The sequence below is a fragment of the Chrysemys picta genome, chromosome 23 (genome assembly GCF_011386835.1).
Source record: "Chrysemys picta bellii isolate R12L10 chromosome 23, ASM1138683v2, whole genome shotgun sequence".
Classification (NCBI taxonomy): Eukaryota; Metazoa; Chordata; order Testudines; family Emydidae; genus Chrysemys; species Chrysemys picta.
In genome coordinates this window covers 19340659-19584451 of record NC_088813.1, presented here as the reverse complement: position 1 = coordinate 19584451, position 243793 = coordinate 19340659, and the positions used below count along the sequence as shown (strand labels likewise).

The 243793-nt window shown below is 48.7% G+C and overlaps 8 protein-coding genes and 2 long non-coding RNA genes across 24 annotated transcripts; 7 read left to right on the top strand and 3 right to left on the bottom strand.

Annotated features, from left to right (window-relative positions):
- Window positions 1-14984: 14984 nt before the first annotated feature.
- On the bottom strand, window positions 14985-114816 carry UTP11 (UTP11 small subunit processome component). Its single transcript, XM_065576932.1, has 9 exons — window positions 114812-114816; window positions 21674-21759; window positions 21242-21303; window positions 20480-20582; window positions 19852-19965; window positions 18928-19021; window positions 18434-18564; window positions 15881-15991; window positions 14985-15270 (listed from the first exon to the last, which is right to left on the bottom strand). Exons 2-9 carry the CDS (start codon window positions 21734-21736, stop codon window positions 15187-15189), a joined length of 762 nt encoding a protein of 253 aa, XP_065433004.1. The 5' UTR covers window positions 21737-21759; window positions 114812-114816; the 3' UTR covers window positions 14985-15186.
- LOC135977233 (uncharacterized) lies at window positions 21759-28364 on the top strand. The gene is made up of 2 exons (XR_010594610.1): window positions 21759-24911; window positions 25825-28364. It is a non-coding gene; the product is annotated as an uncharacterized LOC135977233 (long non-coding RNA).
- On the top strand, window positions 31633-74788 carry FHL3 (four and a half LIM domains 3). 2 transcript variants are annotated; one of them, XM_065576931.1, is made up of 7 exons: window positions 31716-31790; window positions 33721-33839; window positions 68205-68385; window positions 68908-69082; window positions 69839-70008; window positions 70659-70845; window positions 72193-74788. In XM_065576931.1, the coding sequence occupies exons 2-7, from the start codon at window positions 33799-33801 to the stop codon at window positions 72342-72344; spliced, it is 906 nt and encodes a 301-aa protein (XP_065433003.1). In that variant the 5' UTR covers window positions 31716-31790; window positions 33721-33798; the 3' UTR covers window positions 72345-74788. The 2 variants fall into 2 exon arrangements, with proteins under 2 accessions (XP_005298393.1, XP_065433003.1); XM_005298336.5 differs by lacking the exon at window positions 33721-33839 and having other exon boundaries at window positions 31633-31790.
- SF3A3 (splicing factor 3a subunit 3) lies at window positions 89901-107221 on the top strand. 2 transcript variants are annotated; one of them, XM_065576930.1, is made up of 18 exons: window positions 89901-89951; window positions 90031-90204; window positions 91044-91091; window positions 91886-91938; window positions 93424-93529; window positions 94457-94529; window positions 94967-95058; window positions 95504-95586; window positions 99422-99560; window positions 99908-99976; window positions 100333-100400; window positions 100801-100908; window positions 101250-101319; window positions 102097-102261; window positions 102363-102473; window positions 103762-103852; window positions 106083-106138; window positions 106910-107221. In XM_065576930.1, exons 2-18 carry the CDS (start codon window positions 90109-90111, stop codon window positions 106985-106987), a joined length of 1506 nt encoding a protein of 501 aa, XP_065433002.1. In that variant the 5' UTR covers window positions 89901-89951; window positions 90031-90108; the 3' UTR covers window positions 106988-107221. The 2 variants fall into 2 exon arrangements, with proteins under 2 accessions (XP_065433002.1, XP_005298395.1); XM_005298338.5 differs by lacking the exon at window positions 89901-89951.
- On the top strand, window positions 107374-130809 carry LOC101936365 (uncharacterized). The gene is made up of 8 exons (XM_008167089.4): window positions 107374-119982; window positions 121410-121472; window positions 122146-122264; window positions 122662-122760; window positions 123595-123760; window positions 125795-125859; window positions 126908-127003; window positions 127527-130809. Exons 1-8 carry the CDS (start codon window positions 119874-119876, stop codon window positions 127785-127787), a joined length of 978 nt encoding a protein of 325 aa, XP_008165311.2. The 5' UTR covers window positions 107374-119873; the 3' UTR covers window positions 127788-130809.
- Window positions 130810-133540: 2731 nt separating this feature from the next.
- INPP5B (inositol polyphosphate-5-phosphatase B) lies at window positions 133541-170814 on the top strand. 10 transcript variants are annotated; one of them, XM_008167090.4, is made up of 23 exons: window positions 134352-134491; window positions 134821-134886; window positions 135527-135606; window positions 136072-136169; window positions 136686-136715; window positions 137491-137601; window positions 155267-155360; window positions 157261-157431; window positions 158030-158131; window positions 158536-158650; window positions 159396-159512; window positions 160365-160552; window positions 162049-162160; window positions 163247-163356; window positions 164366-164501; window positions 165200-165310; window positions 166271-166433; window positions 166598-166833; window positions 167484-167597; window positions 168097-168181; window positions 169535-169662; window positions 169913-170024; window positions 170415-170814. In XM_008167090.4, exons 2-23 carry the CDS (start codon window positions 134830-134832, stop codon window positions 170537-170539), a joined length of 2595 nt encoding a protein of 864 aa, XP_008165312.2. In that variant the 5' UTR covers window positions 134352-134491; window positions 134821-134829; the 3' UTR covers window positions 170540-170814. The 10 variants fall into 10 exon arrangements, with proteins under 10 accessions (XP_065433240.1, XP_042709906.2, XP_065433243.1 ...); XM_065577168.1 differs by lacking the exons at window positions 134821-134886; window positions 135527-135606 and adding an exon at window positions 133541-133617 and having other exon boundaries at window positions 134350-134491; XM_042853972.2 differs by lacking the exons at window positions 134821-134886; window positions 135527-135606 and adding an exon at window positions 133584-133721 and having other exon boundaries at window positions 134350-134491.
- A 5536-nt stretch (window positions 170815-176350) lies between these two features.
- On the top strand, window positions 176351-201643 carry MTF1 (metal regulatory transcription factor 1). Of its 2 annotated transcripts, XM_005298345.4 has the most exons (11): window positions 176351-176491; window positions 177704-178168; window positions 189283-189521; window positions 190037-190168; window positions 190753-190826; window positions 193297-193430; window positions 194933-195010; window positions 196927-197029; window positions 197722-198278; window positions 199269-199332; window positions 200949-201643. In XM_005298345.4, the coding sequence occupies exons 2-11, from the start codon at window positions 177755-177757 to the stop codon at window positions 201332-201334; spliced, it is 2181 nt and encodes a 726-aa protein (XP_005298402.2). In that variant the 5' UTR covers window positions 176351-176491; window positions 177704-177754; the 3' UTR covers window positions 201335-201643. The 2 variants fall into 2 exon arrangements, with proteins under 2 accessions (XP_005298402.2, XP_065433060.1); XM_065576988.1 differs by lacking the exons at window positions 190037-190168; window positions 190753-190826 and having other exon boundaries at window positions 189269-189521; window positions 200949-201532.
- Window positions 201644-209949: 8306 nt separating this feature from the next.
- LOC122174060 (uncharacterized) lies at window positions 209950-217658 on the bottom strand. The gene is made up of 4 exons (XR_006175350.2): window positions 217556-217658; window positions 211200-211355; window positions 210479-210598; window positions 209950-210137 (listed from the first exon to the last, which is right to left on the bottom strand). It is a non-coding gene; the product is annotated as an uncharacterized LOC122174060 (long non-coding RNA).
- Window positions 214106-221638, top strand: YRDC (yrdC N6-threonylcarbamoyltransferase domain containing). Of its 3 annotated transcripts, none has more exons than XM_042853974.2 (6): window positions 214106-214300; window positions 214878-215073; window positions 215797-215911; window positions 217363-217482; window positions 217972-218114; window positions 219810-221638. In XM_042853974.2, exons 1-6 carry the CDS (start codon window positions 214141-214143, stop codon window positions 219841-219843), a joined length of 768 nt encoding a protein of 255 aa, XP_042709908.2. In that variant the 5' UTR covers window positions 214106-214140; the 3' UTR covers window positions 219844-221638. The 3 variants fall into 3 exon arrangements, with proteins under 3 accessions (XP_042709908.2, XP_042709909.2, XP_005298513.3); XM_042853975.2 differs by lacking the exon at window positions 219810-221638 and adding an exon at window positions 219361-219524; XM_005298456.4 differs by lacking the exon at window positions 219810-221638 and adding an exon at window positions 218448-219753 and having other exon boundaries at window positions 214108-214300.
- On the bottom strand, window positions 221208-227581 carry MANEAL (mannosidase endo-alpha like). The gene is made up of 4 exons (XM_005298346.5): window positions 226940-227581; window positions 224168-224277; window positions 223630-223706; window positions 221208-222810 (listed from the first exon to the last, which is right to left on the bottom strand). Exons 1-4 carry the CDS (start codon window positions 227403-227405, stop codon window positions 222174-222176), a joined length of 1290 nt encoding a protein of 429 aa, XP_005298403.2. The 5' UTR covers window positions 227406-227581; the 3' UTR covers window positions 221208-222173.
- Window positions 227582-243793: the final 16212 nt, after the last annotated feature.

Below are 243793 nucleotides of genomic sequence, written 5' to 3'. Positions count from 1 at the left end.
CTCCAACAATCACAAGATTGGCTTTACAATCATGAATAAGATTCTTTACAAGAATAAATGTGGGGTTCTTTTTATTTGCCTTCTGCTTTTTTGAGCCTTCAGGATGAACTGGGGTCACATTTTGATGCTTTCTCCACAGCCACAAGGGCCAGAAAGCTACTTTTTCTGTAGCAATGAAGGCTGACATCATCCCAGATCCACTTGCCTCCAGGAGCTGGGGCTTTAAGGGAAACAATAATGATCGTGAGACTCATGACAAAATCACGAGAGTTGGCAACTCTGCAAAGGGCATTTTCCCCACAGTCACAGTAAGAGTCACCGAGGGCTGCACTGGGCTCGACACTGACATGTAGATGCTGTGTTGCTTGAGGCCCAACAAATAACAAAGCCACATCCAGCTAGTGGAGCTGCTAATGTATTGATAACTGAGGAATTGAGGTTCCTCTGGATGAGCGTCCTGGAGGACGTATTCTTTAAAGCTCCCAGGAACCATTGCTGGAGCCATTAGCACATGTAGTTGTGAGTGAGGTGTCTCAGAGGCTGCTTGGCTGCCTGTTATAATGAGGTTTCTGTAGTAAGCAGCCAGGACCCAGTGCAGAGGCAGCACAGGAAACTCTTTAATGGGGTGAAGCGCAGTTCAGAAGAAAACCTGAATGGCAGATCCAGCCTTCCCCACATCTGAGCTCTGTGCTTGGCCAGCCCCACTTCGGCAGCCTGTCTCCAGCAGCCGCCGCTACCTCCAAATGAGCTGAAAGAGGGAGCACGTGCTTTGAAAGGGCTAAAAAATATGTGGAATATATTATCAATCCACAAGCTGGTGCAGGCGGTTAAGGAAACTGTGAGGGAAAATGCCTTTCTGAGGTCTTCTCTGGGTGTGCAGGAGAAAATTCCATTAATAAGGAGCTATTGAGAGGTACGGCCAAAAGTCAGAGCCGAGTGCAGCTTTGAACTGGTTCAAAGTCACAGGTCAGGAGCATTTCCAGGGCTGGGATGAGAAGCAGCTACCCACCTCTCTTCAGATTCAGTTAAAAGGTCGTCTCAGCAAATCAATCCACCATGAAAATAGAAGCAAATGCATTCCGAGAGAGCTATTTAAAAAATGAAAGCAGCCAAGGTAGAGATGGAGTGGGTATGTTTGGGTGGCTCAGGGATGGAGAAGGCACAGGGACGGAGGGTAGACCCGGGTGGCACAGGGGATGGAGATGGCACAGGGATGGGGCGAGTACACCTGAGTGACACAGGCACAGTGCTAAACTATTTGGCCAACATGAACCCATGCCTGCTGTGTTCTGCCATCTGGGGAGAACAAGGAGCTCTCACCAGCCCTAGCCTTGGATAAGAATTATTCCCTGCAGTGCTCCTTGGCTCATCGTCCTGCAGCATACAGGGGCATTGGCACAGCAGAGGATGCCCAAACTATAGCTTCAAGGGCAGGAGAAGCCTCTCATAAGGAGAGGGTGATGCATGTTCAGCCCTGCAGCAGCCACTCTGCTTGTCCTGATGAGCAATGGGCCCCCATGTCACAGAGCTCTAGACAGAGGGGCCCAGTGCACAGCAAGGGGTCTGCCACGGGATGGGAGCTGGACAGCCTGGGTGAAAGAATGCCCAGCACTATAGTTTCAGGCCATTGGTCTATGTGTCATCCTTGCTTTCAGACACAGTGTGTCCCTCTTGCTCCAAGCAGCTGTAGATTACTGCGGGTACGTCTACACTCAAACCGCTCACTGCAGCGATGGGAGGGGTTCTCTGGTCGCTGAGTAAATCCAGCTCCCCAAGAGGAAGGAGCTAGGCTGATGGAAGAATGCTTCTGTTGGCTTAGCGCTGTTTATACCGGGGGTTAGGTTGGCATAGTGCTTTCTACACCCCAGCGAGACGTAGCTTTGCCAATGGACGTTTCAGGGTAGACCAGCCCTAAGGGATTATCAGCAGTGAGGCACTGACATGTCTCCAGGGACTAGCTGCAGTTTTCAGGGAGTGTTTCAGTCAAACGCTTGCAGGCCATCTATCACTTCCCGTCTCCTCCAGGCAACCGAGATCGGGGGGCCTTTCCTGGCTCACCGTCCCAAGGCTGAGCCTGAATGGGAGGTTCGGCGCATTCTCAGTGCGTGTGTGTCTGTGGATCCATTAGAGACCCTCATTTCCTGGTCAGGTCAAATTACTACGTGGCCACTGGGTCGGCTCCTTCCCACCTGCCCTCCTGTGCGTTTGGGAGCTGACACTGGCAGCCCCTGGGCCCAGGTTGGTTAATTTGTGCAGGGTCCAAGTGTCTCTGGAGACAAAGTGGGAGCAAAACTCTGCGCTTGCAGGCCGCATGCCTGCGGAGTGAGGGCCCTGGATCTCAAAGAGCTCCCAGTCCCGTCTGCTGCTCTCCGAGTCTGGCTGTAGAAGAACGACTGTGAGATGATTAAAAACATGAAGGAGAGGCTTTGATTGATAAAGAAAGCAAAACAGTTTACCGTATTATGTAACATTGCTCTGTTGAAACAATGCAGGAAAGTTGCCTTGTTCCAATAAATCAGCCGCTCAGGAGGCTGCGCTGGGAAGGCGCAGACGTGAATCACACCTTACTTCATACGCCCTGCAGCGCTTTCACGGATCGTTCCAGTTTTAAAGATTAATGGCACTTGCAGATGTAGATTATCTTCGCTTTCCTTTCAACTTCATTATCAGAAGGGCTCTTTTTAGTGTAATTATTGCAGCTAGAGTCTCCCAGGCAGGCTTAGCCTCCCAGCTGTGGCCCCTTGTGCTGTATAGGAGGCTTGGGCCAGGATAGATGGTCTGATGCTGCCTCCTCTCCGCCTGGCACTTCCCGCTTCCCCCTCTCTGCTGAGAGCCGAGGTGGGAACTAACATGGCCCCAAACTTCAGTGGGGACAGCTCAGGAAAGGGACACAGGGAGAGACGCGGCACAACCAGCTGGGTCCCTGGAAGGCAGGGCCTTGGCGGGCTACATGGGACACAAGGGCCCAACTATTGCACGGGGCTGGGGAGCCGCTGAGGAGGAGTGGCTCAGGGTGAGGTACCCTTGATGTTTGCAGACAGCCTCCGGCCTGGGAGAACTGAGCCCCAGTGGCTCCTGGCTCCGTCCCGCTCTCCACCTGCGTTCAAGGTGGGATAGCCCTGCAATGGGCGGAGGAAGTGAAACCCACACACCTCCTGGGGCAGGGGCGGGGGGTCTGTCCCATCTAGTGGCACCGAGACCACTTAGAGAGAGTTCAAATGAGTCTGCTCGACAGCCTTCGCTCAGAGCCAGCTGGCTTTTAGCTCCTGCGGTAGAGGCTCCTGCACTAAGCTCCAGAGGTCCCCGGTTCGATCCTGCCCGCCGACGACCGGGGTTTGTCAGTGTTACAGAAGCACAAAGCCCCCACTGGGCTCAGGTAACGGAGCCCCTGGCAGGAGCAGCCTCACCAGGCACGGATTATCCAGCTCACTCACTGCCTCCGAGTCAGAGGGGATTGTGACTAATCAACTGATTACATCTGTGACAGACAGGCCGTTCTGGAGGGCAGTGTGATGCTCTCCTTTGGGGCGCACAGTGTCACTTGGGGTCCCAAGCAGCTGGGGGGACAGACAGTGAGCAGTAAGCCACCTTCCAGGCCCCACAGCATTGGCAGAGGAAACAGGTGGGTTGTTAAAGTAACTAAGAATTGTCTCCTCCCTCAGTACCAAGCTGAGGCCTGAATTCAGCTGTGACACCTCCCAGCCATTACCCTAGTGCATGGTCCAGGGGGCCAGGCAGCCTTCAAGGGCAAGCCTCCGCCCCACGTAGGGTGACCAGACAGCCTAGCCCCACGGCAGAGAGCAGGCGAGAGTGGCTGGTGGCTCCCCCATCTGTCTGCCTGCGGCTCCCACAGCCCACTGGAGCAGCACAGCGGGGCAGGCAGCTGCCAATGCAGGGGGAGCAGCTCGTCGGCCACCCCTGGGGATGCAGTGAGTGGGCAGTGGCGAGGGGCACTGCAGCAGCTCTCAAGTGGGCAGGAGCACTGCATGCCCCATGCAGTGCGGGGTGGGGTGTGGGAAGGGGCCCTTCCCCGATCTGAGCTGTGGCTGTGTGGGGCACCTGGAGGGGAAGGGGGACTGAAAAGCCTGTCCCCCCTGCCGGCACTTGCTCTGCGAACATAGCCCTCCAGCTTGCCTTGCCCCTTCTCTGCTCCCCCACACACAGCCCTTGTCCCAAACCCCGCCTGCTGCTGTGTGGGGCTGGCACCAGCTCTCAGCGGCTCTCCGCCTGCTACAGGATGGGAAGGAAGCCCTGCCAGCTCAGGCTGGGGTCATGGTGAGGCTGCTCTGTCCCTGGGGACCCGCTGCGATTTGGGCCCACGTCTTCGATCCCTGGGGCTCCTCTACCAGCCTGCTTGGTATCAGCATTCCACCAGGCCCTGGGTGCTTTACTGGGGGGTGGGAATCAATACTGTGGGGGGGTTCAGAGCTGACCCCCCAACCCAAGATGCCCAGAGCCCAGGCCTTGGCCTGCACATGCTGATACCGACGCATGTCCTGATCCTGCTATGTGCTGTGTGTCTGATTGTCGCTGCGTGCTCCTTGAGGCAGGACCCGTGGCTATGCTTGGCTAGCCACCCTTGATGCCCTGTGCTGATACTGCCTTGGGGGTGGAGGAGCCCGAGACCTTCCTTCCCCCGCCGCTCCCTGAGGCCACAGCCCCTCTGACACCTCCGTACTGACACCACCATCTGCTGAAGGAGTGAGCTGGCACAGATTGCTGGTTTAAAATAAAGCCAGGGCCTCGCTGGCGTGTCAGATGGAATCTCCGAGAACAGACTGATCTCGTCCCAGGAGCCTTTCTGGGGATTCAGAATGGCACAGGCAGTTACTATAATTCACTGGGTGACTGAACGCCCAGCACACAAAGGATTGACTGCACATGGCAGGTCACCCTCTGGCTTCAGGGGCTGCTGCCCCTTCCCTTCCACCAGGGGCTCAGGTCGCCCTGTGCTAGGAACTGGTTGGGTAGAGCCAGCAATCCCAGCCCTGGTAAGGAAAGAGAACATCCCAGCAGGCTGCTGGGTGAGACGGAGAGGCCATTGTCCCAGCTGAGCTGTGCTGCTGGCGGAGGAAACACTCGCTGCTTGTGCGTGACACCTCAGTCCTGGCTCAGCCCAGCTCTGTGGGTAACGCGGTGTTTGCACAGCCAAGGGCTGGGGTGGCAAGCGGGAGTGCAGATGGGCTGGGCCAGGAGCTGTGGAATCGTCTGGAGCTGGAGGGGAAGTTGGAAGAGGAGCTGCCATTGTGGGAGTTTCTTTTGCAAAACAAGAACTGGTCTGGCCAGCTCCTCACTCCAACGTCCCCCAGGCTCATTACCCCTCTGTCCCACTTGCCTTCCAAATGGGGCTTTTCCCGGTCCCTCAGGGTCCTACCAGGCAGCTGGGTCTGGGTCTCCTTCTCCCATGGCTGAGCCCTGGACTGGTCCAGTGCAGGCTTGCTGCCAGCTCCTTGGGAGATTGTGTCTGGCTCAGGGAAGACAGTGGATAGCAAAGGGGGGGAGGGGCTCCCCAGCCAATGCACCCATCACTTCTGTTGTGTTCCTCATGCAACACCCTGTCCCTGTCCCTCGCAGTGACACTCATCTGTTAGCGCGTGGTGTGTGTGGACGCGTCACTCTGGGCATGCGCGTGCAGGGTGGGCAGGGGTGTATGTACATTGGGGTGGGGGTGCGGTGTGTCTGCTTGGACATAAGCTTTCACCTGGGCAGGGGAGACCCAGGGACGGAACGCTGCACTGAGCTGCCTGTTCCATCTGATCAAGCCGGGATTGCTTCTATGTAAAGATAAACTGGCCATTGTTGCCAAAAATAAATGTTAGTGTTCCAAATCCACACTTCAATAGCACCAGCTCATTAGAGATGCATATCATTTGGCTCCAGTCCCACACCTTCCAGCTCGTTATAAATATGCAGTTGCTGCTGGCTCTACCCCAATCATCTCTGCAATCAGAGCTTTTAATTAGGTTAATTAAATTGTATCAAACCTCACAGGGACGCAGTTCACTGATGCTGATGAGGCAGCCAAAACAGACCTTAACTCCAGCTCTAATGAAAGCCCTGCTGCCTGCTGCAGCTAATGACAATGCATAATAAATTAGAGCTTCCCTAGAAAGGTGCATCAGGGCTAGTGCTTAAGTAAATGATGATCTATATTCACTAACTTCCTATTTCTGGCTGCAGGTCTGCCAAGCCAGGAACATCCTGGGACCATGTTCTCACTAAATAATGGATTCTGACCTGCTCAGAGCCCACCATTCACCTTAGATCTCGTCCTATGCTAAAAACTTTTAGTACATAACATTATACTGACAGCAGAATAAATATTTTGGTATTTTGCACTTTGTGACAGAGCTTGCTTTGCCAAGACGCATGGCTGCATCGTCTATTTATTTATTAGAAACTCTCCTCAAGTTCATTTGACCAGGAGCTTTTGGCTGAAAGGAAAAACTGAATTTTGCACCCAAGTTTGATAAGAAAGCTTCTAGCCTGGGATTTCCTGTGAGTCCCACTCTGACTGTTGTCCTGTGATTGGCCAGATGTCAAAAGCCCAGCCCACACCTGTTGTCCTGTGGGTTGGCCAGTTTGGGGAGCTGGGAGAATCCAAACCACCCTGGGAGCTCAGAGGACTCAAGGTTTTATCCTGCTACATTTAATAACAATTAATCACTGCCCTGTGCTGCGAACATTAATTGCCTTGCAGTTGTCAAAGCCAGGGCTAGAAATCAAGAGCCCTGCCACTGCTCTGCGACCCTGGGTACATCACCGCACCTAAGAATATGAGAAAGGGCTAGGAAGCTTCTGCTGGTCTGGGAAGAGCAGCTGGGCTTGAAGCAGTGTGTTCTATCAGATCAGCATCTGGGCCACCCTCAGAGCCCCTGGAAGGCCCTCAGCAATGCACTTCACCAGCCAGGCCTTGTTCCTGCCTATGATTTCAATGGCCATAGCCTTTGAACTGCTAACAACAGCCCCGCTCCAGTGGGGCATTTCAGAGTGAGTACAGAGGGATTCAGTGACCTGGCCAAGGTCACTCAGGAAGTCCGTGGCAGAGCCAGGAATTAAACCCACATCTCCTAAGCCCCACTCAGTGTCGTTACCCCAGTGCAGGCTCCTGGCTTTTGGGCAGCAGGGCAGGGCCACAGCTGGGCCCTGAGACGGTTTCACTGGTAACTAGGATCCTGTTTGGGGCTGGGCTTGTGGTTCTATCCCAGGGAAGGGGCTTTGGTGCTGCTGCTGAACCTTCAGGCACTAGGGCTATTTCTGAGTAGTGACTGGGAAATCCAGGCCTGTTGCGCTGACCTGCCGTCTGCATCAAGCTCCCTCTGAAAATGATGCCTACAGGAAACCCATCTGATATGCTTACGGACTTCTGACTCTGCTGCTAGTAATAGAGCGCTGCAGTTGCCTAGAGATAATCCTGCAAACATTTTAATGTACCCTGCTATTAACTTTTATAGGCAGTCATTATCAATTGAGTTCTTGAGCTTGAACAAGGAATCACATGAAATTGTTATATGGCAGAATATTATTCAGAGTCACCTGAAACCCAAGCCGTGAAGCTGTGGGGTATTTTGATATCTGCATTCAGCAAGCTGCAGGGAATCTCCTCACCAAGGAACTTGTTGGTTCAGTCATTGTTCTGATCATTTTAGTAGCAGAGCAACAAGCAGACACTCTCCTCTCCTGCCCACAAGGTCCATTTAAGCACCAGCTGGAGGATGTAAGAACCCACTGATTTCCCCTTCTCTAGAGCCTACACCAGCTCATAGGTCAATGACACCCTCAACGTGCAGTATACTTGGCGTGTGGCCAAGATGACACAGCTACTGCTCATACGCCTGTCTCCTAGGGACTGTCCATCTTCAGTGTTCTACAGACAATCGCTGAGCATTGACTCCTCACCATGCAGCCCCAGCCGCTCTCACCCCCTTTAGAGGTGAGGAAACTGGGGCAGGGAATGTGGGCAAGACCTTGCCCTGGTTTTTGCCTTCTGCAATCCCATGCAAATCAGGCCAGGATCTGGCCCTTTGTGACTTACCCAAGAGTCCAGGGAGAGGAAGTGTTGGGTCCAGAATTCCTGACTCCTGTTCTGCACACAGAACACTGGACTGAACCACTAGGGCACTCTGGCCCAAGTGTGAAATTAACAAAGCCTTGCACGAGGGCATGCAGAGCACATCTGCAGCAGAAATCTGGCTGCCCTTAGACACAGACACACACACAGACACACACACACAGCAAAGGGATAATACAAGACAATGAGATGCAAATGGTCATGCTAAAACCCCTCCTTTTCTTTATTTCCCCAAATGTATTTATAATTGTATCTATATGCAGGGAGCAGACTGTGAGGGGAAGCTGGCTTCAGTGACTCCTGAAGGGACATGTGTCATACATGGCAGCTGACATCCAATCTGATTCCACAGGTAAAATGGGGTCTGAGATCTTCTCCAGCGAACACACACCTTGATTAAGCCAAGCAGCCCCTGGATGTCAGTGCTCCAAACACACCAGAAACTGCACTGACTTGGCTATAAAGAAAAACCCAAACTCCTTCCCTTTTCCAGCAAGTGCCCAGCTCTTAATTCTCCTGCTGGCCCCACACGTCTGCACCACAGAGAACAGGCTCCTGGCACCAAGAGGCCTTGTTTAACCTGTGACACCATTTCCAGTATTTAATTACCTGGATGTTTCTCTCTAAGTTGAGCAGTGGCCGCCCTGTGAGATGTACAGACACAAAGATGGATGTGCCAAGGAGATACAGGAACATCACTTTCTTTAGCTCTTTGAAATAGTGTGTGTGAATGTTGTGCTGGTGAAAGATGCTGTGCTGACAACCCAGGAGTTCTCCGCTGAGCACAGCAACGCAGGGCAGTGAGCAGGACTCAGCCCTGACTTCCAAGGGGGAGGGGGCAGGTAGATTCACTCTCTAATGTAATGCCCATTGAAGCCTGAGGCCCTCAGCTGAAGCTTGTAAGTCACATTTTATAGCATGGGCTCTGGGTGGGGAGCTTATCCCAACTTATTCCTCATTTGCCATCAGATGCTAAAAACATTCAGTCACTACTGCCACAGGCTGGATTTGAACTGGTGCCCAAGGGTTCAGAGGCTCCACACCACCTTCCCAGCAAAGGAGCTGTTTGAATGTACGCAGTGAAGACAACTATTTCCGTGCTCTAGGAACTTGGAGAATTCCCATGGAGAAGGGACCTGAAGCCTGTCCTCCTGTGCATCTGCCTTTAGTTTGCAGGGGAGGAGCTTGTGTCCTAACCGCAAGCAAGAGACCCAGGCTGCCGGTGAGCAAGCCGAATGAGGGAGAAGTGCCTTGTGCCAGCACAATTACAAGAGGCACTGCATTCCCCCTACAGAGTCAGGACAGCTGCCAGAGCTCAAATACACTTTCTATAAAAGAGCAATGTCTGCTTGAAACCCCACAGACCTCCAGCTGAGTGCAATCAGCTCTTCCATCCCTTACTAGCCTGCCTGTTATAAGATATTGGGAATAGCTGGATCATTTCCAGGGGTTAGGTCACTAGCCCATCACCAGCCTTGACTTGCCAATGGTGAGGTGTTTGCCACATGCCTCAGACATTACACACACTGGACATTCCAAACCCTACACTGATGAGCCGTTCTAGCTCAGGCTGTGTCAACTCAGAATTGCCTTGATTTCTTCCACTGAGGCTTTGAATTGCTGGTTTTCTCTTCCACCCTTTCTAGTATTTGTTGCAACTCAGCTGAATTTACACAAGGATGAAGATTATACTTATTTAGGCATTTTGATTTCAGCCCAAAGAAAGCTTCACCCCAAAAGTCACTGATGCAATACACTGAGCTCCCTTCATATTGATGTTAAATAAAAATACATCTTACAGTTTAGCCCAATTGATTGTTAAAACGAATTTCCCAATCTGTATTACATATTACACCAGAATTCATTGAAAATTAATTTTAAAAAATCTTATTGATTTTTCACACCTTATGCTTTTTGCATTTTTCTGAATATTGCCAGTGCCAAGCCCAAGCATTCAATATTCAAGCAGATTGCCTTAACAATCAGGAGATGCCTAAAATATGTGCACTTTGCATTCTGGTTACTGAGCTTCTAGAGGTTACATTTCAGGCTTTTCTCCATAGCCAGGAAGAAACTGACTTTTTTTAAAAAGCTGAGTCTCTAGTAACCACCTGACTCCAGGAGCTGGAGTTTTAAGGAAAACACCAATTATCGTGAGACTTTTGATAAATTTGAAAGTTAGTAACACTGGGAAACAGAGTTCAGTTTCTCTTTTGTAAGTGAAAGTGACTGATTTGCTAAATTCTCACACACTAGCCCATCTCTGCCACCATATTGTTTCAGTTGCAAACACTCCAGGGAAACATTAATTAACAAAATAACAAAGAGCTGTTTCCCCTGGAATCCTGGAAACGTTCCTGTTGGGGGAAGTTTTAGAACAGCTGGACCGGAGTTACGCTGACAGCCCCAGAAGCCTGCCCTCAGCAGAATGGTCAGGCCCTGGAGGCCCTTGGAATTGAATACTAAGGTGCTTCATGTGAGAGGCAGCTGGCTCCTAGAGGACCTGCTAAGCTGTTCTCTTGGCCAATGCACAAGAACATGGCACCTCCTAATTAAATTAGAGACAGGCAGGTGCCACATTTTCTTGTTTTCATAAATATAAAGAAAGCTGATTTGGGTTCCAGTAACTTCCCCCGCTGTGCACCCTGGAGAACCACCCAGCTTGTGCAAGGTGCCTTACAGAACGCTGTGGCCAAGCACGAAACGCTGAGCCAAACGTGGTGAGACTGAGCATGTCACTTGGAGAACGTCCCTAGTGCCAGCTGGGAGTTGAGTGGAGAAGCTACAGACAGACATCAACTTGCTTTATTGCTTCATGTTCTGACAAGTCCTGGTACCATGCTGCTCTGCATGGCTGTGTTCGCAGGCCAAGTATTGCAGTGCATGTATCACTATCAGGGCTTCATTCAAACATGTACCTATAGCTGGGATTACACAATGCCCAGTGTAGAGAAGCGTGGACGCATTAATTGACATTTATAGAGACAAAATGGCAGGACGTGCTGGACAGCTCCCACTGTGCAGCTGAAAACAGTGGGAATTACAGGACCTTGCCCTGCCTCCCACAGCTTTCAATAACAACCCAGGAGACGAATGTGAAAAACAGAAAATCCGTCACCAATATGTTTTCAAATTCAAAAGTGAATTCCAGTGCGACTATATTTGTGACTGCACTTGGGCAAAGGGTAAAAAATTATTTGCCAAATATTTTATTCCAGAAATATAATCATTTGGCTGATCATCACATTCTGCAACTTTTTATGAATTTACCCCACTTTGCAAATTGGCAGGTATGTTTACAAGATCACATTGTTTTATTTGAACAATGTGGTAGTTTCTGAAAAAGTCACCAAAATTTAGAAATGCTTGGAGAGAGACATGGAATTCCTGAGTTCTGATCCTGCCCAAGTTTTTAAAAAAGTTACCTGAAGACCTTTACAAAGTATTCTGGCGACTGGTGTCTTGGAGATTAAAGGGATGGCTTTATTTACCAAGCAGACTGTACTTCTCAGTCAAGTCCTGGACATCATTCCACACACAGCAATGCACCTCAGAGCCAGGGCTGAGAGTTGGATGGCAGTTGTACCCCATCTCTTAGTCCTCTGCCTCATAGCCCCACGCTGTGGAACGCTACTGCCATCTGCTGGGCCCCTCAGTTGTAGGACGAATTCTATAAAATTATACTTTGTGCTGCTGGCTCATTCATTATTTAAATATTCTTCTGTTTTATTCGCATTTAGTAAGGAAACGTCTGTGGGACAATGTTTCAGCTAAATGCCAGAACGCTAGATGATCACTAAAGACACCCATTTAAGGGGGGACTTGCATCTGCAGAGTTTAATTGTCCTTTGTTTAATCCAATTCTCCCTGTAACTACAGCAGCCATGCCAAAGTCCATTCATGCTGGGGCTGGAGGGTTGGCAAGAGGGTCATTAGCTCCAGCTACTTATTGATGTAGTCAGTATGGTTTAGAATATGCCCTGGGATTGGAGGGGAGGCAGTTTGGTCTAATGGAGACTGTGATGCAGGAGAAGTCAGGTTCCAAACCTGGCTCTGCTCTTGAACATGGCACACTGGCAAAATTTACAGTCGCTTAAAGTGAGGCACTTTGGCTGGGGTTGCCAAAGGACCAGAGCACTCAAATGCCATGGCACTTCAGTCCCTAGGCGTCTTCAAAAGCCCAGCCCTAAATCTGTAGGAAGGCATTTTCAAAGCAGGCTGGTTCTCAGAAACTGAGTGCCTAGAGCTCGGATTTCAGTGGCAGCTGCAGCTCTAGCAGTGGCCTGCTTTTCACTGTGGTGCCTCAATATAAAGTCAGAATCCTAATTTCAGGCACCGCACCTCTGAAAATATTGGCCTGACTCCATTTCGCTCTCTGCAGAAGAGAGATGAGTGGCTTATATGCATCACCAGAGTGATGAGAAGATTCATTTATCTGTACCATGCTTTGATGACGTACAGGACTAAATATTAGTAGACATTTTGCAGTCAGCACAGTATGCAGAATTCATATTAGCATTTCTGCCCTGGATTCTGCACACGAAAGCATCACTGAGAAGAAAGATCTGAGGACAGTTTTATCTGTCTGCCTAGTATTATCTCTACTACACATTTGGACTGACAACTGTTGCTGCGTTTTTCCCCCCCCCTTTCGGCAGACGAACCAGACAAACAGTCCAGCCTCCCGGGACATTTTTATAACAAGGACTTCATGTCAGTTCACTCTGGGCGTTATTCTCCTACAAAACGGTGACTGGGCAACAAAATGGCAGATGAGATTTCAATGTTGATAAATGCAAAGTGATGCACATTAGAAAACCCCAATTAAACATATAAAATGATGGAGTCTAAATGAGCTGTTACCACTCAAAAAAAGATCTTGGAGTCAATGCGGATAGGTCTCTGCAAAGATCCACTCAATGTGCAGCGGCAGTCAAAACAGCAAACAGAACGTTGGGAATCATTAAGAAAGGGATGGAAAATAAGACATTGTCTCTATATAACTTCATAATATGACCACATCTTGAATACAGCATGCAGATGTGGTTACTCCAGCTCAAAAAGATATAATGGAATTGGAAAAGGTTCAGAAAAGGGCAACAAAAATTATTAGGGGTATAGAACAGCTGCAGTATAAGGAGAGATTAATAAGATTGAGGCTTTTCAGCTTGGAAAAGAGACGAAGAATGGGAATATGATCGAGGTCAATAAAAGCATGACTGGTGTGGAGAAAGTAAATAAAGTGTTATTTACTCCTTCTCATAACACAAGAACTAGGGGTCACCACATGAAATTAATAGGCAGCAGGTTTAAAACAAACAAAAGGAAGTATTTCTTCACACAACACACAGCCTGTGGAACTCTTTGCCAAAGGATGTTGTGAAGGCTAAGACTATAACAGGGTTCAAAAAAGAACTAGGTAAGTTCATGGAGGATAAACCCATTAGCCAGGATGGGCAGGAATGGTGGTCCTAGCCTCTGTTTGCTAGAAGCTGGGAATGGGTGACAGGATGGATCACTTAAATGATTACCTGTTCTGTTCTTTTCCCTCTGAAGCACCTGCCATTGGCCACCATTGGAAGACAGGATACTGGGCTACATGGACCTTTGGTCTGAACCTGTATGGCTGTTCTTATGTAGGCAATTCATCACTTGCTCCTTCACCAAAATGTTTTACTCTAGCTTAAGGTATGTCTATACATACAGCGCTTCAGCTGAACCGAGACAGCTGCACCGCTGCAACGCATCTGGTGAAGACAATCTATACCGATGGGAGAAAGCTCTCCCGTTGGCATAAAATAACCACTTTCGTGAGCGGCATAAGCTATGTTGGCAGGAGCAGCTCTCCTGCAGACACAGCGCTGGGCATACGAACGCTTAGGTCGGTGTAACTCATCGCTCAGGGGGTGGAATATTCACACCCCTGAGCGTCATAAGTTTTGCCAGCATAAGCTACATCTATACTACAGCCTAAGAAACAAAGTAAGTTCTCCTCCAAGAGCATCCAAAGGGTTCTCTTCATGTGCACTCAGTTGTCAGACAGGCTCAGGTTGAAGGGACATGAGATAGCGAATGTACTCACACAGGCACAGCTTCCAAGGACATGTCAACTAACTGTCCCCATGTGAATTCACCCTCCAGGCACTCAGACTCCACAGCAACGAGCAAAGTATACACAGAACAGATATCCTGCTGCCTTGCCTCTGGGGCTGAGTGGCTTCCCCTTCTACGTATCAATCTGAGGAATGCCTATGCTCAGGCTCACTGGGTCAGTTTGGGAATTTCCCTCAGAGCAGGCAGTGCCCTTTTGGAAAGTTATGAGATACAAGAAACCAAAACACAAAAGGCAGCAAGTTCATGTGACCCAGGTGCAGTTATGTAGCACCTGTGGCTTTCTTGGGGACTGTACAGTTATTTACAGGGAATATAGAGAGAAAGGGATAAGCCCACCTATTTCTGCCTTCACACTACATCGCTCCTCCTTAACCCCACTGTATAAGCCTGCGGCCAGGGAAGAGTATTGATTTAATAACATGCCCTTATGCAATGCCCCTCACAAGTGTTATAGTTCTGCAAAATAAATATGAATAGACAGAACAGAGAAGTCAAGCGAGAGGAAAAATGGAAGGAGATGCAATGGAACAGATAAAGTAGATGCTTAGAGATTGATCCTAGACTTTTACCATCTAGAACAATAGGACAAGAGAGCTGGTCTGGAGCCTTCACCAGACCTAGGCAGACCACCATCCCCTAGCCACAAACTTTACCCCTCTCCCTGGTCAGGGCCCAGTCTCCCCTTTGTTTGTGTATTGTGCACACAAAATGCAGTTACAAGCTCAGCATTTCTCTCTTAGGGTTTAACCAAGGTATCTGGACACCTCTTCTGGGGTTTCCAATGTGTAAATACCAAAACTGAAGCAGAAATCTTCTTGGATTTATTAAATGGAAGGTGTTATAGTTACAAATACCCATAAGGCTTACTTTAATGTTTTGTCAAACTGCAGTGAAAATAAGCCTGATACTGACAAAATACCAGCACTTCTCCACAAGAAGCAACATATTCGTTATGTCAACTAGATCTACACAAGGACGTCAAAAACTATTTCACAGAAAAATTAACGTTTCCGTTGGAATTTGAATTTGTAAACAGCTGGGCTATTTACGGTTTCTTTCTTCACCTTCACTTTGTAAGTTTTGTCCTGAAACGAAACAAACAATTATTTTCTTTCCCATCAAATGATAAGAGAAACATACCCTAAGGAGAGAAAATGGAAATGCTGGTGGAACTCAAGGTGCAGATTAGGTTCAGTGGAAACTGGGCAATTCCTCATCTTTAGTGGGCAGAAGATATTTTCATCTGCTCTTTCATCTCTAACTGTGGTGCTAACCACACAACCTGTTCTTTGACTGGCAAGTCCCCACTGACACAGGAAATCTCTTTAGAGTCATTGGAATTTTGAGGATCTGTTCCTAACCTAGAGAGACCACAACCTCCTCGTTCCTCCCTTCTGCTACTCCACAGCTCCAACTTCAAATTTACACAGCACTTTACAATAGACTGAATAGGCTACACAGAGAACTGACTCTCTACCCTAAATTTATGGACAAAGCCCAAATGGGTACAATATCATAGAAACAAGTTATCTGTGCTATCATTACAGCTGGAATGTTTCTAGGTAACTTTCATAAGGAGCTACCTGAAATACTCCACAACAAGTAAGGAAATGTGTGCGCACACAGACGCAATCTGTTCTCAGCTCTAAGACCCTCAACAAGCAGAGTCCAAGAGTTAAGTCTTTGCTCCCTCACCAAGAGATCTTTGCGTGCCTGGATTTTCTGAGCAATAACAAACATCTTCTTTTCACGCTCAATGCGCTGTTTCAGGAGGCTGTACTGGTGCTTCCTTTGTTCGGCTAATTTCTGAAGAAGGAAAAAAGCATTTTTTAGTAGAGCAAAGAACAAGAAAAATATATTCTCTCGCTCAACTCATCCCAGGCTGCCAGGGATCACACTTAGGGTGACTGATTTTGATGTTTTGATTAAACAAAAAATCATACAAGTTCCACGAACAAAGAGTTCTATTAAAGTACCCAATACCAATTTTGTGGTTGCTTCCAAAAGGCTCATTGTTTAACTCCTTGACTCAGAGCTGTGATTTCCTTGCACATACCATAATCCTAGCAGGGACCTAAGGGGTTAATACAGACAAGATAATTAGGACAACAGGCCTCTAGGTCTTCTCCGATGATATGTGGCTGAGACCTTGGTTTCACAGCTCATCCAAAAAGTCAATATACCACAGCAGCAAAGGACCTCCTAGCTGCTTCTTCTTGTCCTTTGTGACTGAACCGGATGCTGACAGTTTTACAGCTTGTCAGTGCAGTTGTGTCTAAGACCCCCAGTGCATGAGCGGCCGTCCTTTCTGAATGAAAGGCAGAGCTTGCTCAATACCGAGAAAGATATTACAGTCTATACCTGCCGAGTCTGCTCCAGTTTACACTCAGCCACTATATGGATCTTGAGGCACAGAAGCTAATCTTGAACTGGATAATCCTCTAGCACCATGCTGGGCATTAGCTCTGTACTGATTCAGAGGGAAAAGGGTCACCAAGACCAGTTCCTGAAGTGAAGGCATTGCATGGAGACCTCCCAGCCAAACAGTGACCCACCTGATTCTACTTCACTTGCGAGAGCTGATGGGCTCAAAAGCACAAGGTGGTATGGCTGCAATTGTGACCTTGGTAATATCATTGAACAGGACAGATCCCAACATGTTTACAATGTGACTGAATCTTTGGAAGAGGAGAAAACCCATCAGTTGAAACTAGTCCAACCACTTTAACGCCAAGCCAGAGTGAGAGGGCTGGCAGGAGGGAGGGGAGTGGGGAACGTTATCCAACATCTGATTTAAGAAGAACATGCTGCAATCTTATCATGAGCAATTTTAAACACCTTTATTTTTACCTTATTGCACATACTGACTCAAGCTTACAAGACTGCCCAATATATCCAAGCTAATTAGGAGCCATTTATACTGCTAAACCCATGCTTAGCTGCTTCTGAGAGAGAGAGAGAGAGAGAGAGAACGAACCGCTATGAAATTAAAACATCAGGAGCAAAGCTGATGCTGTCTAAGCAATTCAAGCTGGAGAACAAAGGCCTGGGTGAAACATATTTTAAATTAAAGAACAGCTAGGAAATGAGATTTCAGCCTAAATAGCTTCACGGGAAAGAGGAGAAGGCAGAGTACTGGATCACAAACGCCACTGTGTTCAAAGACAGAAGGAAAGAGAACCCAAGTGTAAATTCATTAACCAACAGCCACAGATATAAGAGGAGAGAAATCTCTGCGTATATCCCGGGGATGAGGATTGCCAGGTGCAAAGGAAAGAGGCAGAGTCTGTATATCTGTATCTACTAGAGACACCCCTTTCGCAGGGAGCTCCTCCATATCCCCACTTAGGGCTACAAGGTTGTTGGGTTTTTTGGAAGTGCTCAGATACAGCATTATTGCACTTATTTTATAGATATCTAAAACAAGCGAATGAATGAAGTCTCCCCATACCCAGGGCTTCTTAAAATCCTGGAAACCCAATTAAACAACATTTCTATAAGGAACAGCGACAGCCGTAAAATACCAAATCTGCACATGGAGTCGCCAATGGCTCTACCTGTACTTCAACCTGTACTTCCCAATAGCACTTCTGGAGTTGATACTAACGACTGCCTCAGTGGAAGAGAACTAACAGGGCCATAAGAAGAGAGACTCCTAAGAAAAAAAAATTCACCATCCATGCAGGACTTGTAAGATGTAGCACAAGTGCCCTTAGCATCAATTGAAACTGCCTCTTTTAGGGAGCAAAACCATCAAAAGATAATGAAGCTTATGCAAGAGACACACTCAGCAGCATAGCATGCACCCATGCTATGCCACCTTACTACATATGCTCTGCCAATCCATCTCAAGCCTGATGTCCAGCACCACTTCTTACTCCTGTTCTGGTCAGGAAAGAATACCGGTCATGCCCACTGTTTTGCAGTGCAGACAAGTGTCCCTAATTGACCAGGATGTTACTAAACTGCCTTTCTGCTTCTGGTCTTAGGGAAGATTTGACTACAGGAGTCCAGATATGAAAAGCTGGCACCAAGAGGACAGATGCCGATCAGTCCCTGACTCTTAGCCACTGTGCCCTCAACCCCTGATACCACCACCAAAAAGTCATAGCCTATAAAAGCAAACTTGTTCAGCCAGAGAACGCTCCAATGGACTCTTCCTAGGCCCCATTACATTTTAAGAAGTGAAGTGTAAGGACCCCATTTGCTACTGAATGCTAAATCATAAAGGGTGGCTACACAGTCTACCTTTAAATGGGCAGGGTGCGTGGCTCCTTTTACTGTTTCCTTCTGCAGGGTTTCAATGGTAGGTCGGTTATACACTCTGTCCACTAGCTCTGGGGATGTGTTCAGGTGAGTTGCAACATCAAATTCTTGAACTAAAAATATTTTTTTAAAAGAATTTAAGATTAGTAATGAGAGTTCAGAAAATTTCTTGTGATAGATTCAGCATTTCATCCAAATACGTGGCTTACACTTGCTATGAGATGGAGAGTACCAGGTCACCTTTTGCCCTCTGCAGGAGTGAGGTCCAGCCCAACTGCCTGAGCAAGGGGAGCAATCCATCTCTTTCACTGTTCAATAATGAGCCCCCAGAGTCTCAGACAAGTCACCATTTCTGAGAGAGGATCTCCCTCAAAGAGAAAGGTGTGAAGGAACAACCATACAATTTTAAAGATTTGGACACAGCCTAGAGATGCTGAAGGGATGTTCTTTTTCAATAAATAAAGCCATAATCTTACCTTCTTTTTTGGTATCAAAAAAGAACACGTGCTTGTTTGATTGCTTCCCCTGAGCATCCAGCAGGTGGAGCTCTGATTTCATCCTTTCGATTTTCTGTGGGGAGGATTAAAAACAGCCTTCAGCAGTGGGCAATGCTTCCTTTGTGTGTCAGCAACAAATATTCTCTCAATATCTAAACTCTTCATTCCTATTAATTCTTTTGCAAACATAACAACCAGGCGATTCGTCCATTGTTTACATTTGTCTCTCTTTAAAACCTTGTCAATTCAAGAAGAATTTAAAATAATTCTAAGTACTATTCCTCCCCTAACTCCTTGGTTAGGTTTGTAATTTTACAATCATTTTCCTATTTTTTTCTCCCGATTGCTGCATGAGAAAGCCACACAAACAAAAGGAAACTAACCACACAGAGGAAAGACTAGAAATGACTATCCTCAAAGTACTGGCAAAGACACAAAGGAAAACTCAAAGTGACAAATACTTTTGTTTCTCTAGTCTCATTACAGAGATCTTAGGTGCTATTGTAACAACAGCAGATACAACACTTTCAGACAGAGCTTGATCTAAATTGACTGCGTCCCTTTAAAACTAAACAGTTATTTCAGAATCAATAATCTTCAATTCATGCTAAATGTCAGAAACAAGGCCAAGCATTTAATGTCTAAAATCTACATAATGTTTTACGATAGTTTATCCAATATACCATGCATTGTCTAAGCAACGGAGCAGTCTAGGACACAGTTTCATTCAAAGACACCCCCCCCCATACAATTAAGCTGTGTCGACATTTCCTTCTGTCATTTCTTGTATGACTGAAATCTAACATCAAACAAATGCCTATCAGCCAATGGGACAAATGAAGTTAAAATGTATTCACTATGAACAAACTAGACAATAACGAGAGGATCAGTAAAGACTATTACCTTGGCCTCTGCCACTCTTTTCATTTCTACATATTTGAGATCCTGTGTCCTCATCACCTTCAGCTGTTCCTGGGTCACCTCTTCCTTTGGCTGCTTAATTACATGAACTCCATCCTAAAAGCAAACAAAGTACATTAGCTGCAGAGATCAACACACTCCTAAAAGTAAGGCCTTGTCTACACTATAAAATTCTGTCAGCAAAAGTTATACCGCTTTAATTAAAACCGCTGTTGCATGTCCATACTAGTTCTTTGTGTCAGCAGAATGCATCCACACTAACAGCTCTTGCAGTGACACAGAGAGCAGTGCACTGTGGTAGCTATCCCACTATGCAACTGGCCGCAGGGGGCTTTGGGAAGGGTTTGCAATGCCTCATGAGACAGGTATAGCATCACATGATGCAGGTTTCTCAATCCCATCACTCAAGGGGCATCCTAGCAGATTGTCAGTGGCTTTTCAACTGAAGGGTGTGATGAGAGGGAGAGGAGAGCGGTGTGTCTGGACAGGGGAGAAAGCAGGCTGACTGACCTGTCCTGAGGCGGGGGAGGGGGACAGAGGAAACCCAGGCACCCATGACCCAAAGCAGAATAAGGCCACCCTGTCTGAATACAACAAACCAGAGTCTCACCTGGAGCTGCACACGGGTCATTTTAAAATAAAACTCATCAGGATTTTTCTCCAGAGCTTTCTTGCGAAGTGCTTTGAGCACATTCTGTTTCTTGTGATAGTCACTGAAAAACAAGCCAATATATTTAACACCGCCTGCATTCATATATGCACACACATCAAATGAAACACTAAATACTCAATAATGATGCTAAATTTGCAGCAGCAAAAAAGACATTACAAATAGAACCAGAAATCCGCAGACCATTTATCCACTGGATTTATTCCTTTCACCAAGCTGCCAACATGATCATCTCCACATGTTCAGTGGCAAAATAGCAGCTTTGCCTCCCTCACCCCAACTCAAGTCTCGCTGAGACCAGAACCCGCAGACCTGCAAGAAGCTCAGCCACTAACTCCATCAAAGAAAGGGGTTTTTTGGGGGTTTTTTAAGTGTGGTGGTAGTCACAAGAGTGACTGTAATAGTGGGATCTCTCTTAAATCTCAACACTACAGACACTCAAGGATTCACATATGGACACAAACGGGAAGTCCTATTGAGGTCGAGGAGGATACTCGGGTGAGTAAAGCGAGGCACGTGCTTAGCAGTTTGCAGGAGCAGGGCCTCACGGAAGTCACAGGGCAACACGTGTACTCGTGTTCCTGTCCCCCGAGAGCGTGAGGCGGCTGCACGGGCGGTGAGAGCGGGGGGGGCCAGACAGGCCGGTCCCTCGCCAGCCCCCGCCCGGTGAACGCGGCCCGCCTCGGGCGGAGCGGGACTCACTCGGCTCGGCGCTTGTAATCCTGCTTCTTCTCCAGGAGGCCCAGCTGCCTGCGGGACCGGGGCTGGGAAAGCAAAGCGAGAACCGGGGCTGAGCGAGGGGCGTGGGGGGCGGGCGTGGGGGGGGGGGGGTCGGGGCTGGGGCCGGGGGGGTCCCGGGTAGAAGGGACCGGGGGGGGCACCTCACGCGGGGGGGGGGGCTCGGGGCTGGGTCCGGGGGGGTCCCGGGTAGAAGGGACCGGGGGGGGGCACCTCACGCGGGGGGGGGGGGGCTCAGGGCTGGGGCCGGGGGGGTCCCGGGCAGAAGGGAGAGGGGGCGCTGGGTCCGGGGGGGGGCGTTTCCTCGCGCGCGGGGGGAGGAGGGCTGGGTCCGGGGGGGTCCCGGGTAGAAGGGACCGGGGGGGCTGAGTGGCTGACGCGGGGTCTCGGCCTCACCTGTCCCCGCTCGCGGTGCTCGCGCTGTCCGGCCTTGGCCGCTTTCTTGAAGGCGGCCGCCATGGCGGGGCGCGGGGGGGCTCGGCGGGGGGGGGGGCTCCCTGCTGCTGCGCCCGCAACGTGCGGGGAGGAAGCACGAGCTGCGCAGCCGCAGATCCCACACGGGGCGGGGCCGCCGAGCAGGCCCCGCCCCCGGCGCTGGGTCCCGACGAGTTCTCCTGTAAAACGCAAACTGAGGCGTGGGGGTCAGGGGGTGCAGGGACACCCGGGGGTCAGGGGGTCACAGGGTGCAGGGACACCCGGGGGTCAGGGGGTCACAGGGACACCCGGGGGTCAGGGGTCACAGGGTGCAGGGACATCCGGGGGTCAGGGGGTCACAGGGACACCCGGGGGTCAGGAGGTTACTGGGGTCAGAGTCTCAGCGGGAGCTTAGTTGGTGGGGTAAAGGGGGTCACAGGGCTCAAATGCCCTTTGCCTTCCTGGGGTGGCCTTGGCTCTCTCCCCCCACACCCAGCCCCCTTGGGTGCCCTGCTCCTCGATCTAGCCGAGGAAGATACACCACCATCTAAATGCTGGGAGTTGGAGTTAGACAAACTCAGACTGGAAATAAGTGTAAATTTGTTACAGTGAGAGTAAGTAACCATGGGAACAACTTCCTGAGGGTCATGGTGGAGTCTCCATCACTGATCATTTTAAAATCAAGATTGGATGTTCTCCTAAAAGATCTGCCCTAGGAATATTTTGGGGAAGTTCCATGGCCTGTATTATAAAGGAAGTCAGGCTAGATGATCACAATAGACCCATCAGGCCTTAGAATCTATTAAATGGGGCAGGGGTGTTAAAGCCAGGCTGGGTGCAGATCCACAGAGTTCTGTGGGAGAGCCATCCCTGTACCCCAGTGTGACAGTCTACACTGTTAAGTATCAGGGGGTAGCCGTGTTAGTCTGTATCCACAAAAACAACGAGGAGTCCAGGGGCACCTTAAAGACTAACAGATTTATTTGGGCATAAGCTTTCGTGGGTAAAAAACCCACTTCTTCAGATGCATGGAGTGAAAATTACAGATGCAGGCATAAATATACTGATACATGAAGAGAAGGTCACCTTACAAGTGGAGAACCAGTGTTGAGAGGGCCAATTCAATTAGGGTGGATGTGGTCCACTCCCAATAATTGAGGAGGAGGTGTCAATACTAAGAGAGGGAAATTGCTTTTGTCATGAGCCAGCAACTCCCAGTCCCTATTCAAGCCCAAATTAATGGTGTTAAATTTACAAATGAATTGTAGCTCTGCAGTTTCTTTTTGAAGTCTGTTTTTGAAATGTTTTTGTTGAAGTATGGCTACTTTTAAATCTGTTATAGAATGTCCAGGGAGACTGAAGTGCTCTCCTACTGGCTTTTGTATGTTACCATTCCTGATGTCTGATTTGTGTCCATTTATTCTTTTACATAGAGACTGTCCGGTTTGGCCAATGTACATGACAGAGGGGCATTGCTGGCACATGATGGCATATATCACATTAGTAGATGTGCAGGTGAATGAGCCACTAATGGTGTGACTCCTGTGGTTGGGTCCTCTGATGGTGTCACTAGAGTAGATATGGGTACAGAGTAGGCAACGGGGTTTGTTACAGGGATTGGACCACTGTTATGGTCACCACTTTTTCAAAATTATGATGAATCTTGAACAAAGTATGTCTTGTGAGGTATCACTGGAAAAGTCATAATCTAATATGTACATTTCAACAGGAATGTGAATCATCATTGTATATGAAGTTATGAGATTTTTGCTATAGATTTGTTACTGAAACATCTTGTGAGTCTGGGAAACAGCCACAGACCAGTTCCTTAGAAATAAGGACTTGTGAACACAAACCTTACATGTCAAGCCTCACGTACACAAAGGATGTAAGCAAGAATTTTCAATTAATACGAAGGACTGAATGCAGGGCACATAGGCAACGGGGCTGCCTAACCACATGACACAGTAAGGATTTTTCCAGCACCTGGAGGAGAGTATAAAATAAGGGACTGTGACATCACCAGGCCACCTCTCCTCCCTTCCTCCCCCCCTCCCCATTGAAAGTAACAAGATTGTTTGAAAGACATAGAAACATTTGAACTGGGTGGGAGTGGTCCTAACTGGAAAAAGTTTCCAGTTGGCACAGCCTGCTGTAGGGTTTGGGGTAAGAGAAACTTTATCACTTCAAATTTGACTTAGCCTGGTAAAGTTTAGGAATTAGACTGCAATTTTATCCTTCATTTCTTTTTGTAATCACTTCTGATTTTCTATGCCTATACCATTTCTAATCACTAAAATCTATCTTTCTGTAGTTGTTAAACTTATTTTAATGTTTTAGCTAAGCCAGCGTGTATTTGACTGAAGTTTGGAGAATCTACTCGGGTTACAAAGGCTGGTGCATATTCGTACCCTTTGATGGAATGACAAATTAATTAATGAGTTTACTCTGATGAAGGGGGTCTTGAGCAAGGTCTGGGGCGTCAGGCTGGCACAACGGATATGCAGGTGTCGCCCTATTTGTAATTCAAGAGTGGCTAGGCATAGCGTTCTGGTATATGTCTGGGGGTGACTTGCATGCTGGAGGCTGGGTGAGTGGGCAGAGTGGCAACTCATACCGCAAAGCAGGGCTTAGTGCGCACCAGACTGGAGAGTTAAGGGGGCACAGCAATTCCACAGTCCAAAATGTATCTGGGGCATGTCACACTCAGTCAATGGGCTTTCTGCAGTATTATCAATGCCAAAAGTTCATAAATCTTGAGTTGGTCCCCAAAGTCACAAGACTGGCTTAAAAATCATTAGTTTTTTTTTTAAGGTGGCATCTTTTTATTTGGCTTCTGGTTTTTAACCTGTAGGTCACACTGGGCGTCACATTTGCAAACTCTTCTCCTCAACCATGAGGGCTGGCAACTTAATTGTTTCTCTTAATCCTAGTTGAGATTCTCAAGTAGTCAGTTATCTCCAGGCACTGGGACTTTAAATAGAATATCAAATATTGTGAGACTTGTAATAAAATTGTGAGACTGGGTAATAACACTGTTTCTGTGACCTAATAGGGCTTTTCATTTCAACGTCTGTGATTCATTGTGGAGTTACACACCTTTCGGGAGGTTGGCAAACACCCCAATCCTCAGTTCAGCATAATGACACAACAGTCTGATGCAAGCCCCTTCATAGTGAAATGGAGGTGGGGAACACAGAAGATTTTGCAGCATGTTAGGGTATTTGTCATCTGAAAAAAAATCAAACAAATTGATTTTTGTTTTGTTACAGTGACGATGCCTCCCTAAATTAATATTATGTTAATCTGTGATAAAATCATTTTATTCTATTGAAAATATTTGACTTTGAAACTGTGTTGCACAGTTGAAACTGTTGAGAGAATGTAATAGCTTAAAACAACTGTGATTTGGTGTGCTGTTTTCTCAGCATCCTACAGAAGAGAGTTTTGGCTCAAAAAGTCTTCTGGGGCCAGTTTAATTCAGGTGATATTTCACTAGGACCCAGACTTGTCTATAGCGCTAAAGGCAGTGTCTAGAATTCAAGGGTTTAGATAGATATTGAGGAGAAGGGATCACATCTGGGATCTCCACATTTGCATCTGTCTTCAGACACCTTGGAAGTGCCTTTCTTGTTCACGGTGGCAGCAATCTGTCTTCTAATGAAAGGGTGGGGCCTCCCGCTGAACACTCCCCTTCTCTAGTTCCCTCCCGACAGTTCTCTGTAATGTGGAAAGTATGCATGTTTCCCCATTGCAACTTCGTTGGCTGACATTGCCACATTTATAAACAGCCTTGTGACTTGATCCAATTACAGCACCCTGGGACCTCGGAAATTTTACCAGAAACCCTTATTTGGCTGTACCACTAAGATTTATTTATGAAAATAAAACCTAGAATACTTGACTAAAACTTCTGCAGATATTTATCTATTCCTTGCCAAGCTGTGGCAAAGTCAAAAATACTAGAAATAAGTTCTTGCAGTGTTAAGCAACATTCTTTTATTGATTCTATTACTTGCTACACTGAGATATGTATCAATCAAGAGTCTGATATTGGCTGTGAGTGTTATGACAACATAATTGCATGTTACTGAAAATCTGTGACTGGTAACAGATTTGTCACATCTCTGCAGGTTCCTGTCTTCATACCTTATCAGTAGGAGACTGGGAGCCGGAGAAGCAACTGGAAAGCCACAGGTGAAAATAGACCCTTGAGTTTCTGCTTCTCTATAAACAATAAAAGTGTTGCCCATAGCCATAGATACCATGGGCTTAATCCTGCTTCCATTGAGGTCAATTGTAAAACTCTCATTGACTTCAGTATGTGCAAGATCAGAGCCCTAAAATACATATATTTTTTGCCATGGCTTATTGTGGCTCATACTTTTGCTTTGTCCTGCCTTTCCTCTCTTCCACTGGTTGGAAGCATCATCTGTTCTCTTGATGTCACGCATGTTAGTGAATTCCAGGACTGATGTGGCAGCAGTGGTGAACGTCTTGTTTTCTCGTAGGGAAGTTTGTCTCTTTCCTATTAGGACTGTTGAGCTCTCTCTTGCTGATGAAAAGATAGAGGTTTTGTTTTCACACCAACAGCACAATCTCTTTATAAAATTAGAAGAGATGCCTCTGTTTAAAAAACAAACAAAAAATCTTATTGACAGTATGGAGGCTGGCTGGCTCAAAGAAATGGGTTATGGAGACTTCAATTTTTAGATTTAAGCTTGATTCTGACCTAGATCAGAAGTGAGTGAATATTGTTACCATTTTATGGCTGTTCAGTGACCTGTGAGAAAGTGGATTCAACCTACTTCCAAGTGGGCATAACCGCTTGTCATAAAATTCATCATCACAATTGGCACTATTTGGTCTTCTGTTTGGCAGTCTGAGCTCAGACACAAGTACAATCATTTTGGCTAGACTGTGCACCAAATAGTTTTATTTAGATTTGACTTTAAGGCTATAAGCTTCTTGGGCAGGGATTGTCTTTATTTTTCTGTCTTGAACAGGGTGGGGAACATAGTCAGCATTTAACAAATACATTGTATAATGAAACGTGAGAAATCTGTGCAGTTGGTGACCATGGGAAGTGCCTCAGGTCCCTATCTGTGACATGTGGATAGTACTTCCCTACCTCACAAGGCCATTGTGATGATAAAACCCATTAATGATAGTGGGGTGCTCAGATATCTGGCCCTCATCACCTAAGGTAAGTACCCAGATGGAGCAGAATCCCCAAATTACCACTTAACCTTGACTTGAGCTGTCGTTCCTTTAAAAATTACAACAGACTTTTACCACACTGAGGAAAGATATATTCAATGACTTGATGATGGAAAAACAAACTTTACTATGATCCAAGTGACCTTGCTAGTCTACACAAAGACTGAGTCACCAAGGAAGGAGTGACCCTGGGTGTAGACTCTGCAGAGCGACTTAAAGCTGAGATCTACTCAGTACAGCTCCTAGTGACTCAACTGGCAAAGACAGAAGACTCTGACAAAAGAGAAAATGTGAGGCTGCAATCCAAACTGATCTAAACCATAAACTTTGAGCTGCACAATGGACACCACTCTTGAAATGGCTATTTGCCTCCAGTATCCTAGTTCCAAACAATTTGGCCGCATTATTGCACGTCATGTTCCCAGTGTATCCTATATACCAAAACTAGACATGTACTAGAAAAAAGACCAATGTGGCAAAGATTTTCCTTCCTTGTTACAATCCATCCACTTTTACAATGTTACCTTCTCTCCTGCTGTGAGGAGAAATTGAAAACCAGCAATGCACAAACCACACACAAATTGGAGGTTTGTTTCACAGATGCACCAAAAAGATACCTTAATTTTAGAGAAGGCATCCAGCTAGAATTGTGTGAACCGGTTAACCCTCTGGTTTTAATGAAAAATTCCAATCTGAGTGCTGACCTGGGAGTGGGTGGGTGTCATATATGACTTACTTGCTGCATTCCATTTCTTATAATTCATTGGCCTTTCTGCAACATTCCTTTCTTGGATTTATACCTTTCTATGGTCTTGAAATTCATCTGTGGGGTTCCCTCTTCTCATGGAACTACAATAAAGTTGTTTTCTATTCTTTGTATCTAGATCTTCACTTAGCACAAAATGGCCCTGCCAGACAGATTCCTTGTTTGATTTACTTAACTCCACTATTCACATTTGAAGGTTTCTACACTTCCTAAGCACCTCACTGACTATGATATCAGCTTAATATCTGATATGGCCTCTCTCAGAGGATTCTACCATGCCTTTGCAAAAGACAGACTCAAGGATTTAACAGGTCTCTTCGTCTCTAACTACTGAGAACTTAAGTCCTTTTAAAGATTTTGCTATTATCTTATAAGACCCTTTTGGATCTTAGAAATTTTATGGTGCATTTTGTTCTTTTGAAGTTATGCATGATAGATTTCCTGCCAGCAGGAATCTGCTTCAGTCTGGTCTGGACTTTGGGCAGGGACCCCAGCTCTCTGGGCTAGCTAGGGCAGGCCCCAATGAACAGAAGATGAGGGGGCAAAAGTGGCTGGTAAGTCCCTAACATTAAAATGCTTTTGTGGTCACATCCTCAGCTGATGTAAATGACAATAGCTCTATTTACGTCAATGGAGCTATGTCAGTTCACAGCAGCTGATGATCTGCCCATTTATGTTTTAAAGAGAGAAGAAAAATCCCAAACTCAAGCAAAATGTACCTTGTGCAGCCTGGCCTGTGGATGGGATCCTGGTTTGTGTCATGCTTGAGATGAACAGAATGCACAAATTATTTCTTTTCTCTGCCTTTAAATGTCAAAAATTAGTAATAGACAAAACCCTTGAAACATAAACTAATACATGAGAGACCTAATTAATTTAGAAAAAAGTGAGAAAATTGGGTTTTTTAAATTGTATCTAATGTAATTAGAATTTTGCAGTCCAGTTAGCAGCAAAAGAAGACTCTGTTGTAGACATGGGTCTTTGTGAACTGACTGGCTATGTGGTGTGCTAAGGGCTAGAAATAGTAGGCAGATGAATGATCCTTCCAAAGCAAAATCACACAGTCCATTCAGGTCTGTCAGTCTGTCCTCATTGTTCTCAGATGCTCCTGTTCACTGTCAAGTAAAGCAGATGATGAAACAATAAAAGGCACCCAACACAAACAGCAATTCAGTAAAAGAGAGAAACAAAGATAACTGAGGAACTGCCTCCGTCCATAATAAAGGGAGGAACCAAGGAGAAAGCAAGTGGCCAGACGCTTCTTGTATTTAATATGTTAAAATGATTTACGAAAATTCACATTTTCTGCTGTGGGTCTCCCTACAAAATCCAGGATTGCAGAGCAAGAGAGTACTGCGATTCCTGGCTTGATGAGCACAACAGCTCCCAGGAGGTGGTGCTCCAGGGCAAAAGATGGAGGAGATTGGTGTAGCTATTTTCAAACTACCTTTAAGAGAAAGGATTCAATACAGGAAAAGTTTCACAAGGCTCATTCCCTTTCCAACTGCCGCCAGGACTTTCCCAAAGTACAGCAGCTAGTACGTCTCTCTGGTGACCTCAGGAAGAACAGTGGGAAGAGCAGCTCTGACTGAAGACTATTGCTACCGTGAAGCCTTCTTATATCTTGTTGTAGCCCTGTTGGTCCCAGGAGATTAGAGAGACAAGGTGGGCGAGGTAATATATTTTATTGGACCAACTTCTGCTGGTGAAAAAGATAAACTTTCAAGCAACACAGAGTTTTTCAATATGTATTTTCCTGCCAATAAAGTTTAATTGAACTGAAACTGAATTAAATAAATTCCTCATTTCATCTACCATTTTTATATCTGCCCTCCTCCCTTACACAACTCTGGGTTGAACTTTCTTCCTATTTAAACCAAAAACATTGGGTATTAAACTGAACTGATTCCACCGGCTCTCTGTGATAGTTTGGCTCTTTAATCACTGGCTGTATGTCCAAACAGAACTTAAAGGATAAAAGGAGACCTTGTCCATTCCCTGACCCTTAGGAGGAGAGTCCTGCTCTGCAGCAGGTACGCTATGTACATGTCCACTCTTTTCTAAAGCTGTAAATTACATTGATATGCTTTGTAAGGCATGTTGGAGAAAAAGCATAATGACAAAACTGGATTTAAAAAGATTGAGAATAAATGAACTCATCGTTAAGGGAGTTTGAAGGACCCTCATGTAACCTGAATTCCTCCTATGATTTGAGGGAGAGCTGGTTTTGGCCTTTTGCTGAACTGAATTTCTTTGGAAGATAGTTGGAATATTTTCGTAACTGTTTACGTCCATGCTTTGCAAATAATGCAAGCTGAGCCTCTGCTGTCACTCACTCGGGGCTATTTATGCAGTGTGGTAAGCCTATCTCCTTGGCTTGGAGCAGGGACTACTTTAGGGAAACATCATAAAAGGCTGTGAAGGAACACAATATTATTAGCACCACACATAAACCAGAGGTGTGGGGGTCACAATGAAATCAAAATGTAGCAGTTTGAGTGCTTCACAGGCAGTGGCAGTGCACGCTTCACACACCCCGCTCTCTACCAGTCCATCTATCTCTAGCCTTTTACATGGTCACCCATTGCAATGGTATCTGAGGGGTTGCATCTAAACTCTGCTTAGAAGGCCCCCTCAAGAAATTAGAAAGGGCAAAGGCTGAATGGCCCATTCAGTATCACTAATGCGACTTCTCAGTGCAGGGGCATTCAGTTGTAAGGTGGATACCCACACACCAGGAATTGGCTGAGATGGAAACATCAATTTACCAGGCAGGAGGGGACACAGACTGAGCACAATCGGAGGGTAACAACCTTCACTCACTCCTGATCTTGGGCAGACTCAAACCCAGGGCCTGGAGGTGACATGAGATGCTCTTCATCTCATCCCCAATCCCCTGCACCACCCAGGCCTGTCTGCTGGCCTCACGCTGACGGGGAGACAAGCTGTGAGACAGTCAAGAAGATTTGGGTCAGGGTGAGGCTGGGCACCTCAGCGACTGCTCTGCTGGCACCTCTTCAGTGACCTTCCCCTAACTGCCAGTGGGCGCCCAAAGCCTTAGTTTGCAGAGATCTCACGGGATTTCAGGAGGGAGTCTCTAGGGTTAGGTGTATTTGTGCAAATTAATGCTCTTCCCCCAGGGCCCTTGCACGCCCAGCATCCCCCCTCCGGCCCTTCCCCCCAGTACCCTGCCTCCCCCCCCTTCCCCCAATGTCCTGTCTCCTGCCCCAGGATCCTGCCTCCCCCCACGCTTCTCCCAATGCCCTGCCTCCCACCCCCCCAGTACCTTGCCTCCCCCTGGCCTTCCCTCCAATGCCCTGCCTCCTTCCCCCCGGCCTTCCCCCCAATGCCCTGCCTCCTGCCCCCCAGGACCCTGCCTCCCCCCGGCCTTCTCCCCAAAGCCCTGCTTCCTTCCCCCCGGCCTTCCCCCCAATGCCCTGCCTCCCACCCCCCAGTACCTTGCCTCCCCCTGGCCTTCGCCCCAATGCCCTGCCTCCTGCCCCCCAGTACCTTGCCTCCCCCCGGCCTTCTCCCCAATGCCCTGCTTCCTTCCCCCTGGCCTTCCCCCCAATGCCCTGCCTCCTGCCCCCCAGTACCTTGCCTCCCCCTGGCCTTCCCCCCAATGCCCTGCCTCCTGCCCCCCAGTACCTTGCCTCCCCCTGGCCTTCCCTCCAATGCCCTGCCTCCTGCCCCCCAGTACCTTGCCTCCCCCTGGCCTTCCCCCCAATGCCCTGCCTCCTGCCCCCCAGGACCCTGCCTCCCCCCGGCCTTCCCCCCAATGCCCTGCCTCCTGCCCCCCAGTACCTTGCCTCCCCCCGGCCTTCCCTCCAATGCCCTGCCTCCTGCCCCCCAATGTCCGGCCTTCCCCCCAATGCCCTGCCTCCTGCCCCCCAGTACCTTGCCTCCCCCCGGCCTTCCCCCCAATGCCTCCCCCCGGCCTGCTCCGCCCAGCGGGCGGGGCAGGGCGGGTCCAGGGGCCGGGCTCCGGCTCCGGCTCCCCCCGGCGGGGCTGGGGCGGCTGCTTCCGCTGCCTGAGTCTGTCCAGCGCCGCGGCGGGTGAGGAGCAGCCAGCGAGCGAGCCCGGCTCGGCTCGGCCCGGAGCGTGCGGACCAGGTGGGAACGGGGGGCGCCCTTGAGAAGGGGGGTTCCCATGGGGGCGCTCCGGGGGGTTCCCGGAGTGGGGGAGGCAGAGGGGTCCCTGTGGGCTGTGGGTGTCTTTGGGGAGACCTCCCCGCCCAGCTGCTGATCCCCTGCCCCCCTGCAGGGGACCTGGCGGGCGGTGTCCCCCGGGGCTCTAACTGCCCCTTCCAGCTCCCGTCCCCAGCCGCCTGGACCCTCTGTTCCGGCCAGTACCGCCCTGTTCTGCGTGGTGCCCCACACCTGTCCCCGGGCTGAGTCCGCCTGGGCAGGTCCAGGGCACCTGGGAGCAGAGCTACTCTGATGTTCTAGTCCGGGCCTGGGCCGTGGTGGGCAGACTGGCACCCTCCTTACCCTGGGTCCTGGGGGCACGGGGAACACTTCTGCATCTCCGCGGCACAGTTCCCTATCACCCAGTGGTGGCTTTGCCGTCTAGGGTGTAAACGCCTTGGGGCAGAGTCTCTGTCTCCTTTATAGATCGTATTGTGCTGAGCACGCTATCGACTCTCTAAAGACAGAGACAGCCCCTTCCTTGCAAAATGCTTGGGCACAGGGCAGGACCCAGTAGCTGGTGGGCTGGTGCCCTCCTTCCAGCTCTGTAAATTGGGGCATTGGCAACAAAAAATGTGAACTGTATCTAGGTACTGTACGGGCCTCCACAATGAGGCTGGTACGAGTTCTTTCTGACTTACAGAAATGCTGTGTCCTGGCTGTGAGCTGCCTCTTTGTTTTGGGACGCTGGGAACAGGGATTGTTATTTTTTTCTTTGTTCAGATTCCATCCTTTTAGTCTTAGCCTAATATAGTTCAAATTTCATGTAGATGATGGTATAGGCAGGGTGACCAGACAGCAAATGTGAAAAATTGGGACAGGGTGTGGGGGGTAATAGGAGCCTATATAAGAAAAAGACCCAAAAATTGGGACTGTCCCTATAAAATCGGGACATCTGGTCACCCTATGATGGTAGGACTTTGAAAAATATATTCACCAGTTGAAAGTAAGAAACTTTCCCTGTCCAGTATATGTGTGGGGTGAGGGGGGCTAAGCCATCAGCTTCTGCAGAATCTAAGATTTTATTTCATTAAAGAAGTTCCTTGCCCTTCTATGGTGAAGAAAACTCTGTAAATATGACTAGAGGCAGTGTTGGCGTTCCTGAGTCTACAGACAGCTACAGTGCCACAGCTGCTGCTATCTTTGAGCTTTGAGTGAAATTAACAAGACTTTAGGCAGGTTCTCTGCTGCTCTTCAGAACTATGGTCAACAGTGAACTTGACAAGAATTTGTGGCAATTTAATTGGGAAAGCAGCAGAGGCACTGGGGAGGTGGATCACAAAAAACAGAGGCAGAGGGAGGGGTAGAATGTCACCTCTTCTCCATTACCCAGCACCAGAGGTTAGCAGGGAAAGATGGGGACTTGATTTCAAATGTATCAAATACCTTCCCCCTGCCCTTCCCCCCAATGCCCTGCCTCCTGCCCCCAGTACCTTGCCTCCCCCCACCAATAGCCAAACCCTGATATGAAAGCACCTTGCTGGGAATCTCTGCACCCTTTTCTTTTCCAGCAGTTGGTAAAGGGGACTTGGCTGGTGGAGTTACTCTCCCCAGCAAGTAGCTCATGAACGTTGATGGTGCTCACCTCTTCCCTCTGTTTTCATATAACTTCTGGTTAGTAAGTGTCTACTTAAAAACTTCAAGCTCTGTGTTTGCAGCATATTTCACAAGAGAGCTCAGGCGGTAATTTTAACAGTTTCCAATTTTCATGCACATCAACATTGGAGAAGAGAGTGTATGTTTATTTCCTGTTACACACATTTCTAATGCAACTGACTCTGGTTTTGCTTTTTCAACGGCTTTCACTTCATTTTAAAGTTTTGATTTTTATTCTTTCACATTTTTGCAAAACCAGTGACTACCTGTGACACTCTCCTTCCTTGGAGCTTGAATGAACTCTGGAAAATATAACCAGGGATGAATTTGGCCTCAAATGTCTAATTCTTTAATTACAATCTGTGTTTCTATCCCAGGGTAAGTTCTCAGTTAATTATTCACTTTTTATGAATTGTGACTTTGGCATTGCCCAGCCCTAGCAGGGAAAATTTGGAAAGGAAAATCTTTTTAAGGTGAGTTCTCAGTGTAATTTTCTTAAAGAGAAAGTGGGAATTAAGGGTCAAGGGGATGACTATGCTTTAATTTTGTAATAAAAGGAAGATGATTACACTGGAAATCTGGATTTATTTTTTGGAATGTTCCATAAGCTTTGTGGCATTTTCTGAAAGGAATATGAGAAAAGAAAGTATCCGTACACGGTTTCTCCCGAGAGTGCATATGCCTGCTCTAGTGGAATTGTGATTGTTAAAGTCCTGAGCCTTAAACTTCATCCTTAATGAAGAAGTCCGGAAACCAAACAACAGAGTCAGAAGCTAAACCTAAATCAAATGCTTAAACGGAGTTGCTCTGAGAAGGTGTTAGTAGTGGGGGGGCATTTTGCACACATCCAGACGGCACAGTGAAATCAAGAGGCTTTGGCCTTCCTATGACTGGTTATTTTGAGCCCTCAGTTATTTGGTTTTCTAAAATTCACCTTGCTGTTTCTTTTAAAATAAGACAACAGAGAGTTTGCTGCTATAAGCAACAGATCAGTATCTATTCAAAACGTTTTTATTAAAAACCACTTAACCTCACCTACTGCTGTATTCTTAGCTCTTCAGGGAATGCTTTTGACTTGGGTATGTCACCCCTTTTTCAGCTGGGAAGTGTTTCATACTGGCTTTGAAATTACACATGTTACGATCCCTCTTCCAAGGGGAGTGGCGGAAATCCCATTACCAGAGACATTTTAAAACCAGCCTGGACAAAGCAGCAGACAGCACGTTGTGAGGAACAGGCCTGCCCTGACCCGAGGCTGGACTAGATGTGACGTGATGTTTTCCCAGCTCTGACTTGTAGGCTTCTACACTGAGCTCTGGCTGTTTAGGTTTTTATTTGCTCTGTTTATCATTTTAATGCTTTTAAAACTGTAAGCCAAAGCTGCCAAATTAAAAAAAATTCAACTATCCCCAACTGTTCATTTTTGGAAAAGCATTTGATTGACTATTGCATGAGGAGTCTTTAATGCTAAAAACCTGCCTTCTACATGAAAAGCTAAGTGATATGTTGAACTCACAGCCCTTCCATGACTTGCTTTATCAAGGGACATTATAGCTTCTTGGTGGACCAGTGCAGCAGGCACATGACAGGAAAGAGGGAGTTTGCCATTTTTTGCCATCCTGTTCTTCATCTGTGCAATTTCCTCCGCTTTGGGATGGGGACTACGTGGTTGCCTGCTCCTTGCTCACGCTGGCTGGTTGCTTCCACAGAGCTCCCGACAGTGCTAGCTGCTAGCATTGGTTTAACTTTTTCTTGTATAGGAATCACATGGACAAAAAAAGTCCCCTAGAATTGCAGGAGTGGTGGAAGGAGGCTTCTGAGAGCATTAGTGACTCTTTGAAACTTGCGCTGCCTGAGGATGCAGGGGGATTTGGGTTTTGGTCCACTCAGAGTGTAGGACTGCAGAGAATACAATTAATAGCTCTTCTGTGTGCAGAAGTGGCTGCTGGAGCTTTGGGAGCACAAGGCAAAAAGCACAAACGGGTGGGATGGACTCTGCTCCCCTGGGTGGGTAATGCTGGGACCATGCTATAAAGACTGACTGGAGCTGGTGGGGCCTTAAGCTCCTTGCAGTAAGCATCGTGCTCTCAGTTGCTGGACCATCACATTCTCTCCAGCTTGAATGTTTCTAAGGCACCTGTCACCAAGGTATCTTGGTGGCACTGGATGTTGTATCTATGAGTCCTTCAGAATGTCACCCCAGGAGCTTAGTGCTGACTGGTCGGCTAACGGTCAGGCCAGTTCCCTGACTGTTGGCAGGATGCTAGGTCACCAGCCTTCCCTCCACCAGACTGGTGATTGGCCCCCTGCAGGGTTTGCAGCCGTCGGCAGCATGCCTGGTGTCAGAGCTCTGCTTCCTGTTTACCCTGCAGCCCATTTCAGAAGAGACATTGGGGTAGCCCCGCTGGCAGAGCATGCAGCAGGCAGCTGGAGTGGCTCAGTTCTCTGGAGTCATCACAGGCAGCTGTCGTCTTCCCAGTCTGCGTTGTTGTAGTTTCTCTCCTCTTGCCTTTACGTTGACTCGGAACGTTAGCCTTGTGCAGCTCTAGTGTGTTCACTGATGATAGAGTTCATTTCAGAAGGGGTTTCGACATTCACAAGGTCAATAAGAAAAACATCCACCGTTACTCAGATAACCACTCATAAGGGCTATAAATCTGCCAGCTTCAATGCACAAGCCAACTCCAAATTGCTGGGGTCAAGAAGAAACTTCCCTACAGAGAAGTTACTGCTGAAGTGGCCACTGCAGGGTTCCTTGCACCTTCCTCAGAAGCATTTAATACTGGCAAAATAAGACAGGCCTCTCTGCCCACCTGGCTTGCCCGATAAGGCACTTCCTACAGCATATTCCTAATTCCAGTTACATCCACGCCATTGTATGGCCTTCCTCTTCCTGCATGCCTCAGAGGGAAAACGAATAAAGTGATTCCTCAGGGCTCAAACTAACTCTTCTTCTAGGGAAGATGCATTTGTGGCAGCCACAGCAGTGGTGTGGAAAATGTTTGTGGGGCCAGCTGAGTTGTTTCTGTTCATGCTCATGGGATTCCTGCTGTACTTGGCTTGCACAAAGCCATGCTTGCAGGGCCCTTGTCGCCCCAGCAGCTTTGGGCAGGAGGACTGCAAGCCTGTGAATTGTTTGGCCTCTGCCTGGCCTTCCATGTCAAGGATTCCTCAGACAAAGGGGTTATTTACAGACAACTGGGGACTGACTAATGGCTTTGAATAGATGCCAGCCTTCTGCTGGAGACGCCTGATTCGGCAGCTGTCCTAGTGACTCTTGTCGATGGCTCCAGTAAGGAAGCCATCAATCCTTCACTGGGATTGGGCTACTTTGGCATGTCTGCCATTCTGAACTTGCCAGAGCGCGCCGCCCTCCCCCCCATAGAGTGCCAGCTTGGGTTGGAAAGAGGGATGTGCTGGTGACAGTCACTGTTCCCTTTGCTGACTGGAATGTCTCCCTCTTGTTTCCTGTGTTTAGCTAATTCTGCCTATGTGAGACACTGCAGTGAAACTGAACATGTTTTATCCCAGCAACATCCATCAAAAAAACTTTAAACAAGAAACTTCACCTTGGTTTTCTCGAATTTTGGAAAACATCTAAAAGGGGGCATCTGGGGTGGCGCAGCAAGAAAGGAGAGGTCCACGGAGTCAAGAGTCTTACTGGGGTGAAAGGAACAGAGAAATCTATAGCAGCAGTCCTGAACTGTAGCTGGGAAGGGAGCAGAGCTCTGGGAAGGGGAAATGCCACTTGCTGCAGTGGCAATTAGAGAAACTAGTACCCAGGTTTGTGGCAGTTTGGAATTACTTTTAAAGTCCATTTATTCAGTGTCAGAGTCCCTTCCTTAAAAACCAGAATCTTTTAAGTATGAGTGTTGAGACTTTGGAAGCTGACTAGGAAGTCTGGCCACATGAGCCCTATTAATTTTGGTAGGGGTAGCGTGGCTAAAACCCTTAGCTGATGTTGAAAATCTTTCCCCACTGAATATTCTTAGTGAAGTAGCCATAATGCTGCGTTGGAGCTGCTGCCACAATCTCAGTGCTTAGATACTGCAGTGATAGGACCCCAGATAGTCACCCAAAGGCCATTTGCCTCCGTGACACACAGCTGCTAGACTTTACCATCCCAAGCAAGCTGTGTCTTGGCTACAGTTCCATGGAGAAATGCTCCACATTGGGAAGATGTACTTGCTGTGGGCAGGTCCTGGTTCTTTGTTCCTTCTTCCCCTTCTGACTTCTGTTGACTTTGTAAGGTGTAAAATACAGTCGTCAGCAGTTTACAAGGAGGGAGAGAACAAGGTTTCCTGTTGAGAAAAATGTCAAGGGTCGGGTTGTGAAAGGAAAGGGGGAACTGAAGAATGTCACGTCTCCCACCTTCCTGTATCTCATCCTAAAGGAATCGCCTCTGCTCGTGACTCACCACGTCGCTGGTGTCTGCTAATTTGGAAGGCAATTTAATTGATTATATTTTCCTTTATTTAGGCAGGAGCCCACTGAGATGGCATCCCAGGGAAGACTGTCAAAGGGCAACTGTTAGTAGCAGTTCCTGAGTTACACTTCATGCCATTTAAAATCAAACCAAGTTACTTTTAAAATGCTGCATTAAAACTGGATCTAAGTAGCATTCGTTTAAATGCATTAATATAGCCTCTTAGCCATATAATCCAAATAGCAGTGAAACAAAGGAGCTGGAGTCCCTGCTTTTGTTCTTGGTGCAATCTCACTGTAAGCCTTTAGTTGGTCCTGTGCTCATGTTACCATTATGTTCCTGGAGATTTAAAGCTAACTCAGACTATTCTAAGCTAGCTGTGTATATAGCACCCTGTATCTTTTCCCCTTGTGGGAATTGGCTGCATCGTCCTCTGATAGTGTTCTGAGCTTCTCGGGTATAAAACCAAAGATTTCTTCTTAAATCAGTGCCTTGAATAAACACCCATAAACCCCAGACCCTTTTGTTTTCATCAGAAAGCTGACTTGTGTCATGGCGGAAGAAAACTTTATGTAAGTGTTCATGCCCAAGCTGCCCAATGCCAGTTCTATTCAGGAATCCAGATCAACTTTTAGGTCCAAAGCTGGGGGCCAGAACCAAGAACAAAATCTGAACTGTTTCAAACTCCCTAACATAGCTTTGAATGTCTAAGCAGCCAGCCAGAGCCGACCCGGAGCTGTTAGCAGCACCAACAATCCATAAATCCAGCCAGCGGAGACATGTGTACAGGTGACTGGGCAGCTGGAGTTGTTCTCTCCACACATGAGGGGGGAAGGGAACTCTGAATAACACAAGGAAATGCCCAGCGTCGGAGCCGCTGCAGCCTGGCTTCCCTAGTGTTTCCTTTGCCACATGTTACACTTGACCCTGGCAGGACCAGCCACCAATAGGAGTCAAGTAATTGTCTCCAGTGACAGATTAAACTTCATTGCCGTTGTTAAGGGTCCAAGATTTTCCTTTTTTTCTCGGGTTAAACAACTGCTTGGATGTGCAGCCAAAGCAAACATGAGCTAATAAAGATGTGGCACTAACCGATGATAAACGGCTCGTAAGGGCTGACCACTCCCATTACAGAACAGAGATGGGGACTTTTGCTACGAGGAGATGAGTAGAAGAAAGGAGGGATGTATGGGGATAGCCTTCCATCTGTTGCTATTGGTGGGAGTTGTAGGTGTGCATTAAGGGGAGAAGTGATCTCTAAGTGATCTCAGAGTCTGTTGCTTTCATTGCATGATGCCATGCTGAGAGCTGCGTTCAAGTCCTGAGCTTGTACTCCCATTCCTGGGGTTGGGAAGGCTGCCGAAGCAGCATGCTTGCTCTGGAGTATATCATGACCCTCTCAGATGGGTCCCTTGCTTGCTAAAAGGAAATGCTTTTTCACACAATACAGAGTTTGCCCACAGAATGCATTGACGCAAGATATCATTGAAACGAAGAGGTTAGCAGGATTCAGAACGAAATTAGGCACTTACACGTGTAACATAAATACGTAGGATTGTAATAAATTAGAGAAAACACAAGAGTTTTGGAAGGGACGTTAAACTTTTCTTCTTCAGGGCATGAGCCAACCTCTAACTATTGGGGATTAGGAGGAAAACTTTCCTTGGCGGTAGGTTATTCCATATCTCCCTGCTGCAGGCTTTCTTGTTCCTTCCTCTGAAGCTGCTGGTAGTGGCCACGCTCAGTGAACGGATACTGGACTACATGGACCACTGGTGTGAGCCAACGTGGAGATTCTTGGGTTTCTTGTGCTACTTGCAGCCAGTGTAAAAGGACTCTGTACTGTAGGGTCTTGGAGTAATGAAGTGAGCATCTAGGTAGACTGTACCGTGTTTGGGTATCTGTCCATCTCTGGTGCTTTGTAAATACCTGAACACACCTGAGCTGTACAGGTCCTTTTACGTTGGACTCCTTTGCATTCCTGCTTCTGTGGGTTGTGCTGGCAGGGCCCAGGTGCCCCCTTTGTGATACCGATTTTGAACATTCTGCCGTTCTCTCATAGACAAGGCTGTAGGACAAGCAGCAGATGAAAAGCAGCTGAGAAAAGTGATGTAACTTTAGAGGATTCAAAGGCTCTGAGTAGTAATTACTGTTAATTATGCAGACACCTTCAGGACTGGGAACACTGTTCACACTTTTATCTCAAGCCAGCCAGGACTCATGCTGACAGCGCACCTGGAAATGAGGTAATTGAATACTCTGCCCACACTTCAGATTTTGCTGGATTTGGGCACAGACGTAGCATCTGTGTTCCTGGGCTACGTTTGTTCCTCTGCAGCCAGAAAGTCTTACCACTGAAATGAGACAAGACAGAACACTTCTCTTCCCAGCTTGAGTAAGAGACTCTGGAGCTGCTGTGGTGTGGCTTTCCTCAGAAATTTCCTTTGCAGATGAGGAGGTTTTGCTGCCGTTTGAAATACGGTTAGGAGATGTTTCCAGAGCTGTTCAGATCTGCTATTTATTTGGGTTGCTAGGGATGATGGTAACGTGGATTGGAGGGGAAAGTGTGTGGGACTGCAGCAGTTAGAGCTGGAAAAGGCTCATTAGGTAACATCCAGCCCATCCCTTACAATTGACTTTAGTGCTTTGCACTTGACTGCTCTTGGGCTGTTGCTGTTTTGACGTGATTTCCATGGCGTGCAAGCTAACAAGGAGTGTGTGGAGGGGGGTGGATACGGCACAGCTATTGGGATCACATTTGGTGGGTGGTGAAGGCTGTTCAATCCAATGCATGATCCTGGATGTTGGCTCTCCTCCAAGCTGGGGAGTCCCCTGAGACTCCCCCATGCACTAGCTCTCCTCCGGCAGCATGGCTGGAGCAGACCGAAACTGACGCTCGTTCTTGTCTGCGTTTTGTGCACCCCTGCATGTAAGGCCAATTGGGCTGGTTCTGGTGAAGGCTCACCAGTGAAAGCTTTCAGCCTCACACCACCCTCTTTCCACACCCACCCTGACTTCTCTCTGAAATGTGGAGGTTGGGAGAAGTCCCCTTCGTATCCACATCCACACCCCGGGGAAAATGCTAATCAAAGCTGTGGTCCTGACAACTTCCATTTTGGCTGACACAGGTCCCCAAGAGCCTTGCCTCTGTGGAGATTGCCCACTGGTGGGAGTGCAAGCATAGGTGGCGCACACAGGCTACGTAGATGTGCTCTGAGCAGGGTGTAGCTGCAACAGTGGGCGTGCGTGTCACCAGGTGTAGCAGGTCGAATCAGCAGGGCGGTGAAAGTAGCACCACCAGCCCTTCCATGTTAGGACTGTACCTGGCTGTCAGCAGTAGTGGGGAATGTTCTAAAACTGTCCTAGTGTAGGCAGGGGCCAACAGTGCTGAATTCCCATTCCCAGAAGCAGCAGCATGTGCTTACACACTGCTCTCTGGAGAGTTGTAGGGCTGAAATCAATGATTCAGATGCAATAGAAAACACTTGGGTTTGCCTTAACTGAGGAAGCAGTTTGCCAGCATTTAGCCTCGAGGTCCCCTGTCCCAGAAGATTTCCCAGCATAAGGACTTGAGCTGATTTCCCAGCAAGGCTCCTCTTGGATCTGTGCTGTTGGGGATGTTGTGGCATATCCTTGGCCTTTTCGTTTTTCCTGGAGCTTCGTTCTCACACCATTGTTTAGTTTCTCGAAGATGCTTTCACTAGCTCTTCCAGACTGTCACGTGGGAATTGCTTACTAGCAGGGATTTTTTGCTTTGACCCAAAGCTGCACACTGCTCCCTTCTGTACCACTGCCAACAGCATTTCCAGTCTCTTCTGAGCATGTTTTGCAATAATACACAAACTCCTTGGCTCCTGAGAACTGCCTTACGGAAAGATAAATATCTCTTAACAAAGGAATTAAGATACTAAGAGTGAAAGCAAAGGCAATATCTTAGAGCCTGGAGGACTGTCCTGACCTTTCCCAAAGGCCGTTCAGACACTGGTGTCTGGTTAGCAGATGGAAGATGTTTGAGTCGACTTTAGTCAGCTTGGGAAGTCCTCTGTCTGGTGACTGGGCTTGCTATGAACGTGCTTTGCACATTACTGCCACTTGGTTTATGTCTTCCTGATCTGCAGCAGCCTCATCAGGGAGCCCCTCCTCGCTGAGATTGCCTGTGCTGGAAGTCTCCCTACTCTGCCCTCATGTCTGGGTTAGTTCACTTCTAGCAGTAGCCGTGTGGGTTTTTGAGCATTGACAGCAACGTTCCTCGTAGGAAGGGTACTGGTCTCACGGATGGCTTCATCACTTCTTTTTGTCTATGACTGGAAAAGGAAGAGACTCCACTTGCATCAGGGTTCAGCAGTGACCCCTGGAATGGTCCCTTGCCTGTTACCAGCTGTGGAGGACATCAACATTAGTGCTTTCAGAACTATAGGAGAAAAATGCTCCAGGAAAGCACAGCCCTTCACAAAGGCAATTTAAGAATTATTATCCCTGCTTTACAATGAGGAAACTGAGGTACAGAGATTGGAAGGGATTTGCCCAAGATTATGCAGCAAATTGGTGACAGAGCTGGGAATATAATCCAGATCTTCTGACCCTCAATCTGTTATGTCAGTAGATCTCTGCCTTTTCGAGATTGGAACTCGCCTCCAACCTAGCAACATGGCACGATCAGAGTCGTTGTGTGTGCCATACTGAGAACCTCTGCATTAGGTCATGGCTGCCTGTGCCTGGTGGAGATTTGTTTTTTTTCTGTAGGGACAGAAAATTAATGATTAGCAAATTGACTTCACTGCTCCTGGAGTGAAATGTCTTCCCCAGCTCCTGATTATTGGAAGAGTATTGCCCCAATAGGGTTGTAGATGAATCAAGAGATGCTGATATAGTTCCCAATTGCTGCTGCTTTGTTCTGTTTATCCATAGTTTGAGTTCCTCCAGTTGAGTGCTTCCCTGGGTCTAGTTAATAGTCCAAGTAATTCTTTGGTTAAAATGCTTTTCCGTAGTTGAGCTGCTGGCTGCAAGGCCCCGTGGTGTGGGAGCAGATGAGTGTAGTGTAGACATTATAGTGCTTATTGGAGAAAACCATATGCACTTGAGTTTCCTTCTCGTATGTGAGAGTATAGGGTATTGTGGTGACCCTTGATTTGGGGGCAGCAATTGCACTTAATGTCGTGCTGAATGGCTCTGGCACCATTTTTGGTTAGAAATATTTGCTGTTGTCCCTGTAGATGCAGAAACCTCATGTACTAGACTAAAAATATTGCCACTAAAATCAGAGGCAACACATAACTTTTGATAGTGCAGGGGCACAATTTAAAGGTTCTGGGGGGCACGTGCCACCTCTGGGCCCTAACACACCCCTCCTGCATCTCCCACGTCCGCTCCAAGCCAGCACCACCTTGCCCCCATTGTATCTACACCGCTCTCTGTTGGCACAGGAATTAACCTACGGGGATAGATGCAGCAGCCTCTTCCCATCAGTGTTCTCTTTTCCAGGCTATGTCCCATGAGTTGAATTACTCCAATAAGTCCCCTGGAGCAATGGGAAAACTGCTTTTCAGAAAGGTATATTTCAGAGACTACATTGTAAAGCAGTTGATATATATCAAGATGTGGGTGAGGATTGGATGCAAGGGCCAGGTTTTGTCAACCTGACTTTTCTTTCAGGGGCAGTAGCTCCCTTAGAACAAAGCTTAAGCACAACACCTTTCCTTTGCCCTTCTCATGTCAGTACCCCGAGCAGCCAGAGGAGAAATCCCCAGTCTCTGGTGTTACTAACTGAAGACCATCCAGCTGGTTTGCTTACTTGTGTTTGTGTTGCAATATCATCTCTTGAGTTGTGCAAGCTAACGGAACTTGTGATGTGGCAGGTAAAGTCTGACCTCATGGCAAGAGGAGACTTGGACTCACCCAGGCATTTGATTAAATGAACTTTGAACATAATGTTTTAGGCCAGAGAATTTCAGACTCCTCTGAGTGTGCCCTACAGCCTGAGACTAGGGAGAGCCTCACGCTTCCCAGAGAAATGAACAGCAACTGCTTTCCCCTTGTTGAAACTCCTGGGAGCCTCTTCCAGGCACCTGGGTCTAGATTAGGCAAAATGTGCAGTGATAGGTTCAGAATGAGTATTTGTTTGGGCCTGGGGACCCTGTGTAATAAGCTGAACAGTTGCTGCTGAGGATGTAGCCAGTAGCGGCGCCAGGGTTTTTGCCAGCGTTCCTCCTCTGAGCATTCGGCGGCGGGGGTCCTTCCACTCCGTGTCTTCGGGGCACTTCGGCGGCAGGTCCCAGAGCAAGTGAAATGCCGCCCCCCAAATCCTGCCGCCCTAGGCAACCGCCTAGGGTCGCCTAGTGGAAGCGCCGGCCCTGGATGTAGCTGGGGGAGCGTAATGCCCATGAGATGATCCCCATGAAAATGGGGACCGAAGCACTGCTGAACTGAACAATCTAGCTCTTTGGAATTACATTGGTTAGCACGTGGCCCAGGGCACCGCAAGCTGAGCAGTGCAGATCACCTGAGCTGCAGTTCCCTCCAAGTTCCCAGTTACTGTTGAAGCTCTGGAGAAGACCGAAGCTCCCTCTGAGTTTGACACCCTTAGGATAAAGGGCAGCTCCGAAGAGCAGAGAGCTTCACAGGTTGCTCCCTGGCTCCTGCCTGTGATTCTTGCTTCCCCTCCCCACATGAGTGTTTTCTGCATTACAGCCCAAAGGAATGTGATTTGGGATCGAGATACAAATAGTCTCATTGCTTCTGTCTGTGTGGAACTTCCTTCGCTTCCACAAAGACCTGGACTGGGAACTAGGCCTCAGTTTGTTTATCTGAACTCTCCTGTTAGTCTGTCTGGAAGGTCAGTAAAGAAGGGTGCCTTGGAGCAGGGGGAAATCGAGCTAGAGCTGTCCGTCCCTGAGATGTTCACCCTTTGTGTGCAGGGCTTTCTGGCCACATGTGGTCCCAGCGTATGCACAGCAGGCCTCATGGGCAAGGCCTAAGTAGGCTTTTTAAAGGCAAAGCTTTTGAGGCTTCGGAGGTGGTTGGATGGGTTGGCTCTGCAGCATGAATGCTGTGATGAGGCTTCACAATTCCAGAGCACTCTCCAAGCGATGGCGCTCTTCGTCCTGAGTAGCCATGTTCTCTTCTGCTCACGCTTGTGTGTGTGCGGTTCTGTGCTCCAGCGGATAGGGCACTGAACTGGGGGTCAGGAGGCTGGGTTCTGTCCCCAGCTCTGCCGCAGACTAGCTGTGTGACCTTGGGGAGTCACGTCCCCTCTTTGTGGCCCTCTTCGAAGCTCTTTGAGGTGGGGACTGTCTCTGGGCAGTGGCCAGTCTTGGTTGTGGCCTGTCGGTGCTGTCATACTATAAATAATTACATTAAATAAACCTACATTAGAAGTATGGTAAGATTGCAAAGTCAAGCACTCAAACGTTAGGAAATGCCTGTATTAAGGTTTCTCCTGCAATCTTAATTTGCCCCCCTGGTGTGTGTGCAGTATGATACAGTCTCCAGGTACACAACTGCTGTCTCATTTCTACACATCCTCCAACTTCTGCAACAAAGGAGGCTGGGGTTGTACAGACAACAGCTTAATTCACTGCACAGCCCTAAGTTGTTCCCTGAGGACAGTCTGCTTGACTGTATGGAATGAGGTAAGGGTCCCATGTTAACAGTAGCCTGTGATCATGTAATTAAAGATTGCCTCATAATGTAAATCAACAAAAGGGCCAAATCAAGTGCATGGGCAACCGTATTTCAGGCATTTCTGAACTTTTCAGTGCTTGACTTTGCAACCTTAAGGTTCTTTTAATGTGGGAAATTACATCCAATAAAACCAAACTTTTAAAAAACTTAAGTTGAAAAAACAAAAATTCCATCATGTGGAACCTTATTGGCGCGTCTCCCCTTTGCCCCCCTGGAGTCATTAACAAGGTTGGGATCTTTAGATCCACAGCACAGTTCTCTGTCACTTGAGCTAATGGACTAACTGGTAACAGTAGAAAGTTGTTATCCTCGATGTGGGCCTGCCATTCAAGAGGGCTGGTGACAAATGCTTTGCCAGTGCGTTTCACGGCTATTTACTACTCAGCAAAGGAATGTTGAGGCTCAGGAATTCTGGACAGGTTTTATACGACTGTGATGAGTGCAGTATCTGAGCACTTTCCAGAAGTGCATTAAGCAACATGGCTAACATCTGTCCCATGTCTGTTCTCTCATCCCCTCCCCGGGGGGAGAAGTGTGTGCAGTGCAATGCTCTGTTTTGGATATGTACACACAGACATTGCTCTATGTTTGTAAGAGAAGTCCAGGCCAAAGAAATTCACCCTGCACTGGGAGTGGAAGGTGGTGGGGTTTGTGATGGTCCTTAGCCCCTAGGGAAGTTCATAGCACAGTCTCAGACTGGCCCCTGGAATGATCTGTCTCCTGCAGAGACCCGCTTGTTGTAGAAAGTTCCATTGTGCCAGAGGAGCAAAGTTGTTGACCGTCGTCTTCATTCAGGAGGAATAATAGGCTCAGTTCCAGGTGCTGTAGGGTAGTGTTCTCTAGGTGTTACAGACCCGCCTGCTCCTCTTCTCCTCCTAACCTCTCTACCTCCCCAAGCACTCTTCCCCCTCCAGCTCCTGCCTCTGTCCCCCTAGCCCTACATCTCTTCCCTCACTTGCGCTGCTCCTCACCCACCCCTCTGCTTTTCAGCTGGGATGCTTCCTGTGTCTCCAAGCTGCCTGTGCACGAGTGGTGGGTACTCATAGGCCCCTGGGTGCTGGGAGCAGCAATTGCAGAGAAAGCCCGGCTCAGCTCCAGCAACCCAGATGGAGCATGCTCAGTCGCCCTGGGGATGGCGCATATGCCATATGATTGACAAGTAGGAGCTGTGAGGGGCCGGAGTGTGCTCAGTGTAGACAGAATCTGCAAGCTGCAGTTTTTTTCCCCAGAGGCTTGTAACTTGGGACAAATTTATGTAAATTGTCCCAGGGACAGCAGAAGCCATATCCCTGACACCAGGGCAACTCCCTCCGCCCCAGGCAAATTTCAAATCCTTGCTCCAAAACATGGAGGTGCCAGAGCTTCACAACAAAACTGTTGCAAGAATTTTTTAACCTGGGCAAATTAGTGTAACATAAGAACGGCCATACTGGGTCAGACCAACGGGCCATCTAGCCCATTATACTGTCTTCCGTCAGTGGCCAATGCCGGACGCTTCCGAGGGAATGAACAGAACAGGCCAATTATTGAATGATCCCTCTCCCAGTTTCTGGCAGTTGGAGGGTTAAGGACACCTAGAGCATGGAGTCTCTGACCCTCTTGGCTAATAGCCATTGAGGGACCTGTCCTCCATGAACTTATCCAATTCTTTTTTGAATCCAGTCATACTTTTGGCCTTCACAGGTTCACTATGCATTGTATGAAGAAGTGCTTCCTTAAGTTTGTGTTAAACCTGCTACCTAATAATTTCATTGGGTGATTCATGGTTCTTGTGTTGTGTAAAGGGGTAAATAACACTTCCCCTTTCATTTTCTCCACACCAGTCATGATTTTATAGATCTCTATCATATCCCCCTTGGTCATCTCTTTTCTAAACTGAACAGTCCCAGTCTTTTTAATCTCTCCTCATATGGAAGCTTTTCCATACCCATAATCACTTTTGTTGCCCTTCTCTGCACCTTTTCCAGTTCTAATATCTTGTTTGAGATGGGGTGACCAGAGCTGTATTCAAGGTGTGGGCATACCAGGTATATAGTGGCATTATGACATTTCCTGTCTCATCTATCCTGTTCCTAACATTCAGTTGGCTTTTTTGACTGCCGCTGCACATCAAACGGATGTTTTCAGAGAACTATCCACAACGACTCCAAGAGCTTTGTTGAGTGATAACAGCTAATTTAGAACCCATCATTTTGCGTGTGTAGTTGGGATTATGTTTTCCAATGTGCATTACTTTGTACTTATCAACATTGAATTTCATCTGCCATTTTGTTGCCCAATCACCCAGTTTTGTGAGATTCCCTTTGTAAGTCTTCGCAGTCAGCTTTGGACTTAACTAACTTAAGTTGCATCTGAAGAAGTGAGGTTTTTTTACCCACGAAAGCTTATTCCCAAATAAATTGGTTAGTCTTTAAGGTGCCACCGGACTCCTTGGTGTTCTTGTGGGTACAGACTAACACGGTTATCCCCTGATACTTACCGGTAAGTTGTGTATTTTCCCCAATCTCATTCTCTGAAATGGCTGAGCTGTTTTAGCTGAAACTTTACCCAAAAATTCAATGTGAGATAGACACATGGCATAGAAAATTTCAGCCCAAACTGTTTAAGTTTGGCAAAGTTACAAGCAACTGAAAACTGGGTCTTACCCAACACTCTCCATTGTAACCTTAGCTATAGATGGCGCAACTGGTGGAATTGTGGAAAGTCACTACAGTGAGTGGATTGCTGTGTCTGACTCCTTCCTGGACAGCAGACTTTTGATCCAGTGGATGGCAGTGCAGCAAAGAGGGAATTATCTGGCATGCACAACACTTTATTTGGGGATGCAGATCTGCGCTGCAGCCTTTTCGGTGGCGTAGGTGGTTTAGCAGCGCCTTGGCGTAGTAAGTACGCAGTGGGGGCATGCAGGGAGCTGATCACAGTCAGTAACTTAAACAGCGAGGCCAGAATTGTCAAAATGGGGGGCCTTCACTTAGGCACCAAAATCTATCTCTTGACACCTAACTGAGAGGCTTGATCTTCAGAGGAGTTGAGCACTGACGCCTCCTGAAGTCAGTTGGAAGTGTGGGTGCTCTGCACCTTTTATACAGAGGTGCCTAACATAAGGGCTCCAAGTTGGAAAGCCTTGGCCTGGAGCCTTTCCTGGGCTCAAAGACATGTTTCAGATGTGCAGTGTTACAAGGGATGTGTCCTAGCTTGAGCAGCAAGTACCGTAAACTGTGCCATCCTTCGGGGAGTGGTATGGCTCTGTTCCAGCCTCTCTCTCTGGGCCTTTTAATCTCTGCCATTTATGAGAGATGCATTTTGCATTTTAAGCTATAGGATTCTGTATCTCTGTCTCTCTTATGCTGGATTCTGAATTACTGAATGTACAGAATCTACTGGTGTATTTCTCTGCCCCCCACTCTGTCTCACAAGTTCTGTCCCTTTGTATCCTGGAGTCCCAGTCTTTCCTCAGCTGGAGAACACGCCTCCTACACACTGCTAGGAGCTCTTTGTAAAAGTGGCTTAAAACAAGCTCCACAGAGAATCGGCGTGATCCTCCCAAAAAGGCTTCGCTCCAAATCTCTCCTGCAACAGCTTTGCCCCTTCATTTCTCAGCCGTAAAGGCTGGCTGCTTTTTATACGGTCTCTGGCTTAGCTAGCCAGTGCTCATTCGGCCACACTCTTAAGAAATCCCAGTGGAGAATTAGACCTGGCAGCTGCAGGCCTGTTACCTCACCCCACAAAAATGCTTTGTTATTGAGAAAATGGAAACTGTCTGAGGTTTCTGGGCTGAATAGAAATCATTGGGATCAGTTTTAACCACAGCTTGGTCATGGCTGCAGAACATTCCCCTAGCTGAGCATTCTCTCTTCTAAACCATAATCTTCAAGACATTGGAGAGCTGCAGGGGTTTCACTGGTTAACTGAGCAAACATTGGAGACTGTTATGCACTCTGCTGAAACCTCACTGAAATCTCAGGCTTTCTCAGCAAAGACAGCCGTGCCACCAGGTAACCCTTTGTAACCTGTTGCCCAGAACAAAAGTGTCCTGTGGAAATTATGCCAGGTTCATCTTCTATCTATAACCCAGACTGCCCCACTTGCTGGCATTCGCTTCCTGGAACGTTGGTCACTCTGCCTTTGTTAAAAAGGTGGGTAAAGGATATGTAAGCAGCCTTTAAGCCTCAGGGAGAGGAGCTGTGGAAGTATGTGGAGCCTTCCATGTTGTAATCCTCTAGCACCCAGATCGAACCCGCAGTTCTGAAGGAGAAGTTTTGCTGCTTTAGTAACCTTTTAGGGTTGGTCTCAGGAGTGTTCTCTGGACAGGGAGTTCTGAGGGGAAAAGAGGGAGAAGAAAAATTCAGTTTGAATTGTTTTCCTTATCTGCAAGCTGATTTCCCCCCATATTGCTGTAAAGGACATGAAATGACATTTTGGTCAATACTGGTTTGCAGAAGCTAAATCTAAATACAGAACTCTCCTTGCTAACAGATCATAGTTATATTGATATTTTACAGCGCCTGTTGAGGAAGTTGCATAAGCATTATTCACTTGATATCCTAGTAGGACTGGACAAAGCAGCATTAGTTCTTTGGATGCAAATTGAACACATGATCCGGGTTTTTTTTTTTTTTTTTAAACCTAGTGAGTCCTAGCAGGCCAAACAAATTCCTTCCAGCTGCTATAGATGTTTTACGTGACTAAATAGTTGAGTGCATAGAAAAACAAATATCCCTAAAATATTGCACCCATGATTAGATATTTCATCATTTGACAGGGAAATGTAAATACCTGTATGGCTTTGGTATTTTGAGAGTTTATTTACCCAAGCTTCTAGCGTTCCCTAGGAAATCCCGTAACTAAAATGGCTCACAGCTTGTCATCTGGTGAGAACAGTGACTAGTCAGCATCTCCTCTGAGACCCTTTGAAACTCAGAGTGGGTTTTAGAAATAGTAATTTATTTAACTTGCGAACTAGGCCCAGCTGTTCAGGGCAGATCCCAGGGTCAGTGCTTTAGCTGTAATGAACTGTTTCCATTCTAGACCTCTACTTTCTGTGGGTTTAAAATGTGGCCATAAAAATCCCTTCCAGGCTCAGCACTGGCTCCTGAGGTCTCAGGGAGATTTTTTTAAATACAAAATTCAAATAGTAAAAACAATTGGCAGTTTATTCACGTAAAAGTATTTTACCCATGTGGGGTGGGTGGAGGGGGGTGAGAGTGAGTGAGATTCTGATCACTTTAAAGCAGCCTCAGTTCTGCAGGACCCAAGCCCACAATGTGGACTTCCCTCTCCTGGGTACGTTGCAAGTAAAGCCGTTTCTGCTGCGGTGCAGCCACTGGCAGTAGAACATGCCCTTTACATACATTGTGCACCAGCAGTAAAGAGGGAGGAGCGTTAACTTCCGAGTTAGCATGAAAATCTCTCTGTTCTAATGAAACAAAAGAAATTACATTGAAGCGCAAAAAGTCTCCTGAGTTAGGCAAACTTCAACTCACTAAAGCCAAGAAATTCCTCTCTAAGGTTTGCAGTTCTCCTATAATCCATTGTGCTGTTCTATACACAGGATGTTCTGCAGTCCCTTGGTAGAGTAAGAGGTAGGAGAGTGGCACTAAAAGCTTGTCTACACGTGAAAGTTAACATCAATTAAGGTAGGGTGTGAATTTATAGTGCAATAGCTGTTCCTGAATAACTACATGTGTGGACATTGTTATTCAAGAACAAGACAACCGTGTTTCTGTTTGGCTTAGCATGCTTTCAAAGCCCTAACTTTAACAGAAGCAGCTGGAGAAGACATGGTCATATATGAAAGACCCATGGCCCATAGTAACTTAGTTCTGTACGTGTACGTTCCTCTCTTTTTTATATTTTATTTCTCTTTGTGACGAGGGTTGCCTGGGTTTAGAGCTGTAGCATATGTACATAGGGGGCTTTCGCAAAGGAGAAAATAGTCTATACACATTTTTTGTGATCTATGTTTAAGTAATTCCAGCAGGCCAGACTATATAGTGTATTTCTGGAACAGGAAGGACGATGGCCTTGTGGTTTCAGCATTGGACTGGGACTCAGATCTGGGTTCAATTCCTAGCTTTGCCACTGACTCGCTATGTTACTAAATCCCTCTGTGCTTCAGTTCCACAGTCTGTGAAATGGAGACAAAATGCTCCCTAACCTCACAGGAGTGCAGTGAGGATAAGTGTGTCCGTGTTTGTGAAACACTCGGAGAGCACAGCAGTGGAAGCAATAATGTTATAAAGGATGGAGAGATTTAAGAGCTGATTACGTGTGGAAGCTGAGCCCCTTGCACTTACATTCTTGAAGTGGCCTGTTCCTTGTATCGGCAGGGAGGTACGTGCTTTTCTAGTAGAGGAAACCCTCCTCAACTCAGCCTTCTCTGGAGGTTTGCTGCAGGCTTTGCCCACTCACCCATGGCCTGATGCTTGGTCTGGAGGAGTAGAGAGCAGCACTGTTAACATTCCCGCATGCCACGATTGCGAATTATTCAGACTTACAGAACTACAGTGCATCAAGGGCTTCGAAGATCTTCACACTTGTACTATACATCAGTTTAACCTGGTATAGTTGAGTGGCTGCCATTAACTCAATGTATGCCTTGGTCCCCAATTCAGAGAGTTCTGGAGTATGCAGAATAATTGTGCACTCACTCAAGAGGCGTAATTAGTCTTGAGTGTACAATACACTGCAAGGAACTCTGACCAAGAGAAGCCACGTTGTGTGTGTATTTTCCAGCCCTACACATACCCATCATGTAAGCCACTGAGAGGTGAGCACTGAGCTTGAATGGACACATCGTGCACATCGCTCTGAGCAGCTGAGAGGCCCTGGACCGCATGTGGGAAATCCCAAATGTGATTCAGTCTGTTGAAGAGATTAGACTTCACGTGTACAGACTTGACCATGTTGCCACAGTCAGTGATGGAACTAAAGTGAACAGGACCATTGTGGCTTCAGATCTTCAACATGTGAAAGTCTGAATTTTGGAAGGGGCTGCAGAGCTCCGGTTCTGGACAAGAGTCTCTGGCTCTAAATATTGCCAACAAAACCGGACCCAGGGACTTTGTCTAATGTGGACACTTTTAGAGGAACTTTAACAAGAGTCCAATCTCCAGCCCCATGTAGTGAAACCTGAACCTGGGGAGGAAACGCTCGTCCTGTATTGATGTCACTCTCTGGTTTGTGATGTGGCTGCTTTTGTTTCTGGGCAAGCACTTAAATGTTTTGCTAGTGAAGTGGTGATTTACCCGTGAGTGGTTTTGCTCACAGCACCTGCTGTAACAGATTCTAGTATGAGTCACTGGGAGAGTCAGTCTGTCCGTTGCTCCTGAAGTCATTGTGGCTGTTGGGATCGTGTTGAGTTTTAATCGGATCCATTGCATTCAACAAGCCAACGTAACTTTCTGCTGCAGTTAGAGAATTGGTCTGGCTGAGTTATTGTTATTGTGGATGGCTTGCCACAAATACTCCATTCAGATACCGTGTTCTCTGTTTGATGGGGAGAACAGAAGGCTGGTTATTAGCATGCTGGGATCTCCATTACTCCCCTTGTTGAACTGGAGGTTCTGATCCTACAAACGTGAGCAAGCAAATAAACTTGGAAACTTTTTAACTGTAACCAAACTGCCTTGTTCTCTAGCCGTTCTCCGCTGGCTGTTGCACCATGTGCCTTGCCGTGAACAGAGGAGGCATTGTCGTTTTCAGTGAGTGAGCACAGCACATCTTCTTTACAAATAAGAAAAGGATCATTTCTTCACCTCACAGGGTGTGAACCCTTCCTGGCCTTTACCTTGAGGACATAGCGAGCTGGGTCTCTCCTAGATAAAATGCTGCCCTATACATATCCCATTGTCCTGAAAAGTAAATCTGTTTCATACACATTTCCCTTGCTACCCCTTTACATCTCAGTAAACACCAGGTCTGTACCAGTGTTGTTACCTCTATGTAAGAATGTAGTGCGGGAAACAGGCAGCAGTCTGCTTTTCTGTTTTCATAGCTCTGCAGGGCACTTTCAAGAGAGATGAGAACTTGGCCCCTGCACCGAAGATCTCAGCAAGAGAGATGAAGAATCAGAGCGAGATGCTGCTTGTTGCCCAAACACAAATGCTTTCTGTGGATGTGGTGGCAGGTAGCTCTAGTTCTGTGAGGTCAGGCAGCATTTGGACTGCAGAGGATACTGGAGGTTTGAATTCCAACTCCATAATGTTACGTGCAGGCACCTGAATATTTGTTAATCTCTAAGGTGCCACAAGTACTCCTGTTCTTTTTGCGAAGACAGACTAACACAGCTGCTACTCTGAAATGTGTCCATAGTGGCTGTGTAGTTTTGCCTCTCAAGTTGGCAAAAAGCTTTTTCCCCCCCGGCTATAGATGCCAAAGTCTCCATCTCACGAGGTGCCGCAGCAGCGTCAAAGCAGTTGTGCAAGAAGTGACGTGCTTCCCACTTCCCTTTCTCAGAAATAAATAGCTCTGAGCAGCGTTTATCCAAAATAAATCTTGATAGCAAAAGCCCTTTTGCCTTGAGTAATGGATGATTTTTCGTTTACAATGCTCAGTATTTGAGACTAAATTTAAAAAAATTGTACAAACAAGAAGTGTTGCAACAAAGGCGACTGATTTTCAAGCGGCTCAGGTCTGTACTGTAAGCGTAATTGACGCCAGATGACGCTGCATCCAGCTCTCAGTGTCTGGATTGTGTCAGCCTTGCAGATGTAAACTCATTTCAGCTCTGGTTTGGCAGTGTAGTGGTGAAGTAAAGAAACTATCTCCCTGCTCCCCGGGCTCCGCTGTCTGTCTCCACTCAGTAGTTTCCTGACCTGCTGCAAAGCTGAGCAATCCTGCCCTTGGAGTGTGTTACCTTTTTGCAGGAGGGCGGCAGCCAGGAACTCAGCAGCTGGCACGTGCAGTGTCTCCCAGGCAACAGATGGTCTAAATTTTGGTTCAGACCACAAGAAGCCATTTATTGGGATGGTAATCTGAGCCTACTTCCCTTCCCAGGACTTGATACTTCACCAGAATTAGAAGCTGCAGGCATACTGGGGTTACAGAGCTGTAATTTCCTTTGCTTGTGAGGGACGCTAGCAGCTGTAATACATGCTTTCAGTAGAGACCTCCTTTACTCTTTAAAGGAGCCTCAATAAAAAGAACTAGTACAGAGCCAGAGACCTGCAGTTACCAGCCAAATGGCAGCAGAGACCTGCTGGTGGGTAAACGTTTGGGTGGAAGGCTGGTGTGCTTGAACACAAGACCTCCACCCTGTGGGCACACCTTTCTGTAGCTCATCAGCCGCCTTGTGCCCTGCTCTTCCCTGGCCCCGGGTGGTTTCACACCGCGGGGGAGCACAGCTCCGCCAGTGGCAATGGCGCAGAGAGCAGTGCACACTGCTAGTGCAGGTGTGGTACAACTGGGTATTTAAACTAACTGCTCTTCCTCAGAAAATAAGAAGTCAACTCAGGAGTGAATATTTTGACCAAATTTGGGGGGAAAATTCCATTTGACCTTTAATAATAGTGCTTAAAACATAGAATGCAGCTGTCTCAGATGCCTTTTGATGCTCCTATCACTCAAAACTTGTGTTTTGTTATAAAACTGAAGTTGACCAGGCCCTTAGTCAACAAAAGAGCTCCCAGCCCCTCTGGAAAAGATTTTACAAAAGAGTTTGGGTTCAGACGCAGCAGGTTTGCAGCGATGCAGAAGTTGAATTGCTCTTCAGCACATGAACACAGGGTGCCTGCAATGCAGTCACAGCCACACGTGCAGTCGATCCACAAACCCAAATGGATGTTTATTCATGTGCTTGCCCAAAGCAGCTCGTCTCACGCCCACGTGTGTGATATACAAACATGATGCCTTCCATCCGCAGGTCCCAGAAGGCTTTCCAAAAGCTAAGCTACACAACACCTCGGAGAGGTTGCTAGATCAGGATTGCTTCACCCACCACTGAAATGTTACCACCTCTGGGTGGAAGATGTCTGTGCGCAATAGCGTAGGGCCAGAAGGAGAGCACTGCGTGTGATCAAAACTGTAGAGGGATGTTTAGGGAACTAAAATGGAATTTCTTTATTCTGCACTATTGTCTGTACCAAGAGAAAAACTCGAGCAGTTGGGAAAACAAAGCAATTGGAGCCGAGTCTGATGCTCCCTATTTGGGTGCCTTGGGGTGTGTATGAGCTGCAGGATCCTGATGCGCTAGGGTGAACTGAGATTGTGCGTTTAGTCGCTTTCTGTCACTCCAGTGCTGGTGTCCCGGGGAGCAGATCTCCAGACATGAGTATCTGAATCCTGCCTTTCCGTGTTCAGGCGCTAAGCATTTACGTGTTTATGGGCCAAATTTTGCTTGGTTATGTGGGTGTAAATCCAGAATCAATCTGGATTTACACTGGTGTAAATGAAAGCTTTAATTGCCTAGATAATAAAATCTACATAATATGCAAATTCTTTGGGGGTGGGGGCTGTGCCTTCCTGTATGTTTGAACAACACTGTGCTGGCACTGCTGAACAATTGACAAGTCAGTTTAGCATGGTCACAGGATTCAGTCATTTTGTGTAGAGTCTCCTGTGGAACCAGGGCTGTGCATTTTTCACGCCTAGGTTTCTTTAATAAAATCTTCCCCAGAGAGCTGTGGTTGGCACTCGCTGGGTCTCCGGGATATTGTCGAGTTCCCTCTTTTGTGCGGTGGGGGCATGAATGCAGCCCTGAGGAAGAACCCTTGGGGTCACTCCTGGCCAGCTCTGTCAGCTGGTGCATTCAGAACCAAAAGAAGCTGGAATGTTTCCTTGGTGACAGTGGCAGGCTCTGTCCGGTGTTTGGGGGGAAGGTGTAGCACAGTGGTTCTCAAACTTTTGTGCTGTCGACCCCTTTCACATACCAAGCCTCTGAGTGCGACCCACCTAATAAATTAACAACACTTTCTAATATATTTAACACCATTATAAATGCTGGAGGCAAAGCGGAGCTTGGGGTGGAGACTGACAGCTTACGACCCCCAGATAATAACCTCGTGACCCCCTGAGGGGTCCCGACCCCCAGTTTGAGAACCCCTGGTGTAGCAGGTTTATAGAAGCAATTGTGAGCCGGAGTTCCTCCCTGCACCGTGTCTGTGGTATGTTTCCTTCCACATAAAAACTTGGTGTGATTCGTATTCTGGCATGTGTCGCCTGCATGAAATGGACCCTCTTTCCTGTGTGAGGCTGTAATCGCCCAGCAAATCATGCGCTGCATGGATCTGTGACGCTCCAGGGCAGACAGCAAGGAAAAGAGAGTCTCAGATTGGCAATTTCACAGGTAAATCCCAAGCAACCCCACCAGCTGCAGCTTCATCTTCACTTGTGCATGGTCTTTTCTGGAGGATCTCACTGAGATCTCATGCCTGCCTGTCAACTCCATGTGCCTGTCACTCCGAATCAACAGGGGAAGTGAAAGTTCATGTCTAGAAACCTCCACTTCCAAATGAAGACACTTCATTTTCCGGTGGGGCTTCTACCTAGACCATAAAATGTCCTGGAACTAAGCTGACCGAGACAAGTAGATGGCTAGGAAATGGCTTGCGTTTGGCAGGGCTAAATTGTGATTTGACAAAGATCCCGACTCCAGGCCCCAGGAAGGAAATCCTCTGTGCGATACCCATTTTGCCCTCCTGCTCCCCCTTTGGAATGACATGCCAGCTGCAACGCCAAAAGAAGACTTTTACATGTTCCTAGGTTGTGACTGTAGTTACAATGCAAGGCCTCAGTGACCTCGGACACCTGGATCCTCTCCTTAGAGACTATATCTTGGAGAACTAGCTACCGACCCTGTTGTTGCCAATATTGTGCTATACCCAGCAATGTGCACGGGACTGCACCAGTGGGTCCTGGGATGGGAGCAAGTGCCTTGAAACCCTGAAAAGTGTTCTCCTCACTCTGTGTACGGGGCGGTTATAGTAAAAACAAACATTTGTGTTCTCCACTGAGGGAAGCCCCGAGGCCGTGTGCGCCAATGCAGTCCAATACGGCCAGGCGCACACTACATAGCATTAGAGCAGGTGACTATGTTAAGGATGCCCAAGCTCTCATGACAGAAGAGACCTTGGTCTCCCTGGAAGCTTCTTGCAGACCTAGGGAATGTGACGTGGTGAATGTCATGATGCAAATCAGCTGCTTCTCACAACTGTGCTGCAGTGAGTTACAGCCGTAGTTACCAAAGCCACCTGGATCCTGTCCTGGGCAGTGTTTGTGCCCTGCTGGGGAGTTCGGGGGGTGGTTTAATTTTGCTTCTGGCATTAGTAGCACAGTTGCCGCTGCAGCAGAGATGCTTGAGGAACCAGGGCTGGACCTGGAAGGGTTTGTAAGGAAGAGAAATGTTTAGAATCAGTTGCTGGAGGAGTTGTATGAAAGCTGGTCACATTTTGACTGCTCCTTGCAGAAGCTAACAGCAAAGCATCTAACTGTTAGTCTTAGGCCCCTGGTCCTTTCTTGTCCTATTCTATGCTGTTTCTCTTCCATCGTCTTGGAATCTGGGTCTGAAATGAAAAAACTTCTCTCCTGATTGGCTTAATGAATGGTACTAGCATTTATTTTGGCGGGGGCGGGAAAGTCCTCCAGGCAGGGCTCTGTGCAGTAGTGTGACGGATCCAGTTAACTGTGGATGGAGGCAGCTGTTCTGGAAAGGAACCAAAGGTTGTCTGAATTGGCCTGGGTGGATCTTTGAAGTTTACACTATCATTTAGCTACTTCAGGCAGTTAGGCAAAGTTTCACTGTGGTGTTCTTGGAAGAGAAAGCAAGTCAGGGCTCACCTTTTCTAGAAGCATGTGCAACCCTCTGACCAGAGGGGAAGTATCCGGAAGACTGGAATTTTTGACATCCTTGTTACCATAATGAAACCGAAACTCAATGCCGTCTGTTAGATTGGTTACTAATGTGCATGGGAAAAAGGAGCAGGAGCTCAGAGAGCAATCGTGTGTTTGGGTGCTTGCCTTCCTACTTTTAAAGCATTGTTACGAACAGGATTTTCCCTGAATTGTGGCCCCAACCCCTCTATCTGATAAAACAATCAAACCAGGGTCCCAGTGCTCAGTCGCTGTCCCGAAAACTAGGCTGTAGCACCTCTCTTTCGTAGTCTACTCTCTGCCTGTGCCGCCCCCTTCACCCCCCACCACCCGGTTGCAGATGCTGCCTGTTCAGTAACCTACATGTTCCTTTGTAGTAAATTTGCTCAGTGCAGCCTGTCATTGGGCAAGAGACCTCTCTTGCAAACCAGTGTTGCGTGTAAAGGAAATTCAGCAATGCAGCTCCTCTCTGGTTCTCTCATCTCCTCCCAGCCCTTCTCTGTCCCAGATAATAATCTAAGGAGGAGTTTGAGTCAGAATCTCCTCTGGTGAATTCTGGGGCCATGGATTTCTGAACAGTCTGGTAAGGTCGATGTTGGTTTGTTAGGAGGAGAGTTCTAATGTGTCTATCTCACTGCTGTGCTCTTGAATGTCCTCCTTCAGTGAAATGGCCCATTTGACTCATGACCCATCCAAGCTTCTCAAACGCTTCCAATCCTCAGCTTCCTGTTGAATGCACAAAATGTGCTTATTACCCCAACTGACTCAACTTTGTATTTGTTTTTAAACAAGATTAATGGCCAATCTCTTGAGCAAAGCTCTGGCTGTGAGTGGTTTTCACGTCAGTGCACCAATACAGGAAGGTAGTTTGTAGTTCTGAATGCATGTTAATAACTGGGCACTTATTAACTACGCCTTGAGTCCAGGGATGGCTTTGTTCAGATCCTGATGGTGCTTGCAAGTAGGTGTGTAAGTCCATATGGATTTATTAATATTAGGGCTGTCGATTAATCGCAGTTAACTCACGTGATTAACTCAAAAAATTAATCCTGATTAGTCCCAGTTTTAATCGCATTGTTAACAATAGAATACCAATTGACATTTATTAAATATTTTGGATGTTTTCTACATTTTCATATATATTGTAGTCTGTGGTGTAATTGAAATCAAAGTGTATATTTTTATTACAAATATTTGCACTGTAAAAATGATAAAAGAAATAGTATTTTTCAATTTTTCAAAAACATAGCCTGTTTTTTGGGAAACACACTTTGTATCTGGCGTGTGAAAAGAAAACGAAACTTCCACTGGTAGTAATGTGTAGGACTCTAAAGAGAGGCAGGCTGGCTGGTCTTGGGGCTAGAGCATTGGGTTGGGACTTGGGAAATCTGGCTTCTATTCTTGGCTTTGCCATAGACTCCTTGTGTTACCTTGAGCAAGTGTCGTCAGCTGCCCATCCGTCAAAGGGGGATGATACCCTTCCCCCGTCTTTCTCCTCTGTTCAGACTGTGCCTGGCTTGAGGCCTCGTAAGACAGTCTGTGTAGAGCACAATGGAGCCCCAGTCTCTGGCAGGCCCTTGGCACTATTGTAATAAGTAACAATCTCGCCCTTTGCCCCCACCCTATCTATGAAGTTGCACCGAGATACTGTCGAGTTCAACGCACCTGTCTTTAGCTGGTGTCCTTCCTGTGCCTCTCTGCCATAACCTGCTGATGCTGTACATGGAATGTGCTGTACAAACATTGTATGCACCATCACGTCTCTCTAGTACAGCCGGGTGCGTCTTTCACCTGCCGAGACTTACTCTGAATATGGGGGAATCCTCAATTCCCCTGCTGAGTGTGCCTTAAAATCTGGTGACAATCGGGTGCTCCCCTGTGACTCAGTGAACAATTCAAACCATCTCTGCTATTTCCTGTGCTCACAGCCGTGGGCATTTCCACGCCTGCCCGGCTGAGCAAGTCCAGGGCTGCAAGAGTGCTGCTTTTTCTCAAAATGCACAGCGTTTCCTTGTTGAAATCGGCTGTGCCCAGCATTGGGCCAAGGCTGCTTTGATCTCACGCGAGGTTCAGTGGGGGCAGCCGCTGCATTGTAGGACTCTGGGTGGGCTCCAGCACACGTGGCACTTGACTACGGTGGACATTTTCTGGCAGTTTGGTGCATCCCCACAGGTGGGAGAGGAGAGGGGCACACAGGCTGCCAGCGTCCCGACTCTGCTCCTTCAGTACCCTCCTGCCAGCCGGCCGCCATCTGGCCACTGCTTTGAGGGAATGCAAAAGACACAAAATAAAACCCAGGCCTTCCCCAGGTATTTGAGGAACTAACTGCAGCTGTTTGCATTGATGGGGCTGGGAGAGCCCAGGGCCTGTGGGGATGAAGTATCCCTGGGAATGATGAACAGAGATTTCCCCCACCCCATGACTTGCCCTTCATGCTCGGAATTGCACAGCGCTCCTCAGAGTGCTGGGCACAGTCTGGAGAGGAGGTTTGACGGTGAGATCTAAAGGCAGGAAGTGACTCAGCGGCTCCAGGAGCAGGAGGGTGAAGTCTTGATGTAATCCAGCTCCCTGACAGCACTGGGTGAGAGCTGGGGCTAGCTCAGTCATCTGGATGAAATTCCCTTACCTGTGCCTTTCTGGCTGACTGCCCCTCAGCTCTCCTGAAAGTAGGGCTCGGTGAACCCAGGCTGGGGAGGGTGTTCCCAGAGCAGCGCCAGCACCAAGCCCACATCTGTTCCTGGGGACTCGGGAATGGGGCAAGAACCCACTCGTTTCCCAGGCTGCCCACACACACGGCTCCAGGCCCACTCAGCCTGCGGGGCGGGCCCCACCTCAGGGCCCCGGTCAGAAGCTGAAGGCTGCTGGGGCAGTGGAACAGTGTCCAGAACAAGGGCTGGTGAAGTTAGAAGCCAAGCGAAGGCTCGGAAGATAGAGGCGCAAATGAGCCCCATAGGGAACCAAACACAGTACTCTTGGGAACTGTGACCACACATGGCCTTGGCCTGAGAGCCTGCACGGCCTTTGCCAGGGCTCTCGGTGGGATGCAGCATTAGCACAAGGGAGCTGCAGCAACCGTGATCTTGATTGAAAATCTTCCCAGACTCACGACGAGGGGTCAGAGCAGCTCCTTATACCAAGCAGCAGCTGCTCTTCGTCCTGGAGGCAGAAATCTGCTGGCCGGGGACAGTTGCACACAGACCGCAGCAGCTGTAGTGCTTCTGCAAAGCTAACTAGGGGAAACTATTCTTCTCTTCCCCCTGCCGGTCTGGCATCCCTGGGCCCTGTCTCACCTACATAGACTCATCCTTGTTTGGGAAATTGCTCGTCCTCCCTGCCTGGCTGCATTTCTTCTCCTGCTCATTTGTTTAGAAGTAAATTACGCAAACCCCGTTCAGGCATCTCTGGGCAGAATAGATGGAACCTGAAACATGAGCAAAGGCAGGTCTATTCCTGTATCCCGGAAAGATGAACATGTTTCTAGGAGGAATGGCTGTATGGGCTGCTACAGGATGGCTTCTGTATGGCAGCTGGTTGTGGACCTGATAACCTACTACGATGGGGAGTTACACAAGAAAGCCAATAACCTTGTGAAAGTGAAATCTCTGGCTGCAGGAGTTGATTGTTTTCTCAACAGTTTGATTAAAATCCTGGCTGGTTACACATTGCGGAAAGCCAAACCTTGGCTGCACCTTCTCCTCTGCGCTCGCCCGTCTGCCTCTGTATAGACCCTGGCATGACTGTAACAATCTGTTGCTAAGCCACCTGCAGGGTCACAACAGACAGTGACACTGGAGTGGTGTTACATGGGTGTTACTCTAATTAGAAAGTGGTCTCTAATGTGCATCATCTGCGGCTTGCTGACCTTTCTGGTACACTATCCTGTTCCAAGCTCTGTTCCAAACTGGCCATGCTTGGGGCCCACGTTTTTCAGAAGGTTATGTGCAAGGCGAGGCTGGGGGCCCCTCAGGAGTTTGTGTTCCCAAAGGTGTTTGTTCTGGCACTCCATGGTATTGGTGTGCAAGGGAGGGAGGAGAGCCAGTTGTCCCCATGTGGAGGACAATGTTTGCCAGGTGGAATGGCACAGCTCATAATCAAAATAAACCTTTATTGTCACAAGTGACTAGAGCCCTGTGTGATTTTGCTCTCTCCGTGTGCTGAATGGTTCGTTTTTGTCTATTGCATTTCAGGTGTGACCTGTAGAGAACTGGGTTCTCCTAGTTCAGTGGCAGATGTATTGCATGGGTCTCACTTGGGGCCACAGTGTTTGCAGACTCGGCTACTCCTGGGGCCCGGGGCAGTGGTGCAGGGAGCAGCCACCAGCCTGCAGGCTCCTTTTTTGTTTACTGTGAATGTAATAAAAGATTCAATGTGTCTTTAGTTAAATCCCTCGGCTGTGGAGCAGAGCAGCTGTACTGGGGTTCTGACAAGCAGAGGCGGTAGCTACAGTTCTCTGGCTGTAGCTGGGCATAGTGGGGTGACTACACCCAGGAAAGGGGTAAATCCAAACCAGGATGCCAGCATCCGAGGCAGTGAGGCATGTCCCAGTCTGCAACTGACAGGAGTGGTCAGCCCGCAGGTGCCTCTCAGTAGCATAGCAACTGATGCATTTGTAACAACCATCTTGGCACTAGCCAGTGTTGCCCAGGTGGAGCGGGCTGGAGTAGTCTGAGGTGGAGGAGCTGTGCATGCCTGACAGGCAGCAGGGACGGGGTGGTGAGGGTGACTCATTACTGGCCACTTCCTGCCGCCGTATTGCCAGGGCATCTGAGCAGCACTGGTAACCCTGTTAATGAGGGGAGAGGGAGTCTCTCCTTATGGAATAGAATAGGGCTGAAAGCAATGAAAATGACTCTACACGGCCACTCTGCAACGTGCAAGCAGGTGGGCTCCCGGCAGTAGGGTTAACCCAGCCCCTGGCTCTGTAGAGCCTAGCTCCTGTTCTCTGCTACATTCGGTGGCTTTGACTTGACTAGGATCTCCCCTTAACCAGCTGAGTGCATGTTTAAAGTCTGTCCTGGCTACGCTTGGCTTTCAGAACCTGTTCGTTAGCACACGCCTACAGCACGCTTCTAAATCGTACTCTAGACCAACTCCTTCAAAAATGTTTTTACAAATCCATCTTTTCTCCTAGCCCAGACAAGCGCTGAGTTCCTCCCCCCTTGCAGTGAGTGTTTCTTGCCTGTGCTCATGTATTTGTAGAGTCCAAGGCCAGAAGAGACAATCATGAGCATCTCGTCCTACCTCCTGCATAGGACAGGCCTGAGAACTTCCCTAAAAGCATTCCCAGAGCAGAGCTTTTAGGAAAGTATCCAGTCTTGATTTAAAAATTGCCAATGATGGAGAATCCACCACGACACTTGGCAAATTATTCCAGTGGCTAATTACTCTCACTTTAAAATGTACCCTTATTTCCAGTCTGAAGTTATCTAGCTTCAACTCCCAGTATTGGATGGTGTTAGACCTTTCTCTGCTAGACTGAAGAGCCCATTATCAAAAATGTGTTCCCAATGTAGATACTTATAGACTGGGATCAAGTCACCTCTTGCCCTTTTCTTAAGCAAAATAGATTGAGCTCCTTGTGTCTATCACTATAAGGTAGGTTTTCTAATCCTGAATCCTCTCCAGTTTATCAACATCCTTCATGAATTGTGAACACCAGAACTGACACAGAATTCCAGCGGCGGTCGCACCAGTGCCAAGTACAGAGGTAAAATAACCCCTCTGCTCCTACCTGAGATTCCCGTCTTTATGCATCCCAGGTTCACATTAGCCCTTTAGGCCACAGCGTCGCACTGGGAGTTTGTGCAGCTGATTATCTACCTCCACCCCGAATCTTTTCCAGAGTCGCTGCATTGTGTAAGGATGGCCGACGTTCTCTGTTCATAGACATACATGTTTGTATTTAGCCGAATTAAAACACATTGTTTGCGCCCTGCTCACCAAGCGATCCAGCTGTATCACTCTGTATCAGTGACCTGCCCTCTTCGCTATTTACCACTCCCCCAATTTTTTTGTCATCTGCAAACTTGGTCAGTAGTGATTTACATTTTTGTATCTTATGTTTTTTATGCTGAGCTGTTTCCTGCTCCTTTTTCTTTGTTTCGCCCTTCTGTTCTCTGTGCTCTTGGGCTCTCCTGGCTGTTGGAGCTGCAGTGTTTGCTTTGGCATCCTCATGTGTTTAACACCTCTGTCCTACTCTGCGTGTGAGACCCAGAACAAAGGGAGCAAACAGCTTATCTAACACAAACACCCCTCAGCAAACTTCCCAGGCTCATTATCTGCTGCTGTCCCTTCCCCTCCCTGGAACGAGCAGCATGTATCCCTACCCAGCCATGCTGTGGCCTGTGCCTGCAGACAGCCCTGGGGCTCGCTGTCCTGCCATCATGCACTCTGTGGTCTGTCCAACCTGGAGAATAAGCGAGTTTAGCTCCAATAGTGCAATGCTGACACCCTTTTAGCAGCACACTCTGCCTTGCAAGACAGCTGTGCGGCAGACGTAGGTGGACAGACGGACGGACTCTGGGAAGCAGTAACCCCAAGAAGGGAAAAGTGGTGTAGGATATGCAACAGCAATTGGCTGGCTAGCCAGCACTAAGGCCGCGTGACATGGACGGGGACGAGGGTCTTGCCACTGGATGCAGTTCAGAGGGATGCTTATAACAACCCCCCTCCTAAGGAGTCAGCAAGATCTGCACCTGGGGCCTTCAACATTGCAGCACAGGTACCAGTAGTAGGCTGTTATCCTCTAGTAAACTAGCTGGATTTTTGCACTGATGTCGCTTTGCTGGTGCATGCCAGCCCCCAGGGTCAAAGCCCTCCCTTACAGCAGTGCAGTGAATTTTCACGGGTTTGCACTGGTGCACCTATTCCTGTGCAAAGTCAGTAATGCAGGCAGGCCCTTAGGGGCATTCTCTGCTGGCAGTCATCTCCAGTGTGCTTCAGGGAGAAAGGGGATTGGGCAGGAAACCGCCTACGTCAAGAGGCTGCCAAATGAGAGAGACTATTTGAAACTGAAATGTCCCTGTCCTGGAACTATTTTTTTTGAGAGCCCTGTTCTTGGTTTTGATCACAACGTTGGCTCAGCTGCAGCAGAGAGACGGAATTTGATTTGGCAAATCACGTTCCAACACAGAAACACCTTGTCCTGGAGCTGAGATCCTACCCATCTGGTTTTCTCCTGTCATCTCTGAGTGCTGTTGGGTCTTGGGGAGGACTGCTATTTGAGATCACAGCGCGGTAGTACACACACTCAGAGGAACAACAGCTCTGTTTCTCTAGGTTCTTATGTGAGCCCACTGCTATGGCATCTGAGAGTCTTGCGATCATTCGTGGGCTTTTTCCTCGCAGTATCTCTGGGATCCTGTTCCCCTGTTTCTGCGGGGGGGAGGGGGATTGAGCCCCAAAGAGATGGTGGACCTGCCCAGGGTCACACAGGAAGTCTCTGGCATGGCTGGGAATTGAACACAGGCCTTTTGAGTTCTGGTCCAATGGCCTACGCTCTGGACCTGCCTTCCTCCCTTTCAGTTACACTCCAAGCTGCTATTTCTAGGGCCCCTGAGGTGCATGAAGCCTCATAAATCAATACAGATAGCTCCCTGCCCTGAGGACTTTACAGTATTGTACAGGGAGGGGGGGTTCCCGGTTGGGTCCTTGCGTTACCCCTTTGAGTCCCTCTCTCTGAGGTGTACGGGCGGGGCGGGGCGGGGTAGCAATAGACGTTCTCTCAGGTGAAGGTGAAATCACTTTAGGAAGCAAAGTCCAGCATGAACAGAGCAGGTTACTGGAGGGAGGCGAACTCCACGCTGTGAGCCTTGAGGGGGGCTGGACGTGTTGCACAGCACGCAGGCATGACTCGCGTTGTATGTTGGGAAACAAGTGACAGTGCCCAGGGCCCTGCCTGAGCAGGGCCATCTCCAAAGGACTAGGGCGCAGGCTGCTTCGTTCCGCTTCTGCAGGCCCTGGGCTGCAGCACTTCTAAAACTAACGTTCCTGGCTCAGCTTCCTCACTGGGGGAGCAAACCTTTTGGGGTGGGGGACGTTCTCCCCAGGCACAGGGTGGCCCCCGTCAGAGCAGCTGAGGAAACGTTTCATTCGCCCAGACACGCAGTGATGTTGCTGAGGGTCTGGCCTGGCTGCCTGGGTATTTTTAGCAGATATCAGAGACTAATGTGGAGTTGCACAGCTGGTGGCTTGGAGCTCGTCACTCCTGCTGCCATAAACTCTCTACCCCAGGATGCAGCTGCAGGGGGAGGGAGGTGTGGGGTGTGGACCAGGACGACTGGCACAGCAGTTCTCAGCCCACGCTGGCAAGGCTGGCATGCAGCGAGGGCTCGGTGTGTAGATCTCCCCACACTCCTGCAGCCATGTGCAGGGGACCCCGTTGCTGCTGTGGTAGGAAGGGGGTCGGAAGAGCAGACAGGAGCTGGGGGAAGCAGCTGGTTAATGAGCGGGTCTGAGAAGGGACTTTGTTCCCATCTGTCTGTCACGTAGCTGGGCAGGAACCGTCAGCAGCAGCGCTATCTCTGCATGCAGCAAGACTCAGCAACAGCTGGGAAGCCTAATCCCAGGCCCATGAATAGCCCCGATGACTCATGCTGTGCAAGCCAGAGCAGCCCTTTCCCAGTGCCGGCCCTGGGTGGCTTCAGCCCAACATCAGGAAGGCAACTGCCCGCAGCCCCTGAGATGCAGAGGAACTTGCGATTGTTCCCCTGTCCTGTTCTGGGATTTATCCCTCAACGCACTGTAATAACTCTTCTGAGCCACTGGGTTCGTCAAGAGGATCGCAAAGCCTGGTCTCTGCAGCTAAATGTGTCTGGTATAAACACCATAGGCTTGTCTACACTTGAAAGTTAATTCGGATTAAGGCTGGGTGTAAATTTATAGCTATTCTGGAATAACTCCAGGTGTAGACAAACCCTTATACCTTGGAGAGAAATAGGGCCCGTAACAGCTCTCGTAAACCAGCTTCTCCCGAAGCAAAGCCAGAGAATGTGTCTTGTGCTTTCACGTGTGCAAACATGCACGTGCAGCAAGGGACTTGTACTTCGGAAATAGGCTCCCAGGGAGGATCCTGGGGATGTGACTTTGATAAGAAATGTCTTTGTACTGGCCAGATGACTGGGCACCGCGGTGACTTACGCTCGATGCTCCCCTGTTTAGAGCCATCTGGAAGCTTCAAAACTTGGGATGTTAGAAACTAGCTCAGGCAAAGCACAGAAGATGTGGTGCAGGAACCAATCCCGTCCTAGGCTCCGGCGGGAGGCTAATCACTGAGTTTGGGGCTGCGAGAGGGGTGACTGTTTATTCCTCTGTCGGACTCATGCACACACCCAGCTGGTCACGCACTTCAGTCCAAAAATGTTTTTGACCAAAAACGGGAACGATTTTGTGTGCAACCTTCTCGGGTGTTGCATGCTGTCCCGAGGATTGCAGCCAGGAGCCCGCGACTCTGCGTCATCCAGCGACCGGCTCAGTCACATGTTCCCCAGTCGGGCTTTCTCCGTGCAGGGCCTGGTGACAGGTGTATGCACGTTCTGATTGCTGGCTCCGCTTTACGTGCAAGCGGAAGGTGCTCTCCATGCCACACCTGACCACTTCTGGAAACACAGATCGTGTTGTCCAGGAGCAGGAGCAGCAGCTTGTGTCCCATGCTGGCCGTGTGCAGCCAGGCTCAGGTCAGTGCAGCGCTGCCTGAGCACAGTGAACAGCCTGGGCGTGCGCCCGTGTCTGTGCCCCTCACCTCGGGATGTGGCAAGGGAGTCGGGGGAGGCTCAGCCCTTTGCACTGCTGAGGTCTGAGCAGATACTGACCTATGCGGTTTCCCCCGGTAGGTGTGGGAGGCTCTCGGCCGGCACCATGACGGAAGGTTTCGACTGCGATAACTGCAAGGAGTCCCTGTATGGGCGGAAGTACATCCAGATGGACATGGGCCCCTACTGCATCCCCTGCTACGATGCCCACTTCGCTAACACCTGCGAGGAATGCAAGGAGCTGATTGGCCACGACTGCAGGGTGAGTGAGTGAGTCCAGGGGCTGGGGCCTGCGCCCAAGTGGGGCCTGCCCCCACCCCCTGTGGGCGAGTGAGGGGCTGTGCCCAAGTGGGGCCTGTCCCCCCACCCCCCGTGGGCGAGTGAGGGGCTGGAGCCTGCCCCCCACCCCCCGTGGGCGAGTGAGGGGCTGGGGCCTGTCCCCCACCCCCCGTGGGCGAGTGAGGGGCTGTGCCCAAGTGGGGCCTGCCCCCACCCCCCGTGGGCGAGTGAGGGGCTGGGGCCTGCGCCCAAGTGGGGCCTGCCCCCCACCCCCCGTGGGCGAGTGAGGGGCTGTGCCCAAGTGGGGCCTGCCCCCACCCCCCGTGGGCGAGTGAGGGGCTGGGGCCTGCGCCCAAGTGGGGCCTGCCTCCCGCCCCCCGTGGGCGAGTGAGGGGCTGTGCCCAAGTGGGGCCTGCCCCCGCCCCCCGTGGGCGAGTGAGGGCCTGCGCCCAAGTGGGGCCTGCCCCCACCCCCCGTGGGTGACACCCCCTGCCCTCTCTCCCAGGAGCTGTACTACGAGGATCGCCATTACCATGAGCACTGCTTCCGGTGCTTCCGCTGCGACCGCTCTCTGGCCGACGAGCCGTTCACCTGCCAGGACGAGGAGCTGCTGTGCAACGACTGCTACTGCAGCGAGTTCTCCTCCAAGTGCGTCGCATGTGAGAAGACCGTCATGCCAGGTACAGGCTCTGGGGCGGGGGTTGTTGGCAGGAGACGGAGCCTCCCCTGGGCCTTGGCAGGCTCTGCTGGGCTGACAGCTGCCCTCCTGTCATCCCAGCCGGGGGCAGTGCCCTGTGGGTGCCGGGCAAGAGCCCAGGGACATGCCGTACCTGTACAGAAAGGACGGTGCTAGCTCCCCTCTGCTGAGCAGACGTGAGGCCCCTATGGGGGACCCAGAACTGCGATCTCCCCTGCAGCCCTTGTCTGTGGGCTCCGTGCTGGGGGAGGACCGGGGAGGAGGAGAATGGGGGGAGGCAGCTCCAGAGGATCTGGAGCATCCCCTGCCCTGTCTCTGGGGGCCCTTGCGTCCTCAGACAGGAAGTGACTGGCTAAAGGCTGATGGAGACCCAGCCTTTTGGGGCTGTGCCAGGCCCCTCGGGCATTGCCTGCCTGTGTTACCCCCAGGCCCTCTGGAGTCTCGAGCTCTCCTGTGCTGAGAGGCTCGACTGGTGACGCTCCGTACGAAGGGGGAACTGCCCCATGAGGAGTGACTGTACTAGGACGTGGGGCAGGAACAGGCCTCCGGGCACTAGCTTTCCTGCCTACGAAACGCTAGCGCCAGGCCCCCCTTCCCAGGCTCGAGCCGAGTTCAGGACACAAGGCTCCATCTCTGTAGATCATTGTTGATTTGAGGACATGCCACTTGCTGAGTCTGTCTGAAGGTGCAGCTGCTGTCTCCCAGTGGTGCCCTGACCCCAGACCTGCTTCACTTCTAGGATCCCGGAAACTGGAATACAGCGGACAAACCTGGCATGAGCATTGCTTCATTTGCAGCAGCTGTCAGCAGCCCATCGGGTCGCGGTCCTTTATCCCAGACAAGAAGGATTATTATTGCGTCCCCTGTTATGAGAGCAAATTTGCCCCCCGCTGCACTCGTTGCAAAAAGGTAACGCTGGCTTGCCAGCCCAGTGCTTCCTTTGGTGACCCTGCAGGGGCTCCGCTTCCCTTAGATGAGATTCTCCTCGGGCGGGCGCTGGTCTCCGCGGAAAGCGGTCCAGGGCATAGGAGGTGGGGAGCTGTTCCATGATCCCTTCTGGGTGAAACCCAGCTTACTAAGGGCAGACTCGTGTCCGTGTTCCCCAGATCTGGGCCGGCAGGACTGCGCCCAGCGCGCTGCCAGCACCCACCCAGTAACAATAAAGGGGTGGGCGTGGCCGGGCTCCCTCCCCTGCCCTCGTCATGGGGGATGCTGCTCTCCAGAAGGCTTTGCTGAGTGCTGTCGAGATCTCCAAGCTGAGGCATGTCCGTGTGCCTGGTCTCGAGACCGGCTGCTGCCTGCTCCCCTTAGCGCCAGGCCCACCATGCGGCTCCGTGGTTGCTGAGGGTCCAGTTGAGTTCCCTTGGCTGGCTTGGGAAGGGGTCTCATGTTATCTGCAATGCGCTCGTGGAACGTGTGCTAGCCTTGCGGCCAGCCCCTGCCCGTCTCCGCTCTGGAGGCTGAGATCTTAATAGCCGCCAGGCGCTCCGTACTCCCGGGGCTGCCTGGAGCAGCTCTTCAGGGACACACGGGTGTAACTGGTGCTCTCCCTTCCCCAGTCGCTGACCAAGGGAGGAGTGACTTACCGTGACGAGCCCTGGCACAAGGAGTGCTTTGTCTGCACTGGTTGCAAGGTCCCCCTGGCAGGCCAGCAGTTCACCTCCCAGGAGGACAACCCCTACTGTGTGAAGTGCTTTGGGAACCTCTATGCCAAGAAGTGCAGTGCCTGCGCCAAGCCCATCACAGGTAACCACGGAGACTGGCGCGCAGCACATGGTCCCTCGCGAGCGGCACCGTGTCTCTGCCTGTGAGCAGAACGCAAACCTTCTTCTGCCTTCTTACTCCCAGTCGCTTGCTGGGGAATCTCTTCATGGTGGGGAATTCCTCTCTGCAGCAGGCCAGCCTAAGGCCTATGCAGCCCTCCAAGGCTCATTGATGGGCTGGTCAGAACTTCCGGCCTCCCAGGATGGGAGAATGTTATTGCCAAGAGTGCCTGGGGCATGTGCCAGGCTGCTCTTGGACTTGTTCCCCAGCAGCCTCTTTCAGCTGCTCGTAGAGAGGCCATGCGATGGGAAGGAGTTAAATTGCAATGAGGTGTTTGTGTAGCTCGTTTTCTTGCTCTCACTTCGTTCTTGCAAAGCTCAAGTATTGGGTGAGTCCTGCCCCTGTCAGAGCAGGGAACGTACTGTGCACACCCGGGGAGGACTGGCTGTGTTTTGGTACCCTGCAACCTTCCTGCAGAACTCACCAGAACTCCCAGGACATGCTCCATGGGGCTCTGACTGGTCTCTCTTTTGGGAGCTGCTGGTCCCTCAGTTGGGGTTCTCCACCCACTGTAAAGTGGGAAGGTTTTGCAGCCCAGGAATGGGCTGGGAGGCTCCAGAAACTGGACCTTTCACAGTGAGGGGAGTGAGTCTCTCCCTTCACACACCTGCACCAGGAGGCTGCCTGGTCTCCCTCACTGACCCTCCCTCTGTGGCTTGGGTTTACTGCTCCGGGAAAAGCCGATGCAGCCGCTGAGTCACTTGGTGAGTCAGAACCCTGGTTCCAAGGTTGGAGACGATGCCGGTTTGCTGCCCCGCCCCAGGTCACCAGTGTTTCTTTGTTGCTGTCTCTGCAATAGCGCCTAGGAAACCTGCCCGTCCTCCTGCCTTCTGGACAAGGGGCAGAGCGTGGCTTCCCTCGGCCGGCTGGCTCCACTCGGGCCTTCCCAAAGAGGTTTAGTTACTCGATGTCGTGCACAGACCCCTGACTGGCTGCTCACGGCCAGTGCTGCCAACTGCATAGGCTGGCTGGTAAGGGGGCTCTGGCCTGGGGCTTGGGAGACCTGCTCTGCCTCTGGCTCCCTGCGTGACATGGGGCAAATCTCTGGGCCCCCCTGGGCCTCAGCTCCCCAGCTCTAAGCTAGGGCTGGTTCTTCCTGCGTATAAGATTGTGAGGGGTTTAGACGCTATGGCGGGGAGGGGCATAGACGCACCTTAGCTAGATGGAAATAGCCCCAGGCTCATCCCCACCTGGAGGGCCGACCCTAGGCCCTTCAGGAATCTGCCTTGAGTGCTCCGGGTAACCCTACGCTCTGTCCCCATTCTCTAGGCTTCGGAGGGGGTAAATACATCTCCTTTGAGGATCGTCACTGGCACCACAACTGCTTCAACTGTGCCCGCTGCACCAGCTCGCTGGTGGGGAAAGGCTTCATCCCGCACCACGACGAGATCCTCTGCCGTGACTGCAGCAGCAACCTATAAGCCTGGCAAGAGGACATGGGTCAGGGGCTTTATCTGCTCTTCAGGGGCTTCGTGCCAGACACCCTGGGCAGGTGGGAGATGTGCCTTTTGTTGCCCCGGAGAGGGCTGATCCCCTCCCCACAGTGTGTGCTCGGGGTGCCTGTGCCCTTCCCCTGAAGGCTAGAATAAGCCATCCTAGGCTTTCTGCAGAGTGAAGCTAAATAAACGCCAAACAAAAGGAGCTTCCAAGTCCCTCATTATTTGCTCTTTCCTTTGCTTCCTATGCGCTTGGGCGCTGGCTGAGCCGGGAGCCCCTGTCTGAGCAAAGGGGCTGGGCAGTGGGCCTTAGGCTCCATGTGCTGACCGCACAGCTTTGTCCCTCCTACTTGTTACTGGTTTTCTTCCCTTCCCCCGCGCGATCCCTCTGCTCTGAGTGATGGGCAGCAGCTCCTGTCCTGTGAGCCGGGCTCTCCTGAGGCTCCTGCCTCCCCAGCCTGGGTTTGCAGCACAGCCTGTTCCCCTAACGTGAGGGTAACGTGGCGTCTCGCTGGGCAAGTTTGCAACGCTGTCTGTGCCGCTCATGGCAGCCTTGGGTGTTTCTGGGTGGCCGGGGACCTGGCTGGCTGTGAGCAGAGCATGCTGGAGTGAGCACATGGCCCACATTGGGGAATGGCTTTTTCTGATGTCTCTCTCCCCCCTCGTTCCTCACATCTTCAGGGAGATGGTGTCGCTAATATGGCAGGGGAACCTGAATCACCAGCTGGTGCTGAGGGCTCTGGTGCCCCCACCCCCTGCTCTGCCCCCTAGCAGAAGGGTCCCCATCAGCTTCCAAGAGCTGCGCAAAGGAGTTTATTGAACACCGACTCCAAGAGCGCTGCGAAGTGGCTCAGGCGCTTTCGGAGCGAGTCTCGTGCTGCCCGGCTGGCAGCCGAAAACTCTTCCGTCTGCCTGAGAGCCGCTGAGCAGAGCAGCTGACAAGGGCATTTCAGAGGCAGCTAGAGCCATCAGACCTGGCGGGGTCGTCTGCTCTTTCCCCCTTACCGGGTGCTGCAGACACAGGGCCGCCGGTTGTCTCTTGCTGAGCTCGGCCACACGCTGTATATTTTGACCCCAAATATGGTTGTTTGTGCACAGTTGTGCTCGGCTGCAGGCTCTGTCGGAATTCAGCCCTGGGTGCTGCAGGGGAGCTGGGTGGGCGGGGGGGCGACGGGGGCTGTGTTTGTATTAACAAGAAGCAAGGCTGCAGATAAATTGAACCAGCCCCCAAGACAGCAGCCAAAGGCTCTGCCTCTCCTGTGCCCCCTCCCGCCAGGTGCTGAGCTCTCTTCATGTTCATTGGCTGCAGGGGGAGCCGGGGTTGCTCAGCACCTGGCAGGTCAGGTGCTCGTTGGGGCCTGGCTCAGCCTCTGACCTTCACCCCCACTCTGGGCTTCTCATTCCTGGGAGGCAGGGCCCGACCAAATTCACAGTTCATTTCGGTCAATTTCATGGTCATAGGAGTTTAAAAATTGTAAATTTCATGATTTCAGCTATTTACATCTGAAATTTCATGGTGGTGTAATTGTAGAGGTCTTGACCCAAAAAGAAGTTGGGGGGGGGGGTCTCAAGGTTACTGTAGTAGGGGTTGCGGTATTCCCACCTTTATTTCTGTGTTGCTGCTGGCGAGGCGCTGCCTTCAGAGCTGGGCACCTGGCCAACAGCCACCACTCTCCGCTTGCCCAGCTCTGAAGGCAGCGCAGAAATAAGGGGGACAATATCGCGACCCCCATAAAATAACCTTGCGACCTCTCTGCAACTCCCTTTTGGGTCAGGATGCCCAGTTTGCGAAACGCTGGTCTCCCCCGTGAAACCTGTATAGTATAGGGTAAAAGCACACAAAAGACCAGATTTCATGGTCCATGACACATTTTTCACAGCCATTAATTTGGTAGGGCCCTACAGATAGGAACTGAAAATGAGTGTGACCTTAGCTCCCCGGAGGGAGGCTGGTGTCCCAGCTGGTGGAACTTTGCTTCTCCAAGACCCTGCTATGCAAAACTGCTGAGCTGCCTCGAGTTCCCCTAGAGCCCTGTCTCACTTGGGATGCTCACACCAGCTCTGCCCTGCCCCCCCTCCCCCAGGTAACGGGATGCTTTTCTGAATATGCCTTCCTTGTGTTTTCCTTTTTTGTACTTTATCTGTTACTCAGTAACCAAACCCGCTGGAGGAACGGCTAGCCCCATCCCCAAGCAGGGTTCATTTACCAACAGAATGTTATGCATGTTGAAGCGTATTAGCTGTGTATTCAAATCCTTACTGAAACCCTCGTTTGAAAGCTTTGATGCGGGTAAGTCAGAGTTTGGGTGTGTGCTATTCTGAAGAGCTTGGAACGGTTTTTAGAAAGGAAGCTTCCTATGTAAGTGTCCTACCCTCCGGTCTCTCGTATGTTTCTGTAAGGCTTTATATAATAAACCATTATAATGACACCTCTCTCTGGCTGTATTTTCTCCGAGTAGGGGTGGGAGTAGGGTGGGATTGAATTAACATCATCGCTGTGGGTCAGGCTGTCTTCAAAAGGTAAAATAGCTCTTTACTCTCCCTAGGGTTGCTCCCAAAGCCCTGAACTGGGGGCAGCTCCCTGCACTCCCCATGGTTCCCCCTCCCCCAGTGACCTGCCAAGCCTTTAACTCTAGGATGATACCACAGTCCCCCCTTACACCAGTTCCAATTTCCCCCCACTCCCGGCTTTTCAGGGATGCAGTGGAGACCCTCTCCTTAGATCCGTCATCTGTGACTTCAGGCTTTGCACGTTCTTCAGCTACCCAGACACAGCGCTTGGGCCCTTCCTGGGCTTCTGGGGACATGGGGCAAAGTGAAGGCTTCAAGCCTGGGGACGGGAGTTAAGTGGTCAGAGTTAAGTGGTCACCACTCTGACCCCAGGAAAGTCTTATGTGGGCCGATGACTTCAGTAGGTCCTGGACCGGTTCAGCTCCTCTGGACCCGGCAGTGCAGTGGATCCTGGGCTGTCAGGAACTGGCATTTTAGTCACTGGCATGGGACTCTCATGACACCGAATTAAGTGTTTCCACATTACAGAAAAGCCCCTGGTGCTTCCCTGCGTTTGCTGCATTTGACCTCAGCTCCAGCTCTTGAGGTCTCTTGGAAAGAGCCTCTGTGGGGATGTTGCCGCAGTCCACAGCTGGGGTAACTTTGGTCTCCTTCCCGTCCGCCTTGTACGCTCATTACTCACTTTTATCTGCTGTGGAATCATTTATTCCCCTAACATCTGAAACTCTTTTCCACAGATTCCTTTACATTTACTAACAGCCATCGTGACTTCCTCTGGGCCTTCGCCTGGCCCCCGGCCTCCCCAGCATTCCCCCTCCACTTCCCCCGGAGCTGCGCTACCAGCTCTCCAGATTGCTGTGCGAGGGGAAGCCAGGGATGAAAGACGCAGCCTGCGAGTCTCTCTGTGACCTCAGTGCTGGCTCTGCGCACTCGCAGGCCTGCCTCGCTCAGAGGCTCCTACAAACGTTCGCTCTGGCGGGCGGCAAAACTCTTCTTTCCATTCTCATTCTGTTGCTGCCGTTGTGCTGGGACCTGAGCTCTGGTTTTGCTGCTAGGCCTCAAACTATGAGCAGACACCTCTGGCTGCAGAGGTTTCCTGAGGGAGCCTGTCCTCTGGCAGGAGCTCTGCAAGCCCATGTTTTCTGAAGAGCCGTTTCCAGGGATTAACCGCAAAAGATTTCTTTACAAACGGGCCCCCAGGCTCCTCTTTCAGTCGAGTTTAAGAGCCTCCCGTTCTTAGCCAAAAAAGGAAATGACCCAGCTGCACGTAGGGCTGGAACATCTGGATTTTATCCCTGTCATGAATGGGTCATGGATACACACAGCCCAGTGCCTGATTTACTGGGAGGGAAGGGGGATGATGTAATGCACGTTCGTCCCCCACGACTCCCAGAGAGGGTCTAAAACAGTCATGAAAATATCATTAAAGTGCAGGCTAACAATGGGGGGCACAGCTGGGGGAGGGAAGGGGGCAGAGCCTGGAGCTCCCTAGTGGGCAGGGGGCTGGGTGAGGAGATGAAACATTCACTGGCTGAAGAGCCGAGCTGCGGAGTCAGGGGAGTGGGGGGAGCAGGGCAGGCTGGGCTCTGAGGCCACAGGGCAGGGGGGCAGATCCAGTAACATTGATCCTGCAGGAGCCTGAAAGAGTCTCACAGTCTGGGGTGAAAAAGTGGCCCAGGGAAGCCCCAGCACTTCACATGCCCCTTCTCTGCAGCCGTTCTCTGGGGAAACTAGCCCCAGGCCCTGTCAGGGCAGCGGAGAGATGCTGACCTGGGGCCTGCATCGGGTTCAGCCCAAAGCGCGCGTCTGCCATGAAGGAGAAATAAAGGAGCTGGAAAAGCCCCAACGCTGGGGCTGGCGGGCAGGAGCGTTCCTGCGGAGAGGCCGTGTGCAGAGACAAAGGGCTTTGTGTGCAGTGCTGGTGTGGAGCAGGGACCCCCTGTGAATGACTCCAGGACAGGGCCTGAGACAGCCGTCTGCGCCGGAGAGGAGCAGGGGAGCCGAATGCTCAGCCCCGCGGGGCAGCAGCCCTGTATCTGTGAAGCACCGAGACCCGGCAGCAGTTATAGGTTCTCTGCACCCAGACTGCGAGACCCCCCCACACCCCAGCGCACAGCCCAGCGGTGAGGGCCAGTCTGAGGCAGCTCGCGCTGGGTGGACAGACGCTCCCTGTTGGAGCACAAGCAGCGTCCACGGGGCTCACTCACGTCGGGGCTGGGGGTGGGAAGTTCAAGGGGGGGCCTGCAGAAACCTTGCTACCACTACCACGGTGCTTCACCTCGCCGGGGGCTTGGCAGCCGCTGGGTAACTACCGTGTGTGGAGGGCACATGCAGCAAGAGGCCTTCACGGCAAAGTGCTCTCTGCAGCATGGGCTGTGGGTCCCTTGCAGCTCAGCTGGGCATAGCTCACTTCATCAGGCCCCTGCCCTTGCCTGGTTCCCCCTCTCCTGCCTGTGGCCCGATGGTGCCGTCGCGGGGGCTGGTTCAGTGCGCGGGGGCTGGTGGCGCTGGAGGCCTGCGCTATACAGGGGTTAGACTGGGCCCCTTCCGGCCACAGCCCCTGACTGATCGCCAGCTCCTGGGGCAGCAGAGGGGCTGCTGGCTTTGCCGCGGGTTACTCAGTCGATGACCCTGCAGCCTCCTCGGGGCTGGGCAAACACTGCTCACACCTCCCCTGTCCCTGATGCCACATGGATTGGTTTGAGCTGCGTGTTCGCGTCTCGCCAAGGTGTGCTGGCGGGAGTTCCAGCCGACATGGGAGCTGTGGGTGCTCAGCGCCCAGCCAGGTCGCGAGATGCTCCCCAGGGATAAAACAGAGGCAAGAGGCCACACTTCAGAACTGGCTTCCTCTGCTGGCCTGTGTCAAAAACGCTGGGTTCTCTGGGGAGGCGCGGCCAGGAGCTGGGTCAGAGGGCTGGGCCTAGTCTGTCTGGCTCATTAGGCCAATGACCCAAATGGTCCGTGGGTCGTGCTGCCACCTTTGCTGCTGTGCCCTGTAGCCATTCCTCTGGGGGGGTGCCCTGCTGTGCCACACTGCCCTGCTGCAGGTCCCTGGCAGGTCACTTTGGCCATGTGGGGCCTGGGTGGGTGGCTTGGGGTTTTGCCTCTCGCTGACTGGAGGGACCTTGGTGTTTAATACATTGAAAGCTGTCAAACGGCCATTGTTCAGGATCTGGTGCTGATTGTGGAACTGTTTGTAGGAGAGAGAAGGGGGAGGAGGAACCCCCCCAGAGAAGCAGGACCCCAATTCCCAGCTGTGGCATTGAAGTCCGAGTGAACCCCTGGCCAGATGCTCAGTTCCATTCCCCACCCAGCATAGCCCAGGCTCTGCACATTGTCCGGGGGCAGAGTGGTCAGACTGACCCGCTGCCTGCTCCATCCACTCCCCAGCACTCTCTGCCAGGGATGAGAGAGGAGAACAGAGTCTGAAATGATTCATTGTTGGACTTGTGAACTCTCCTTCCAAATTAGACACGACCAGACAAGCCCTTCGGCACCGGAGACAGTCAAAGCTGCTGGGGGTGACTCTCTGGAGCAGGGCACGTGCCCCCGGAAGGCCCCTCTGATGCTAGGACTGCAGCCCACAGCTGGCCCTGTGCAGCACCAGGGACCTAGTGCTGGGAGGAGTTTCACATTGGTCTGAAGCTGCCTTATGTCAGTGACTTGTGGCACCAAAATGTGCCGCGCCGCTCAGTGACCTGTGCAGCTCTGTGACCTCTTGTGCCCTTCTTACACAAGCAGTTCAATCGCTGTTAATGAGGACAGTGAAACAACTCAGGTGCCCAGAGCTGATTAACTTCTGCCTGAGATGAATTGGGCAGTTCACACTGCAGAGTGCTTGTTTCAGGCTCGGTGCAGACTCAGGCAGGCATCGCTCACTCTTAGTTCATGTTTCTCAGGTTGTCTCAGAATTTCTTACGGCAAGCTGAGATTCTGGAGCACAAGTTGGCACTTGAGAGAGGGGCTGATAGGCCACATCATCGTATGCCCAAGCCCGTTTCCTCAATGTGCTGACAAGCAGCGATCACACCAGCTTGCAGCTACCTTTGTGGCTCTGTCAGGAAGGAACTGATCCGCTACCCTCACAGCACAGCAGCCAGGGCCACGAGGCCAGTTAGTCGCTGTCCAGACAGCCCAGCTCGCGGGGACTCTCCGGCTGTTTCTGGCCAGGGTTTGTGGGGATGTGGGGCAGTGCTGTTCTGGGGCATTTCAGGGGACAAGCACCCCCTCGAGCTCGATTCCCTTGGACACGTGTGCAGGCCTGGGCTTTGACACCCGAGACTGATTTGCTCTTATTGTAATGCATAGCCACAAATGTTGTTGGCCATAAAAGTCAGTCCTTGTGAAAGCCCAGCTGCTGTATCGGAGTGATCTCTGCGTGCAGGGAATTCCACAAGCTGCTCATGTACTGGCCCAATGCCTGTTTCCATGCTCCTGCCGGTGAGTGAGATTCACTCCCACCTTATGGGTCAGGGCGACAAGCAGGGGCTTGGTTATGGTCTATTGACACGTTCCATCGTGTTCGATGCTGAAACTGAGCCCCCTCTAATGCCAAAAGCCTGAAATAAAAGGGGCAAACAGGTGGGTGGGAGGTCCCTGAATTCCAGCGCTTCCCCTTTCCTGGGGTGCAGCGTCACGCTGGAGGGAAGTTGAGGAACAGTAAGTGCAGGATCTTATCTCAGTGTTTATTTTTAGGTAGGCGCTTGCGTGGAAGAACTGCCGTACTCAGAGGGTGTACGAGCTTGGAGGGTAATTGGACAATCTTCTTCCTTTCCATATCATTCCCTCCCAACTGAATTGGCTAGTCTCAAGGCAGGAGCACATTTTGATTGCTGTAATTATCCTTGATTTTTGGTGGTTGTTGCTTTTATAAACTTTCATTTAGCTCAGTCATGTAATATACATGGTAGCACAAATGAATCATTTATTAACAAGTTAAAGTTTAATTATGGCTTTGCTTTCTCTGAGGGAAGTCCTGGCCTGCTCCCTGCTTGGCTTTTGGGCAAAGCAGTAGTGCTGGATTGGAGGAAGCTAATTAAAACCTAAGTGAAAGTGGAACATGCCAGCTGCAGCACCTAGGGAAAGGACCTCCAGAAGAAGTTACGGGGCCAAAGCACAGTCAGCCTTTGTCAACTGGTGGGGTAGTTGTTGGGGTGGGGTTGCTGGGTTGATTTTCCATTTTTTTGTATTTAACAGTCATTAGTTAATCAAAGAACTGCAACTCCCCAGGGATCAAAAGCTACAGCCGTGACCGGAGGTCAGAGCTGTCACCCCAATCACTCCGGGTGTGTCTACACTGCAATTAGAACCCCAGGGCTGGCCTGTGCTAGCTGACTTGAGCAGGGGCTGTTTCACTGCAGTGTAGCTGTCGAGGCTCAAGTTGCAGCCCAAGTTCGGGGACACTCCTACCTTGCAGGCTCCTAGAGCCCGGGCTGAGCCCGAACCTCTGCACAGCAGTGAACCAGCCCCCGCTCCTGAGCCCCACAAGCCAGAGCCAACCGGCCCAGACCCCCGTTTCTATCCCCGTGTAGACGTCCCTTTGTGCTCAGGGAGTGCAGCAGCCACCTGTGCTCGGAGGGAAAGAGCATCATGCACCTCAGGCCCCCTGCGCTGGGTTCGCTGAAACCCGGGAGGGCCACGGTACCTGCACCCAGCGGCATTTTAAACAGTCCCTGGCTAAAGCTCTTCCCCTAGCCCCGTGCTCCCAGTGCCAAGGGAGAGTCTGGCACCATTCAAAGGGCAGAAACACAGCCAAGCTCTCCTGCGTCTTACTGCATAGCGGGGCACAGCCGTCCCTGGGGCCAGCACAACACCGGAACGTCGGCACAGACCAGCAGCCCATGGTCTCCCTGCACCCTGCTCCTGGGCAGAGCTCTTGCTTGCTGACGGCGAGAGTCTGAGCTCAGTGATGAGCCGGGAGGGATCTCTGGGACTCCCAGGGTTCCCACACTGTACAGAGAGCGAAGGTCCTGCCTCCCCGGGCCTCACTCCTGCCCTGCCAGAGGCAACAGTGGCCCTGGGGTTGGCCTGGGTGCCAAATACTGAGCATTTGTGTTGGTCTTTGCTACAGCAATTGGGAGGTGACAATCCCATGGTGTGCCGGAGGGGGAGGTTCTACCCCACTGCAAGGGCCTCAGGTATCCCTTGCCCCACATCTCTGCAATCACATTTTTCACAGATGGTCACTAATTGTGCGTTCCCCATTTTCTGGGCGCCCAGTGCAAGACACGTGGGGCCAGATTTGCAGAAGTGCTGAGCACTCAGCTGCAACCGAAGTCCATGGGAGCCGCGGTGCATTGACTTTATAACGCGCTAGATAACGCCCAGTACTCGGAAAAGTCAGGCCCTGGTGGTGTCACGTTAGGCACCCAAAAGTAGTGACGGCTTCTGAGAATTTGGTTGCAAATCTCTGACTGTCTCAGTTCCTGAGCTGTAAAATGGCGATATTAACATACCGTCAGCCGCTCATAGGGTGCGGTAAAGATACATTTGTTAAAGTTTATGAAGCAGTCAGCAATGGCCAGGAAGAAATAAATCATTTTGTATTCAGCACAGGGCTTGGATGTGTGCATTAAATACTGTGGGGGACCAAAACCTGAATGAGGAAAGAAATATTGAATAACCACCCGTTCACTGAATGAAGCAGGTCCTGTGGAAAAAGTGCGTATGATTCCATAGTTAGTCTAGATCATGGTGCATATGCACAAGGAGGCCAAATTAAGTATACAGCCAATCTTAATGCTAGCATTTCTGGAAGTCTGAGTGCTTGACTTTAAAAGAACAGTATGGTTGCAATGTCATATGATACATTTATATAAATACATGTAACAGAGTCTTCGCGGTGCACACAGTCCATGGATTTGTAGATTTGCCCTGGAAGGGACATACCTGACCCTGCATTGTAATCTCGCAACACAGTTGTAAATGACAACACAAAGTGCAAGGCCTGGACATTTCATCCCCTCTCTGGCCCCAGCACTTGCCTTTCAAGTACATCCAAGAGCAGGAGCTGATTTTAAAAGCTACACAGCAGTGCTCCTGTGACTGAATGCAGCCCTATATTCACACCCTACCCACGGTTGTAATCATCTTTGTACAAAATCTGCCTTGTGCAGTATATTTGGAAACTAATAACTCACTGGTCAGTAATATGGTGACCTGTATGTAGCAACATTATGTGTAAAGTTATGAAATCCACACACACCCCCTATGATGTTAAAGGCATGTGTTCAAACTCACATAGCCCCAATTAGGTAGAACTGGTCAAGCAGGCCTGTCTTAAACAATGGGATGTGTTCACCTCTATTTGCATATCAGCTGTATACAGAGTCCTTGGACAGCAAGAGGGGGAAGAAAGACAACAAAGAAAATCTGCATTTCTACATACACAGGTGAAAAGAAACATGAAGCCCCCTTCCTCCGCCACACTCCATTCCCCCTTACTCTCCGCTGGCAAGAACTTTAACTAGGGGTCATGCTCAGGAAAATGCTTTTCAAAGGGTGACTGAACTATAAAATCAAGGGTCAAAACCACCCCAAGTTCTCTCTCCTTGTCCATCTCTGTCTTTCACCTAAGAGGACAAAAGAGAACATTTGTTGAACCTTGGGAACAGAACCTGACCTGAAACTTGGTCAACAATGAAAACCTGTGGTAAGAATTTTACCTTGACCCAAGTTGAAGGTAAGTTAGGAAGTGTTGTATCATTATTTTTCTTGTAATCATTGCTGACTTTAATTCCTTACTACTTGTGCTCACTGAAAATCTCTCTTTGTAGTTCAATAAACGTGTTTTATTCTTTAATCAGAACTAATCCAGTGTTGTGAACTGTGTGGGTAACTCCATTTAATGTGGCACATTGTTGTATCTTGACCCCCTTAGAGGGTCAACTGACCTGGCTGGATGGTGCAGAACACACCTTTTGGGAGAAAAATCCAGGATAGGGAGTGTGGTGGGCTTGGCCTCCAAGGCTGCTAGAAGCCAGAGTAAAAAGAAGAACAGGAGTACTTGTGGCACCTTAGAGACTAACAAATTTATTAGAGCATAAGCTTTCGTGGACTACAGACCACTTCTTCGGATGCATATAGCTGTAGTCCACGAAAGCTTATGCTCTAATAAATTTGTTAGTCTCTAAGGTGCCACAAGTACTCCTGTTCTTCTTTTTGCGGATACAGACTAACACGGCTGTTACTCTGAAAGAAGCCAGAGTGTGGCTGGTTGCTGACAGGCTGCTGGGATCAGAGGTGCTTGACCAGGGTGGGCCCTGCCTGCTGTCTGAGCAGCCCAGGTTGGGAGCACAGCAGCAAAGCATTGTGAGGCAAGCCAGGGTGCAGGGCAGGTGCTGACACAGCCCCTCACTGGTCTGGATTGCACCCTGGACTGTCATAGATACCATCTGCAGCTGGACCCTGAGCCTGGCCTGCTCCCTGAGCTATGGTGCCTGGGGCATGTCTGTTAGCTCTGCTCTCTACTGCCCAGAATTCTTACAAGCAACATACGAGAAGAGCAGCCTGTTACTGCTAATCCCTAACTGCTACGTGATCCTGCCCTGGCTGCCTGCATCCGCTGCTGCTGATCCATGGGCCAGGGGCTCACGGTGCCAACCCAGCCCCAGGCAAAGCCTCAAGGAATGCTGCACACCACCAGGAGGTAAAGCTGTGCCGGCCCGGCACGGACGCTGGGTGCACAACCCCTGCTTTCCCAACGGGCCCTGAAGCACTCAGGACGTTTACTTTACTTCCAATTAGTTTAGGATAAAATTGATTTGAGTATTTAAAAACCCTGGTGTATTTCCATGTGTTCCCTCATCTTACGGCTAGCGCTCTGCAGTTCCACGCTGCAGACAGGGGGGTGTTTGGGTTGGAGGGTGTGGGGAGGAGTGCTGGCAGAACTGTGCATGTGAGAGGAGAACTGGGGTACGTGTGTGGGGAGCAGGGAGTAGGGGCAACTTTGTCTGTGAGATCCCAGGGTTCTTTCAGACCGCACGTCGCTTGTATGCATTCATGGGCCAGGCACATTCTACTAGCAGAGACAGCAGTCTAGCTGATTTGTCTGGGTTAGGAATAGGATTTTTTTTTGTTTTCCCCTCCTCCATTCTCTTCCCCCCACACCTTCCTTCCTCCCCAACCCCAACCCCCCGCCCCCTCCAGCTCACTGGATCTCCTGAGGCCGCGCTCTCGCTCAGGCACGTGCAGGATTTGATGAGTCTCTCTTCCCTTAACTTTGCCCTTTTCCTCTTCGCCTTTGTTTCTTGAGAAAGGTCATTGTGCCTCCAACGCTGGGGTCAGCCCTGATCCTAAATCCAGCTGGCAGCATCTCCCTGCAGCCTACGCCACCATATATGGTCAATCGTGGGGAGAGAACCAGTAGAACAGGGCTGGAGGTGGCTTGGACGGCAGCCATCCGGAGGGCTTTGACTCCACTGCATTGCTGAAACCCCTCCGTGCTGCTGCAAGTGGGAGTGCCACACGCTGGAGCTCAGCAGCCTTGGTACTGAACTGCCCAAAGCGCAAGAGAGGAAGCAAGCACCCCTGTGCCTGGGGAGAAGGATGGGGCCCAAGAGACATGCCAGGGCCCCATACAAATATAACGCTGAAAAACCACAAACCTCCGTGTCCTTCAGCACCCTCCTCCCCCAGCATAGAGGCCCTGGCAAACCCAGGCATGCAGAGCTGTCCCCACCCCCTCTCCCTCCCCCATCCAAGGGCATGTATCAAACTGAGCCTGCCTATTTCTCCTTAAATAGAGCTTCCAGGTGACTGCAAAGATTTGAGCACAATTGAAGGTAAGGCGCCCAGGCAAATGGCCCCATAAAATTGATACGGGGCTCCCCCTCCCTGCACTTTAGGAGGCACTAACATGTATTTTGAAATGTTTGTCACCAGGTAACACTGTTCCATGTATGAGCCAGCAGCAGAAGGCCCTGCACCGAGCGCCAGGCCAGCTCTGACACACACCTGCCTGCTCAGGACCCAGGCCAAGGCCCTCCCGCTGTGGGGTACCCTGGGGGCCCAGTAACTCGGGGCACAGCAGATTAGTCACTGATTAGTTCCCCACTGCACCATGGGAAATGGTTAAAGGGGAAAGCCTGGCCATGAAGGGGAACAACAAATTGAGGGTTTGAGGGCAGCTGCTCTGAGCAGCCAAAGCAAAGAGAGGTTTGCTCTGGGACTCAGGGCTTTTCCTGGCAGAAATTCACAGTTTTCTATCCAATGGGACAATTGGCAGATCTGGGCTCCCCATTCCCCCCCTTCCATGGTCTGGGGCCCCAGAACGGCCCATCCAGTGGTCACTGCTATGGAAAAGAATCAAACCTGGGACCTCTGTGAGGCAGGGCCTAGTGTTGTGAATAAGGCACTGGCCTGGGACATGGGCTCAACTCCCTGTGTGACCCTCGGGAAAGTCACTGCCCCGCTCAGGCCTTTGCTTCCCCAGCTGTGTAAGGTGGATAATGATCCCATGCTCCCTCACAGGAGACGGGGGGGAGACTAAATCCAGTCCTGGTTTGTTCAGGCACTAGGTCTAAATCAGACAGCGGAGCCAACGCTGCCCTCACACTAAGAGAATCAAAACTTATCTCAGAGGTTCTCAATCTGTGGTCCATGGACCCCCCAGTGGTCTGTGAGCTCCATTCAGGGGGTCCGCGGATAGTTCCCTCGAAGGTGTGCACCTGGGTGGCCACACACGAGAGAATGAAGGGCCACCCACCTAATTAGTGGAGCCACACAGGCGAGGCTCCACTAATTAGGTGGCTGGACCCTGGAGAAGATGCACATGTAAGGTGAGGTGGTGGCCTTGGGGGGAATAAGGGATAGGTAGGAGGGGGCAGTGGGAATTTGGGATGTGCAGGACTGCGGCGGCCAGAGAAAGAGGCGACTTTCCCCAGCTCCAGGGCTGCAGCTTCCAGGGAGACGGCCCTCCTCCCCAGCCTCAGCTCTGTGGCTGCTGTGGCAGGGGAGAGACCCCCCCGCTTTGCAGCCCCAGCTTGGGGGCTGTCACGGTGGGGGAGAGAGGGAGAGACCCCCTCCTTCCCAGCCACAGCTTGGGGGCTGCCGCAGCGGGGGGAGAGAGGGCACATCCATCGCATTAGAAAGGTAAGACTACTGATATTAAAATATGAGTTGTGTGCTTTTATTTGTAGAACAAAGAAATTAATTATTAAGTGTTTTTTATATAGCACTTTTATCCAAAACACTTTACAATAGTTACCTAACGGTACAAATAACATTTGGAAAGATCATTAAGTGGTCCGCCGAGACCCTCAGCAATTTTCAAGTGGTCCGTGAAAAGAAAAGTTTGAGAACCACTGACTTATCTGATGAGAGCAGCAGCTAGTTCCACCTTTAGGGGACAGAGACCGTGCACAAGCTGTTCTCCAGAAAGGCTTACGCCTGCCATCTGCCGGAGGCAAACCAGACCTTGCTTTGTCCCCCGCCCAGTGTTCCACCAGCTGAAGAGCCTACAACCTTCCCTGCCAGTGAATGGTCTGGGAGACCTGAGCATGTGCCCTGCTAGCTACGTCTCCAAGGTAAACAGGCAGCTTCCTGCTTCTGCGGTCAGGAAAGCAATGCTTAGTATTGTGGATTATAACTGGAATATTTCTCACCCATTTCACAGTGACATTAGTCAACTTCAAGTTTCCATTCAAAATGCTGCTGCAAAGATTATTTTCCTGGCTCGTTGTTTTGACTGTCTTGCACCAATATTCAGCCTCCCCTGACTTGCCTTTTTTCACTGCATTAAATGCAAACTACCTGTCTTTATTTGTAAGGCCCTATCTGGTCTATCCCTTGCCTGAACTGTCATGTCTTATATGCTAGTGAAATGGTGATACCTGACAATGCTTTGCCAATGATGCAGACTTCATGGCCCATTTGTTACTTCAAACAGGCTCGTTTGCTTTTTATGACATTCCACACACCCCCGTGCATAGGAGGAGCTTCGAAAGCATCTGAAACATTGACTCAGTGTGCACCTTCAAATCCTTCCTTAAAACTGCTCTGTGCTATAATGCCTACGAAAAAACAACAGCGGCTAGGCAGCTGGTGCACTGTGACTGCCGCTTTTCATGCTGACCGGTACCAATTCATTGAGTCTTCTCCCCTCCCCCCTGCGTTGTATCCATCCCTTGTCTCTCATACTTAGATTGTAAGCTGTTCCTGGCAAGGACTCTGTGTCTGTAACCCTCTCCACTCCAATGGGGCCCTACAAATTAATAAATAATACAATATTAACGGAGTCATTAAGTTACACACTGGTCTGTAAGAACCCTCACACCAAGGGTGCCTGTCCAAAGCTCTGGGGGTCCCTGACACCTTTACAAACACAAGACTGTAGGAGACGCAAAACTGAAACCTACCAAAGCACCAGCACTTCTCTTTCCTCCTAGATGTCATCCATCACCAGTCATGTGATCAATACATCTTTATCCCTCCCCTTACTCCTGGGGAATTCTGCACATGCATAATTAATTAGCCACACATTTTTAAAAATTTTTATGCAGAAAAAAGCTTCTGCTGAAAAGTTGCTGCAGTTCCGCTTTTTGCCCACCAGAGAGCACGGTGGCGACAGAAAACAGCAGCTGCTCCCAGCCAGGTCGGAGACAGGGGCTATGGGGAGACAGAGGCGTGGGGTCCTGGGGGGTCAGACAGGGGCTCAGAAGTAGGGTAAACAGATGTCCCGATTTTATAGGAACAGTCCCGATTTTGGGGTCTTTTTTTTATATAGGCTCCTATTACCCCCCCACCCCCGTCCTCATTTTTCACATTTGCTGTTGGGTCACCCTACTCATAAGGGCTAGTGGGGGAGGACAGACTGGGGCAGGGGCTGAACAGGAGTGGCGGCACAAGGTCACATGGTGATGGGGGAGGGGGTGCAGGGCCACATAGGGACAGGAGGTGGCTGAGTGGGGGGATAGGGGGTTCAGGGGCACAGGGGGATAGGGAGAGTGTGTGTCTGAGTGCGGGTGGAGAACGTGTGCCTGACTGAATGGGAGAGGCTAGGGGTCAGCCAGGGTTTGCATGGAGGAAGCTCCCTAACAGTCCCTCTCCAGCCCCGCAAAAAAGACCTGTTCCATACTGTTCCCACCCATACCCAACAACCCTCCACACCAGGCTCCTTCCCAGCAATTATTTCCCTCCCCCCAGCCTTTGCACTGCTTCTGGGGTATGTGGGAAATATGGTTTTGTATTGTAGTTTAAATAAAGTATTACCCAGAGTTCTATATTAATATGCCTAGTAAGAAATCTATTTGTCAAAAAACATTTTCTGAATCTTTTGTTATCTGTATTGTTACAGACATACTTGCTGACAGGTATTTTGAAATAAATGACCAAAAATAACTGAAACTGGTGTGATTATATTGTGTTATTTTGACAAATAAAATATGCAGAATTTTAAAACATAATGCACAGAATTTTTGTAGCAGAATTTTAATTTTTTTGGCACAGAATTCCCCCAGGAGTACCTCCTTTGCACTATCCACCAGATAAAAACAGCACCCTGGGCTTTCCATCAGTTCTTGCTCAGGCAGAGGGCTTTGCAGTGCGCCCACAATCAACAAATCTGGGCTATCTCACATTACGAGAAAGCTCTTGACTTTTATGTGTCCAGGCACTTAGTGAACAGACACAGTGCCAGCAGATGGTGCTCAGTCATACGTACCGCAGGTCATGGGTTTTGTCATCCACCAGAATTCATTGTTGTGCATTGCGAAAGGCTTCCTTTGTGCTGTTCTGCACACATTGGACCTGGAGACGAAAGGAAGGATAGAGCCCGGAGTGTGGGGCCCATATGACAGATGCTATGCCAGAGGCCCCTGGGCTTTCCCTTCTACAGCACTGCCAACTCCAAGTGTTCAAAAGTCATGAGTCAGGGCCAAATAATCATGCAATTGAGATGGGCTGAAACATCATGAGATTTAAAGCAAACTCTTTGTGTGTGTGAGCGTGGGACATATTTATTTGGCTTCTGAGCCTTCAGGCCAGGCTCAGGCCATGTTTTCTCCACGGTCTGGAGGGCTAGAAGCTTATTTGTTTGTAATGAAAGTCGAGATGGTCACGTGCACAAAGCTTTAGTGACCCTGGAACTATCACCACACTCATTAAACTGCGAGAGGGGACTCCGGCCTGCAGCGATGGGATGGGCTACTGCTGACGGCTGTATGCTGCGCACACAGAGTGCACAAGGGCACAGACACACACCCACTGGGGGTGCACAGACACCGGGCATACGGGGTACACGGGGCACGCCTGGCACACACAGAGTGCACAGGGTTCACACACAGGGCATGCCTGGCACACACAGAGTGCACAGGGTTCACACATGAGGCACGCCTGGCACACACACAGGGTTCACACACGGGGCACGCCTGGCACACACAGAGTGCACAGGGTTTACACACAGGGCATGCCTGGCACCCAGAGTTCACACACGGGGCACGCCTGGCACCGACAGAGTGCACAGGGTTCACGCACGGGGCACACCTGGCACACACACAGAGTGCACAGGGTTCACACATGGGGCACGCCTAACACACACACAGAGTGCACAGGGTTCACGCACGGGGCACGCCTGGCACACACACAGAGTGCACAGGGTTCACACACGGGGCACGCCTGGCACCGACAGAGTGCACAGGGTTCACACACGGGGCACGCCTGGCACACACACACAGTGCACAGGGTTCACACATGGGGCACGCCTGGCACACACAGGGTTCACGCACCGGGCACGCCTGGCACACACACACTGCACAGGGTGCACACACGGGTCACGCCTGGCACACACACAGTGCACAGGGTTCACACACCCAAGGGCACAGGCACGCCCCGCTCTGATCTCTGGGACCGGAACGGCAGAGCGGGGGGGGGGGGTCACTACGGATCCCCAGGCGCTGCCTGAATGTCAGGGTGATCCCGGCTGACCCGCTCCAAGGAGCCGGCAGCGGGGCTGGGCCGGAGCATCTGCACCACTTCTCCTGGGGCTCCAGCAACCCGTTTCACGGAGGAACCATGGTGCCAGCGGAGATTTCCGGTCGGGCCGGTGAGGGAGAGCACTGGGAGGGAGGGTTTCCGGTCGGGCCGGTGAGGGGGAGCACTGGGAGGGAGGGTTTCCGGTCGGGCCGATCACTGGGAGGGAGGGTTTCCGGTCGGGCCGGTGAAGGGGGCGCACTGGGAGGGAGGGTTTCCGGTCGGGCCGAGCACCGGGGGGAGGGTTCCGGCTGGCGGGCGCGCGGGGAAGATGGAGACGATCCTGGAGCAGCAGCGGCGCTACCATGAGGAGCGGGAGCGGCTCATGGACGTGATGGCCAAGGAGATGCTGATTAAAAAATCCACGGTACGGTGCGGGCCGGGACTGGGCGGGGCGGGACCCCCAGCGCGCCCGGGGGGGGGCAGTGACTAGCCTGGGGGCGAACCTGGAGCGACGGGACGCCCCGGTCACCCCCCCCCCCCCGCGCGGCTTCCGGGATCGTGGGCCCCAGTCCCTGGAAAGCAGCTTCCCGTCCCAGCGCGGGGCGGGGTGAAGCTGCCCGAATAAGCCCTGTTGTGATGTCCCAACAGCGGCGTTTGTCCCACGGACCGAGTCTCCCCGGCGACCCCTTTCACACAGCAAGTCCCTGAGTCCCACCCCCCAATAAATTAAACACACCTTTTAATATATTTAACACCGTTATAAATGCTGGAGGCAAAGCGGGGTTTGGGTGGAGGGTGACAGCTTGTGACCCCCCCCCCCCCCGCCATGTAATAACCTCGCAACCCCCTGAGGGGTCCCGACCCCCAGTTGTGCGGAGCAGAGACTGTTCTCAACTATCAGGGGGTAGCCGTGTTAGTCTGTATCTACAAAAACAACAAGGAGTCTGGTGGCACCTTAAAGACTAACAGATTTATTTGGTCATAAGCTTTCGTGAGTAAAAACCTCACTTCTTCGGATGCATAGAGTGAAAGTTACAGATGCAGGCATTAGATACTGACACATGGAGAGAAGGGAGTTACTTCGCAAGTGGAGAACCAGTGTTGACAGGGCCAATTCAATCAGGGTGGATGTAGTCCACTCCTAATAATAGATGAGGAGGTGTCAATTCCAGGAGAGGAAAAGCTGCTTCTGTAATGAGCCAGCCACTCAACTGAACTTCAGACAATAACTCTGGCTAATCTCTTTTCTGCTGTGTTTTGTAGTTACGTGACCAGATTAACTCTGATCACCGCACCCGAGCCATGCAGGACGTGAGTATCACCCCTCCGCTTTACCTTACAGCTGTGTACCATAAAGTTTGTGGGCTGGAGCACAGGATGGTGGGGTGTTGTGGATTACTTAAGCAATACATCACAAACTATATTTCTGGATGAGTTTAGCACATTAAGATTGTAGGGTACAAGGTCAAAGGAAAATGGCTTTTGTGCACTGCAATAGCCGATAGACATGTGCAAGCTGATAACAGTATTTACTGGAGTATTGCTTATAGTTAAACTCATCGGCTGAGTTTGCCTATGTCTGCAAATTTAAAAAGTGTATTCCTACTAGTGCCTGTATTTACTCTGCAGAGATACCTGGCATTGAACTTATAGGGTCTGTTCTCCACCATGCTTGATGCATGTGCATTACCTTTTACCAGAACTTGGGCACATGGAGCATGAGTTGGATGGATTTACGTATCAGTTTTAGCATTAAAAGCCTTTAAGTATATTTTAAATCCCAGTATTAATTATTTTCATTTTAGCTAATTTATTGAACATCAAAACTTCACAGAAGAGCATGAAATGACTTAGGTAGCATGTTATTGCATTTCCCTGAAAACACTTGCAGCTGCTTAATTTCTCTATAATGTTTCATTACTCTTCAGTGAGCAGTCTTTCATTCCTTGGTCTGTTTGGCTCAAGTTTGTGAGATTATCCTTTCAAACATAAGCAAGCTTTGTCAAGCTTCCAAGAAAGCAGTTTGTTTTTCCTAACTTTTCTGCATGTTGTGCTGTATTGCAGCAAAGGTACGTGCATAACAGTAACATGTTTTTGTTTTTTAGAGGTATATGGAAGTGAGTGGAAATCTGAGAGACTTGTATGATGATAAGGATGGGTAAGTGTCTGCAAAAAGACTTGATCTGGCCTTTTTATAAACTGAAAGGTCTGCTAGCTAAATGCCTTCACATAGAGTATGTCTACACAGCAATTAAACAGCCCCTTAGCCCAAGCCCTGCAAACCCGAGTCAACTGGCACAGGCCAGTCACAGGTTTTTAATTACAGCATAGACTTACCTGTAGTGCTTTACAAAGCCACAGAAGGGACTTGATGGCACTTCTTAAGGCCATGTATAAAGAGAGTGAAGCATTTATTTCTTCCAGGAGTTTTATTGCACTTGCCAGATTTTAACTTGTGAGGAAAAATCTAGTGCTGGAAATAAACCATTGATGACACATTTCTGATGAGTGTCCTGACATAACCTTACCAGTACCATAGAGCAGCAGGCCATTATAAAGCTATTGCTGGCTTAAGATTTGGCTGCAAAATACCATTTAATCCAAAGTGTGTGGGGGTGGGAAGGGGAGGGAAAGAATAATTGTGCCATAAATGTAGGCTTTCCAAAGCATCATGTTAGAGAAGAAATTGCCACTAAAATGTTCCATTAAATAAGAAGCAGTTAGGGCTGAGTTATCTGCACTCCCATTTGTCGGTTTAATGAACTTTCAGAGGGGGGATCAACAAAAATTACTGAATATACTGATCGCAGAGTTTCACTCCTAGTTCATACCAAGACCTGTACATGGTTAAAGATTCCTGCAAATCACATTTAACTTGCTATGTGTTGCTTCTTCTGTAGAATAAGGGACAAGAAAGGGTGTTATTGGTTCAGTACACTTCAGCAGTAAATTTCTTCATGGCTATGGCTACACTAGCACTTTTGTTGGTAAAATTTTTGTCGGTTGGGGTGTGAAAAAACCACACCCTGACCAACATAAGTTTTAGGGACGAAAGCGCTGGTGTCGTTGGGGGTGGTTTAATTATGTTGACGGGAGAGCTCTCTCCCGTTGGCATAGAGCAGCTACACGGGAGACATTGCAACTGGGCCACTGTAAGGTCTGTAGTGTAAATATAGCCCGTGTAACAGTTGCAAAGGAGTGTGTGTGGTGATGGTAGCAAATGTATCAGTGGAATCATATTTCAGTGCTTGATACTGTCAAAGCAACTCCCCAGATTCGCTATTGAATTTAATCCTGTGTAGATTGTAACGGGGGTGGAGGGGTGGTTGTCTCTTTTGGCTTGGGTCCCTCACTTGAGAGGCTTGAAGGGCAGTAATTGGGGACTATGCACCTGAATGTAGGAAGGAGAGCAGAGCCCCAAAATCCTAAACCTATCTGAGTTTGAGATCTCTATGTAATTTTGGTTGAGAGATTGGTGGGTGGGTAACGATTTTTCCATAGTTTAGGGAACCCTTGTGTAATCAGAACTAGAATCATTAATGAAACTCTCAAATTACAATATTACAAATTGCAATAAACAATTCTAATCCTGCCCTCTGTTACCCTCAAAATCTGACTTTAATTGTTTCTCCTGGACCCTCAGGTTACGGAAGGAGGAGCTCAGCGCCATTTCAGGGCCAAATGAGTTTGCAGAATTCTATAATAGACTAAAACAGATCAAGGAATTTCACCGGAAGCACCCAAATGAGGTAAGTGCCCCTGAACACCATGGGAGAGATGGTATGTGGACCCACAGGACAGTGACAAGGAGTATATCTATACAGTATTGAGTGCTCTTGGATGCTTTGCATTATCAGTTTGGTTCTTCTCAACTGATTTCATTTACAATAAATTCCAAAATATTAAAATGTAGTGAGTGGAAAGAGGTGGTTTTAAAACAGGGGCCGTGTCCAAGTTCCTGTGATAGAAGAGGCGTTCCATGAAAGAGAGAGAGCAGCCCAAAAATGAGAAAATGTGCAAAACACTAATCATGTCCCATGAATGTTGTGCTTTCAGTTTAGCAGCTGTGTTCTCCTCTGCTGCTGGGGAGGCATTCAGCATTGCCTTCCATGTGCTGGCCAGAGTGGTTTTTTTGGGGGTGGAGGGTCCTCCTCCCCTCTGTGAAGAAGGCATTTTTAGGAGTTGTCTACATAATTTGTTCCTGCATCAATGAGAGGATAGTCATGGGTGAGAGAACCCCCTGGAATTCAAAGACAGCAGAGTGCCAGTTGATGCAGGGGAATTTCAAGGCAATTGCTTGATAGTTGACTGCATTTCTGTCCCTGCAGCCTCTGCATTGAACTACAAAGATCCTAGCACCTTGGCTTTTTCACACTCTGTGGCTAGGGAATCTACTGTTCTCCATATAGTGCACTTTGTATATGTACTGATTAAATGCAGTCGAACAGGAACTGAACAATGCACACAGTAATATCTCAATACGGTTTGTGTTGTATGTAATGGCAGAAACAAAAAGTTTGGAACAAGATGATCTTTGATTTGGCAGTGGGAATACTTCTACAATAGGTTCATTATGGAAAGTGCAGATTTGTCAATGAGACTTCACGTTAATTGGTCTGGACTTGATCACAGCAGTGAGTGTGTATTTTTGCTATAACGTCTGATCTTTCCCGAAGATCTGTGTGCCGATGTCAGTGGAATTTGAGGAACTGTTGAAAGCCAGAGAGAACCCCAGTGAAGAGGCACAAAGTGAGTCCGTGGTTTCATATTTAAACTTAGATCTAGCAAAAACACCATGCTTGCTTGTTTTTAGTTAGTGAGTTGTCTGGTTGGCTTTGCATGTCTCTGAATCTCTCTCCTTAATAACCCTCTGAAAGTTACTCTCAGATCAGATGCCTATATGTGTATTTTATCCACTCTGGAATGTTCTGCAGTAAAAGCGCCTCTCGCTTAAGGGTGGATCTAGTGTATTTCTGTAAAGGAGCAGTTAGTTGATTATGTTTAGAACCTGCAGAAACATTAAGAAACATCTCATGTAAGCATAGCTTGTATTCAGCTGCAGTTACAAGCTATGCGTACGTGAGATGGTTCTAACACAAGAGGGATACTTGAAATGAGAACATTCTGCAGTAATTCCGATCTTCAGTATTTCTAATAAAGCTCTTTGCATAATGTGTCTTCTGTAGATCTAGTGGAGTTCACAGATGAAGAAGGTTATGGCCGGTACTTGGATCTTCATGATTGTTACCTCAAGTACATTAACTTAAAATCATCAGAGGTAAGAGGCTATAATTGCTTAGGAGATATACTCAAATATCTATTATTGAGTGGTCAGAGCCGAGCATTTCTGAGGTAATTTTAAATAGTTCATTTCCACCTACATGTTACACGGGTGCCAATTTTTTGGAGGCTGCAGGTTAAGGATTTTTAAATTCTAAGTGACCCTTTTCTGGGCTCTCCCATTCGTGCAGGTGTATCTACAGCTGCTCTCACAGGCCTCTCCACTGATGTGGTCTTGAAAGAGGCTGTGCCCTTTTTTCCCCTCTGTTACCAAATAGCCCAGGGTCCCTAAGGTGGCATGAGAGAGAAAAAATGGCATGCTGCAACCCAGAATGGAGGTATGGAAAGACACCATTTCTGGTGGTCCAGTAGGTGACTGGAGATATATTGTTAATCAGGTTGTTTTGTGTGTAAAATCTGACTCCCAGCCTCTTTATTTTCAGAAACTGGATTACATCACATACTTATCCACGTTTGACCAACTCTTCGATATTCCCAAAGAGAGAAAAAATGCTGAATATAAAAGGTGGGCCCTTCATCCATGACAGGCTGTCCAGGAGGAATTAAATTCCGTGATGTGCATTCAAGGCCTGGAACCAGTTCTGATTTGTGGCTTTTCAAGCAAAGCTTATGCAAATTTGTGATTTTATATTTTTTTAAACAAATTACCAATTCTGTGCTGTAAGTGCAGGATTCATTCATCTCTGTAGAAGAAGCAACCCTGGGTTTCAGGGCTTTGTGTCTGTGATATTGCAGCAGCTTAGGAATATAGTTCCCCTGGTGTTGCAGGAGAAAGTGTAGGAGTATTTCTTGTTACTAACTAAGTCATTGCTGTAAGAAGTTACATGATGATGCTTCAGTGGAGGGGTACCAAGGTACTTTAATTTGGCATGATGAAGCGTATGAAGCAATGTTAAATGCTGAGTATAGATAATCTGTGTCTATCCAGAATATTTAAATATGGTAACATATCAGCATGGAGCTTGTTGTCTCTTGCTACCTCTTGTTCTGAGGGTCTGTACGCTGAGTGTCTTTATACCAGGATCTCACTGCTGTAACTCTAAAACAACGGCCTCCCAAATGTTTGCTCGTTGAGACACAAGGTGGCAGAGGTAATATCTTTTATTGGACCAACTTCTGTTGGTGAGAAACAAGCTTTTGAGATAAACAGAGCTCGACTTCAGGTCTAGGAAATGTATTTAGCTGTTACACTTTGAGTTCAAGGTGGAACAGGTTGTTTAGCATAAGTAGTTAACATATATTTCAAGGGACCAGTTGAGGTGAAGTGGCCCGTTAATGCCTCTCCAGTCCTGGGGTGAAGGGGAGTTTAGTGGATTATAGGCTTTTTGTTATAAACCATAAATCCAGTGTGTCTATTCAGTCCATGATTTTTAGTGTCTAGCGAAGTTTTATGAATTTAAATGCCTAGGCTTGTCTTTTGAAGGTGTTGTGCAGATTTCTTTTGAGGAGAGGACTGGGGGTATGTCTGCAGGGGTATAGAAAACCAGTGGCTGGCCTGGGTCAGCTGGCTGGGGCCAGCGACTTTTATCCCTGTGTGGACCTATCCGGCGAGGTCAGATTACGAGTGATCTCTTTGTGAAAGTGTTCACCCACAGATGACATGGTGTTTTTTTGTCTTTTATCATTTTTCTGTGTCTGTGTCTGGTTTCACCCACATAATTGTTGTTGGGGCATTTAGTGCACTGGACAAGGTACACCACATGTGATAGGCACGTGTAGAAGCCATGGATCTTGAAAGTTGTGTTGTGGGGGGTGTTGCTCATTGCAGCAGTGGAGATATGTCGACACGTTTTGCATCTATTATTCTGGCAGAGTCTGGTGCCACTTTGAGTCGGTGTGTCCTGGTCTGTGGTGATATTGCTTCTGATGATGAGGTTGGGGGGTTGTTTGAAGACCAAAATAGGAGGTTTAGGAAATATTTCTTTCAGGATGTGGCCCCCATTGAGTATGGGTAATAACTGATGATACACCGTATGGGTTCCAGTGTGGGGTGATTGGAGACACCTAGGGGTGTGCAGTTGGAGGGGGGTTTATGTTTGTATTGAAGCGGGTTCTCTTTGGGTATTTGGGTGCTTAGTTCCATAATGTGATCTGCTTCTCTGGTGGAGTTGTAGTTGGTTCCACTTTTTGTTTTTGTGGTGGATGGCTGCCACCAGGTGTTTTTGGTAGTATCTTGCATGATTTTCAAGTAAGTTTCCTGTGTGGTTTTTTTTCCCTTTTTTTTTCCCCCCCCTTCCAGTATGTGGGAGCATGGGATTAATTCTTGTTTGAGGGGGTCCCTTCTGGAGTATCTGAGGTGCAGTAAATGGTTCCTGATTTTTTTCCAAAGTCCTTCTGCAGAGTTATTCAGCAGATATGGAGTTGTAAGTGATGGTGAGACCTCTGGGGATGATGAGGTTCCTTGCATTTGCTCAGGGAGTAGATGTTGCTGTTAAGTTTTGCTTCCTTTTTCTTCATGTTCAATTCAATATTTTCCATTGTTGTATTCAGTGTTATTGTAGCCATGTTGGTCCCAAATATTAGAGAGACAGTGTGTGTGAGGTAATATCTTCTATTGGACCGACTTCTGTTGGTGAGAGACAAGCTTTTGAACCACACGGAGCTCTTCTTCAGGCCTGGGAAAGGTACTCTAGCATCACAGCTAAATACAAGATGGAACAGATTGTTTTGCATAAGTAGTTAACAAATTTCAAGGATCACTCACAGTGAAGTGGCCTGTTAATACCTCTCCAGTTGTTTGGTGAGGGAGATGGAAAGCTAGAGAGGGTTAGTGGGTTATTACAACAATCTATAAGCCATAAATCCAGTGTGTCTATTCAGTCAATGATTTTTAGTGTCTAGCAAAGTTATGAATTTAAGCTCCCAGGCTTATCTTTTGAAGGCGTTATGCAGGTTTCCTTTGAGGAGGAGAACCGAGAGGTCAGATACAGAGTGATTGCCTTGTGAAAAACATTCATTCACATTCAGGATGAAAATTCACTGAGGGGAATGTTACTGGGTACTCCTTAGATGTAGTTCTAATGTTTCATAAAGTAAGGACTTTCTGCAGAGTCCACACCCTCTCAGAAATGTGCAGCAGGATCTAAGCTGTCAGTGTTTTGGAATTTTCAAAAATGCTTTAAGTTTTGGCCTCGCTGCTCCTTTGAAGTCAAAGGGAGTTTTATCATTGACTTCAACTGAAGAGGATTTAGGCCAATGCTGAGCACTTTTGAAAGTCGCATCCTATGTCTTTTAGCTTTTATGGTTGTGAAGAGAACTGTCCGAACATAACTAATGCAGGGTTTGCAACCGAGTGTGAAACAACACCTCTGAGAGGTGTGAGCTGTTCCATCTATTTGTCAAGTCAATGATGAATATATAATGTTTTATCCATGCTCAAAGAATCCTTGGTTAAATGTGGCTGTGTAACTAGGGTTCACTGACATGGTGGTAAAAATATTAGAAGCCACCAAAATCTTGTCCCACATTAGGGCTCCTGCTGATGCCATTAAAGTGGTGGTAGCACTATTGGAAACACTTTGCTAAAATTCTCTACTTATGGACAGAACCATGGCTGGGACCCAGACCGTGATAGAATGTAGTGCACTGTGGCTTGTGTGTCTGGAATAATCCATGTTAGAGAACCATGGTTTAACCTTGGTAGATATCTGTGGCTCTCTGGAATGACTGTACCGGGGGGATCTGCCAAGGCAGGAATAAAACAGTTTGGGCCACAAGTATGCTGAAATATGGTGATGTTTGTAGGGTAGAGAAGGCCAAGTATCAACAATCCACACTCATTGCTAATTATTTTAGTGTAAACATCCAGCTAATGTTGTTCTCTCTGGTTGTTTCCCCCATCTATTTCATGCTATTTATTTTTTCTTTTTTCTTTGAGTCCATACACTTTGCAGGCAAGCTTCTCTGTGTAAATGTTGAGCCTTTTCAATTTCAGACAAATCATCTCTTACTGAAGTGCTGTTTACAAGACTAACAGATGATGCGGAATTAAATTACACCTACATGTGTGTTTGTGAGACTGTCAGGTTGTATGTGCTGTGTTTGTCAACTGTGAATCATGCCTGTAATCTAAAAAGTCAAACAGATGATGACGTTTTATTTGGATTGAAGCTTCTGGTGAAATAATCTGTTACCCAGAGGGTGATCTTAACAGTCAGGAGCTTGTGCAGTAGAAGAGAGATTTGTTGGGAAGGAAGGAAATAGTGGGAATATTCCCTGTATAATTGTGGGGCAAGGGGTGTCACCATGATGCGGTTCAGTATGTATGATGCAAAAATGTCTGTGTTCATCTTGCGCAAACTCTGATACCAAATTACCTGAGCTGGCTTTTCCTCTGCCAGGTATCTTGAAATGCTTCTTGAGTACCTGCAAGATTACACAGATCGGGTGAAGCCACTGCTGGATCAGAATGAACTTTTTGGGAAGATTCAGAATGAGTTTGAGAAGAAGTGGGACAATGGAACGTTCCCTGGTTGGCCGGTAAGCAATCATTATGCACATGTGAAATGCTGATCTGTTTCTCACGGATTGGGTACAATGTCGTGGTGTGTAAAATGGTCATCAAGGTTAACAGTCTCACAGTGTAGTGTAGCTTGGTTGTGTCCCAAAACAGTAGACACAGCTTACTGCTAGTGTGTTTTCTGTCTGTCTTTCCAGTTATCTGGAGGTTTCCCATGTATTTGATTTATTCAGTTTAGTGCGGAGATCTCCGCATTATTAACAAGATCATTGTTCTTGAAGCAGGGAGGATATTTTGGTATTGTTGCTCAGATGTTATGTAATGTCCTGAAGATCTATCTAGCAACTTATGTGGCTTTTCTTGGCAGAAAGAGACCAGCAGTGCACTTACCCATGCCGGAGCCCATCTGGATCTCTCAGCCTTTTCCTCTTGGGAGGTATGTTCTCTGTGTGTTAAGCACTTTATACCGAAAATCTTGGTGGAATCCGTCCACCTTGTTCTTTTTCAAAATTGTCTTTGTGGGAATGAGAGACTCAGGCCACAACCACTGTAAATGGCAAGTTCACTGCTTTCTGTCGCTGGAGATACCAGTAACCTGGAAGCATTTTTCTCCATCGTAGCTGTGGGCAAGCTCCTGCCATAGAGGCCATTGATCTGGGTAGAAGAGAGCCATCTTAGTGCTTTCATGAGTAATGTTGGATTTTTTTAATGAATTAAAATGGACACACTTGGATCATATTGTTAACACCTGAAAGCAATGCTCATGTACATTGGTTTATTTTACTTGTACAGGAATTGGCTTCCCTGGGACTGGACAGATTAAAATCTGCTTTACTGGCTTTGGGTCTGAAATGCGGCGGGTAAGAAGCTGTGGCTTTTTTCTAGATTTGTTTCAGTTATTGAGCTGTTTGTCTCACATTTCTGCATTGGACATCGGTTTGTTTTCCAAAGATCTGTGTAATAATTCTTCTACAAGACAACGCTGAAAGTATCGCAAGGAATTCTTATCACATACTTTGCTCTGAAGTCTGAGGTTCATAATGGACTAATACATAATGCGGAATAGTAGGACCTCAAGAGCCTGATGCAAAAGCAGTGCCTAAGCCATGTTCCTCAACGTGATGCTTAGTCTTATAATCTCAGGACCTCTGAATGATTTAATTTATAATATAATTAAAAACATAATTATGTGAGCACAAACCAATCTACTTAAGAAATCACCCTATCCCCTAGATTCACCTTCTTCCCTGTTTCCCCCAGCACTCTGGAAGAGCGTGCTCAGAGGCTGTTCAGCACAAAAGGCAAATCCTTGGAAGCCCTTGATTCTTCCTTGTTTGCCAAGAATCCAAAGACAAAAGGAAGCAAAAGGTGAGTCCCCTAAAGTTTCATATCCAGGTTGGCCCTTCGCTTAGACTAAAAGTTTCCTGCTTGGCTGGTTATCTCCTTCATTATTGCCCCAATGGCAGAGCTGAGATGTTCCTGGAGCATTAAGATGCTCTGCATATTGGGGCCAAATGACTGAGTTAGCTGGTCAGTGTGTCTAGCCTGACTGATCAGTACATGTGCGGCAGAGGCTACACGGAGTGGTTGATATTTGTTTTCCCACTTTCTTAGTAGCTACAAATCAAATGTATCTTTAGGAACCGGGTGCATGGACAGCATTTGCAGTGCTTGAAAAGGATTTCACAAGTTCCCCTTTGTATTTCCAGGGACACAGAGAGGAACAAAGACCTTGCGTTCCTGGAAGCTCAGGTCTACGAGTATGTAGAAATTCTTGGGGTAAGGTTTTTACTTGTTACCTTTTTTGAATTTTACAGATGCAGTGCCTTCAAAAGTTGTTGCAAGCTCATTCATGTCTTCAATCTCATCCTTTCTTAAACACCATGTACAGAAGGGTTATTTTATGTTTGGTGCTGTACAAACCTGGAGAGGTTTAAGGCAGGGAGTTGGAACTGCTTATTCCTGTTATTTGTTAACCTGTCAGCTTCTAGTTAAGAATCCATCTCCTACAACAATGGTGCTGAAGATTGGGTCTGCCTCTCTGGTGAATCGTGAGTCTTTGTAACCCAGACAGGACAGTCATGAGTGCCCTTGGGGCAGCCTTTTCTCCTGGTAGAACTTAGATTTTACATCGAACCGCCAGAGACAGCAAGCCCCTGTGAGTGCTGCCTTCATTCGACTTCATGTTCCTGTCGCCGTTTTCAGTGGTCACTCTTAGAAGGCTGATTGCCACCATTGCCAAGCAGCTTGGAAGTGATTGTAATTAAAGCTTTCCGCTGTCTTCTCTTGGCGAGAACTGCATTATACCCAGCAACCTTTCAGACTGTTGGGCTGAGGAAAACAGGGTGGAGTTCTCTTGTTCGACTTCGGACAAATCAATGCAGTGTTGTGGCACAGGCACTAATGAAGCCAGTGGAGGGGATTTAACACAAGAAGGGTGAATACGCCTGTGATTTTCCCCACACGTTTTTTGGTTTGTTTGTTTGTTGCCACATATGCTGCCGTCTTTGGCTTCATGCATAACTCTTCATGCCTGCGTGCTTTCCTGCATCATAGGAACAGAGACATCTCACCCATGAGAACGTGCAGCGTAAACAAGCACGCACGGGGGAAGAGAGAGAGGAGGAAGAGGAGGAGCAGATCAGTGAGAGCGAAAGTGAAGATGAAGAGAATGAAATAATTTACAACCCTAAAAATCTGCCTCTTGGCTGGGATGGCAAGGTGAGACTGGCTCCCCAGGCACTCAAGAGCAGAGATCTTTGACTGCATCCAAACCAACTGTCTTGCTATCTGACCTAAGCTTTGCCTGGCTTGTTTTTCAGCCTATCCCCTATTGGTTATATAAACTGCATGGTTTGAACATCAACTACAACTGTGAGATTTGCGGCAACTACACCTACCGAGGGCCCAAAGCTTTCCAGCGGCACTTCGCGGTAAGTAACACTTTGGCATTAGCCTATCAGTCGATTTTGAGGTAATCCTAGTTATATGTAACTAAAGGATGGAGTCTTGGTGATTGGAGCTGTAACCTGTGGGCCGGAAGGGCGTGTTTAAATCCTGTCCCAGGAGGTGGGCCCATGTGTGGTGCCGAGACTGCAGGGCTGTACCATTTGAAGAGGCACTCAGGTGCCATTTGCCCCTGGTGGTTGTAGGGTCTCCCTCCTTGGATACCCAGATTCCAATGTCTAGCAGTGCCTGAGCTGTTGCTGAGGACCTGGTAGCTACCGCTTTAGATACTGGGAGTATGTTGACAAACCCCTTACTATAAAGTTCTCTGGCAAAGCTGATAGAGGAAACAAGTTCCATAAAACCCAAAGCTAAGTAACAGATTTTAATAGCTTTTAAAATGTACCTAGGAGCAAACTGGTCTTTCAAGGGATATACATGTAAGTGGATTCTAGTTGTGTTAGTATTGAGATTCTGAGCACTAGGAGACTCCTACACTGAAACCTGTGAGATGCTATTTCTGGATGCTGCTTCTCTCCTTGGGGTTAATAACGGTTTAATTATAATGCGCCTAAAAAGGCATGTTTTTAACCCTGCACTTCTGCACCCTGTGATGAGAACCCTTGATTGTGAATGTGCCATTTAAATGAAAGTGAACATTGTGCAAAGGTGCTCAGGGGTTTATAGCGCTGCGTGTGTTGCACTTTATACAGTAGGGGAATCCCCACTCCTGCTTCTCAATGAACTTTTGTCCGAACCCTACAGTCTTTCCACTGGAAACCAGCCTTGCCCAAGGATGTGAATACTGTTATTGCATTCCGGGGGCGCCCAGCCACGTGGAATCACAAACTGCTTTTAAACTGTTGTTGTTGTAGTCTAGGATCATAGCTTAGTTCTAAGATTTGATACTATGAAATTCTCATAAGCGGATTAGACACCATTAACTTGAAATGTGTAGTCAGTTTAAAAAAATTAGTTTAAAAGTCACTTCAAGTACTGCCATTACTAATCTTTATGGATTTACAATCACATTTTCCTTTTTTTCTTGTATTGTTGTGTGAAAAGCCCGCATAAAAGGGAAACTGACAGAATCTTGTATATAGTCAAAGGAAACAAACTGGAAAATATAGATAGAAATAGTTTTTCCTCTTGTTTTCTTTCTGTTCTAGTCCCCTTGGGCATTAATTTGTTAGTGTTTTCAGACAGGTTTGACTTACTTTGTGGACTATATATAAAACTCTCTCCTGTATACTGATCTTTCTGCTCTGTCTCCAGGAGTGGCGTCATGCTCATGGGATGAGATGCCTGGGCATTCCCAACACAGCTCATTTTGCTAATGTCACACAGATTGAAGATGCAGTCTCTTGTAAGTGATGTTGGCATGTCTCTATTCAGAACTATTCTGAGTCTGTGCTGTTCTTTTGGGCACATGTGGGTCTGTTGCCTGCTGTGATTGCTGACTAAATGCCTCTTCATTGGCAGTGTTCTCACTGGGGGGTGTAACTCTTTATATGGTGGAACCTCAATCATCCAACTGCAGTTAGGGGACACGACTCTCCTTCACATAATCAAGAGGCTGGTTACACTCAGTTGAAATTCAGGAAGTTCTTCCTTTGGGTCTCCATGGTGAGGAGGGAGAAGGGAAAGACCTGATGAAATTCAGCCAGGGCAATCCTGTAGGTAAATCCTGTTACCAGCATGAAGCTTTAGCATTTTAACTGACCATAATTGAATGATGTTGGCTTTGGGTACTTCAGTCAACGCCAGAATGCAAAGCTTCTGCTCTGGGCACCTACCTGCTGAGGGCAGCAGCCAGCACGAAGTGGCCTGTCCACAACCGAGAGATGCAGAGATTGACTCTTCGCTCTGGAAGCAAGAGTGAGCCAACTGGGTCACCTCTTGCTCTGGCAATTCTGGAGTAGGAAGGGAGAGTCGGATAGAATCTCTGCCTGGGCACAGCAGTAAAGCCCAGAAAGAGGAGTTTAATTTTGCTGTTAAGGCTGTGTCTATCCAGCAGCTGGGCGGTGCACTTCCCAGCTCAGATAGACAGACATCTGTTAGCTTGGCCAGCCACTGCATCCACCCTCCTATTTTGGGGAACTAACTGGAGAGTTGCACCTACCTGCTGCTGTGTAAACATAGTCTAAGTCAGTATTTCTCAAATGCGGCCACCCGGGGCTTTTCTTGCGGCCACAGCCTCCAGGGCAGTGACTGGGGGTGGGTTGGGGGGTGGAGGGAAGCAGTGAAACCTCCCCCAGGGCCACCAGCAGGGGTTGGGCCCTGCCCCACTCTGGAGCCACAAATGCCAGAAGAGCAGGTGGCCCGTGAGTTCCCCACCTTCCCTGGGGCAGTGAGGCTAGGGCTTTGGGCTACAGCTCTGGGGTGGTGGGTGGCAGGCTCCGGCCCTGGCTGTGTGGCAGCGGGTGCCAGCCCTCAGCTCACCACCCTCCCGCATCGCCACTGGACCCCACTGTCTCCCTACCCACCTCCCTATCCAGGGTTTAATTTGTCCCCTGGTTTGCCAGAGCTCAGTAAGTCTGCTGTGAAAATTGACACTTGTAATTCGTATGTTTGTTAATATCCCTTTTCACAGCCTCCCAGCTAGCTAGTAAGTCTGCTGTGATTATTAACAAACATACAAATATCACTTTTCACTGCCGCAGGCTTATTAGCTAGCAAATCTTTTATTTAAAAAAAAAAAACACAACAACAACAAAAAGACAAGAATGTGCAAAGCACCTTAATTGCGTTTCTATTCTGTTTAGGTCCAGTAAGACTAGAGACAACTGCGCATTGTTTTTATTATTGAATCTGCAAAGCAACCAACCAACCTTTACAGTGATTTGGACATGTATAGGCGCATATTTATTTGTTTTTCCTAAAGTTAATTAAGTATTTTAGGAAAAATTTGTCAGAGTGGCCACCAGCAAGAGTTGGCGGCTGCGCTCTGAGGCCACCAAGAAATGTGAGAGCACCCCTGGAACAGGCGCCCAGGAAACATTCTGGCTCTGGTTCAGTGCAGCTGAACTAGGATTTCCTTTATTTCCCTTCCTCTCTAAACTGGCTTCTCAGCTCATCCAATCAGAACTCTCCCCCTTGCACTTGCTACTTCAGCTTGCTGGCCTCCCTTCCCTTAAGAGCTTCCGTACCAGCTGGCTTGAGGCAGACTTGCCTCCTGCTTCTAAGGGGAGTGGTTGCAGTGTCACTGAGCGCTGCAGGGTTGGGAGGGGTGTCTGCAGTGGGTCTGGTGAGCTGACATTGAAGTGCAGCTTGTTTTACACCAGGTGTGAAGTGCTGCACACAGTACAAACTCCTTAGGATGCAACTTAAAGCACATTTAGTGCAACTCTTTTAAGAAGCCCACTATGTCAGGTAAGCATAGTGTCTTATATTAACCATCAGCCCTGTCTGAGGCTCTTGGCTGCTCGGGTATCTACCTGGCTGTCATGGCCGGCCAGCCTCTCTTGTTGAGTAATCTGTGCAATCCGTGTCAGCCAGTGATGCTGAGGGGAGTGTGTTTCAAGAGCCAGCAGTGCCCATACAGCGCTCAACTAAGGGAAATGGCATTCTGATCCAGTGTTACTTTGTATTCGCAGTGTGGGCAAAGCTGAAGCAGCAGAAAGCTTCGGAGAGATGGCAGCCTGACACAGAGGTGAGCTGAGGATGGGTGGTACTGTTTGGCTGAATCTCTCTTGTTACCCTGCATAACCTCTAGCCCCAGCAAAAGAGGTCCCAGTTCCCCAGAGAATCTGTTGAATGCTGGGGAGTATGTTTGGACACCCTCCTCCCCTCCCCGCCCCGCTTGTAACCGAGCTCCTCTTGGTGGAACTGTGTCGAGCTGCACATGCCTGGCTGGGAATGTATTGCTCGTTAGTATGACACCAGCCCTTCTCTCTGTCTAGGCATCTTCAGAGCGTTCCTCTGCAGTGTCCAAACCCTTCCTGTTTGGAAAGGGGGTGGGGGGAAGAGTGAGGTATCTTTAATCTAAATAGTGAGAGATTCCATAGAGTCATTCTGTTAAAATTGTAACTAAGACCCTTCCATTGTAGCCCAGGGGACCCACCATGATGGAGCAGACTTTTTATAGAAGGAGCGTACAATGCAGTGTGAAATCCAGTTTATTACAGGATTTGCCATTGTCCTGCTGAGTTTAGCTAAGCTGTGATGGAGTGGACAGCGGCAGGCAGTGTAACAACTGAGCGTGCTCCAGCTCAGTCCTCATTGCAAACCACTATTTATCCTTCTCTGGGAGTCTGCTGAGAGACCCCGTGTGGAGATGGGCGGAAGGGGGATCTTAGTCTGTTTTAGTTTGAGGGGCTGACAGGCTGCTGTTGGTGGAGCTAAACCTCAGTTACTGTTACACTCTCTCATTCTTATTTCATGTCGTGCCCAGATACTACCAATGTTCTCGCTTCCCTTCTAGGAGGAATATGAGGATTCCAGTGGGAATGTGGTGAATAAAAAGACTTATGAAGACTTGAAACGTCAAGGGCTGCTGTAACTTTCTCTGGTTGGAGGATTTGGCACCTCTGAGGCCCTTGGTGAAGCACACTGAGCCCTGTGCTTTCTTCTCCCTACTTTTGCATTTTCTGTTCCGCATGAGCATACATTTCAAGGACACTTTGTAGAATCACTTTCTAGTAAGTCCCTTCTTGTGCAAGGCACAGTCGTGATGGTCCAAAATGTATTTTATACTAAAAGATACTGCAAAAATAAACTGATTTTAGTGTAGGAAGTCCTGAGTAACTTCTCTCCTTTTGTAGCCTGGTAAGGAAGAGCTCAACTCGATGAAAATATCAAGAGTCTCTCATGCACACAGCTATTAGAGATCACAACTCCCAGTGTAATATCGTTGCTTCTCTGATGCTCCCGTTCTTTGAGCTGCTTTGGTGGGATTGACTTTTTTAAAAACCACCCATGAACATCCCAAGTTAAAAGTGAGCACTAGGTCCACAGGACTCTGAACTGAGCCGTGTGAATAAGACTCTTGTTTTCCCTTTCAGTCCTGGTTTCTGTCCATGCAGTTACTATAGGAGGAATTGGGCGCTAGGAAGCTGGTGAGCTAGCCAGTGTGAGTGGCACTGCAGGAAGATGGAGAGCAGCAGCAGGTAGTGTGAAAGGCGGTTTCCAGTTGTGTCAGCATTCTTGAGTTTTTAGGGGCATTGCTTTTCCCTCCCTTTCTTGATCAAAAATACGACAGCATCGGCTGCAATGGAGTGAGTGTCTGGAGGCTTCTGCACTGGCGGTGGTTAGGTGGTCCCCTTGACCTTGTACTGCAAGAAAACAACCACCAGTCTCGTCGTATTCTATTACTTACCCACAGTAATGGCAGCATATGAGTCAAGTGTGTAGGTTCCTTTTTAGTCTTGCTGTTCCTGAACATCTAACATGAACTGCTGGGAAATGGAACATTCTGGATATCCCCATCGCACTACATCTGTGTGGCTCAAAGCGGTGTTAGCATCAGCCCATTCCTGAGCGCTGTGCTGTCAGTGTGCTGTAAGGCTCTTGAGTTGAGGCGGGAGATGTAGGAGGCTGGGCAGGGGCTTGCTTGGAATGAATAATGTAAGGGACAGCCTTTCTTTTCCTAGGGATGAGGCAGCTTTAATCTCTCCTGCAATGGGGAGAGCCCAGGTCAATATTTGGTGGTCAAGTGTTTGTTTCAAACAGTGTATGTCCATGAGAATCAGATCCTTACTTGATTAAACTCCATTTTCAGTATGGCTAACCCTATGCCTGAACCTCTGCGTAGGGTTTTCCTTGGGGGCTAGTGGTGTGTTTTTGTTGGGTGATTGCTGTCTGAGAGTATGGTGGCAGATCGAAATGAGGAAGACACAATAGAAGGTCCTAAACTAACCTCAATTCCTTGTTCCATTCCCAGAGAGCGAAGGTGGGTGTCAGTGTGACAGGCTGACAACACCCCCAACGAACTTTATTGAATGACGTTAAAACCTACTTAGGGTTAGTACCTTTGGGGGATATTGTATTGGAAATGCAACTATTTGTGAGATTGGTGGGGACTTCTTTAGAAGGGAGAGGAGACTATGCCCTCTGGGGACAATACGTGGGAAGTGGATTTTATAGGAAATACCTTGGGGTGAGGGAAATGCACATTATATGCATCCGACGAAAGCTTATGCTCTAATAAATTTGTTAGTCTCTAAGGTGCCACAAGTACTCCTCTCCTCCAAGGCAACCTTTTGAAGATGAGGCCTGGGGAGAAGGATCCATTGTATGCTAATTACCTGCTACAGGGGTCTTTGGTCTGGAGTTTCCAAACCTGTATAAAGGGCAAACGGAAGGTGTTGTGGGTGTGCTTGTTCTGAGCTGAGGCTGTGAACACAAAGAATTCCCTGAGTTAGGATTTAAAGAAGGACTGCTCCTGCCAGAATCCATGTTGGGATTTGGGGGTGGGGGAGTCCCCTGGTACGCTTATTAGCATATGTGTGGGTTTTTTCACTATTGTTATTGTATTCCTAAGCAATACAGAGAAACAGTAGGCTTGCATAGAGAGACTTATGTGGTGCTTGTAACTGTACCAATTACACTGTTCGCTGTCTCTGAAGAGAGAGCAGGCAGGTCTGTTTAGATGGACTGTCTTTGATGGGGTAACACAGTGAAGGCCAGGGAATGGTGCTGCCGGGAAATACCCCGGTCAGAAGGGAGAGAGTCGTGGATTTCCATCTAGGAGAGGCAACCATTGAGACGCTGGAAGCCAGGAGTGGGTGCCTTTGGAACACAGCAGGGAAATACAGGTGCAGTGGCCCTGAACTGTGACGGTCGGCTCTGCAGTTTCTCTGGCAAAGTGGCATCATTATCCAAATATGCAATCTGCCAGACAATGTCAGTTTAGCCAGTCCCAGCAAGCGTTTGCAGAATTATTCAGCAGAGGGCACCCCAGCCACAGTCTTGGAAGCTGATCCAGGCCAGTCGTCTCTAGCATGTAACTTGTGCAGTTTTATCACTCTGTTTAAGGACTGGTCAGAATTCTCAAATTGATTTGAGAATTTCCTGCAGAAGCTTGTGACTTTTTCCCCTACGTGAACAGCTGGCCTGTGTTTGAAATCCCTGCTGTTGATTGGCTGCATGTGTGGTTTGGCTTGCTCTGGTACTTGGCTAGAATCTAGCTGCTAGATGATGTAACAGTACAGTATAGGTCTCAAACCCTTACGCGAGAGTGTGGTTTGAAAGCTGCTCTTAGTGAGTGCTCAAGCCTCACCATCCATTGTAAAGCTCTCGTATTTGGGGAGAGGTTAGGCTGTTCAGCAGGTCTGAGCAGAGCCCCTCAGTTACAAGGGGAAAAGGAGTCTGTCCTGGAAGAAACTTGGAAACTGCAGGAGGAGGCGTGGTTAAGCCAGTGAGCTGCCCCATGGGTCTCATGCAGTGAATACACATAGCTTAACTTCCAGGTTGTTTGGAGTATGGTTGAATGGAGTAATTCCGTAATCTCGGGTGCTAACCCCTCTTGAGGTACATCCAGTATTGATTCCTAAGCAGGAACCCTTAATATCTGTGTGTTTAATATGGAATGATGTGCTGCCTCCCCCTTGGGCCAATAGAAACAGAACTGGCACCATTGGCCTTCCTCTCTGATGCCACGGGGTATGCAGCTGCCCCTGCCTGTGTTGCTTTCCACTGAAACAGGGAGACTAGTCACATACTGTGCTAAGAGAAACAGGCTTCACACCAAGCTGCTCTGTCACCTCCCAGCAGATGAATGGACGGAAAGGACCCAACCGATTTTGGATTACAGGGGACATGGCTAGAGTGGAGGGTCACACACTGCCTAGCCTGATGGGCTGGATCAGTGTGTGACAGAAACAGGGAAAGTTCATACTTTTGTGGGGAGGGGGAAGAGTCTCCCTGGAGGGGTGTCTCCATCAGGAAATGCCAGGACATGGGCTGCTGCTGTTCCAGAGAGCCGAACCCTCAGCCCCTTCTCCAGCCAGTGTGATTCTGCCCCCTAGCTTGGTGACACAAGATGCCTTAGGGAGAAGTGCAGAGCACGACTGTATCAGGGATTAGCTGCCGCCCAGTGCTCACAGGTGAGGCAGGACTATGGAGAATCACTCTAGAGCATGTTCCTAGGAGGTGGGACAGGCAGCTGGGGCTTGTAGTCTACCCCTGCAGCAAGTACAGGGTTTCCCTTGGGCTCCTCTGCCCGCCAGGCACGCTTGTTTGGCTCATTTTGCTACATTAAAATCCCAGTGGTGAGAGCTCCCTAGGGTGAGCAGGTCTGGGAAGAAAGGGAGTGAGTAATCAAGGCTAATTGGGTCTGGCTGGGCAGGCTGATTACTGTAATTACTCCAGCCCTGTTCCTGGCCCTGAAGGGATAGTGAAAGCTAGTGAAGGTGTCCTCCCATGTTGGGGTGAGGAGGCATTGGAGATGGCTGCAGATGAACTAGGGAAGAGGCAACAGCCCCTATGCTCGGATCCCAGCGGTAGCTGTGCTGAGGCAAAGGCAGTTTCTGCTGGGGGGACAGGCTGGAGCAGGTGAGGGAGCGGTCCCTGTGTGGACTTCGCTGCAGTCCCTGAGTGTCAAAGCAGCAGAGCCCTGGATAACAGCAGAGGTTTGTATCCAGCAGGGAAAGCCTCACACGTCATGCTAAGAGCAGAGGAAAATACCAGCTTTAGCCAAGCGCTCCTCAGTGTAACACAACGGCATCGCAGTCCCAGTGAGGGGATGGGGACTGAGGGCAGAGCTGGGTCACAAATTCTAATCCTAGCTCTGTTCCGGACTCACAGTGACTGTCTGTGATCGGGGACAGGGCAGCCCTGCCTCCTGTGGGCTTGGGAGCAGTACAAGCACTTAATAGCATTTTAGAATCCGATGTCAAGAGCCAAGATACAAGAATCTCCTTCACGGGCTCTCCTGCACCGCTCCTTATTCCATTCCTAGCCTTCAGCGCTACGACCGAGTCCCGCTCACGCCTGGGCTGGCAGCAGAACCATTGTGCCAAGGCAGCTGAAAGAATCAGGGTCTGAAATCTCACAGGCCCAGAGGACTAGGAACAGCTGTCCCTATAGGATGGCTCAAGCTACTGCCGCAAAGACCTTCCCATTCCCCAAAGTACCTGAGATTAAAGCAATAGGGCTCATCTGCACCCATCCCCCTCCAGCTCCAGAGTAGGGAACAGGTAACCTAATAGCATGTGCACCTAGGACAGTGATTAATGGTTGTCAGGACAACCTCTTCTGCCCTGGCAGAGTGTACAAAGGCTGGGGACTGGTGAAAAAGGATTGGCTGATCAGACAGTTGCTATGAGCAGAGAGCCACAAAATTGTTCCCAGTACTCCCCTCTCTGCTGATTGTTACATTCAGCAGCGCATGTGGGTGGTGTCCCCAGGGGCTGCCCCTGAGAATGGCACTTGGTCTCCATACTTAGACTTCTAGGTTTTATGAGAAATGCAGCTGTGCTCCGTTGTCCCTTAGCCTCTGACTGCCAGAAGCCGGGAGTGAGGGGCTGGGGATGGATTGCTCGGTAATTGCCCTGTTCTGTTAATTCCCTCTCAAGCATCTGGCAGAGGCCACTGTTGGAAGACAGGATACTGGGATAGAAGGACCATCAGTCTGACCCAGTGTGGCCATTTTTATATTGTACAAGCCCTGGAGAGCTCCATGCATTGGGTGGCAGGTGGAAGTGGGGAGAGCCAGCTGGGGCCACCAGTTAGTCTCCTTGACTGAGAAGTCCCCATCCCCACTCTAGAATCTGCCTTGGGAGAACTGCACCTGCTAAGCCCTAGGGGCTGCCTATTAGCTCCTCTGCGAGAACATGCGACCGGATGTGGGTGAGCCTGTGGGCCTGGCTCCTCCCTGGCTGTGGGTCAGAGGGTGAGCTCTTCGGAGCAGGGCCTGATGTCTGTCTGTGTTGTCTGCGCTAAATCCTAGAATCGTGGTGGCGTAGGTGCCTCTTACTAGCCCTCTTTGCTCTGGGCTGAGTGCACAAGGAAGCTGAATCTGTCCCTTCAGCCCCCGGCAGGTGTGGAGAACTCCCCGGTCCCGTGGGTGATCTGACGGTAGATTCCCAAGTGAAAGGAATTTGAAGTGTTGCCACGAGGAGTCGTCCATGTGACTGGCCTGTCCGTAACTGAGAGGCTGTAGCTGGGTGAGAAGACGATGGCTTCTTACAGGCCACGTGAGGCTATATTAACCTGTGTAGGCCCTGGAAGAGGGGCTGGCTATTTTCCAGGGCAGGTTGCCGGGCCTTGGCACTGAGCGTGGGGGGGGTTGGGAGCCAGCTTGCCTGCCCAGCCGTGTCTTTACCCCCTATGGAGAAGTGCTCCTTTTGGCCTAGTTGTGTTCTTTCGTAGCCCCTGTAGGGGGGATGGAGTCGGAGGCAGGAGAAGTGGTGTAATGAGATAGCAAACTGGCCACTCTTCCTGCGCCATGCTCTGCCCATGTGGCAGGTGGCTCCCGTAATGCCCGTTACTGTGCTCAGAATGCACACGCTGCTGTTGGCAGGAAAGTGAAGCTGTCTGTGCATGTGAACCTGCCCTGCCTCCCTCGCTCTCCCATTGACTGCTGGGGCCCTGGGGTGGAGGGAGACAGAGCTCCCTCCCTGGCTGTGCTGCCCTGACTCTTGCCCACCTGCAGCCCCTCAGGAGTTTTGCTGTCACACAGGTTGGCTGGTGAGCCATGTCCACTTTCTCTCTGGTTAATGCAGCCCAGAGCTGTGCGTCTCCCTCCCCTGGACCCTGCAGCCCGCTGCATCCCTGGGAGCAGCAGGGAACAAACACCTCTCACTGGCTAATGGTTTGAGCCACTCTTCCTGGGCGGGGAGGTGGGGCTGCTTGGCAGGCGCCAGAGTGAAGCACCTGTACTACATGCATCTCCGGCAGTAATTAGTGCCGAGCACAGGCATCCCCCTCCCCACTCCGGCTCCCTGCAGGGCGATCACGGCTGCGGAGAGCAGACAGACAGGGTGAGTTGATGCAATGGGCTGTCCTTCCCCTGCCCTGCCTTGGGGGGAAGCCCCCTTTCTCAGGTGGTTGGACCTGACCCTTACTCGTAATCTCTCCTGGAGCCGGGTGTGGCTGTGAGGAAGGAGACTTCCAGCACCTCTGTGCATTGTTCAAGGGCGGCTGGTCTTTCGGTAAGAGCCTATGGGGAAGCAGGGACCAAAGCTATCAAAACCCCACCAGGCTTCCCCCCTGGAGCTCACTGTGCAGCCCCAGAGTGCCAGAGATCCGCTGGGTGCATTGCCGTGTATCAGGAAGGTGGCCCCAGGACTTCGACTGACTGCTCCTAACAGAGCTCGGCTCAGCATGAGACCAGAGCTGATTTCCAGCCTGCTCCATTCCTTCAGAAAGGTTAATCTGATTGCTCCCTGCTCTCCTCCTGAAGTGAGCTCCAGCCCCTACCCTGGAATGGCCCAGGTCTGCTGTCCTGGCCCAGATGCAAGAGCTGCTTGGGTTCTGCCTTGTTTCGAAGGCTGGGGACAGGGTAGGAAGGGGAACCTCACCCGGTATTGGCTTCATCTCATTCATACTGGACAAGTGGCTGCAGTCAGGGTGAGCTGGAGTGGATGTCTGACAACCCTGAGGCAGTTGTGCCAACCCTCACTGCTCAAAAAGGATGAGCCAGGCCCTCAAAATCAAGAGCTTTTTTAAAAATTGGGTTCTTTTTATTTCTGTCTGGTCTTTGAGCCTGTAGGATTCACAGCTTCAGCTTCTTTCACAGGCAGGAGGGCTAGAAATTTACTGTAAATGAAAGCTGAGATCCTCCCGTAATCACTGGACTCCAGGAGCTGGGGGTTCATGAGAAACACCAAATACAGCTAGACTCCTGATAAAATTGTAACTGGTGGCAACAGGCTTGCCTGGTTTCCTAGAAGCTGGGGGTGATCCCTTCCTGCTGTGAGTGGAGGCAGGGGCGGAGGCAACCAGCAAGACTTGTAAAAAAAAAAAAAATAATAATTTTCAGTAGAAAATCTCGTGCTAGGCTCCCTGCAATCAGCGGGAGGAAACCGTCCCCCTTCCCGTAGAACCAGCCGGGGCTCCAGGTGCGCTCCAAGGAGCGAGCTGGCAGTAGGGGGGTGATGGGTTTGTTCCACACACAGACCTGGTGGGAAGGAGTGAGGCATCTGGACATGTTCTAAGGTGATCCCTGAAGAGCTGCTTGAGGGGGGGCCCCCACTCCCCAGAATGCACCGAGTGACGGTGCTGGGAATCTGTTTCAGCACCTCCCAATAATAAACCAGTTCTGGCCACAAGCGCTGCCATCCTACATCAGACCAATGGGCCTGTCTAGCCTCACTGATCCAGCATCCCTGCCTCTCTGGATCTGACCGATGGTTGTTTGATCTGGTATCTGACCATGGCACGGTGGATCGGGCCAGCTGGGCTGGCTTTGTCGCTCCAACACTGCTGCACTGATTATAACCAGACTCCCGTCCAACAAGCGGAGGGAGGAGAAATGTCTCTGCACATGTTCCTTGGGTGGCTTTTGGGGCCCCAGCCTGTTACACCCTTTATTTGGGCATCATTGCACCAAGGGCAGAGGTGCTTTTGTGTGCCAACCGGGTGTTCCATGCAAGGCCCATGTGTCTGGCCGGTGTTGCTCTTTCAGCAGCAGTGATTCCTGCACTTGGTTGCCTCTCTGAGCAGCCTGTAGCCGGAGCTAGCCAGGGTGGCACTGTCATGGAAACGCACGGCTTGGGCATGCCAGGGGAGTGGGAGACAGCTTCTCTTTGTGCCCATCGCTGAGAAAGGGACTCCAGAAGGGATGTGGAGCTCTCTACAATCCGAAGTGTTTCCCTCTCCCATCCGTGGAGGCTGTTTTAGCTGTGAATGTTCCACATCAGTTATGCCCCAGAACTATCAGGCCCACGTGCTGCTCTTTGCTAAACCCCAAGAGGCCAGGAGGGGTGGTTTTGGAAATAGGCATTTTTCTTGCTAGTATTTTGCCTTCTCCATTCAAGGTGAAAATCCACATGTGCAGGGGCCTGGCAAAAGGCCTGTGTGCCCCTGACATCCCACCTGCGCCTTCTGCACAGGGCAAGTGGGAATGTCAGCCCGTGAGTCGGAGCTTAACCCAGCCTGTCTGGCCTGCCTGTGCCGGGGTTCCCTTAGCCGCTGGGGCTAGCGCTGTCACCTAATGAATTCTGCACGGTTGTTATCTCCGGGAGGGTCTCTCAATGGGGCAACAAAAGGGGAAGGGCCAGAATGGGATTTAGTAGATTTAACGAGCTGGATGTAGGGCCGACTTTCGGATGAGAAGTAAACTGGGGCCATGGCCCCTTGTGGCCAGCACAGAGCCTCTGGCTCTTGGTTTGATAGTTGGCTGATATTTGACTAATGTCCTAAAGCTGGGGCCCAAGGGTCAGTTACAGGAGCTTTAAATCAGGTTTGCGGACTAGTGAAAGATGAAGCTGTTGTGTTAGAGATGAGCTCTCGTATGTGTGCTCAGAGGTTGTTACCCTCACTCCGGTCTGTTTGCGCAGCACAGGACCTCCCATCAGCCCATCCACCAGGAAAGCGGCTTTGGCAGTTGGAGAACGGTGAAAAGTAAAGTAAGCTATTCAGGAGAGAGGGGGAGAGTTATGCTGCTGATTCTATTGGTCCATAGTGAAGTGACGGGAACCCAGGATCACCAGCCCCCTCCTTTCCTGTGTGGGAGCCGAGCACCGTAGTTGCAGGCTCACTCGTTCCTGGCAGAGAGGCCCCTCTTTCCCAGCTGTTCACATCTTTATTTTGAATAGAAGAAGCTAATTGTTGCCCCATGCCTATCCGCACAGGCGTTGCCACTCAGCAGGTCTGTTTGCAGCTTTACGAATTACCTGTGAGACTCAGGCAAACACAATGTCGCTATATCAACGGAGCTGCACGGGGGCTCCCATGTGTGTTGACTTCGTTCTGAGTCCCTGGACGATGCTGCTGCCTGGTTGCTATGGCAGCCTTGATGAGTTTGGGGAGCCTTACGGGAAACAAAATGATGGTTGTGCCAGGTCTGAGGCTAGACTCCAGGTCTGAGCCTGCATCCTGCCCAGTGCTGTGTCTGCTAGGCCCTCACATTGCTCAGCTGAACAATCTCTGCCATCACCACATTCCTAAATGTCCAACACGATACCCTAGCCCCCTGGATTTGCACAATACACTGTGCAGCTCCCCCAGCTGCAGTGTTACGGGGACAAGAATCTGCACTGAGACCCCCCCAGGATCTCTCTAGTCCCAACTCCTGCTCTTCCTTCCATGTAGCCCAGGCAGCCTCTGAGTTAAAAGCAGCGCCTGGCTGGACGACCGTGTCCAGGAATGCCCTATCGTTGGTGTTAGTACGGGGGAGGGGCTGGGTCAGTAGCCCAGAGACCGAGGAGTCCCACGGGCCGCACAAGAAGAGAACTCGGCATGGGCTGCCTCAGTGCAAGTTCCTGGCAGGGAGCCCCCCACCTCTGCCCAGTCCGGGCAGCGCTGCGTCTGAGGTGGTGGCTGCGAGGGAGGGAGGGCCTGGCCTGGCTGGAAACGCCTTGCAGGCCCCAGGCAGGACTGTCCCGCTGGCTTGGAGGCACATAGCCCGTAGCTCAGGGCCGCATGGTTCTCCCTGGGACGAGCCGGCGGGAGTGCCCTGTGCCCATGCAGCGCTCTGCACGTATTAACATGGTGCTGCGAGGCTGCGGAAGCTCAGGCCCTGAGGGGAGCTCTGGGAAGTGGGCAGATTCTCTGACCGTCGGCCCCCGTGGAGCCCTGCTCCCTGAGGCCCGTTTCGGCTCTTGTTGACTTGCTGTGGCTGCCTCGGTGACTGGAAGGGCCCCTGTTGCTGCGCCTGAGCAGGGTGGTGGCAGGGACATCTCTTGCAGTTCTGCCCCTCGGCTCGGAAACCAGTGAGGGTGACGAGGGTCCCTGGGTGAAGCGGGCGCAGCAGCGTGAGAGGCGAGAGCTGCACCGGCAGGCACAGGTGGGGGCAGGGACCCAGGCCTGGGCTCCATTGGGGGCTAACAGCGTGAGCCCACTGGGGCAGCCGAATGAAGACGTTCCCAGGCTGAGCAAAGGGAGAGAGGAGCTGGATGGCTGGGTGCAGAGCTAGGGGCGAGGGTGAAGGGGAGCCGGGTGAACTGAGTTGAGCTGCCTGTTCTTGCTTAGTCTGTCTGGGGGTTTCTGGGAACACCTCTGTCAAACTGGATCATGTTAGAGCCTCCTGCGAAAGGGAGAGCTGCCTCTCTGGTGCAGCAGTGGGGGACTTGCGTCCCCCAGGGGGCTGCTTGGGAAGTTGGACTAAACACGTCTGGTGAAATGAAGAAAGGGCAGAACTCCCAGCGTGAGCCGTGCCAGAATCATACGGAGGGGGTAGGGAGCTCTGGGGTTTGAGGGACTGGTTGAAAGTGCACCTTGGAGAATAGCTATAGTGGAGCGATGAGTCTGGGTCTCTGGCTGAATTCTGATTCCTGTCTGCTACCTGCCCATGGCTGAGGCATCCTTGTGCGGATACTAGTGAACAGTGAGCACTGGCCTCTGCCATTCTAGGCCAACTACTAAAAAGTTAGCTTAACATAGCTATAGCACTCAGAGGGGTGAAAATCACACTCCTGAGAGCCGCAGCCATGCAGACCTAAGCCCTGGCGTCGGCGCAGCTAGGTCCACGGATGGGTGCTACTGTCGACCCAGCTGCCATCACTCGGCGGGGTGGGTTACAGCAACAGCATCGCAGAAAACCCCCATTGCTGTCAGCGGCCTGGCTGCAGTGCCCTGGCAGTGCCGCATGGCTGTAGTGCGGACATGGTCTGGCTTAACCATGGTTAGCTCTGCCAGTCGCACGGTTTTGTTTTTGTTCCCTGGGGTGACTCTCACAACTAGCCAGCACTGTGAGTTGTGACCGTGTGTAGCCCTCCTATGGGTGGATCTTATTTATCTCTGATCGATACCCCAGGGCCAGGGCTCTGCCTCTCTGGTAGTTACTGCCATGGGGAGCTCTCCAGTGTTGCTAAAGCCGCGCTGACTTGCCTGTCTGACCAGCCTGCAGCCCCCGAACTGTCCCCCCGCTAGCACCTCTGTGTATTTAAATCTAGGACTCGGGTTGTGATCAGGACAACGCTGGCCCTTCTCAAGCTCCCTGCTGAGCTGGGCTGCGGGAGCAGTTCTGTGCTGGCTCCTGGGGACGTGGAGCAGAGGGGCTGGCAAGGGGCACTTCCATTTGGAACCTGAGCCCAGGTGGGAAGGTGCTGCAGGGCTGTCCAGCCAGCTGTCTCTCCAGCACCCCCTGCAGGCAGGGAGCTTCTGCTCTGCTCCCCGGATGGAGCTGCATCTGACCCTGCTTCCAGCTGCAAATACCTGGGTGTAGCCACAGGCGCCACATAATCCACACTGGGCAGCGAAGCCCCCTGGCTCCAGCAGCCGTTCCGAGGGCAGCCGTGGCAGGTCTGGTGGGAACAGGAAGCTCTTTCTGAATGAGATCAGATGCCGCTCGTTTGGCTTAGGCCTCCTTGCGGCATTAGCATGATGTTAAACTTGTGCCCCTACGTCTGTCTTCAGCATGCTGCAGACGTGACACTCTCAGTGTGGAGCTGCTGGAGGGAACAGGGGGCTTTGGCTGCTGGCCCAGGCTGGGTGGCATGGCAGGACTGGGAGACAGTTTATGACGGTGAGCTAGCCGGAGGGTCAGCGAAATGACGCAGTGAAAGAACTCCCTGCGCTGACACTGGTATGTCGTTTGGTTCAGAGGCAAAGTTGACTGAGATGAGGAGGGTGTTAACCTGGAACGAGGCCCCTGACAGGTGTCACTGGGCTGTATGATGCACCCGCCAGGCCAGGGCCGGCTCCAGGCACCAGCTTCTCAGGCAGGTGCTTGGGGCGGCTGCTCGGGAGAGGGGCGGCGGGTGCAGGTATTCGGCAGCAATTCGGCGGACGGTCCCTCACTCCCGCTCGGAGTGAAGGACTTGCCACCGCAGATCGCGATCGTGGCTTTTTTTTTTTTTTTTTTTTTTGGCTGCTTGGTGCGGCCAAAACCCTGGAGCCGGCCCTGCGCCAGGCGGGGTAGGCTCAGTCACAAGGACTAGGAGTGTAATGTCAAAGGAGAGCTTGGTTCTCCCACATGATGCTCTGGCAAGTGGTGGGGCAGCAGGTGCTTGATCTGGAGATAGTGAGGCCCATGAGGAGAGCTGACCGCAGACATCTGAGAGGCCAGACCTGTGTTTCGCTGGCCCAAATTCCATCATGTTCTAAACACACAACCCGGGGAGTTTCCACGGGGGAAGGGCCACTGCCAGCCATGGAGAGTTACTGAAATTTGACAAGGTCCTGAGATGCTCTGAATTGCCCTCTCAGGAAAGTAAACCCGAATCCTGCTGGCCTTGGAGCCTTAGGGCTCACAGGGGGCTGCAGCCGGGTCAGCACGGAGCAGTTTGTATCATGGGTGCAGGCTGGAGTCTACGTTCACAGCGGGGTCCCATGGCAGTGAGATGCGGTTCTTACTCTGTCTTCCCTCCCCCGCCCCCAGGGTTCTGCTGGTGCGAGCGCCTCCCTGGCTGAAGATGGCAGGTTGGGAACGCTGGGTCGCTCCAGGCCGAGGTAAGTGACTTCATTTCAGGAGCAAAGTGTCAGTGACAATCCCAGCCTGTTAAAAGCAAACCTGCTAAATGACAAAATGTTCCTCCCCCGCCCCCTCAGACGTCTGCCTTCAGGCTGCTTTGGCTGCTGGGTAGCTGGTGCTGGAACCACTAATGAACTCAACCCAGTCTCACCCCAGGACATGTGCCACACAGTGGAATGGGAGGAATAAGGCAGCGCGTAGTTCTTGGGGGAGAGATGAAAACACAGGGCTCATGTACCGCGGAGCTGGCACTAGCAGTGTCCCAGAACAATGGCCTCTGAGTGTGGTCAGCAGCCCAGGTATTGCACAAAGCCTCTGGCTAGTCTCAGCCTGTGGTTCCTGCACCTGTTACAGTGTGTGCCCCACACACGGCCGCCACGTGCACTCTCCAGTGTGACGGGGTGGATGTGCTGGTGTGAGCCCCACTGATGCGCTGTGGAGGGAGCAGCTGTTAGTGGGGGGGGGGTGACTGCCAGGGATCTTGGAGACAGCAGGCAGCTCCCCCAGTGCTGCGGGACAGGCTCTGCTACCAGGGCACCCCACATCACTGGACCAGGCAGCTCCGCCACTTGCCCTGGTAACTCAGCAGTGCTCTGCCATGCTAGTGCCTCTGCTCTCCTGGCAGTGCCCAGGCTGGGGAGAGCTGCTTCCTCTGGCTTCTCAAAGGGCCCACAAATAATATCCTCTCTGGGCTCACCTGGGCCCTTCCAGTTCTAGACAATGGCTGTGTCGCTTGTGTGGCATGAGGAATGGCCGGGTATTCACGCCTCTTGCCTGTGCTGGCATGCCCCAGGCAGTGTCATAGCCCATGCACGGTGCGCTCCTGCTGGGAATTGATGGCTCAGGGCTGCATCCTGCTCAGACACTGCTGCCTTGGTGACGTTTCCTGTAAACTGTACGATGCCTACAGCTCACCCCATCCCTTGAGCAGTGAATACAGCAATGCTGTTCTGTGTCTGCGACACGCTCCCTCTGCCCTCCACAGCGCATTTGTATGGGATTGGGGCTATCCTGGAGGAGTCAGTCCTGGATTCGGGGTGCCCTTCATGCTGCCTTGACAAGTGATTAATCAGTCTTCTTACTGAGCAAAAATAGTGAATTGGGAAGAGAGCAGTCCAAGGACAGTCAGGAGGGAGTATGGCTCTCTAGCTAAAGCTGCTGTCTCCACTGAGCATGGTTAGGCTCCTGCAGCATTTCCTGCTCACACGCTGTGCCCATTGACTCAACAGGGTGCCCCCCCCCCTCTGGGTAGGAGAGAGGTGGCCGCTGTGCATCCCAGACACACTCTTCTGCCAGGACTTTTAAAGCCGATGACTCAGAGTGTCTTGGCCTTGGAGCCCAAGAGTGAGAACACCGACACAGCAGCAGGTGTTACAAGCTGTGCAATCTCCTCTCTCTGTTCCAGGGTTCCTCCTGCTCTGCATTTTGACTCCGCATTTTAGCTCTTGGAATCCTGTTGCATCAGCAGGTGAGGTGCAGACTGGCCAATGGGGAGAACTCTAGGCTCCTTTTGGGGAAACTGCATTAGAGGTGGCAACAGCAACAGGTTTTGTTTGGACGCCTGCCCCGCCCTGTCCAGATGTTGGGGTGGGGGGGACAAGGGAAACCACACACAGGAAAAATCTCAGCGTTTCTGACTCGTGTGCCAAGCTCTTCTCTCCATGCAGCTGTGCTGCAGCTGCTGGAGCTCCAGGAACCCCAGGTTTAACCTGCCTCCCCAGCTACCAGCCTGTTCCCTTCTGAGGCAGATCTAATTCTAGGAAAGACTTCTCCTTCGGCAAAGCGTCACTGGTGAGCAGGGTTATGGGGCCAGGCTCACCCCTTCCGTGGAGGTCCCAGCGGTGAGGGAGGAGCTATAAAATCAGCCACGCGTTTATCGCTGATGCTAGTCGTCATGCAGTGGAGTGTTGTCCCCACATCGTCTCTGGCTCCCCAGACGCTCACATTTAGAGTATTTCCCCTCTGGTACCTTCCATATCCCACACACGATTTCCCTGCCGATTTCTGTACAGCCCATCAGGCAGCGTGCTATGCAAGGGGAGGGCTGCAGCTTCTCCGGACACCTAGCTCTCAACTTGTTATGAGCACAAGATACATTTCCCTCCTGATGACTTATCGCTCGGAAACCTTATATCTTCCAGAGCAGAGCTCTACTCCTGATGTGCTTTCGGTCACCACCCCCTCTGTTCCGGAGACTTCCCCTATTTCCAGCACCTGGATGGTCTCCAACCACTCTGCGAATTGGACAGAAGACACACCTGTAAGGAATCTGCCATCAGCCAAATACTGTCCAGGGTTTCTGCCAGGAGCCCAGAGAGTGGGAGGGGTGTGAGTGGGGAGCCGAGAGAAAAGCAGAGTTCCTTTGCGGCTCTGCTGGGAGGGCCGAGGCTCCTGGGGGGTGGCTGATAAGAAGCTACCCTAGCTGACAATTAAGGCTTCCCCCAAAGCTGGATTTCCTGGTGCTGCATGAGACCACAGAGTCCATCCTAGGGCAGCTGAGCAGACACTGCCAGAGGCAGAGTGAGCCATCTGCAAGGCAGCAGCAAATGACAGCCGAGGGGAGCGCTGCTGGGTGCAGTGCCAGCGTGGGGCTGGCATGGGCGGGGTCGGGCAGGTGGCAGGTCTGTGCCCTCGGAGTGTGTGTGCTCTTTCCGCAGCTCACCTGCCAGAGTTTTCAGTGCTCTGGAGAGAGATGCTACCAGGACGAAGCTTATGCCAATCACACCGTGACCTGCCACAATGAGACTCACTGTGAGGTAGGGGAGTTCTCCGCGTGGACACTGTGCCAGTCACCTCTGCTGCTCCCTGCCTGAGTGACTGGCTCGCCCCAACGCCCTGGGTGCAGCACTCCTAGACAGTGGGCGAGCATCCTGTCTGATGTCTTGGCTCTGCCTGCGCGAGGGGAGGGAGATCAGGCAGGTGCCGTAGAAGTGGCAGCCTAAACAGGAGTTTCCCAGGCCCTGAGTTGCTGTGATGTGTTTTGAGGGTGGGGGAGAGGGATGCAGTGAGTCACAATATTTCCCTCCCTCTCCAGTCTATTGCCTGGTAACCCTGGGGCTCATAAACCTGTGCCCAGCTCCTGTTCTTGTTCTCGCTCTCCCCTTGCACAGTCTGTCACTTATTCTTGCTCCGACTGTTTTTTGTCATACTCCTAACCCTGATTTGTCCGTCCCCTTCCCCCGCATCCTTTCCTCCTTAACCCCATCCTGTCTCCTATGTTGTGAAACCTGCCTTTGCTTAGTGCTCACAGGAGCAGCCTGGTGTCTCCCATGACCTGCTCCCTGGGATAGAACTAGCTCGCCTTAGAGCTTGCCAATTTCTCCTTGCTGTCAGAGCCATCTGTTGGCTGTATCGGGGTGTCCCCCGTTCCAGGGGTTCCCCCTGGCTCCAGTGTGCCCAGAGCAATCCCTGGTGCAGTTTTTCAGGCTGTTCTCAGTGGCATGGGGGAGTGCAGAGATGAGCCTATCCCACACCATGAGCTCCATGGCTCCGCCAGCCACCACCCCTGTAAAGCAGTGCTGGGTGCGTGGGCCGAGTGTGGCTGACAGCATCTTGAGTACAGGGCTCTGGCTCTTCCCTTGTCCCTGCAGCTCTATCGTCTGACCCACACAAACTACACAGCCAAGTGCAGCAGTGAGTGTGGGAGAGGGAACGGCACCGAGATGTGTGTGACCAACAGCAGCGTGAGCATGAGCAAGTGCGTCCTGGAGTGCTGCAACTCGTCCCTGTGCCTGCAACTCAATGCCACCACCTACGGTAACCAGCCTGCTGGGAACAGCCCGGCCCACCGACCACCTGCACTGGGCTTCTCACTCTGAGCAAGAGACTCAGGGTTCATTCTATTGCACGTGGCCAGAGACTGACGTGTGTTGTCTCTCCCATGGGGCCCTGCTGCATTGTGGCTTTTATTTCTCTAAGGCAGAGGGAGTAGGGCTGGAATGGTGGGGGTGGGCCTGGGGCGCCTGCCACCTGAGTGGAGGAGTGGGTTTATTTTGTACTCTCACCAGCTTCCCCTGCCCTTTGGCTGATGCATGGTATAACCATGGCCCTCTGCCCGACTCTGACCTGCTCTCATGAAAGTCTTGAAAGTCTGTGCTACCAACAACTAAGGGGGCTTCACCTTGAGGCTCGGTTCTGTGTGTGTGGTGCGGGATCAGAGTCTATCCCGCTGGGACTCTGAAGCCCATAGGTGCCATAGAGTAGCTGAAGTTCCTACGTGACAGCAGTCTCCATCCAACACGTTTTTCTGGAGGCAAGACACAGCAGCAGAGGCAACTAGAACCTACCCTTCCAAAGGAAGCCATGGGGAGCAGTGATGGGTGCCTTCCCCTCCCACGCGGAGAACCCACCCAGGCCATAGAGTCTGGCTCAGGAGCCAGCTCTGGTGTTTGTGGGGGTTTGGATTCCCAATGGCTCTGGTTCGGCCAGAGGGATTCCGTAGGAAGCCTCTTGCAGGATAACTACCTGAATTACGATCGCGGGCGAAGGCCAGGCACCGGATTCCTAGGAGCACTGTAGCTTTCTAATGATGCTTTCTCTGGAAAAGCCATCCTGCAATGTCTTGGCAGGAAAGTCTGATACCCACAGCCCTGATGGAGTGGGCAGAGCTGTCTTAGTGGCTCAGTTGCGTGCACTTGGGGTCTCTCTTACTACTGCCTCCTCTAGCTGCATCCCAGTCACCCATTCGCCACCTCGAGAGCCTCCCTGTCTTCTGATTTCCCTCATTCCATCCCACGGGGTTCTCTCTTCTTCCACTATCGGGATCGTGCAGCACATCCTGCTTCTCCCTTCTAGTCAGGCCAGCAAGTTGGGTGAATTCCAGGTCTCCTCCCTGGGAGTGACTCTGCTCTGCTGGGTCCTGGGGGTCATGCAGGCTCATAGCTGGACTTAGCCACCTGTTCAGATTCCCATTAGGAGTGTGACTGGCTCACTCAGCCACTCCCCAGACCACTCACTGCTGTTGTGCCAAGGTGAAACTAGTGACCAAATGATCACTAACTAACCTGTGGAACTTGCTGCCACAAAAACAACAAGGAGTCTGGTGGCACCTTAAAGACTAACCGATTTATTTGGGCATAAGCTTTCATGGGTAAAAACACAAAAGAAATGATGCATCCGAAGAAGTGAGGTTTTTACCCACGAAAGCTTATGCCCAAATAAATCGGTTAGTCTTTAAGGTGCCACCAGACTCCTTGTTGTTTTTGTAGATACAGACTAACACGGCTACCCCCTGATACTTGCTGCCACAAGGTGTCAGAGTCCAAAAATGTGACAAGACTTTTTCTCAAAGGATTAGACACGTCTCTGGATGATGAAAACATCCACAGTTCCATTACCTGGGGCAAAAAATAGAAGGGCTTGGGGCAGAGAACAATCCTTACCGGAGGAAGAAATAACCTGCCTATAAGGGACATTTCACAGATGTCCATTGTGGGGGTTCTTTGAACTTGTCTCCAAGGTGCTGTCAGACCAGATACTGGGCTAGATGGACGCCTGGCCTGGCAGTTTTTAGGCACCAAACACACCTGAGCTTTGGTAGGGAGAGCAGGGATTGGTGGGAAGTAACCGATGTGGTTCATGTTCTGGAATGAGGCTGCTGAATACCCGTCTCCTGTATTGAAGTGCACTAATGTAAATCCCCATGTTAAAATGACTCTAGCGGCTTCCACTGGGGCGTCCGTCTCTGGCCACGTTCTGGATTCTAGCCCCGGGTCCCAAGGCTACATGGAAATGCAGAGCGGCAGGAGGGCATAGCTCTGTCTCACCAGTCTCCTTTCGTGTCTGTTTCAGGTGACTTGCCGCCCACCACCACTCCAGCTCCCACAACCACCACCACGAAGCCCCCTCCCAGAAATGTAAGTATTGCCTTCCAGCATGATCAGACAGCAGAGCTGTGTAGGCATGTTGCCAGTGGGAATGCTAAGCTGAGTAGTGTTGCCGTGAACTGTTAAACTGTGGTGTTCCACCCCAGAAATGGCTGCCTTTTACTGGTGGATGAAATGTTCCTCATGCTATCTGCTCTCAAAGGTCAATATGTAGCCTCTGTGAGAGGGAATAGATTCGTACAGAGCCAGGCAAGGATACGGTCGGTAACGAGCCCAGCCAAATGTTCCTCTTCCGTGCGCTGCCAATCCAAGTAGCTTGGAATATTAGTTGCAGGATGAGCCCTATTCACAGTGCTGTGGTGAATGGCAGGAAGGTCCTGGGGCACTGGGAGGAGATACTGAGACTGCTATCCTGGGATCCGTCTCTGGGGCCAAAGCTCTTACACACCATGTTTGAGGGAGGGGCAGTGCGCACACACTGTGTGTGTGTGTGTGTGTGTGTGTGTGTAACTGTCATGCATCAGCCCCTGGGGGAGATTGACCAGAGGGATCAATAACAGGACCCTTTCATCTCAGTCCTCTGATTCTTGGAAGAGATTCCCAGATGATGGCTGGGAGATTGCTTCTCTCTGTGGGACCCTGCAGAGCCCCCTCCATGAGGGTGGAGGCAGAGGAGGGTTTGGCACTTGCCAGCTAGGGTGCAATGTTAGTGAAGCTTTCTGCAACATTGCGGTGTTGGGAGTTGATTTTTCTTTGATCTTTTTGTATTGTCAGTGAATGTTGTACGATGTGACTGCCAGCCCCTGAAAGATGGTCTTGTCAATGAAGATTTGGGCTTGCTGGAACTGCCTGTACAATGCCAGTCACTGCCCAATAGCCACCTGGCTCTTGGAGGGCAATCTGCTGATCCTGGGGTCCCTGGGACCTCTTGCTTTCCCTGTGTGAATTTTAGCTCCTCACACAAGTGTCTCATAATGACCAGGCGAAAGGAAAGTGACTTAAATGTCAGACCTTGTTCTGGTAGCTCTGCTCTCTGGAGTGATGGTTGTTCACGGTGCCTTTCCTGGCTGTCTTGTAGGGGAAAGTGTGCACAGCCTTCTCCTGTAATGGAGATGGATGCTTCAAAGGCCAGAAGTCTGCTGCTGAATGCATCGTTGGATTTGACTTCTGTGAGGTACTGGACTTGTTTGTCAATTCTTTAACCACCCTGAGCTGCGCCTCTTAACTAGAGCTGTGACTGGAGCAGGACTGAAGGGCTCCAGGCCAGGTCTCAGCTCCATCTGACATTGCTCTGTCAGTGCTGCATTTCACAGCTGATGCTGGGCTCTTGACAGCACTTGCAGCATAGAGATGTTTGTGGTTCTTGTGCCATCTTGACAGCTCTGGAAGGCTTCATCCACAGAGCAGCTAATGCAGAGTCATCAACAGCAAACTTCCCTGGGACAAACACCTGGGGCAGGGAGTAGTTGAGTCTCTGTGGTTCTCTTTGTCCTTGACCTCTTGGAGATTCCAACAAGGGCCTCAACTAGAGTATTGATAGGGGCACCGCAGCTTTTGTTAAAGCTGACTCTGCGCATCCTCTGCCTCTGAACCAGGAGGATGTGCCTGGGGTTTTGAGTTGGTCCCATTAACATGAATGCAAGAACCCAGAGGGGTGCTAACGCCCAAGGCTGCTAATGTCTGTCTCCTCCCTGCAGATGAAGAAGACTGGCTCAAATTACGTGGCTGGATGTAGCAAAGTCTGCAAGACCGCCAGCCCAGCCTGTACCACTGGAGCAGCTGGCCCCTGTTACCAGGAATGCTGCCAAGCGACCCCTAAAACTAGCTGCCTGAAACTGGATGGCAACGTGCACTTCAACGGCGCTGGGCAGGTGGCTCTGGCCCCAATCCTGAAACTCCTGGCCTGTGGTGTGGGTCTTGTCATGCATTACAGCCTCTCCACTTTCCTTCAGGGTTAAGCAATGACCCTCTGAGCTCTGTAGACTGACTAGGGAAGGATTCAGGGGCACACACAATATTGGCTAAAACTGGCACAAGATCTAGGGTTTCTGTACCTCTTAAATTCAGCTAAGGTTGGCTAGAAAATTCCATCTAGTGAATCAGCATCACAGGAAGGGAGATCGCTGGAACCCGCAGGCCTTCTCCGCTCTGTGCAGGCCTGGCTAGCACCCATGGAAGTTAGTGGGTAGCACCCTTGGGTGTTTGTGAAATACAGACCCCAGTGAGTGCAGCTGGGTATGTCTACGCTGCAGTAAAACACCACTGCTGGCCCGTGTCAGATGACTCCAGAACCCCGTGAGGTGGGAGGGTCCTAGAGCCTGGGCTTCTGCCTAAGCCCAGTCTCTACACTGTGAATTTTACAGTCCCGCACCCTGAGCCCCACGAGCCTGAGTCAGCTGCCGTGGGCCAGACACAGGTGTCCTACTGCAGTGTAGACAGACCCTTAGTCTCTCCCATGTGGATTCTCCAATTTGATACAGGGGAGGGTGGAAACTAGTGGCCATGGGGATGGATGTGGGGCTCCCAGACCTGTGGAGAGGGTAGGCATTGTGCCACATGCTTCCTTCTTGCCAGACTGACTCCTGACTATGCTGTCTCTGCAGAAGAGATTAGGAGCTGGCTAGCTGCTGTGGGGCAGCCCTCAGTGAAACCCCCTCCCTTCTGAGCGCTAGTCATTCAGTGCCAGCACCTCTTCCTGTCTCATGGGGGTGAAGAGGGCAAACTCCAGCCACTAAGGGACTCGGTGAATTACTCTGCCACCGCTCACGCCTTGTTTGCATGTAAAGCAGCTGTCTGTGTAGCAGGGAGGGTGATTGAGTGAAATCACAGTCCTCTGCTGCACACACACCCCCAGCCCTCCCCCAAAGTAGGAAAACACTTTAATGGGAGTATCCGAGCAGGGAGAGCTTTCCCTTATGATTCTGAAGAGCAGCTAAGGTGCCTGTGCTAACCAAGGGAACACGCTGTTGAGGGGGCAAGGCAGGACTCGGGGCTGGTCTGCACTGGGCACTTACACTGACATAGCTACGTCTCTCAGGGATGTGAAAAACACCTCTGGGAGATGTAGCTCTGCCGACCTAACCCCTGCGTAGACAATGCCAGGTCGATGGAACAATTCTTCCCTCAGCCTAGCTGCTGCCTATCGGGGAGAACCAATGGGAGAACCCCTCCCGTTGGCATAGGCAGTGTCTGCACTGAAGCGCTACAGTGGTACTGCTGCACCTTAAGTGTAGACACACCCTTGGATTCCTAACCCAAGAGCTGCCCTGGCCGGTAAACCAACTGGCCTGAGCTGTCGGCTGAAATCATTGGCATCTTCTTAAAGGCCAAGTTTGTAGAACCTCCTGTCTTAACATCTCCTGAGGCTAGGCTACTCTCCCAGCATCCTGGTAAACGCTGCCCCACATCAGAGACTAATCAATGGCCCCACTGACCCCTGAAGGCAGTAGTTCCCCAGTTTCCCTAGCTGTACGTAGTCACCACACATCCATAGGCCAGAGAGCACAAATCTGACCTTGCCTTGGTCTGAGGTGGCAGCCCCGCTGCTGACAGTCACTGGCCCAGCTGACTTGAATGTTGGCTGATATTAGTGTATCTGATTCTTTGGTTGATTTAGGTTAGCTCATATTAGTAGTTCTGAATAGGAATAGGTTGCTGTTTCCAAGTTCCATACACGACCTCTAAGCCTTGTTTTAACTTCCCCGGTTAGTTCCTTTTTGGAATCTTATGTTTTTAATGAACCTTAAACCCTCATGATTGTGCCTTTCCCTGTGAAATCCAAAGGGGAACAGAGCAGACACACCGCATACGCACTAAGCAGGCTGCAAAGCTGCACTCTTCCCTGCCCAAAACCTGTAGGACTATGTGACTTGCAAACAAAGTGACGCTGCCTGGGGCTACCGCCATGTGACTTTGGATTACCTGGAACGAATGACATCCCATCCCGCATGGGCGGCGTGTAGAATAGGCTGGGGAATGCTGTGCCTCCCCAAACATCCCCGCGTGGCCCCGCCCAGGCTCTGCCCCAAGCCCCCCTCCTGCTGCTAGTTGGCCCCAGCTCAGGCAGGCTGCTCCTCTTCTGGGAAGCTGGTTGGGGATAGGGCAGCTGGGACTTGGGGTGTTTGGGGCCACCCAGTGCTGGGGGGGCCCTTGGCGCTGGGACTGTGCACTGCCCGCCTGGTGCTTTGGGGCTGAGGGGGGGTTGTGCACCACCCGCCTAGTCTCCAGGGCTGAGGGGGGCCATGCACTGCCCACCTGGTGCTCCGGGACTGGGGGGGCGGGGTCACGTGCCGCCCACCCAGTGCTCTGGGGCTGAGGAGAGGCCGTGCACTGCCTGCTCGCTCAGGCTCCTATGCTGTGGGGGGGCCACCCGCAGGGTTCTCTGGGGCTGGAGGTGCTCGGGTGACCATATAAGAATGATGTTGTGGAGGAAGCCTCTGAAAGGGCAGAAAATTCTGCCATAAATCCAGGCACAAGCAATGTCCATCTGGGGTAGTGACCTGCTTGCAATGTAGCTTTTCTGAGCACTCACCTCGATAATTAGCTTATAGCCGCACTGATGATGATGATGGAATGTCTCCTGCCTGGGCGGGCTGAATTAGGAACACCAGATTTCTTCTCTAGAATCTTACCCAAGGAAACAGGGTTTCTTTAAAAGTGGGACATATGTCTTAGGAGCCTGTTTGCCAGTCCCGGAGTCTTTACTATCTAAAGGGTGACTAATAAAAGTGGAGCAGGGATCATAAGGGACGGTTCATTCTAACCATGCTTTTAATCCGGGATTAGTCTGTGTGTAAAAGAATCTGCTGCGACCTATTGTTGCACCAAATGTCGCTGATACTGATTGAGTGACTGAATTATGTTTGCTGGAAACCACAAGGCAGAGATTGCTGGTAACTGTGTTGCTGATAGTTGTGCTGACATGAGCTCTGTTGTGATTGTTGTACTCTGTTGTTCTATTTTCAGAATCTGTCCTTTGAAGAGGCGTTATAAATAAATATATTTATCAACCTCCGTGTTTAATTATTGGAGGCGATCTGCCGTGGTTGAAGCCTGTGTCAGGGCTTGTCGTGCTGGGGAGCTCAGGGAGACAGTGACTCAAGGCAGTTGTGGATTGGGGCAGGGTGGTTGGCAGGCCCTTGGGTGATGAATGTGGCTGAAACAACTTGTACAGTGAACCCTTCATTGCTGTTGCAGGCTAAACTAGGACGTGCCTGGCGACCTCCCTCTCGCTGGCGTGGGGACTCGGTTATTATTTTCAACCAAACTCCTTGAAGTCTCCAGTGTGCCCCTTCCTCTGGGCAGGACTCCTTATTCCCATGCCTATCTTGCCTACTCTAGCCCACAGCCGATTTGTTCTGATGTGTTTACAAACCCCAAAGGTGGGGGGTTTATTTGTTACGGACCTCAAAGGCTGGCTTATGACAAATCATAAGCAGGGCACTGCTTAGTGCTAATGGAAAAATTCAGACTGCTAACAACTGCCTTTGAGAGGAACAGATCCTGCCATCATTGTTTGGTGCAAACCTCAGCTGCTGGCAGGCCTTGAGCTGGCATAAATTACACACACAAACATCCCCTATGGCATTTTACAGATACTTTGTATAGTTTGCGATCCCCAGGCTAAGCTTTCCTTGCCGTCTGCCTCCTCCCTTCCCACTGTTGTGAGCTTCTGCTAAGGAGCTAGCGGGAGCCTGGGCTCTGGAGTAGCAGGTGTGCTTTTCTCCTACAGCCAGGAATGTTCCCGCCGTTCATTTATGGAACGAGTTGGGGCATTAGCTTAGAAGAGGGATATTCACACCATAATCGTTCCCCAAACCTGGAAGAGACGAAACATGAAATGGCATCACATTCTCAGGCTCCTGGAAAATGAAAAAACAGCTGCAGAATTGTAGGAATTCAGTGTCCCTCTAGGGCAGACGGAACAAAACATCTACAGCAGCCTACTGGCAAAACAAGTTTTTTTCCTAATATCCCTGACCCCTCTACTTCCACTCCAGCCTGGGCCGGCTCAGCAGGTGCTGCTGGGGGCCCAGCCATTCATTTATAACACTCTATACAATGCACCTAATTTCTTCAAATAAGAATTCCCCCCCCCCCAATAACATTAAGCAAATGGAGTATTTTGGCCAACCCCTTTCTACTCTCCCCCTCCACAAAGGCTGTCTCACAGGCATAGCTGGTGTAACCATTCTGTCTGCTCCAGCAGCAGCCCTCTTCTCTCCCATCTTAGCAGTGACTCGCCTCTGGTCAGATCCCTGTCCGTCAGACTGGCGATGGTCTCACATTTGTGTAATGCTCTAAGTCAGCAGCATCACACATGCTGAACATATAGAAACCACTGACGAATTAACCCCTCTAACCCATTTCACTCATGATGGGAGCATGGAAGGGAGGGTGTAGCCCCAGCCTCATAAGAGAATGCTCAGAACGAAGGCAGGTGTTTTGTTGCATAACTGCTTGGCCATGACAGATGCAGCTGGAACTCCATCGTGACAATTGTTAATTGAAGCCACGCTTTCCTGTCTTTAGTATGCAGAGGGTTTGGTTTCTTGGGTCTGGTCTACACTAGCAACTTATGTCAGTATAACTACATTGCCCGGGGGGAATCCACACCCCCGAGCAGCACTCTGTCCAGGGGAGGGCTTCTCCCATTGACACAGCTATGGCCTCTGGGGAGGTGGAGTTCCTGCGCCGATGGGGGGAAGCTCTCCTGTCTGCATAGGTTGCATCTTCAGTGAAGTGCTACAGTGGTGCTGCTGCATTGGTTCAGCTGCGCTACTGCAGGATTTTAAGTGTAGACAAGCCCTCGCTCTGGCACCTGCTCCCAGAGAGGCTCTGCAATGATTGATTTGCATAAGGAAGCAGATGCTTCACATTTTGCTCACACCAGCTGTGGCACAAGATGTTGCTGTATTTTAACCGGAAATGATTTGTTTTCAGTAAGATGCGGCTGAAGGAGATGGTCTTCTGAATTTTGCCATGAAATGAATCTTTCCAAGGCTTTGCTAGTCCTGGAGTCTCCTTTGCCCTGATTAAGATTTGTTTCAGAATGCTCTGTAGAAATGACATTTGCTTTAAGCAGAGATATTGCTCCCTTTAGGTCTGGTTTCTCCAAGCATGGGTACTCAGCACTTTCAGCAAATTCACAGGTTTCTTTGAGTCTTGGGTTTGGCACCCAAAATCACTAGTCAGTTTTGAAAATCTTCTCCAAACTCTCTAATCAAAGCAGGAAATAAAATATAAGAAAATACCTGGGGTTTGGAGGCTTGTTTATATTTAGTACCATGAAGGGAAAAAAAACATTTTGGGGGAAATTTTTTTGCTCTTGTTTTTAAAGGGGAAACTGTCTGGTAGTTTAGGCCCGATACCTGAGTTTTATTTTTTTTTAAAAAGCTTTTTGTGATGTTTGTTTATTTATGTATTTGTAATAATGGCTCTTAGTTTTAACCCTTCCCCTGCATTGTCTGAAATCCAACCATTGCTGCACTGGGCCAGTGCCTGAGACGCAGGAAGTGAAAGTGAGTCTCCTCTGGTTGTCCAAGGGGAAATGCAATCCTGGAGAAAAATCACGGTGATTATCTAATGACTCTAAAGCATTCTGATAACCCTGGGAAGGACAACGTATTTATTTATTCATACGTGGTCTGTAAGATGACATAATACATTGCTTGTTATGTAATTAAAGGGTTACATGTGGAGGGCTCAGTGCAGGACGGGAGCAGAAGGCAGCAGGAATGCTGGGAGTTGAAGGAAGACTGCTGATGTCAAATGGCAGCCTGCAGCCAGGTACCGTACAGTGCCCCGAGGGCTGGTCACCCGTCCCTGTGTGTGACAGGCACCACGGAGAGGTCAGGCTGGGAAAACATACGCAGAAAAGGGCTTGGCTCTAGGTAATTAACAGAGAAAATAAGGAAATAGCTTGAGAAAAGCAAGGGGCACAGGCATCAGCTAACCTGGTGCCACAGAAACACTGGACACAGCATGTGCCCCAGGTGCCAGCAGGTGATGGGACAGTGTTCTTAGAGAAAGGCTATGAACTGAAAAACCCATTTGCCATGATGTCCTGTTTGCTCCACTGAGTGAGAAAAACCTGCTGACGTGCCAGGAGAACTAGCTCCAAAAGGGAACAAAAATCCATCTGAAATCACTGCAGATTCCCCCCTGGGTCTGAGCACGGATCTGGCCAGTGTCTGGGAGACAGAACAAAGATCGGCCTGTTCCTTTGTGAGGTGAGGGTCTGGAACGCTGCTCCCATTCAAATCCATAGATATGGCCTGTCAGCTGCTCCTGCTTTGATGCCCAGATTCCTGATGTGGAGATCTGGGACACCAAGAAGGGGGAAGAGGCCAAAGCAGATGGAACAAGCCAGAGAGGAAGTGGGAAAGCAGCCAGGCTGGAGCGGGGTGGAGAGGAAGTGGGGAGGAGGCCTGCAGGAGAAGAGGGGGCTCTAGCTGCAGAGGGGGCCGGAGCTACGAGGAGTCTGGCAGCAGACATGATTTCAACATTCTTGTGACACAGTTTCAGAAAGTGGGTCTGGCTGAAGCTGCTTCAGGCGACTGCCGGAGCATCTGAGGTGGCGTGATCTCGTCTGCATCTCCAATCTGAGCCCTTAGCCGGAAGGAGGCAGCAGGGGAAGGATCTGGTACAAATACAGCAGCTGGTACGTATCTGATTTACATTGCAAAGTCTGCAGATAGCCATCGATTACCGGCCTGTATTCGGTACGCTGCCGGGTAACCTGGCTTGGTCTGTAGCGCAGACAGGGCCTCTGTTTCCCTGCCACAGGCTGGGGCTGAGTCACTCTGCCTGTGCTGATGCAACCCCGAGCCATGGTCAGATCAGTGTGTGCCACTCACTGACTGCACGGTTTAGTGCCCCAGTATCTTCATTGCTTGCACCACCTTGTGGCCTGCTTGTTGCAGAGCTGCATTAAATCAGCTTGGCCCGTTCACGTCCGTAATTCACTGACGGCAGCCCTTTGCGTTCCAGGCCTGAAGGATGGACCAGTCCGTTGCTATTCAGGAGACCCTGGCGGATGGACAGACCTGCCTGATCATATCCTTTGCACCAGCATTTCTTTGTAGAGAAGTGAACGTGGCATGGAATTACCAGGGAAATCACACTCCTTTGTCCCCTGTTTCTGCCCCTCAGAGTTACTGAGCATCAGTGGAGACAGGATCATTACCTGTAGGCCATCTGTGAATCCAAAACAACCTGTACATCCCAGTCCTTTTCATTGCACACTGGCCTGAGTGCTGTGCTAATAATATTGGGCCAAATTCTAGGGTCCCTAATTGATGCAAAAACCTTTCCCCCGACACCTTTCATCCGAAACACCAGTCATGCTTTACAACTCCGTGCGTGGCTGGGGCAGAGTGGAACTGGACCACTCCGCCCACCACCGCAGGTGGAAGAGAGTCTTTCTCGAGAGGCGAGTGACAATACACAATGGCCCAGGACAGAGCGTGGTGGGAGGATCCAGGGTTGAGCTGAAATGGCAGGAGGAATTTTAAGGCGGCAGAACACCTGGCTCCTAACTGATTCTGAATGGGAATGGAGGCTCCAGACAGGAAACCCAGAGGCTGAGCAGCCGGTGGCTGCTGCAGTCAAAGACGAGAGAGCTCAGCGTCCTGCCTTTCTGGCAGCTCTAGTGGATCTGTGTCTCTGTTGGCCATTCCTTGACCCTGAGCTGCATGCGGTACAGGGTATCCTGGCCGGTGAGGAGAGTGTGGAGAGCCGGCTTCTGGGCCTCGTGCGGACCCATGGAGAGCATGCGTAGGTGCTTGAGACAATGTCTGATGGGCCACTTATAGGGGGAAGGCAGGGTCCTCTGGCTGGCAGTCTCAGCAGGAAGCCCCAGAATTGAATGGCCCATGGAGAGTGCATGAACTCCCCTCCCACCCCAAAGGTGCTCGGTCCATGTTGGGGTTTGGCAAAGTAATGAGGGAAGGTCGTTTGCCCTGCCACTACCTGTTTTATGCCTGATCTGTATTTAATCAGAGGAGCCTAGACTCCAGGGCTGTTAGTCTGGTACCTTTCACCAGCAACTTGTATAAATTAATAAAAAAAACCCACCCTACTGGGTGCACTGGCAGGCACGGCGCAGGGACAGGAGCTGCAGGGGCTGTGCTAGCAGGTGAGTGTGGTGCTGGGATAGGAGGGTGTTGAACCAGGCTTGCAGGGAGCTCAGTGCTGATGCTGGAATGGAGGTGGCATTACCCCCCTGCGCTTTGCCTGCAGGATCTTCCTGTACACTCATCGGCGAATGGCTATAACAGCTGAGGATGTCTGCTTGGAGAGAGTTGTGCCGATCACAGAAGGATTTTCAGCAGAAGAAGGTAGAGCTGTCCTCTGCATCCTTCACTCACTTCCTGGAAGGAGGTTCTAGCTTCTTCTCCTCAGAGTTCAATCAGGTGCCATCTTTTCTTGGGGGTAGGCAAAGAGAGGATCTGTGTGTGGAACAGAATCTGGATTTTGTTGTACTGTTGCCTGAAATTTGGAAACTGGATCACCTTTTGCCTTGTTTTGCTGTAACTTTTAAACAGCTGAAGCCAGTGTAATTAATTAACATTCTCAGGAAAACAGGCTGCATTGGACCCCATGGAACCCAAGTCCCAAATTATCCTCCGCACCCCCAGATCTGGCAAGAGGAGAGCTTAGAGTTACCTAATAATACTCATGGCCTCCTATCCTTTCTGATTTCTTCTGCCTCCCTTTCTGTCCCTTATCAAAGAGTGCTCAGGGTAGGTCTGTCTGTCTGAGCTATTTATGAAGTAGTATCCCTGGATAGTAGCAGCGTGACCCAGGCACCACTTGCCAGGTTTTCTAATGGAATTGCTTTTCTCTTTTGACAGTTACACCTGACAGTGACCTTCATATCATTGGTGAGTCTCTTCTGTTGCTATGATTCCCACGAGGTACAAGAAAGATTCCCATATACTGAGGTTACAAGCTCTGTATGAACCATTATTCCGCGATTTTTGGTTTGTGGAGTTTGCTCAGGGTTGCTTATGGAATGTCTGGGGCTGAGCTGTTCCGAATTGGACACACTCTGTGCAGTGATGGAGTCTTGTCTTGCTATTATTGGATAGTTTATAAATCTGGACACTATTACTAGTTAACCAGTGTATTGCCAAACCAATCATTTGGCTAAATGATTCCGGATTGTTGCTAAAAGATGAGTTCTAGTCGGTATCCCTAGCGTTCACTGGAGTATCCGCTGGATACTGTTATTGTTTATTTAAATTGTAAAAGCCCCCAAAATGTGTTAAGTGCTGTTCAAATGCAACTGTATTTCAGTGGCGTGGGTAGGGATTTCTTGTCTAATGTTTCTGTTAGTTTAAGTTTATAAAAATGTTTTGGGATTAGTTGGGCTGAAAGGGACAAGAGGAATAATAATGATGATTATTTACAAATCCTATTGAAAAATAAAAGAAATTCATCCAAATACAGGAAACTGAAAGAGGTGATGAAGCTGATTTCTTTCCTCACAGCTGGCGTGGTTTTCTACTAATTTGAGTACTGCGGCTGTGGAGGCATGTCCAGTGCTGGCGTGGCTTTTGTGTGCATGCAGCACCTAAAGTAGTGTTTAGAAATCGTAAGTGTCTTCTCCAAACTTAGCAGCATTAATTCCAACTCTCCTCTTCCCGCCATGTGTAGGTTCTGATGTGACTGTCCAGATAAGCTCGGAAGATGCTCAGCTGGTGGTGCGATTGCCTTTTGGGTCCCATACACGCACGTTCCTACAGGAGATCAGCAAGTGCCACCCAGGTACAACCCTCTGTCATATACATGTTGAAGTTAATCCATAGGTTGGTACAGATGCTGCAGACGAAGGAGGAAGTCTAGATTAGGGTTTTGTCTTTGTATCGTGTTTTCTCTCATCGTAGGAGGAATGTCAATTCCAGTATCCCTGTTGCTGCCACTTGCATTTACACAGCTAGCTTACAGGCCTCCAGATGTACTAACCTTTAAAATCCATCACTCTGGTCTGTCATGAACTGGCTCAGCAGAGATGCCTGAGCTTTGCCTCAATAGCAAGTAGGAATAGTATCTGTATTGTAGTCTCGCTTGGGTGCTCCACTCATGGAGCAGGGAAGTAAAATGTAGCCTAGAATCAATCCTCAAGACACTAAATCTGAAGCTGTGACTTGTGCTAATGCTATAAGAGATCACAGAGAGCTGGTTCCAGGGAGGCAGCAACTGTTGGATACTCCTGTTCCCCACTCTGTCCTCCTCCCCTTAAAGACTAAGGCCTGGTCTACACTTAAAACTTAGGTCAACATAGCTACTACAGTTCTCAGGGATGTGAACAATCCACAGCCCGGACTGCTGTAGCTACATGAACTTAACCCCCCGTGTCGATGCAGCTAAGTCACAGAACAATGCTTCCGTTGACCTAGCTATTGTCACTCGGGGAGGTGGAGTTCCTACAGCAATGGCAAAACCCCTTTCATCATTGTAGCCTGCGTCAACACTCCAGGGTTATACCGGCATAGCTATGGTGCCTAGCTATGCTGCTAGAGTCCCCATAGTAGAGACGTGACCTAAGCTGTATCACAGTTGCCATCTTTCCATGTGGGACTCCCTCCTGTGATCAGCCATGTTGGGCAGAAGGATTGGTGGTTCGTTCTCAGTTCTGCCCTAGGGGAGTACTATTGTGCTGTTAAACAATTTCAATGTTTCACCCTGAGGTGGCTACCGTTCAGTGGTGGGTGCAGTGATCCCTGTGTATGGACTTTCTCTTGGCATAGGTTTAGGTGTATAGAGCACTTTGAGATCCTTTGACTTGAGATGAAAGACACTAGAGGCATGTAAGATGTTTATATATTTAAAATCACAATGTTAAAAATATTGTGTGGTGTTCCCTCCATCACTCCAGCCCAGGGAATGGTTAGGACTCTCGGTATGCCTACCCAGAGCCTCATCAGCTTCCTCTAGACCAACAGAGACTATACCAGCATAGCTCAGCATCGTTGCTGTGTCGGCATAAGCCCATAGACTGTGTCTATATTGACAGAAGGGTTTTTGAATGGTGGTGTAGGAATACCACCTCCCTGAGAAATGGTTGCTAGCTTGACAGAAGCATTCTGCTGTCGACCGAGCTCCATCTACACTGTCAGTTAGGGTTCACACCCTTCATTGATGTCGCTATGTTGACCTAAAATTTAAGTGTAGATCAGGTGTTGGAGCCAGCAGAGCCCTAGTCACAGGCTGGTCCAAGAATGCTTCTTGGGAAGGACTCTCTATGGCCTGTTGGAGACCTGATTTCCTCTACGCCCAAGCGGGATGTTCCCATTTCTCTTTGGGGAGAGGCTATTACTCAGTAAATTGATACATTTAAAAAATGAATGTATCTCTGCACAAAGTCCTATCTCTGCAGAGCAAGCGGCCAGGCTGGCTGGGGAGGAGCCTGGTCATGCCTGGGGCATCGTTTCTCACAACGGCAGAAGTACAAATTGCTCCCCACCGTGGAGCTCACCGCTGTTGAACACAGGCTGTCTCTAGTCAGCTTGCTTAGGGTTAGGGTTAAGAACATAAGAGCATTCTTGAGTGCTCCTTTAGCATCTTGATCGTCCAGTAGCCCCACTGCTTGTTTAGCAGGCTTCCTGCTTCTGATGTACTTAAAAAAAAATGTTGCTATTACTTTTTAACACAGTATTTCAGTGTACTTGGGATTCTTTGTCACAAATATAGAATCTTAAAATAGTAGCATAGTCTGACAGAGCAGTGGATGGGAGTTACAGGCTCTGTGCAAAGTGGTGGAGGCTAACTTATGAAAGTGTCGCCACAGGGAATTAGACTTTTATAGTGCCCTGGTTACGCTGAGTTTACGGCTGGCATTGTGAAATACAACTGAATAAAACCTGTCAGTGGTAGTCCGGGCTTAAACGTAACTGTAAAACTAGCTGTTCTTCAAATTATATTTTGACACTTCATTTGCCAGAGTTTATGCTCCTTTCTATTTTCCTCACTAGAATTTAACTTCCACTTTTTAAAGGGTGCCTTTTTGTCTCTCACTGCTTTTTTTACTTTGTTGTTTAGCCACGGTGGCGCTTTTTGGTTCTCTTACTATGTTTTTTAATTTGGGGGTATACATTCAAGTTGAGCCTCTATTATGGTGTTTTTTAAAAATTTTCCATACAGCTTGCAGGGATTTCACTTTTAGCACTGTACCTTCTAATTTCTGTCTAACTAACTTCCTCATTTTTGTGTAGTTCCCCTTTCTGAAATTAAATGCTACAGTCTTGGGCCGCTGTGGTGTTTTCCCCGCCACCGGGATGTTAAATTTAAATATATTATGGTCACTATTACCAAGTGGTCCAGCTATGTTCACCTCTTGGACCAGATCCTGTGCTCCACTTAGGACTAAATCAAGAATTGCCTCTACTCTTGTGGGTTCCAGGACTAGCTGCTCCAAGAAGCAATCATTTAAGGTGTCAAGAAACTTTATCTCTACATCCTGTCCTGAGGTGACATGTACCCAGTCAATATGGGGATAGTTGAAATCCCCCATTATTATTGATTTTTTTTATTTTAATAGCCTCTCTAATCTCCCTGAGCCTTTCACAGTCACTATTACCATCCTGGTCAGGTGGTCAGTAATATATCCCTACTGCTATATTCATATTATTAGAGCATGGAATTACTATCCATAGCGATTCTATGGTACAGTTTGGTTCATTTAAGATTTTTACTTCATTTGATTCTACGCTTTCTTTCACATATAGTGCCATTCCCCCACCAGCATGACCTGTTCTGTCCTTCCGATATGTTTTGTACCCTGGTATTACTGTGTCCCATTAATTATCCTCATTCCACCACGTTTCTGTGATACTTATTATATCAATATCCTCTAGAGGCACTCTAGTTCACCCATCTAATTAGTTAGACTTCTAGCATTTGTATATAAGCACTTTAAAAACATGTCACTTTTTAGCTGTCTGCCATTACATGATGTAATTGAATGGGAATCTTTTTCATTTGACTGTTTCTCATCAGATCCTACCCATATTTTATCAACTTCCATCCTCTCCTCCTTACTAGGACATAGAGAATCTCCATTAATAGATCTTCCCCTAAGAAATGTCACTATCCGAACCATGTGCTCTGTCGGCTTTCCCCCAGCCCTTCATTTAAAAACTGCTCTATGACCTTTTTAATTTTAAGTGCCAATCTGGTTCCATTTTGGTTTAGGTGGAACCTATCCTTCCTGTATAGGCTCCCCCTTTCCCAAAAGTTTCCCCAGTTCCTAATAAATCTAAACCCCTTCTCCCTACACCATCATCTCATCCACACATTGAGAGCCTGCAGTTCTGCCTATCTAATTGGCCTTGTGCATGGAACTGGAAACATTTCAGAGAACGGTACCATGGAGCGCCTGAACTTCAATCTCTTACCTAGCAGCCTAAATTTGACCTCTCTCCTATCCTTCCCTATGTCATTGGTACCTACATGTCCCACAACCACTGGCTCCTCCCCAGCACTACACATAAGTTTATCTAGATGTCTCGAGAGATCCACAACGTTTGCACCAGGCAGGCAAGTCACCATGCGGTTCTCCCAGTCATCACAAACCCAGCTATGTTGCTAATGATTGAATCTCCCATAACTATTACCTGTCTCTTCCTAATAACTGGAGTTCCCTCCCCTGGAATAACTATCATTCTTCAATGGACAATAATTGTGTCTTGAGATGTAAAGAACAATGTAGCCATGCAGGGAATGTCAAGGGAGCAGGAAAGGTAAAATGGCAGCAGGAATGGCTTCTAGGGTTTAAATAATTGGATCCTGTATATTGAGATCTGGTATAGCAGGGATATTAGGTTATGAAGGTTGGCATGACTGCTCAGGGTCTGATTGGGTCTAAGGAAAGATTAATGGCATTTTGGGCGCAGATGGTGCTAGGTGTGTGAGGGATACTAGGGAAGCCAGGAGTACTAAGGGCTGATCCGATTTGCCATTGACTTCAAGGGCAGTTGAATTGGACCCTAAGTGAGTTTCATGGTTATTTAATGCTAGTTAATGTGCAACCTGCATAGGATAGTGTTATATGTTTACTGTCACAGGTACGGCTGGAAGCGCTCTAATAATGAGCAGTTAATATCTGCACCAAGTAAGAGCCCTTTGGCTATTTTTCTCAAGATGGGAGTCTTTAGGAGTGCATGTCTGTGCACATGGGTTTCAGGCAGTATATACTTAACCTGCACAGCTAATTCTTGGGAATCCTGCTACGGTTCGATTATTTATAGAGCAGAGGCCACTGGGGTCCCTGCAAGTCCCTGCTGTGGACTGATGCTGGCTCCTTCAGGTACAGTATTTGTTAATGCCCTCTGTGCGCCAGGTCTGACTGCCCTCCTGTGGATACAGCCTGGGGGCCCCAACACCATTTGGGTCCCTGGCTCAGCTTCCTCAGCAGGGACCCAGGTCACCAAGGGCTGCTGTCGGGCAAGGTGAGGAAAAGTGGGGGCTCAAACAGACAGCCTGGCACGGGCGCCCTGTGGTGCGTTGGCTGGTGTGGATGGTGCGGGGGGCCTGGCGGGGAGAGCCTGGCACAGGCGCTCTGACGTGTGTTGGCTGGTGCGGGGGGAGCATGGCATGGGCACCTATCCCTGAGGTGTGCTGGCTGGCACAGGCACCCTGAGGTGTGCTGGCTGGTGCGGGGGGAGCCTGGCATGGGCACCTATCCCTGAGGTGTGCTGGCTGGTGTGGGCGGAGCCTGGCATGGGCACCTATCCCTGAGGTGTGCTGGCTGGTGCGGGGGGAGCCTGGCATGGGCACCTATCCCTGAGGTGGTGGCTGGCACAGGCACCCTGTGGTGTGCTGGCTGGCATGGATGGCACAAAGGGCGCGGGCAGCCTGGCGCGGGCGCTCTGAGGCGCGCTGGCTGGTATGGGCGGAGCCTGGCACGGGCGCTCTGCGGGACGCTGGCTGGCACGGAGGGCGCGGCAGCGTTCCACGGGCACGGCGGGGACTGGGAGCGGAGTGGGGAGGCGTCATGGGTGTGAAGGGGAAATGGCGGGTTTTTGGAGGGAGGTGATTGGCAGAGACAGGGGCGGTGCTTGGTGATTGGAGGAGGCGATGGCCGGAGGAGGTGCTTGGTGATTGGAGGGGGGGCCTGGAGGAGCTGCTTGGTGATTGGAGGGGGCGGGGTTAGGAGGAGCTGCTTGGCGATTGGAGGGGGGGCCTGGAGGAGGAGCTTGGTGATTGGAGGGGGGCCCTGGAGGAGGAGCTTGGTGATTGGAGGGGCGGGGCTAGGAGGAGCTGCTTGGTGATTGGAGGGGGGGCCTGGAGGAGGAGCTTGATGATTGGAGGGGGGCCCTGGAGGAGGAGCTTGGTGATTGGAGGGGCGGGGCTAGGAGGAGCTGCTTGGTGATTGGAGGGGGCGGGGCTAGAAGGAGTTGCTTGGTGATTGGAGGGGGCGGGGCCCGCAGGAGGCTGAGCTGAGGGCCATGGCCGCGGCCGGGTGGCTCGGCGGAGGTAGGGGCCGGGGCCGGGGCCGGGGCCGGGGGCGGTTGGAGGCTCAGGGATTGGGGCGGGGGCGGATGCCCCGGGGGTTGCCGGGCTGGAGGTGGAAGCGGCCGCGGCCGGGCGGGGGGGGGGGGAGGTGGGTGCCGGATGGGGGCGGGGTGCTGGGGACAGTGGGGGTCGGGGGCGCCTGGGGGGCGGCAGTTCTGGGTGGGGGCCGGTTCTGGGTGGGGGTCGGGGGTCGGTCCCTGTCTCTCTGCCCCAGTCAGGCTGTGAACTCTGTAATCCCTACCCCAGCAGGTCTCCTTCCCCTGTCCCCCTGAGGCTCCGTTCTGTTTCACTGAATCCCCTGCAGCTTCAGTGGGGTGCAGGATTCCTCTCCCCTTCTCATCTAAAACAGGGAATGGTCTTGCTGTGTGGTGCTTAGGCAGGCCCTGCACCCCACTTCAGAAGCAGCTTGCAGTGCCAGGCAAGGGGTGCCTATATAAACAGCTGTCATGCCCTAACCCAGAGGCGTCTGCATCTCGGTCCTGCACAGAGGGGCAACTCCCTGGATAAAGAGCAATTGTGGCTGTTGCTTAGTTAAGGGGCAGCATCTCTTTGCAACATCTAATGTACCCACCCCAGAAGTGGCTGCATCTGTGTGCTGGATGAAGTAATCCCCGTCAAGAGTTTGGGGAGCCTTCAGGAAGGAAGGCGCTGTTTTGTGTCTTTATGATGTATTAATAAAATGCCACTAGAGAATGCTCTGGGCATGAAGATGCACATGTGGTTAATGGTTCATGGATCATTGTAATAAGGCTGATAAAACAAATTCAGAATGAAACTTGTACAGGCACTAGTGCACAGCCAGCGTGTGTCTGAATAAATCTTATTAAAGAACCTGCTGATGAAGTGAATTACCACTTGAAATATATATATCAGCCTTCTAAAATTCAAACTGTTGTAATAGGTATAAGATATTCGAAACTGTGTGGTTCGCTCAGGGCTGCTGTCACACCCAATGTGTGTGGTGATTGCACAACAGTCAGATAAGCAAACAGCCAGATCTCTCACTGTTTGAAAATATATAAAAACCTCTGAAGTTGCAGTCTGAGATCAGTGTAATACACTCAAAACCCAAGATATCCATGCTCATCTTATAAGATGCATGTTGTGCTCTCTTTGCATCCTTTCTGGATTACAGCCTATCCAGGTGCATGTTGTTTTATTTCCCCTGGTTGTCAATATGCTACCAGTGACTGACATTAAATCTTCCTAGACCTGTGTACGGTTTCAGAAATTATTCTGAAGTTCAGAATGGGAAACCCTGGTTCAGCACAGACAGAAACGATAGGACCTCCTGTTATGTGTAATAGAAGGCCTTAGTTTGTCAGGTATGTGTACAGTACCTATTACTGCATTACCTAGGTCACAGTGCATAGCCATGTGTCTAACACAAGTCTACCAAAGAGATGTTTTGTAGGGATTTTTTCATAGGAGACATGGGCCCTAATCATATTGCCTCTGTTAGTTATGTAGTGGTGTTGACTTCCTGTGTGTCAATTTGAATACATCCCTGTATACACAGATGCTGGAAGGTCCGCCCTTTGGACCTTGGATTTGAATTTGCAACAGGTTACAGATAAAATAAGTTTGATTTTCCTAAATCCTTGTAGATATTTATTTGCAACATAGAAGTACCGTTGTCTGGCAAGTTTTCTGTTGTCTGTCAGTGCAGAGGCCAAGCAGAAGAGTAACAGGCTCATATAGGTCAGCACGGAGGTGCTTTTGCAGAATTAGTAGAGGAACCACAGCCCACTTCTAGCTCAAGGCGTTGCTTAAATAAGCATGTAAAACCCTCAGAGTGCCTCCTTCAATTAGTGTCAAACCTTGAAATGAAGCCTGTGACTTGCCACCGGAGGCAGTTTCAGCTCGATTAGCGCAGTATTTTAGTGTACTTGGGATTCTTTGTCACAAATATAGACTCTTAAAATATTAGTCTGACAGAGCAGTGGATGGGAGTTACAGGCTCTGTGCAAAGTGGTGGAGGCTAACTTATGAAAGTGTCGCCACAGGGAATTAGACTTTTATAGGGCTCTGGTTATGCTGAGTTTACGACTGGTATTGTGAAGTACAACTGAATAAAACCTGTCAGTGGTAGTCCGTGCTTAAACGTAACTGTAAAGAAGGAGGGAACTGGATTTGTGCCAGCTTGCCCTTTGTATAAAGGGAGCCTGGGTAGAGTGGGCTTTTAAAACAAACAAAAAAGTGACCAACCCCACTGCCAGCTCATGCGGCTTTTTCCTTTGTGTTTTTTCTATTGTATCCTGATAGCAAGACAAGACACCTTTGGAGATGCCTCTTGACAGAGACTGAGGCCAGGCCTACGTTTGGAAGGCTTTGCCAACAGAATTGTATTGATATACAAGACCAGCAAAGCGCTTCTAGTGTGGACACAACATATATTGGCAAAACCGTGCCTTTGCCAGTATAGCTCAGTTTTGCTGGTATAACTGTGTCTATACTAGTGACTTTTGTGACCAGTGTAGCTGTGCTGGCAAATCACACCTCGTCATGCACCTGACATAGCTATGCCAGCAAAAGTTTTTAGACCTTGGGCATAGACCTGGCCCAAGAGGGGGTTGTTAGTTCTTGAAACTCTTTACCCTTCAGTACCTCTCCTTTGAGGTTATGGGTTTCTATCTTCCCAAGGACATCTGCTGGAAGTTATCCAGACCACAGAGATTGTTAATAGAAACAAGATTTATTAAAAACAGAGAGAAAATAGAATTAAAAGAAAAACTGTTTTCTTAACTCATTTAGATTGACACTTCTCATAAGCTAAACTAAATACGGCTTTCTCAGCTGGTACAGAAGAAAAAGAAAAGCAAATAGCAATTCTCTCTGAACATGCTGTGGTCCGTTTATCAGCATCCTGATACTGTCTCCCTTGCTGTGTCCTGGATTCTCTTTGCAAGTCCCTGCAACTCGGTCAGCTTGCATGTTGAGAGGTGCCTCTCCTGGTCATTTTTGTGTCCGAGGTGTTAGAGTCTATTAAGCCATTAGGGTAAGGCTTCCTTAACATTTACACAAGAGTCTTTTATCAGAACTCCTGGCTGGGAGAATGGTCAAATGACTATTATCTCCTAGAGAGACAAGGTGGGCGAGGTAATATCTTGTATTGGACCAACTTCTGTTGGTGAGAGAGACAAGCTTTTAAGATACACAGAGCTCTTCCTGAGGTCTGGGAAAGGTACTCATAGTGTCACTGCTAAATACAAGATTGAATGGAGTCTAGCATGAGTAGCTAGCACATATTCTAAGCGAAAATTCAAGGTGAGGTGGTCTGTTAACACCCCGGTAATCATTGGACAATAAGGGGGGGTTGTGGGTTACAGATTATTGTAATAAGCCATAAATCCATTGTCTCCATTCATTCCATGATGCTTAGTGTGTAGGAAAGTTATGAATTTAAGTTCCCAGGCTTGTCTTTTGAAGGTGTTGTGCAGGTTTCCTTTGAGGATGAGGACTGAGAAGTCAGATATAGAGTGATCACTTTGTGAAAAGTGTGCACCCACAGATGATATGGTGGTTTTGCTTTTTATCATTTTCCTGTGTGAGTTCATTCGAGAGCATAGTGATTGGTTTCACCCACATAGTTGTTACTGGGGCACATAATGCACTGGATGAGGTACACCACACGTTTTGATAGGCATATATAGGACCCATGGATCTTGAAAGGTGTGTTGGGGGGTGTTGTTCATTGGGTCTGTAGGTTTTATATCTGTTGTTCTAGCAGAGTCTGGTGCCGCTTTGAGTTGGTGTGTGCTGGTCTGTGGGGAGCTTGCTTCCGATGATGAGGTTGGGGGGGTTGTTTGAAAGTCAGAAGAGACGGTTCAGGAAATATTTTTTTCAGGATGGGGTCCCCACTAAAATGGGTTGTAGTTGTTTGATGATACCCCATATGGGTTTCAGTGTGGGGTGGTAGGTGGCAACTCAGGGTGTATGGTTGGAGTGGGTTTTCTGTATTTCAATATTGAAGCCTGTAAAAGTCTGAAGTTTAAAACACTTTCACCTTAAGGCCTGACATGGAAAGACCTTGCACGTATATTTGAGAGAAGCATCTCCGTGTTTAACACTTCACAACCACAGCTGTTTTGCAAATACATTCTTGTGGTATCTCTGAAGCATAGCAACATAGTATCTCCATTTGTGTGAATTAAGCCCCTCAGCAGGATGCTGAATTCTCAGAGTGGGTGATTGGCCTTTGACCAAGTTGCTGTTTCAAGGCTTCCCTGTGTTGTTTTTGTCATCCAGATCTAACAATTGCTTTTGTCCCCCACCCCCGATGGCTAATGGCTGGGGCAGTGGAGAACATGAATATAGAAGATGCATATTGACTGTTTAGCTGGGCAAGGGCCTTATGTGCCCTCTGCCAGCCACGGTGCAGGAGGTGGCTTCCGGTGAATTTATGCAGAAGGCAGGAAGGGGAGACTGTGACTCCATCTGACTTGCACCTTAGAATTCTGCTTTGTTTGGATCAGGAGTAATTACAGCCTCTGGTGCAGGTACAGTCCAACTGGAACAGTTCAGCTGTTCATAGCTGCTGGGGGAGGATTTCTAAAGGGAATGCTGGTGGTGTGCTTTATGCCTCTTCATTTGCCAGCCTGGTTATGCTGCTCTAACAACCTGACTAACCTTGGATTTTTACTAAGCAAGGCTCACTCGTTATCCTTTCTCAGTTGGAGCTGGAGAGACTGCTCGGGTCTCCTTTGCTACACTGGGTCCTTTGTAATCCAAAGGATGTGTTAGCTGAGTCATATAACTGTTCGCAATTGATAAAGCTAATTTGATTTGATCTGCAGAGGTCCAAGCTTAGGATATCAAATAGATTTTTGTGGTCTGCCATGGGACAGTGCTTTAATGTATCTTTACAACCTTTTAATAGGAAAGGCCTAATTAGCTGTTAAATCCATTTAGCTGCAAATCCTGTTTACAGTTTGGGCCATGCACACTCTGCTTGTACTGAGTTCACAAAGCATCTTTATTTTTGTGCCTGGTCTTATTTTAACAGTTAATTTTTTCCCTCAAGACTCTGTATGTGTTCTAGCTTATCATAGCTTCAATTTCTTGCCCCATCTAGCTAGAACCATCCTTAGATTTTTTTTTTCCTAAGTCCAGCTATCTGGCCAAACATACGGTGACGGATTCCCCCCGGAGTGTCACCTGGATCTGGGGTACCACTGAGTCTGCCTGACCCACCAGCCTAGGTTCCCTTTATACTGTACTACTGTGACCCCTGCCAAGCCCTCTCCCAGGCTCCTGTCTGCATCTTCACCAGCACACATATAGGTACGGACACACCCAGCTGCAGAAACATACAGATGCTTTAATCAGCTCTGCATGGGAAGGCTTCATCTAAGGAACTGTCCAGTTACTCAAGTGCACCCCCTCCTCTGGAAGGTAAACCCAAAATTATACCGTCTTGTGTTGCACAGAGAACTGTACAGTGTAAGCTCATGAAATTCACCCCCTCCCTCAATGTGGAGAGGAATATACACAGCTTTCTGCCCCCGTTTATGACTCCCACACACTCTTTTTAGACAAAGCAAAAATAAGTTTATTAATTACAAAAGATAGATTTTTAAATGATTATAAGAGATAGCAAACAGATCAAAGCAGATTACTTAGCAAATAAACAAAAACGCAGACTAAACTTAATATATTAAAAAGATTGGATATGCGTAGCAACTTCTCACCCTAAATGATGATTTAAGCCGTTTACAGGGATTCTTAAGGGATCAGCTGCCCTTGCTTGAAGCTTAAAAACCCCAGGTATTCCTTTCACAGACTAGAAATCCCTCTAGTCTCGGTCCATCCCTTCTCCCCCAGTCCAGTCCTTGTTCCTCAGGTATTTCCAAGAGTCTCTTTGGGTGGGGAGTCGGTGAAGAACCACAGTGATGTCACTCCCCTGCCTTAGATAGCTTTTGCATATGGCGGGAAACCGTTGTCTCCCAGCTTGGTTCCCATGCCCAGTCAGTGGAAAAACACTGGCATTTCAAGATGGAGTCCAGTACCAGGTGACTTGGGCATATGTCCCTATAGAGTCACAGCAGCCATGACTTGGAAGCTGTTTGTAGCCTCCTCAGGAAGGCTCCCCGGGGGGAGATTAGCTTCTTCTAAGACCTATTGTTCTCCCTAATGCATTCCCCAGGTGTAAAACAAATTTGTAATAGATGCATAGACAATATTCCTAACTTCAGATACCAAAATTATACAAATAAGATAATCATATTCAGTAAATCATAAACTTTTCAGTGGATTCTTCCTTGGCTCCATGCAGCAGATGTGCCAGTGTTTTCTGTCTAGCTTCAAATGTGATAAAATGTCTTGGATTGTGTTTAAAAAAATCCCAAGTGGGTGAATGCACTGTAGATCTAGGTTGGTCTGATTTGAGGCAAAACAGAAGAGAGAGCTGCCCCCTGGGCAAGCTGCTAATGATCATTCTGGGTTTATTCTTTACAATCCACCTCTACCCAGATATAACGCGGCCCGATAGAACATGAATTCGGATATGATGCGGTAAAGCAGCGCTCCGGGGGGGTGGGGCTGCGCACTCCAGCGGATCAAAGCAAGTTCGATATAACGCGGTTTCACCTATAACGCAGTAAGATTTTGTGGCTCCTGAGGACAGCGTTATATCAGGGTAGAGGTGTAATTTCCTGATGAAATAGGCAAAGGGGACTGGCACAGCATCTGTCTGTTTTGGCATGTGTCCTAACAAGGCCAGTTTCCTCCAGTGGATTGTTCCTCAAGATAGAGGAAAACAGCCTCTCCCCCCCCCCCCCCCCCCCCGGCTGTTTTAGTGTGCAGCAGACTCTGCTCCCTCAGAAGCATTGGCATTTGCACAGCTCAGTCAGTATAAATGCACTCTACAGAACGGGAGCTGATCTCCAAGCAACTCAGCCTTGCGCAGCAGAACAGTGGTGCTGATATGGCTTCCATCCTAATGGATCCCAAAGTATTTTTTGGCATTCCTGCCGTAAGACTCTGGGCATGATTGTGTTTAGAGAGAGTGAGCGATCACCTTGCTCCTCAGTTTATGGGGAATTTCATCAATTTATGGGGGAAAGGTGGCAGCTGTTCAATTCCATGTCGCCTCACGATCTCAGAGGCTGGTACAGAAGTGGCAGTTTTATTCCAGATCTCAGGAATTCCTTTTTTCTGGATTAGAGCCCAGCATTCAAAGGAAGGCTTAGTTTATTTCAGGTAAACAAGGGCAGCAGGATAGAGATTGGAAGTACTTGTTGCTTTATCCTGCTAATCTGAGGCTATGTGTACGTTACTGCCTATGTTGGCAAAATTTATATCACTCAGGAGTGTGAATATTCCACCCCCCGAGTGACATAAGTTATGCTGACATAAGCAGTCGTGTGCACAGTACTATGTTGATGGGAGACATAGCTTATTCCTAAGGCTACGATTTGATCACGGAGGTCGTGGAAGTCACGAAATCTGTGACTTCTGCAGACCTCCGTGACTTCAGCCTGCAGCAACTGGGAGCTGCAGGCTACCCCTAACTCCCCTGGTGGCTGGGAGCTTCGAGGTACCCCTGCTGCCTGTAGTGGCAGGGGTCTTCCACAGCTCCCCAGTTGCAGTGGATGTGGGGAGAATCCCCCGGAGCTCCCCAGTCCCCACAGGTGCTGGGGACCCCCGCAGCTCCTCAGCCGCCACGGGCAGGGGTCCTTCCCAGCCATGGGCAGCGGCCGCAGCTCCCAGCCACAGCAGGGCAGGGTACTGGACCCCTCCCCCTTTTCGTCATGGACATTTTTAGTAAAAGTCACAGACAGGTCACAGACAATTAACAAAAATTCACAGAAGCCATGACCTGTCCCTGACTTTTACTAAAAATGTCCATGACAAAATCGTAGCCTTAATTATGCCACTTGTGGGAGTGGTGTGTTTTTTTTTTTATGCCAATGGGTGACCACTCTTCCATCGGCATAGAGCGTCTTTGCCACATGCGCTGCAGTGGCGCAGCTGTACCAGTATAGCGCCACCACTGCAGTGCTATAAGTGTAGACATGACCTGAGGCTGGAGTTTTCGGATGAATGCTTGTGATTGAGACTCCATAGAAGCAGAAATTTCTATTGCTGCAAAAACAGCACCAGCAATTTCTGTGGAGGAATTGGCTTGGGTCAGCTGTGTAAAGCTACTGTTTCTATATGACATGTCTCCTTTCTTCTGGTGCTATTTTTAGTTTCAATTCCAATTTCTTCTTCTTAAACTTGTGGGAATTTCTACACAAGCACATTCAAATACCTGCTCAGGAAACACAATCCGTGTAGGAGCTGGGTGAGCCCACAGGGAAAGCTGGAATTGGTTACATCACATCTGGAGCCAGACACCTCCTTGTTAGTGCAGGCATAGACAAGAAAGAAGCACAGATATTTGTCCATCTAAATCCATTGCTGCTTCCAGGAGCGTGACCCCAGTTTCAACCCTACTTTGGATTTGTGAGCTGTCATGAGTTTTGATCCTCATGCTCTTGGAATCAACCTCCAATAAATCCTCCTGTGAAGTATTTATTCTCAGAGGGTTCTATGGGCAGAAAGAAGTTTTCCAAGCTGAGGGAACAGCTGCTTCTAGTCTGTGTGTGTTCTGAATCTCCGGGTAAAGTACGTCAAATTCTCTATCTAGTTTGAATTGCTGGCCTGGAGAGAATTTTGTAGAAGTGATAAAATCTTCAGCTTTGCTGCCTAGTCATTGCAGTACAGAAGAGCTCCGCTCTGTGTTTCAGTGAACAGAACTGTTCTGTCCAGCTTCATTTGTTAGATTTGTAATCTCAGAAACAAACCCTCTTCATTATCTGTAGGTTTGTGTACTAGGCGGAGTAAGCTGGAAACTGCCATTTCATAGAATCATAGAAATGTTGGGCTGGAAGGGCCCTCAAGAGGTCATCTAGTCTAGCTCCCTGTATGGAGGCAGGACCAAGTAAACCTAGGCCATTCCTGAGAGGTGTTTGTCTAAACTGTTCTTAGAACCCTCAACCTCCCTTGGAATCCTAATCCAGTACTTAACCATCTTTACAGTTGGAAAGTTTTTCCTGTAACTAACCTAAATCTCCCTTGCTGCAGATTAAGCTGATTACTTGAGGGGAGGGATAGCTCAGTGGTTTGAGCATTGGCCTGCTAAACCCAGGGTTATGAGCTCAATCCTTGAGGGGGGGGGCACTTAGAGATCTGGGGCAAAATCAGTACACCTCTACCCTGATATAACACGACCCGATATAACACAAATTCGGATATAACACGGTAAAGCAGCACTCCGGGAGAGTGGGGCTGCACGCTCCAGCGGATCAAAGCAAGTTCAATACAACACGGTGTCACCTATAACGTGGTAAGATTTTTTTGGCTCCTGAGGACAGCGTTATATCGGGGTAGAGGTGTACTTGGTCCTGCTAGTGAAGGCAGGGGGCTGGACTCAATGACCTTTCAGGGTCCCTTCCAGCTCTGAGATAGGTATATCTCCATATATTTACTACTTGTCCTACATTCAGTAGACGGACAACAATTGATCCCCATTCTCTTTATAACCCCGTAACATATTTGAAGACTGTTAACAGGTCCTTCTTCAATTTTCTTTACTCAAGACTAAACATACCCAGTTTTTTAATCCATTCCTCAGAGGCCAGGTTTTTTAACCATTTCTCATTTTCATAGCTCTTCTCTGGACTCTCTCCAGTTTGTCCACATCTATCATAAAGTGTCGTACCCAAAACTGAACACAATTGAGGACTCCAGCTGAGGCCTCGTCGGTGCTGAGTAGAGTGGAACAATGACCTCCTGTGTTTCACAGATGACCACTGTTGTTAACACACCTCAGTATGATATTAGTCTTTTTTTCGCAACTGCCTAATAATGTTGGTTTATAATCACTTTATCATCTCCTGTAAAGCCACAGATCCTTTTCAGCAATACTACTGCCTAGCCAGTTATTCCCCATTTTATAGTTATGCATTCGATTTTTCCCACCTAAGTGTAGTATTTTGCACTTGTCTTTACTGAGTTTCATCTTGTTGATTTCAGACCAATTATCCAATTTGTCAAGGACAGTTTGAATTCTAATAGTATCCTACAGAGTGCTTGCAACTGCTCCCAGCTAGGCGTCATCCACAATTTTTAAAGATACTTTCCATTCTCTTTTCCAAGTTATTAATAAAAATATTGAATGGTATGAGACACAGGGCAGACCCTTGGGGTACCCCACTAAAGTCCCTCCAAGTCTGACAGCGAAACATTGATAACTACTCTTTGAGTATGGGTTTTTCAACCTGTTGTGTACCCACCTTGTAATAACTTCCCTAGTTTGCTTATGAGAATGTCATGTGGGCCTGTGTCAAAATATCAAGATATTTGTATATCTGCTGTAAAAAAACAAACAAACAAAAACTCAGCCCCACAATTAAATAGTTATTTTAGCACCTGTAAGTATGGAACATGGTCACTGGAGAAGGAATGCAAAATGATCTACTGCAAAACAATGATTTGTTTAATGTATGAGTTAAATTTGCGTAGTGGCTGGTACTTTATTGTGAAGTGCACCTTGTATCAAGGCTGAGATCTGGCACTTATCATGTTGCTTATGCTGAGGCGGGGCTGGCTTTCCACCAAGGACTCTGTACTAGGCTGGGTCAGGGTGGGGACAGACTAAGTGACTAGTGAGTTGTACTCTGTTATGGATATTTCAGCAGACACATGGAAGCCCTTGAAGTGAGGTGTGTGTTTCTCTTTCCTTTCTCTCCATTTCTTTCCTGGCTTTGGACTTGACAAAGGTTCATTACACGTGTATGTTTTGAAGGGGGGATTGGGCAATGTTGGGAGTGCAGAGGCCTTATACTGGGACCTAGAGATAATGGGTAGCCCTGTGACAGAGCAAGCTAGTGGCGAGGCACTTGCTGAGGAGGAAACAAATTGGTACCGATGAGAGCAAAGGTGCATCAGTTATCAGCTCCTCAAGGTTCCTTTTCTGCAACATCTGATTATTATAAACAGGCCAGTCATGTGGCCTGATTGCCTTGTAGGAGTTTTAAACAAGGAGCTTGAGCAGTTTTTCTCTGTACTGCAGTGGTCCCCAAACTTTTTACCTCGTGTCCTCCCCCTTACTCCTGTCTGTGCCCCCCCCCCCCGGGCCGGGAGTGGGACCGCGGCTCTGGTAGGTGGGGACACAGACAGGAGTAAGGGGGCTGAGGCTGGGGCCACAGCTAGGGGCAGGGCTGGGAGCTGAGTCTAGGCAAACAGCTGAGGCCCTGGGCACAGGGCCGGGAACAGGAGCCTCAAGGTGGGGCCAGCAGCCTGGGCTGGGAGTGGCGCCCCAGGGCTGGCAGCCGAGGCCCCAGGCATGGGGCCAGGAGCAGAGCTGGGTGATGCTCCCTCCCTGTCTGCTGTGGGGGCTGGCCTGGGCCCCAGCTCTGCTCCCCCTACATGTGCAATAGGAAAAGCAGTTTTTAGTACTCTGGGTAGGATTCTCTTTTTTTCTTTTTCTTTTTTTTTCTTAATGTCACTGTTCTGAGTTTTTCAAGCAGATGAATGTTACTTTTCCCATTGCTTCCTTCCCAATTATTATATTACAAAATCCATATAGTAGTCTGTAACTCCCATCTGTATCAAATGGTGGTTGTTGTTTTTTAACTGGTACAGTAATTTGTGTACATATTCTTAAAATCCTCCAACAAAATGTTCCTGTATTTTTTTCTTTACTTAGGAGCACTGAACTGTGCTTGTGGGATTATAGCCAGTATTTGGAAAGACCCTTTTAACCTTCTTATCCCATGAGGAATTCAACACACTTAAAATAAGAGCCTGTTTTTTTCTGGGAACATGGGAAAAATACTTGGCGTATAGATTTTCCTTGTATTTGTCTCAGCGTGTAAGTATTGTATGTCATGTTCCCTTGTTCTGTGTAAAGCTTTTGTTTTTCTTTTAGGAGTTGTGGGGTCTGAAGACATCAACGAGAATGAAAAAAATCTTGTAGTTAATCATAGCTGGAGCCATAACAGCGATGATAAAGCTACCCCTAGGTACAGTACATCTTAAATCCTCCTTCTCAAAGGAGACTGCGAGATCGGTTGTGCACGGCACCTATGCTTGTAAGTTCTAATGAAGAATGGAATGGTGGCATTGGATATTTGGGTATTTAGCTACTGTCACCCTCCACAGAGCATCATTGCACACTGGTGGCAAATGACACATCGTGCCAGACAGGATGGGGGATGTCTGCAGTTATTTATAGATTGTCCAGAATAGTTCTGAGCGGTGCAAATTGCTGATAATTCATGTGTCCATGGAGGAGGAAGACATAGTAAAACTTTCTGCCTTAACTTCCTGGTTTTCATGTGGCTGAGCTAAGAAACTATTGTGGATAAAGGCGGCCATGTGATACACACCAGTGCCACCTGTTGGCCAGCCTGTATTTGCAAAGCAAGAGAGCGAATAGTACGCAGTGTTGTTGTAGCTGTGTCGTCCCAGATATTAGAGAGACTAGGGTAGGGTAGCCAGGTATCTGGTTTTCGATCGGAACACCCGGTTGAAAAGGGACCCTGGTGGCTCCAGTCAGCACTGCCGACCGGGCCGTTAAAAGTATGGTCGGCAGTGCTGTGGAACTAAGGTAGGCTAGTCCCTACCTGTCCTGGCTGGCACCACACTGTGCCCCGGAAGCAGCCAGGAGGTCCGATTCCTAGGCGGGGCACGGGACTCTGTGCGCTGCCCCACCCCGAACACCGCCTACGCACTCCAATTGGCCAGGAACCGCAGCCAATGGGAGCTGTGGGGGTGGTGCCTGCGGGAAAGAGCAGCGCGCAGAGCTGCCTGCTGTGCCTCTGCCTAGAGCCGGACCTGCTGCCCGTTTCCAGGGTGCAGGGCAGGGGCATGGCCTCGGGGAAGGGGCTGGGCAGGGGGCATGGCCTCAGGGAAGGGGCAGGGCAGGGGGCATGGCCTCGGGGAAGGGGCAGGGCAGGGGGCATGGCCTCGGAGAAGGGGCGGGGACAGGGGGCATGGCCTCAGGGAAGGGGCGGGGCTAGGGTGTTCGGTTTTGTGGGATTAGAAAGTTGGCAACCCTACACAAGGGGGATGAGGTAATAGAGGTTGGTTCAATAAAATGCATGACCTCACCCATCTTGTTTTTTTAATAGGGAATAATAGTAGTTTTAGTCTATAGGGCATTCCCACTTCTCTGACCCCCCCCCCCAGATTGCTGCTTTATAACAAAAATATAACATCCCATCCACTAAAACATTATTAAATACATACTATGAAAACCATACAGTACTAAATAAACTCCCCCCTTCCCCACCCCCACACAGGGAGAGTCCTGGGCAGGGACTGGCCTTGATGGGATGTACAGCTTTCCATTCTCTTGTTAAGGTGGGGAGGGCTGGGTGGAGGGAGGCAGCTGGGGGGAGAGTTTCAGCTCCCCACCCCAGTAAGCGGGACACACCATTTAAATTCCATCAGAAAGAGGGTGAGTGAGGCCTCACCTAGACACACAGGATGTAGACCTTGGCTGCACTGATTTAATGAACTCGGCTTTTAAATCCCTGTAGTTAAACTGGTAGAACACTTGTGTACAAAAGGTCTGAGTCCTCTTGAGAAATACTCATTTCAGCCTTGCTCTGTCACATGCAGCTGAGATGATTAAACAGGTTGACTTATGTGAAACAGGTTTTCAGTAGTAGAAATTATCCCTCATTTGCAGGATGGGGATTGTTTTTTCAAATCTAAATTGTGTTTTGATGAGCTTGCGCGCGCTCGCTCTCTCTCTCTCTCTCTCTCTCTCTCTCTCTCTCTCTCTCTCTCTCTCTCACACACACACACACACACACACACACACACACACACACACACACACACACACACACACACACACACACACACACACACACAGTATAAATGTCTTGTTTTGCTTTCTGTTTCTGCTTTCAGACAGAGTAAATCCAACATGGATGTAACCAGTGAGATGGTGCGATCCTCTAGCGGGATGGTTTCAGACAAGGCTTGTATCTTATCAGAGCAGAAGTTTGGGCTAAGAGATACTATAGTTAAATCTCAACTGGTACTGAAAGAGGATTCCTATACCTATCTCCAGAATTTCAGGTAACAACTGTCCCTGGGAGTACAATTTTAGGCATAATTGCAAAATAAGTAAATCTCATACATTTGTAATTTCACCTGAAATCCACAGCAATGGGAAATTTTGGGGGAAAATAGACTTTAGCCCCTGCCATCTGGAACAATCTTTCTGCATCTCTCCTCCATTTACACAGTTGCAGAGGAGCATGCTGTCACATGAACAGCCCCTGCTTAAGCAAACAGCCTTTTTTGTACATCTTATTCATTCTTTGTCTCTTTTCAGAACTCACCTGAACATGCTGCATGTCCCTTTGCCTCGGACTCTTGTCTCTCCCTGGCTTCTGTTTATTATTTATCTCTGTAATGGTTTCTGGTTTTGGGGAGACTGTTTGTATGAAAGATGACGTTTAGTATTGAAAACTTTATTTTGGTTCAAATCTTTTTAAACAAGCCCTTCCTGAATAAAAGAACAAGTGAGAAAATTGTCCCAAACTATTCCTACACAACCCTGCTTGTAGTTCTTTTGTAAAGTAAATACACACTATAAAATGCTGCAGGAAAGTTGCTATCACAGGCTTGGATTGCAGCTCTAGGATTTTGTTGAACTTAAGTCTCTTTGCAGGTTTTTTATTGGAACATACAATGTGAATGGCCAGTCACCCAAAGAGAGCCTCCTGCCTTGGCTGAGCCATGATGTTGAGCCTCCGGATGTTTACTGTGTTGGGTGCGTATTTCTTTCCTGCTAGCCCTTCCAGAAACATCTCTGGGTAGCTTGCTGATGAATATGTCTGTGTAGCTATCCAGCCAAAGCTTTGCAAACAAGGGTTTAAAAGCGAAGACGTTTGCATTATCTATAGTGGCTCTTATTCCAGAAGTGTTTGTTCTCCCTAGTGGCATAGTGTACTTCAGTTGCTTTTATGCCACACTGCGGCTAAGTCACTTTAATACTAATGGTAATTTACTTTTGCACTTAATGCACTGCTAAAATCAACATATCTGGATTAGAATTCCAGTTCCAAAATCCCATTTAGTGCACAAGATATAAATTATCTCTTCCCTGGCAGAAAAGGCTGGGAGAGTTAAAGCAAGTGAAGTGAGTGCATCCATGTGTTCCTCCCTCTGATACAGCTTCCAGGAGCTCGATCTGAGTAAAGAAGCCTTCTTTTTCAATGACACACCGAAGGAGGAAGAATGGTTCAAAGCTGTAACTGATAGTCTTCACCCAGGTGCCAAATATGCAAAGGTACATGTGGCTTGGGGGTGAAGTTAGTTTTGAAACTTAAACCGGTTTCCAGTCAGGCATCTTCTCGTGTGTGCTTTCCCCTGGTTTGTTTCCAGTGTGTCTGTCTCCTGTAGGTTTTTGCCAGGCCAGCAATGCTCAGCGTGGATAGTATATAGCACTTGTATGCAAGGCTCCCAGACATGGCCTCACCCTCCTGAGAACATTCCCATAAGCATTAGCAGTGAGAGCTAAGGACATTTGTGCCTCACGCTGCGAGTTAGAGAGGGGCATAATGGAGCAACCAGGCAAGTTGAGCTCCCTGGTCTGCTGAGATGAACGGATACAAAGTATCTTGGCACTTGCCCACCTCTGCTCAGCAGCAGCACCAAGCAGTGAATTGTGCTGTAGTAGGACTATTACTTTAATTTTGTTTGAGGTTTGCTACCTCAGCCTTAAAATCCTTGCTTTGGCTTTTTCTTCTCACCTCCGATCCAGGCATGTACCTTCTCGGGGCTGCCTCTCCCCCAAGCAGTGATTGGGGTATTGAGCCGCTTGCCCTGAGCAGGGCCAGTTACTCCTGTCCGGTGTTGTGCTGTTGGAGCACCTCTGTGTGTGCCATGTGTCAGGTGCGTGGCTCCCTGGAAGAACAGTGTTGGAGCATTAATATTTTTGGTTGTTTATACTTCGAGCTCACAACAGGGTGGGGTAAGGTTTTCCCCTGAGAAACAGTCCTGGCTATCGCAATGCCTTTGTCTTTCTCTTTCAGGTGAAGCTTGTACGACTTGTTGGGATGATGCTGCTGTTATACGTGAAGGCAGACCATGCTCTGAACATCTCCGAGGTGGAAGCCGAGACAGTGGGAACTGGAATCATGGGGATAATGGTAGGAATACAGTGCATGCATGGGCAGGTGGTGGGAGGTTGTCTTTGGGAGGACCCTGAGTAGCCTGTTCCCCTAGCCCTGAGTCACCGTGACTGTTCCTGCAGCTAAAGGAGGCCCGGATGCATCTGTCTCTCAGGGAGACACAGGGTGCTCCCAGGGCATGCAAGAGTGACGCAGAATCTCGCCTTTGGTACCTGCCTGATTGCATGTAGTGCTGGGCTGACTCTCAAGAGAGTTTGACATCGGCATGGAAACCAGGCTGGGTTGTATGCATCTGCTCAGAAGAACAGAGTTCAGTTCTCCTCGGGTAGATTTCATGAGCTTTTTGAAGATAATGTGGACTACTTCTTTGCCTTTGGAACCTACCTTCCAGTAATCCCCCAGATGCTGCATGGTGATGGCAGTTCTGAGCATGGCCCAAAGCTGCCTTGTCATCTTACAAAATATTCTTTATGGTTTGTGTTGAAAGAACCAGTTTACTTGACAGTTTTAATTACTTGCCAAAGCAGTCAACCAGCTTACTCTTAATGGTATAATCTGCTGTCATATGAGCCGTGTCCTGAATTGCAAATCGAATTCCGTGCCCCCTCCTGCTCTGCGTTGCTGCTGTTTGCATGATGTACTATGCTAATACTTGCTGTCCCTCCCACGGTGATGGAAGGGCATGGGCTGGCTCACTCTCTCAGGTTTGTGTATATTCTGCTTAGGGTTTTGAACCTTTCTCTTTCCCCGGGAGCCAGACTGACTGTGCCAAAATCTTTTGACTTGTCTAAACTGGGGTAACAGTAGTGGACATTAGTTCACCTGCGGTCCCAGGAAAACTCACAACCAGTCTCTCTTCCTGCCTACTAGGGTAACAAAGGTGGAGTTGCTATACGGTTCAAGTTCCACAACACCAGCGTGTGCATTGTGAACTCTCACCTCGCAGCTCATACAGAGGAGTACGAGCGGAGGAACCAGGACTTCAAAGACATCTGCTCTCGGATGCAGTTCTGCCAGTCAGATCCAAACTTGCCACCCCTTACTATAAGCAAACATGAGTATGTTTCCAAGGTCTACATCCATCGGATCACTACAGTTCACTGCTTGGCCTCTGGCTTTGATGGGACAAGTGATGGGCTGTGTCAGGGTGGCTGGCTACACTTTTCTGGTGTAAGCAATTTCCTGGCAGGAGCTTGAGAGGTGTGGTCGAGTAGTCTGAGCACAGGCCACGGAGCCAGGAACTTGTCAATTCTAGTCCTAGCTTTGAAAACGGCTCCCTGTCACTGTCTCGCTTTCCCCGTTTGTAAAGTGGAGTGAACACATACTTCCCTCCCCAGGGGGCTGTGAGGCTTATTTTTTTATAGCGTGTTGGAAGATTAAAAGTACTATCAAAGTACTAAGGACTGCTATTGTCTGCTGCTGTCTCCTTTAGATCGATCCCAAAAGTTTTAACTAAATATCTTGCCTAGTGCATTGTCTGTCTTGCAATAAATAATTAGCATTCATGTAGGGCTTTCCCTCCATAGATGTCATAGCACTTTATGAGGGTAGGTCGGAATCATTACCCTCATTTTACGAATGGGAGAAACTGAGGCACAGGACAACAGTGACTTGTTCAAGGTCACACAATGAGTCAGTAGAAGAGCTGGGAATAGTATTTGGGCCACCTGGCTCCCAGTCCTTCACAGTATCAAATGCACACGTGCCTCTTTTCTAAATACAGATCAACTAAATTGCATTGGAAGGTTAAAGGGGATTAAAATTCCGATTTCTCGGCCTCCTGGCTCAACAGGAGCCAGAAGGTGGGAGTTGGGTGGTGGGACTGGCTGGGCAGGAAGCCTGCAGGTACAGTTGCTGTGTCCCTGCTATAGTGCCTTGGCAGACCTAGCCCCTGACTTCTTTCCTTTATGCTAGTGAACCTTGGGAAGCTTGTCCCTGATAAAATGCCCCATTCCAGGGAGTGAGGATGAAGCTAACGGGCCGGATTGGCTCTTGGAAGCTCCAGACACATTAATTTACTGTGCACTGTGCCTTGCCAAATTGCCCAGTAATACGGAGGCATGTTTTCTTCAGGAGCTGTTTCCTTTATGTGCTTGTATCATGGCAGTGTTAGTAATTAAGCATGCCTGCAGTCTGCAGACAGAGCTAGACGCGAAGGTAGCCCTGCTGGCCTGGAGATGCTACAGAACTGTGCTTGGGATTAACTGGTTCCTAAACAGCTCAGTGCAGAGAGCTCTGTGCCATTGGTGTATTGCTGCACATACTAATGATATGGTGCAGTTGAATTTCTGCAGAGGTGCCTGGGGCAGCAGTCTGTGGCTTGCTCAACCCTCCCTTGCTCAGGAAGGTGTGGTTTCATCAGGCTTCCCCTTCACATGTGGCTGAGGCTGCCTGGTTCTGAGCACTGTCAGCGGGATGAGATACAGGATGCTGCGTGGGGGCACGGCAGGCGGGGCACACCTGTGAGAGACAGAGAAGCCCTTCTGGCTGCTTGTAGAGACTACAGTAGCTGACTGTCAAACAGGGATTTCACCCTTGTGTGCTGTCCTTACAGTGTCATCCTGTGGCTCGGGGACCTCAACTACAGGATAGAGCCACTGGGGTTGGAAAAGGTGAAGATGCACATTGAAAAGGAGGCGTTTCAAGATCTTTATCAATATGACCAGGTATAGACGTGTCTTCCCAGAGGAGAGGTGGGCCCCACATCGTATGCTCCTAGGAAAATGACTCCTCTTTAGTGGGAGGCTTAGGAAACTCTCGCTTGCTCTGAAAATCACCTGCACACTGGCCCTGACAGCACAGCTAACCCTGGCTTTTGGGGTTCGCATCATCAACATGCATTAGAAGCTGCTTTTGGGTTGGTTTGTTTGATGTCCAGGGAATGATCTGAAATGGCTGCTGTCCCTGCACATAAGAGTTTGAGCCAGGAGCAGCAGTCCCTCCCGTGGCTCATTTGGCCTCAGCAAGCACTTCGTACACCAGGTCACAATCCATCCACCTCCTTAATAGCTGGTTGTGGGGCAGGGCACCACAGCCTGGCAGGTGGAAGTCAGCCCTCTGAGGTATTGGATATGAGAGCTGCTCAGAGAGTTAGGTAGTATTGCCTAGAGGAGTGTGAAAGCTACGCAACTAATCCGCTACACTTCCCTTGATTTGCTTGTCCAGTGTGGTTCTCATGAAGGTTAATGTGGGTGCCCAGCTCCTCCTCCTAGGAAGGGTGGGCGTAGGTGTGACTGTGCCCATGAATACCTGGGTTCCGTCTCCCACCTAGAAAAAATATAAGTAGTGAAATGCTAATCTCCTAGTACTACTGTGAGGCCTACGAGATCTGAATCAACAAGATGTTTGTGTGTGTATATGCATTTTCACAGTGGGCTTGATTCAGGAATCCGTGGGTGAAAATTCTCTCTGGCCTGTGTTATGCAGGAGGTCAAACTAGATGGTCGTAATAGTCCCTCCTGGCCAGGAAATGTAGGACTCTGCATAAAATACTATTATCACACTTCAAAAGTTCTAACATTAGAAAAATCTGCCATTTCCATTCCTGTGTCTATGGAGATTTCCTTTGGAAATGGCAGCACAAATGTTAGATCCTGTTTTGCGCAGATGGGGGACGTGTGTATCTGTGCACATACATGCACACACGTTTATCACTTTCCCAGAATATGGTGCCCTTTTCCCCACTCGGGACTCCAGAAGGACTTGTTTAAACAATGTAAGTTTTCATCTGTTTGGCTTTTTTCCCCTACTAGTTGAAGAAGCAGATGGACGCGAAGGCTGTCTTTGATGGCTTTACGGAGGGAAAGATTACCTTCCAGCCAACCTACAAATATGACACTGGCTGTGATGACTGGGACACTAGGTATGCCATGTGTACAACCTCAGCCATCATGTCATTCGTGTCCCTTAGCTCCTGTATGTATTGTTTAAGGCAGTAAAAACAAGTCTACAAGAGCCTTTAGATCTAACAGACCTAAGGAAGTTAAAGAATTTCTGATTTTTTTCAAATGCTTGTACAGATTTATATTCCACTTTTGGTGTGTGCGTGTCCAGCACACTTGGGCTGGAGACTTTTGGTCAGCGATACCCATTACTATTGGTGCTTACAGCTGAGGGTATAAAGATTAGGGGCCTCCCCGTCATCTCGCAGTTCCTTTTGTCTGCCTATAGCTACCAGTTGGAGCTTGCGGTCATGCCTCACAGCTTACTGTTATCAGCATAGCCTCTTGCTCTCGCTTTCTTTTGCCAATTAAGAGCTTTCTTAGCCTCAATAACATCTGCTAGGAGAGGAGAGGAGCTGCAGGCTCTGATGGCAGGACCTCCGTGTATGGTTTTCTATAAAGATAAAGTTTCATGAAGGCCTCATCTGAAATTGCTATCAGAAGTGGTGTCGGATTTTCATTTAAATCAAATAATAAATCTATTGATATTCTTTCTAAAACTGCCCGCTCATGAGGAGGAGACGAGGTTACATATATTGGACATTTGCAGAGCACTCTCGGTTTATATTGACAGAACAAAGCTGTGTAGCTCCTGTCTGAGTCTTTGTGGCTCACACTGAACGGATGTGAGGACTAGCTCTTTCAGCACAAAGATCTTCTCATGCATCAGGACTTGTTATGACTTAGCAAATGTGACATCTCCAGCAAGAATTACTGCACATTCTACCAGGGCTTCGGCTACCTCAGAGGCTTTCCTGAGAAAGGTTCCAATCATGGATGCTTGTAGAGCTGCTGCATGGTCCTCTGTACATGCGTTTGCTCACAGTTATGCCATCATCAAAGCATCCAGAGCTGATGCAAACACTGTGTTGGGGACCCCTGCCCTAGCCTGTCTTCTGGGAAAGCTTTAATTGTGGCTTCCTGTTTTAGTGAGAAGTGTCGTGCCCCAGCATGGTGTGATCGGATCCTCTGGAAAGGGAAGAATATTTCTCAGCTGAGCTATCGCAGCCACATGGCTTTGAAAACCAGTGACCATAAGCCAGTGAGCTCCATTTTTGACATTGGGGTAGGTGCACCATTATTCATAGTAGTAACAATGCTAACCCTCTCCCTAAGGCAGTCACAGCGCCGGCCATACTGATTCTTTCTCTTCCCTTATAAGCTATTGCTCTGTGTTTGTGCTTCCTATAGCTTGGCCCTGATAACAATGCCCTGAGATGGGACCATTGTTCTCAGTAAAACACAGGTGCGACTATGAGCCTGTTGCTCCTGGCAAGATGCAAGTGAGCTCATCCATGAGCAGAAATAGGTGGTAGTTCATGAATATCCCCTTATGCTTTGTTTCCTCCTTTTTATCTATTTCCCTGGAAACTTGCAGCGTTTACATCAGCAGATAGGAGTGTAATTCGCTACCAGACTTTAACAAGCCGATCCCAGTGCAGGCTGGCTGATTTTATCTGCTAGATAGAGCAGCCTGCCCAGCAATGGGCAAATGTTGGGTCAGAGACACTGGCCCATTTTGTTCACGTTAGACCACGAAGGCGCGCTTTCCTGTATTGTATGCATTCTTTGGTAAAGGCTGGAAACTGATTCCATTTTAACTTGCTTTTGGTAATAAATCTGCAGTAATTTTCCATGTGTTTTACCTGCGCTTCTGTATTCCAGCCTTCTTTAAAATCAGGTTGCTCCATATGTTTCAGACTGTTACAATTCTCCTGCAGAGACGCAGTAAATGCCCATTGGTGAGGTGTCTCCCCCTTTCAGGTGAAGGTTGTGAATGAGGAGCTCTACCGAAAAGCCTTTGAGGAAATAGTGCGCTCATTGGATAAAATGGAGAATGCCAGCATCCCGTCGGTGATCCTTTCCCAGAGGGAGGTAGGACATGTTCCCATACTTCCCCTCCCAGGGCCATCAGCTCCAGGGAGAAATGAATCCTAGAACCAAGAGGTAGTCCAGTGTAATTGTTAGCACCGGGGGCTGCGAGCCAGGACTTGTAGGGTCTGTTCCTGGGAAGTTTAATAAATAGAGGAATAAGCACGGAACTGGCAATCAGGAGCTCCGTAGTTCTAATCCTGGGTGTGCCGCAGAGTCATGGTGAGGCCCAAAGCAAGTCACTATCCTGTTCAGCCTCCCTTTGCCCCTCCGTGAATGAGAGTCCTGACTCAGGCCTGCTAAAAGGCTCTGGGATCCAGGATGTAAAGCAGTTGGTACCAGTGACTGCAAAGTAGAATGCTCACTATTTTGTTTAGTGAATTATAAAATTCTGCTGCTTGCACAAATATTCCATAGCTGCTGGGAACAGGTACTTTCCATTCAAAAACCCAAACAGTCACCGCCACCCTGCACTACCCAACTGGGGCACAGAGGGAATAACTGTATCCCTCACTTTAACTTGTTCTTAAAAACATAAAACCTAATAAACCCCGAACTAGTGAGACCTCTGGAGAAGGTCACTGCGTGAATGTCTCTGCTTGGAGTGCTGGATACCAGAAAATCTATGCAAATGGAGCATTTAGGGTCCCCTGTGTAGCTCTAGCTCCACTGAAGCTAGAGCTACATGTAGCTTCATGTAGCAAGCAATGAATTTGTCCCACAAGGCTGATTGGCACAGATGACCTGGGTTCCTAGGAAACATACATCCTGAGCAGGTCACAGTTAATGTCAGGAGCTGGGTGTTTAATGTTCAGGCATGGCAGATATCTCATTAACTAATGATTAAGTAGCTGAGGCACATGGATGTTCTAGGGGAAGACCTTTCCCTTCTCTTTGAGGAAGTTGCCGGCAGTGGGCGATGATGGAGAAGCAAGAGATGACACTGGCAATATTTGTTCCTAGTTCTTCTTCAAGGATGTGAAGTACATGCAGCTGCAGGTGGAGACCTTTACTATCCGTAATGGACAAGTGCCTTGCCAATTTGAATTCATCAACAAACTGGATGAAGACCACTACTGCAAAGAGTGGCTGATTGCAAACCCCAGTAAGGGCTTCCTGTTACCAGGTGACTGACTCTTCCAGAAGATTCTGCTTCTAACTATTCATCCCATATTCATAAACCAGTATCTGGCTTGTTTCTGTTTGGAGTCTGTATTAATCTGCCATTTGATAGGACTCCTTTGTTTCATGACGGTATTTACTGAGCATATGTTTATTTTCTTCCTGCAGATTCTGAAATGACTATCGAATTGGAACTGTTTGTTAATAAATCAACAGCTACACGTTTGAACTCTGGGGAAGAGAAACTCGAAGACATTCTGATTTTGCACCTTGACAGGGGGAAGGATTATTTCCTGTCTGTGATGGGAAATTACCTGCCCAGCTGCTTTGGGTCTCCGATCCAGACACTGTGTTACATGAGAGAACCTATCCGGGACATGTCAGCAGAGTCCATTCGAGAACTGGTAGGTTAATGAGGGAGCAGAAGATCTTTGGGAAGCTTGCCTTTCCAATCCCAGTAGAACCCTCACTCAGTGCCAGGCTATTAAACCTCAAGCTGCTCCCTTGTCTCAGTGTTAATAGGCATTCTCCCAATTTCCTTTTATTACTATTATGGGGTTTATCTCCAATAATCACGTTGACACCACCTGTTCCCTTAATCCCAGAAGGGGTTGTCTTGGTTGATGCAACTTCTGTTCTCTGATGCAGTGCACCTGGGCTCTTTGAGCTAACTGAATTCCATGCAGAATGTTAAAAAATGAGATTCTATCTGCTCTGCCTGGTGTTAAAGATCCCATGGCACTTTTCCTATGAGTAGAGATCTACCTCCGTGTCCGTGGCCTTCTCCTGACTGATGTGCATGTGGTGCCCATTTGTTATTTCATTTAGGTGGTGCCATACTGGAAATGTGTGTGTTTTGTGTGTGCATGTGTATGTATGTGAAGCAGTTTGCCATCCGTTCAGGTGGGGGTACTGTCTGTGTTCTGTATTCGTCTATACTCAGACCAGTTGGTGAGGCTGCCCTACTCTGTAATGTTCCTTAACTCTGACACCCCTGTCTCTCACTCTCAGTGCTTTGCAGAGTTAAATAAGAGTCTGGCTTGCTCCTTTGTAGACCCTGCTGCCGCTACAGATGAGTGATGACATTTTTCGGGATGAGAAGCCCCTGGACATCCCCAAAGAGCTGTGGATGATGGTGGATCATCTGTACCGCAATGCTTCCCAGCAGGTAGGCAATGTCTGCATTTGAGAAACCACCCTCTGTTCTGCCGGACACTTAGCTGAGTTTTGAAGAACATCATCATGGAAATTAACAGCTTTTGTTGATGCTAGCAGCGTGGACATTAGCCAGAAGTGGGAAGAGTCCCTTCTCGCAAGTATAAGGAGATATAAAGGAGACTCGTGTGACAAGAGGCACGAGCCCCTTGAATGCACAGAGCGTGAAGGAGACTGGCTTTGTGTAAAGATCCAAGTAATGTATGTCAGCAGCTGTTTTCCTTTCCTTTGTTTCGTACTGCAATACAGTAACCTGGGCTAGAACGGTTGACAATGTGGTGCCTGCTGATATGTACCAGTCTGGAGAGACTTTCGTGGCACCTTGTACACCTATTGTGGGGTCTCTGGGTAAAGTATGGGTCACACGTAGTTACAGTAAATAGCATTGTAACAGATTATTCTGTTTATTTCCCACTCTGTGACTCTTAACACCTGCGATTTTTCTGTTGCAGGAAGACCTGTTTCAGCAGCCAGGCCTAAGATCTGAATTTGAGCAGATCCGAGACTGCTTGGATACGGCAATGCTCGATACGCTCCGTATCCTTTGGAACTAATGTTCAGTGAGGCTGATTTGTGTGTCCTGTGCTTGGAACTACTTTACACTTGGAGCCTCAAGCAGCCCTGGCGGCTCCATTACATTGTCTTGTCCCTTGAACTCTGTTAACTGAGATGTGTTTCTTTAGCACTGATTGTATCAAGTCACGATGTGTCTGCCAGGTCTTTGCTAAATGGACCGATGGTCAGTGCAGGATGACCAAGCTTACTTGGGGCCACCCCAATACTGCAGTGAATTCCTTCAGGAATTAAGGCCCATCTCAAACCTTCCCACCTTGCTCAAAGTGCAAGACATGCTTCTTTGACCTTGTCGTCTCTAACATAAACATATAGCAATATGTGTATATATAAAATATAGATTATCCAAAACACTCCACTGCACACGTCTTCCCCTGGGGAAAGGAGGAAAGAACAAACACATGACAGAAGTTAGTCATGTAGCTTAATATACTTCTGGAAGGTGTTCAGATCCTAGAGAGACTAGCATGGTGTAAGAACATGTGTAGAATAGAATAGTGACTGGTACTGGGACCATGTATACCTGTCATTTGTTTGCTATGTGGAATCACTCAGGATAGTACAAACTCTACCAGTAGAGCACTGAAAATCCGTGGGTATCCGCTTTATAGCCGTGGACCATTTTTGCAGATGATAGCGTGGATGCAGATACAAATTTTGTATCCGCACAGGGCTCTGACAGTAAGAGCCGGGCAGGCAGCTGTGAGGAACAGCAGCGCAGACCCTCCACCTGCCTTGGGAAGGAGACCGGGGGGTCAAGAACACAGGCCGGGGGCTGCTCGGGTTCCCCGCCCAAGACAGGTGGAGGGTCCGCCGTGGCTGCCACAGCTGCTCACCTGGCTCTTACCATGGTTGGGCTGTGGCTCTGAGCCGCCCCCCTGGCCAGAGCTGGAGAGCCGCGCTGGCAGCTGTGGGGAGCCTGGGTCCCTCCACCTGCCCTGGGCAGGGGCCTGAGCAGCCCACGGCCTGTGTCCCTGACTCCCAGGCCTTCCATCCAGGGCAGGTGGAGGGTCCGTGACTTCGTGCAGGCTCCCCCCAGCAGCCCATGTGGCTCTCCCCGACCAGGCTCTGGCTGGGGGGTGCTTTGGAGCCTCAGCCCAGCCACGGTAAGTAGAGCCCTGCAAATCCGTGGATATCCACAGACAATTTTTGCGGATTGGATCGGATACACATTTTTGTATCTGCGCAGGGCTCTATCTACCAGCTATGAACATGTTTGGGAGTTGTGGTGAGACCTCACCAATGATTAAAGGTTCAGCAGAGATGCTAACAAACCAGATCACTTCGCTACCTTTTCTTTAACCACCATCGGGTCAGTCGGCAGCAACCATTCAGTAGCTGAGGCCCTGCTGCTGTTCCTGGAAAGCCTGCCAGAGCCTGTTATCTGCTACAGCCTTTACAACAACTGCTTGCATTGTGCCAACAATTACACATTGAGTAATCAGGTAATGCAGGCACTGATGCAGAGGGTTAACATAATGCCTTAAATGAACACGGAGTTTGTGTTCTGTGCCATGCAGATAACGGGCTCAAACCCCAACGAGCTTATAGTCTCATGGCTCTAGAAGGTACCTAGCACTGGGGCTCCTGGTTTTTATTATGTATCATTAAGGCTTATGTAATTGTATTGATGCTTTGAGTTTCTAACCATTCTCTTGGTGGTTTTTCACAGTAAAGTTCTTACTTTCTTTCCAGGTTGTCTCCATGCTGCCCATATGCCATAAAAATGTGTTTAACTATCTGATGGCGTTTTTACGGGAACTACTGAAAAATTCAGGGAAAAACCACTTGGATGTGAATATTCTCGGTAAGGTGAACAAAGTGACCAGTCTGCTTGGTGGGGACTTGTAGTAGTTCATATAACAAGCCATGTGTTTCTCTGAAATGACTGCATTAGTGGGCCTTTGCTGTCTGCTATTTCTGGTGCCTGGTATGTAACCTGGCAGGAATCAGACTTCGGCCAGAAAAGCAGTAAATAAGGCATTGTCACACCAAAAAACACCCTCTATTGGCATGAAGAACATTAGAAAGTGCTGTTGAAAAAAGGAAAAATTGTGATGGCCAACTTTGCATTACCCGCTCCTCCTCCTCTCCCACCCATCCCCAAGTGGAATCCAAGTGCTCCCCAGTTTTCTTTTGGGAGGAATTATCATTGACATCTGGCTATTGACTGGTTTGTATTGTGTCTTTCATGCAGCTAGTATATTTGGTGGCTTGTTGCTGCGACCTCCTCCCCACCATCCTACGCCTGATGTAACCGAGAAGAGGAAGGCTCGGCAGTTCATCGAGCAGTTCCTCTTGAGAGACGGCAACTCCCCATGAATTCTAGATGCAGCTAATCTGTTTTTTAGATGAAGCTATTAAGTTACTGTAAAAATACTTTTGTACCGAGCGTAGCACCTTCAGAACATTACAGTATTTTATTCAGAGTACAATCTATTGATATTTTAAACACAGATCAGACATGTAGAACCAGTTATCAATGTATTAAGTTGTAAAGAATATTGAATTTCTAAATAAGTTTTATAAGACACAGAGCACTGACATTTTATACTGTATTTTAATTATTTAACTTGTATTAAAACCTCAATTTTAAAGTTCCTTTTATTTAAAATAACAATAGTCATCTTAGTGCACTTTCCCAGCCTGGCTTTCAGCCTGTTTCCCTGTTGGCTGGTTGGGGTGTTTGGTCTGTTCATTTTAATTAAATCCCATCCCTTTAAAAGTATGAAGCAGAGTGAGAAATGAGCCACAGAACAAGAATGCCCAGGTCTCTTGCTAACATTGCATAAACTGATCAGTAGACTGCAGGGAAGAGCCTTGCTTAGGGTTTGTTTAGTGCTCACGCAAACAGGTGAATGAGAAGAAATTGAACAATTCTATACCTAGATGAAGAGACTGTGAAAATACTATTATCCAGACCTAGGTAGATCAGCTCATTTGCTGAAGATGTTTGCTATTTGTTATGAGACCAGTGACTGATAGCCAGCATAATGTGAGATGGTTCAATGCTAAGACTAATTTCATCTCAGTATTTTCATTGACCCAATACAGTACTGATGAATTGTTGTTTAGTTTTGCAAATTCCATTTTAAACATCATCTTCCATCATATTGTTGAGCAGCAACTTTTTCTATCTTTACTTATATTTTGATGCTATAATCCTGTTAACAATAGCTACAATGAGTGTTTGTTCCACTTCCTCCTCTCTGGATAGAGCTGCAGCCTGTGGTCTGTCACTTGGCTTCCCGGTTTTGGGGGTTAAAGTGCTCTGTCTTACGTACTTCCCTTTCTAGATACCATTTCCTTTTCTCTCTTTTTAGTTTGAGAAATTCCTGATCTTTTACACCTGTGTCTCCAACAGTTAGGAGGAAAAACCTTCCCCCTCACCTGTCTAGTTCCACTAAACCAGTGGTTTTCAACCCATGGGCTGCTTGCGGCCCAATCAGCACACAGCTGCAGCCCATGTGACATCCTCAGGGCCTTACAGGTAGTATATATATTGTGTGGATGTGGCCCACATAACACACAGAGAGCTGCATATGTAGCTCACAATGGTAAATAGGCTGAGAACCACTGCACTAAACCATAAGAGGCCAAATTCACCATTTAGCAATTTCAGTGGCGCTGTACCAGTTTATGCCAGTGGTGAATTTGGCCTAATATTTTAGTAAGATAGCATGTGGCTGCACAAAATATTCATTTGCACAACATATCAATTGTATTTTATTAGTTTTTTTAATGTATCATATTCCCCAAAACCATTATCTTTAACCAGCAAATGGCAGGTTGCAACTTTCTAAGGCGCAATTATCGGTTTCAAAGTAATGACTAATTATATTTAAAAAAAAGTCAAATCATTGTGAAAAACTCACTTCCTTTTAGGAATTTTTTAAGGGACTATCTCTCAACTGCTTCAGTCTTTAAGTACAAAACTTCCTGTCAAGTCTATATATAGTAAATCAAAAGCCAAAAAATGATAGTAATACATCATTGCTACTCTTAAACTTCCAAAGAAAAAAGACTTAGTTAAAAATTGTTGACTCCTTTAAGGACAGTTTCCTAGAGAGCTTTCTTTTATATCTACACTGATACACTCCTAATGCTTTCAAACTTGGAATAAAACTTTTTTTTTTTTTTAGGAAAATCTGATTGAAAAGGTTGAGTTACACAGGTGTAGGGAACAGGTAATAGACTACTTGGGCTCCTAACTGTTACACACAGTTACTGATTGTACTGTGAAGAGAGACTGACTTGGTTAAAAGGGATATAAGTAGAGGGGGACAAGGTTGGTCTGAAAAATGCTCTACATAATCAAGCCAACACTGAAATACATTCTTGTCTTACATTCTCAGGGTTACACTTCCCTGCTAAACTGTTGCATGCACATGGAGAAATCTGATGCATAGATGGTCAGCAGCTGGTGTAAAGTGGCAGTATGTTTTCTCTTGGCAGGGATAGTGATTATGCCTGGGATTTAGCATTAATCATCCACAGCCAGGAGTTTGAAACTGACCAACAGAGGAACATGATGGACTATGAACATTTTCTTGCTAATGTCTTTACTGCTTGGCTCGCTCATAGGCTTCCTTGCTTCACCAAGAGCAAAGATGCAGGAGGCGGGTGAGCTCAGAAGTTGCTGTGCTTCATATAGTTTCTCAACAGAAATACATCATGTCTTCATGTGAATAGCTGAGCTTGTGCTCACATTGTGCAGTATAGGGATGACGATGAACCCTATTACTCAAGCTGGTTTCAGTGCAGAGGGCGCCTTGGTCTTGGACAGGTCCATGCTGTATTCTCAGACAGCGATGGATTTATGTATAATGCCAATATTAGCACTCGAGGCAATGAGCAGCCACCACCCTGACACAGCTTCCCCTCCAGGCCCTCTGTTCAATAAATCGCTCAGCACCTAAAGGAAAGGTAGAAAGGTTAGAGCTGCCTAATGGCTCCTAGGGCAACGGGGAGAAGAGAGGTTAAAATTAACCCTACAGTGAATTCCCTCCTCTCTGCTCTTTTGCTTTAGGAGCTGCTCAGGCCTAGTAGCAGGTGTGTATATGCCAGACAGGTGGATCTGTGTATAGTTCACAACTGACTGGCTGCCCTTGGGAATTCTCTAATATTAGTTTTAAGCAAACCCATTCTAAGTACAAAATCACACTTAAAACAATCCCAGTTTTGCTTTAAGCCCTATCTGCAACCACGTTACTGTGTAACCACTACACAGTGTACTGTGTAGTGTCAAGTCTGGAACCTCCCTACAGCCGGTTGGCAGCGGGAGCAGTGAGGCTCCCTGCCTACACCGCCTCCACACTGCTCCTGGAAGGGGCCAACGTGGCCCTGGGGTGGGAAGGACGGGAGGCACACTGCCCCTCTCTGCAAGCACCGCCCTCGCAGCTCTCCTGGCCAATGGGAGCTGCAGGGGCGGTGCTTGCAGGCAGGAGTAGTGTGCATGGAGGGAGACCCTTGCCCCCAGAGCCCCGGGGCTGCAGTGGTCGGTTCCTGGAGCGGTGTGGAGCCGGGGTAGCCTTAGCGGCAGCCACACCACTACCACTGGAGATCACGATCGACTGGGAGATCCTCTAGGATTGACCAGTTAGTGACCACTGCACTAGATGATCACAGTGGTCCCTTCTGACAAGGTCTATGAGTCTGTGAGAAAGCAGTCTCAATAGATCTCTTTGATAGAATTCCCTGAAGATAAAATAAGAACCTGGTGAGCAGAGCCAAGAAGCACTAAGGTAACCTGAGAGGAAAGCTGGGTGGGGCAGTGGTCTGAGGCACCACGGAAGGTTGCCTAGGGCTTATTGCTGGGACCCATCCGGCTAATAGCTATGGCTTGAAAGAAAGAACATAAAACATGAGGCAAATGTTTATGGCTGACAAGTGACTGAAGGACGTGGCTTTCCCAAGGATCCACAGAGGCTGTGGTAATAGGCAAAACAGCAGAGGGTAGGGAGTACCAGGACAAAGCTGGTGCCATGCATCAGGAGTTAAAGCACACAGTCCCCAGATGCAGGCTGTTGTACATTGCCCTGGCTTTGGGCAGCACCGAAGTTTCAAATAAGTAGATGTTAGTCATGATCAGCCATAAAAGGTCAGCACGCCAGTCTCTGCAAGTGCAATAAGACTTCATTAACACCCCTTTGCCTTCCTCTGGAAGAGCTCAAGCCATGTCACGAGCATGAAAAAACTGCCCTTCCCACCTCACCTTAGAAGGTGGGCATGGGTTACAGCCCATTTTTCTTCTTCCTTGGCAGGCAGTTGTCCTCATCATCGTGCTACGTGTAAAGGGGGCTGACTCACCACCTCCCTCCTGGTTAGGGGTGCCAGGTGTCCGGTTTTTGACTGGAACGCCTGGTCCAAAAGGGACCTGCTGGCGGCTCAAGGTCGGCGCTGCTGATCGGGCGGTTAAAAGTCTGGTCGGTGGCGCAAGGGGGGGGTCTGGGGCTAATGCAGGCTCCCTGTCTGCCCTAGCTCCATGCGGCTCCCGGAAGCGGTTGCCAGGTCCCTGCAGCCCCTAGATGCATGGGTGGCCAGGGAGGGTCCATGTGCTGCCCCCCCCCGCCCCAAGGGCTGGTTCCACATTTCCCATTGGCTGGGAACTGTGATCAATGGGAATTGTGGGGGCAGTGCCTGTGGGTGCACGGAGCTTCCCTGGCTGCCCATGCGGCTAGGGGATGCAGGGACCTGGCGGCCGCTTCCTCAAAGCCATGGGAATCACCGCCGGGACCCCACATCCCGAACACTCTCCTGCACCCCAATCCCCTGCCCCAGGCTAGAGTCTCCTGCCACACCCGGAGCCCCTCATTTCTGGCCACACCTGGAGCCTGCAACCCCAGCCCAGAGCCCATACTCTGCCCACCCCCCGGACCCAGCCCGGAGCCCTCTCCTGCACCCCAAACCCCTCATTCCCGGACCCAACTCAGAGCCCCCAACCCGGTGAAAGTGAGTGAGGGTGGGGGAGAGCGAGTGACAGAGGGAGGGGGGATGGAGAGAGTGGGGGTGGGACCTTAGAGAAGAGGCGGGGCAGGTGTGGGGCCTCGGGGAAGAGGCGGGACAGGGATGTTCAGTTTGGTGTGATTAGAAAGTTGGCAACCCTACTCCTGGTATTACTGTGATGCCTGAGCACTTACTGTCCCTGCTCTGCTGCCCACGCACTCCTCTGAGGCAGTAGTGCAGTGGTTAAAACACAGAAGTGAGTTATTGCCCTAAGCTAAACACCAAAGTCCCTGAATGACAGAAGAGTAAATGTTACCCTCCATGCCCTGACTGTACTGACCCCAGCCCAGGACACACCTGGGCCCAATGCAGCCATACTGCCGGGAGTCCCCACATTAAAAATGGCCCCACCTTTCTGTTCCTGTGAGGAGTTGTGGCCCTGCTGCCCCGTTAATAGGCAGCAGGTTTAAAACACAAAAGGAAGTATTTCTTCACACAACACAGTGTCAGTCTGTGTAACTCTTTGCCAGAGGATGTTGTGAAGGCCAAGACTATAACAGGGTTCGAAAAAGAACTAGACTCTAAGTTCGTGGAAGGTAGGCCCATCAATGGCTATCAGCCAAGCTGGGCAGGGACAGTGTCTCTGGCCTCTGTTTGCCAGAAGCTGGGAGTGGGCGACAGGGGAGGGGTCACTTGACCAGTCCCTGCTCTGTTCAGCCCCTCTGGGGCTCCTGGCACTGGCTGCCAGGACGCTGGGCTGGATGGACCCTTGGCCCGGCCCCGTCTGTTCTATGGCCGGCCTGGCCTGGCCCGGCCCCGTCTGTTCTATGGCCTGGCCTGGCCCGCCCCCGTCTGTTCTATGGCCTGGCCTGGCCTGGCCCGGCCCCGTCTGTTCTACGGCCGGCCTGGCCTGGCCTGGCCCATGTCTGTTCTATGGCCGGCCTGGCCTGGCCCGGCCCCGTCTGTTCTATGGCCGGCCTGGCCTGGCCTGGCCCGTGTCTGTTCTATGGCCGGCCTGGCCTGGCCTGGCAGCGCTGCCTGGGCAGTGGGGTAGCTGCTGCCCAGCCTTCAGCGTGCTCCCAACCTGGGCCACCCCTGCTGGCCCCGCCCTCTGACACGAGGCCCCGCCCCTCTCCTGGCCACGCCTCCTCGTTCAGGAAGCCTCAGCCTGAGGCCCCACCCTCTCAACCGTCGCTGAGGTCCCGCCCCTAGTCCCTCCCCGCGGGGGCGGGTCTCGGCGTGCTGCGCGAGGGCCGGAAGCGGAAATGATGCGTTGGGTAATCATGGTGCCGCTGGGAGGTTGCCGCTGCCGCTGTTACCGGGCGCTTGGTGAGAGCGGGGCGCGCGCAGCCGGGGGCTGCGTCCGGGGCGGGGGCGGCCCGGGGTCCTGCCGGGGCCCAGTGAGCGCGGCCGCTCCCCGGGCGGGGCTGTGGCGTCGCTCCGGGCCCCTGGATCTGGGCCTCTGGCTCCGGCCCGGCCCGCGCTGTCAGCCCGCTCGGCGTCAGCCTGCCGCCCGGGGTGCCGCGCTGGGCGGCCCGGCCTAGGGCTAAGGTGGGGGCGGGGGCCTGGCCTCAGCCCGGGGCGGGGGTGGGGTGCGTGTGCAGCGCCGAGCACAGGGGCCCGGCTCCAGCCCGAGCTTTGCTGTCATGTCAAGAGCAGCCCCGTGCCCACCTGGCTCGGCGCTCGAGGGCCGGTGATAGGTGCACGCTCTTCCCTGCTTCATTCTGGCGCTTGGCTCCTGGGGGTGGTTTTTCAGGGCCTGTGGTTGTTGCCGTCTCATGTCCAGTAGTCATTTGTCTCCAGCCCGGCCCTGAGGTTCAAACATGTTAGCAAAGCTCATGCAGTTTCAGCGAGTGCAGCCCTAGGCAACAAGCAAGAGATGTCTGTGGAAGAGTAATGTGGTCTACTGCCCTGGGCATGTTTGCTCTCGGCTTGTTTTTATAAAATCTGGGAGACTTTTGCACAGAAACAATCCTGTTATAGTGTCATACTATAACCCATTCACCCTGGCACTTTATGTTGTAAAGAGCTGAAACTGTTTCTCTTGTAGTTGCACCTAGATACCCCAGTCAGGAAATGGGGTCCTGCTGTGCTATGCACTGTTTAAACACACAATAAAAAGACAGTCCTGCCCCAAAGAGATTCTTGCTTGTTTCATAATTTCAAGGCAGCTCTCCGGCAATATACAGTAATTTGCATGTGGCTTTTAGTAGACTTAGGTACAAGAGGTCCAATCTCTGTGGAGGGATGTTTCTTCTTTCTCTAAAAGAGAGCTATAGGCCCTTTTCAGGTCTCATACAATATATATATATTAATAATTTAGAAGATTTGGAGCACTTTTGAAAGTATTTCCCTATATGAACTGAATAAAAACTTAACTGCACTATTTGTCTTGGTTTTCTGAAAGCGAGACAAGGTTTCTGGAAGTGAGTTAATGGGGACAGGAAATATAAACTTGTTGAAGTTCACACCCTTGAGGGATTTAGGTGAAGTCCTTATCTAAATATTGATATTCTTATTCTTGTACTAATCTTGTTACAGATGAGTTGTTACATTTTAATTTCATGATCCTGCACTGAATTCTATTAAACCATGGGGGAAAATAGTCCTGATGGCAGCATTCATTACTATGAAGTGGAAGAAGATGAACTGACCCAAGATGATAAAATGATGAGGTTTGTGGACAAAAATGGTCTGGTTCCTTCATCATCTGGGACAATTTATGACAGGACAACTGTTCTAATTGAACAAGACCATGGGACATTAGAAGATGATGAGGATGAAGGACAATGTGGGGATCACTTGCCTTTTTTACCAGAGGGTCATGAAGAAGGATTTCATTTAATAGCAGATCATGAAGGAATGTCCCAGGGTTATGTGCAACATATTATTTCTCCAGATCAGATTCATTTGACTATAAATCCTGGTTCAACTCCCATGCCAAGAAATATCGAAGGAGCTACTCTCACTTTGCAATCTGAATGCCCAGAAACCAAGCGTAAAGAAGTAAGTGACCAACTATAATCGTAGAACTTTGCCCATCTTGAGAGCTGTTCATCTGATGATCTCAAAGCGCTTTGCAGATATTGTTGATTTTTTTTTTCCCCCAAGTGGTACTGAGAATTTAGCTGCACACTAAAGGAAAACATATGACTAACTCCACATAACTGTGTTGAAAATCTCAACCATTAGATTTAGCTTCACAGTAGCTCTATGGTTGTGTAGGTAAGTACATAAGTTGCCCAGGATCACACAGTGAGTCAGCAGCCAGAGTCAACAACGTAATGTGTCAGTCCTGATTCACAGTCTCTCCTGCTCTCACTACGTAGACCATATGCCTTATTATATAACTGCTACTGTCTGAAGAGAACCCCAGCATGTTTCATGACAGTGCAGTAACCACTAAATATAGTAATAAAAGGTGACTAGAAAATAAGGACCATGATAATAGTGCATGTGCTTTAGTGATCTTTCTTTCTAAATAGCTTGATTAGTCTTTCACAACTCTTAAAAATATTGCCAAAACTAAGCCTTTAAAATGGATATAAGCTTTCTTAGCCTGGGGTGTACCAAGTTTGGCTTAGGAAAACTTCTGCATCCCAATTAAGTGTCAAATTCCAGCCGATTGTGATTTGAAATTTCTAAAATATTAAACCTTCATCACCCACACCGATGTCAAACAGAAGCTTGACCTAACCTTAGTTATAGCATTATTACTGAGCTACTGTAATAAGTAGCAGCAGCAAGTAAAGTTTTAGGAAGTCACAATTGTACTTGATTAAAACGTGACATTTTGAACCAGCTTACGCCTGTGAAATGGGTGGTTCTAGCAAGAGAACACATGATTTTCATAGTGAATTTTTGTTGTGTTGAAAGCAAAGTGGGTTCGGACAGACTTGGTTTAAAAAAAAATGTCTCCAAAAATAATGAATTGTGTGTGGTATCTTTAGTTGACTAGTATTAATAGAATCTGTCAGCATTTCAGACTTCGGGCTAGTTCTGTAGTCCTTGCTCATGATGAATAAGGACTTACATGAGTATTTCCATTAAAGCCAATGGAACTACTTGTGTAACAGATACTCTCTGTGAGTAAGGGTTGCAGAATTGGGCCTTAGTTAGAATGGAATCTGAGTTTGAAAGCCTGAATAATTTAGTTTAGCAGGGGACCTTGATTGGCGTTCACTTGGAAAAGTGAAAGTGGTTCAATAGCAGCAGCAGTTACTTTCAGGTAAGAGATGGAATTTCTGGACCGGAAGGTCTCACCCAGCAAATCTGTTAGCCTAGGACTCAAATGGGATATTTCCTTTTCCAATTTTCAGTAGTGTTACTGGCTGCTGCACCTTGCCTTCCTCACCACTGCTTTATTGCTAAAATTTATTTTCATGTCATGCTACAGTTTTCCTTTGTCTTTTATAGGACACTCAACTTGCCACTTCCAGTGTCTGAGAATAGTGTTTTGTGTGTGAGCTAACTCAGTGTGGCTCCTTCTCCAAATGTGTAAAAAAGGGGATTGTCCTCTATTACTTTGAGGTGTTTAAAAGGCTTGGAAGATTTTTTTGTAATTGTCTTTTGTGCTTTGTTATACACTGTAAATTCAGGCAATGACTACTTTACTCTTTGTAGAGGAGTCAAGATGACTAGAGAACTAGTAGTAGGGGTACAGTAAAAGTGAATCCTGGGGAAATGTGGTCTTATGTCTGCTTAATTTAAACACTTGACAACTAGTTGGGAGGAAAGAACTTTAAAGACTAAACCCCCTTGCACCATCAATTAAGATCTGAAAAAGCTATCACACTAGTTTTCTGGCCCTTACGAAATAGGGAAGATGACTTGATGTTGCTTATATTTGAGATAGAAGCAAAATAGAAACCCTTTATGAACATTCAGAAAGTAGTAAAAGGGCTTAGCCCCAATTTCTTTAGTGTGGAGGTCACCTTTAATTCTATTTTGTTACATCTCGTTCTACCTTCAGTACTACTTTCCCCATGAGAATAGCTAGTACTTGCATCATCTTCCATCTTAGTTTCATAAGCTTCCTATTCACTGGTTCTAGTTCACCCTGAACTCAGTTTAATCTTGTAATTTGTGCTCCCTGGGTTCTGAATTACTCAGCAGTCTGAACAGTTTAGCTAGTTGGACAATGTTCCATCCCATATGCCATCAAGTTTTCTTCACCAATAAAGATAAACTTAACTTCCTCTTAGCCCCATCTCATATGTATGTGTAAAATTTAGGCTCCTTCTGGTTACCCTCCAAGGTTCTGCTATCCTTTCTTTGCAAAGAGAATACACAACATAGCTATTGCTATTGCCTTCTACAGAACTGATATTGCTTTGAGTTTGTGTTCTGCCCTCTGTGGCTGTGTCCTAGTGCCATGTTTCATTTGTGGTGATGGCATCAAGCCTTTTTCTGGTAAACTCCATCTTTTCCTGCTCTATACTCTGCATGACAGCTTCATTTTAGCTGTTTGGTCCCCTCTGCACAGACCTTTTATCTACAGTAAGCAGACGCCCTCTGTACTAAAAGATGTGTATTGCTTTGAGTATGATTGTATAGCTCCTTGTCTCGCTACTTATATATGCAGCCATGGACCAAGCGATTGTTAATAGCTTCTGGTAGTGCCCACAATCTTGCGTAGTTCACAAGTATGTAAAACACTTTCCTGTATTGCAGTAGTTAATGTAAAGATGATTCTCCTGCATGTGGAGGTTTTTGATGCAGCAGTTTGCACCCTAACTTCAGGACAAACTGCTTTACCAGGGATCCAATTTATTTTAGTGCTGATGTATATTAGTGGTAATGAGTGGTACTAAAGCTGGTAGTCCTGTTAGGAAAGATAATGTATCTTTTTCAGGCTAATAAAATTCACTTTCCTACCCTGTGTCTGTTTTTAATCCACCAGTCTACTTTACATGCCAGACCTTTCTGATGCTTTGTCTCAACCTATAACACAACTGTAAGATCAATTTTTTTAATTGCCGAGCAGATGTGTAACCTTTCTGCAAAGCTCAGCAAAGATACCTTGCATCAGCTGTCTTGCTGTTACAAAATCATGCTGTATGGTGTGTTTTAACTAGGGTGACCAGATGTCCCAATTTTATAGGGACAGTCCCGATTTTGGGGTCTTTTTCTTATATAGGCTGCTATTACCCCCCACCCCATCCCGATTTTTCACACTTGCTGTCTGGTCATCCTAGTTTTAACTAATACAAAATTGCTATTGCCTTCTCTGCACAATGATTCTCCTCTCCCATGGATGCTAGATTTTCCAGTTCTTTATCTTGTCATGGAGAAGCATTTTAAAAATGCTAAAACGTCGCAAAATTCTGTCCTCACTTTCCTGAAAGCTGGTGCATGACTGTTATCTAGGCCTGGGATACTTTTCATTTTAAACATGTCCAGTGTTTTCTTTACCTTTTCTCTGTCTCTATGCTGTCCTGTACTAAACCAAGGAATAAGAAATAAACCTCCATATCTGGCTGATAGTGTTTCCCCTTTCCATCCAGTTACCCCACTGACATTCCTTTGCAGATGTTTGTACCCACTCATAAGAGGCCATCCAGTACATGTTTCTGCTTGTGGCCTTCTACAGAACTGAGTGAGTAATCCCTGTAGGCTCCTGTGAGTAGACAGTATCCAGTTAAATAAGCAGAAGTAATGTCTTAGAATGAATCTGTTCTAGAAAACCCTGTGCAGCAATTCTCAGATGGTCTGTGAGCATGGTGCTGGCTCCTCCTTGTTTTCAGCTGCATGAAGGACAGCTAAAATTCATAGAATTATAGAAATGTAGGGCTGGCAGAGACCTTGAGAGGTCATATTGTCCTTTCCTTGTACTGAGGCAGCCCCGGTGTACCTAGACATTCACTGACAGGTGTTTGTCTAAACTGTTCTTAAAAACCGCCAATGACGGGGGTATAGAATCATGGACTATTTTACTCTTCCTTTTCCATGAGCAGTTGCTACAGGCAAGGGCATGTCTTTGTAAAGCACGTTAGATTGGAGGTGGTGAGGGCTGGCAGAATGGTCTCCGCTGGTAGGGAGAAGTAGTTGAAAAAGGGAGAGGTTTAGTCTGGTGCTGAGAGTTGAAGGCCGTAGGTCTCCTCCAACCCCATAATGGCTGCTGTGTGACACCAAAGAGCTATCCGTTGCCCTCCTGTTGTAAATGCCAAGGCTGCTTTTCTTACTGCGGCAATGCATGCTTTTGATTCTTTCACTTCTGTCTATGCAATCTCTCTCTCTCCTTCCATGACCCACCCTCCCCTGCTGCTTTTTGTAGTTAAATATTTCCATGCTATTCAGAATTCTTCAGTGTGTGGTGCTTTTCCTAACCACCCCTTTCCCTAGAGTCTAGTTACTGTGCTACCAGCAGTTGGTAACTGCCCCTCCTCCTTTGATTTAATGCGTGTGATTCCTAAAAGGTTTGTATCCACAAAAACGAGGAGTCCGGTGGCACCTTAAAGACTAACAGATTTATTTGGGCATAAGCTTTCGTGGGTTAAAAAAAACAGAAGTGGGTTTTTTTACCCACGAAAGCTTATGCTCAAATAAATCTGTTAGTCTTTAAGGTGCCACCGGATTCCTCGTTGTGTTTTTCTAAAAGGTCTGTCTCGTTTTCACACTTTGGTACCACTTGTATAGTTTAGCATGGCATTCAGGGCTCATGGACTTTGAAAAGCAGGTGTTCATAGAACTATAGAAATATAGGACTAGGAGAGACCTCGAAGTCATGAAATCCTGCCCCCTGCGTTGAGGCAGAACCAAGTAAATCTAGACCATCTCTGACTGGTGTTTGTCCAACCTATTCTTAAAAACTTCTAATGGTGAGGAGTCCACGACCTCTGTTGGAAGCTATTCCAGACCTTAGCTACCCTTATAGGGAGAAAACTTTTTTAAATATCTAACCTAAATCTCCCTTGCGGCAGATTGACCATTATTACTTGTCGTACCTTTAGTGGACATGAAGAACAATTGATCATTGTCCTCTTTATAACAGCCCTTAACAGATTTGAAGCCTGTTATCAGGTCCCTCCTCAACTGTCTTTTCTCAAGACTTAAACATGCCCAGTTTTTTTTAAACCTTTCCTCACAGGTCAGGTTTTCTAAACCTTTGATCATTTTTGTTGCTGTCCTCTGGATTCTCTCCAGTTTGTCCACATTCTTAAAGTGTGGTGCCCAGAATTAGACACAGGCCTCACTACTGCCAACTAAAGTGGGACAATGTCCTCTTACATATGACACCCTATACGCCTTATTTGCAGCTGCATTATAGTGTTGACTCATATTCAGTTTGTGGTCCACTGTAACTCCAGATCCTCTGCAACAGTATGACCACCTAGCCAGTTATTCCCCATTTAAGTACTTTGCCTTGTCTTTATTGAATTTAATCTTGCTGAGTTTGGATCAATTCTCCAGTATGTCAAGATCAGTTTGAATTCTAATCCTGTCCTTCAGAGTGTTTAGAAGTTCTCCAGGCTTGGTGTCATCTTTTACTCTCCACTCTATTGAATTGTCCTGGACCTAGGACTGACCATTACATACACCCTCCCACTATGACAGTGAACCACTGATAAGTACTCTTTGAGTAGAGTCTTTCAACCTGTTGTACCATTACCTTATGGTAATCTCCTGTAGACCACATTTTCCTAGTTTGCTTATGAGAATGTCATGCGGGACTGTGTCAAAAGCCTTACTAATCCTTCTCTAACCTTAACCTATGTTACTCTATTCCTCTAATACTAAAGGGTTAGGACATAGCCTCTCCCTGTGTAGCTTGCTTCCACAGTAAATTTGCCCAACATTAAAATACATTTGAACTCCAGATACTATATAAGTGACCCCCATTCCAATTTTTAATTGAAACTTCTATGCACAGAATTTCGCTTTTCCTACAGCCTTCATTTTAGTTGGGAGATTCACTGAGCTTCCCTAACTCCCTCTCTGGACCATAGCAGCACTTCAGAATCACTGTCACGTGTGTTCTCAAGCTGGCAGTGGGGTCTAGACAATTAGAAATGAATATGGTTCTAAAGGCACAAAAATACATCTTGTGCTGTAGGTACAGATGTAAATTAAGGCCTGTTTTTAGACTGAAGTTCTCCAGTCCCCATTAATCCAATATGAAGATGAGTCTTTGTGGGAATTTAATAGAATGCTAGAAAAACTTACCTCCTTTTCACAAAGCATCTTAAATTATTACAATCTCATCCTAGCACTAAGGAGACAGGATTCAAACCCCATGTTGGTCACCGTGGAAAACAAAAAAATCAGTTACTTTCCTACTTAAGTGATTACTCTTCCCCTGGCAGCTAGCTTCTGTATTATAGCATATTTTTATTTGTTGGTGTGCATGAAGCTTTTGTATATGTAATTTGCTTTAAGATACTGTAATGACCAGGATCTATCAGCTCATCAAAGGAAGGTGAAATTAAATGTATAATTCTTTCTTTCCTCCCTAGTGTAAAATGCTACTATTGTATCAACAAGAGACTCTGGATTGAATGAGAATTGTGACAACTGTAATTTATCTGTGTATATATAAATAAAAACAGGAGAAAAGGAATTAAATACCAACCAACAAAACGTGTTCCTAATCCCAAACACAATTATTATAACACCAAGGGGTTTAGTGCAAACTGTGACCCACTTTACTGCCATCAAGTCTTCTGCATGTTGCTTGCTGTAAACAGGCTTAAAAAGGCCCCGGGCCTCTGCCTTCACTTACATGTGTCCGTAGTGCCAGCCTCTCCCCTGTAGCTTGTATTCATAGGAGGCAGGTCACCAATACGTGGCAGGGGAGAGATGTCAGTTGGCCTTTTGCTTTTGCATTGGCACTTAATAATCCTTGTACTGGCAAAGAGCTGTGCAGTATATAAAATGGAAAACATTCGCTGCCCCCAAAGATGGACAAGCTAAAATGCAGGCGCCTGGGAGATCCAAAGGTGGGGATGTAATTTGGGGGGGGGGGGGGGGAATGGCTTGCGGGGTTTTTTAATGTTGCCCTTCAAATCCTCCTCTTCATTTCTAGTGAAAGGGGCCTCACTGCTCAGCTGGCCCCATGTAGCACTAGCATAGGGCCAAAATGTGTGCTCTGTACATAGTCTCACTTGGGAGTGGTGTGGGATTGCGCTGCCCCAGTGGAGGCTTTGAGTTGGCTGGTGCCTATGGTTCAATAAGCCCTGTGTCTATAGTGAATGTTGGCTTTGCTGTCATCACCCAAGTTTCTCACTTTCCATAGGTGACCTTTCAAACAGGCAGGTCTTGAGCTTGTGCCTAAATGCCCTTAATGGAAACCAAAAGTCAGAGTGGCCGTGTTTGTAAGGCTCAGCGCTGCAGGTCCCTGGGTGCTGAATTATCCAGCTGGCAGAGCCCCCTGAAAGGAGGGACCAAGAACACTTTCAAACGTGGCCCCTAGTTTTAATGGGTGGATGTGTCATGTTTTAGGTGCCCAGCTTGAGACACCCAGGACATTTTAGAGGTGCTGAACATCTGCAGCGCCCAGTGCTCTCCATAGGCATTCTGGGCACTCCGTCTCTGAAAAATCAGTCCTCGCGTATCTCTTGCAGGACAATTGAAACCTGATGCTTGCAAAATCTGTGGTCACTTTTGAATACGGCAGGCTTAGTGGCTAGCCCAGGGATTGGCAACCTTTGGCACGTGGCCCGCCACCCTGGCGGGCTGGGCCGGTTTGTTTGCCTGCTGCAGGTTTGGCCGATCGTGGCTCCCACTGGGCGCGGTTCGCCGCTCCAGGCCAATGGGGGCTGCGGGAAGTGGCACAGGCCAAGGGATGTGCCGGCCGCCACTTCCCGCCGCCCCCATTGGCTGAGAACAGCGAACCGCGGACAGTGGGAGCCGCGATCAGCCGAACCTGCGGACGCAGCAGGTAAACAGCCCGGCCTGCCAAGGTGCTTACCCGGGGGGACTGCATGCCAAAGGTTGCCGATCCCTGGGCTAGAGTCTTGTCTTTTCTTTAACAATATTAGTAAATATTATTACATAAAATCTCACGCCTGTCCATCCTGCTTTCCATACATCCATGCAGCACACGGAGGGACCATTTTGTTTGGCAAAATACAGGTCTGGTTCAAAGAACAGTTTGGGGACGATATGTTTAGTTCTCAAACTGTCAAAGAAATAGATCTGTTTAAAAGCTGTAGTAGAGAGAGGTCCTGAATGTTTCTGAATCTAATGCTGGAGTCTGTAGGAAAATCCAGCTTCTAAAATCCAATTGGGATTTTCAAAGTTTCTCAGCAATGGCCTAAATGCTCTCATTGCATGCAGTAATAAGACTCTCCCTGATTCAGTGGGAGCAGAGTTAGGCCAGTGCTGCATGTTTTTGAAAACCCCACCCCAAACTTCTGTTTAAAATAACTAATACAATTTCCAGAAAATCAACACACTGCGTGTAACAAGCTCTTTCCTAGCTCTATTGCAACCTTTGCATAGGGGGCACCATTTACAGAATCTTTTTTAAGCAGAGACTAATTTTAATTTTGTCTCTCTGATTGTTCCTAATATTGTATATAGACGTTCTGAAAGGTGGAGGGGAGGGAGTGTATGCCCTAATTCTGCTTGTGTATGAATCTGCTTCAAATCTACTTCCTTTTCTGATGATAAAGATTTTAACACATCAAAGTGATGTTTTTAAAAGGGCAGAGGGAGGTACCATAAACATTATTGCATGAGAATGTCAAGCTCATCTCCAACTACAGACTAGCAAAAGGGCTTTTACAGAAAAGATCCCCTACCTACTGTACTGAAGGCTCGCTGCTCATTCAATTTATACCAAATACAATGCAAAGCATTAACCAGATGCTTCTATTCCTGGCAGGACTACAAGGGGCTTTCAGTAGGTTCTTGACCAGATGTGCTATTGGTGAAGTATTCTTGGTGCTGATATTGTGCTGTATGTCACATTCACCTAACTTCCAGTGTTTGTCACCTTGCATAATTTTAAGCAGCACCAAAATACATTTACAGCCTGATAACATACTCAGAAATCTGTCCCTGCTCCCTTCTCCTTCCTTCTTAACCCCCAGTGACACTGAAGAATGCTGATTCTCAAATATTCTTGCATTTATCTACTCCAGTAAAGAAAAGGGGTAGGGAGGAGTGATGAATCACTGAGAGGATTAAAGTTTTTCTCTTGTCTTTCCCAGGATTTTAGGGAAAGGAAGCAGCTAGCGTGGTCTCAGGCCATGCTGTCTGGCCTAAGAGAAAAGGCTTTCAAAAATTTGTTAGGAGACCATGAGTTTGCAATGCACATACAGTCCTTGTGTCCACCCATAACAGCCATCCTAAGTGTTCTACATGTGCTGGTTGTGATACCTGGAATCTACATGAATCCAACTGAACTGGCGAAATCTGTATTGGTTTCTCCCCAGTGTGGACAGGAAGCTATAAGTGGTGTGGCTGTACTGGTTCAGCCAGTCTCCCAATTTCATTGCACAGTTCGGTACCTTGTATTTGGAAATTACCCCAGAGCCTCTTCTCATAGCAATAGTACTGGGTGCTTTAGGAAAAGTAGCACTCTGGGAAATATAAGGAGGTTTCTGGCTTGTGTCCTTCCCTTCCTATATCCAGTGATTAAACTAATCTTCAAAGAAAAAGCAGCAAGTTCTTCCTTCTGTATTGTGGCTTTGCTCTGTCTTTATAAATGTTTCTAAACCTCTATATTTCCACTTGCCAGTCACCCACTCCTCACTGGGGCTCTGGACTCATTTTGCGACTGATGGGAGTTCTCAGCCATTGCATTCAAATTAAAGCTGTCAGTCTAATAATTACCATTGAAGAGAAATCCAGTCTAGCATAGCAAATTGATGATTTATTCCACGTGGAGCGAGAGTCCAATTCAATGAAACATTCTGACTTCCATACTATGTAAGCCTCTAATGCACCCTCTCCCTGTTTGGTGCCGAAGCTTGGCAGAATTTCTATCAAATCTAGTCCGACATGAGTCAGGTGATCCAAGCAGCTGGTTGGGAATTCTGGGTTACTTGCCTAGCGCCTTAAAGCTCCATGTTTATAATCTCATTTTGGTTCACAAAACAATCTGCGTGGTAAGAATTAAAAGCTTTTGTATTGGCATGAGTTTCTTTCCAGTTATATCTCTGCAAACCTTTGCTTTGTTGAGCTGATATTCCCAGTTAGTGTGGTGTCTTTGGGCAGTATCATTACATTATATATATGCAAAGAAAATGCCCCAATTTTACTATGTTGCTGGTATAAATTATATTGATATGTAAAAAAAAAATGCAGACTAGATGGAACAAAGCAATCTATAATCCACAATAATTTGAAAGAGATCCTCTACTCGCTATCAGTGTATTGGAGCAGCACAGTGCAGAGTTATGCCTCTAGGGCCTGGTCTTGTATTCCTTATTGGGGGATGTTGGTGTGCGTTTGGAATTTGTACGGATTGCAGGGCTGCTCTTTGTGGACTTGTTAATGTGTGTTTGAAACTAGACAATTATCTTGGTCAATAGCTGAATATTTTGAATTTAAATTCAGACTCTCTCTCTCTCATTTTTAATTAAAAAAAAAAAAAAGAGAGAGAGAGAGAGCATAGAGCAATATATCATTAGATTCGTAGTCCTGTGAAATGCTGAGCAACTATACTTCACACTGTGCAGGTCTATGGAAGTTAAGGGGGTTCAGCACTTTGGTGGATCAGGTTAGAAAAGTATGTATCTGTCTGCCTCTTCCTCTAAACATACCAGCGCAGTCGAATGCCCGTTGCTAAAGGCTAAGTTTATTAATTTGAAATGCATATGGGGACTTAGACCTTCACTTTGATTTATTATCCCACTAGACTCATGTTCCTATACTAGTTAAACTCTGTAAACTTCTGTTTCTGTAGATTTGCCTGAATTTTTCCCCATAACACAATAGGAGGGCAAAGTAATTTGATACTTCATCTGTTAATTAAAAAAAATACATTGGTATCATTCTGGGATCAGAAGCCAGCTTATTGTCTTTAATTAGAGCAAAGGCCTAGCTATTCACACTAGGCAACGAACCCTATCAGAGCCCATGCTGTGGATTAGATCCCAGAAGTGCTAGAGATTTGTTTCAGCTGAACTGTACATTTTGTAGACTTAAACTCTACAGCATTTTTCTCATAGGTTAAGAGATACCAGTGCACCTTTGAGGGCTGCCCTCGCACCTACAGCACTGCTGGGAATCTGCGCACTCATCAGAAGACACATCGTGGGGAATACACATTTGTCTGCAATCAACAAGGTTGTGGCAAGGCCTTCCTTACCTCCTATAGTCTCAAAATTCATGTCCGAGTGCACACTAAGGAAAAGCCGTTTGAGTGTGATGTGCAGGGCTGCGAAAAGGCATTCAATACACTGTACAGGTAAGAGCCCTTCCATGCAGCTCTGTTGTCTTCCATGGCAGATGGTTACCATTGTTTTTCATATCAAATTCAGTTCTTGTTTGAGCACCCTGGCTGCAGCTTTTGGGAGTGGATCCTTCTCCCAGCTCCAGACCCAATCCTGCTATAGAATCTCAAATCCGCCTAAAGATCCTCTTCCATCAAAACCAAGAACTGGGAGAGCAGCATTTGTGACATTATCATTAATTATTTGTGTTGCAGTAGAAGTAGTTGTGTGGTCCCCTTTGTGCTCAGCATTGTTCAAACACCTAGCGCTTTCGGACATTTTTGATTTGTGTACTGCACTCCTTTATAAACACTCTTAGTCTATAAGGTGCCACAGGACTCTGTCGCTTTATAAACACTGATATTGATAAATTTAATGAACAAACAGAATTTGTTAAGCCTTTGAACCTGTCTTGTGGTCCTTGTTATATGGCTCATTAGTCTTGCTGTGCTGCATGTGGTAAGAGGGATTTCTCTGGAATGCTTTGCAGGTTGAAAGCACATCAGAGGCTTCACACAGGAAAAACGTTTAACTGTGAAAGCGAAGGCTGCAGTAAATACTTCACAACACTCAGCGATCTGAGGAAGCACATTCGAACACACACAGGAGAAAAGCCATTTAGGTAAGTCGCTAGAGGGCAGTTTCCCCTCTTCTGTGGGGAGAATGGCAAGTGAGTTTGGTAACTGACAGTCTGTGCGAATCAGTGGAGTGACTACAAAGAAGAGGCTTGTTGTAAGGATCTAGAGACAAACTGCATGAAATATTTTCACTTTTAGTCCAGTGAGGGAAGCTAGATACACGAGCATATCTGTACTGCCGCTTTTTCGGTTGGCGAGAAGAGGACGGCGTTGCAGTTGCTTGCACCAAATTACTCTGTTGCCAAATAGATCAGGCTGGCCAAGCTGCTATGAGGAGCAGCACATCTACAAAATCTGTTGTTTTTTCCCTGCTATGGTGGAAAGTGTAATCCATAAAAAATGGTGATCGCAATAAATGGCTTTGTTTACTCTTTTATATTTTGCTGTCACATTGTAATCTGTGCAGTGTGTGTAGCCAGATACCTCCCAATAGCTACTATTAACAGAGTTTAAATCTGGAGCATCCTGCAATTCAGTCAAGCACCCAATGGGAAGCATGACTTCGCATTATACCTGATATATCCAAGAAGTCTGCTGCTAACTTTTCTCTGTTTGGTGCTTCACTCAGGTGTGATCATGACGGCTGTGGAAAGGCTTTTGCTGCAAGCCACCACCTTAAAACACATGTTAGGACACATACTGGTAAGTCTGGAGGGATCTCTTCTCTAACTGAGCCTCTTTCGTTTATACAAACTTTCATAAGCCTAATAATGCTTATACCTGTAGTCTACAGAGCAGCACAGCAAGGGCATTTAATGGCATGATCTGCCTTTCAGGTTTCAGTTATTTATTTGTTTTATTTATTCAGATGTAAGGAACAATAAAATAGATGTCAAGGCGTCTTGACATTTAATCTTTCAACATCATAATACATCCAGCAGCATTTAATAAAAACAAACTTTCAGATGGGAACAAATTAACTCAACTCAGAATCCACTACAAAAGACATCTTTCCAGTTCCTGTTGTCTCCTAGAACAAATTCTCAACCTTCTCCAGAAACCATAGCAAATAAACCAGTACTGTACCAAAAGTGGTGAGCAATTAATAATTCAGTTAATATTTTAATTAGCTGCCTTTCTTGTTTCCTATCTCAGGATAGTGAACAAAAGAAAAATATCCCTTCAATTTAAATTTGGCAGCTATTGAATTTCACCAGCACACCTCACAAATGCAGCAATAATGACGTGTAAAACTTAAATATTCACCAACTCACTTGACAAATTTGGAAACTTCTATTTCTAAGGCTATTATGCTGCACCCAGGAAGTGACACTAAAGCTGTTAGTAGGCTGTTCAGACGTTCCCACAGGTCCTACATTCATTGTTTACTCTTTTCAGCATAACATTGAGTGTGAGGTTCCTTATATGGTGGAATTCACCTTGGACGATTGTAATGTGGGTATGTTATGGAAATTCTCCCTGAGAGTTGCTGTTGCAAGCTTGTCTCTATGCAGCAACCTGTACAAGACATTCAAACTTGAGTATGTCTTTATGGGAGGTGATGTCCCTCTTTTCTTACCGAGTTATGGGTGGTTGTGATAATTGGGCCTACAGATTTACCCTAATTTTGAACTCAACTGTAAAAAATGTGTGTAAGTTCATAATATCGTCACAATAACCTATAACAACAAACGTTGATGGGAAAAGGTAGGAAAGGGAGACAGACTGAGTTAGCCCAAACAAAAAGGCCTAATATAATTCAAGGACTGGATTAAAATGATGCATGGTAAACAAGAAGAGTGTGGAACCTTATTTTGGCTAGTAGGTCCAATTGGTGGACAAAATAACAAGGGGATGCTTTATTCCACACATCACTCCCTTTTTGAGTCCTTAAAGAAAGAGACTTTGGGGTGAGAAATTGGCTATTGGAGCGAGTGTCACCGTAATGCCTGTGATCCATGTTAAAAGCAACAAAGAGTCCTGTGGCACCTTATAGACTAACAGATGTATTGGAGCATAAGCGTTCGTGGGTGAATACCCACTTCATCAGATGCATGATACCCCTCTGATACTTGTGATCCATGTTTTCTGCTGAAGTCCTGGACCACTTCCATCCTAAACTTGAGAGAGGTCCTGACCAGACTGGGCCTGAGAGAGGGGTACCCAGATGACATCTCCAGCATTTGTGGCTAAAGGCCAAACATCACCTGGGATGTGAGACTCCTCTGCTTGTTCCTTCCCCCACCTTATTTTTTTTCTTTCCTATGTCTATCCTTTTGTCTTCTGTTTAATAAAAGTCTGGCTTAGCCACCCAGGACTGTATATTTTGCAACACTGCTGCGAGCCCGTGATCAGAAAAAGGCAGCTAAATGCAATATGCTAAACAGCCTGATGCTGATACAAATTTGCCAGGTCTTAGAGAGGCTGGTAAGATCATGTGCTATGCCTGTTTTTCAGCAATGAAATTGCAAGTGAAAGTCAACATCAAAGACAAAATCTGTATTTTCTGTTCTTTTCGTTCCCCTTTTATATGTGTTTGTCTTATGTCTTCTAGGAAATGGAATTGGACTTTAACAACAGCAGCAATAACAACAGCTCCAGCCCATTTCAACTAACTTCTTTTTCCCCAAAAGGACAGTTATTATCCTCTTTGCTATCTAAGAGACTGTCAAACGGGGGTTTTTCCTTCTAGAAACTCTTTCCAGCTAAAGGGAAAGGGAACAAGGGATGTTGTTAAAATGAAAGCCTTACTTTATGTTTCAGATGCTTTAACTGTTTTCCATTATTTTCTGTATCTTTAATAAAATGTTACAAAGGATTGTTAATGGTGTGTTTGCCATGAGAGGACTGAGCAGGCAGAGGTCTCTTTATACCAAACCTTGTTTAAAACTATTCAGTGTTGGACAGTGACTGGGTTATGTTAACACCTTTGGCCTATATATTACAGCTAAAGTAATACAACGGTGGTTGAAGTGAGATGTGCAGAGTAGTGGGAGAAGAGCTGAAGCAGTTAGAGCACTTAAAATACTCTTGCCAGCTTACCGGTTTCTTTTCCCATATTTTAACTAGTGCCATATCTTGGAGGATGATTCTGACTTAAGCAGAATGGCGTATTGTAAAGAGATGTCTAAACTTTTGTACAAATCAGTGTGGTGTTTTGTGCTTCTTGTAGGAGAGAGACCCTTCTTCTGTCCCAGTAATGGCTGTGAGAAGACTTTTAGTACTCAGTATAGTCTCAAGAGTCACATGAAAGGTCACGAGAAAGGACACTTATATAATGCACTTCCCAATAACAACGTATCTGAGGTCAGTAGCTTTCTCTTTTTTTTCTTTAGAGCTTTTGTGGTAGATTGGAACAAAACCATATTTTGGGGAGAAGTTCCTGAGGCAATAAAGTGTGTGCAACATTGTGCTAAGCGTATTCGGTGCACCGCTCCCACTGGAAATTGGTGGGATTTTGGTGCTTAGCTCCTTCAGGCACCTCTGAAATTCCCAGCCTTAAACTTCAAAATAGATTGTGCCTTATCAAGGAACAAAATCAGGGTGGATTGATTTAAATCAGAGCTGTTTAAGTCACTGATTTTTAGTTATGATTAAAATCAGCAAGCAGGAAACCTTGATTTAAATAATATTTTTAATTGTGTTTTTGCATTTATACTTTTTAGTTATTTTCCTTAATTTTCATTGGTTGGTAACCATTAAAACATGTTGATTTGTAATTAAATATAGCCTTTACACTAAATTGGGCCGCCTTTTTGCAAACTAGAATATGGTATATGTGTAAAAAGCAACAGAGAGTCCTGTGGCACCTTATAGACTAACAGACGTATTGGAGCACAAGCTTTCGTGGGTGTACACATTTGTTTATGTAATTATATATAGCTTAACCTACATTTATTAAAATTCTTAATTTTTTATTTTAGGATGTGGTGGCTTTTGCATTTCTTATTTTCTAGATTAATTTTTACTTGTGATTTGTGTCACACTTTAATTGGATAGAAATTCAAATTCAATTAAAAATGCAAAAAAGCAGCATTTTAATTTTTTTATTTAATAAAACTACCTTAAATGCACTTGAAACATAAACAAAGTGTATCAAAAAAATTGCCAAATATATTTTGCGTTTAAAATGAACTGATTTATTAAACAAAGGAAATATTATCTGTAGTTAGTGAATTAAACTGATTGTTTCTGGTCACCATGTCCTTCAAGATTTTAGACTGAGTAGACCTCATTGTCTCTCACCTAGTTTTTATTCATAGATTGGAAGAGGAAAACAAGTTTTCCTGCTTTTTCAACTCCTAATTGGTTTCTTAACTTTGAATCAGTCATTGAACTGATATAGTTTAATACACTGAGGTGAAGAAAACATTCTCTGTACCAGCAGAAGAGGCTACTGCTGTCAAAAGCTGGTTTAACACTTCAGGAAACTCTGATTCCAGGTGCTTAGCCAGTGACTTTCACTAGTTCAGTGGCTTGGACTTTCTTTAAAACTTGACAGGAACTATGTACTAGATATTATTTATTGTATTCAATTTAAATTATAAGAAGTTTTGGCTTTGAGATAAGTTGCCAGTTTCAGATTTAATTTTAAATAGATTTATTTTTTAAATATTTAATTTAAATAAAAAAATAAAAATTATTTTTTTATCTTTTTTAAATCACTGATTTTATCTACCCTGACCCAAATAGCCTGACAAGCTGTGTAGATGCCTGTACCTCTAAGGAAAGTGATCTAAAATACTGTGGAATGTCCAGTATTGCTGACACTGATTTAAATACGTAACTGCAGTTGTATTCCTCTTCAGGATACAAACCACTCACTTTGTCTGAGCGACTTAAGCCTCATATCCACGGATTCGGAACTGCGGGAAAACTCTAATACAGTAAGTCTCCATGCCTCTCCCATAATTTGAGATTTTGTCTTTATTATAGAGCGTTTGTCCCATCCAGAGGAATACAGGGTTTAAGTATTAAAAACTGGTTGGTTTTGTTTCACTTGCTCTGTCCTTTGGCATTATCTGCTTTTGGTCCCCATTTTGTTCCTGTTGTCTGGGCATGGCCTCTCTAGTGAGAGGGGCATTGCAACAACTTATTCTAGGAATGATACCAGTGCAGTTCATTGCAACAACTTATTCTAGGAATGATACCAGTGCAGTTCAGTGGATTTTTTTGGCAGAATGCATTACATCATGTGCTGACAAATGCATGCACTTCCTACACCGCCCTTCTGATTCCTTTCCTACAGTTGGATTTCACCATCTGTCATTATGAAATATTGCTGCAATCCTATTGGGTGAATTTGGCATATACAATGCATCTGATTCTGACTACTGAGGCAGAGGCCGGTAAAATTGTAATACTACATATGATTTTAACTTTTTCTTCACAATATTGTCTCTGTTAAGTGGGGACAATTCCTTTAAAAGCAAAGCAATCCTAGTGTTCTGTTTCAGTGAATTAGTAACGTTTTATGTGGGCAGAAGTAAATTAGGCTGGATATATCAATGTAGAAATAATTTCATTTTAAGTCACTTGAGAGCCAGAGATCTAACTCTGACCAGCTCTGAGCTGTTTGGTTAACGGTAGCTGGATAGTTTGTGAAATGGGTAACCTGTTTATATGTCTACACATTGTATGCTATTTGCTCTGGTTTGGGGGAATCTGTGTCTAGGGAAGAACCCATTGCAAAGACTTCAGGCAGAAACAGATAGAAGAAAACATTCAGTCGAGCTTGTCCTTTTGGCACTTGCAGCTAGTTAAGAGCCTTATGTTGGAGTCAGAATTAGCACCATTTGCTTGTACTGCTGTAGTCTCTACCATTTGGCTTTTCCCTCCCCAGCCATTTCTGTAACTTGCATTTTGCATCTATTGGTGGAATCGTATACTAAGGCTATAACTGGCTGTGACACAATCACTTAATTAGGTTGCCTCCAGGTGTTGCTGAAAGAGATTGCATCCTTTTGCAAGTTTATTTGGGAAGAGACTTGTAGGTGCTTGTAGGAGTCTGTGCAGGAAGTATTTCCACCTTGCTGGCATCTCAAGCACAGACTTTTGGTTGTTTGTTGTAAATGTCCCCGTAACCTGAAAACAGACTTTCTAATTCAGCAGAGTGAAAAGGAAGGATTTTTCTCCGGAACTAGCAGTGTTCCTTTAAAATCTAACCTTATGGCAAAACTGTTCCCATCTAGTGGGGAATGTGGCCATAACTAAATCTTGCATAGAGAAGAATTAGACACTATTGAGGGGCTGGTATCTTTTAGTGGCGCTGGCTCCTGGAGCCATTTAACAAATCCTGTTCCAAGAACAGTTCTGACATTACAGGTAACACTGGTGCACAGACTAGGAGGTAAACTAAGCAGAGCCATGAAGGCTTGTGCATAAGAAAGTTTCCCAAATGATAGGGGTAAAACTGATATAAACAATTCTAATGTTTCAGATTCTGCCCAAGTATTACAAACAACAAGGGGTTAAAATGAAATTCAGCTACAGAAGAATAGTTAAGTGTCCTTTTAAGGGGTTTGTTAAGTTCAGAGTTATGCTTAAGTTCTCTATAAAGGCTTGTTCATTTGATTGGTGAATTTGCGTCATGGCTAATGCTAGCTAACTTGCATCTTTCATGTTGTGTGCTAGTTGCATAAAGTACAAAGTACCCTGCCCTTTCTGAGGGTGGCCCATTAAAATAACTGAGCAAACGATTGCAACATACATATGCTAGATGACTGGCATTTATGCAAATAGTTTATTAAGATTGGGGAGCTGTTGTTATCTAACACTTCTCTCTCCTTTTTCTCCTCCCCAGACACATGGACGAGATCTTAGCACAATCTCACCAGCAAGCATTTTTGAATCTATGTTCCAGAGCCCAGATCATACAGCAAATCAGGAAGATTCTCAACAGACAGGTACACTTTGTATCTGTGCAATTTGAGAGACCTTCCCGCCTATCCGTGCAGACAGCTAATTCCATTTATGCGTCTGACTGAGAATTATTGCCTAGTGGATAATATAAAGCCTTAGTAGAAACCAGACAGGTGTCTCTTTGAAAGGGCTGGTGGGGAGCATTGCCAGTTGAATTTATTTTGATTTTTAAAGTAAATAGTATTCATAGTCTATGGAGTGTTGGGACAGTGTCACTAGAACTGAGATCATGTTTGCAGCAGCTTTGTGTGTCATTCTATGGCACTGAAAATGGTGCTGCTGGGCTTATGTTCCTTATAAACTCCTGTACTAGGTTTCCTCTTGGAGCAGGCATTTATGGCTGAATGAATGAAACCATCTGTAGAAGGGAGTTTCTAATAGAAATACTTTCAGCTCCTGAGAGCTAATGGCTCTAACAGGAGTACAGTGTTATTGGCTTCCTAAATTTGGATATAGAAAGGTCCCTGTCCTGGCTACCTAAAATGTCCCTATTTCATTGGCTTGCGTTAATGAGTTTTGTACAGGGCTTTGACTATGAAAAGCATTGTTATTGGCATTCTATTTGCTAGAGGGCAAGTTAGCCTTAGTTTCTCAAGGTTCAGTGAATAGCAGTTTTTCTGGACCATGTGAGACTTGGTGTATTCATATTTCTTCTTTACTTTGTTTCCTTTGGCAGCTGCCTTGATTGAAAGTTTTAACGGTGATGCAGACTCAGTAACTACTGTTCAGCCTTCTGTAGGAGATTCAGCATCTTTATCTCTCCCACTTGTACTGCAGCTTGGCATCTCCGAGCCTTCTCACCCAGCACTACAAACCTCCGCACCCCCTCCAGCTCCCACCTCCATAGGAACCAGTTCACAGCAAGCTGCGTTTGGAAATCCTGCGACTATTTTACAGTCCCCAGAAGTGCCTGTTCCTCACAGCACACAGTTTGCAGCCAGTCACCAAGACTTTCTGCCGCACACTCAGACACCACCACAGCCCATTGTACAAGGACTTTCAGTGGTTGCCGGAGCCTCTGCTCCAGCAGCGTCGAGTGCCACTGAGCCTCTGCCGGCTGTGGTTCAGTCTGTGCCTGTGGGTGCGAACTCTGTTCTGACAAGTAACCCGACTATCACAATTACTCCATCTCAGAGCACTGCTATTCTCCAGTCCAGCATAGTCATGGGAGAACAGAACTTACAATGGATTTTAAATGGTGCCAATGGATCTCCCCAAAATCAAGAACAAATGGTTAGTATTTACCATAACATTGCTGAAAGACTGTTCAAAACATTCATGTTCCTCACATAGTGCCGGGGGCTGTTTTTTAATAGAAAAATGTCTAACTTTAGTATATTGGAGAGGTACAGGATTCAATCCCATCCCAGGTGTGTCTGCTTCAGTTTTGGGTAGTGGTGATGTGAATGGCTCTGTACAGATCACAAATTGACAGTCCCTGCCCTGAAGAACTTAAAAGGTGGTTACGAAGGAGAAAATGTCTGGAAAATCCAGAGATGAGGAAGATTTAGTGGGTTGTTTTCTTCTTCTTATTGTCTGACAAACTCCCTTGTATAGGCCTCACAGAGGACGTGGACTTGCTTCACCTGGGGCATTGCAGTGTGAGGCCTGAGAGTAACTTGTATTTAATTGTTTTATATCCATCTTTGTGACAAAATAGAAGCACAAAAACTCTATAGTGTTTTCAGCATTGAGGCATTTTATAGTCTATACAGTTCTGTAGCTTAATCCTATTGCCTCATAAATCGGAGGAGCCTTGAATATAAGGATAACGAAAAATCTTCTGCAAAACAAGGATGTGTCTGATGCTAAGTGGATCTGTGGGTTTGAGACCTCAAGAATAGTTTGTGTTATTCTTTTAAGTAGTGAGCCAATGCCATCTGAAAAGCTTCCTCTGTTGTGAATGCCAACAAATAAAGAGCCATTGATATGAACGCTCTGGAAAAGATGGATTATTGGTTAAATATTAATTAATTTTGTTGGAAGTGTGAACAATGTGTGTTGGCAAATCCACAGCACCTCAGTTCAGCATCTCAGGACTACCTATGTCATTGTCTCGGTTTTGTGATATCCAGAACATGGAAGTCCCCATATCAAACCAAACTATTTAATTTGTAATCCAGTTTTCCAGTCATTTCTCTTGCTCACAGCTGTTTGGAGTTTGCTGTTGCTTAATGGAGATCTGATTTTAACTGCATCAAATGTGTTTTTATTTTTTTAAAGCCACAAGTTCCAAAGGTGGAGAAGGTCTTTTTTACCACCACATTACCAGTGGCTGGCAACACAGGTATGTGCATTTGAAATGCAACTTCTTACCCTTTTATAGCCCGGTGACATTCCCTTGGTAATAGGTGACATCTCCTTGAATAGTACTTGTTGGGGTGTTTTAATTGCTAGTTAAAAAGTCCAAGAAAACCTTTCAGCTTTTTACACTCTTAAAAGGCACTGGTTTAAGCCTTGTTCACTTTAGACTCATGTTTGATCTTATTGGGGGTACTTGTATTATAACATTAAGAAGGAAACAAAGATAATACTGAAGGTACTGGGGAGAAATTTGCAAAATATATTGTCTTGATTAGTTATCTCTTTTATTAAAAATCATATGGTATTCTAATGTTGTGTGTGTATGAGATGAAAAAGTCAAAGTAGCTCCTTTAAGTTAGATAATTAATGTATTCACTGAGATTTTAGAGCACTTCCAACCTTAAATCCTTACATGAGGGGAGAGGGAGCAGCTGATGGATTAAACAATGTAAATTATCCAGCACCAACCTTTTGTTAGCTGACCACCTCTCTGAGCTGCATCTAATAAAATATACAGTCACATATATTTTGTTTTTATCTGGCATCTTTCATACACAATATCAGATGCTTCACAAAGTCAGTCGTAGGCTAAAGAGGCTTGAAGATGAGATTTAAAAAGAGGAAAGGAGACTGTGTTAAATAAACGGAGGAGCACAAGTGAAAGAACGCTCCCTGCAGTCACTAGCAGGAAAGCAGAGCAAAGAGAATGAGCAGGAAGATCGCTGACTTTGAGGTGATGAGAAAGGGAGGCTGGTGTGAGGCCATAGTACCATCCCTTCGGATCGTCTCTGCTTTAAAGGGACAGAGGCATTTAAACAGAAAAGGGCTTTAATTTTTAAACACCACTCTGCTTAAACCCCTTAAAGCTGGTTTAAAACATTAAGTTGGCACTCGGGTAGCTGGTGCTGAGTGCTGTATAAAAATCTAGATATTGACACTGGGACTCCTAAACCCCAGTGTCACAGAACACGTAACCTTTCCACTGAACGGGTTCTCCTGGCCATCGGCTGGGAAACACCAATGTTCTTGTGAAATGCCGCACAGGAACTGAGCAAGGTAAGCAACGCTCGCTGTGTGAGCTGTGGAATGGCCCCACTTCATCCTGTGACTTTGGGTCAAGTCCTGTATTAGAAGAAGAGGAGTTAATGACTGAAACCTAGGCAGGCTGAATGCTGCTCCTCTACTTAGTAGTAGCTAGCTGCAAAGAGCTTGGCGTGTTCATGTGATCAGTGCTGAGCTAATGCATCTTGACACAGCTCTGACTACCTGTTACCTTCATTACCTCTTACAGGGCTCAGCAGATTTATAGTTACGTGCTTTAGCTCAGAGTCAGGTTAATGGCGACTTGGGCTTCCGCAGTTCCCCTAGCTTTGAGTTAGGGTTATTCGAAATGCTGTCTGCCTTTTTCTGGATCTCGTTGTTGTTGTTGTTTATATGATGCCATAGGTGTGCACGTTACTTGAGACAAACAAACATGAAAGTTTCTTGCTATGAGGAGCTTACATCTGAATTAAACCTAAAAGATTACTTGTGTCTCACTGCACTGAGATTATGCAGTTCTCTCATTTCTGCGCCTGTTTGTTTCTATTTCACCTTCAGGAAACTCTGTTCAGCAGATTGGTCTCAGCGTTCCTGTTATCATTATAAAGCAAGAGGAGGCCTGCCAGTGTCAGTGTGCCTGCCGAGACTCTGCCAAGGAGAAGGCAACTAGTAAGAAGGGATGTTCCTCGCCTGACCCGAAAACTTTGGAGCAGCCAACTCTTCAGCTGCAGCCTCAGACTTTTCCTTCCTCCTCCTCCTCTTCCTGTGAGCCCACCGGTCAGATGGCTAACCCTTCCGACTCACAGACTGAAACATTAAGTGCCATAGATGTATCAGACTTCCTGTCCCTCCAAAGCCCTGAAACCCCATCCAATCTGATTCCAATTGAAGCACTACTACAGGGGGAGGAAGAAATTGGTTTGAATAGCAGCTTCGCCAAGTAAAGATGCTCCAGATTCTTCTCCCTTGCACCTGGAGGCTAAAATCCTCCTCCTTAGAAGCAGACACTGAAGGCTCAAGAGTTTTTTCTTTTTTTGAAGTTTTTTGGCCTACTTCTGCTTCTCGGATGTCATTTTAGTCACATCCCAGGAACATCCATCTTTGGGAGTTGAATCTTTCAAGAAAAAAAAAAGATAAAAAAAGCTAAGTTATATATGAACTGTTTTGGCTGCACTGTCTGTCACTTTTGCTTGTTGTCATATGTGAACATGGAAGTTAAGGTTACTCGTCTGCATAAAGATTATAAAAAGAAAGGGGGTTTTAGTTTGTCAGTCTCCTGTTGCACATCATTTTATGTTTGGGGGTTTTGGTACTGGCAGCGAGTGGGTCTTTTGTTACAACTTCTTGGTCTGTAATCTCCTTTTGTCTCCTTCTGTGTCTGATACTGACCATGCACTATAGTAGAACCAGAGAATGACGTTTCTCCAGCAGAAGATGGTATTATTGTAGTAGGAGTTGTCTGATCTGGAGCTTTTCTGGAGTGATACTTTAAGATGCTTTTGTTATTCATGGGATACTTGTCCCATCACCCCGTTAGTGGGAGGAGTTGGCTGTTTGTATGATGCTAACACTAATAGCAAAGCCAACTGAAACCTTTGGGGAGTTCCTAAAGAAGAGCATGAGGTGCTTGTGCTCCTGCTGTGTTCATTCATTTGATTTAAATCAGGGCAGAGAGTACATTTCAGGTCCATTGCTTCCTAATTTAGAAATGTGGTCAGAGCCTCTGCCTATGTAGAACCTGCTCTGTTTGCCTCTTCTTGCAGAATGCAGTGTGGGTTTCACATGTGGTGATATTGGTGCCTGTTGTTGTTTTGACCAATCTGATCAACATCTGACTTTCTGTAGAAACATGAATCAGGCTTTAAAAATCCGCATCAAATTCATCAGGAGCGCAACAACTTTGCAGGTAAATCTCTTCTTTTGTTGACGATTCCTTGTCAGCATATAGTAAACTAGAATTCAGTGAGCATGTCCTGTAACAGTCCAGAAATGCTTCCTCTTTTCTGTTAAACTCTATAATCCCTGCCTGAATCTGCCTCCAACCTGCTGTAGTGTCAGCTCTCTGTGCATGGGGCTATTTCTTGACTAAAATGCATTACACAACTTAGTAGTTTTTCATATCAAGCTGAAACTCTATATTCTAACTGACTCAGGGTAAAAAAAACCACAAACTCCCCTTCCACCAAAAAGCCTGTAATGTTGCAATAAATGCAGTCTCATTTTAAGTGGTTTATTTATGCTGCATTATTTTAAAAGATGTAATTTTATAGTATTTTATCCCTCTGTCTGGCTTTGGCTGTGAGTCTTTTTGTGTTGAAGGAAAGAATATTAAATAGTCTTTATTCAGTTTACGGTGTTAGGTGTAGTGATATGACCATAAGCCAAATAATGCTGAGCAACTGTGTTCATTAGATTTAAGGATGCAAACTCCTGGAAGGTGGAGGCCTTTCCCTTCTCTCCCTTCGGTCTTCTTCCTGTTTACTCACATCTTATCAAAGCTGTGCTCAGCATCTGTTCTTGGGGAGGATCTTGATAGAGCAGCCAAACCTTCCTTCTTAATGTACTACATTGAGGTGTCGGCTTCTAAAACCCTCCAGAGAGCTGTGTAGCCTTACCAACATCTGGCATATTCTTAGGCTGGGACAATGACTTCATCTCTCGTTCTGTCCAATTGCAAACTGACTGCCTAGGTGCAGACAGAATGAATGTAAGGGGGTAGGCTTTCAGGCAGTCTGGAGCTCTCCCCCAGTTATACAATGTGGGAGGATGAAGGCATAGGGGCAGTGAAATGGGTGACTTGTAACTGTGAAGAGCAGTGACAATACTAGAACAGTACACTCTGTCCTGGGTAGCCTAATGACAAGGGCTCATGGGATGGTAATAGGACTGGAAATTCCCTGGCTGCTTTTCCTTTCCTGCAAGTGTTGGCTCCTAGTGCAGTAGTGTGGGACGTACCGCAGGGTCGGGGTGCGTATGGGTTCCTCCTACTGTTGCTGTAGCACTAAGATTTGCATCTGTAAAATATGAACTAGCAAAGCATTGCAGTGTTTTCTTCTCTCTGTGACACCTCCCCACCCTGCTGGCCAGTACTGCAAAGGGATTGACTTGGGCTGGCATCTCACAGCCTTCGCTCGGGGCACAGGCAGGCCAGCAGCAGTGAGGGTGGCTGTTGAACACGCATGAAATAGGCTTGAATCTGTTTAGCTGAGAATGTTTTTGCAAGAACTTCTGACAATTGTCCAGTTTCAAATTCTGCTTTGAAGTTGCGTGGAAGTGGGAGGGACGGGGTCAGGGCAGCAATCTGGCAGCAGTGGGGCACTTGCACCTTTGTCTCTGGCTCTGCTTAGGTATTTGAGAGAGAGAGAGAGAGTCAGTGAGAGAGAGAGAAAGTAAAAGTGTAAAATCCCAAGTCCTGCTGGGGTCATGGGAGTTTTGCCATTGAGTGCAGAAGGACGAGGATTTGGCCCTAGATCTGAAACCTTGGGCACCTGACGGACTTGGTGGCCCTTCCTTCAGGGACACTGGGTGTGCAGTTACTCGCGTGTGTGAATATGTGCATCCGACCTGGGGTGGTTTGGGAATGGTCTAGAATAGTCTCCGTTTAGGTCAGGCTAAGAAGGGCTCCAAGGACAGCAGAGTAGTTGGGTTTCATCAGCACCTGGCCTGTCCCAGCACAAAGACACGTGTCCCTTAGGCAGCTGCTTTGTTAATGTTCTTTGCTTTTTTGACTTGTGCTCTATTTGTCTGAATGTTAAATTATGCTGCATGTGTCTAAGCACTCCCAGCGCCCTGCCCTGCCCCGCCGGCTCTGGTACTGCCCGAGACGCTGCACAATCAAAAGCCGTGCCCAGCTGAGGGTATCACCTGCAGACTGGTGGAGGAGCCTGCAAGTGCCTGGCAGGGAAGCGCAGTCTTTGCAGTTACAGCTGAGTCGTCAGAGCCCCTGACCCCAGGGCAGCTGGAGGCTTTTCCCTGACTCAATAAATTCACAGCAGTATGACAAAAGGAAGGGAAAGTTTCTACCTTTTGAGACCTGCAAATGCCAGGTGTGACATCAGACTCTCAGAGAGGAGTATGCGCTGTCAGGCCCCTGAGATTGTTGTGAACGCCCTGTACAACGTATACAATTTGTGAATTCTTTTCCATATCAGTCTTCACAGCAGAACTGCACTGCTCCACATAGCTCTGTGTTTAAGCATTTGCTGTTCGATGGCTAATGGAGGTTTACTTGGTTCCTATGGCTTCTAGATGGACACAAAACCTAAGTAGAGAACTGATCTAAATACCAACATTGGTAGCTCTGGAAGGCAAGTAAGTAACCCCAGTGATCTGACTGAACATGCAGCAGGAGGTAGGAGAACTCACTCTTCATGCTTGTAGATGGTAGAGGCTCCTAGGGACAGAAAGTCAGCATTTGTTCAGGGCTGGTACTGAATTACATAGAACAATGTACAAACTGGGGACTTCTGTAATGCTGACTGTGTCCAGAAAGACTAGTTTGCAGAACCTCATACCAGTATCTAAAATGCACTTTAGGTTATTTTATCTTTAACCCAATTGCTGCAATTTCTTTTGTATATACTTTCAGAAAGTTTATTTTTGCTCTGATTAAAAGTTAACAGGGGTGTGCAAAGATGAGCACTTATCTTGGTGCAATACGTGTCGCTAAAGATCATTGTCCCATGTGGTTGGTCTAGGTCTGTCTAACTGAATTTGTGTAGTAACTAGCTCAGTGGCCTATCGCCCTACCCTGTCTACACACACACACACAATTATGCATCCTTAGCAAATGTCCAATCTATGCAAAACTTCCACTGAGAGCACGGTGCTTTAGCAGGCCTGTCCTCTCAAGCTTTCTGATAAGCTGCTTGTCACTTCGGTTAGAAGTAATAGGTTGTTTATATGTGTTGTGTTCATCTGTATGTCCCCCCAATCATTATTTCAGAATGAACATGAACAGACGTGACAAACTGTTCCTAGACAGGCATGTTGCACCTTTTAGAGTTTGTCTTCACAATCATTTTCGATGTCATGTTATCTGCCTTACTTCGCTGAGAATAACTCTCCAGCAGAATCATCAAATATTGTTTTTGCAACTGCAGCAACATTGTTAACCTGTTTACAATACTCTTCCTGTACCAGTTAGAAGCAAGCATTGGCAAATGAACTCCTGGCTGGCCTGCGGGTCTGGAACTGCTTGAGGGAGGGGGCACTGTTAGTTTGTTAAGGTATAATTGGCCTCGGAGCTCATAGGTGATGGAAAAACTAGTCTCTTATGGACAGGTGCAAGGTGGAAACTGAAATGGGAGGCAGCACAGTCCATTGTATAGGGCAGTGGATTGGGAGCCAGGTAAGCTAGTCCTGCCTCTGCCACTGACTGGCTGTGTGACCATGGGCACGTCACTTAACCTCTCTCTACCTCAGTTTCCCTCATCCATAAAATGAGGCGAGTGATGCTCATTCACCTTTGTAAATTCTCTGAGGTGTACGAATGAAAAGGGCGAAGTGCGGAGTATTACCAATACGAGCTAGCTTGGCAGAGCAGTTAATAATTAGAATCAATTGGGCTTTGAGGCAAAAATAACCATTTCTTTAACACAACACATTTCTGATTGCATTGTTTTTAATTGTATTTTTCCTCAATATACTTTGGAAACAATGTCGAGTTTTTATAAATGTTACTGTAGTCATTACTCATGGACAGGGCTGAACTTTTAACTTTTTTGCATCGTCTTGATATAAATCATATGTTCTAGAAGTTGGATTCTGTGTCTGCACTGAGAAATGCAAACTAAACTGGATATTTATGTAGTAGCATACATAGTCTAAATGTGTGTGTTCTTGGAACTAGTTTAAAAATCCCACACCATGCTTTTGATGGTGTGCAAGCTGGCCAAAATTTGGTTCATTATGCAGTGTACACTTTCTCAACTAAATGCAGTTTCTACTTTTTCTTACGATAAATTTTTTTCATATGATCTTTTTCAGCAAAATCAAGGGTATGTTTTTGCAGTCTCGTAGCTACAGTAGCTGGCATTCAAAGGTTTTCCTTGCTCTGTAGCTTTGTGTCCTTCCACCTGCTTATAAAGTGAAGCTATTCACTTGACCCTTATTTTGAAGAGAAAATAAGAGCTGACATTTTGCTTTATTTACACAGACTAGCATCAGTTAGGAGGGCAGGGAACTGCTGGTTAGTTATTGAGCATTTGCTTCAGCATTGATCGCTGCATAATCTTCAGACCAGCAAATCTAGGAAGAGTTTAGGATGTTTATTTACTGCTTGTGTTTTACACGTACTGGGAGCCGGGCAATGGTCTTGGAGATGATTTTAAAAAACAAACACATCAATTTCTCAAGTGTGTGTGTATGGTATTAAAGGAATTTATTTAACTATGAAACATGGGAACAAATGTACTTGCATTGAGCAACATGAAGATGTTAGTTACAGGTACAGTACTTCCAAAGGAAGAGCATCTCCAAAACCCAAAAAAGAGTAAATATGAATTTGTATTTTTGAAGAATGTAAAATGTGAAATAATGGTGTTTGCTTAATTGCTCATTTTGTATAAAGTTAATATTGTACTTTGAAATATCTGCTAAGAAGTGGAAATTAACATTTTTTGGAATTGAAAGCAATATTAATACTAATGGAATCCTAATTAAATGCTTATTTAAACATTGTGGTACTGGAGTCATTCCTCAAGGATTGATCAGTTTCTTTGGAATGTGAGTCTGAGCACTTTGCTCTCCTTTCCATCAGAACAGGCACTGAGACTTTGGAGTTTGAGAGAGAATAGTTTTCCTTTGCAGTTGGATTTCTTTTTTCCCCCCACATACTAAAGTTTTTGGATCCACGACCTTCATGTTCATAAAGGTACTTTCCGGCATGTGGAACAGTTTAAGATGCATGCAAAGGAGTAAGATCAGCTGTTGTAAATACTTATGCTGTATACTACTCCCTCCCTCCCTCCCCCCAAATAATCGTAAGGGACAGTGTTCATCCAAAGACCCCAGAGTACCTCAGATTCAGCATACAGGGATCACTTCATTCACCCGTGAAATGCAGCAGTTGTTCAGCAGTGCACACCCCCACCTTCCAGGAATTGAGGAATGAACATCTTCATCCATTTGAAACTGCAGAGGGAATGAGGAAGGTAAAATAGAATTGTTCTGTAGAGCACTCATTTTAGTATTACTGGTTAAAGGTGCTTACACAAGTAGTAGTCTGTGATAAGGAGCATAAGTGGCAATAAAAGTAGAACAAGAGGCAAGTGATAAGGAGAATGGATTGGCCAATACACAACCAGCCATGGCACAAAGAATTTTAAACAAATTGAGCTTGGAAAATAAGATTGCCTTTCTTAGAATTTCAGGTACATAAGAGGATCTGGAGCGGGGCGGGGGGGCAAACTTTTTGGTCCAAGGGCCACATCTGGGAATAGAAATAGTATGGCAGGCTATGAATGCTCACAAAATTGGGGTTGGGGTGTGGGTGGGGGTGAGGGCTCTGGGGTGGGGCCAGAAATGAGTTCAGGGTGTGGGAGGGGACTCCAGGTTGTGGCAAGAGAGAGAGGGCTTGGGCTGGGGATGCAGGCTCTGGGCTGGGACTGAGGGGTTTGGAGGGTGAGAGGGGGATTGGGGCTGGGTCATGGGGAGAGGCTCGGCTGCAGGCTTTGAGCGGCGCATACCTCAAGCAACACCCGGAAGCAGCGGCATGTCCCTTCTCTGACTCCTACGCGGAGGTGCGGCCAGGCCACCCCATCCGCAGTCACCGCCCCTGCAGCTCCCATTGGAGTGCATAGGAGCCGGAGCGGGGCCATGCGGTTGCTTCCGCGAGCCGCATTGAGCGGCCCCTGACCCTGCTCCCTGACTGGAGCGCCGGAGCTTGAGGGCCAGCTTAAAACAGCTGGTGGATCAGATCCAGCCTGCAGGCCCTAGTTTGCCCACCCCTGCTCTAGACCCTGGGCTATTAGTAAGGATTGAGGAAAAAAGAGTAGGAAAGGCTTCTTTGCCCAGCCTTGGCATTCTCTCTCTTATGTACTTATTCTGTATGTCTATTTCTGTAGCAGCTGAGCTCCCACCACACTGGGGAGGTGCTTGTGATTTGACAGGTAGAGAGGCTGTGACTTACTGAAGTCTAGGATGGTGCATGGACATCAACCCAGGTCTCCCAAGTCATAGCTAGTGCCCTAACCACTGTACCATGCTGCTGCTTAGCCTTCCCCCCCACGCTTTGTCAGCTAGTGGTAACTGCAGGTCTCTGCAGTCATTAACTCAGAGCTAAGGTCATAGGGTATTGCATGTTAATGAAAAGCCTCAAAGAGGTGAGAGCCTGACTCATTCAGTGACTGGCCTCTCAAAAATGATCCAGAAGCTGCCAAAAGAGGGAGCCTCTTTGCTTTAGAGGCAGGGGAATCAGTAATGGCTACTGGCCTCTGAGCAAGTACCTGGTGAGCCAATTTAAGGACCTCAGGGGGTCCATAAGGCCCCTCATAATTGAGGGGTTCAGAGCAAGTCTCTCCCAAGCGGCTGGGCTGACTGCGTTCTGCCCTCTTATATTGTCAGTGGTCTAAGATTTGTATTAGGGGAGCATGAAGGAACTCTACTCCAGGATTGAGACCCCATTGTGCTTGAAACACAAAACAGAGAGAGACTCAAGCTCTTCAGGGCAAGGACCAAGTCTATGATGATGAGAAAATAGCAGGATACAACAAACAGCTGGGGAAGAACATGGCCTGTGCGATGATCACACTTGGGTACAAAGCCATGGTCAGAGCACACCAGCTGCCACACTCAAGGTTCATCTCACTCCAGCCAGAGCCATGGCCCAGCCTCTCCAGGAGCATAACTGGAGGTGCAGTGTGAGGTGCCACGTGGGTCAGTTCTTCCATGACTATTTTAGGCCCCTCTTTAACCCACTGTCAGACTGAAGTAAATCAAAGCAGAATGACCCTGGCAGCAGCTCCCTCAAACTCCTCAACTGAAATGTCTCGTGTGAAACCAGGGCAGCTGGGAAGCAGGGAACAGCAGCTGCTGGGCTTCTGCATCTCCTCCATCCCCCCGCCCCCAAAGCCTGACTCCTGGAGCAGAAAGCAAGTTAGCAGCAGTTGTTTGACCTGCTGTCAAAGGCATCACTGCTCCGGGGTAATACTCCTCCCGCATTCAAAACACAGATAGGACCTCCCTAGGAAGGAGGGGGAAGGAATTTACAATCTGGAGCCATCCTCTGCTGAAGGCAGGAGGCTGTGAGGGGATGAAGGACACAGATCAGCAGGACAAAGGGTGAGATGCAGCCTCTGCAGTGAAACTGCTCCTGTGCACTAAAAGATCCAGAGACTGGAGGGGAATCTACTTTCCTGTTAGTGACCCAAGGTGACACTGGGGAGCCTGAGTGGAGTTAGCAGCATTGATTGGAGCTGGGCTTGTTGTCAGACTGTTTCTTTTCCCCAGGCATTAACTTGTGACAGGCTGCAGCTTTCTCAGCACTAGAGCAAACGGTTATATCATTTATTTCTAGACAATGAGATTGAGAGTGCAGGTCACAGCAACATGCACTTACACACCACACCAAACGCATGGAAAGAGTTCAGGGAATAGAGGGCAAGTATATTTTGTAGGGAACAGCCACTGAGAGTTGTAGTGGCTTCCTTCATCAATAGCCCTCAGGTGAGCCGCTCATTAAGCATTTCAGGAATTCTTGTTCTCTTCTTGTGCAGGCAAGGAGCTGCCCTCTGTTCTGGCAGGAGCCTAGCAAATAAAAACATGCATCAATCCAATAACTCCCAGGAGTGCTTTAACACAGAATTTAAGGATGCCATAGACCTCACGGCCCCAGGGTCAAGATGCTGCTTTCCAGAGCTCAGAACATTTTCTAATGAACTTAGTAATTGAAGGGGAAAAAAATGTAAACCCCTTCCTCTCCCCCCAACACACATCTTGCCATTCATGTGGAGATACGGCCTGTGGAAACCAGGGCACACTACAGGAGTTGGGCCATCTTGAGCAGACCAGTTGTGTGATGTTAAAGGAAAAGCCCTTGTCATGGCCCTGCTACTGCAAGAAAAGTGGGGAAGATCACAATACTCAACACAGAGAGCAGCCTGAAGACTGGTGATTTCTGCCATCAGCTCATCGCAGCTGGCAATGTTTGCCAGGAGGCGCTGCTGCCGGACTTCAAGGGATCTTAGCAGGGTTCTCACACCTTCAACCTACAGAGGAGCAGAACGGAGTCACCACAATACATTCTCCAGGGCCTGGGGGAGAGTAACTAGGGACCCCTCTGGGCTCTGTCATCCAGAGCCAGTGAGGTTCTTGCAATCTGCACCAGGCCTGGCAAGCAGCATCAGTACCAGTGGGAATCTTCCTGGCAGCTGCCTGCAGTGCCCAGCAGCCTTCCCGTACAATCCACAGGACTGGAGCAGTTACGTTAGTTACACTTGGTCTTGAATATGAAAATTGAATCAGTGTTTCAACAAAAGCAATAAACCCCCTGGAGAGGGCAGCAGCTGGGCCATGCACAGGGCTTGTCCTCACCACTGAGTTAATTCAAGTGTTGCCCCTAACCTGAATCATATCCACACACACACACACACCCCTCCTTAACTCAAGCATGGTGGTGAGCTTTTTCTTCGAGTCCATGTTAAAATGCTGCTTTATGGCTTTGACAAAGTCTAGAGACAAAAAGCACATAGATATTTGACAGGTTTCAGATATTTTAATTATTCTTACATATAAACTTAACTTCATCCCTACTGCCAGCCTCCATCTCCTCATGCCATAAGCCCCACACATCCATACAGAAATACAAACCATTGACTCAGTGTCTGGGGGCTGCTCCGCATCCTGTTTCATAGCTTCCTCTGCATCCATTGCCAAGCTAGAGTTGAGAGCAGATTGTTTTAGTCTTCGGGTCAGGACAGTTCGGTGTGGGAGATGACATCCAGTTCACCAAGTAGATCAGTCACACTGGGGAAAAAAATCAGTTATAAGGGGTTTCTCTCCCCTGCTCCCAATCACAAATTAAAAACCCAGGATGGTATTGGAGCAGGCCCTGTTCACTAGAAAATGAGAGGTAATCTCTTTAGCCTCTCTGCCATTAAAAAAGAAGGAAAGGGTGTGGTGAACAAGGTACTTATTCCCAATTTTAGCTAGATTGATAAATTATCCAGCTGGTCATCAATTGGCAAAGGGGTGTTTGACATGAACACATACACTCTAGGAAAAATTTAATCAAAAAGCCAAAACAGTATCTTGAGGCAATCAGTGAGATTTCACTGGGACCTGCTCCACTGAGTAGATTGCACACTTAGAAAACATATTGGGAAATAGGGCAGCTTCCAAGCACAAATAGATTTAAAGAGAAAAAACAGAAGGTTTTTCTCAAACTATGTTAAATGGTAAATTCTGTGCCCCACGAGGGCTATTCAGCTAGAAAGTGCTTTGGTCCTAGCTAGTATTTGAACTGAAGAAAGGCAGTTGACATTACCTTCTGCTCTCCTAGGTCAGCCAGCTGAGGCCTTATTTATAACATCCTTCAGTGAGTCAATTGCTACCACCTGTTTTCCTTGAAACCTCAGCTTGTTCCATTTCTAAACAGGCCACACCTCTAATTATATCTTGTTCTTAAGGCTTCAAGCAAAACTGTAGTCTTTGTAAGAAACCTATTTTTGCTTTCCTTCATTCAGGCTTTGCTAAATTATTTCCTACAGGTCTTTGTTCTTTGCTGTCAGCTGTAGTACAATCAAAGGTCCCTATGGTGGGTGCCAGAAGAGAGAGTGGCACCCATCGTGATGTGTACTCGCCAAAGACAGCAGGCAGCCCTGCACCAGATTGGGACAACAGTTACTTGATGAAGCAAGGAGGGACTTTTGTGACCAGTACTGTGAGATTAAATGGAGCTGTCACAGGGTCCTTTGAACCATGATAAATGATTTCTGTAGTTGTATAATGACAAGAGAGATTTGGAAGTGCACTAAGCAGAGGTGGCTTTAATGTTTGGACTTAGCAGGGCAGGGCAAAAAGAGGCTGGAACTACGTATTAGCTTCTCAAGCGCTTCAGAAAAAGACCTGAAAGGCCTGGTGGCTTGGTGCATTCAGCCGAAAAAGGCAGCACTCAGCGGGGCAAATCAAGCACTGTGGAAGCCAGAGCCATGGACTGGTGTTAAGCAGAGAGTGGGCCGGGGAATGCAGGTCTAGCAGAGTAGACAAGAACTACACTCTGGGGTGTTGTGCCCCACCCAACCTGCACTGCCACCCTATGGTGAATCCTTTGGCATGTTAACAGGATAGTGTATCTCCGTGGCTGTCTACCTGCTCTGTTTTCTCTTGTATGAACAGCACAGGGTGCAGAGAACAATTCATTCACCTGCCTCACATGCTGTGACAAACTGGGAATTTTCTGTAAGAGTTGTATGAATGATGTGCCTGGCAGTGACTTACTTGACTAGAGCTTGCTATCCAGTGGATGCAAAGAGGTTAAAAAGGAGCTCTTGGGGCAGAGCAGGAGATGTGAGGAGTGTGTGTGTCACTAAGTGTCTGGGTTGGTACAATTCGGTCATTAAAAGACTGGCTGAAACTGACCCATATCAGTGGAGGGTCTGGAAAGACAAGGGGAGCCCCAACCGTGCAACAACTGACACATCCATGAGACACTACGGCCGGCAAGCAGAACACATGATCGCAGCATGGGTCTAGAGGAGAACCGTGGGCCCAAAGATGTCGAGAGGCTAGGACAAAAACTGGCCTTAGGTGAGACACCGGGCTCTCACCTGGGACTGAAAGACACAGAGACAAGGTCGGGGGAGAAAGCTGAAAGCGATTCCAAATCAGCTTAGCTGGCTGATTGCACTGTCCTGGCCAGAACGGACTATGTCTTCATCTTTGCTTCTCTTGGCTAACCCAAGGATTTCCCAGTGATGTGTTCCAGTTGACTAATAAACGGTCCCTACTCCATTTTGGAAAGGCAGCCTGAGGTCACTGCAAATACTTGCTGAGGTGCATTGGTCCCTGAAGAGTGTAAAATCTCTGACCAGGAGTCTATCTCAGTTGACTCGCTGGGCAGAGCTCACGGTGTGAAGCAGGAGTGCTGGAGTCCCAGCAGTCAGACTTGAAGGCAGTGAGGCCTCATGGCCTACCCCGAAGAGAGTGGGACCTCCTGGGGGTCTGGCACACTGAAGGGATTCCTCTGAGGGGTTGCTGAAAAGCTGGGGGCTGGCGCAGATCCTGTGGATCACTGACACAGGCAATAAGTAAATTCCATGAGTTTCTTCTGCAAGAATTTTATTGCCCTAAAGAACCAGGGTCGTTCTAAATTCAGCACCTGTCAATGTTTTACTAGACCCCACTCCCCTGCCAGACCTGGGGAGAGAACCCAGGAGTCCTGGCTCCCAGCCCCGCCCCCTCTAACTACTAGACCCCACTCCCCTCCCAGAGCCGGGGAGAGAACCCAGGAGTCCTGGCTCCCAGCCCTGCCCCCTCTAACCACTAGACCCCACTCCCCTGCCAGAGCCAGGGAGAGAACCCAGGAGTCCTGGCTCCCAGCCCTGCCCCCTCTAACTACTAGACCCCACTCCCCTCCCAGAGCCAGGGAGAGAACCCAGGAGTCCTGGCTCCCAGCCCCCCCTGCTCTAACCACCAGCCCCCACTCCCTTCCCAGAGCCGGGGGCAGAACTGGAGTTGGAGGGGCCTGTCTCTTTAAGGAGCGTGACCGGAACAACGTCATCGCATCCTTGCGGAAGCGGAAGCTCCTTCCATGCTGAGCGCGCGCGGGGTCGCGCTGGCTGGCTGGGCCCGGGCCGCTGAGGAGACTGTGGGGGGCGCGGGACCGGGATGGGCCGGGGGGCGGCGGGGCCTTCACCGCCGGCTGCCGCTCCCCGGGCCCGGGCGCAGCGCGGCGCAGCGCGACCCGCAGGGTGAGCCGGGGGGGGCCGGGGCCGGGGCCGGGGGGGAGCTGGGGGGGTCGGGCCGGGTGTGTTATCGCGGCCTGGGCGGGGCTCGTCTCGGCAGAGCGGCGGGAGCCCCCAGGAGCCCAGGCCGGGCCCAGCGCGACCCGCAGGGTGAGCCGGGGGAGCGGGGCCGGGTCCATGGGGGAGTTCGGGGCCGGGGTGAGCCGGGGGGGATCGGGGCCGGGTCGGGGATGGGGAGAGGCCGGGGCCGGGGAGGGCGGGAATCGGGGCCGGGGTGAGCCGGGGGGGATCGGGGGCGGGGATGGGGAGAGTTCGGGTCCGGGTCCATGGGGGAGTTCGGGGCCGGGGGGGATCGGGGCCGGGGCGGGATGGGGAGAGTTCCGGGCCGGGGGGAAGCTGGGGGCGGGGATGGGGGGGGGCGGGCCGGGCGGTGCCTTCACTGGCTCCGCGGCCGCTCGGGGGCTCCCAGCCCCGCGGCAAAGGCGGGCGGGCTCCGGGCCGGGCTGACCGGGGCAGACGGTGACGCGGGGCGGGGGCGGGTGCTCGGCGCGGGGTGTAACGCGGCGCTCTTGCTGCCCGACAGGCTGGCGGGAGACGCTCGGCGCCGCCGTGAGCGCGCTGCGGGAGGGCGGCCTGGTAGCGGTCCCCACCGACACCATCTATGGGATCGCGGCTCTAGCCCAGAGCTCTCAAGCAATTAAGAAGATCTATAATCTGAAAGGGCGAAACGGGGGCAAGCCCCTGGCGATCTGTCTGGGGGACGTGGAGCATATTTACAGGTGAGCATGTGGCACGGTTGGGACACTCGCCTCCCGCGTGCCAGGGCCACTGCAGGGAGTCTGTCAACCTACCTGTGACTTGATCTTTTAAAAAGCAGCTTTTGTGAAACCTTCAGAAATCACACACTATTAAATCGCAGTGGGAAGTTGTTTTTAAGCAAGTTTTCCTTTGCAGCACTTGAGCACTTTCCGGGTTTTCATGAGTGGTGTATAATAAAAGTGAATTGGACTAAATTGACATCATGGTTCGTGCTGGGAGAAATGCGCGCAGCTTCAATCACAAACGTAAATGGAATGCTCAGAATTCAGTTTTAATATCTAACATGTTGGTGACACTGGGAAACAGATGAGTTTGCAATATAGATTTTAAGATGTGTCCTCTCTAAACATCTCAAATCTGTGTCCAGCACAGCTTGCAGTAGGGCAGGTACCTTGTGCCGTATATTGAAAGGGGGACAGATGTACCTAGAGAGCCCAGGGAAGGGAAATCCCCTCAGAGAAGGGTCTGGGGCTGCCAGAATTCTCACTCTGTGCTGCTTTGGTCAGGGAGGGCCAGCCTATTTTCTTGCATTTTGCTACCTGTCTCAGCTGTGAATAGCAAAAATGTAAAGCGTCGGGAGAGGAGTCGCGGTAGCTGGGAGCGTGGCAGCACTCCCAAGGAGGGTTCGTCTCTTATGGCTGCATCCTGTAGCAATTTTAAGTACATCTCAACGTACTTTATAGGTACTGCCATGTCAATGTGCCAGAAGAACTGCTGCGGGACCTCCTCCCAGGACCTGTGACCCTGGTACTGCAGCGCTCCGAAGGACTCAATAAAGACCTGAACCCTTTCACGTCGGTAAGTCTTTGGGACACGACACACATCTCTGCAATTTGACAAGTGACTATCTTCTCCTTTGAGTGTGGTTCCTTGGCCTTCCCACTTGCGTTCGTTTTGTATTCACAGCATTCAGCATCAATTGACATCTTCTTGAGGCTAGTTCCTGCCCTGTCAATAACGAACATGAGCCAAGATGGATGTATTTGTAGGTGTCCTTGTCACCTGTCTGAATGTGATATAGCTTGTAGTTTTTGATGTGCAGAGTGCTTACCTCAAGACAGCGTATGAAGCTGGCAGAAGGACGTGTCCTTCCTTTTTTTGTGGTCCACACTTTATACTGTGCGCCACATCCAGAAATAGAATTCCGGATTCTAGAATCAGATCACTTGTTTTAAAGGATTTAGAATTTACCCAGTAAGGTGTTAATGGGAGTTAAGAAGTAACACAACTAAATTAAATAAAATATCAGCTCACCTCTTAGTGAGAACCCTGAGGAAAAAGTTTCTAGCACTTGACTCCCAATCTCAACATCTATATTTGTAACAGAACATTGGAAGCAACAGCTGAGGGTGTTGCTGTCCAGCTGAGAAACTCCCTCAGTAGGGCCACAGGCTGTCCATAGTTCAGATCCCCGGCTTAGTTCCCTGTCTGACCGTCCAAAAATCAGAAGTTGAACTTCAGGGACATATCTAGGCAGATGTGTCCCCAGAAATGTTTGAAATGGTATGCAGTCCGTCCCCCTTACCAACCCCAGTCTCAGGGAGGAGACTGGCAGTGGCTTCGCTGTAGTCAGTGTGTGTGTGCTCAGACCCTTGGGCCAGTGCAGCAATAAAGAGATCCCCCTCACCCTTCCTTGGAGTGGGAGATGCCAGCTGCACTGACCATAGGGAGGCAGGGACAGCCGGCCCAGCCCCACCCCCCCCTTAGCTGACTCTGGGGCTGTAGAGACCCAGCAGCCACTACCTCCCCTTCCAGCCATGCCTGAGACAGTGGTCAGGGACCCGCCAACCGCACAGGAGGTAATAGGCTGGGGCGCCCTTAGTACCTCCCAATGGGAGAGCCCCTGCCAGAGACCTGGCACTGTGGGCTGGCAGGAAACTGGAGGCCCTGGTACTTTCCCAAGCCTCCTGGAGGAGGGGGGAAGCTAGAGCCCTTACGGGCTTTCCACCGGGGGCCTGTAGGGCTGAATGGTACCAGCTCCCCCTGCACTATCTGGGTTATGCCCTGCCCTGGCATCAGGGCATGTCCCAGCACAACTGAAAATTAAGTGGCTGGGGCAGCAGCTAGATGGAATCATTATGTGGGCCAAATCAAGCCCTCAGACTGCCAGTTGGACCACACTTCTTTAGGTCGACAGGGCTTCATACATGTAATGGGATATGTGGTTGACCTGTAGCTCTGTGACTATTGCCTATAAATGCATCCTCTCTTTGGCTGTTGCATATAAACACACCTCTCTTCTCTTGTAGTTGGTTGGCGTTCGTATTCCAAATCACACTTTCATTAGGGAGGTGGCACAGGCTTGCTCGGGACCACTGGCTTTAACGAGTGCTAACATCAGTACTCGGGCGAGCACGCTGACCGTCTCGGTAAGGCTGGTTTTGTATCTGGGGAGAACTGCTGTGCTTGGATTTCAGAGAGGAGGGGGGAGAAGCTACTAACCTGTTTGTACAGTAAGCCCCAGGGCCTTTCCCACGGTGGTTGTTCCTCATCCTGAACCATGCTATTTCTGCTACAGCCCCTGCTGCTGGGCTGGGAGCCTCCCTAAAGATTGAGGAAGGGCAGAGTTTAAAATGCAGACTGTTTAAAGGCTTCCTGTGTACTTTACTAAAACATAATTGTGCAGCAAATGGTCCTGAGCCTGAGAATCCTTAGAGGGCACTTGTAGCTCCTCAACTAGTGAAAGTGCATGTGTTCCGATGTCTGTGGCATGTTTAGATCAGAAGCTCAGAGAAAGGAGAGATCTTCCCTGACACTGGAGTCCTACAGAGCTTCACTTGTGGTATCTATTTAAAAACTCAAACAAAACCCCCTCAAAAGTTTGGTTGGCTGAACCCAATTTTCCCTTCTTGTCTCAGGAATTCCAAGACCTTTGGCCTCAGTTATCCTTGGTCATTGATGGAGGTGCAATTGGAGATATCCAGAGTCCAGAGTGTCGTCTGGGGTCAACTGTGGTCGACTTGTCTGTATCTGGGAAATACACCGTTATTCGGCCTGGCTGGTAAGCACTCTTTGCTGACCATAGCTGCAGCTTTCACTTTAAGTAAAACAAAATGCAATTGAAAGTTAAAACATGGGGCTTGTTTTGCCCATTTCCCTACAGTGGTTAGTGTATAATGTTGTCAAAGTGCAGTCGACAGATACTGGGTTCAGCAGGATATAACTTGCTAGTTCATAATATACCCCTCTTTTGCACTGCTGGGCTGAAGATGACCTTGCTTAGCTGGTTCTCGTATTTTCCCTTAACTGCAAAATACAAAACTGTGGAACCAACTGAGTCCTGCAAATGGGAATTCCTTTCTAGTCACCACTCCACTTGCCTTTATTTCCATAGTGCACTGACACAGACAGTTGAAATCCTGGGGAAGAAATATGGCTTGACATCAGAACCTTCTTGTTCGTGAGATACCAAACTCTGGAAGCTGTGCAGGGTCGGTAAAACTGGGCACCATGTGCCTGTCTCTTCAGGAAGCCAGTGTCAATGGCCTTGTTTAATAAGGTCAATGGTTGGATCAGTCCTCATGTCTCACCCTGGGTCTCTTCATCATTTGTGTGTAATGGGTATTTGGTCTGTTGTGCATGGGTAAGAAACAAACCAAGTACTTCTGACCTCCTTGTGCAAGTGTAATATCCCTGATTACCATACAAGGGATCCTTTGCCTTGTGCAATGGGGTTTACTAGGATTTGAAATAAACAAATGTCTATTTACGATATCTTGGCAAACTGCTGCTCTGGCATGGGACAGAGGATAGTGTTTTACTGAAATATTTGTGTACAGCACTTGGGTTTGATTCAGATTTAAAGGCAACCAATTGCTGCTTTGACTTAAAAACACACCAGTGTGTGTGTGTGTGTGTTTTAAGGTTTCTTCTGTTTTACTTAGAAATATCAGGCATACAGTCTCCTCTTGCTTGGTTTTGCAGGAGTGAGCTTTGACTCCTTTAGTAGAGAGAATCCTTCTTCCACCTGTCTGTGTTTGACTTAAATAGTAGAGCAACTGAAAGGGAAATGGCTTTTTATTTTGGTGTAATCAGTTTCTCATGATGCCATAATCTTACTGTTCTCCAGCAAAAAGTAGTGAGTCTAGACCTGATATTTCTAATGGTGCCAAACAAGAGAAACTTTTCAGCTGCTCTTTAGTTATCAAAAAAGCATCCCTTTTGCAAGTCATGTAAGTTTTACTTTTAAGTGATGGTTGCTAATCCTGATACTAGACTAAATTATTCCTTTTTTTTCCTTGTAAAAGGAGAAAGGACAGACCCTGAAGTGCAGTGTTTTGAGTCCCTCATGAACTGTTCCCTTCATCACCCATGAAGTTATTGCTTTCCCTACTTAGCTGACCCACGGGCAAGGATCAGTCTGTAGTTTTTATAAATCTTAATTCAGTGAGATTGTTAGAACAACGGGAGGAGGCCAAAAGGGTCTGAGCCAGTATTTATTCTTCTGGGAACACTAAAATGAAATTAATCTGTTCATGGGGATATTTACTAGTGTTTAAAAAATGGTGACCAAACTGTGGTTTGTGTGTGTGTGTGTTTTTGAAACACAATTCTCTGTTATAAATGCTTAGATTTAAGGTGTCTGGATCTCTGCAATGTTTCTTTGTGTTAGTGCCATTAAAGTGTGAATTTTGTACATACACTGTTACCTTTGGAGGTGGTGATTTTCATCTTTCTAAGACTAATCTCTGTGCAGCCTAGAGTCACTTGTTGTAGAGATGAAGATTTGACTAGCAACTACCCTGCTAAACAAGGCCCATCATGGAGCAAGGCATGGAGCAGCTGGACTCTTTTATCAAATCTCAAAAAAGATGAACGAGGGCTTTATAACCCAGATGCTATTGTAAGTGAGACACAACCACAGGGATAGCTTTTTGCTTATTCCACTCTCGCACTAAATGGGGTGTACTCTGGTACCATGCACAGAACTTTGCAGCAGGAGCTCTTTATATAAGATTCCTTTTTGATTGTCAGGTCATTAAAGTGGAAATATGGACAAAGTGCTGAGTAGGAATACAAAAGAATAGCACAAGTATGGAGGGACAAAAGAAGTTACACCTGGTAAGGGATATAAAAGGTAATGAGCAGCAAGAGTTTAAATACAAAGATGGGTGTATGTGAGTACCTAGTATTAAATAAGGATATTAATATAATAGGCATCATGGAAATGTGGTGGAATGATGATAATCAATGGGACATGGTAATACCAGGGTACAAAATATATACAAACAGAGTAGGTTGTGAAAGAAAACAGATTCATACAAAAAACTCTACCATAGAATCTTTTTGGATAGAAATTCCATGCTTGGAGAGTAGGAGTGTAGAAGTAGGAATACACTACTGCCCACGGGAGCAGGCTGGTACTAGTGATTGTGCAACAGGCAGAGGTTATAAAAATAAAAACAATAATAATGGGGGCTCCAGCTACCCTCTATTGACTGGGTACATGTCACCTCAGGACAAGATGTAGAGAGAAAATTTCTAGACACCATAAGTGACTGATTCTTGGAGCAGCTAGTCCTGGAACCCACATTGATTTAGCCCTAAGTGGAATACAGGATTTAATTCAAGATATGAATATAGCTGAACCCCTTAGTAATAGCAACTATAATGTAATTAAATTTAACTTGTAGGGGGGAAAATACCAAAGAATCCCACCAGAGTAGCATTTAACTTTAAAAGGGGGAACTACACAAAAATGAGGAAGCTAGTTAAATAGAAATTAAAAGGAACAGTCACAAGAGTGAAATGCCTGTAAGCTGCATGGAAATGTCTTATGAACACCATAACAGAGGTTCAGACTAAATGCTTACCCTGGGCTCAGTCTTTGGCCCTGGGCCCCATTAAAATGGGGTCCTGACCCCCAGTTTGAGAACCACTGGACTAGATGACCTCTTGATCTCCCTTACAGCCCTACACTTCTAGGATTTTAATATTTTCTTTACCTAGAGTGATATGCTAGAAAGAACATTTTCAATCATTTGCATTAAATGGAGAAAAATGAAACCAATAGTGCTTTAACTGTACAGCAAAAGTCAGAATTTGTATAAATTAAGCATAATTAATGTGACAAGGTAGAGCCTGGTGCACTAACTCCAATCTAAAACTGCCACTTCTCACTTTATTGATAAAAAGACAAGTACAAATGAGTTCTTAAAACAACAAATGTAGAAGGGCCTGGATGTACTGTAATTACAAAAAAGGGTATTTATTCTATAGTGATGTAACTTCCTTCTGGTAGAACACATTAGTGTTTTCAGTTACATTTTATTGCAAGTGGTTGCACTTCATTTGATTCTAGAGACAAGATAAAACAAAGTTAAGGCTAAGTTTTGAACATGTGAAACACAGAGCATTTAGTACACATCATTTCAGTTCATTGGTTGCCAATACAGATAATAGGTTAAATTCCAGCTTTGATTGTTTTTAGTTATTTGGATACAGTGGCTCACTGACACCACCCAAAGGGTATCTAACTGTATGGTTTTGTTTCTTCTACAATAAACAATTTTGAGGAACAATTAACTCTTTGCTTCAATCAGCTAATAATAGAAGTGCACTGTCAGAGCTGCTAGTGGACTGTGTAGTATGTAATCGGCAGGCAACTGGTGAAGGGCATAGGATAAAACACATGCTGGGGGTAGGAGCCCAGCTAATATCTAAAATACCACACTAAACATATGCACTGTAAGAAAAACAGATCTCTTGCTCATTCATTCCCTGGCCTGGTCACTTACAGGCCAGTTCAGATCCAGAAGGGCTTTAAAAGGGACATCTGTACTAAACTCACAGCAGCAATAGAACAGACTGCTGCTTAGAGACCCCTCTGCTCACTAACATTTCCTCTTGTGAGTGTGGAGTTGGTGCTCAAACCAGCTTTAGGGCTGTTCATGGAGAACACTGTATTTAGCCAACTGAACAAACCCACCAGCCCTGAACAGAGACTGTGACCCATAAGATGCTTTTCCCAACTGCTCCTTAAGCACCTGTCCCCACAACCGATTGTGACCTTTTTCATAAAGCACAGACAGGCTGTCTGAAGGCTTCCTGTGCAGAATAATCACATCAGCCATTGCTCCTTCTCCTTGCTGAAGTGTTCTGCCCACCTGCGGGTCAGCTCCAGATACATGTTGGGCTGATGAGGCAGGTAGTCCAGATACAGGCGTGTTAGTGTCTTTTTGGGCACCGCTTTCTCAATCTGAGTGCCTTCATGCCACTCATTGAAGGAAGTGATGGAGACTATCTCCGGCCTTACCATGAGTGCAGCCTGCAGAGCCGTTTCATAGTATTTTCCATTGACTCGGTTGCGAGTGTTGTGGTTGTTCCATGGGCGGATACTAGTATCAATGTAGCCTGGGCCAACGCTGGGAATGAACATCAGGTTGTTTGAGTCACAGAAGGCTTTGATAGCTTTCCAGTTCTGGTGGGATGAGCCGAAAGAGAAGCCATTGGATGCAAAATACGTGTACATGCCATCGTATCCTGCAGAGAGAATATCATGCTTGTGTCCTTCTTCCACTAGCAGTGCTATGAACACTGCATCGTACGGGGTATTGCGGAGGGAGTGAGAGCCTGACTGGGTGAAGAGGTTGGCCCAGGATTCAGGGGGTGTCAGGTAAGAATCATAAATGTAAAATAATGGGAGGCTCCGTCCTGTACTGGTCTTGTACTTATAAAAAGCTGCATGTGCTCCATACCTACAGAGAAAGCACAAACCATTTCAGTGAGTGAGCGGAGCCTGGGGAGCAAGCCCCATGCTGACTAGCAGGCAGGTATGCCCATTACAAGGCAAATGCAGCCTGAAGCCCAGCTCAATTGCATGTTCTAGTTGTTTCACTTTAGGCCTTTGCGTGCTCCCTGTGTCACCGTTTACCAGAATGGTTCAGCTGCATTGCCCATGGTCAGACTGACAAAGGGGAGGACGTTGCACTGGATTGATCAGCATTTCAGACCCACTTTACCACGCTGAGGGAATGGCTGGAGGAACAGGAGAGCTTTGCTGCATTCCCTGAGAGACTCCGTCAGACTAACTTATACTTGAGACACCTGGCAGTGATGACCACCATCGACATGCCCATAAATGCCCCGTGGACACATGCCCACTTACAAACTGGCGAGAGACCCACCAATGGATGGGAATAGCTTTTGGTTACTGCCTGGCTCGCCTACATTCCAGTTAGTGACCCACAGTGAAAAGCTCTTTATCCCCCAGCATTTAAATCTTATTTTCTTGTTAACATCTCTGCCAATGGCCTTTGCTACAGACTCTGGGGCTAATACACTCACTTTACAAGGGTTGCTGAGGATGACATATAGGTAAAGGGCTATTTATAAGCTTTTGTGTGATGCTGTTGAATTTCTCTGCTACAGCACCCTGTGGCATAACTTAGCTCATATACAGAGCAAGCAAGACGTTTAATGCAAGTAAGACATGGTTGGCCTGACATACTATCTCTCAGCACAGAGTTGGGCCTGAAATATGCGCTAATGGCAGCTACTAAAGGCGAAGCACTTACTTGTCTATGATGTATTTAATGTTCTCATGCACAGTGTGGTCATCGCGCCCTTTGTATGGCTGGATGTGGAAAGCAACCTTCAAAATAAAACATGGAGACGTGGTGACAGCAATCTTACAGCACATGCTTTCCTGGTGACAATCAGTAAGTGCCAGACCCTTTGAAGAGGTCACTGTATCCACCCAGAAGCTGCCTAGGCAGCCCCCTTGCAGGAAACAGACCAAGGGTCTGTTCCATCATCACAGGGCATGTAACCTATCCCTGGGAGCCGGTACAAGAACGGTTTTATAGTCGCTTTGTCCAATTAGTTTTAATATTTGTGAGCACAAGCTGTAAATCCCTCTCATGACGTGATGCTAGTTTGTGCTCAGCTGTTGCACAATAAAGACTCCCCACTGCCTCCCATAACGAGCAGTTAAAAATAACACAAAACAACAGAGACTTCAGAGCAGGCGCCTGCTGAAGGAACACAGCGGCAATTCCTGGTTAATTTGAGCAATTAGTTTAATAGCTTCAAACAACGAGAGACCAGCCTTACCTTTATGGCATACCTGTGCGCGGCATCCAAGATAAATGGCACAAGACTATCTGATGGCTCCCCGTTGTCATCTGCCAGGCCAGGTGGGTACCAAGACAAAACCAGGACTCCTACAAAAAGTTCCAGAAGGAGATCAGGACCAGCCAAATGCATTGATATTTAAATCCTGCCTGCCTTCTGCCTCTCCCATGCAACTCCAGAACTCGAACTTATTTCTAGTCATTCTAACAATTGCACAGAGTCCTCTAAGCTTAGTTGTCAAAGCAGTTAAACCTCAGATTTAGGAAGGAAACCCCTTAAAATAGGAGGGTCTGAACCACTGGCTCTACCCAGCCTGGTTCCTCTGTTTTAATACCCGAGTGCGGGGAGATGGTTATAATTGTCCTCAAGCATTTGCAGGATGTCCGCACCATTAGGTATACTTAGTAGCAGGGTAACAGTTTGAGACTTCCTCAGGATGAAGTTAAATTCTCAATCCTCTTCTCAATAGCCCCATCCATGGCACACTGCTACAGGAGGACCAGTTCTAAGTGCCTTAGCTAGTGCATAGTGGAAAGACGCTAGTCTGTATTAATATGTTCCAGTTTAGTTATGTGGACGATCTACAGCATAGGTGTTTTAAATCCTGTTACCCCACAAAGACACTGCATTTGGAAAGGAAAGGGTTAATTGATAGACCACTGGTAAACACTGTAACTTGACCTTTCTCAAAGGAAAAGCATCTGGCTTTAAAGGAGGTTTTTGTTCACCAGCCCGGTAATTGAATAATGGAGCTGTCCGGAGCTGGAGGTGCTGAAATTTCATCTGTGCTTAACAGTCCCAAACGAGCAAGGTGCTTCTCAGGTGATGGTTGAGAACTATTAGACTGAATCCTGGGCAAACAAAGCCTCTTTAATACAAGGCCAAATGAGGATGAACTGGCACAAACGGACTTCCCATTGCTCACTATTTGATTAATGAGAATATAAAGATGCCATTAACTGACTCACTCAATTCTCACCGAAATGGAGCCTATTTTGATATTAATGATAGTTTGTTTTGATCTGGTTCACACTATCTTCCTGTTGTGATCTCACCTGATCTTGAAAGCAGGCTGGCTGGGCTGGGCCAGTACTTGGATGGGAAATCTCCAAGATAAAAAAACCACACACTGAATGCTACATGAAGAGGTGCTGGTGACAGAGAACATATAACTAATTCAGGCCCATTCTAGAGAGCAGGAGGCTGCCACATCTCAAACAGAGGTCCTGAACTCTTAGAATCAAAGTCCCATGGCACCTTTTGTGTCATGTCACCTGGGATGTTTGCCCCATTCAAGAGTCAGCGTTGGCAATTTATAGCATTTGTTTAATTTTGGAATTCACTTGTCCTGTGTGATCCTGTATAGCACAGAAATTTGAAGGAGCTGATCTCTTAATAATATACACTTTGGTACCAGTGCTAATGAGGCTGTTCAATACAGTACATAATTGCTCTGCTGTATTTATACTACTACACTTTGCAAGCTACACAGCAAAATATGCAATTTAAAAAGAAAACACTTAGCCTTTAAGGCAAGCACAGAATAGGCCCAACCTATCAGTACTATTTTCATTCCAGCAACACCTTCTGGCAGTCTTAAATAACTTTCTTTCCCTTTTTTTTGAAGGCAAAAGGCATAGTTTGCCAATTTTTAAAAGTTACCCAAATTTGAATAGCTTTGCTACAAGCTGAATTTTTGACCAGTTTTAACCAGGGCTTTCTAAGTCTTCATGTAGAAGTTTTACTCTGGTTTGTAGAATGAAAGTCTCTCATATCCTTGCATTCAGCCAAAGGCCCTTTTAATGTCCTGGGGTTTGTAACTATGCAACACTCACCTGCTTAACTTGAGTCATGCAAGCAGCCCCCTTAACTTCACTGTGAGTAAAATTAAGCATGCAGGTAAGTATTTGGAGAAACACTTACTAAAAGGTACATTTTCCTTGACATTCAGCCTAAATTTTCCTTTAATTTATTCCCATTACTCCTTCTGCAACTGCTTTGTACTGTACCACCCTCAATGTCTCCTCTCCCACCTTGGTGCTTACATCCTTGTTAACTTAACCCCCTTGTCACCATCTGGCCTTCACCATGGGTTAAAGGTACAAAGCAACTTAGTCTTTGTCAGGAAACTTCACTGTGGATGAAAATTCAAATATATACACCTGAACATTGAAAGTTGTGATGCTATCCTCTCTGAATTGGGGTTAAAGCAGTTTATGAATTATTTTTCCAGTATTTTAGAAATATTATCTTAGAATCATAGAATATCAGAGTTGGAAGGGACCTCAAGAGGTCATCTAGTCCAACCCCCTGCTCAAAGCAGGACCAATTCCCAGCTAAATCATCCCAGCCAGGGCTTTGTCAAGCCGGGCCTTAAAAACCTCCAAGGAAGGAGACTCCACCACCTCCCTAGGTAACGCATTCCAGTGTTTCACCACCCTCCTAGTGAAATAGTTTTTCCTGATATCCAACCTGGACCTCCCCCACTGCAACTTGAGACCATTGCTCCTTGTTCTGTCATCTGCCACCACTGAGAACAGCCGAGCTCCATCCTCTTTGGAACCCCCCTTCAGGTAGTAGAAGGCTGCTTGTTTACTCCTGATGGATTTAAAGTCTAATGCTCAACTCCAGCAAGCAGGTCTGTGCCTGGGACACCAGTGGCTTCGCTGGGGTGCTGCATGGATGCAGAGGCTCACCTGCACAGATCAGCTTGTAGGACTGGGGCTCGTTTGGTACCCAACATCTCCTTACCAATTGCTGCTGCTCTCAGCTGGTTCATGTGCTGCTCCAGCACGTCAGGGTCCCTGGAGCTGTAGGGTCCCAGCTCAGGGTAGAAGCTAGAGCCAATGTCCTCTGGGGGGCTGTGCCGCCCTTTGGGGTAGCTGGCAGATATCTTGGGGTCCCAGTGCGGCACCATGACGTGGTCCCAGTGCAGGTACTTTCCTTCGAAGTGGGTGTTCCCGTACCACATGTAGTAGAAGATGTGCAGGTCGTAGGACACGGTGGGCGCTGGGGCCTTGGCCTCATGGCTGGGGCCCGCCTGGGGCCGGGAGATGGCCTCGTGCGAGACCGAGCGTCTCTCGCCTCGCTCTGCCACGGGCGCCAGGGCTGAGAAGCCGTCCGAGGGTTTCAGAGTCCGCAGGCCCATCATGGTGCCGAAGAGGAAGAGGGCGAAGAGGAAGAGGGCAATGCAGGCTCTGCGCCTCAGCCGGGCCATGGCGCCGGGGGCTGCCCGGGGAGGGGCAGGGGCGGACGGGCAGTCGGGCCCAGCGGGGAGGGGAGGGGGGCGTCGGTCGCTCCCCGGGGCTGGTCGGTCGGTCACGGGGGATTGTGGAGGGGTGGTGTCAGTCACTGGGGGAGGGATGGGCCCGTTTGGGGGTGTCGGTCACTGGGGGGGGCGGGCCCGTTTGGGGGGGGTCGGTCGGTCACGGGGGGTCGTGGGGGAGGGGGTCGGTCACTGGGGGGGAGGGGCGGGCCCGGTTGGGGGGGGTCGGTCGGTCACAGGGGGGGGGTCGGTCACTAGGGGAGGGGGGGGCCGATGGGGGGGTCGGTCAGTCGGTCACAGGGGGTCGGTCACTGGAGGGGAGGGGCGGGCCCGGTAGGGGGGGGGTCGGTCGGTCACGGGGGATTGTGGGGGGGGTGTCGGTCACTGGGGGAGGGGCGGGCCCGGTTGGGGGAGGTCGGTCGGTCGGTCTCGGGGGTCGGTCACTGGGGGGGAGGGGTGGGCCCGGTTGGGGGTGTCGGTCGGTCGGTCACGGGGGGGTTGTGGGGGGGGTCGGTCAGTCACGGGGGGGTCGGTCACTGGGGGGGAGGGGCGGGCCAGGTGGGGGGGGGGGTTGGTCACTGGGAGGGGAGGGGCGGGCCCGGTTGCGGGGGGTCGGTCAGTCACGGGGGGGGGGTCGGTCACTGGGAGGGGAGGGGCGGGCCCGGTTGGGGGGGGGGGTCGGTCACTGGGAGGGGAGGGGCGGGCCCGGTTGGGGGGGGGGGGTCGGTCACTGGGAGGGGAGGGGCGGGCCCGGTTGGGGGGGGGGGTCGGTCACTGGGGGAGGGGTGGGCCCGGTGGGGGGGGGGTCGGTCGGTCACGGGGGGTGGTGTGGCGGGTCGGTCGGGCACTGGGGGGGAGGGGCGGGCCCGGTCGCTCACGGGGGGTCGGTCACTGGGGGAGGAGCGGGCCCGGTTGGGGGGGGGTCGGTCACTGGGGGGGAGGGGCGGGCCCAGTTGGGGGCGGGTCGGTCGGTCACGAGGGGGGAGGGGCGGGCCCGGTTGGGGGGGGGCGGGTCGGTCGGTCACGAGGGGGGAGGGGCGGGCCCGGTTGGGGGGGGTCGGTCACTGGGGGGAGGGGCGGGCCCGGTTGGGGGGTCGGTCAGTCACGGGGGGGTCGGTCACTGGGGGGGAGGGGCGGGCCCGGTCGGTCACAGGGGGTCGGTCACTGGGGGAGGGGCGGGCCCGGTGGGGGGGCGGGTCGGTCGGTCACTGGGGGGGAGGGGCGGGCCCGGTCGCTCACGGGGGGTCGGTCACTGGGGGAGGGGCGGGCCCGGTTGGGGGGGGGGGTCGGTCGGTCAGTCACGGGGGGGGGGTCGGGACGGGCCCGGTTGGGGGGGGGGTCGGTCGGTCGGTCACGGAGGGGGGGTCGGGACGGGCCCGGTTGGGGGGGGGGGTCGGTCAGTCACGGGGGGTGGTGTGGCGGGTCGGTCGGTCACTGGGGGGGAGGGGCGGGCCCGGTCGCTCACGGGGGGTCGGTCACTGGGGGAGGGGCGGGCCCGGTGGGGGGGGGGTCGGTCGGTCACGGGGGGTCGGTCACTGGGGGAGGGGCGGGCCCGGTCGCTCACGGGGGGTCGGTCGCTCACGGGGGGTCGGTCACTGGGGGAGGGGCGGGCCCGGTTGGGGGGGGGTCGGTCAGTCACGGGGGGGGTCGGGACGGGCCCGGTTGGGGGGGGGTCGGTCAGTCACGGGGGGGGTCGGGACGGGCCCGGTTGGGGGGGGGTCGGTCAGTCACGAGGTGGGGGTTGGTTGGGGGGGGTCGGACCCCCGGTGCACAGACCAGGCGAAGCGCGGTCAGGGGAGCAGCGGCCCCGCCCCCCCGGTCAGGCGCGGCTCCCGGCCCGGCCGCAGGCGCCCAGGGCCCGGGCGAGGCCGCTGCATGCTCCGGCCAGCGGGCGGCGGCTCCGCTCTGCGCTGCGGGCCCGGCACCGAGCCGTCCCCGCCCGGCAGCGGGAGGTGGGGACCCCTGCTGGCTTCCGCCGGGGCTGCAGCTCCGCAGCCCGCCCGCGGCGTTGCGCTTCCACAGCCTGAGCGAATCCCACAGAACCGTCCCCACAGACGGAGGAAGCGCTCCGCCCGGAATCGGTGCGGGCAGGCCCTACACACGCAGACTCAACCAGCCTGGGGCAGCCCATCCACCGGGGGGGGGACCGACGAGTCCTGGAACAGTCTATATACGCCGGGGGGGGGAGGCTAGAGAGGCCTCCTTGCTGTGCAGAGTGAGGGTGGCTGAGTTACCCCCCCGTTAGATGGTACAGTCTCAGCAGCTCCATGGACGCGTGGGGACCTGATCTGAATTAACTCCTTCCATGCTGCACGCCTCCCATTATTGCTCCTCGGATGGGATTGTGCTGCCGAGGGGCGGGGCTGGGCATTATTCCGGCCTGCAGGGGCGTGGTCTGTGCTTTAAACAGGGTCCGACCATGGGCTGGATAAGTCGCCTGCTAACACACCTGTGACCCAGGCTGAGGCCCACTAGCCACGGCTTGGTCCCTAATGCCACCTGCTTGTGGCCATGGGCTGAGAGGTCGCTTGCAGGGAGCTGTGCAGCACCGGGACCCTCGTGTTCCTGTTTCACAGGAGCAATGATGTCGGCAATGTCAGTGTTAACACAATCATCCCTGGCCATCCGTGCTAAGCTTTCGCTAAAATGAATGGGGCGGGTCTCACTTCAGAGCTCTTGTTTCAGGCTCTCTGCAGACTCCGGCAGGCATTGCTACATTGGTTACACATCATTCATGTTACTGTGGGTTTCTTTGCAAAGATTATAGCTAGAGACTTTATAATGAAGATTCTGGAGCATAAGATGGCACTTAGCAGAGATGGCACTTACCATACCACCACAGAAGGGCCAAGACTAAGCCCTGCATTACTGATGCTGTTTGGGCAGCCCGTGTGCTGCATGGAGTCCCAGTGAAGCCTGGGGCGGTTTGGCATGCACAGCCAGTTGCCAAACTAGGGCCCAAACCAAACTCTGCCCACACAGGTTATATCCGACCCAATGTCTTTGAGCACGGAAGACCCAATGCTGTTTCAGATTATGAGGTGCAATAGAAACCTTTTCCAAGGGATGAAGTTCACAAGGCTTCCTCAGGCTCAAACTCTTTGTCTCCTATCTCAACTCAATTGATATGCAAAGTGCCACACTTATTTTCTCTCCATTCCCATCAATACACTTTCACTCTGTATTCCCTTCCTCAGAGGTGATGCCTTCTCTTGCACCAGATAACCGCCCTCTCCTCTGAAAAACACTCTTCTCCTCCTCAGTGATGGAGTAGTGACCCCTCGACAGCTCCAGCCTGGGGAGCCTGCACTTTCCCCCAGTGCACCATAGATGGCTGGCTTGTGCTGTCTTTGTCTGAAGCTTGGGGTTTGTTCAAAAGGTTGCATCTCCACAATACTAAACTGGTATACTAGTTCAGGGCTGACTCAGAGTGAAGGGGGCCATGTACTGAACCCATAACACCAGTTCCTGGAGCACTGAAGCATTCCTTGGAGGTCTCTGAGCTAAACACAGACCATGGTTGTCTTTGCATAACTTGTGTATTCTAACAGGGATGGCGGCAGGCAGTGCCAGGTAATTCTGGGAGAGTCGTTTGATTATGAAGTGTGTGTATGTGCATGTGCGTGTCTACCTATGGTACGTGTGTGCATATGGCATGTGTGTGTCAATTGTGTAAGGAATATGGGTCTGCAATAAAAAGCTGATAAACCTCAACTATGAAGTGATTTGCTGGTGTCCAATGAAGAGGGGCTTTCCAGGAGAACTTAAAATCAAGCAAGGTCTAATTTCAAGGGGAAACTTGCCCCATTTCCTCTGAGCACTTGGACCCTCATGGGCAGCTCCAGGTACAGAACAAGTCTCACCAGGAGGAAAGTCTGAAATATGTTTGGTGATCGATCCCATGGTGCTTGGCTCCCTAACAATACTATCATAGAGAGATGTATTTGTGATAAAGGGCCAATTCTGTGGGGTGCTGAGCTAACCCTGATTGGAGTCAGTGGGAACAGAAGATGCTCATCTCGTTTCTGGAGCAAGCGCGTCGCTTTGAATGATAATCACAATCTTGTTGGCTTGTGGTCTTTGTGTCCTTGAATGGCAGTGGGAACAAAGGGAGGGTCCAGTGGTGGAGAATGAAGCCTGCTGCCATTTGCACTAGAGTCTCAAGTGAAACAATTCTAAATAAACAGCTGATAAAAGATTAAATGTATTCAAGAAAAGGAAAACACGCTCCAGCAAACACTGAAATGTGACTATCGGAGCCATTAATGGGAATAACATTTTAATTGGGTGACTCTGTTATGCACAAATGTTACAGACGATAAAACTCCTGCTAAATGGAAACTGGGTAATGAGATAAACCTGTCAAGGGAACAAATCGCCTGCAAATCCGGAGCCGGCGTTTTGTAGCTTCCCAGTAGGTTTGGCTCTGCCAATGACATTACTTTGCTTAATTGAGGCTGACACTTTCTCCAAAGTGATGGAGGTTTCTGGCCTAGGTTTGCTCCCAGAATCTGTCCATGCAGAATGACATTCTTTATTAAGAGTTTGGCTAAGTGTTAGCGAGCTGGAGTGACAGCAAGGACTTTGTCAGCTTGCCTTTGAGAGAGCTGATTGGTTTAGACTCTAATCAGAATTCTCTCTGCCCAGGTTAGAATTTAACTTTCAATCTTGTTTCAGAGCTTTGGGCCTATGTATTATAAAATCATTTGCCTTCACCCACAGGTGACGTTAATCAAGTACTGCCCATTCCCTAAGACATGCTCTACACTAGCGAAGTATGGAAAAGCCACACCGCTGAGCGACAGTTACGACCTAACTCCTGGTGTAGACAGTGCTCTGTCGGCAGGAGGGTGTAGCTACTGCCTCGCGGGGAGGTGGCGTGCCTACGCCAATGGGAGACGCTCTCCCGTCGGTAGCGTCTTTGCCGAAGTGCTAGAGCGGCACAGCTGCATAGACAAGCCCTAGGCAAGAGGCCTTTACAAAGCTATCAAAAGGCTTCCACAGATGGCTTCTGGAATCAAAGGCGCAGGCTCCTTTCCTTAAACAAATGGACCCAATTGAGTTCTGTTCTGTGGCTCTATCACTAGCAGGTCCCTTGGCTATGCAGAGCGTTATCAGCTTGGGTTAGCTGTAAAGTTGTTATCTATGGAAGGGAAAGAACATGGTACAGTAGTTTCAGGCTTTCACCATCCAGTCAGCATTTCTGGCTGCTCCCCATTTACAGACCTGGCAATCCCCTGAGCTTGTGGGACAGATACACTTCTCAGTGCCATAGGTTCATTGAACAGGAGCCAGACCAACGTATCTGGCAAGGGGCCTCCTGCCAGTTCAGCTCTGGTCACTAGCAGCTGTCTGTGCTCTGAGCATGTGTCATTCAGTCATGTCAGCATCATCCTAGAGGTGAATCCCTCCTCCAGTTCAATGAGGACATCTACTGGAGACAAGCTGCCTCTCGATGGAAGTGCTGATCTGAACCCCCCAAGGATCCTCTTGCGCAGGGCCGGCTCTGGCTTTTTGGCCTCCCCAAGCAAAAAAAAAAAAAACAAAACGGGGCGGCCAGAACGGCAAAGCAAAAACCAAAACCAAACAAACAAAAAAACCCGCGGCACGGCTGGAGCGCGGGTGCAGGGGACCGGCTGGGGGGGGGGCAGGGGGACGGGGCGGGCAGGAGAGAGAGAGAGAAGGGGGCGGCCAGGGCTACAGCAGGGACGCTGCCACGCGGCCCCTCCCGCTGTGCCGCCTCCTGCCGCCTGCCGCGAGGGCTCCGCTCCGGTCGGCGGGGAGGGAAGGAAGAGAACTGCCCTGCAGGGCGCTCTGGTTCTCCGCGCTACCGCCCCCTACAGGGCGGCCGGAGCGGTACAAAAAAAAAAAAAAAAAGCGGCCGTGCCGCCCTAGGATTGGGCAGAATGCCGCCTCGAATAATCTGCCGCCCCAAGCACCAGCTTGCTCAGCTGGTGCCTGGAGCCGGCCCTGCTCTTGCGCACACCCCACTTTGGAGACCACTGCACTAGGGCAAGGAAAGAGGGCGGGGCGCTCTTTTCTGACCCTGCTGCAGCACCCTATGGGAGTCAATGGCCATGATCAGTGGTTCAGCCTGCAGAGCTCCTGATGTCACTGACAGCTACTGGGTTATCCAACTCTTTAAAAACCCAGCCAATAGCCGCTTCTCTCTGGCCACCCAGCTCTGAAGGCAGCGCAGAAGTAAAGGTAGCAATATTGTGACACCCCCCTAAAATAACCTTGTAACCTTCCTGCAACTCCCTTTTGGGTCAGGACCCCCAATTTGAGAAATGCTGGTCTCCCCTGTGAAATCTGTATAGTATAGTGTAAAAGTGCACAAAAGACCAGATTTCACAGGGGGAGACCAGATGTCATGGTCCGTGACGCGTTTTTCATGTCCATGAATTTGGTAGGGCCCTACCTATGCACCACCTAAGATTCATTTCAGCCATACAGGGTTATGTGGAACTTGGTGATGCACAGGCCTTGTAGGACTGAAGTGGAAATTATGTGGTATCTAGGCCTATTGCTGGCCACGCAGCACTGGAGTGAATTCCACGTGCTGCACACAAACCAAAGAGCCTCAGGTGCAAATATCTAAATGAAAAGGAAAAGAACATTTTTTAAAGCATAGATTCCTGTTCACTGAAACAAGAGTGACGTGAGCAGATCCACATGGCTTTGCCTTTCAGCGCTTTTGAGCAGTAAGGCCTTTGCCAGCCAGAGCTTTTAGTCAGCAAACTGCTCTGTTAGTGCCACAGACGTTCTTACATGCTTTAAACACATTCATGTGTGTGCTCCCTGCAGTGGGAGCAGATGCTGGTCAGTCTCCTCACACACAAATCTCAGTGCAAGTTAGAGACATGAGTTCGGGGTGCATCAAAAGGCAGCATTTATCTTTCACGGGAAGGAGAGAAATAAATGAGCGCAATGTTCTGACATATTCAGTGCTGCCAATACTGTGATTTTATAGCATGTCTTGCAGTACCTGGGGCTTTTCTCAAAGTCCCAACTTCTGAAGTCATGAGAGGTGAAGAGAATACCAGCTTTAATTTTTTTTTAAAAGTAAGTTTCTAGCCCTCATGGTTGCAGAGAAAGAAAAGCTTGAACATGTGACGTGAGTGCACCCTCATACTTGGAAACCAGAAAGCGAATCAAAAGACCTCCCACCCTTTCCCCCCAAGTCTCATTATTTTTAAGTCAATCTCATGATTTTGGGGGCCTGACTCATAGTTTTTGAATGCTTGGGGTCAGCAGTGCTGTGTGTTTATTCATCAGACTCCATTTGCTTGGTCTCCTTTAGGGCCCCTGGGTGTATGTGGATTTCCCCTCCCTGCCCGACTTGCAGTTATTTGCTAGAAATGGGAAGGCCTTTAATCTAATTTCCATCCTGCAATCTCTTCCAGGTGCAGTGAGTGTGTCCCTCTGAGCCAGTTGGTTCAGCAAGTGTGACTTTACACCCCATATTCTTCATAGAAATATGGTTATGATATGACTATGGTATGACTAAGATATACTTTATGCAAGATGTCTCATGTAGGGTCTCATTGGCAAGGTTATGTTTTACTGAATGTGATTATCCAATTTGTGTGCATGTATCATTTCTGTATCTAAAGTTAGGAATATTGACTATGTAACAACTACATCTGTGTGTACTTGGGAAACGCCCACCAGACAGTAAGCAATCAGCCGTAATGGGCCCTTAGAAAAAGACAATGGATCTTTGAAGATGTGGATCTCCCATCTGCCTGGAGTTCCTTCCTGTGGACACTGCAAATAAACCTGGTTTCATAGTTGCTTTAACACCGCAATGTCAGGTGATAAAATCACCTGATACAAAATACCACCTTGGACACTGCTGGTACTTTTCCTCTGTAGGGGGATGGGGATCAAACAAAAGTTTCCCGCTTTAGGAAAATCCTTTTTAAGGCTGGGAAGTGGGTTAATCTGGACTCTCTCCTCCATTGCCTACCCAAGAAGAAAGACTGTTGAAAATACCTGAAGAGACAAAGGAACTAACCTGCGGGGAAAGGCAGGGGTAAGTCCAGATTGAGGCAGAGGTCCAGTCTGTGAGAAGAGATAACTGGAACTCTAAGCTACAGAAACTCTGCAACTTGCCTAAAATAACATTTCAGGTGAGAGATGATTTCTTGAAACCAGTCTCTTTAAGATCTTAAGCTTAGTCTGCGTGTTTTGTTTTATTTGCTTAGTAATCTGCTTGGCTCTGTTTGCTATCGCTTATCATCACTTAAAATCCGCCTTTTATAATATAATAAAATTGTTTTGTTTAATATTAAACCCAGTTTGTGCAATTTCTAACTTGGGGGGGGGGGGAGAAGTTGTGCATATTTCTCTTCACATTGAGGGAGAGGGCGAATTTTTATGAGCTTGTGCTGTGCAGATCTTTCTGTACAACGCAAGACAGTATTATTTTGGGTTTTTCCCCAAAGGGGGTGTGCACATGAATGCTGGGTTAATCCTCTCACACAGAGCTGACTTCAGTCTGTGTCTGCAGCTGGGTGTGGCCCTACCTGTATGTGTGTGTGCTCAGGGCCGGCTCCAGGCACCAGCGAAGGAAGCAGGTGCCTGGGGCAGCCAATAGAAAGGGGCAGCAGTCAGTCCGTTGTTGGGGCGACACGTCCGGGTCTTCAGCAGCAATTTGGCGGTGGGTCCTTCACTCCCTCTCTTCCTCTTCGGCGGCACTTCAGGGGCAGCTCAATTGTTTTTTTTTTTCTTCGCTGCTTGGGGCCGGCCCTGTGAGTGCTGCAGGAGGCTGGAGAGCCTAACTCAGCAAAACAGGGAGAGGGAATCCAGGCTGGCGGAGCAGGAGGGGCTCAGTAACCCCCCAGTACATCTGGTAGCACCCCAGAAGGGGGGTCTAACCCGTCACAGCGAGTTAGTTATATGGTGCTCTAACGCCTTTTCTTGGAGATCTCTCTTCTTCATTCATGCAAAGGGAACTGTGAAGAGTGTGACCTTCCAGTCTACAACTCCTTGCATTCCAGTACACCACAGCCACCAAGAACCAGATAGGGAGACGCAGCCAGTGGGGCTAAATATTCCTGCTTTTTGATGGACAGTGTTAAATTGCACTGTTCAACCCTGCCATCCCACGGGTGAGTGCTTCATTTCCTTTCAAACAGCTATCTGCAGCTGCTCAGAGAGGTCAAACTGCAGAGGGTAGATGGCTCCCTCTGAGCCATCAGAGAGGTGGGGAAAAGCTTTAGGTTTTCTATGGCTGGTGCCCAGGAGAAGGGCAAGGGATGGCAATCTGCAGTCCAGTGAATTTGCTGTCAGCGTACCCTCCCTGCATGATTTCAGTTCCTGTGGATACCAGCAGTGACATTTAATTTATGACTTGGCAACGTAAATTGCTGGTGCAGGAGCTGAAGGCAAAGAGTGGAACCATTTACATGCAAAATATTCGGAAAGTAATGATCAGATGGGAGAGTCATCAGCAATGTGAAATGCTAATGGGAACAGTCGATGTCGAATGATGAGTTCTAATGGGGCAGAAGTAGTGGGGTTGCCAGCTCGCGCTGCATCGTTTCCCGTGTAAATTCTGTATTTCGAGGGCCTCGTGTGATGAATCAGTTTCATTATTGGGATCCTGTCCCTCCACCTGCCATACTGATGAAATTCCCTTCATGGAGCAAAGGAATGGAAAGGCCAGAAATGAGCGTTCCTAATTGATTTGAGATTGGGGCATCCGTCACCGTCGGGGCTGGCTGCCAGCTGAGATGACTGCTGAGCTAGTGTTTGTTTGATGCATCAATCCACATGGGCTCATTATCGCTGCAACCCCCTGAACCATTCCTTGGAGTGCCAACGGGTCCCAAACGCTTCCTGTCCTCCAAATCCCTGGTGAGGATGGAACAAGATGGGTTCCCACCACTAGATGGCACTAGGTCACTGCCGGGAGAGTTTAAACAGGCGTCTTTACCAGGCTGGGTGTAGGACAAAGAGTATTTCCCTACTGGGTTTAAAAGTGCACCTGTGATGCAGAGTCTGCAGGGTCCAGCTGTGCGTTATGTTTGTACAAGGCAACAAAAGCACCTTTGCTTTTTAAGGGTGCTGCGTCTTTACTGCTGCCGGGGAGGGGGAGGGCTGGGGGGTGGTCAGGAGCCGGCCTGCAGACAGTGCCGCTTGCTGCTGGGGTGCAGAGGTTACCAGTTGCTAGTAGGTGCTGGAGCGAAGGAGTCTCGGTTCTGACTGTGCTTAGCACTTGCCACAGCAAAGAGGAGAAATTAGCGCCTGAGTGTCATGGAGTTGGTGTCAAGTATCAGAGGGGTAGCCGTGTTAGTCTGGATCTGTAAAAAGCGACAGAGGGTCCTGTGGCACCTTTAAGACTAACAGAAGTATTGGAGCATAAGCTTTGGTGGGTGAATGCCCACTTCATCAGACGCAAGTAATGGAAATCTCCAGAAGCAGGTATAAATCAGTCTGGAGATAATGACGTTAGTTCAATCAGGGAGGGTGAGTGCTCTGTTAGCAGTTGAGGTGTGAACACCTAGGCTGGGGTCGATCCCGCAGCAGCAGGACACCCTGCCCCAGGCTCTGGGTACGTAACAGACCCCGCGGCGTGTCGGCGCAGGGGCAGGCGGCGCAGCATCCTCACCAGGGGCCGAGTCTCATGTGTTCCGTGTATTTCTGTCTCTGTTTGTAAACTCCTGCCCAGCGCTGGGTCCCTGGGCACAGGACAGACTGAAAAGCCCTCATCAGCCCAAGGGGGCGCACTGAGGCCCTGTCCCTGCTTGACCCACCTTCCCGCTCCTCTCCTTGGGGGTGGGCAGCCAAAGAAGGCAGGTTTGCTGGTCAGCAACCCCAGGCTTGGTCAGTCTGACCGAGGAGCAATTGCTACAACACTGGCAGCTGGCAGGGAGGGCACCAGGGAGAGCCCTGGCTAGGGAGCTGCCCAGGTCTTTGCAGGGAACCCGAGAGGACAGGATCCTGGCTCTGTGACTGCAAGGAGAACAACTGAGGCCTCAAGGTGCTAAAACCTGCAGATTTCTGTTTAACTAGGAGAAAACAGCAGCCCCCAGCCAGGGGCAAAACCTAGCGACCCCTCGCCCCCACCAAAGAGGGCACTAATGAATCAGCACCTGCTTTCTCTCGCTCGCTCTCCCTAGCAGGCTCCTTAGGCAGCCCAGGATGGGACATGAGTCCCAGCCCCGCAGAGCAGAAGGGAGTGATGTTAGCTAAGAAACGCAGAAGATGCCATGCGGTAAAGGGCATTGAATTATGTATCCTGGCTCTGCCCACAGCACACTTCTCTGTTAGCCCACGTGACTCTGTGGGCCCCAAAGCCTTGCTTCAGGCTTGTGTCTCTGGTCCAGGCCTAGAACAACCCTTGCTGGTGTCTCTGAGCAGCCCTTCAGGGGGCTGGTGGGAAAGGGGCTGGGGCATGTTAGCTGCCTTGTCTGGCATTGATGCATTTGAAGCTGTTGGTGCTCTGTGCCTCTGCGGTGACAGCTTTATTTGTTAAACCAGAGTCAAGAGGACAAGCCGCATGTCAGGCCTCTGGTAGGACGGCTGGTGACCTTGCTCCCCCGGAGGAAAAGCGGTCACTATAAATTACGTCTTTACTCTGGCTTCCAGGTGTCTTCTGGCTGCTGTAGCTGTCACCACGATGCATTCAGCGCTAGCAGTTCAATCACGCTCATGCTAGGGATTCAGTCACTGTCAGTGCCTCCAGGACACTACCCAGAGTGGCAGGACTCAGGCATTTGCAAATGCTTGGCTAGGGAGGGAGAGCTGCAAGGAAGAGCTCTCTCCACTGATGAACATCTCAGCAATTTCCTACTGATGTGAGGGGCTGAATAATTGTGTCAACTTTAAACCTGGTTCCACTTGCCTGTTCCCAAGGGCATTTTTTACTGGTTACTTTGGAGCTATAAAGATATGCAATAAGTAACACGCAAAAGACATCTCAAGAGCCCTCCCCGTGTCTAGCCCTCCCCCCCTTTTCTATAAAATGCGAATGCTCGGAACAGGCAGGGCAGCTCCCACTCAGCAACACGGAGCAAGACCCTTCCCCATTCGTAGAGCGAATGATCATACAGGTCCCACCCACGGCAGGGTGGTGAGGCTTTGTTGGTTACTCTGTGCAAAGTGCTATCAGAACCAGGAGTGGATGGGGTTCAAGAAGGGGGCAGGATGCTGCCGATGATGATTGATTACTGCGTGACCCAATGAGATGTGCTAGTTCAAAACCAAATCGAGAAAGTGAAAGGAGCAGAGGAAATAAAACTAGCAAAGGAAAAATGTAAAGAGTACACCGAAGAAAGAAATCCTCATTAGTGAGTGTTCGTTATACAGCCCCAAGGGGCTCAGAGGGCATTGACACACAATAATGGACATAGTCGCTGCCCAAGGGGCTTAGCGGAAGCCCGGAGCTAGTGGGTCCCTCTTGGATAGGAAGAAAGAGGCAGATAAGCTAAGGCCAACAGGATATGACTGGCCAGTCTGTCTGGCGGAGAGCTTCAGTGGGGTCTATTCAGCTACTTCACAGTGGAGGAGTTTGTTGGTTGTTCCTGTGTTTGTGCTGGGAGGTGTTTGTTGAGGGCTGGCTGGAGCTTGGGGTCTGATCTCCACACTGTGAGGTGCTAATGTTGGTGTAACTCCATTGGCTTCACGGGGGGGACGCTGTTGTAATGAAGGGGGGATCAGGGGCTTTGCATTAGCCCAGCTCAGAGGCTGACACAGCGGCAGTGAAATGGTCCAAGCTGCTCCCACCAGAGCTCAGAGTTAGGGCCACAGATTGAGCTGGGTGTCTCTGATTCCCTGCATCTGGAAGGAAATGGCCGACAGGGCGGTGGAGGAACAGGCAGACAGACCAGTCGTATCCATCAGCCGGAGTTCATACACTCGGTGCCTCTGTTCAGCACCACGGCCAGGGGCATGAGTGCAGCAGGCCAGGAAGGGTGTGTTTCCCCACAGCACTCACTGGAAGAGCACACCTTGCTCCCTGCTGTGGGCCCCTCACATGGGGTCCAGTCGCCCGGACAGGAGCTGTGGAATGCTCTCGGGTAATGCTTTGCCCCCACTTAGCCCTCAAGTCTGAGACCCCCGAAGGCATGTGGGGGGCTGAGGAGCCCAGGAGCAAGGTGTGTGCAAGTTCCTGGGCTCGCTCCTTTCCTGCTCTGATCTTCCAGTAGCTGGGCTGGCGTCTGCCCTCCAGGGGCCCAGTTCTACCACCCGTACGCACACAAGCTCATTGGCTTCCTTCCCGCTCTGAGCAGGCAGCTGGTTTTTCTGCTCTAGTTCAAACAGGATGATTCCGGGGGGTCCCTGGCCGGTGCGCTGCAGGAGGTCAGACGAGGTGAGCACAACAGTCCCTCTGGCCTTGGACCCTATGGCAGAACGAGTCAGACAAAGCAAGGAGATGGCTCTAGACAACTGCAAGGAGCCTCGCAGCCCAGGGACCAGGTTAGAGCCTTAGACTAGGCAGCCCAGGGTGGAGTTTCCCTTGCAGACATGGGTGGCAGATTCATGGCCATGGCCTCCTGCCTCCAAACCAACACCCTAACCTGGAAACCTCAAGTCTCAGCAAGACACTATGCTGAGATGATTCCCCTACAGGGCTTGGTCTCCATCAGGGCACGGTCCTGCTCCTATTGAAATGCATGGGAATTTTGCCCTTTTTCTCACTGAGTGAGTGCAGCACCTGTGAGTCACTCACTGCTCTGTGGCTGAGCCGCTCAGAGACACAGACCTGCCAGTGGGATCTTTGAACCCCCAGCGGAGGCTGTCTCCAGCTCGTAGCTCTGAGTCCAAAGAGTTTCCAACATGGCAGCTTGGCTGTTCTGCGCAGCTGCTGGCTCCCACCGCTCTGTGCATGTGGCTTAGTGGAGCGCAGCTGGAGAGACAGGCCTCAGGCCAGGGGGGAATGGCTATTGGTTTGGCCAGCGCACCCTCCAGGAGGAGATAGAAACTCCTGCCCCATATCAGCGCCAAGAGCCTCCTTTGGGAACATCAAAGGGGCAGCGTAGTACTCTGCCCTCACACCTTGCGCTCCCCCAGCACCTCTCCCGGCAGGCTCACCCCTCCCCTGCCAGGGGGCCGGTGTTCTCAGCCCCTTTCACAGGGGCCAGCTGACAAGTGACTGAACCGAGCATAGACCCAGGTGTCCAGAGGTGCAGGCTGCGGCTCTAACCCTTACACCTCACTGCCTGGCAACGCTCGTGGGTGACAACAGGGGAAGGGGCAGGGATCAGGCCATGACTGGTCATTCTGGGGCTCCAAGGGAAGAGCTGTTGTCTGAAGTCCCCCGTGTTCTGACCCAGCAGAGTTCAGACCCGGTTTGTTTTATTCCCATTAACCTTTAATCCTTTTCATAATACGTTTATAATTGTAACAACGTCTTTGAACAACAACAACAATAAGAAAATGTCTTTAATGGATGAAAGATGTGCTGAGTGAAAGCTGCCACGTGCCAAACAATTTATTACCATGTTAAGGCTTCATTTTTTAATCTGAAAAATATTTATCATTAAGAAGGGGCTGTTTCTTTGGTGAGCACGGCTCTTCCAGCTCCTCTGTCTCCATCCCTTTCACAAGTGAATTGCTAATTGATTTTTCTGATTTTGAAGCTGAAGTGGCCTCCGTGCATTTGTCTTTAATTTTTAATCAGTCGTTTACAAGGACTTGGTGCAATGATTGGGCCTGTATCCATCTATCACCAGCTGCCTCCAGCTCACTGAATGCCAGGGGAGAAAGGAGCTGTGATCGGGGTCTGGCCCTTTAATTTGATCAGGCCTGGGGCATGAGCTTTACAGCTGGATAAAGATTCAAAGCTGTTCAGGCCAGAAGGGCCCGATCTAAGCGCCTGCATAGCAGGCCCGTGGAGTTAGGCAGTGAGTCCCACAGCCAGCCCAGGGCCCCTGGCCGAGCTAGAGCAGATCTTTCAGAAAGAGCCTCCAATCTTCTCCCCAAGGTGCCTCCTTTACTATTCATTTATGTAACAGAGCCCAGAGGCAGGACTATCTGCTTCGCCTGAGCTCCCGCCCAAGCAGGTTGCTCTCTGCAGGATCTCCTGGCCTTCTGTCTAGCTCCTGTGTGCGTCAGGCCTTGTCCGCACTGGGAGCAGAGCATCCTGTTAGAAGCCGTGCTAACACTCTGCATCTCCCTAGGCTCAGCCCCCCACTCGCCAGCACTGGCCTGGTCCACACGAAAGGCCAAAGCCTGCTGAACACTGGGCTGCTTAAAGCTGTTAGTTAATACTTGGACTAAGACCTAGAGCTGTATCCAGTTCAGAGGGTTTTTTCCAATGGGAGCTGGCTTGGACCTATGGGAGTTAGACACCGAGGAGTGTTAGAGAAATATCCTTTTCCTTGCAGAGTGAGAAGGGCCAGGGACTCTTGAAGTTGCTGATTTGGTTATTCTGCAGGTACCTGCCCCAGAAGATCGTCTCTGCACATGGAAGAGGCTTCTCCAGGGGAGGAGAACATGACCTGGGAGCTCCCAGGTGCTCTAAGGTCAGTGCCTGGGCCAGCAGGATGCTGACTCACCTGCTCGAACTGGTCTGCTCCAATTTTAAGCAGAGGGATGGATCCCGTAGAATAAGTGAGTAACTGGTGAAAGTAAGAGCAAAGACAGGACGTGCCCTTATGGATCAGTCGGTGTCTAACTTCACACCCTTCCTTCCCTGTGTTAAATGTCCTTGGATCCCAGGCACTAAATCCTATTAATTTCCACTGCTGGAGGGGCAGGATGATTATTTGGAAAGCAGCACATGCTGTACAGGGGGACTCCCGGGGTTCATTCTCCTGCTGTGGCAGAGGCATGAAGATTATTCATTTGCCTTAGAGCACAAACTGACTCTGCCAACTTATGATAATGAACTTGGGGGACAAAAATTAATCCTCCGCTGGTTTCTTATAGCTGGGAACTTTAAACCTACATGGGAATCAGCTATTAAACTTGACAGGAATTCACAACTGAGTTAAGGCTAGGTGAAAAAAAGCTTATGGGTCAGAAATACTTCAAGGATCCTGGCGTTTCTGATGTTCAAAACAATGAACTCCTGGAATTAATACAGCAGGGCAAGGTGTGAACTGCTTACAGTCTAAGGTGAACTTCCAGGACTGCTCAGCTTTCTAATGTCCCCACCGGGATTCCAGGGCAGAGAGCTCTCTTCCCCTCCAGAACTGAAAGGACACGGTAGGGTCATGCTGTCAGGAACAGAGATGTGACCAGACACACGGCGTGCACAGCACAGTCAAACTGGCTGCTGGTCTAAATTGAATTCCAGTCTCTCAGGCCACATAAGAGCTGCTAAGACTGAGTCATCTCTCTGTCCCTGGGCCTGCCTTGACCTTCAGCTGGCATAACCCCTCCCT

Coding starts and splice junctions, on each gene's coding strand:
- FHL3 (XM_065576931.1), top strand. CDS start 33,799: ATGTCTAATTCTTTAATTACAATCTGTGTTTCTATCCCAGG. Junction 70,009..70,658: donor GCTGCACTCGTTGCAAAAAG/GTAACGCTGGCT, acceptor TCCCTTCCCCAG/TCGCTGACCAAGGGAGGAGT. Junction 70,846..72,192: donor CTGCGCCAAGCCCATCACAG/GTAACCACGGAG, acceptor CCCATTCTCTAG/GCTTCGGAGGGGGTAAATAC.
- LOC101936365 (XM_008167089.4), top strand. CDS start 119,874: ATGCGGTTCTTACTCTGTCTTCCCTCCCCCGCCCCCAGGGTTCTGCTG. Junction 122,265..122,661: donor ATTGGACAGAAGACACACCT/GTAAGGAATCTG, acceptor CTCTTTCCGCAG/CTCACCTGCCAGAGTTTTCA. Junction 123,761..125,794: donor ACTCAATGCCACCACCTACG/GTAACCAGCCTG, acceptor TGTCTGTTTCAG/GTGACTTGCCGCCCACCACC.
- YRDC (XM_005298456.4), top strand. CDS start 214,141: ATGCTGAGCGCGCGCGGGGTCGCGCTGGCTGGCTGGGCCCGGGCCGCT. Junction 215,074..215,796: donor GACGTGGAGCATATTTACAG/GTGAGCATGTGG, acceptor CGTACTTTATAG/GTACTGCCATGTCAATGTGC. Junction 218,115..218,447: donor ACCGTTATTCGGCCTGGCTG/GTAAGCACTCTT, acceptor TTATTTCCATAG/TGCACTGACACAGACAGTTG.
- MTF1 (XM_005298345.4), top strand. CDS start 177,755: ATGGGGGAAAATAGTCCTGATGGCAGCATTCATTACTATGAAGTGGAA. Junction 178,169..189,282: donor CAGAAACCAAGCGTAAAGAA/GTAAGTGACCAA, acceptor TTTTTCTCATAG/GTTAAGAGATACCAGTGCAC. Junction 189,522..190,036: donor GCATTCAATACACTGTACAG/GTAAGAGCCCTT, acceptor AATGCTTTGCAG/GTTGAAAGCACATCAGAGGC.
- UTP11 (XM_065576932.1), bottom strand. CDS start 21,736: ATGGCGGCCGCCTTCAAGAAAGCGGCCAAGGCCGGACAGCGCGAGCAC. Junction 19,966..20,479: donor TGACCCGTGTGCAGCTCCAG/GTGAGACTCTGG, acceptor GTTTGCTTTTAG/GATGGAGTTCATGTAATTAA. Junction 19,022..19,851: donor AAAGAGTGGCAGAGGCCAAG/GTAATAGTCTTT, acceptor TCCTCCCCACAG/AAAATCGAAAGGATGAAATC.
- INPP5B (XM_065577167.1), top strand. CDS start 135,326: ATGGCAGGAGGAATTTTAAGGCGGCAGAACACCTGGCTCCTAACTGAT. Junction 158,132..158,535: donor CCGGATGTTTACTGTGTTGG/GTGCGTATTTCT, acceptor CCTCTGATACAG/CTTCCAGGAGCTCGATCTGA. Junction 162,161..163,246: donor ATCTTTATCAATATGACCAG/GTATAGACGTGT, acceptor TTCCCCTACTAG/TTGAAGAAGCAGATGGACGC.
- MANEAL (XM_005298346.5), bottom strand. CDS start 227,405: ATGGCCCGGCTGAGGCGCAGAGCCTGCATTGCCCTCTTCCTCTTCGCC. Junction 224,278..226,939: donor GCTGAGAGCAGCAGCAATTG/GTAAGGAGATGT, acceptor AACTTTTTGTAG/GAGTCCTGGTTTTGTCTTGG. Junction 223,707..224,167: donor CGCACAGGTATGCCATAAAG/GTAAGGCTGGTC, acceptor TTTATTTTGAAG/GTTGCTTTCCACATCCAGCC.
- SF3A3 (XM_065576930.1), top strand. CDS start 90,109: ATGGAGACGATCCTGGAGCAGCAGCGGCGCTACCATGAGGAGCGGGAG. Junction 95,059..95,503: donor TTAACTTAAAATCATCAGAG/GTAAGAGGCTAT, acceptor CTTTATTTTCAG/AAACTGGATTACATCACATA. Junction 102,262..102,362: donor CTCTTGGCTGGGATGGCAAG/GTGAGACTGGCT, acceptor CTTGTTTTTCAG/CCTATCCCCTATTGGTTATA.